Source organism: Perna viridis, chromosome 14 (genome assembly GCF_037379345.1).
Source record: "Perna viridis isolate PV_CMFRI_1.1 ecotype Kerala chromosome 14, ASM3737934v1, whole genome shotgun sequence".
NCBI lineage: Eukaryota > Metazoa > Mollusca > Bivalvia > Mytilida > Mytilidae > Perna > Perna viridis.
In genome coordinates, this window is record NC_142458.1 from 33,746,971 (window position 1) to 34,035,328 (window position 288,358).

Here is a 288,358-nt window from a genome sequence, read left to right on the forward strand (position 1 = left end):
ATGGCTGAAGCCTGAACTATGCATGTCTATGAACATCTGGATAAACAAGCATCCACATGCAGTTCTGATGGTGTTCTTTTTCAACCTGGGATGACACCCTTACCATGAAGTAAGTTCAAAATTACTTCTATGGAATGTTGTTTAATTTGAAGCAACATTATTTCGTGGTTGCGTGATCTCCTACATTTATAGTGAAAGTTTAATGAAACTTGACACATTTATTTAGTTCAAGAAGAAGATGTGCGAAAAACATTTTAAGAAATAATTTCTATGTTTTTCTTTTTCATAAGACTAAATGTTTGTGTGTTGCAGTATAGATGCACTTATCAATTGGTGGCATCCGTTTGTTTAGGCAGAATTTTATAGAGAAATTATCTCTTGACAGTACATGGACAACACCTTACTTCATCTCTTAGGCCCTCCCCACCCCCCGTGGGACCCCCGGGGTATATAAATAGGACCCAGTATCTCCGACTGTGTGGTACAACCTTTATCTTACAGGAGTGTCGTATGAACAAAACAAAATGAGGATCTGTGTGCATAAAACGCCCTGTGTTTGCACATGAAATATGCCAAATGCAGATTCCAATAGATGCCAGACACTTGAGATGTACTGATTTGTACACGTGGGCATGAAGAGGGGCACCCTTTTTTCTCCAAGTCAAATGTAAATGTAAGGAAATGGATGACTATACCAAATGTCAAATAAAGGGTAATCTGAGGACAGAAAACACATTATGAAATGACAGTAAATAGACAAAATGGAGAGTATTTTATTTTAAAGTTGTGATTTTATAGAAATCGAGTATAAATAGCCAATTGATGCAAAATGATTTTACTTCCATGGTACGATAACAAAAAATAAAAAAAAAAAAAAAAAAAAGATAACAAAAGATTAAAAAAAAAAAAAAAAAAAAAAATCCATGGGAGCACAATTATTTGTTGCAGGTTGTGCTACATCAGTTAACATACATGTATGTATAATTTTTATTGCTTAAATAATTCTTGTATTGGCTCACTCTTTTGGAGAAACCTGAGATCACAAGAGGGTTTAAGTGGGGTTCAGTGTTACTCAAATACAATCATTTTTCCCACATCTGTGATTTCTGGATGTGTTTTTGTTTTGTTTTCATAGAGTACACAGCATTTGGCACTGGTGTATGACTCTATTTCCTGAAGAAGAAGAAGAAAACCAGAGTTCAAAAGGCGGTGAACTGCAGACTTTGATGAGAACTTGAAACTTTCTTTTGAAATGGATATCTATGTCCATATTTAGCTAAAATGGATTTGGAAATTTTTCCTTTCAAATATTTAAAGGCCATATGAGGATGCCTAGGGTTGAAATTTTGGAAAATAGTATTTTTTGTTTGAGGTAATTTAGAAATCTAAATCATATCAAGTGTATTTTGTGTACAGAACTGATCTTCAGTTCAAGCTTATAAACCCGAAAGACAGAGTGATGTACATGTTTACATGTATTCCAGGGCTTTACAAACCAGTATGACATGTAAAGTACCGAAATATTGTCAAATGAAGTGAAGTAGGGCAGTGTTTTCAGTACATGAGCTGCCATGGTGCAATATCTGTACTTACCCATAATTACTTCCATTTTGTTAATTTGGTAATTTAATGGGTTGAGATGTAAGATGTTCCAATATGTTTGGCTGTTTTCTAATTTGTCATGTCTCACAATTAAACAAATTACTTTATTCTAAAACATTTCCTATTTACTGTTTGGAGAAAAATTTCATTTTTATAAAACTTGTGAAATTTCATGCCTCTTTAAGTTTTTGACCTAAAATTTCATTCAAACTGTAACGACTAAATTATCTTTTTCGTCTCAAGAATTTCGAGCGAGTTTTGCATCGTGTGTCAATATTTCGTGTTAGCGCCTAAATAATCTCCTCTTTTAGTACATTGAAAGCAAAATTTGAAGACTGCATGCCCACTTTGTTTTCGTTAATTACTCACCACCAGGAGATGGCAGTCAATGCGTTGCTCAAATTAAAGTTCATTTTCAAAATCATTTCAATCTGTGCGAGTCGGAAAAGTATCGCGAGAGGTAGAATACGCGAATGAGCAACGCGGATCAAGGAGAAGTAGTTTCAATCTACTTTTTTATTACTCGTGATCGGTAACTAAATAATGGCGTGAATTGTGTGTCCTATTTGAAATGCTTTAACTTTCAGGTTTTTTAACAGCTTTTTTAAATGTGTTTTAAAATGTGGGAGAAGACAAGCAAAAGTTGATTGCATTATTACCACACAGATGGCTGAAGCCTGAACTATGCATGTCTATGAACATCTGGATAAACAAGCATCCACATGCAGTTCTGATGGTGTTCTTTTTCAACCTGGGATGACACCCTTACCATGAAGTAAGTTCAAAATTACTTCTATGGAATGTTGTTTAATTTGAAGCAACATTATTTCGTGGTTGCGTGATCTCCTACATTTATAGTGAAAGTTTAATGAAACTTGACACATTTATTTAGTTCAAGAAGAAGATGTGCGAAAAACATTTTAAGAAATAATTTCTATGTTTTTCTTTTTCATAAGACTAAATGTTTGTGTGTTGCAGTATAGATGCACTTATCAATTGGTGGCATCCGTTTGTTTAGGCAGAATTTTATAGAGAAATTATCTCTTGACAGTACATGGACAACACCTTACTTCATCTCTTAGGCCCTCCCCACCCCCCGTGGGACCCCCGGGGTATATAAATAGGACCCAGTATCTCCGACTGTGTGGTACAACCTTTATCTTACAGGAGTGTCGTATGAACAAAACAAAATGAGGATCTGTGTGCATAAAACGCCCTGTGTTTGCACATGAAATATGCCAAATGCAGATTCCAATAGATGCCAGACACTTGAGATGTACTGATTTGTACACGTGGGCATGAAGAGGGGCACCCTTTTTTCTCCAAGTCAAATGTAAATGTAAGGAAATGGATGACTATACCAAATGTCAAATAAAGGGTAATCTGAGGACAGAAAACACATTATGAAATGACAGTAAATAGACAAAATGGAGAGTATTTTATTTTAAAGTTGTGATTTTATAGAAATCGAGTATAAATAGCCAATTGATGCAAAATGATTTTACTTCCATGGTACGATAACAAAAAAAAAAAAAAAAAAAAAAAAAAACATAACAAAACATTAAAAAAAAAAAAAAAAAAAAAAATCCATGGGAGCACAATTATTTGTTGCAGGTTGTGCTACATCAGTTAACATACATGTATGTATAATTTTTATTGCTTAAATAATTCTTGTATTGGCTCACTCTTTTGGAGAAACCTGAGATCACAAGAGGGTTTAAGTGGGGTTCAGTGTTACTCAAATACAATCATTTTTCCCACATCTGTGATTTCTGGATGTGTTTTTGTTTTGTTTTCATAGAGTACACAGCATTTGGCACTGGTGTATGACTCTATTTCCTGAAGAAGAAGAAGAAAACCAGAGTTCAAAAGGCGGTGAACTGCAGACTTTGATGAGAACTTGAAACTTTCTTTTGAAATGGATATCTATGTCCATATTTAGCTAAAATGGATTTGGAAATTTTTCCTTTCAAATATTTAAAGGCCATATGAGGATGCCTAGGGTTGAAATTTTGGAAAATAGTATTTTTTGTTTGAGGTAATTTAGAAATCTAAATCATATCAAGTGTATTTTGTGTACAGAACTGATCTTCAGTTCAAGCTTATAAACCCGAAAGACAGAGTGATGTACATGTTTACATGTATTCCAGGGCTTTACAAACCAGTATGACATGTAAAGTACCGAAATATTGTCAAATGAAGTGAAGTAGGGCAGTGTTTTCAGTACATGAGCTGCCATGGTGCAATATCTGTACTTACCCATAATTACTTCCATTTTGTTAATTTGGTAATTTAATGGGTTGAGATGTAAGATGTTCCAATATGTTTGGCTGTTTTCTAATTTGTCATGTCTCACAATTAAACAAATTACTTTATTCTAAAACATTTCCTATTTACTGTTTGGAGAAAAATTTCATTTTTATAAAACTTGTGAAATTTCATGCCTCTTTAAGTTTTTGACCTAAAATTTCATTCAAACTGTAACGACTAAATTATCTTTTTCGTCTCAAGAATTTCGAGCGAGTTTTGCATCGTGTGTCAATATTTCGTGTTAGCGCCTAAATAATCTCCTCTTTTAGTACATTGAAAGCAAAATTTGAAGACTGCATGCCCACTTTGTTTTCGTTAATTACTCACCACCAGGAGATGGCAGTCAATGCGTTGCTCAAATTAAAGTTCATTTTCAAAATCATTTCAATCTGTGCGAGTCGGAAAAGTATCGCGAGAGGTAGAATACGCGAATGAGCAACGCGGATCAAGGAGAAGTAGTTTCAATCTACTTTTTTATTACTCGTGATCGGTAACTAAATAATGGCGTGAATTGTGTGTCCTATTTGAAATGCTTTAACTTTCAGGTTTTTTAACAGCTTTTTTAAATGTGTTTTAAAATGTGGGAGAAGACAAGCAAAAGTTGATTGCATTATTACCACACAGATGGCTGAAGCCTGAACTATGCATGTCTATGAACATCTGGATAAACAAGCATCCACATGCAGTTCTGATGGTGTTCTTTTTCAACCTGGGATGACACCCTTACCATGAAGTAAGTTCAAAATTACTTCTATGGAATGTTGTTTAATTTGAAGCAACATTATTTCGTGGTTGCGTGATCTCCTACATTTATAGTGAAAGTTTAATGAAACTTGACACATTTATTTAGTTCAAGAAGAAGATGTGCGAAAAACATTTTAAGAAATAATTTCTATGTTTTTCTTTTTCATAAGACTAAATGTTTGTGTGTTGCAGTATAGATGCACTTATCAATTGGTGGCATCCGTTTGTTTAGGCAGAATTTTATAGAGAAATTATCTCTTGACAGTACATGGACAACACCTTACTTCATCTCTTAGGCCCTCCCCACCCCCGTGGGACCCCCGGGGTATATAAATAGGACCCAGTATCTCCGACTGTGTGGTACAACCTTTATCTTACAGGAGTGTCGTATGAACAAGACAAAATGAGGATCTGTGTGCATAAAACGCCCTGTGTTTGCACATGAAATATGCCAATTGCAGATTCCAATAGATGCCAGACACTTAAGATGTACTGATTTGTACACGTGGGCATGAAGAGGGGCACCCTTTTTTCTCCAAGTCAAATGTAAATGTAAGGAAATGGATGACTATACCAAATGTCAAATAAAGGGTAATCTGAGGACAGAAAACACATTATGAAATGACAGTAAATAGACAAAATGGAGAGTATTTTATTTTAAAGTTGTGATTTTATAGAAATCGAGTATAAATAGCCAATTGATGCAAAATGATTTTACTTCCATGGTACGATAACAAAAAATAAAAAAAAAAAAAAAAAAAAAGATAACAAAAGATTAAAAAAAAAAAAAAAAAAAAAATCCATGGGAGCACAATTATTTGTTGCAGGTTGTGCTACATCAGTTAACATACATGTATGTATAATTTTTATTGCTTAAATAATTCTTGTATTGGCTCACTCTTTTGGAGAAACCTGAGATCACAAGAGGGTTTAAGTGGGGTTCAGTGTTACTCAAATACAATCATTTTTCCCACATCTGTGATTTCTGGATGTGTTTTTGTTTTGTTTTCATAGAGTACACAGCATTTGGCACTGGTGTATGACTCTATTTCCTGAAGAAGAAGAAGAAAACCAGAGTTCAAAAGGCGGTGAACTGCAGACTTTGATGAGAACTTGAAACTTTCTTTTGAAATGGATATCTATGTCCATATTTAGCTAAAATGGATTTGGAAATTTTTCCTTTCAAATATTTAAAGGCCATATGAGGATGCCTAGGGTTGAAATTTTGGAAAATAGTATTTTTTGTTTGAGGTAATTTAGAAATCTAAATCATATCAAGTGTATTTTGTGTACAGAACTGATCTTCAGTTCAAGCTTATAAACCCGAAAGACAGAGTGATGTACATGTTTACATGTATGCCAGGGCTTTACAAACCAGTATGACATGTAAAGTACCGAAATATTGTCAAATGAAGTGAAGTAGGGCAGTGTTTTCAGTACATGAGCTGCCATGGTGCAATATCTGTACTTCCCCATAATTACTTCCATTTTGTTAATTTGGTAATTTAATGGGTTGAGATGTAAGATGTTCCAATATGTTTGGCTGTTTTCTAATTTGTCATGTCTCACAATTAAACAAATTACTTTATTCTAAAACATTTCCTATTTACTGTTTGGAGAAAAATTTCATTTTTATAAAACTTGTGAAATTTCATGCCTCTTTAAGTTTTTGACCTAAAATTTCATTCAAACTGTAACGACTAAATTATCTTTTTCGTCTCAAGAATTTCGAGCGAGTTTTGCATCGTGTGTCAATATTTCGTGTTAGCGCCTAAATAATCTCCTCTTTTAGTACATTGAAAGCAAAATTTGAAGACTGCATGCCCACTTTGTTTTCGTTAATTACTCACCACCAGGAGATGGCAGTCAATGCGTTGCTCAAATTAAAGTTCATTTTCAAAATCATTTCAATCTGTGCGAGTCGGAAAAGTATCGCGAGAGGTAGAATACGCGAATGAGCAACGCGGATCAAGGAGAAGTAGTTTCAATCTACTTTTTTATTACTCGTGATCGGTAACTAAATAATGGCGTGAATTGTGTGTCCTATTTGAAATGCTTTAACTTTCAGGTTTTTTAACAGCTTTTTTAAATGTGTTTTAAAATGTGGGAGAAGACAAGCAAAAGTTGATTGCATTATTACCACACAGATGGCTGAAGCCTGAACTATGCATGTCTATGAACATCTGGATAAACAAGCATCCACATGCAGTTCTGATGGTGTTCTTTTTCAACCTGGGATGACACCCTTACCATGAAGTAAGTTCAAAATTACTTCTATGGAATGTTGTTTAATTTGAAGCAACATTATTTTGTGGTTGCGTGATCTCCTACATTTATAGTGAAAGTTTAATGAAACTTGACACATTTATTTAGTTCAAGAAGAAGATGTGCGAAAAACATTTTAAGAAATAATTTCTATGTTTTTCTTTTTCATAAGACTAAATGTTTGTGTGTTGCAGTATAGATGCACTTATCAATTGGTGGCATCCGTTTGTTTAGGCAGAATTTTATAGAGAAATTATCTCTTGACAGTACATGGACAACACCTTACTTCATCTCTTAGGCCCTCCCCACCCCCCGTGGGACCCCCGGGGTATATAAATAGGACCCAGTATCTCCGACTGTGTGGTACAACCTTTATCTTACAGGAGTGTCGTATGAACAAGACAAAATGAGGATCTGTGTGCATAAAACGCCCTGTGTTTGCACATGAAATATGCCAAATGCAAATTCCAATAGACGCCAAACACTGAAGATGTACTGATTTGTACACGTGGGCATGAAGAGGGGCACCCTTTTTTCTCCAAGTCAAATGTAAATGTAAGGAAATGGATGACTATACCAAATGTCAGATAATGGGTTAATTTTGGTATTTATTGGGTTGAAATGGAAGATGTTCCAGTATGTTTGGCTGTTTTCTAATTTGTTATGTCTTCCAAGTAAGCAAATTGTTGCTTTATTCCAAAACAACATTTTGTATTTATTGTTAGGAGGAAAATTTCATTTTGATTAAACTTGTGAAATTTCTGAATTAGACAGGTGTATATGGCTCTTAAGTTTCTGACCTAAAATATCATTCCAGCTTTAATCACTATATTATCTTTTTTGCTTAAGAATTTCGAGCGAGTTTTGCATTGTGTGTCAATATATCGTGTCGGCACCTAATTGATCTCTTCTTCGAGTATGTTGAAAGCAAAATGTGAAAACTGCCCACTTCGTTTTCCTAATTATTTAAATTACTCGCCACCCAGATGATGACAGTCTGTGCGCTGCTCAAGCAAACCCCTGTTTCCAGGAAATATATCTTGTAAAGCGGAATGGTGATAAAGTTTTAAATTGTCAAAGTTCATTTTCAATATCATTTCAATCTGTGCGAGTCGGAAAAGTATCGCGAGAGGTAGAATACGCGAATGAGCAACGCGGATCAAGGAGAAGTAGTTTCAATCTACTTTTTTATTACTCGTGATCGGTAACTAAATAATGGCGTGAATTGTGTGTCCTATTTGAAATGCTTTAACTTTCAGGTTTTTTAACAGCTTTTTAAATGTATTTTAAAATGTGGGAGAAGACAAGCAAAAGTTGATTGCATTATTACCACATAGATGGCTGAAGCCTGAACTATGCATGTCTATGAACATCTGGATAAACAAGCATCCACATGCAGTTCTGATGGTGTTCTTTTTCAACTTGGGATGACACCCTTACCATGAAGTAAGTTCAAAATTACTTCTATGGAATGTTGTTTAATTTGAAGCAACATTATTTTGCGATCTCCTACATTTATAGTGAAAGTTTAATGAAACTTGACACATTTATTTAGTTCAAGAAGAAGATGTGCGAAAAACATTTTAAGAAATAATTCCGATGTTTTTCTTTTTCATAAGACTAAATGTTTGTGTGTTGCAGTATAGATGCACTTATTAATTGGTGGCATCTGTTTGTTTGGGCAGAATTTTATAGAGAAATTATCTCTTGACAGTACATGGACAACACCTTACTTCATCTCTTAGGCCCTCCCCACCCCCCGTGGGACCCCCGGGGTATATAAATAGGACCCAGTATCTCTGACTGTGTGGTACAACCTTTATCTTACAGGAGTGTCTTATGAACAAGACAAAAAGGATCTGTGTGCATAAAATGCCACGTGTGCGCACATGAAATATGCCAAATGCAGATTCCTTTTAACATCAGATACACTGGTTTGCATTTTTCATATAGTTTGTTCTGCTGTGGTCCTTATGCCATAAAAGTAATACCTAAATTTAAACTGAAGTGGTGCCTCATGTTAGGAAAAATGCCACTTCCTTGCACATTAAAGTACCTTCGCTAAGAGAGGCTTAACTGCTTGACCCGAGTCAAAACTCATCCGCCCTATTGTCCCCTGTTGCCCATCCCATATTTTTCATTTTATGTTAATTGCCTGGATATAGCTGAAATACTGTTGCTCGGGCATTTATTCAATGAACTATACACTGTTTAAGTGGTTAATTTGTTGACGATAGACTGCATGATGAACAAAATTTATCAACAGATTTACCTTATGTAAATCTTTGTTTTGTGTCTTGTTTTATCTGTGGTAGTCTTATCCTTGCCTAATTTATTGTTCAGATTTTTTGCTCAAATATTGGTTCCCCTGAATACACTTCCACATAAGAGAAATTTCATGAAATCATATGAAGGTGTTCATAAAGCAAAATGCTTCTAATTAAGAACTTTGTAGAAGCATGTGTTTGTGAAACTGAAGTTAGTAAAACTTAGTACAGATGTAATAAGATTGAATGAAAGAAATATGGTCAATCAATAATGATGTCTTGGTGGGTAAGGCTATTGCTGATTTCAAGGTTTGCTCATTTTTAATATTAATCACTCTGTCTTTCGGGTTTACTTGAAATTAGTGGTAGTCAGGCTTTACCATGCATCAATTGTGTTTGTCATCTCCTTTTGTTTTGATCTGAAAATATCTGTGCAGGGTTTTGCTACCTTCTGGTTTATAAGTACATGCTTCTAACAGTTCCCAATTAGAAAATAACTTTCATGATGTGAAATCATCATAAACATTTCATGAGATATGGAATATGTATTTCAAATATATATAAAATAGTGTAAGGAGAATCGTGAGGTGAAACCACACACTCCCACAGAACTCTTGACATTTGAAGAAAAAAAATCAAATGGTGTGCATATGTCTAGTTATAATCCATTTTCATACGTGTTCACATAGGAATCTTAAACTTTATCTATTTAAGTGATTCCTGTAGCTGATGTGAAATGTTGAAAATATGGTAATTATTTGTTAGATCTTAATATAGCTCTGAGAATTTATTAGAACTTCATGAAGAGGAATTTTGTAGATGTGCACAAAGGAGACACTCACATTTTATATGAATCTTTAATCATTGGAATGCCAATGCCTGTAAGAAAATATGTCATGCCCTATAAACAGTGCAGGAAAACATGTCGTGCCCTGTACACAGTGTAAGTAAACATGTCATACCCTGTAAACAGTGTGAGAAAACATGTCACACCCTGTACACAGTGTAAGAAAATATTTCATGCCCTGTACACAGTGTAAGAAAAGATGTCATGCCCTGTAAACAGTGTAAGAAAACATGTCATGCCCTGTACACAGTGTAAGAAAACATGTCATCTTGCTGCAAATGACCATATCTGAACATTGTGTTGAACTCCGATATTGTTAATGTGTTAAATACCATGTGAATATGAACATTTTTGATTTTGATGACAGTTGGATCAATATTTTTGTAAAGTCAGATTTTGAGAATCAGATGTGACTGCTAGATCCACACACAAAAAAACATGATAAAGTCCTGGACATGAACTTATAAATTACTAAAGATGTGCATAACTAATGTTTTGGTTACAATTGGATGAATTGATTTCTGTCCTATAATGGTGTCACACTGTCTTCTTTGGTGTCCATTAATTTTTGTTGACTTACAATAACTTGAGTGAAACTGACCTGACCTTTTTTTTTTTAACCACATTATTGTTAGGGACAAAGCAGAAGGTCTTATTTTATTTGGAGTTTTTTCAGACCCTTTTGAAAATAAGGGGCTAAAAAGGGGAAAATAGGTTTTATCATCTGAATTAATAGAAAAAACGTTAATATCAATGTGTTCCCGTCTAATCTCTGCTTTAAAAGTTTTGATTTGGTAGATTGTTTTTAATTATTTTGGAGTTGAAGGAGTACAAAATTAGCTATGTCCCCATTATGTAACTTCTTTTTCTATTTTTGGATCTTATTTTGATAAAGCCCCGTGCAGGTCTGGGTGTCAAAAGAATAGGCCTGCAGAAGTGCTAAGCTTGTCATAAAAGGCAACTAAATAGTGCTTAAAACCCTCACCGGAGACTAGGGCACTCTGTTCACAGAGCAACTGGGTTGTGTGCACAAAGTGGAGGAATTGGATAACCCTGGCATCTTACTTGCTAGGGTCGTCAGGCCATAATACAGAAAACCTGATCGCAAACCATAGTGGAGTAATTAACTTGTCCGGAATGACGCCACATTCTTTGTACATTAAAGAATCTTTTTGTGGTATTCTCCCAGAGTAGGAACCATAGGGTTCCGCCACATGAGGCTAAATTGCCAGACTGTACCCACTTCTCCCTATTTCCAGTTGCAATCAAAATTTGTTGAACCCATCGTCCTTGTGTCCCATTCCATTTTTCATTTCATCATTTCATTTTCATTTTATCATTCATTTCATCTCCATTGCCTGAATACGACTGAAAGATTGCTGCTGGGGCATTTAACCCCAACACTATGAATCAATCATTTCGATAAACTAGTACATGTATAACTGATTTTTTATGAGATTACCTTATGGCCTTTTCTTTTCAGTCAGATTTCAGATATCTCTTACAGTTTACTAGTTTAAAGGATTTATGCTCAAAACACTTGAACTTTTACTTATGAAAAAATTTTTTTTTTAATGAACAAGCATTCACATGCAGTTCTGATGGTGTTCTTTTTCAACCTGAGATGACACCCTTACCATGAAGTAAGTTCACAATTCTATGAAATGTTGTATAATTTGAAGCAGCATTTTTTTGTGGTTTCATGATCTCCTACATTTATAGTGAAAGTTTAATGAAACTTGACACATTTATTTAGTTCAAGAAGAAGATGTGCAAAAAACATTTTAAGAAATAATTTCTATGTTTTTCTTTTTCATAAGACTAAATGTTTGTGTGTTGCAGTAAAGATGCGCTTGTAAATTGGTGGCATTCGTTAAGGCAGAATTTTATAGAGAAATTATCTCTTGACAGTACATGGACAACACCTTACTTCATCTCTTAGGCCCCCCACCCCCTGTGGGACCCCTGGGGTATATAAACAGGACCCAGTATCTCTGACTGCATGGTACAACCTTAATCTTAAAGGTGTGTCTTATTAACAAGACAAAATGAGGATCTGTGTGCATAAAATGCCATGTGTGCGCACATGAAATATGCCAAATGCAGATTCCAATAGACACCAAACACTTAAGATGTACTGATTTGTACACTTGGGCATGGAGAGAGACATTCATTTTTCTCAAAGTCAAATGTAATTGTAATAAAATGGATGACTATACCAAATGTCAGATAATGGGTTAATTTTGGTATTTATTGGGTTGAAATGAAAGATGTTCCAGTATGTTTGGCTGTTTTCTAATTTGTTATGTCTTACAAGTAAGCAAATTGTTACTTTATTCCAAAACAACATTTTGTATTTACCGTAAGAAGGAAAATTTCATTTTGATGAAACTTGTGAAATTTCTAAATTAAACAGGTGTATATGCCTCCTAAGTTTTTGACCTAAAATATCATTCAAGCTTTAATCACTATATTATCTTTTTCGTCTTGAGAATTTCGAGCGAGTTTTGCATCGTGTGTCAATATATCGTGTCGGCACCTAATTGATCTCTTCTTTGAGTATGTTGAAAGCAAAATGTGAAAACTGCCCACTTTGTTTTCCTAATAATATAAATTACTCGCCACCCAGATGATGACAGTCTGTGCGCTGCTCAAGCAAACCCCAGTTTGCAGGAAATATGTCTTGTAAAGCGGAATGGTGATAAAGTCTGTTAAATTGTCAAAGTTCATTTTTAATATCATTTCAATCCGTGCGAGTCGGAAAAGTATCACGAGAGGTAGAATACGCGAATGAGCAACGCGGATCAAGGAGAAGGAGTTTCAATCTACTTTTTTATTACTCGTGATCGGTAACTAAATAATGGCGTGAATTGTGTGTCCTATTTGAAATGCTTTAACTTTCAGGTTTTTTAACAAATGGTTGAATGAGTTTTAAAATGTGGGAGAAGACAAGCAAAAATTGATTGCATTATTACCACACAGATGGCTGAAGCCTGAACTATGCTTGTCTATGAACATCTGGATAAACAAACATCCACATGCAGTTCTGATGATGTTCTTTTCAACCTGTGATGACACCCTTACTATGAAGTAAGTTCAAAATTACTTCTATGAAATGTTGTTTGATTCGAAGCAACATTATTTTGTGGTTGTGTGATCTCCTACATTTATGGTGGAAGTTTAATGAAACTTTACACATTTATTAAGGTCAAGAAGAAGATGTGAAAAAACATTTTAAGAAATAATTTCTATGTTTTTCTTTTTCATAAGAGCCCCGTGCAGGTCCGGGTGTTAAAAGAATAGGCCCGCAGCAGTGCTAAGCTTGTCGTAAAAGGCGACTAAATAGTGCTCAGAACCCTAGCCGGGGGCTAGGGCATCCGCCAACAGAGCAACTGGGATGTGTGCCCCAATTGGTGGAATGGGGTACCCCTGGCGTGTTACATGCTGGGGTTGTCAAGCTATAATACGGAAAACCTGACCGCAAACCATAGTGGTGCACTGTGTTGGGAAAGATGCCAAGTTCCTTGCATGTTAAAGAACCCTACTGTGGTATTCTCCCTGAGTAGGAACCATAAGGCTCCGCCGCAGGAAGCTAAATTTCCCAACCCTACCCACCTCTCCCTATTTCCAGTGGCAATCAAAACTTGTCGACCCCATTGTCCTTTGTGTCCCATCCCTTTTTCATTTCATGTTTATTTTATCATCAATTTCATGTTCATCGTCTGAATATAGCTGAAATATTGCTGCTCGGATGTTAAACCCCAACAAACAAACTTTTTCATAAGATGTGTACTGAATGTTTCTGTGTTGCAGTTAGGACCTATTTTATCTTTGATTTGAAAAAAATGCCATGTCCTGTGCACATGAAATATGCCAAATGCAGATTCCCATTAACATCAGATACACTAGTTTGTATTTTTCAAATAGTTTTTCCTGCTGTGGCCCTTATGCCATAAAAGTAATATCTAAGCATAAACTTAAGTGGTGCACCGTGGTAGCAAAAATGCCACTTCCTTGGACATTAAAGTACCTTCACTAAAGAGGCTTAATTGCTTGACCCTACTTACCTTTCCCTATTTCTGGTTTGAGTCAAAATGCATCCGCCCTATCGCCCATCCCATATTTTTCATTTTATGTTAATTGCCTGGATATAGCTGAAATACTGTTGCTCAGGCATTAATCAATGAATTATAGACTGTTTAAGTGGCTAACGATAGACTGCATGATGAACAAAATTTATCAACAGATTTACCTTATGTAAATCTTTGTTTTGTGCGTCGTTTTACCTGTGGTAGTCTTATCCTTGCATAATTTATTGTTTAGATTTTTTGCTCAAATATTGGTTCCCCTGATTACACTTCCACATAAGAGAAATTTCATATGAAGGTGTGCATAAAGCAAAACGCTTTCAAAGGGAAGTAATCCACCTGAAACACTGTCACCATTGGAGGTTGTGAGTAGATGCACAGGAATTCAGACATTCCAACTTAATAAATTTCTGAATTGTTTTGAGTTCAATTGGAGTAGTTGGTATCATTTTGTGAGTCTGCTCACAGTATTTTGTATGTATGCATGTGCATGTAATATATGTTATGAAATGTTTTGTGAAGATACATATCATGAAAGTCATCTTCTAATTAAGAACTTTGTAGAAGCATGTGTTTGTGAAACTAAAGTTAGTAAAACTTAGTACAGATGTAATAAGATTGAATGAAAGAAATATGGTCAATCAATGATGATGTTTTGGTGAGTAAGGCTATTGCTGATTTCAAGGTTTGCTCGTTTTTAATAATAATCACTCTGTCTTTCGGGTTTACTTGAAATTAGTGGTAGTCAGGCTTTACCATGCATCAATTGTGTTTGTCATCTCCTTTTGTTTTGATCTGAAAATATCTGTGCAGAGTTTTGCCACCTTTTGGTTTATAAGTGCATGCTTCTAACAGTTCCCAATTAGAAAATGACTTTCATGATGTGAAATCATCATAAACATTTCATGAGATATGGAATATGCATTTCAAATATAAATGAAATATTATGAGGAGAATTGTGAGGTGAAACCACACACTCCTACAGAACTCTTGACATTTGAAGAAAAAAAAATCAAATGGTGTGCATATGTCTAGTAAAAATCCATCTTCATGTCTTAAACGACTTACTCCAACTGAACTTTTGACATTTTAGAAAAATTAAAAAAGATAATTATTCTGTACTTACATCCATTCATAATCTGTCCTCATGAGAATTTACATGCTGCAATTATGTATATTCATGATCAACTACACATGTACTAGTATATTGAGATATTAAAATTGTGAGGAAATGAGACAAATATATTTGTCAAAGAATGAGCATAAAATCAGGGTATTCACACCGTTGAACTGAAATGTTTTGTTAATATACCAGTCATATGAAGATATGCATATTAAGGTTTAATACCAATTAAAGAAAATTTTGTGTACAAACTTAGTGTGCTTAGCTTGAGTGCAGCAGGATTTAGGTGTTTAAAGATGGTGCTCGCCGTTTCATGAAGGCAGTATATTAGTAATGGAGTAACCACAAGATTGCTCTGATTAGGATGTTGTTCTTGCCTGCAGGTTGTTGCTTCAGCAAAGTAGCACATAAAAAAGTTTGGTTCGACATGTCTGCCTGGTACAAAACATTGTTCAATTGAAATATGGTCAGGCAAAGGAGATTTTAACACAAACAATTTGTATTTTAATTACCATGTATAAGTGCTTTCTTTTCAGTTGGGTAGTTTTTACTGCAAAATCTCTGAAACATACATTTGAACCAATTTTGTTTATATGTTAATTACTGTTTTCAATTTGGGTTGCAGTTGGATCAATATTTTGTTAAGTCACAGACATGGCAGCTGTTAGATCCACAAAAATGTCCCAGGACAGACTAAACTCATTAATTTTTTTTAAGATGTGCAAAATAGATTGGTTACAATTGAAAGAATCTTCATGTTAATATTTTATTTGTTTTAATTGACAAATTGTTAAAATGTTAAGCATTGATTTCAAATATATTAAAATAGGGAGTTCTATGAGTATCTTAAAGTGAACATTTGGTTAAAAAATGTTTTTCCATTTACAATATTACTGAAACATGAATAACACAATCTGTCTTATAGTTTCAATACTAAATGCTTGGGTCTTTCTATATAAATTGAATGATTAATGAAGCTTTATAAATTTTACTTAAATAACAATTTGGCCAACACTCTTGTTAAGTCACAGATTGTGATCAAATGCTTGCAAAGGTAGACATTCCAACTTGTATGACTTAAACCAAGTAGTTGGTATCATTTTGTGAGTCTGCTCACAGTATTTTTTATGTATGCATGTGCATGTAACATATATCATGAAATGTTTTGTGAAGATGCATATCATGAAAGTCATCTTCTAATTAAGAACTTTGTAGAAGCATGTGTTTGTGAAACTGAAGTTAGTAAAACTTAGTACAGATGTAATAAGATTGAATGAAAGGAAAGTGGTCAATAAATGGTGATGTCTGGTTGAGTAAGGCTATTGCTGATTTCAGGGTTTTTACTGACCCTGGTACACATCTCGCCACTCCCATCCCCAAACGCTTTTACTTGAGATTAGTGTAGTCGGGCTTTTCCATGCATCAGTCATGTTTTCCATCTCCTTTTGTTTTGATCTGAAAACAACTGTATAGAGTTTTGCTACCTTCTGGTTCACAAGTGTATGCTTCTAACAGTTCTCAATTAGAAAATAACTTTAACGATGTGATATCATCCTAAACATTACATGAAATATGGAATTTGCATTTTCAAGTATATATGAAATATTGTGAGGAGACTCGTGAAGTTATGCCACTCACTCCCCTGAACTCTTAAATTTTTTTTTTAATTTCACTTTTTCACTATTTTTTCTGTCAAACACAGTATTGTAAATAAAACCAGATATACAATAATTCATATAGCATTTGGCTAAATTGTTGTCTTTTGAACTAAAAATATTCCTCCATTTCAATTAAAATAAAAAAACCAGAAAATTAATGTGTCCTGTGATCCATCATACTTGGTAAGTATTTCTTTTTAATGGTTAAGAGATGTGAATTTCTTTTTAAGTTGTCCAACCCCTTTCTGTTACATAAAACATTAAATTGAAGTTAAAATTACATAGGGTCTGTTTGTCTGTCTGTAAGATCTTGGGAAGACAATACCTAAAACCACTGATTAATTTCTTCCATAATTGGTATGTTTCATTAATAAGTGTGGCAAGGCATGCTATGCCATATATTTCATTTTGGTTCAATGTATTTCTCAATACATTGAAACATGTAAACTTCAGAACCAAACAAATTAATGAGTTGGAAAGACAGCTGGAAGTTCAACAAAATAACTGAACACTAATCTGATCCACAATCAAGTCCATAATAAATATTTCACTACCACAGCAGCCGGTACAGCAATGGTCCTGACTTGGTACTGGCACTTCCAATGAAATAGTAGGTTAAATCTAGGTTGTACAGTGAATTATTTCTGAATAAATGTACTTATATATTCTCATAAAACTTATACTAAATAACCTGATAAGAATTAATTGATTTTTTGGGGGAGTAGGTTCATGTTTGAGGTCTCCTGTAGGTAAAAAATTAAAATTTGATATTTCAGGCTTAGCCTCTTAATATTTTGTGCATTTTATTCCATTGAATAAGGGTAACTAGTAATAACGTGTGAACATGTAAAAACAACTTACAGTTATAAAGTTCAGCATTTAAGTAGATCAGCTGATAAATATGTTACAAAGTTTGTTATTTTTCCAGTTCTTTTGAAACACTAAAAGTGTTTCTGTTTTGTTGTATTTTTTTAATCTTGACTGCTGTTCAGTTGTTTCAATTTGGGCTTTCTTTTTTTTTTCAATAATATGGTAAATATTTTTGTGTGCAGAAATACTTTCTATTTTGAAATTTGTTTTCTTATTTTTTGGATATATTTTTATTTTTTGATCAGTTTTTTAATCTCAAGTCACCAAATTGTGGCATTCTAGAAATGGTTACACATCTGTCAAGCCTGCAAATTGGCTCAGGCTTGCAGTGTAGACACTATTTTGAATGTTCACACTATCAGCACATGATGATGTGGATTCTTTAACAGATTCAAGTCAAGACACATAAGGATTACGCAGCAGTTACTTTCCAGCTTTAACCTCAATTACAAGTAAGTATACAATATGAAAATACAAAATCACTTCTTCAAAATAAACTAAAAAGTCCAATGAAGTCATGAAGATACATTAATGAACAACATCTGCACAACTGTAACTAAAACAAAGGATTCAGAGGAATAGTATTATATAAAGGAGTTCAGCTGAAAATTAAGTTGAAGCTGAATTTAGCAAAATCTCTTGATGTACGTAAAGGGTCGAATAAAGTGAAGTCGGGCAGTGTTTGGGGTTCACTGCAGCAGCCATCGGCTGCCACGTCCCCCGATTCGACCCTATACTATTGAAGTAATTATAGGGTGGCATCAGGAGATGCGGCAGATTGTTCAGTTTCCATGAACAAGTTTTGTTCAGCTTCCATGAACAAATTTTCTACTACCTTTCTGTTTTTGTTTGTTTTTTTTTTTTTGTCAAAAGAAATTGGTTTAAATTCTGTCAATTCCAGTAAATTCTTTTTTTAAATGATTTATGAGATTTGGTTAATTTCCATCTTTGGGTAATTTACTAAAGTTACTTAACAGTTAAATTTTCAACAAATTTCTCATATTGTTTTTTTTAGTAAAAATCAGTTCAAGTGAATTATCTTCTATCATGTTTTGGAACTTCCAAGGAATTTTTATAGTTGAGTCACAATGTATTGTTTTGGGCAGTATGGCATTTATCCCCCTTTATAAAAACATTTTACAATATAAAAATTGGTAAAAAAAAAATACCTACTGAAAAGAATTCAGAAAATTTGACATAAGACTTTTTGAATGTTTTGCCGTCTTTGGGGATTCAAGGAGTATGTTTGTTCCTCCGTTAGCCCTTTCCTAAATACTTCCATTGTTCAAGGAATTTTCTATGTGCACAACACTTCATTCACTGTTGAAGTGATTGATTTAATGAAACTAACATCAGATGCATATGTGTTAGTTGCAATGAAATGTTGTGACAATACTTGAAAAAAGGAATACATAAAATATGTTACTAGTAAATGCAGCTTTCCTGATACAGGTTAGAAAATTATGATGAAGCTTTATATGGAGTTGATGTAGATGTTCATAAAATAAAAACAAAACCCTATATGTTTGATATTAATAAGGGGGAATTATCCAACTTCCATGTTTTGATACCACATTTTAGCCTTGAACTCCTTCAGATTGATTTAAATGAAACTTTACATGGATCATGCTACTTAGCTTCATATATATATATATTATTCCTTATGCAAGACTATACATAGCTGCTGGCAAAGGAAGACTATCCAGTTTACTGAAAGATATAAGGGGGAGTCAGGCTACAGCTAATTTTAGGCTTAACTGAAAAGAGATGTGTTCCAGGGTCAGGCCTCACACACTAGTGTGAGGTGAAACAAAATCTTTTTTATTTTATGTACCAAAAGGGTCCCCTCATTTAACCCTATAATTACCATTTTAGTAATGATAGGGTTGCATCAGGAGATGTGGCAGATTGTTCGGCTACCATGAACAAATTCATTTTCCTGTAAAAAGAAGACAAAAGCAGGTTTTTTATTCAACTACTTCTTTTTTCATCATTTAAAATTTTGTGTGAGTCCAGTAAATTTTTAATACAGATTTTGTCGCATATAAAATGGTTAAAGTTTTATGAATTTTTCTTTAGGGTTAATAGTCCAAGTACTTGCAATTTTAAGAACTTGGGCAGTATGGTATTTATCTCCCCCTTATAAAAATAGTTTAAAATATAAGAATTACTGAACAAAAGTTACCTACCGAAAAGAATTCAGAAAATTGACCTACAACTATTTTGAATGTTTTGCCATCTTTGGGGATTCAAGGAGTATGATATGTTTGTCCCTCTGTTAGCCCATTCCTAAATACTTCCATTGGTCAAGATATTTTCTATGTGGACAACACTTCATTCACTGTCGAAGTGAATTCTAAGTATTCTTTTTTTAAGTATTGTCACAATATTTCATTGCAACTAGAACATATACATCTGATGTTAGTTTCATCAATTCAGATTACAATATATCTGTTTAGGCAGTACAGCCAAACTTAAATCAAAACTACTTTGGCTTCCAACTTTTTAAACAGTTTAAGATTTGGTTACACTCCTAATTTGGGTAATTTTGCTATTTATGAAATAGTTACATTTTAGCAATTAGACTACATTATTGTCTTTTAAAAATAAGAATATTTCTCCTAAAAAAAAATCAAGGAGTTCTATTTACATTATTTAAAAACAGAACATAACTGTGTCGTGTGGTCCATTCATACTTTGTAAGTTTTTCTTTTTCGTGGTTAAGAGATGTATACTTCTTTTTAAATTGTCCAACCCCTTTCTGTTACATAAAACATTAGATTGAAGTTAAAATTGCATAGGGTCTGTTTGTCTGTCTGTAAGATCTTGTGAAGACAACACCTAAAACTACTGATTAATTTCTTCCATAATTGGTAGGTTTTGTTAAGAAGTGTGGCTGGGCATGCTATGCCATATATTTCATTTTGGTTCAACAATTAATCATAAGGTGTTTCTCAATACATTAAAACATGTAAACTTAAGCACCAATTAGCAATTTAGCAGTTAGAAAGACTTTGATTTTGGGTCAATTGATGAAAGTTCAAATTACTCCCTTGGCATTACTTCTGAATGCCTTTAAAATTATAAAGATATTTCAGGCTTAGCTTCTAAATATTTTGTGCATTTTATTCCTGTGAATAAGGGTAACCAGTAATAACTTGTGAGCATGTAAAAACAATTATTTACAGTTATAAAGTTCAGCATTTAAGTAGATCAGCTGAAAAATATGTTACAAAGTTTCTTATTTTTCCAGTTCTGTTGACACACTAAAAGTGTTTTTGTTTTTGTTGTATTTTTGGAATCTTTACTGCTATTTAGTTGTTTCAATTTGGGCTTTTTTTTTTTTCATTTTTTTTTTTTTTTTTGGTTCTGTTTTGAAATTTGTTTTCTTGTTTTTTGGATATATTTTTAATTTTTGATCAGTCTTTTAATCTCAAGTCACCAAATTGTGGCATTCTAGAAATGGTTATACATCTGTCAAGCCTGCAAATTGGCTCAGGCTTGCAGTGTAGACACTATTTTGAATGTTCACACTATCAGCACATGATGACGAGGATTCTTCAACAGATTCAAGTCAAGACATATAAGGATTACGGAGCAGTTACTTTCCAGCTTTAACCTCGATTACAAGTAAGTATACAATATAAAATTACAAAATCACTTCTTCAAAATAAACTAAAAAGTCCAATGAAGTCATGAAGATACATTTATGAACAACATCTGCACAACTGTAACTAAAACAAAGGATTCAGAGGAATAGTATTATATAAAGGAGTTCAGCTAAAACTTAAGTTCAAGCTGAACTTAGCCAAATCGTTTTATATACGTAAAGGGTCGAATAAAGTGAAGTCGGGCAGTGTTTGGGGTTCACTGCAGCAGCCATCGGCTGCCACGTCCCCCGATTCGACCCTTTACTATTGAAGTAATTATAGGGTGGCATCAGGAGATGCGGCAGTTTGTTCAGTTTCCATGAACAAGTTTTGTTCAGCTTCCATGAACAAATTTTCTACTACCTTTTTGATTTTTCTCAAAATAAATTAAAATCGCGTTTTTTAATCAACTACTACTTTGGCATCAATTGTTTTAAATTCTGTCAATTCCAGTAAATTCTTTTTTGAGTGATTTTGAGATTTGGTTAATTTCCATCTTTGGGTAATGAAGCAAAGTTATTCAACAGTTTTAAGTTTCAACAATTTTCTCACTATTTTTTTAAAAATTTTTTTGTTTTTGTTTTTTGTCAAAATCAAGCCTTGAACTCCTCCTTCGGATGGATTTTAATGAAACTTTACATGGATAGGGTAAAGCTTCATATGTATGTGTGCCTTATGCAAGACTATATGTAGCTGATGGCAAAGGAAGACTGTCCAATTTACTGAATGATATAAGGGGAGTCAGGCTACAGCTAATTTTAGGCTTAACTGAAAAGAGATGTGTTCCAGGGTCAGGCCTCACACACTAGTGTGAGGTGAAACAAAATCTTTTTATGTACCAAAAGTGTCCCCTGATTCCACCCTATAATTACTATTTAGTAATGATAGGGTTGCATCAGGAGATGTGGCAGATTGTTCGGCTACCATGAACAAATTCATTTTCCTGTAAAAAGAAGACAAAAGCAGGTTTTTTATTCAACTACTATTTTCATCATTTAAAATTTTGTGTGAGTCCAGTAAATTTTTAATACGGATTTTGTCGCATATAAAATGGTTAACGTTTTATGAATTTTTCTTTAGGGTTAATAGTCCAAGTACTTGCAATTTTAAGAACTTGGGCAGTATGGTATTTATCTCCCCTTTATAAAAATAGTTTAAGATATAAGAATTGCTGAACAAAAGTTACCTACCGAAAAGAATTCAGAAAATTGACCCAAAACTTTTTTGAATGTTTTGCCATCTTTGGGAAGTCAAGGAGTATAACATGTCTGTCCATCTGTTAGTCCATTCTTGAATACATCCATTGGTCAAGAAATTTTCTATGTGCACAATACTTCTTTCACTGTTGAAGTGATTGAATTGATGAAACTAACATCAAATGTATATGTGCTATTTGCAAAGAAATGTTTTAACAATACTTAAAAAAAGGAATACATAGAATATAATACCAGTAAATGCAGTTTTCCTGATACAGTTTAGAGGGTTATGATGAAACTTTATATGGAGTTGACGTAGATGTTCATAAAGCAAAAACAAAACCCTATTTGTTTAATATTAACAAAGGGGAATTATCCAACTTCCATGTTTTGACACCAAAATTAAGCCTTGAACTCCTCCTTCAGATGAATTTTAATGAAATTTTATATGGATATGGTCAAGCTTCATACGTATATGTGCCTTGAACAAGACTGTATGTAGCTTCTGGCAGAGGAAGACTGTCCAGTTTATGGGATGATATAAGGGGGAGTCAGTCTACAGCTAATAATAGAGATGTGTTCCAGGGTCAGGCCTAACACACTAGTGTGAGGTGAAACAAAATCAGTTTACATACCATAAGGGTCCCCTCATTCAACCCTATAATTACCATTTTAGTAATTATAGGGTTGCATTGGAAGATGTGGCAGATTATTCAGCTACCATGAACAAATTTTATTCTGTAAAATGAAGACAAAAGCAGGTTCTTTATTCAACTGCTACTTTTTTCATCATTTAAAATTTTGTGCAAGTCCAGTAAATTCTTTTTCCAGTAATTTTGTCGCATATAAAATGGTTAAAGTTTTATGAATTTTTCTTAAGTGTTTATAGTCCAAGTACTTGCAATTTTAAGAACCAAAAATTCTATTGCCAACAGATTGTGAGTCAGGTTACAATATATCTGTTTAGGCAGTACAGCCAAACTTAAATCAAAACTACTTTGGCTTCCAACTTTTTAAACAGTTTAAGATTTGGTTACACTCCTAATTTGGGTAATTTTGCTATTTATGAAATAGTTACATTTTAGCAATTAGACTACATTATTGTCTTTTAAAAATAAGAATATTTCTCCTAAAAAAAAATCAAGGAGTTCTATTTACATTATTTAAAAACAGAACATAACTGTGTCATGTGGTCCATTCATACTTTGTAAGTTTTTCTTTTTCGTGGTTAAGAGATGTATACTTCTTTTTAAATTGTCCAACCCCTTTCTGTTACATAAAACATTAGATTGAAGTTAAAATTGCATAAGGTCTGTTTGTCTGTCTGTAAGATCTTGTGAAGACAACACCTAAAACTACTGATTAATTTCTTCCATAATTGGTAGGTTTTCTTAAGAAGTGTGGCTGGGCATGCTATGCCATATATTTCATTTTGGTTCAACAATTAATCATAAGGTGTTTCTCAATACATTAAAACATGTAAACTTAAGCACCAATTAGCAATTTAGCAGTTAGAAAGACTTTGATCAATTGATGAAAGTTCAAATTACTCCCTTGGCATTACTTCTGAATGCCTTTAAAATTATAAAGATATTTCAGGCTTAGCTTCTAAATATTTTGTGCATTTTATTCCTGTGAATAAGGGTAACCAGTAATAACTTGTGAGCATGTAAAAACAATTATTTACAGTTATAAAGTTCAGCATTTAAGTAGATCAGCTGAAAAATATGTTACAAAGTTTCTTATTTTTCCAGTTCTGTTGACAAACTAAAAGTGTTTTTGTTTTTGTTGTATTTTTGGAATCTTTACTGCTATTTAGTTGTTTCAATTTGGGCTTTTTTTTTCATATTTTTTTTTGGTTCTGTTTTGAAATTTGTTTTCTTGTTTTTTGGATATATTTTCAATTTTTCATCAGTTTTTTAATCTGACGTCACCAAATTGTGGCATTCTAGAAATGGTTATACATCTGTCAAGCCTGCAAATTGGCTCAGGCTTGCAGTGTAGACACTATTTTGAATGTTCACACTATCAGCACATGATGACGAGGATTCTTCAGCAGATTCAAGTCAAGACACTACAGGATTACACAGCAGTTACTTTCCAGCTTTAACCTCGATTACAAGTAAGTATAAAATATAAAATTACAAAATCACTTCTTCAAAATAAACTAAAAAGTCCAATGAAATCATGAAGATATATTAATGAACAACATCTGCACAACTGTAACTAAAACAAAGAATTCAGAAGTACAGTATTATATAAAGAAGTTCAGCTGAAAATTAAGTTCAATATGTAGGAAAAGGGTCGAATGAAGTGAAGTCGGGCAGTGTTTGGGGTTCACTGCAGCAGCCATCGGCTGCCACATCCCCCAAGTCGACCCTATACTATTTAAGTAATTATAGGCTGGCATCAGGAAATACGGCAGATTGTTCAGCTTCCATGAACAAGTTTTGTTCAGTTTCTAATCAACTACTATTTTGGCATCAATTGCTTTAAATTCTGTCAATTCCAGTAAATTCTTTTTGGGTGAGTACATGAGATTTGGTTAATTTTCATCTTTGGGTAATGAAGCAAAGTTATTTAACAGTTAAATTTTTAAGAATTTTCTCAGTTTTTTTTTTTTTTTTTTTTTGTTGTTTTTTTGTCAAAATCAATTCAAGTGAATTATCTTCTTTCATTTTTTGGAACTTTAAAAGAATTTTTATAGTTGTCGCAATATATTGTCTTGGGCAATATGGCATTTACCCCCCCCCCTTCCCCCTTTATAAAAACAATTTAAAATATAAAAATTGCTAAAAAAAAATTACCTATTGAAAAGCATTCAGAAAATTTACCTAAGACTTTTTGAATGTTTTGCCATCTTTGGGGAGTCAACGAGTATGATATTTTGTCCATCTGTAAGCCCATTCCTAAAAACATCCTTTGGTCAAGAAATTTTCTATGTGCACAATACTTCTTTCACTGTTGAAGTGATTGAATTGATGAAACTAACATGAAATGTTGTGACAATACTTGAAAAAAGGAATCCATCAAATATGTTACTAGTAAATGCAGCTTTCCTGATACAGGTTAGAAAATTATGATGAAGCTTTATATGAAGTTGATGTAGATGTTCATAAGACAAAAACAAAACCCTATATGTTTAATATCAATAAAGGGGAATTATCCAACTTCCAAGTTTTGGCATCACATTTTAGCCATGTTCAACTCCTCCTTCAGATGGATTTTAATGAAACTTTACATGAATAGGGTTAAGCTTCATATGTATGTGTGCCTTATGCAAGACTATATGTAGCTGCTGGCAAAGGAAGGCTGTCCAATTTACAGGACAATATAAGGGGGAGTCAGGCTACAGCTAATTTTATCCTTAACTTAAGAGATGTGTTCCAGGGTCAGGCCTCACTCATTAATGTGAGGTGAAACAAAATCTTTTTACATACCAAAAGGGTCCCCTGATTCAACCCTATAATTACTATTTTAGTAATTATAGGGTAGAATTTGGAGATGTGGCAGATTGTTCAGCTACCATGAACAATTTTTTTCTGTAAAAAGAAGACAAAAGCAGGGTTTTTTTTCATCATTTTAAATTTTGTGTGAGTTCAGTAAATTCTTTTTCCAGTTATTTTGTTGCATATAAAATGGTTAAAGTTTTATGAATTTTTCTTAAGTGTTAACAGTCCAAGTACTTGCAATTTTAAGAACAAAAAATTGTGTTTTCAATAGTTCTGCATTTGACTCCTTTCATAGAATAATTAAAAATATCAAAATTGGTAAAACAAAAAAAGAAAAAAAAATATCTACTTAATAGAGTAATCAAAGGAACCAAGGTTATAGCGGTAATCAAAAGAATGTATTCCAGGGACAAAGACCAGACATGGAAAACAGACATACACAACAAAGAACATAAAGTAACTAAAATCATACATACAAAGTAACAAAAGTAAATGAGCAACTCGGACTCCACTAAAAACTGGGAGCATGGACCAGGCGCACCGGTAGGGTAAGCGTCCTCTGCTTTTCTAGAAACACCCACCGAGTTGCTCATAAAAAGTCAAGTCCGGGGTAGACAAACGAGGAAAAGAAAACTATGACCCGTTGAATAAATCAGTTTTCATGATGCTAATGGATACACCATAACGAGCCACAAGTTCATGATGACGACCATAAAACTTCTGTAGTGATGACTTCAATCTTGTAGCAACATAACCCTGTTCCAGAAGCCTATTTGTTAGAGTTCTAGCACGATACAAAAAGTCTGCATAGTTTCAGCAAGCTCTGGCATAACATATGAGTTGTGATATGAACACTCCATATGCAGGAGCCGAAGGGATGTTGCCACAGATGAAAGGAAAGATGACAATTCTGAATGAAAAGTCATCACGTTTGGTCAATAGTTTTCCTTTACCATCTATTTCTAAGTGTAGGTCAAGATATGAGGCTGACTTCACAGTGTCTGTAGTATACTTTATCTCAAGTTCTTTTTGGTAGATGCAATGTATCAAATCCCCGAAATTAGGATTGTTTAAAGATAATACGTCATCTATATAGCGGAAACTGAGATTAAAGGATCTAGCCAATCGATATTCTTTCTTTCTGATCAGATCAGCTATAAAGTCAGCCTCATAAGAGTGAAGGAATAGGTCAGCAAGTAAAGGAGCACAATTTGTTCCCATTGGAATGCCGACAGTTTGTTGAAAAACACGTCCACCACACTGGACAAATATGTTGTCGATTAAAAATTCCAGCATTTTGTAAACATCTTTTTCTGTATATTTGGAAGATGATTTGGAATTCTTACAAAGTATGAGGAATCTCTACCAAGAACTATATATTTGTATCTAGGTATACCATCTTTTTTGGAAAAACAACGATGTATAATGTTTTTAAGTTGGGATTTTAACTGAGTATGGGGAATAGAAGTATACAGTGTTGAAAAATCATAGGTTTTAATGCTATTATATTCAGATAATAGTCTTGAACTGATTGTCTCCAAAATATCTTTCGAATTTTTCAGGATCCACATTGAATTAATACCACTATGAGAGTAACAAGTGTTGTGGTAGGACTGCAGACCCTCTTTGACAGTTGTGAGTATAGAAGTTAAAAGTTTTGAAAGAGGTTTGGTGGTGCATTTTGCAGATCCAGCCATGAAACGTTGTTTGTATGGATTCTTGTGAAGTTTAGGAATCCAGTACATAGACGGTAAATCACAATCATCGTCCTTGGTAGAGAGACCAAAAGAGGATAGGACAGATTTATGGTTTTCCACAATCTCTTCTTTGGAGAGTGTGGTAGCAGTATAGGTCTTATCTCTGCTATTACTTTCTACATCTACCTCTGATAATAAACATTGGATATAAAACGTTTTGCAGACAAAAACAATGTTGTTTTGGGTTTGTCTGCTGGTACGACAACATATTTGTCATGTATAGTAGACAATGTTTTTGCTACATCGGGGTCTTTGAAAACTGATGTAGCCTTGGCACTCATTGACCTACTTAAAAGAATTTAGAAAATTGAACTACGACTTTTTGAATGTTTTGCCATCTTTATGAAGTCAAAGAGTATTATCTGTTTGTCCTTTAGGACATTCCTTAGTCCATCCATTAGTCAAGATATTTTCTATGAGCACAACACTTCTTTCACCATTGTAGTGATTGATTATTCAAACTTACAACAGATGTAAATGTGCTAGTTGCAATGAAATGTGACAATACTTGGAAAAAGGAATTCATAGAATATGTCACTTGTAAATGCAGTAAATACATGGATAAGGTTAAACTACATATGTATGTGTGCCTTATGAAAGACTATATGTAGCTGATGGCAAAGGATGACTGTTCAGTTTACAGGACGATATAAGGCTACAGCTAATTTCATGCTTAACATAAAATAGATGTGTTCCAGGGTCAGGCCTCACACACTTGTGTGAGAGGAAATAAAATCTTTTTACATACCAAAAGGGTCCCCTGATTTGACCCTTTAGTTTCTATTTTAGTAATTAAATTGTTGCATCTGAATATGTGTCAAAGATACCACGAACAAATTTTCTACTATCTTTTTGTTTTGTTTTGTTTTGTTTTTTGTTTTTTTTGGCAAAAGAAGACAAATGCCTGTTTTTAATGAACACTCAATAGTTTTAATTTGTATTCAAGCCTAATAAATTCTTTTTACTAGTAATTTTGTCATATAAAAGAGGCTTTCCATGTAAAAATCAGGCATATCCTATAATACAGGTGGCACAGATAAATTTTATCCCACTTAAATATTAGTTCCAATGTAATATATACATCATATGTAGTCAAATAGTATTAAGTTTGTTTAAAATCCAAGAATGGATGGCTCAGACCTTGACTAAAATTCACTAACAGTGCAACCAATTTTCACTCAAATTAAAGAGTTATCTCCCTTCTTTCAATGAATTTCATTGCTTTCTATTCTATATTCATTTTTCTTAAATCATTGACCTTAAGCAAAAACCAACTTTCAACTTTGAGAAAGGACATCTTTGTGAAATAAAATGGGTGAATCTTTTTTTGAAACAAAATTTGTTTTTTGCCACCCTGGATTTTGACTCCCTCTTAAAATTTAAAAAAATAGTTCTTTAGATTTTATAGCCTTGGAGTTTTGAGAACCTAGACGTATTTCGGGTGGGTTGTGAGTCCTGTACAGCAACTTTTTAATCAAGAACTACACTAACATTTTCAAGTTTTTGAAGGAAAAAACTTTTTGTTGACACAGTACACGAGTACTTAGATTTATATTTGGCTTGATTCAATGATGTGTAGATTACAGTTGGATTATTTACTGATCTGTAATGGTCACGGGTCTTGATCTCAGTATATGAATTTGTTTACAGATTCAATATAATTACTTTCAGGTTAAATATGTGGCAACCTGCAAACTGATTTAGAGTTCACACTACCAACACAGTATGATACTTTGATAGCTGCTCCTAACAGATAATATATGGAACACACAAAGAGTTGCACCTTATGCAGGTATGTTTTACCTTATTTATTAGATTTGATATTTTTAGACTTTGTCTGTTGTTCAAACAAACATGCAAAATTTTGTATTTCTGTTTTCACATGTACAGCACTACACAGGTGTTAACCATCCTTCTTTTGGAGGAAGACTCACTCTTCTTGGGTCACATGGGAGACTTTTTCAGAGAGAGGTTGACCCAAAAAGAGGGAGGCTCCCTCCCAACAAAAGAGGGTCAACAGTTTCATTTTCAACTAGATTTATATAATATCAGTATCAAGGATATGGCCATAATTTATGGGTAAAAACTAAGGTAATGTGCAAAATATGCACAAAACAAAAAAAGGACATGAAATTAAAAGAAGAAAATTAAACACTTACCTCAATAAAACCGGACCAAACACAGATATTTGGAAAGTTGAACCAGCAGGCGGGTCACCTAAACATTTCATAAAATTGCGCTAAAAAAAGTTCTGGAAAATATTCGGAAAATTTTACTTTATCCCTTTCCTTGTGGTCATTCGGAAATCTCTACGCTGGCCTTTGCAAGTGTTGTACGTTATAGACTGGTTGCCGGTCACAATATCCAGAATGTTACACATTTTCAATGTAAAACTCGTGAGATATGTAAAGTATGTAGTGTATAGCTAGTAACGTAGTCCCAGGATATGTACGTTTCAATCTATATCCTAATGTATAGAGGTTTCCTTGGCATGGCGTTACATCATGCCTTCATCTTCTAAGTTCTAGCACCTTTTACAATGACAATGACAATGTGCCCCCGGTCCCAAATGGCCAAACCCAACTTTCATTTTCAATAAAGTTATAAGATTGATTTTATCGTTTATTAAATAATTTGGATGTAAACATGTATTCCTGTTGTGTTGACACCCATTTATGATACTTTTACATTATATTAACATACTACATGTACATGTGATACTGTCTGAACTTCTTAATCTTACCCAGCAACCCTCCTCTTTTTTATTTGGACATTGATATGCCGGATTAATATCCAAGTGAAAAAAGAGGGTTGTTGGCTCAGATGAAATTTGGACTAACTGCATGTCATACATGTGATAAAGTGGTTCCTTCAAAACTGGAGGATTTTTATAGGTTTTTTTTTTGCCATGTAATTCTGTTCCTGTCCAGGTGTCAAAAGAATAGGCCTACAACAGTGCTAAGCTTGTCATAACCGGGGACTAAATAGTGATCAGAACACTGGCAGGGGCTAGGGTGCTTTGCCCTTGGCTAGATTTCTTAGCACTATGTAGTCGCCTTTCATGACAAGCTTAGCGCTGCTGCAGGCCTGTTCTTTTGACACCCGGACCTGTACGGGTTATAAAATATTTGGGGAAATGTAACAAATATACAATAATGTGGATATCCAATGTCTAAAATCATCACAAATTCCTAACATACATGTGAACCTACCGCAGGTATGTCATTTCTACAGGAATTAGAACCTTTCTACAGTTCTACTGTATGAACAGAAAATCGACCGCTTTCTGAACTGTCAAAAATTATCCAGAAAATCCAATCTCATTCCTTTGATTTTTTAATTTTTTTAATGAGCCAGAAATTTGACGAAAGGTGTTCATTGCTGTTTAAACAGGTTAAGGAATGTTTTATGACAGGTAAATAGTCACCACCAGGAGCAATCAGCTGATCAGAGTTATCAATGATGATTGACATTTAGAAAAATGGATCTCGATTGGATACATCACCATTTTATGGCCAGCCAATCATTTCCAATAGATTAATTTCTACTGCACTATTAATTTGTTAATTACTGCCAATTTAAAGAGTCTAAATTTTGTAGGGCCATGTGTTAACAAAATTTAAAATTACAATTTTTGTCTTAAATGTCTCTTTTAGAATTTTGATATAATAGAAATTTAGTGTCAGCATTATTGAATATTTGCTACATTTCCCCAAATATTTAACCTTGTGGTATGGATTTAAACTTCTATTTTCCGTGGTGAAGTTCAGTTTGATAAAGGGCTGTTTTCAATAGTCTTTGAATTTACTATGGACTCTTCAATAATCTTTGTATAAAAATACTGATGTCAATGGGATATTTACAGCAGGAATGTGCCACATAGCACATGTTCCCCTCTTATCCCACCACTGATTGATCATGCCACAGGTCTGAAGAACGTGAAAAGATATTGTCAACAAAGGAGGTGCATATAATTTAAAAAAAAAACTTATGGCATTAAAATCAAGAAATAGGTAGATATAATTTTTTAAAAATATTCAGCATAGTTTTTATAGAAAACAAACTTCATCTATGAAGTTTTCCATAAACTTCACACATAATTTAAGCTACGAGATTGTTTGTTTGTTGGGGTTTAACGTCCAAGCAGCAATATTTCAGCTATATTCAAACGATGAAAATGAAATGGATGATAAAATGAACATGAAACAATGATGAAATGAAAAAGGGACGGGACACTTGGACAGTGAGGTTGACAAATTTTGATTGCCACTGAAAATAGGGAGAGGTGGGTAGGAATGGGCAATTTGGCCTCCTGTGGCAGAGCCCTATGGTTCCTACTCCTGGAGAATACCACACTAGGGTTCTTTAACGTGCAAGGAAGGTGGCATCTTTCCCAACACAGTGCACCACTATGGTTTGCAGTCAGGTTTTCCGTATAATAGCCTGACAACCCCAGCATGTAACACGCCAGAGGTACCCCATTCCACCACCTGGGGCACACCTCCCAGTTGCTCTGTGGGCAGAGCGCCCTAGCCCCCAGCTAGGGTTCTGATCGCTATTTAGTCACCTTTTACGACAAGCTTAGCGCTGCTGCAGGCCTATTCTTTTAACACCCGGACTTGCACGGGTTGTTAAGCTACGAGAAAACACACCGATGAAAAACCTCCTTTTTTCAAACCAAATATCCAGCTGAAAAATGACAACTCTCCAGTTTTGAAGAAACCACTTTATGACAAATATGTCTTAAGGAGTAGTATTTCCTATAGCTATTACAAACAAATCTTAGGAAATATACTGTACTGTTGAAATTACCATAAATGCCAAAAAATATAAAAAAAAATTTCAGTGAGGTAACTGACATTTTGAATAAAAAATTGTAATTTTATTATTTGTTAACACAATATTTACACTGGTAAATTGTCAGTAATTATCAAATTAATTGTACAGTAGAATTAATCTATAGAAAATGATTAGCTGTCCATAAAATGGTGATGTTCCCAATTGGGATCCATTCTTAGCTCATCTGGCCAAAGGCCAGGTGAGCTATTGCCATCATGTTGTCATCATGGTGAACAACTTGACCAATTGGAACCAAACTTAGTATGAATGTTTCTTTGGGTATCCTGCATAGAATTGATGTGGGGATCTGTTGAAAAACATGGCCGCAATTACTAAAAATAGAACATAGGCAGTAGTTTTTTTGCATTTGTCTCCAAAACTGTAAGGTTTAGCCAAACTCTTTCAATTGCTGAAATGATCCTTATAATAGGGCCCTCAAGAGCTTTCAGGGATTAAAGTTGTCAGGCGACTCCTTGAAAGATGAAAAATTATGGTTTTTTTCTTAAAATTTTCAGGCAATATTTTGAAAACTATAATAGGTAGAAAGAATTCCTCTTAATCGCATACACAATTTGTCAGAAAAAAATTATGCAATTACATTTTGTAACAGGAATGTTGACCTTTGATTTGATTGATTTTGTTACCCTTTTTTGCAGCCAAATATCCACTGTTTCCCCTGGAGACTTTTCCCAAAATGTTGAAAAATATTTTTCCCAAAGGGATGAAAATTTCCAATTGTCAGGTATATTTTTTTGAAAACCCGGTAAAGATTCCATTGAAATGTTCCTCGAGACTTGATTGCTTGGCCTGGTACATTGTTCACTTCTGGGGAATGTTTTTTTTCAGCAAGTCATAACATAATGAATATTGGGAGTACATGCTTGTCAGTTCAGTATCGGTTATCAGTTCAAGATTCGTGTATGATGCATTTCTGTCCCCTGTATCATATTTTCCCAATGTGTTGAATATACTACAAAAATTTCCCAAAAGTAAATGGTTGGGGCTGCTTTTAAAACAAGGAACAAAACCACTGACTTTGGTATGGTATAATGGTCTTATTCTCCGATACATCTGCCTGTCCCTATACTAGAGGCTCAAGAGAGCCTGAATCGCTCATCTGGTAAACATTTGCTTATTTGAAAAACTTGAGGAATGAGACAGGCTGAGTTAACATGAACTGAATCATCAAATGCAGGAAATACTTTTATGACCTGAGCCAGAATTTTGATAAAGGTAACAGTTTTTAAATTGTTTTCAATAAACTGTTTTCGCACCCCTATGTTCCAGTTTTAGTATAGGCAGCCATATCTATTCACATATTAAAAATCCTAAGTCATTTTGAGCACAATACACTAAAGAACCAATATGTTTATTTTCATTAATTGATCTTATATGGTTTTAGAGTAGAAGATTTTCAAAGTTGTACATGTGGGAAAAAAAAACATTTTTAAGAATTGCTTCAGGAGCCACAACTCCTTCATCAGTAGATGAATCGCTTTGAAAATTTCTGCATTGGTCGGTCTCATGATTGTTCTAAAGACAACAGTTTTTGAGTTATTTGCAAAAACTGTCTTCTGACCCCTATGTTCTATTTTTAGTCATGGTGGCCATGTTCTTTTTTCATGGATTAAAAATCCCAACAATTTTTTGTGGGGGATACAATAAGAAATAAATAAGCCAACTTTCATTGAATTCTGGAAAATGTTTTTTGAGAAGAAGATTTTCAAATTTGTACATGCAAAAAATGCCTCCTAAAAATTGTTTCAGAGGTTGTAACTCCTATATCAATCAAGGATTGACCCATGCTGAAATTTTCAGAGAGAAGCCTTGATGGATGAATGAGTTATGGGTACTGATAAGGATTTTTTTCCTGAATTTTTATATTCCCAACTTTGAAAATCATCTCCTGAACTACTGGATGGATTGTAACCAAACTTGACATGATTGTACCGTACAATTTCTTAACAATCTTTGTGTTGGGACTTTTGATCTGGCAAAAACCATGGCCAATCATACTAAAAACAGACCATGGGGGGTCAAATTGAAAAAAAAAATTTAATTATTTGTAAACAAATGGGTTGAGCTTAATTCTGACAGGGTAGAATTGATCAGCATGGTGAGAACAACCTATGCAGAAATTTTTAAAAAGATCTGTTGACCAATGTTGAATTTTATAGCCCTTGAAGAGTCTAGAAATGACTAGGAGAGATTTTTGTCAAGGAAGTCTATTTATAGACTGAACTTGACTTACAGATCATTGGCAACCAAATTACATAGCCAGGGCAGATATTTCCACATATAACTACCAAATTAATACTCCGCGGGTTATTCTCCTTGCAAAGTTTGTATTATGATATCGCTCCGCCACCGATCACACTCCATGTCAAATATGTGATGTTTATTTTATGACATGGGCTTATAACGGTATTCAGGCTTTTTAATATGTGTAGAACTGCAATATTTCAATGATTATATAACATTAACAATTTAAATTTTGATGCAGAGAGCTGGACTATTTTCTCAAATTGACCCGAACATTGGCAGGGAGGAAAGCTCAATTGAGATTTGCCAATTTATTTCTCTCGATCTGACCTTGTTAATGAAGATGTCGGGAGCTTCTGATGAGAGATTGTCAGAGCTGCAATATACACTTTTTTGTAGTAAGTATAGATTACAGTGGCGGATCCAGGAGAGGATGCATGGGGTTGGCACCCTCCTTTTTATTGAAAAATTTTATGTGTGATTAATTTGATCCCAGGAATATAACTTCTGTACATGAAATGCATGTACTGTGTACAAATATGTTTATTACTACATGTTCATGTACATAAATAAAATAAAATGGTAAACACACATGTACATACAATGAAGTATTTAAAATAGTAAATAAACTGAATTGTTAAATTATTATGATTTCAAAGCAGAGACATAAACAATGTCGTTTATAATGCTTTCACCAATTGATTTTAAATTTTGTATGTAGTCTTACTATGAGAAGTTACAGATTAAGTTTGACTTTGGTTAGGGTTGATTGATTTTTATGCAACTTATGGCCCTAGGACTTAGAAAATTTCAGTGAATTTAAAGCTTTCCTCACTTTTTGTTTTTCGTGGGGGACATTGGACCGCTGTTCTTTTATTTTCCTTGATTTCTTTTCAGTGGTTATCACTTAGAAGTTTCACTAGATGAAGTAAGCGTTACTTGTATTGTCCTCTTATACGTATTTGTGAAACAATCATGCAGAAAAAAGTGAAAGAAATTCACATACATTATTGAAGGCAGACAGGTATAAAGCACTCAGCAATAGTGATTCATCATAGAGAAGTGGTACTCATGAAGTATGGGTTCACTAGTAATTGTTTTTGTTTTGGAGAGAGAAAAAAAGATGGATTTATGCTCAAAGTGCATTTGTGATAAAAACATCATATTCCCTATATTCACCACATACCATTGACTTTCCAACTTAATTGGAATCTTAAATTGCTCAAATCTATGAGCTGCAAAGTTGGTTTTAGTTTAATGATCTTTAAATTGCAAAGTAATTTTTACAACAAGAGTTTTTATCCTTGTTTGAACTGAAAAATTCCTAGAGAAAGGTAATCATTTATTGTATATATGTGCACAGTTTCGACGAATTTAACCCATAGCCTAATCTAGACAACAATGACAAGGACAGATTTTAGTTATAATTTATTACAAAGAAATTCTATTCAAAGTGAGCGCAAACAAGGACAAGTATTTTGTTCATTTCTCCCTTGAGATTAGGCCTTTGTTCAACTTCTTCCAGTCTGCAGGATTCATTTCTACTTCATGCATCTCCAAACCAAAATTTCAAGGTGTGGATCCATTCTTACTTTGAAAATTCATTGAATATTTATAGTCAGTGATTCTCAGTGGAATTTTTATTTTTTGAAGAAATGCTGATATAAGTGTTAGGAAATTTGAGGACGTGTACAGCCAGGTAATACAAAAGAAGGTCCAAAATATATATATTGATAAAGAGACTATAAATATACACTGCGTTAAAACAAATGATTATTCTTTAAAAAGGACTAAGTTTTGATCGGTTTATTTGGTTTACAATTTGGTTACATGAATATTTTTGATTACTTTGATGTCTTCCTTGACTCAGTGTCTCAGCACTTTGATTTTTTATAATATGAAAACCCGGTAAAAAAACTAAGGTGCTTTCAATTGGTTAAATGATTCTTGTGACAATAGTACAGTAACGTCAAGAGTCCAGCTTTAGAAAGCTAAAAAGACTATTTTTGACAAGGTGAGCAATTAAGGCTGTCTTGAACCTCTAGTTTAAAAATAGTAGGGTGACTGCTCATTTGCGTATATTTTAATAAAGTTTGGGGGTATATGTGAATCACCATGTCTGTCTGTCTGTCTGCCTGTCCATCCACTTGTCCATGTTTCTTGTAAACACAACTCCTCCTAAACCACTCAAGAGATTTTGATGAAATTTTATTGGAAGGTGGAGCATCAAATGTAGATGTGCATGAAGGAATAAAGGTATTAGATAAGGACTCCAAAGAGAGGTGGTAATCCATTCTAAGGGTTTTAAATGTTCAAACCTCGTAAGCAAAACTCTTCCTTAACCACTCATAGGGTTTTGATGAAATTTAATAGGAAGAATACATGTAAGTTTCTTATGTAGATGTGCAAGAAGGAATAGAGTCACTGTCCATTTTAAGGGTTTTATTTTAATAAATACAATAATTGAATAAATATCTTTGAATACATTAATTCTGATCACTTTTAAACTTGAATTAGTATAGAAATTATAAGTAAAATGATGTCATTTCAAAGAATATTGTTAGTTACATGTACATGTATCATTCAGTTCAGAATGGAGTAAATACACATTAACATGTATCTGTTGGTTAACACTACAGTTACTGATCTCTCTGATTATAGGTATTATACCCCCTTCAAGTGAAGATTGAGGGGTGTATATATTTCACCCTGTATGTCTTACTGTCAGTCCGTCCTCCAGTCCAACCGTCTATCCCATATATTTTTGAAAAATAACTCAAAGAAGCTTGAGCAAATTCAAAAGTGTATATATTTATAATGGGAAGCTCCTTTTAATTTTTGACAAATTCGAAGGTTTATTGGAAGATTAGACATTGTATGTAGATGTGAAAGAAGAAATATGATTAAAGGGAGGTAATTGAACAAAGAATTTAACTTTTAAAATTAATTCCATTCTCTTTTTGAGCTTCTTCATAGTACTTCTAGTTGTTGCATATAATAATGCCTCATTGTATCCTACATGTATTTCAGGAGGTTGTATAGTAACAAGATGCATGTAATATCAGTTAAGGATGGTTCCTTCCCTGAAAATATATCTCACATGTAAGTAAAACAAGGTTTTAGTTTATTCTATTAAAACATCTTCTTAAAACATTCTGGACAATGTCTTGACTAAAGAAAATAATAATGATAATACCATTAATCAGAAATGATACAGAATCAATAAATTTGGTCTGTGAGACTTAATTACATTTCATTATCCTGATACCCCCAGCAAGCGATGTTCTGGAAGATATATTCTGCAATCAGGCAATTTATAATATCCTTGTAATATTGGATACATTGGTAAAATCTAACTGATTTATTTTTAAATTTTTCTATGCAGGTATTTTGTTTTGAATAACTGATACACATATTGCCAAAAAATCTCAAAAAATATAATTTTTTTAAGGAATTCAAAAAGTGAAGATAATGATTTGTCTATAGATCCATATATGTACACTTCCTCACTGATACTTTAGACTAGGACATTTTCACACTTATTTTTGTCAGTTTACTTTTGGGGAAAACTTAAATTTATGATCATTTGTTAAGTTGTATGAAATCTACCACGAAAATATTATACCCCATCTCATTAGAGTGAGTCTATATTGCAATAACCTTTTCCATCAGTCCATTACACTTTTTTTGCAATAGATTTCTCAGCTTCTATAGGAGGGAATGCTTAAATATTTGGTGTATTGCTTTCTCATGATGACTTGAGATATTAAACATTGAAATATTAACGGTAAAATAACTGATCAAAAGAGGAATCAAATACTGCTGAGACTATTGAAAAACTTTATTTCATCAACCTTGCAACCTGTGAAAATTAAAATATGTTGACTTTTCAGAAACCGCGAAAATTACTGGTAGCTGCCACAAAATTAATATATTTACAGTATCTTATTTTATCATAAGGATCTGCAATGCTCCTGAACTTAAAAACATTTACTGCTTTCCCAAAACAAGTATTCTTTATCATATCAATTCAAAATTTATCTTTTACATAACAGTGTTTCCACTAATTTCAGATACAAAACCAAGATTTTTTTAAGTAGAAGGATGGAATTGATGAGACCTATGTAAAATCACAATAGTAGAAAAAAAGAAAGAGATACATGACAAATATATATGAAATTAATTGGTATCATGTTATCTGTGATTTCATACTTTCTTTTAAGCTACTACAGTGATGCTTACTTTCCTGCTGATGGCCAAGGTTATGGATCTGAAGGTCAAACTGATAGTAATGGAGTTCTTAATAACTTCTAGTATGTATCAAGTCAAACTGATTATATAAAGTATAGGGTGGTAGAGACAGGCGTGTTATAATCATGTGATAATCGTTTAAAAGTACATCTGTATCTGAGAAGGAGTTTCTTGTATTTGGAATGTATTTATGAGTTTCTTAATAACGTAATTTCTCCATTATCTAAAGATTGCTGTCATAAAATTCTAAAACATTATTACAAATACATGTACATGTACAAGCAAATTGAACCAATTGTGTTATGTCGATACCATATGATGATGACAAGGGGATGCAATCATCTAAAAAGAATGTTCTGCAGGATATATATCTGAAGTAGTAGTCTTTAGAAGAATCATGCAAATTCTGTAATATTTGATACACCCCAAAATGGGCTACACATTTTTATATTTGTTATTAAGTTGCTTTATAGGTCTATATGGTGAAATGTATATTTATTTATTCCAATATCTCTGCTCTCAGGAGATAATCCACATTGAAAATTCAACAGTTTGCTATTATTGTATTTAACTGTCATTTACAGAATTATCTCCCTTTATTTTAAATTCTACAGCTCCTGCCAGGTGTCTTATGATGAACAATACAATGGAAATCATGGTTGCCCGTGTTGCCCCAAGCGAAAGTTATTCTGTCAGTGAGAAGGGCCATTTTAGAATATACAGATATGAAATAGAGAGCAATTCAAGCCATGCAGTACCGAGGACCCATGAGTCGACTGTGCATTTTGCCAGAGAAGCTACTGAAAATTTCAAACATAGTCAGGAAGGAAGTGAAAGGTGTTAAAGGCTTATCAACAATGTGAACCTGGTTACAACATAATTAAGGGAACAGCTATTGACCATATGTGTTTTACTTGGAGTTGTAAAAATAATGCTGAATTTGTGGTTTGATGTTCCTCTCAGGACAAAACCATGGCTGCAGAAGTACGCTCATTTTTATTGTTTTACTCTGCAGCTGTGTTGTAAGGTACTATGTAAAGTATTATGAGCACTTCATGTACCTACAAAGAGCTATTTACATTCAATTAATGAACTTGTTTAGTTTAAGTGACTTAAAAAGATCAAAAACATTTCTTCAAAAGTTTAGTTGGTCAATGGAGGAGTTGTATGAAGATAGGTACCTGACTTCTAATGTGCACGGTATTATTCATCTTTCAAAGAAATGCAATTATTTAGCACCATCGTGGAGTCACTTCTACTTCTTTTTTGAGGATTTGAATGGTGACCTGAGGTCACTGTTCCTAACCAGATTATGTTTGTTATATCTATAAATCAACAGTTACTAGATTTCCAGCAGCATCTGAACAACAACTTACAGGCCCAAACTTTTTAAGAAAATTTAATGCATAAATGACATTTAAACAAGACAGAAGAAATTGAAAGTGATTTTTATGTAGTTGGCCCATGCTCACATGCAAATAAAGAGATTGTTAAAAGAGCAGTTGGCAACATGGCAAAAGCATATATTTTTGAACAGATTTGCAATGAAGAAGCATACCATATATTCAATGGACTACGCCCAAGTAACAAGTAAAAAATAGCTACACAATTACTTGTAGAGATAACAGTGAAGTATTCCTAAGGTCATCCTGAACAATGGAGATATCATGTACCTAGCTATGATCAACAACATGGCACCAATTTCCACAGATATATTAATGTGTAGCTATAATTTTTTGACATATGCATGAGTTCTCACATAAACTTTATGATGAATTGGATTGTTTGATTTTTGATATGATAAAAATTGATTTTAAAGTATTTTCAAGACTTTAAGTACAATTTCTTACAACAACTGCATTTCTCGCCTTTTTTTCAACTTTTTTAGCTCTAACAATATTGATTTATTCAAATAAAGGTTTTACAAAATCTTCTTTAGCATGAGACAATTTTATTACCTCACCAGATTTATTAAGTTAATGGAAAATGGCGCCAACTAAAAGTAATGAAATATGGTACAATTGTACTTAGTTTTAGAATTTCACAAGTTCATTGTACATACATACATGTTAACATGTAGTCATGTATTAATATATTGAAGGTGTTAGTCAGCTAGCACCATCGCATAATTAGGTTTACATTAATATATTATGAATTATGTGGTGAACTATGCTAGTCACATTTTATTATGGCAAGAAATTAAGAATAATTATTTTACATTTTTTAGGTACTTGGTTGGACAAAGTAGAAAACATAGAGGCTGTTCTAAGGTTCAATACATGGATTACTGTGCCAGTAGAAATAATACAAGCATTATGTACTTATGTGGACTTTGTTAAATCAGAATTATCGATTTGTTGCTCTTTCCCCAAACTGTGTAGAAAGAGAGTAAAGTGATTTTTAGTGACACATTTTCCAGTACTTTTTATGTACACAGTATCAATTTATAAATTACCTATTCTGTAATTGTTTGGAAGGTTTATAATTGTTGGGCATTCTTTTGAAATTGAAAATGAAAATGAAAATGAAAAATAATGGTTAGTTTAAATTTGAGTAAAAATATTTTAATCCATGCGCTTTCCTATAGAAAATCTTCCCACCAAAAAGTCATTAAGAGAGGTTTTTATGTTATACATAGGTATAACAGTGGTCAGCTTATGACTTGTTTTTGCCGTTCATATATTTTTTTCCTATTCATATATTTTTTTGACTATTTACATACATTTGTATAAGTTTTTTACAGTTTATCGGACATTATTTGGTTTTTAAATTGCTCATGCATGTCGCATCATTATAGGTGCACAGTATATTATATCAGACATTGTAATTGATATAGATTGTAATTTTATTAATTGCTAAAAAGTTCTTTTTGTAGAAATTAATGATGCTACAATTATACTATTAAAGAAAAAAACTGAAACATTCTTCCAAATATACTTGGTTGCTGCTAAAATGTTTTATATTTTAGTACAAATTAGCAGTGCTAGAGTTATACTAAAAAGAATTTGACAAACTCCTCCAATTATACAGTGGAACAGCTAAAATGTTTAACATAAGCTGGCATCTATTAGCACTGCTTGAAACATGCTAAACAAACTTGAAACAAAATTATTCTCACAATAACTGTTTGTGTAAATTAGTAGGGGAATGATGAAATCACTAATACCCCTGAATTCAGCTGAAATTAGCATTAAATTTAGCAATTTTCTAGCACTGCTAATTCATATACTAGATACAGCGTGATTATAGCATAGATTTCATTTCTACTAAACCATGCTGCCATTTTACAGAAGGATATTGGCAAGAAATTAATACATGTACTGCTAATCATTTTAGCAACATTAATCTGAGATATGATCAAGCTTAGAGTATCATCAATTTTTACACCAAGTAATTTTTCACAGCATGGAAATGTTAAAGCATTATCATTAACTAATAAGGATGGTATATAAACATTTGTCAATCTTTGTCTTATTAGTGTTAATAAACAGTTATTTTACACCAATTTTCAACTTTCTTAGATCATCTTGCATGCCTTGTTGTAATCTATGAATATTTTTTCCAGATTCGTGTAGGGTTGTATCATTAGCATACATATCAACACAAGTAGATCATCTATAAATAAAACAAATAAAAGCGTCCCAACTATGGAACCCTGAGGAATACCAAAGCTAATTGTTTTTTTGAAGAAAAGTATTTAAAATATTTACTTGCTGCTTTCTACCCCTTAAGTATGACTTAAAGAATTGCACTGTACTGTCACTTACACCATAGAGCATTATTTTTTTATACAAAGTGTATTATGATCAACAACATCAAAAGCCTTTTTAAAGTCTGAAAATACAGCCAGATTGATGTTAACATTATTCATCTCGCATTTATCCACAATATTCACAAGAGCAGTTTGACATGAGTGTTTAAGTCTAAATCCTGACTGGATGTAAAATGTTATCAAGTGATCAGATATATTTCCCTCAATTATTTTGGATAATGAAGTATTAGATCTTTCTGACCATTCTTATAAACAGGAGTTACTTTAGCAATCTTTAGTGAATATGGAAACATGCATGTATCAATCACAGAATTATAAATATAAAGTAAGACTTGGTGAAGTAATATGAGCAGGCTTAATACATGTATTATCATGTCCAGATGACATAGTCATATCTAACGTCAACAGAGCTTCATGAAATTAATTAATCTGTATTGGAAGTATCATCAACTGTTTATGATGAAAGTTTCTAACCTTTTTCTATACTTAGTCATGTTGTTTTTAGAAATCATGGTTTGGCACAATCATCTGGTCTCTTAAATTCTCAATGCAAGAAGTGAAGTAGTCATTGAAAATATTAGCTACTTGCTCTTTGTCTTCTACTTTTTCCCAAATTTCTAGTTTCAGTTCTATTGGTGTTGATTTGACTTCAGGATTTAAACTATGAATGCACTTTCATCAACTTCTGGAGTCTCAACTATCCTTAACAAGATTTTCTTTACACCATTTATCAAAAATGTGGTTCTATTTCACCAAAATCTATATTCTGACCACATACCAAGAGATTTATATTTGTCCCTTTGCTTTCTTGCATTTAAAATTTCATATTATACCAATCTGATTGTTTCTCCGTTTTACTCTCTTTGTAACAATTGGGGCATGTTTATTTAGAACAGAATTAAACATATGATAAGATAAATCAAGACATAAAGAATGATGATTTTCTGGCTCAATAAGGTAAAAAAATGTATTTTTGGGCTTGTTTTCAACTAAGTACTAAATATTGGTACAACCCAAATAAAAAGGGAAAACTATAAACTTGCCGTTACCATTGTCCATTTCAACCGTAAGGCTGCAGTCAAGGATCAGCGTTAATTCAACGAGAATATTGAGTCTAAATGTAACTTTGGTTCAACTTTCATTTCAATATCATTTTTCAAAGTTGAGAACTGACGTAATCAGTGTTGTGTGTCCGCTGAGTAATGCTTTTGTTCTTGTAAGGAGTAAAAATTTCATAAGCATTTAAGCCGTTTTAAGTTAGCTTAAAACTACACGTGACTCCCGGGTGCCCCTAGGCCTGGTTATAACTTCAGAATTTTAACTTACCCAGAGCTGTACATGTGACCCGAGTATCGCTGAACTCAACTTGCGCATATCTAGAACTGCCTGTACACGAGAGTCACTGGACATATGACTTTTCGGTATCATTGGTTTCTACGTACACAGAACTTGAATAGAATCCTTTTTCAGTGTGTTACATTCACGTCCTGGAACAATTAGGCTTCTGGAACAATGTTATGTTGCTACAATATTGAAGTCATCACTACAGAAGTCTTATGGTCGTCATCATGATCTCGTGGATCGTTACGGTGTATCCATCTGCGCCATGAACACTGATTTGTTCAATGTGTCATAGTTATCCTTTCCTCTTTCGTATACCCCGGATTTGACTTTTTATGAACAAGTCGGCGGGTGTTTCTAGAAAAGCAGAGGACGCTTACCCTACCGGTGCGCCTGGTCCATGCTCCCGGTTTTTAGTGGAGTCCCGAGTTGCTCATTTACATTTGTTTCTTTGTATATATTAATTTAGTTACTATATATATATATTTTGTCTGTGTCTGTGTGTGTGTGTGTGTGTGTGTGTGTGTGTGTGTGTGTGTGTGTGTTTTCCATGTCTGGTCTTTGTCCCTGGATTACATTCTTTTGATTTCCACTAGAATCTTGGTTCCCTTGATTACTCTGAAAAACTTTTGCCACAAGCATCACGAACGGTATATCCGTCTGACCTGTCTGCTTGGTCAACAATTTGGCCGCTTCGTTCTGAACAGAGTTTGTGGCTGAATACGTTTTAGTTCCCCCGATATCAGAACAATAAAATAGCACCGACTCAACCAAATATATATATATATATATATGAAATAAATAGAATGTGTCATATCACCAGCACTGATTAACTTGCCATACAACTCACCGAGTGTCCTGCTCAGGGATTTCGAAAGTCGTCTTACTGCTTTGTCCGGAACACATAAAGTTAAAGTTACTGCGATGGTTTACGGTACTCTTGTTCGGATTAACGCTTCCATTGTGTATACCAGTCCGATACAACGTTCAACATCCTCTGTGGACTTTCTTCGTTGGGTGCTATCAACGTTATATCGTTCGCGTAAAGAAGAATGCTAAGAAGACCACCGCCGATATTTACCCCACATTGTAGACTGTTAATACGCTCTGACAAGTCATTGCTGTAAATCGCAAACAATGGAGGAGACAGTAAGCAGCCTTGCTTTACCCCACAGTCAATATCGAACCACGGAGTATATCTATCATGTGCATTCGGTATTCTACTACAGTGACTGTATAACCGAAAGGACCTTTCCACGGAAATTTGTGCGTTATAACTTGTACCACAATACGTTTCTGAATACCAAATTAAATGCTTTCCTCATACCTATAAGACTGTTTCGATATTTTTCTATTGGCGATAACTGATGTGAGTCTGTATAAATATTCTTCGCATCTGCGTTTTGGTCTAAAGCCGGTTTGTTCCTCGTACAATATATTATGCTCCTCTAACTGTGAACATAGACGCGAATTTAGAACACTGCAATTTATTTTACTCCGTACAAATGTAAGCGTAATCCCATGATAGTTTGTAGGCAGACGGTTATCGTTTGTTCTCTTTTTTAATATGAGATTAACTATACCAGATGTCCACTGTTCAGGAACTTTGCCGAGTTCGAAACAGCCACTACAGATGACGTATAATAAGTCAATTGCATTTTATACGGCGGCTTTACGTAATTTCACCTCGTGTAATGTAGTCGTTTAAATTCAATAAATGTTTGTCATTATCTTGATCGTAGAATTATCGTGGTTTTCGGCATTATCACTTTGGCTTATTAAAATACATAAACCAAAATTTGCTTAAAAAACATTCCTTTTCACCATTCCCCTTCTTCTTGTTCAATGCCACGTTCAATGGGGAGTTTACTCATTTAACCCCCAGTTGTTTGGAAATATATTCCTCAGCATTTTTATGGGTTTTTTGTTTGTTTTTGGTTTGTTTTGGGGAGTTTTTTGGCTTTGTTTTTGTTGTTTTTTGTTTTTGTATTTTTTGTTTTGTTTTAGTGTTTGTTTGATTCTTTTTAATAACGAACTAAAACCTCGGGATAGAAAAGACAGATGGTATATGTTTTGTTCTTTACTACAATAATAAATGGTATTCATTGTTGGCATTCCTAAGATGACTTTCAAGCTTCTATATCTCAACCAACATTTAAGCGAAAGAACTGGAAGAAATAAATATTGTTTTGTCCGTCAATGATAAACTGCAATATCCACTTGCAAAGTATTTTGCTTTCAGGCTCAATTAGAATCATCGTGTGACGATGGATACTATCGATTAGCGACATTGATTGTTCGGTACGTGGTTAAACCCTGGTCCCCTACGGAAGATATTCGAGTTATCAATCTGAGCACAATTAACGTTCTTATTGGTGTGACGAAAGGTCGAAATACTTGGATTATAAGAAAAGACTCGTATTAGGGGTTACTGCACTTTGAAGGTCACAAAAAGTTTCTATTGGAGTTGTAGGATGATTCTTTCTTATAAGTTTGCCTTTGAAAGGCACAAAATGGCGTAGTTAATAACATAATATCTGTGACTAATTTGTCTTTATTTGGTTTGAAATTAAAGGCTGACTCATTGTAAAGGCTGACTCATTGTAAAGGCTGACTCATTGTAAAGAGTAAATACTACTAAATGACGGAAAAGTTTTTATCGTTTTAGCTTTTGATATCTCGAATACCATAATAGAAAGAAACTTTTAATCGATGAAATGATCCCTATAGTTAAATCTACAAAAAGTTTCATTTTCAACTGAACGTATTTCAGCAAACATTTCTCTAACAGAATATGGCCGTTTTATGACCTTTTTTTTACTTCTTTATCTAAATACACTAAGAGATCGATGGTGAAGGAAAACTATTGACCAAACTATAAGACAAACACGATGACTTTTCCGTATTGTCAACTTTCTTTTCATCTTTGACAACATCCTTCAGCACCTGCGTATGGAGTTTTCATATTACAACTCATACGTTATGCCAGAGCAAGCCATATCTACACAGACTTTTTGTACTGCGCTAGACTTCTAACAATTAAGCTTCTGGAACAGGGTTATGTTGCTACAATATTGAAGTCATCACTACAGAAGTTTTATGGTCGTCATCATGAACTCGTGTATCGTTACGGTATATCCATCTGCACCATGTAAATACATGTCATAGTTTTCCTGTCCTCTTTCGTCTACCCTGAATTTGACTTTTAATGAGCGGGTGTTTCTAGAAAAATAGAGGACGCTTACTCCCCTTCCGGTGCATCTGGTCCATGCTCCTAGGTTTAGTGGAGTCCGAGTTGCTCGTTTACTTTTGCTACTTTGTACGTTGTGCGTGTCTGTTTTCGATGTCTGGTCTTTGATCCGTGATTACATTCTTTTTAATTTTCAATGGAATCTTGGTTTCCTTAATTACTAGAGTAGTAGATAGTAGATATATATACACTTAACTAAGAGCGTGGCAGAGCAATTTGTTACCCGAGAAAATCATTGTCATTTTGATGCGTAGCCGAGGATGACAATGTATTTTCAAGGAGTAACAAACCCTCGATCACCCTTAATCTATGTATTATTTTTTATTATGCTGAATATTCCATTGTCAACTTTTTTTCAAAGTAAACCTAAGAATCAGTTTTGCATGTTTATCTTTTTATTAACAACCGGACGAATGTGTAGAAATTCGTTTATTTTATTTTATTTTTTTTTATATTGACCACTTGAGAAACTTTCGTCAAAGCAAAACGCTTCATTCTATCTATTGAAGCTTTGAATATAGTCAAACGACCTGCTTAACAAAACGTTTCAAAGACCCACATATCATTCGATGAGAACTCCACAGACAACATTAAAGAAGTTATTATTCGGTTGTGGTGAAACGGGGTATTTTTCGCCGATCGAACCCTGAACTGTTTTGCCGATAAAATATAAAATATAATCTTTTTAGTCCATTTTAAAAAGAAACTTACTAAATCCTTCCAAACGGAAGAGGCTTTTTGAAAAATAACCGACTTCTTTTAAATGTTTTGTGTAACCTGCATTTTTAATATTTCTGAATCTTCAATGCACCCTGATGTAGTGTTTTGTCTGGACAAAAGTTTGTCAAGTATATTAGAATGATGAATTTTCAGACGAATTTCTATACATTTAATGAGCGAACGAGCGTCGCTCCGCTTGCTTATTAGTAAGACCGATGACGAAGACATCAAAGCCAAAATAAACAAAGCCCGCCAAACCTTCGCAATGCATAAGCCATTATGGAAATCCAATGTGCTTAGTGAGAACACCAAGATTAGAATACTAATGTTAAATCAGTGTTGTTCTACAGATATGAAACCTGGAGACTAACAGTAAGACTACATAAAAATAAATCCAGGTATTTGGCAACAAATGTCTACGACAAATATGAAAACATTGGTACGTGGCCAATGTAAAAGTAACCGACGAACAGTTACTGAGCGTACTAGCCAAGAAAAAAACAACACTTCAGATAAAAGGACGAGCATATAGCAGTGGTCACACATGGAGAAAACCTCAAGATAACAGTATCACCATAGAGGCATTGGATTGGAATTCACAATGACATGGAAAACAAGGGCGACCTTTGTACATCTGGAGAAGAACAAACAAATTATTCCGACTCAAAGCACACTAGTCATCACTGTATCCCATACACACGAAGTACTTTGCAAAGAAAACAGCGAATGTCAGTTTTATAGTCATTAGTTTGAACGACTATGATCGTAATATTCGAACTGTTTGATGAAATCTCTTGGCATTTAACTGGTTTTAAAGCTGCTTTAGCTGTCATTTTCGTACATTTTTTTATATTGAAATATGGCTTGACTTCGAATTATTTCTGCTTAATTGTACTTTTCATACAGGCATATTTCAACATAAACAAAAATAATTAGAGCTATCGATCTTCTTTGATAAGAAAAAACGTTGTTTTTACAATATTCTGTAGGTATTATCAACATTTCTTGCTTCAATTGCATTACTACAAATTGATTTCATTGAATCAGCAAAATTCAGTGGAATCAAAACTGAACAAATTTGGCAGCCAAAGCAGCTTTAATTAATTGCAGTCAACAATGAAGACTTTTTTAATCATTTGTGTTATCCCATTATATATGTTTTGTATAGGTTTTACGATGAATGTACATGCAAATTTCTCAAAACTTGAGATAAAAACATCATTGGTTTACATTTTAGTCATATATAGTTTTATTTTTCTGCTATGTCTAAAAGATTAGTACACAAGTTTCATTAAGCAGTAAAAAATATCTTTGGTTTAAAACAGTTTATATTATATAAATCCTGTAAAACAACATATTTACAATAAAAAATACTAGAAACTGTTAGCACTATCAAATAAAAATATTTGGGGTACACTACGACAAAACCCAGTCTGAATAAGGACTGCCCGATTCGTATCTCTGATAATGAGTCAATGAGGATTCATGTGACGCTGGGTAATGAGACATAAAATCACTGTGATACGACACTGGCGTCGACAAAAACGGAACTGGATAAGGTAGTAGTTCATAACTTCCGGTTTGGTGATGGTGTGGCATATAAAAGGGCGGAGATAGTGATCCACGCGATGTAAACGCACTCTGGTATCCGTTTGAACTAGAACCTAGTGAGGATTGGATGTGGGGAAGAGAGAGTTTTTGATGAACGGGTAATCCGGAGAGCGATGTTTGGTCCATTAGAGGCAGATTCGATGGAGAAATTGACGGAAATATTGGAGGCGATATAGAGCTGGGGAATGGTTGAAACATAAAGCGCTGTTGTGGCAGAGAAGTCACGATCGGTGTTGACGCCAAAGTTGTAGATGGCGCGGTTTGTAGATTCGATGTAAATGATGTCCCTAGTCCCGAATCATGTTCGTAACAAGTACTTATATTACCGATTGGTGACAATGACGGTGATATCGTTAACGGGCTAACATGACCAAGATCGGGCAATTCCGGTGTTTTCCGAGATTCCTCCAAAACAAATGCATCTACAGATAAACAAGATACGCTAGGTCCTTCCTTTGTCACACGTTGTACTTCTGGGCTCGTTAAGCCATTATTTAAACTCTCGGTATTTTTTGACACACTTCCGTCGTGCATGGTCACACTACTTGTCAATAAACTTCCATTTCCACTATCAGTGCTAGTATCAGCTCCTTGGGCTTGAGATTTTATATTTGGTGCTGCTACATTTGTATTTAATGAATTTGCATGTGGACCATGATGAACCGTTCCAGTAGGCTGCACCGGAGTGTTGTATATGCTTTCTATGAACCCTTGGTTATAAGCCGTCGGTAGTGGTATCCCCTGCATGTAACAAGCTTGGTCTTCTAACACTTTTCCCGGAGATTGCGTGGTCAGTATCATGTGTTTAAACATTTCCATTTTCATCTCTAGATACACAGCAACTTTTTCCCAGAATTGTCCGGCATTTACACGGAAGTATCCCCATCGTAATGTATTCGTTCCACTTTCCGTGTCTACATTCGGTCGATAGTCTCCCCTTGCAAAGTTTACAATACTTCCGGGAACAATACACCATAGATATGTGGATCTGTTCAGATTGTGTTGTCCACTCGACCCACGACCAACTGCAATTTTTGTGAAACATTTAGTTTTTGACAAGCTGTGGCGTACAGCGTTGTTCCAGTGCTTTCTAACCGGGCTTCTGAAGTACGAAAATCTGTTTTTAATGTACTTGTATATTTCCGTTATGGGTAGGCAGAAGTTAGGAGATCGCAAAATTGCCAGGTATATCAACTCTGTGTAGGAATAGTTAGGTTTGGAGTCAACGACATCCGATTGGTCGAGACTTTCGTAAACATTGACAAAGTCATCCATGACGGCTCGGAGTTCCGCTTCTGATGACGTGATAACAGAGGGCGTTGAAAGTCGAGAAGCCATCCCTGAAATTATATTATTAAAGCAATTCGAGTTACAGAAATTGAAGAATTAAGCTAAAGGAGAAAAGTGCATCATTCGTAATCTACGTTTAGTTTTGTTTAGGTTTTTGTTTAGCATTTAAAAATTACAATCCGAAATGCAAACATCGGGCGGACAATTCATCACGTCTATAAAATTGAGCTTATGGTTGAACAAGTAGATACGTAAGAACACGGATTATCGATATAATAACTGGTGGATGTTCAGCTGACCGAAGGTTACACGCAAACGTCCGGTCAATAGGTTGTGGATTCCTCACAAACGAACGGAAAGTACAACCTAGTAGCAAATCCGGGGGGGGGGGGTCTGGGGCTACAAGTATGTACTTAATTACTAGACATCTTTACAAATGAAATATGAATTATAACTATTAAAAATAATAATAATTAATCATTTTCAAAATCATTCAAAATTTAAGTTACTGAATTAGAAGGAATGTTCGTAGCCAAAGATAGTTCTACGTATGTAGTAAAAAAATAAGAATAGAAAAATTATTATAGAAATCAGTTATCAATTATCAACAATATCATTTTAATTCAAAATATAAGCCTGAAGTTTTCCACAAAAATTGAGCACATAAGTTAATAAATTTGAATGATGAATGCTCAATGATGGTTTCAACGTCTGTGATTTTGCAAAGTACGGTACATAGGGAAATGTCGGGACTACTACCGTTCAGTTCATCCGGAAACTCTCCTGCTAGCTGTTGTTTGGCATTTAGGCACCGACCGTTTTATTAGTTAAAGGGGCTGTGATTTTTTTGAAAATAAATGTTCCAATTTTTTTTTTTTACTCATCCATTGTAAAACATAAAAAATAATGATTCTATAGGCCTATAACTGAACAAGGGCTGATTTTCAAGTAGAACATTGATTTCCGTTGCTGCTGAAATATTAATAAAAAAATTTTCGCTTCAAAGAATAATATCCGACATCAAATTCCCCACCCCACCCCCTGGATTAAAAATTGTCGATACCTTAGTGTCACCAGCTTTACATTCCTAACTATTACTCTTCTTGTTGGTAACATTTTTATGTTACATAACTTTGCTTTGATTTTCGTCATTTTAATAACTGACATTGAGATGGATATTGTGTAGTTTCTATTAACTAATAGAGTTTTAAATGATGTAATAATGATATATTCAAATTACATTTGTATTTTAAATGTTAATTTTTTTTTACATAAAAATTAGAAAGATAAAATTAAAAACATTATTTTTAAAAAGCCTCTTTCAAGGGAGATAATTGGCGGGGAAATGTTCTATCGAAATGTATAGGAAATTTTAGGGTTTTTTTTTAATATTGAAAGAAAAAAGTCCGGTGACCGCAATTTTCGTTTTGAAATATGAAATAGTGACAATTAAATGTTCTTTAGCTGAAGTTATAAGAAATTTTCTCCACCAGTTTTTTTTTTCTTTTTTTTTGTTTACGCAACATTGAAAATTTCCTACAGAATCCATATACAATGTAGTAAAATATTGGCTTTAATATTGCTCAAAATCAAGTTCGGTGACCTATTTTTTTTACATGCAAATTGAGGCAAATCGTTTCTATCACTATCATTGGTACAGTACAGAACTATACACACTGTTAATGTTGATATTATATAGTACCAGTATCAGTATCGCATTACATAACCCTGAGAGGGTGCTTGTAAAACATTGAGGGTATTAAAATATAGTGCATTTTCATTCTGACTCTTTACAAACTAATGTTTTGTGAAAAGATATGAACAATGACTTATAAAATAGAGCAACCAGAACACTATAAAATGACAAACTTTTTAAAAGAAAATCTGGAAAAAATGTTCCACTGAAAAGGTTGGTTTGATGAGTGCAAAACGAAAGTGAAAGTAGAGAAATAGCTATTTATAGTTTAAGACTACTTTTCTGTCCGATCTTCGTAGACTCGCCCTACTTTTTTTACGGGAAATTATTTTTCTGACGAAGTCGGTATAGCTTCGCTTTTTACCCTTTGACCTTAAGGACGCTCTTCTATGGAAACGCAAGTCACCTAATCGCAGTTCTTTTTTCCGAATTGTCAAATACTGATAACTTAGTGGCGTTCGAAAAATCTGTATCGAAAATTTGGAATTGCGTTGGAAAAAAAACTTTATCGGAACCTTAAAAATTGCGTGCCATGTGTTATTTTCTTGAAAGAAATGTAAAAAAATTCAAAGTAAAGAAGAAAAAAAATTACTGCGTCGGCTACCTTTTTTTTTAAAGATAATACTTGTTTCACATGTCCTTAGAAATGCTATTTACGTGAAAGTTTTACTGGATCAATTTACATTTTTTTGGAAAATCCGAAAAATATGCACTTCAATATAGAAGTCTATGGGAATATTAATACGATACTGAGACCGTATATCCGGCCGGACCCAGAGTTATGCGACGCTACGCTCCTTAATAACATTTAAAGTCGTTCCCTCATACAAATGTATTAGTTTGAATATGTATTATGGAATTTTAAATTGATATATAACTTACCTATAACTGATGGTATCTTGGCCTGCCTTTGGCTTGGGTCCATTTGCTCAGTGTCGTTCCTTTTGCGCTTCCCCATGTCCGGTTATCTGTCAGCTTGTGTGTTCAAAGAATCAAATTCCGAACAATTCGTTCGGCTTGTCACAATGTAATGAGAATAAATTCTTATCAGTCAAGTTTTTACTTTCTATGACACTTTTTTGTCCTCAAAATGGTTCTCATGATGACATTTTGAACTCATTTCAAAAAAGCACGGGAAATATACACGTGTCAATAGTTTGTCACGTGACCGAGTTAAGATGTGTTCAAATTTCTCAATGGGTCACCCGGCGTGTTGATTTGCCTGTGATTACCTTGATTAGAGTGTTTTGTTTGTTTGTGATTACCTTGATTGGTGTGTTTTGTTTGTTTGTGATTAATGAGATTAAACAAACAAATTAATGAAGGCGTTAAATCACAGGAAAGCATCAACGCGTGACACGAATTTATTTCAACCTTTGAGTGACATTTTGAGAAATGTTTTTGGGTTCAAGGATTTTTATTCTAGAATATCAAAAATATATGTTTTTTATTGTAAAATGATATTTTTGACGCTAAATATATATAAAAAAAACATTTAAAGAAAATTCTGAACCTAGATTTAACAATATGTTATTTTCGCCATATAAGGGTATGTTCAATCTTTCAGTTACTTGCTTGGTTCAATAAACAGTAAATACTATTTATAAAATCATCACATTGATTTAGGAATACACACTTATTTAAGATTATATACGATGTAAATATTTGTTTATTTTATTTAATTTTTTTTTTGGGGGGGGGGGTGTAAATAAAGCTTTTACTATTGATAGTTTTACGGTTAAGGGTCTCACACGAAACAAAAATACAACAAAAAACAAAATAGAGTGCAAAAATGTCTGTATTTTAGTTGTGATGCAAATATAACTTTACGAGTGGTAAACCAGTTTTTATTCCTAATGTCGTTTATTCAGAAAGACAACATACAAATACAGTTGGAGTTTCCTCAGCTATGAATAAAAGAATAAAACAGAATGTTCACGAGACAACCATCCAAGCACTCAAACTTTCATCTTCTCACGGGAGCATGTGCACAAATATGCAGCGTGACTTGCATTCGTGTGAGATAAGACAGGTTTATTCACTAATCATGGACCCTCTCGGGTAGGAAAAAATTAATACAATGATTACAATGATTTTAGACAAATGTGCAAATATATAATATAATCATGAATAATCCTCAAAGCAGGTGCCGGAGAATGTAGTCTCAAAAAGTAGTTGACCTCCTTTGTATATTTCGAGCGATCGTCGTTATAAACACGTTTATATACCAGTTGGGCTACATATTGGATAAGGGCCGGGATCAAGCCCTTGTGGCCATGCATGGTCTACTCTATACCCAGGACTACAGCCACACTAAACAACAAACTGTAATATCGGTCCATATAAGATTTACTGTACTAATTATTGAAAAAATAACATACATGTAATCAAATAATTTTTATTGCAAAAATCAAGTCCATTTTATAATGTGATATTAAAAGACTAAAAGAAATGTGATCGTCCGTCGGTCAAACATTTCTGAGGTAGTTTTTCATGCATATGCTGTGGCAATCTGGTCCCCTGCCAAGTGCGTTACTTCGTACGTTTTAACCGTGTGGGTGTGTCTATTCAGAGTGAAGGTGCAGTCTCGGTTCCTGTGTTGGAAATAACATAGAGTGTATACGGCCATTTCAAACTCCGGACTTGTTCCCAAAAATAAAGAACTCAACTTCTTGTAACCGTTGTACCATTTAAAATGAACACCAAGTATTTCTGGCTGAAATTACACAATATATATATATATGGAGAGTGAGAGAGAGAGAGGTCTGAAAAATTCCCAACGATGTTAGAATTATCCAATTTGCGATGCAAATTTTTGGTCGTTCCCTCCGTGGGACTCGAACTCGTACCACTGTGACATCTATGGCAACACCGCCTGCACAAAGTCCAGCGCCCTAGACCACTCGGCCAGCTACAGTGGCCGAGTTGTCTAGGGCGCTGGACTTTGTGCAGGCGGTGTTGCCATAGATGTCACAGTGGTACGAGTTCGAGTTATATTACATGTATATAATTCTAATTTGGTCGTCAGTATTTATATGCTAAATAATGTTGAATTTTTATAAGCATGCTAAGTGTATATGAACATCATACCATGACTCGTTAATTTAAACAACGGTTATCTTTACCGATAAAAAAACCCAGTAAAAACACGAAACAAATACAGAATCACGGGCCTATTTAGGGTTGTATGCCGGGCGTGTTCTCCCTCCTACTGAACACTATTTAACCATTAGGATAAAAAAAAACAATGTTGAGCAAAGGATTTCTTGATCTCTTACCGTTTGACTTGTTTTGGTATTCGCCTATGTTATTGATTCGTGTCAGATGGTAGGTAACAGTTCGCCGAAAAAAAAACATCCATAACACAATTTAAAAAAAACAAACAAACACGCATATTACAGAAAAAGGCTTACTTTGTTGGTGTAAAGGAAAAACGGTTTGCATATAAGAAAGCGATTTAATTTGGCTTAAAGAGTAATGATGGGAACCAACATTCTAGCAGGAAATCAAAAGAATTCAATCTAGGAAAAAAAACCTAGAGATGGGAAACAGACACAAACAACAAAGAACATGAAAACAAAGGACATGAAATGACCAAAATAACACATATAGAGAAACTAAAGTAAATGAGCAACTCGGGACTCCACTAAAAACCGGGAGCATAGACCAGGTGCACTGGTAGGGTAAGCGTCCTCTGCTTTTCTAGAAACACCCGACAAGTTGCTCGTAAAAAGTCAAGTCCAGGGTAACGTAAGAGGAAAGGAAAACTATGACACGTTAAACAAATCAGTTTTCATGGTACATATGGTAACACTGTAACGATCCACGAGTTTATGATGAAGAACACAAAATATCTGTAGTGACGACTTCAATCTTGTAGCAACATATTAACCCTGTTTCAGAAGCCCAACTGTAATAAGTCTAGTGCGATACAAAAAAATCTGCGTAGTTACGACAAGCTCTGGCACACAGGCCCTTGGGACCAGGATGTTTTTAATCACAAAATTGCATTAAATCATTTGGTTTCCATATTTCATACGAGTTAAGGTAGTAGACCTGGGGTACCCCCAAAATTTTCCCATTATTCAATTTTCTTTAAATTTGTGCATGATATTACACTAACTGTGGGGCATCATTTGTCAAATTTTAAAGAAAATTCACCGTGCAGATTTTTTAACAATGAAGACTAAAATATTGCAATTTTTTTAAATCTGAATCATTGGCCAAACTGAACCATATCTGGTATTTTAGGGTCATCTTGACAATATATTTAAATAAATAACTGAATATTAAGTCAAATACACTTTAAAAGGATTAATATATCAGATTTAACATCAAATTTTATTCTTTCCATTTTGTAGAAGAAGTACTAGGCTTTTAATTTACCAAAATAACATAAGAGGGGGTAATTTTCAGCCATTGGCTTATATAAAAACCTCTATTTTGCAAAAAAAAATCATCTTTTTTCGTACAAAACTGATATTATATGGACTATTCATATGCTAATCAATAAACAAATTTTCAGAAAAGTTCACCGTGTATTTTTTTTAAATGTTTTAATGATAGTAGGGTAAGGCATTGTAATATTTATTTTTGATAATTAATCATTATGGCTAAAATCATGTTAATATTCAATAAGATTACTAAGTATTAAATTATGATGACATATATTGATGAATGGGCATCGCCAGGCACAGGTTGAATCAACTACTGTTGATGTCACACAAATATCTATAGTTCTGCACGAAGGGACAAACTTATATGCTTAAGGTAGCTCAATGCTGGATAGAGCCATATTCTGGTAAAAGCAACAAAATGAAAACAAAAAGCTTAAAGTCTTATAAGGAATTATAGGAAAGATATATTTTTTTAACTCTAAACGGTTAAGAAGTTATAAAACTGGCAATGTTATTGGTTAGCCGTATTGTCTCATGACAGAGGTAATTACATATTTCAATTTTAATATTATATCTAAAGGAATCTTGATTTGCTGCAAAAGATATCATTTCAAACGTTTTGCCACCTTATAAACTATATTCCTCTATGTTCCCATTTGAAACATTTAATTAATATGATAAAGGTGAAACGCTCCCGAAGAAACATTAATAAAAACAAATTCGTTTGTCAGCTCTTATCTGATATGTTATACCTTCAAGTATGGTAAATTTTGTAATGATATATATTTGCCCTATACTAATTGTCATGGTCTGATATGTCTATTGGCCGAAATGTCCGGCATTTATTAAGAATTATTGGTTTTCGTGGTTCGAAATGTCTTTGGGTCGAATTGTCCGGCACTGGTTAACATTATGGTTCTTAAAATTTTCAAAACGTCGTAATAGATTTCTTTTACGGTATTCAGTTTCACTGCATTCTGTTCATTTAGTATAGTTTAATTATGTTTTTATTACGATTTGATTCATTTGATCGAATTGTTTCGTTTCAATTCTTTCTTTTATCGATTATTTTCGTTTCGTTTTGGTTCGTTTTCGTTTCGCAAAATTTATGACCCGAGAATTATGGGTAATATTGATGACGTAATTTTCGTAAACACCTGGGAGCCATACTGCAGACTATAAGACAAACCCTATCTTGGAAAAACTATAATTCGATTTGTATTTAATTATGGAAACTAGCAAATATTTTTCGAGACTGGTTTGCCGCTCAATCGCACATACGCAAGTATACGCAAATGAAGCTGCCATTATGCTGTTTTTCAGCTCCTGAAAATGCAGGTACAAACCGGATAATAATGCTTTTTCTAGCCATAAGTATGCAGAACCAAGTTGATAATACAACCATAAACGCTCTCGAAAACTTCCATACAGCAGATTTACTGGGTGTGGCATCTTTATTCTATAAGTTGAACCCTTTCTTGGAGTTATTTCTCTTTAACATCAGTATCACTTTGAAGCTTGCATATTAGCAGTCATTCAAACGCTCTAGTGACTAAAATTCTTCCAATTTGGATTACCACCCTTACCCCAGGTCTACCATCTTAATATATGTGTTCTAAGACGTGTCCGCTTGCTATTTAAAGCTGGTTATACTATGCCCAGTTTTTCGTCTATCTCCTTCTCTAATAAGGCGATAGACGAAAACATGTGCTCTGGCATAACGTATGAGTTGTGATATGAAAACTCTACGCAAGTGCGGAAGGGATGTTGCCCCAGATGAAAGGAAAGTTGACAATACGGAATAAAAAGTTATCGTGTTTGTCGTATAGTTTGGTCGACAGTTTTCCTTTACCATCGATCTCTAAGTGTATGTCAAGATGTGAGGAGTATCTATAGTATATCTTTCACCTCAAGTTCTTTGAGGTAGATGCGTTGTATAAAAATTCCCCAAAGTAGGATTGCTTAACGATTTAACGCAAACACGCATTGTGTGTACGCATATTCTCGTTGTTTGAGACATTAGCGATGTATTAACAATATAGCCATGCATTACCAACGAAGTCAAATTTTAGTCGGGTACGACTATCTCCGCACATTATAGGCAAGACTAAATACGCAAACCTATGTATTAAATCCCGTTGGTCGCCGTTACAGTCTTGATAGTAGAGCTAGACGGCGACGGCCACTTTCGTGATGTTAGCAATAGTAGTATTTATGTAAAATTCCCCGCTTTCAAACAACCACTTCTACCAATCCTTCGGTTAAAAAGAGTGTAGCTTGGGTTGTCGGAGACAGACGTGTCTCTAAGTACGTACCTCGGACCGATATACGTAACCAAGATAGTTGGTGTGGCCCTTCTTTTCCTCAAGGTAGAACTGGATCCAGTTGTGGAATCCATCGACAATAGATCCTTTCAATTCGCCAACAAACACGTGTTCGAAACCGCTACTGTCTTTTACATTTGATGAACCACTCCGAGGATACAACGTAAACCAGATGGATTTTAGTTTATGTTCAAAGTCTGTCATTGAACCAATTTGTCCTAAAACACACACAAAAGATTGTGTTAAAAATAACGATCCACATATGGTAGATGTAACATGACATGCAAAGGTGACATACGTTGTATTAGAATAGAGAAGAAGGTCAAAAGAGGGAAATTATAATTCTACAAAAATGTGAAAAAACAGCAAAAATCAGTCTATGGACCTTCAACGAACGATAAGGACTTTCTCGCCATGACCCGGATGCCCTCAACTGACTTCTAAATAAAGAAAAATACCTGTATACCGGTTCAGTTAAATGTGCTTCGCACTTTACCATAAACATAAAAAAATGAGTCAAATGTAACTATAGGAAACACAACAAACTAAACCTAAAACAACTTAAAATAAGGACTACTGTAGTTCGTAACACGCCAGCTCCATGCCTCAATTGAACTGATCTTACCATAACACAATAAGGACTACTGTAGTTCGTAACACGCCAGCTCCAAGTCTCAATTGAACTGATCTTACCATAACACAATAAGGACTACTGTAGTTCGTAACACGCCAGCTCCAAGTCTCAATTGAACTGATTTTACCATAACACAATAAGGACTACTGTAGTTCGTAACACGCCAGCTCCAAGTCTCAATTGAACTGATTTTACCATAACACAATAAGGACTACTGTAGTTCGTAACACGCCAGCTCCCAGTCCCAATTGAACTGATCTTACCATAACACTGCCTATCATAAACTATTGTAGAAAAACAAAACCCTTGCCATGTCAATGATTCGATTTAAAAAACGGTGCTAAATTTCGATATAAATGGCGCATGGTGTTTCTCCAATGACTTTACAAAATAGATGGATAAAACAACTTGCAAGTATGATAATTTCACGTTATTTGGAGATTTGAACTCCGATATTCTAAACATAGAAAAAAGTTCACCACTGAAAGACCTATGTGATATTTTTGATCTTACAAACATTATAACAGAACCTACATGTTTCTGTAAAGGGGGACAACCCCAAGTTTGGTATATCTTTTTCTTACAAATAGACCTAAAATTGTAGCAATACATGTAATTTTGGAACAGGCATTAGTGATGTCCACAATCTAATTGCCTTTCAATTCAAAGTAGAAATTCCACCATTTTTTAAGAGACTCAGAGATAGACAATTTAGATTATACAAACGTAAATGAAGTATATGATGTTTTTAACAACTTCATGGATGTATATAATAAGAATGTACCATTGAAAAGGAGAAATATTGTAAGAGCACCAGCTCCTTTTATGAACCGCAAATTGCGCCAAGCTGTATTTAAGAAAAGAATGCTTCATAATATATTTAAAAGCAAAAGAGACTCTAAATCATGGAACAATTATAGAGTACAAAGAAATTTGGTTAATAAGATCAAGCGTGAATCTGTAAAAAATATTTTATAGAACGATGTGTAGGTGGTACCAAAACAAAGACTTTTGGCCCACCATATTTTTACCAATAAAGGTAGCCATTTTGAATCTGATATTGTAATTAGAGAAAATGACCAACTGTTAACAAATCAGAAAGATATTACCTGTGTATTTAATGATTTTTTTTTATCAATGTAGCCAAAGACATAGGAAATGGGGCAATTCAAATAGATAACCACCCCAGCATTACTAAAATCAAAGAAAGCGGGACCTTGGGTAAATGGCACGAGTAGATCACAGTCTAAAACCGCATGATTAAGACACACAAATTTTTTCATGAGCGAGAGGAGGGCTGGGGTTTATCAAATAACACAATAACAATACAGTTGAAAAACATTTCCGTAACCTTTCTCCTGAATGACTCAATTTGTCCGTTTCAACACAAACTTTTTCAAAGCTGCTGTTTTGAATGTGTTAAAACGCCTAACTGATCTCTTGTTAAACATGACTTGAAAGAGCTACATGGGAAGAAAAAAACATCTGATAGTTTTATCCAGTTGGCACATTAGCCATTAAAAAATTAACTTAAACCATTCAGTGCTCATGCGCACAATTTGGCAACCCTCTTGACCGTAGAGACTGTCAAAAATCCTTGTGCCTCCTCGAAATATGAAAATGGTGTGTGCCTATAAATGGAAAAAAAAACTCTTTTTGGTTCTTAGTGAAATTCAATAGTATTTTGCACGTTATGTATTGCGTTATTTTATTCATATACCAAACGAATATTAAGATCCAGACATGAAAAAGATTTTTTTCATAAAAAGCGAAACTATATGTAGTGTTGTATAATCGGTTAAAACTATCAATCGATTATCATTAATTAAAGTTGGCATTAAAAATAGATTATTGTCACCAGATGTCAATGATTTAATTTATAAACATGATATTTGCATTTTTTTGTAGAAACAAAATTGACAGATTTAGATGTTTTAAACGTACCAGATGGTTACGAGTACATCACAAAAAATCGAAAGAAATTCAAAAGAGCATTGGGAGGTATAATTTTAATTTTCAAAGAATTCTTGCTTCTAAAATTTCACAAGACAGAAAGTGAATTTGTTCTTTGGTTTCAAATATCGAAGAACTTTCTTTCACTTAAATCGGACCTGATTTTTGGTTGTCTTTATATACTACCAGAATTGGAAATATTCAAATGCCGAGGCTTTCTTTGAACTCGAAAACGAGTTGATTACTTTGTCAAAATTCTGAAAAATCTTATATAACGCTAGTGGGTGATTTCAATGCAAAAACTGGGTCATTATCTGATTTTGTAATGCCTGATGAAACTGATGTTAATATTTTTAATCTGAATGATTATGAAGATATACTAGAATACTTGTATGACTTATGAAATTATCTGTATATAATGTTCCATTAGAAAGGGTGTCAAAATGCAAATGTCCTCCAAATAATTACGGAAATCGATTCTTGAAAATTTGTAAAAAAGAACAATTTATATATTACTTATTCTAGAGTCGGCTCGGACGGGGACATCGGTAATAAGACATGCAGAGATTCTAGAGTTGTTGATTATTTAATTCTACTTTATTTCCACTTTCAATCAAATTTGATATTGAGGAGTTCATACGTTTGTAATCAGATTGTCACTGTATGATATCTGTCAGCTCTTGACAGAATTTCCTCAAATAGTGTAGATAAAAATATTGATTTCTGGATATCGAAGATGGAATACCGATAAAAAGAATGAATACAAAATCCGTGTTCGGGAAGATCTGGAAGGATTATTATCAAATAATTTATTTAAACTTGAAGAGCTGTCTATGAATAGCCATACAACTAAAATAGAGTTGGACAACATTGTGTCGGATATTGGTAAAAACTTTATAAACGCAGCGACTGATACTTTTGGTAAAGTTGTTAAACGAAAACCATTTAATAAACATGAAAATTCTAAACCGTGGTATAATAGAAAATGTGCAATATCCAGAAAGAAATTTCATAAAGCATGGAAAAAATATAACATTTTGAAAAACTCTAGCAATAGACTCCGAATTAGACATGCAAGGCTCTCTCATACAAATAATTCTTTCATTCCAGCAACAATTAGGCAATGGAATAGTCTTGATCCAATATACGAAATTCTAATTCAATCGGTGTTTTCAAACATGCAATAAGAGGTACCGGTGGTACGACCGTGTAGTGCTAAGACATTACTCTTATGGCCCAAAGAAATTGAATATAATCTTAACTCAACTGAGATGTTCAACGTCATTTCTTAACTTTGACCTGTACAAAGCCAAACTTATTTCAAACCCTTCCTGTAGATGTGGTTCTGAAAATGAACAATATTTCCTTAAATGTAGTAAATATAATGATTATAGAACAGAATTTTTTTTTACAATCTGCACTGGCTACCTATTGAGATGACTACAGATATACACATGTTTACCTGTGGTAATTCTGAACTTTCATATGATCAAAATGTACGATACAGTATTTAAATCGGTATTTGAATATATTAGGAAATCCAAACGGTTTCTTATTGTGTAATCATAAGTCTCAAAAAACACACCTTCAACATTTGACTCTTTTATATATATTTCTCTGATGAATTTATAATAGAAAATTAGTGCACGTTCTTCTATCTTGATTTATGTACTTACACGCTAGAAAATGTTATTGGCAAAATAAAATCAGATGTCAAACACATATCCAACAACTACATTCCATCTTTCTTCAACATCACGCCCGATAGGAAAAAAGCAATACAGTCGTTGAAAAACCGTGACGATATAGTTATAAAACCAGCAGACAAAGGCAGTGCCATAGTAGTCATGGATAAAAATAACTACATCTCAGAAGCAATGCGTCAACTTTCGGATGAAAGATTTTATAAAAAGCTACCCAGCGACCCTACTAAATCTTTTAGTGAAAAAAGCACTTCAGAATTGTACAAAATGTGCAAGTATGGCATTACTGAAGAACAGTTAGAATACCTAAAACCAGAGGATCCGAGACCCGGACGTTTTTACCTTCTGCCTAAAATTCACAAAAAAAAGATATCCCTGGACGGCCCATAGTTTCTGCTAATAGTCAAACAACCGAAAAAAAAATTCTGAATTTGTTGATCACCATCTCCGATCCCGTGTTCAAAAGCTCCCGTCATATTTAAAAGACACCCTGGACTATCTGAGGAAAATGGAATTAATGAATCGTTTTCCTCCCGACACACTTCTGATCTCCCTTGATTTCACTTCACTCTATACTAATATTCCACACAATGACGGTATAGAGGCCTGCAGAGAAGCTTGGGAATCACGAGATATTTTGGAACCCTCCCCTACTGACTGCCTAGTAAATTAACTCACTTTAGTTTTAGTTTTTAGTTTCACTTTCAACGACGAACACTACCTCAAAATCAATGGTACAGCTATGGGAACGAAAAAGGCTCCTTCGTATGCTAATATCTTCATGGGTAAATTAGAAAATCAAATAATTTCAACATCTTTATCAAAACCCCTCTTGGTTTCGAATCATCGATGATGTTGACATGAAATGGACTGAGTCTAAACAAAATTTAGACAATTTTATCACACATGCCAACAATGTTCATCCATCAATCAAATTCACCCATGAAATTTCTGATACTAAAATCGCAATTTTTGGATACAACTACGTTTGTAAGAGACGGATATTTAGAGCAAACCAATTGATAGTCACCATTACTTATCTCCCAATAGTTGTCACCCAAAACATTGTACTAAAAGCATACAATACAGCCAGGCACTTCGAATTCGGTGCATTTGCTCATCTGACGATACCACCAACGAACGTCTAGATGAACTCCGTGGTCATTTGTTATCACGTGGCTATAAATCAACAGATATAGATCGGGAATTTGAACGTGCTAACAGCATCAGCCGTAAAGATCTCCTCGAGTACAAACCCAAGAAAAAGAACAAATGGTTCCGTTTGTGCTTACATACCATCCAGCCTTTGGGAAACTCTCACAGCTACTGCATTCAAATTGGGAAGACATTCAAAAACATCCTAAGCCCTCCAATCTCTTTCCTGGGGCCCCGGTCCTGGCATTCCGTAGATCTAGGAACCTAAGAGATGCCCTAGTAAGAGCAGAGATTTCATCTCAGCCAAAACAAAATACAACGGGCCTGTGTCGACCATGTAGAGATAAAAGATGTAAGACCTGTACCCAGATACTGCACACCAAAACGTTTAAAAGCTACTGCACTGGAAAGGAATTTGCCACTTTTTGCGACGTGACTTGCAAAACCGAAAATACCATATACCTTCTCCAGTGCCGATGTGGTATGCAGTACGTTGGCGAAACAGAACAACCTTTCCAACAGGCGTATGAATGAATGGTCATCGCAGTGACTACAAATGCAAACCAGACCTCCCTCTAAGTCGCCATCTTAGATCCGCCGGACACACCCAGGAGGATCTTCACAACATTGTTGTTACGATCATAGAACATAATAAAAACTGGTCAAAATGTAAAAGAGTATCTCGGGAAAGCTTTGGGTAAAAAAAATCAGAGGAAATAAACGAGAAAAAAATAATCCATTTTAAGGTCTTGGTCTAAGGCTGGTACAGCACTATATGCTATACATCAATACGCCTTACTACCATATTTTTGACTTTTTTTAATTGTTTTCCACAGTTAATTTTTATTTTTAATTTTGATAAAAAGACCCCCTTTGCTTGTTTGTGCCTTTGATAAAGGTACAATCAACCACAGCGTACGTGATTCAGCTTCTGGATCTGTTTTGATCTGGAACTTTATGAGTTTTATGCTGAAGAAGGATATCAGTTATCCGCCGAAATATTCAATGTAAATTTTACCATCTTACATATATACACTGTATTGAATGTAGTTGAATGTGTCCAATCCTTTTTGTTATTTGACAAATAAGATATATGTTTTAAACAGGCAAATAAAGGACATAAAGCAATATTAAACAATACTTTTGCTGACTTTCAACAAAAAGCTGTGATCATCTTAGCAATATGTCCAAAAAATCCCAAAGAATTATGAAAAATCTTAAATGATATAAATAAAATGAAAAAGGACGAAAAATCTAATATATCAACATTATATCAACAGGAAACATTATATAAGTACTTCAAAAATTTGAATCCAGCTGATAATTAGATAACGATGTTGACTTACAAAATGATATCATGAACGAAAACGTAATTGAGGAAGCTTAAATCCATCTAAATAACCCGATATCAGAATCAGTAATTAGAAAAGCAGTTTCATGTCGGAAAAATATGAAAGCTTTTGGCAATGATAAAATAATAAATGAATATATAAAGTCTACTCTAGAGGAAACGATGCCAACATATGTTAGAATATTTAATATTATTTTAGATACAGGAATAATAACAGAAAGTTGGTTGTCTGGTATTATGAAAGCTATTTATAAAAATGAAGGTTCCAAAGAGGACCCAAACAACATTGAATAACTTTCTCTGCGGTACTGTATAATAGACTGAATAATTTTTCTAAAGAAATTGACCTCATATCCAATGCACAAGCAGGTTTTCGCAAAGGGTTTTCTACCATTGATAACATTTTTGTCATATATTCATTAATAACTTTTTATTTTCCTTTTGTTTTGTACCTTTGTTGATTTCAAAAGTGCTTTTGACACTGTTTGGAGGGCTGGATTGTGGCAAAAATGAATGAAATTGAACATTAAAGGAAAAATATTTACTGTCATTGTTTATATGTATCAGAATATCAAAACATGTGTCAAATTAGGAAACGAATATTCTGATTTTTTTTTTATTTCATATGCTGGTGTTAAACAGGGTGAAAATTTACCACTTTTTTCTATTTTCAGTGTTTTTAATGACCTGGAGGCCTTTTTGCTGAAAATAACGTGAAACCACTTTATGATTTATCTGTTTTATGTCAAGAAAAGTGCAACTATTCTTAAAGCTGTTTATTATATTGTATGTAGACGATACTGCACTTTCGTCCGAAACGGTAGAGGGGTTACAAAAAATACTTGATGTTTTTGAAATATATTGTGAAAGTCGGCAGCTTCAAGGTAATACTAGTAAAACCAAAGCTGTTGTTTATAGTAAAAAAGAAATTTAAGCCTAGGCACATATTCAAAATCTGTAGTGAAGAGATTGGGATTGTAGATTCTTATACTTACCTTGGTATACTTTTCAATTTTTAATGGTAATTTTTGTAAAGGGAGGAAAAAGTTGGTTGATCAAGCACAAAAGTCTTTTTTTATAGGAAAATGAAAAATATTTCTGTTCCCATTGATTTACAGTTTTCTATTTGACTCTTTAGTTACTCCGATTTTGATATATGGTTCAGAAATATGGGGTTTTGAAAATACAGATAGTCTTCAGAAATTACACCTTCAGTTTTGTAAAAAACATATTAAAGGTTAGGAATAGCACCCCAAATTACTTGATCTATGGTGAACTAGGCAGATTTCCTGTGGAAATAATAATTGAAAGCAGACTTATTTTATATTGGAATAGTTTACTGACTGACAATGATAAATTATCATCTATCATGTATAAGGTAATGTCTGCATCCCAGAAATACGAATAACTTTAAGTGGATATCATTTGCTAAGTCCGTCCTAAACTATGTAGGACTTACTTTTATTTGGAATGATAAAAAACCTATGGATAGAAATGTACTGAAAATCCTTGTTGAACGACAGTTAAAAGATCAGTTCATTCAATCCTGGTTCTCAAATGCTAATAACTCTTCAAGAGGCGAATTTTATTTTGAATTCAAAAACGAATTTAAGTTAGAATCATACTTGTTAAAACTTAAAGTAGGTGAAATGCACCAAATCGCCAAACTGAGATGCTCCAATTTAAAATACCGTTTGAAACAGGTAGATGGTCTAAGACACCAAAAGATAAAAGAATATGTCATCTTTGAGGGCAGGGAATCGGAAATGAATTCCATTATTTCTTTTTTGTGTAAGCATGAAAGAAATTCGAGATAAATATTTACCAAAATATTATACTATAAATCCGCAGATGTATAAATTAAATGGGCTTTTTGAATTTTGTCATAAGTCAGTACATTAATTTGGCATCATTTATTAGAAATCTGGCTAAACTGCTGTGAAAACCAACCTTTCCTCCATTAGATACTTTATATCTTGATATTGTGTTGTGCATTATTTTGATGTTTTGTAATTATTGTATGTATTGTATGATTTGTATGATATAATAGAATCCTCTAGTACACCTATTGTGCCTGAGGTTATCAATAAAGTTGTCTTGTCTTGTCTTGTGCTAAAACTGATTACAGTTTAGCATATCAATTAATTTTCTCATTTTCACGTGTACCTATTTCTGAACATCACCGGTTACTAATAATTTGCACTTTTATATATAAATAATCATTTTTTACGACTCCACAATTCCACTTCAAATTCCATTTGGAGTGGGAAATGTTGTCAGTTGAGTTGAAAGAGTAATCAAGAGAACCAAGGTTATAGCGGTAATCAAAAGGATGTAATTCAGGGACAAAGACCAGACATGGAAAACAGACATACACAACAAAGAACACATAGTAACTAAAATCATACATACCAAGTAACAAAAGCAAATATGAATTCGGACTCCACTTAAAACTGGGAGAATAGACCAGGTGCACCGATAGGGTAAGCGTCCTCTGCTTTTCTACAAACACCCGGCGAATTGCTCATAAAAAGTCAAGTCCGGGTGGAATGATGAAAACTTTCCTTGCTTATGATCGATTTCTTTAACTTTGATGTTAAAAGAAGGAAAAAAGTGTCAAAACTATAACTGGTTACTGGAAATCTTAAACGATTTATAACATTGACTGAGGCTATTGTAATTGTTTCCAAAGTTTTTTTTGAGAGAAAATGATTTGTCTTCAGCAATGTGAAAATAAAATTGTTTATCTAGGGCTCCTCACCAGCTTAAGATGTATATGTGTATTAAAATAAATAAATGATAGCCCCCTCCGTACCCGAAAATCAAATGGTTGATTCTTAAGCTTAACATTTCATACACGCATATTAAGTAAAGAACCTTTTTGATGCAAGTACTGTTGTGTTTTCTGCATCACAGATGTTTTACAAATTTCATGAACGAATCTCCATTCCTCGGCTTCTTCCGTTGATGTCACATGCTCCGTCGTTTCAACGTGGTTATGGTAGTTGTCAAGGAGATCTAGAAATGTTCGATACGTCGGTTTGTGGAACAGGTAATCCTCATTTACATACGTAAATAATCTGAAATGCAAGACCAACGGATGTTAAAACTAACGATGTCTAGCAGGGACGGATCCAGGCGGTGGGGTGCAGGGGGCTGGCACACCTTCTTTTCATACGTCTCTGGATTTGAAACTTGTCCTTGTCCGATATCATTATCTTAAGAGTCCAAGTGTTTTTTATTGTAAATATCACAAATGTAAATATGATTTGTGTCGAACTGAATGGAAGTAAACATTGTATAACCATACTGTAGTGTAAGAAAAACGTTTGTGTGTGATTGACATACTCTGTAATTGCCCTATGACTATTCTTATTCTTTTAAATGCAACCAAGATTTTATAATTTTCGATACTTTATCGAACACTGTCAAAATGTATTTAGTGAAAAAATACTTTAAAGTTACCTGTGTGGGGCGTGGTCAGTTGTGCTGGAACTGGAACTATATTGCTGACTGGAGTAATGTAGATCACGTGATATGGCTGCATTGACATCAGAATTCCATAATGACGTAATAAGCGTTGTCAGTTGAGAGTCGATCGCAGCAGAAACAAGAACAATACAAGACACGAAAACTTAAAATAAAAAGGCAAAGTTTTTGGTTTAGTTTACAGAGTTACATGACCAGAATTATTTGTTTTATCACCAAAAATATCATTAAGTCATTTTGTTTCCATATTTGAACTATTATGTATGTTCACCTGTTATTAAATGTTTTAATGCTAAGCCCAAATTTTTTTTAGCTCTTTAACCAAGAAAGAAGATGATCCTTGATATCTTTCTAAAAAAAAGAATCATACCCCGGATACATACCCTATCGAATTCTTTACCCATGTTCTACGGAAGCGAATTAGGGAAATCAAAACATTTCTTTTTCAGATTCACAAAATTTCGACTTTTAAAATTTCGATATTTAAATAAAGTCGAAATTTTGCCTTTGAAAAAACTTGAAATTTCAACTTTTGTAATTTTAATATTTTGACTTTGAAAAAAAAAGTTTGGATGTCTCTAACACGCTCACTAATGAATCTAATGAAAATAATTTCGATTAGCAGGTAAACAGTAAAAATGCTAGCCAAAAATCCAGACTGGTATCTATACGGGGGTCATTTTGATAATATATTGATATATTTATAGATATTAACCAGGAGAATGTCTTGCAATTAGAAACCAAAGCTTTGAACCCTTTGAAGCCATTACATTCACTTGGAAAACATTACATCCAGAGACTCATTGAAAAGGATATATTGTCTTTGGAATTCCATTTTTAACAGCGGGGAATGTGTTGCGACTACCTCGTTTGAATTATGCTCATTTCTTGGTGACATTTTCCGTGGGTTAACAAAAGTTCCTTGCGTAAAAACACAATTTCTTCTGAAATCAATTCAAGGTTAAAATGGAAAGGGATACCGGTATGTGATTCGGTCAAAGAATTATTAAGGGAGTCCTGGCTATCATCTGCGCATTTGGCTAAGAACCATCAGAACTCCTACCCGGACAGTATAGTCAGTAATCAAAGACCGAAGTTCTTGGCAGAGCTTCCTCATACTTTGTAAGAAATTATTCCAAATCATCTTCCAAATATACAGAGGAAGATGTTTACAAAATGCTGGAATTCTTAATCGACAACATATTTGTCCAATGTGGTGGACGTGTCTTTCAACAAACGGTCGGCATTCCAATGGGAACAAATTGTGCTCCTTTACTAGCTGACCTATTCCTTCACTCTTATGAGGCTGACTTTATAGCTGATCTGATCAGAAAGAAAGAATATCGTTTGGTTATATCCTTCAATCTCAGTTTCCGCTATATAGATGACGTATTATCTTTAAACAATCCTAATTTCGGGGAGTTGATACATCGAATCTACCCAAAAGAACTTGAGATAAAGGATACTACAGACACTATGAAGTCAGCCTCATATCTTGACGTACACTTAAAAATCGATGCTAAAGGAAAAATATTGACCAAACTTTACGATAAACGTGATGACTTTTCATTCAGAATTGTCAACTTTCCTTTCATCTGTGGCAACATCCCTTCGGCTCCTGCGTATGGAGTGTTCATGTCACAACTCATACGTTATGCCAGAGCTTGCCGAAACTATGCAGACTTTTTGTATCGCGCTAGAACTCTAACAAATAGGCTTCTGGATCAGGGTTATGTTGCTACAAGATTGAAGTCATCACTACAGAAGTTTTATGGTCGTTATCATGAACTCGTGGATCGTTATGGTGTATCCATCAGCACCATGAGAACTGATTTATTCAACGGGTCATAGTTTTCCTTCCCTCGTTTGTCTACCCCGGACTTGACTTTTTATGAGCAACTCGGTGGGTGTTTCTAGAAAAGCAGAGGACGCTTACCCTACCGGTGCACCTGGTCCATGCTCCCAGTTTTTAGTGGAGTCCGAGTTGCTCATTTACTTTTGTTACTTTGTATGTATGATTTTAGTTACTTTATGTTCTTTGTTGTGTATGTCTGTTTTCCATGTCTGGTCTTTGTCCCTGGATTACACTCTTTTGATTACCGCTATAACCTTGGTTCCCTTGATTACTCTTCAAAGTCGCTAATCGTCAATTATTCACTGTCACTATACTTTAAACATCCGAAAATGGTACAAATGCGATATGCTCTAAAATCGGGGGACTTCCGATGAAATTTTGATTCCCTTGATATTATTGCGTACTCTGTCGTAACCGTTATGACCCGAATGGCTTTATATGGATATCTATATACCGAAAAAATAATCAATTGTAACGAACACCTGTATTTGAATCGGAAACTGGGTAATATTACATAAATTCAATGCTAACTGATCATTTCATCTTTTGATGTTAACTTCCCGTTCTAATACAAAAAAAAGAAAAGAAAAGAAACACGCATAGACATGTGTATGATACGTTTTAAAAAAGGTACGTTGTAGCGATATTTCAGTTGCTTTTGATATTTATCGGGAACCAGTTTATGAACCAAATTTAGCAGAGCAGCTGCCAATGAATATTCGTAAACATCGGGGCGTGCTAATGTATATAGTCTTGTAACTAGCCACAGTGCCTAAATCGAAAACCGGGTAATGTCCAAAGCTAACTGATCATTTCATGTTAACTTCTCGTTCTCATACAAGCAAGAAATACACATAGAACACACGTGTATGATATTTAAGAGGTACATTTTCATCTCGTATGAATCTAGAACTACGACGCTTTGGTGGTGAACACGGCGAAGATCTGCTGGGTTATGTGGAGTATGACTACACATTAATGCAAATCATATGCGAATATTTAATACAGAAATTACGAGTGCAAGAAGTCAGTTACACTATTAGCGACTTAAAAAGCGTTTAATTCAAATTTCAGTTTGGGGACGGTAACAACTATCCACCAAGGAGATCTAGAGCAGTCACATTCAATTTTACTGGGAGCTAGACGCGAACGCCGGAAATAGGACAAACTCGGGTGATCGGTTTCAACGTCTGTTTGCATTCAGATATTACATCGTAAAGGGAAGCGTGGTGCAATGTGAACAGTTTAACATACCTTACCACAAATAGATACATGTATTCTCGGTGACATCACGGCTTGTGTAAAGGTACATGTATATTGGACTAGAAATATATAGATAAGACGGCAGAACGTGACAGGGTTAAATATCACACGGAAGGATTCCAATGGGTCTAACCTGGGGGTCTTTACTTTATAATTACATTACCATTAAAAAAAACGGAAATTCTAGAGATATAGGTTACAGACCACCAATTCAACCAATGAGCATTTGGAACGTACGCAAAAATAGTCCTACGCAGAAATTACCCCTGTTCCTCATAGTGCTGTGAAAAAGTTCTCATCTTATTTAAAAAAATTAAACAGTTTCTGAAAGGAAAAACATTTCTGTACATTTTATAGGTGCATTTTGCTTCTTGTGATGTGAAGCCTAATCTCCATAATGATTTCTATATATACCCCTATCTTGTGAAAACACTGGGATTTCCCATGCTATTTATAGACCCTTCACTTCCGGTGACCAGTACTGCACTGCAAGTCTGCTAACCCCACATGCCATTCTGAGGATTGTGAGCTGACATATGTAGAATCATGCTGATATTAGTCCTCTGCAGGTTTAAGTTAAGGCAAAGTCCAGAGAAGCCATTGAATATTGTGAAATTAGCATAGAAGCCTATGGGAAGTGGAATTAGTGGTTTCTAGCCTATACGGAATACACAAATGATTTTAATTGGGATCACCATCTTCCACAATGTACATAATTGAGCTAGTTGATTACATGGGATTTTGAAGATTAATAATTAATGGTCGATTTGGACACGCAGGAGTTTGCCCCATTAGGCAATTGGTGCACGGAAGGAAGTTTTAATCGTAACTCAATGACAAATGCGGTATTTGAATTTTCCAATTATCAACTGTCCGTTTCTTTGTAGTAAACACTCAGTAAAGATACGTCTTTTTTGGGGTGTATCTAGTTTTGACACGTCGTTTTTCGCAAGTTGCTGAATCGATCCCGTTGCTACATGTACGGTCAAATAAGCATTCCTATGCGAGTTCAAAAGCGTATTAATTATCCTGAAAAGTGATGAATAAATAGCAGAAACTTACCATTTTCTAACAACATGTTCGGGTTTATTTTGTTTTTGTTCAACCGTGTTAGCTATATGTACCGTGTTAACGATATCGCGTTAACCCGGGTGACTAACTTCGCCGCGGCGTCTCAACCTCCCTGTCTATAATAACATGGCTTATTATTTCGCTTGATCTTCACCAATCTAGACAAGTCCCCGGATTTGATCGTATTCGCCATTTTTACTGCAATAGATCTTGATTAATTCAGGACTCACAGATTTGAACAAAAACGTTTGACCTCTGTCCAATGATTAGTTAAAAAGTTTTACTAGAATACATCAAAGCTTGACTTCTGGTCTCTGTGATTCAGCTCTTTTTCAAACTGGTTTTAATGACAAGAAGCAATGTCTTGAAATTGGACAAAATAATCAAATCAAATGATTGATAGTCTCCTCTCATTTAGGTAATTCCAAAATAAATAAAATCAAAATTGCGGTTTTCGTCTGTTTGTGTAGTTCTGTTTTGTGAAGAAATATAAAAATATCTTACAAATGCAACATCATGTATAATGTATAGTAAATAACAAAGACTGATTCATGTGGAGTAAATAACAAAGGCTGATTCAAGTGGAGTACATAACAAAGGCTGGTTCATGTACTGTAAATAACAAGGGCTGATTCATGTATAGTAAACAACAAGGTCGGATTCATGTAGAGGAAATGACAAGGGCTGATTCATGTATAGTAAATAACAAAGGCTGATTCCTGTTTAGTATTTATCTCTTGTGTTCCATATAAGAAAGCTGTTTAAAACTCTCATCAACGCTCGACTTAGAAATTAGAAACCATGATGTACTTACAGATGCCCAGTTTGGCTTTCGATCCGGTTATGGTACCACTGACGCCATCTTCGCTCTCAATTCTTTAATTTCAAAATCTTTGAGATCTGGTGAAAGGTTTTATTGTTGTTGTTTCATAGACTATAAAAAGATTTTTGACAACTTTACGAGTTATTAGACTACGTGTAACTGGTAAATTATTAAATGTATTAAAATCTATGTATTCAAAACTGAAATGTTGTGTAAAATTTGATGGTTATTCTCAGATTTCTTTAATAGTAATGTTAGTATAACCTCATTTTTATATTCAGTGTACGTAAATGACATGGAAATAAAACTTATTAGTCAAGGATGTCAACCTTATGAGTTAAAAATGTTGAACTTGTATTTACTTATGTATGCAGATGACACAGTATTGTTCAGTGAAAATATTGAAGATTTACAAAAAAAGTGATTGTTTAAATGACTGTTCTAATAAGTACAACTTATTTATCAATTGTTTAAAAAAATAAAAAAATTTTGTATTCAGAAACAGAGGTCAACTTAAAGCAAATGAGAGATGGTATGAATTTGTATATCTGGGTATTTCATTTAGATATAATGGTAATTTTACATATACCCAGAAATCATTAGCAAACCAAGGTCGTAAAGCATTATTTAGTTTGTATAGTAAATTGCAGGATGACTGTTTTAATTTTGAAACTATGCTGTCATTGTTTGACACGTATGTAGCAAGTATTTTGAATTACAGTTGTGAAGTTTGGGGAAATCACAAATGTGATGATATCGAACAAGTTCAAATGAAATTCTTAAAACGTATTTTAAAGGTGAAAGCCTCTACTATTAATATACATGGTTTAATGTGAGTTGGGACGATACCCTATGTTTATAGAAAGATATTGTCGAATGTGAAAATACTGGTTTAAGTTAATATGTACTGATAACTGTATTCTTAAATGATATTATGAAGAAATGTTTGAGAGATGTTTAAAAAACAAACGACAAATTTAACTGGGCCTGTCGAATAAGAGACATATTATGCATGTATGGATTCCAGGATGTATGGTTACATCAGGGTGTTAAAAATGTGGAATCCCGATTTGTTTTTAATTGAATTTAAAGATAGAGTAAAGGGTAGTTTTCATAGAGAGATGAACTCATTTTTTTTGAAGATTCGCCAAAATGTATGGTGTATAGATATGTATTTGACCCAAACATGTTACAATTTTATTTAGATCATGCTGTAAATTATATTTATAAACAATTTATTTGTAAATACCGCATATCTGCTCATTGTTTGAATGTAGAAACTGGTAAATTTTATAATATTGAGAGACATCTGAGACTTTGTAATATGTGTAATTGAAGATGAATATCATTTTATTTTAGTATGTGAAAAGTATAATGAACTCCGAAAGAAATTGATCAAACCATATTATTGGAGAAAACCTTCGAATTTTAAACTCGTACAACTGCTATCTGTTCATAATGTAAAGGAAGTTAACAATATAGGGAAGTATTTATTCCTGGCCGAGAAGGCACATAATTAAATTCATTTATAAATGCTTAATATGTTTTATATTTTATCATACTCTGTTGCACTGTTACTGTTATATGGGTATATTTACTTATATGATTATTTGACTGTTATATATATTTCACTGATGTAATTGGATATTTGTAATATTTATATTCTATGAGTTGTGTTGCTTACAAATAAAAGATTATAATTATTAACAAAGGCTAATTCATGTTAGCCTTAGTGAACCCCGTTCACCTAACCTAAAATAAAAGGATGATTCTATGGTTGAGCTAGCACGGTTCCCTTAGGGTTTGGAACTTGGCAATGTAACCACATGAAAATGAAACAATTAAAGAAGTAGACCTGTATTATATTAATTTATTATTTACACTATGTACATAACAGCAAACAAAAAATAAAGATTTCCACGTAGGATAACAATAAATAAATTGTTGTAAGTTAAAATCATGCACTTTCATTCAAAGGGAGATAACTCTTTATGTTTGAAATACACAACAAAATAATTGAACAAAACTGTGGAGAAAAATTAAGAAACAACAGCGGGACTAAACCAAAAAGAAATAAGAAGAAAGACAACAATGCTCAACATAATGGAGCTTGATACACCTGCATAGGTTGACCAAATATTAATACACTGTATATGTATGAGGCGCCTGATGGGGTGGTCTCATCACGATTCACGAGTTGATTTTTTTTGTCAATCACGATTCACAGAAAATAAATTTCCATGATCAAGTATCACTAAAATATAAAAATAGTATCCCCAATCAATCTCGATAATAGAGATTCAGAAGCTGGTTGTTTGTGTTGTAGATTGGGACATATATTTCGTTCTCGTGATTTTTTTCCATTACGGAAATAAAGAGTTCCATTGAGCTTAAAAAGTTGGAAGTGGCACGATAGTTAGAACCCGGGAGAATTCAACACGTAAACAAGTAATGAGCCAGTAATGTATTTGATTGTAGCTTAATTGAACCAATCACGAAGAACGAACATAATACTCCAATGAAAACGATTCACGAACAATGCTTTCATCACGAATCACGAAAATAAATCTGTAGAAAAACGGATCACGATAGCGAAAATGTGCCAATCACGAAGAACGAAAATAACCGATCACGCCCCTCATGTATTACTGATTAAAAAAGATCAGAAAAATAAACAAATTAATGAAGTAAACAAAACATCAAACTCTTACAATAGTTCCTGATGTTTTTTTTTTTTTCTATTGACAAAGGGACCATACAGGAAAAAATATTTTCACATGAATTTTCCCTGACTTTTATCTAAATCAAGCAAATAAATGTTATCACAGAATGCAGACCAAATCCATTTGAAACCCTCCACATATATTTCACCTGAAATTTTCCATGAAAATCATAAGAAGCAAATATCACATGAAAATCACATGAATTCAATGTGAAGTTCATGTGATATTCATGTGAAATTTTATTCATGTGACTTACAGTGTTAGAAACTTAATGTTTGGTCAACAAAGACCGATCATAATTTTATGTAGACTGCACTGTAGATTTTAAAGGAAATTGAGCCAATTTCATCATAGAACTGCATGATTTTACATAGACTCGGTCCGTAGGTCTGCTACTAATTTCTTTCACTGGACTTGCACAGGAACAATATTCCTAGTAAGAACCTAAGAATGTAAGTATGGTTCTGCCTAAAAACCAGGCAGGGGATGATTCATCATATCGCAAGATAATCAATGTAACTATTCAAATACTTTTGTTCGATCTTAACAATAATTCTTTCCATATTCATTCCCTTGGATCTACAAAACCTTGTGAAATATTTTTAGACTTGTAATAGTGTAAAATTCTGGTGGGAAATTTTCCTGTATTTTTCTGTAATAAAATATAGCCAAATTTTAGGAGCCAATATCTCCAGTGTGCAACTTTCATTTTCACTTTTGTTTTTAATACAGTTTATATGAGGCTTCTTGAAGGATTTCAAATAAAAAATGATTTGGGATTAAAAAATGCATGAATCACTAATCATACGTTTCTGCCTGGTTTTAAGACAGAGCTGTACTTAACAGTTCATGACCTTATCAGTTTACATACAAAACATAAATTATACTGGCCACACATTAACACAAGTAGATACATATCTATATACACAAACATATACTACACATAATACCAGTTTTCTATAAAATGAAAGACTAAAAATGACTGAAACATGAAATAAACCAAAACACTCATCATAAAACATTTCTTCTCTTATTGTTGAAGTTTTGTACATTTTACCAGACATTTTCTCATGGGGCATTTAATTTATTTTATATCTCATTGATAACATTGAGAAAAAAAACCATATATTTAACATAGCTGTTTTCTTGTATTTCGTAAATCCAGAACATGCAACAATTTATAAGAAGTTTAACAGGTGAAAAAGATAAAGTTAAGCACTAATTAAATGACATATTCCACTGTTAATTCAAAAATTATTGCTAACATCAATTTCTGATATTTTCATTTAAAGAGATAAGTGAAAGTTAAAAGGTTGTAGTTCGAGGAAAATCCTGCATAAGTTATATGAAACAGGGAGCGACACTAACAGTTGTCCAGTAGTCCTGTGTCTGTGGACTACCTGTTTTACCTCTGAAATAGTTCTGTTGACCACCAAGCAACTCATGTCCAGGTTGTATAAAGTGTTCTTCAGGAACCTTAATCCTCTTGTTTCAATGTTTAATCATGGACCCTAGCAATCTCCTTTACAGAGGTATATTCAGGTGAAAAAGATAAAGTTAAGCACTAATAAGATGACATATTCCACTGTTAATTCAAAAATTATGGCTAACATCAATTTCTGATATTTTCATTTAAAGAGATAAGTGAAAGTTAAAAGGTTGTAGTTCGAGGAAAATCCTGCATAAGTTATATGAAACAGGGAGCGACACTAACAGTTGTCCAGTAGTCCTGTGTCTGTGGACTACCTGTTTTACCTCTGAAATAGTTCTGTTGACCACCAAGCAACTCATGTCCAGGTTGTATAAAGTGTTCTTCAGGAACCTTAATCCTCTTGTTTCAATGTTTAATCATGGACCCTAGCAATCTCCTTTACAGAGGTATATTTACTACCTCTGCCATACTAAACCTGTCTACATTAATACAGTACAGATCATTAGACCTTAAGAAAGTGGTAAGCACTTCTATACACATAATATACAATATATACTAAGAGCACCTGAGGAGAACGCAGCTTTTACCAGTTTAACAAGCTTCCTATAAACATTGTCACAACTTAAACTTATTGATTTGTATCTTTTCATCTCTCATTAAAAAGAATTATATGACTTAAACACTGTGGAAAACTTGTTGTCACTGGAAAAAAAACATATCACAGAAGATTATATCAAGCAATGAAAACACTACAAATAAGAAAAAAAATGGGACAGGAAGGGAAATTATTTTATTTTTCAGAAAAATTTTATATAGAGTTAATCTAGACTTTAATAGTGCCTGAGATTAAATATCCATTAAACGTTTAGTATAGGCACAAACAGTAGGTAAAGTAGCAGGAAACAGACATACATCTTTTTTGGCCTAATCATAGAATGAATTATAAGGAAGTGACTTCTGTTTTGTTGGGGGAACTCTTTATTTCATGATGTTTGCTTTTAAAATTGAGCAATTGGTCATATTCTAAAACTATTTTCATTTGAGCTGCTTATCATAATTTTTGTTCTAAAATCCTACAATAGCAATCACATGGTTGCTGCATGATGTGTGGACAATCGTTCAACATGCTCAATCTATACCAAGAACACTGCTCAACATCAAATAAATATAATACACTTACTGGTACTCATACAAATACGAAAATAAATAAAATAAACTACACAGTTATTTATGTACTATTATATAAACCGATAACCTAAGGACAGAATGAAAGTGGTAGAGAGAGGAAGATCGTGGCGCTCCATGGGTTTTTTCAACCATGTTTTAACTAAAGGTTCACTTAAAATTCATGAAAAAATGAAAAAAGTGAAATCTAATTAAAAATCTCCTACTATATTTGACAATATATAACTAGAAAACCAATGATTTGTTTTTCTTCATTTCCAACATGATCCTCTAATTTATCCACTACATGGTTCTTAGGTGGACCTGTTAAATTAATGCAAGTCTCACAAAAAGTTTTTCAATACATTCAACAACTCAGTTACTTGACCACATAGAACAAAGTTTTAGATTTTCTCCCCATATAAAAGAAATCATACAAGTACATGTATTTAATGATAATTCTTTTGAAGCAAGACTATTGTTCAAAATTTAAAAATAACAATTCTGCTAAAAATATATGATAATAAAATCTTCAGAAATTAACAGGAAGACATATTGATTTTAGAGTCAAAATGATAAAAAAAAACAAAATTAAAATATTTGATTAATTGCATTAGTACTCAGACTCAGTCTGTGCAAGATCCCTAAGTGTAGTCAAGGATGTTTAAAAACAACCTCTGTCAAGTCCAGCTTATCTTAGAACTCAAAGAAATTCATTTTATATCATTACATTCTTTTATATTTACAATATCATTGAAATGTATATGAAAATTGTAAACATGAAATCCATTCAGAACAAAAGGTCAAAGTTCATTATATATGTGGTGATAGCTTTTAAATGTGAATAATATTATTCCTGAATTTATTGAAGGAGATCAGAAAGTCTCTGGTACATGATTATCAAGATCTGTCAACAAATCAAACAATTCTCTACAAAACATTAAACTGTTCATACATGTACATCAGAAATATCAAACTGTTCATACATGTACATCAGAAATATCAAACTGTTCATACATGTACATCAGAAATATCACTGTTCATACATGTACATCATAAACATCAAACTGTTCATACATGTACATCAGAAACATTAAACTGTTCATACATGTACATCAGAAATATCTAACTGTTCATACATGTACATCAGAAATATCACTGTTCATACATGTACATCATAAACATCAAACTGTTCATACATGTACATCAGAAACATTAAACTGTTCATACATGTACATCAGAAATATCTAACTGTTCATACATGTACATCAGAAACATTAAACTAGTCATACATGTACATCAGAAATTTCAAACAATTCTTGATTATAAATCTCAACAAGATCTTTGGTAGGAAAATTAATGTAAATTCAAAAAATACAACAAAGTATAATTCATTTGCCTCTATAGTAGAGGTGCATGTAAAATAAATATAATATTCAGAATCAACAAGAATGTGACAAAAAATATATAGGACAGTAACTATAGGACATGAATGAGTAACTTTACCCCTAAAAACTCCATTAAAACCCAAAATGGTCTTTTTTTTCTTTCTAGATTCATTACCCATATTCCAGAAACCTAAAAGTCCGTATTTTCTAAGACGAAAGGGGCCACAACACTTAAACAAATATTATTGAACAACTAAAACTGGCATACAGCACAAACCAACATGTGGAAGTATGAAATTGCTGTATGACGGTACCTTAAAATTACTCTTTTTGAGGAGAAATATATTTTTTTCATATGTATTGCAAATTACTAAAGATATAAGTTTGTTCCAACAAAAATAACTAACTAAATATTTCAATTTAGCCATTTCTGAACTTACATAAATTCATCCTGTTACCCTCTATCACTTAACAATGGTTTTTAATCGACAAATCTTGAACATGCTTTCTTCCATTTACATTGTGTACACCACATGTCCCTGTTTTCCATACCATAAACTTTTCGACATTTCCGAACCTCACTTCGAGGTTTTTTATGGAACGTTGAGGACTTCGGAGATTGTCCAAACATGTGAGATTTTGGTGATTGAGCTTGATGTTGCTGTAACCTGTCCTGAGGTGAGAGTTTGGTCATTCTGATTGGAGGAGATACCTGTGTTAAAAATAGAAAAAATTTGATTGGAGGAGATACCTGAGTTAAAAATAGAAAAAAATTCTGGATTGAAGAGATATCTAAGATCAAAGTAGATCAAAACCAGATTGAGTTATTCTAAGCTATACATGGTACATTGCTGACCAGTTGATTTTAATTTATTTACCAACAGATAATTAAATCGTAAAAGCTTTTTAGATAAAATTTCTTTGAAACTATTGAACGATGACAATTGGAAACTAGTACATCCATAATCTAAGTCACATGTACACATCAAAGTTCCTAAAATGCCTGTTTTGGTGGTTTATCTCACTGGGGAGAATATGAGACAAGTGAAACCTTGAAAACTACTGAAAAAACTCATTCTTGGAACTGCTTGGATCCTATTGATCTTGGTCGGACTTTTCACTTTCCATTTTGATATCATGATTTCGTGGGAACTGGATAAATTCATGTACAGGCATCTTGCAGAATCATTAAAATTTATTTTATATTCTACCATTTTGCTCCCTTTGAGAGAAAATATATTTAATGCAATGGAACACTGAAATTAAACATTTACATAGTTTTGAAAAAGCTATACATCAGTTCCAATCAAGGGAAAAAAACAATGCAGGGCTGTTCTGAAATGTAAAGTTTAATATAAAGTACTTACAGGAGAGACTGGAGATAGATTGGTACTGTTCTGCCATGACAATGACCTCTTCATCTGTGGCATAGATATTGGCGGAGTTGCCTTCTCTTGGTGAGGAAAGAAGCCAGCAGAGGGCACAGATGAAGCATGGGAATAACTGTGTTCCTGTGTCAAGATTACATACAAGATACATGTAAATAGATGTTGAAAACTAGTACAAAACACTTTTGCATGAAATTTGTATTAAAAAATAATTGTATTGGTATATACGCTCAACTCTTCAAGTCTATGCATAAGAAAATTAAATATGTACAGCTCCAAGTATACATTGTACCTACAAACCTAGCTGACATTTCAATTCATAACTATTATTTGATAGTATATCAATGCTATATATAATTATTTGGTATATTTGAAGGGTAAGATTTCAAGTTACCCAATGTGGCTCCCCTGAGCAAGATTACACTGAAGTCTTCCCAGAGAGTGTCTGATATTTTGTAATAATGCACTTAAAGATGTTGTTAGATCATTTCTCTCGCTCTAAAAATTAATTTCATGACGAAGACACGAAGTCAGAGAGCCCTGCTTGCTGCTGTTACTTTGAATTCGTAAGATGTCATTAAATGTTTCTTTGTGATGCCACAGATGTTTTATCTTGCCTATAAGGAAATTTCACTTGACAAAAACTTGGAACATTCTTGTCTCAAAAATGAGAAATAATATTTAAAATTGACCTCACTATATCTCTATTTTGTTTTACCTTCATATCCAAAGTTTCTGGTCGCCTATCTGGAACCTCCATCTTTCTTTGGTAGTCATGGTCGGGGATAAATCGTATCTGCTCCATATAATCATTCTCCGGTGGAGATGATGTAAACATATCAGAGAACGTCTTTGTGACATTGTCAACATTGACCTCAATCTCTGTGTAATAAAACTCCTCCTCATGGTCAGACATGTCTGTATCAGAATCTTTGGCCCTGCGAAGAAAGTAAGAACATTAAGTGATATCTACCATGTAATGTAAAGGGGGATGCTGTACTTAAAATTGTACTTAACCTTTATTTTATGGCATTTAACAACTCAGCAAAGTTTAAAATAAAATTTATTGACCTGTTTTCAAGTTATCATCTGAAAAATGAAGGCACAATTCTTCTAAGGCAAATTCTATACTGTGTATTTTAGCTTAACCTAAATGATTGGTTCTGACATGTTTATCTTTGGAATATTCTGCATTACAGGTATGGTTCTGACATGTTTCTGCATTACAAGTTAGTACTTTAGCTTACCCTAAATGATTGGTTCTGACATGTTTATCTTTGAAATATTCTGCATTACAGGTATGGTTCTGACATGTTTCTGCATTACAGGTAAGTACTTTAGCTTACCCTAAATGATTGATTCTGACATGTTTATCTGGGGAAGATTCTGCATTACAAGTATGTACTTTAGCTACCCTAAATGATTGGTTTGGACATGTTTATCTTGGGAAGAATCTGCATTACAGGTATGTACTAAAGCTTACCCTAAATGATTGGTTTGGACATGTTTATCTTGGGAAGAATCTGCATTACAGGTATGTACTAAAGCTTACCCTAAACGATTGGTTCTGACATGTTTATCTTGTGAATATTCTGCATTACAGGTAAGTACTTTAGCGTACCCTAAATGATTGGTTCTGACATGTTTATCTTGGGAAGATTCTGCATTACAGGTATGTACTAAAGTTTACCCTAAATGATTGGTTTGGACATGTTTATCTTGGGAAGAATCTGCATTACAGGTATGTACTAAAGCTTACCCTAAATGATTGGTTTGGACATGTTTATCCTGGGAAGAATCTGCATTACAGGTATGTACTAAAGCTTACCCTAAACGATTAGTTTGGACATGTTTATCTTGCGAAGAATCTGCATTACAGGTATGTACTAAAGCTTACCCTAAATGATTGGTTTGGACATGTTTATCCTGGGAAGAATCTGCATTACAGGTATGTACTAAAGATTACCCTAAACGATTGGTTCTGACATGTTTATCTTGTGAATATTCTGCATTACAGGTAAGTACTTTAGCGTACCCTAAATGATTGGTTCTGACATGTTTATCTTGGGAAGATTCTGCATTACAGGTATGTACTAAAGCTTACCCTAAATGATTGGTTTGGACATGTTTATCCTGGGAAGAATCTGCATTACAGGTATGTACTAAAGCTTACCCTAAACGATTGGTTCTGACATGTTTATCTTGTGAATATTCTGCATTACAGGTAAGTACTTTAGCGTACCCTAAATGATTGGTTCTGACATGTTTATCTTGGGAAGATTCTGCATTACAGGTATATACTAAAGTTTACCCTAAATGATTGGTTTGGACATGTTTTTCTTTGGAAGCTTCTGCATAACAGGTATGTACTTTAGCTTACCCTAAATGATTGGTTCGGACATGTTTTTCTATGGCAGATTCTGTATTATGTACCTTGCCACATCCTTTCCATGTACACTGGAACATTGTTTTGGTCATGGCCTGCAAAATATTTTCGGATCATTTACTACATATTCAAAAGTTACACATATCAATACATTGTATTGTATCCCTGCAAACAAAATTTTCAGGAATGTACTATGTTAGTTTATCCATCCTTCCATGCACATTGTATACAGGCAGCTCCTAATAAACATTTGTGATTAAATATTTCACACAGAATTGCTTCAGAATTAAAGTGGCTTCTTTTTGGCTCATGATTTGTAAACACCACAAGTCACAACCCCTAAAATCAATGCTGACTTCCCATTTGTGATATGGAGTCTTGAGGTACCAATTCAGAGAGATCCATTCATTTAAAAGTATTGAGTATTACCATTTTACAACCAAACCTTCTAAGGCCATATAAAAATGAATGCATGAGTATCTGGAATTATTTTGAAAGAAATAAAATTATTCCAAATTCGAGAAAAAAATAACACACCTGTGGTCAGAAAAAACAGAGTCAATATTTTCCCCATTACTTAGCAATTTATACTTCAAATAAAAATTATTTAACTTCATCTGATGATGAAAAAATATAATATTTTCACTCTTGCCTGAAAAAATTCTATCTCAACATAAATTCCGACACCATCCTTCACCCCCGTCCCCCCCCCCCCCCCAACCAAAAAAAAAAAAAAAACTCAGGAAGAAATTGGTCTGTGTCTAAGGTCTGAAACTCTCACACTAATTTTTCAAATAAACAATACTTCTTTTTTATGATCTTTTAATCATCATTCAAAAGTGATTAGTCTGATTTTATTAAAAAAAAAACAACCCCAAAACAGTTCAATTTGGACCATATGTCCATATACTGGTATATTATCTACCATTGGATGATTGCACAAAATACACATTGTATGTTTATCACCTCTAAATTTAGGATGGATTTAAAAATATACCACATGTTCATTTGTACATGTACAATGTATACTTCGTGTACAACTATTTGACAAGAGGTAAATATAGTAACATAATAATATGTACCAAGGTCACTTATACAATACATGTTTTACATTATGTAATGTTCAAAGTTCAACAACCATTGCTGATTTAAATTGTAAGGTAATGATTCCCCAGCAGTGGTTAGAAACTTTTAACAGTTCTATAATACTCAGGCAGTTAAATCCATAAATAATGACCAAGACAATTTTACTGATTTCAATACATGTATAATTAAATTTAAATATTGGGTGGACACATTGTCAGATTAAGAGGCTGTATTCTATTCCTATCTTTGCCCTTAATGTTGGATGAAACTTTTATTTTACAGAAATTTCTTATCATAAAAATGTACATTTTCCCTAAAATTTACTGCAAAAAAAAATTGAGCCTCACTCTGATTGGCAATCACTTATTCGATAATATGAAATAATGTATCCATCCCTAGTACATACGTCTGCCTAAGTTTAAAAGTATAATATAAGAAAATGTGATGCACTTGAGCATATACATCCTGATACCTGTTAACTAGAACATGGCAACTCAAGTAAAAAGTATAAGTTAGGGAATTTATAATACTGTTTTAGTATTAAAAAAGGTCTATATGTAAATAGCCCTGTATATCTGTATATCAAGCATACAATTTCTATTCTATTTATGGATTATAAATGTACGAACATCCTACATGCATGTACAATTGTGTATTACTATAAATAGTTATAAAATATCATGTTTAGCAGACTGCCTCGGGGTAAATGTACCATTACTGATAACTCTGCAAAGTAAACAAGTTGGAGAATACACGTCCTGTCCTAACATGCTGACTTGTTATTTTCTATCGTTTTTGTATGTATATCGTTGAAACACCAAATATTTGTTTTTTTTTAAAATGGGTCAGCTAATTCGATTACAAAGGCCATATATATAGAGCAAATTCTACACTTTGAATTGCAATTCACAACAAATACTTAATCATGTGATTGGCCCCTGATCACATGACTTTGTGTATTATGCAGTACGTTGACCTCGTCACAAATTGGGTCACCTTTGATCCTAACATATTGACATAGATTGACGTAAACACGAGTAGTACACATGGCAGATGAAACAAGGAACTATTTTTAAACATAGGATAAAATGCATTTTCGTATCATTTTTCCAACTTTCAAATTGAATCAGCATTATTGTGCACTAAAAATAGATTTACCGGTACCACACAATCAGCTGATAGAAACCAGGTCATGTATGTAAACAATAACAAACGTACTACAGTTACCAAACAAAGAAGCCCGTCCTTAATAGGCTTCTGAGTGGGAAGAGACATTTAAACAAATACGGGACGACGCAGAAAACAAAATTAATGCATAATTTTCATCATAAGAAGAAACAGTTCTATTTCTATTGATACTGACGTACGTCACAAATTCATTTCGTCAATACACTGTTGTGCAAGATGTTGATCTCTGAAGTTGGCTTTGTGCCAACTGGCACGTAAAAAATAATTTTATTTTGAAAGAACTGGTTAGCAATCTTGGAACATCTAGAATTCTTGACTTGTTTAACAATTATAAGACCAACATTTAACAAATATGAAATGTTAATTGTCGGTGTTCCCTGAATAAAGTAACTAAATGTATTTTAATACAACCTTCTCTGGTGGAACAATAAGCAGCTAGATTTCTATTTAATCCTTCTTTTTCTAAACCTTACCATGACTAATTGTCTTCTATAGAACGTCACCTACTAACCAATGGAATCTGCTAACCCCGACCGACATACCAAATACTTACCAAACTTCGTTTTCTCTTCGGTTCGGGACTACTCTCTAAATCTTCATCAATGCCCTCGTCTTTACTGAAATGACTAAAGAACCCCGTAGTAGGGCAGCTCTCACTCAAATGACTAGTTAAAGGAGGAGACGGGTCGCTCCGGGGCTCGGAATGGAAACCACTGCTATTGGCGCTAGTGGACAACATATGCGACTTCTCTGTAAAAGTAATTTTTTTTTTGGTGTAAAGCTAAAATTTTCCTTCATTTAAGAAGAGTATAGTAGTAATCTTAAAAGTCAAAGACACAAAACATACAAACAAATCATATTACGTATAGTACAGCATTGAACAATTATATACATTGTAAATATTTCACTTTTTTGCAAATCGGAAATTTAACTCATCTTCTTTAGATAAGGTATGTAAATTAAGAGACCAAGAAGTAAAACGCCATGCATGTAAAGAGTACAGCACTGTACAGCACGAAGAACAAACTACATACATGTTTAGTCAGCGATAATAAATGAAAATACATTGACCACCAAGAATAGTTACATGTACATTTATCTCACCTGTTAGGGAGGCAGGAAAGTGTGGAGAAACAGGACTACACGACAGACTGGTTAGAACCATAGCAGCAATGTTATCATCCATCTCCACGTCCCCCGGCGAGTCCGATTGGTCTCCGGACTGATCCTCCCTAATATCAGGACCCCGGTGCCTACTGCAATAACAGAAGAACCCATGTTCGTTTTTCAATTACCACGAGAATTAGGGAGTATATTTTTAAGTTAAATGTCCCTAAATAAAATGTATACATGCAAAATAGTAAAGTTGAACTTGTACGTATGTATACATGTGTATACGTGCATATACGGGATATATACTGGCATACGATGCCGCACATAAATTATGATATTTCGAGCGAAGCCAAAACCATTGCCCAATTATTAAAGACTTCACACACGTAACTTGCCCGGTACATGATTTATCACAAGGTAAAACATACCGGCTTATGTTAACGTTTCCGCCATTGGTTGTCTTTCGTCTATTCGCCAGACGTATTTTTCTACTCTTTTTAATCTTACAATAAGCAGCACCAAAGTGTCCACGTTCACAGAAATGACAAACCACGCTCCTTTCCATCAAAATCATAGTAGTTTTTTTCTATGATTTTATGTACATGTATTCTGGCAGGTGAGTGAAATGTATACCAATGCAATCAGTATTGCGTCATCGTTTAATATACGGATATACAAAAATATAATAGCTACCGTAAAGGGCTAAATTTGTCAATGAAATTTCATAAGTGAAGGAAATAGACGCGTTTCCGATACCCGCTTCTTTGAAACATATTTAAATCACTACTCGCTGACAAACAGAAGGAAATGAATGAACATTTTCTAACAGTTGGGAGTTTAATAGAACTCTTGTAGAATTAAGTAAATAGACACAAACAAAACAAAAATTATGAAAAAACTTACACTTGAGAGGGGACGTCAATAACGTGTGATACGGTCCGAGATCTTTTGTTCTCATTGATGGATGGATGAAGTGTTAAGTCAGCAAGTTTAGAATAATCAGTATCTTGGTCCACAAGTCTGGCAGATTTCCTACTTTCAATTAATCTTAGTTCATCTGTTTTACGTTCAATCTCCATTTCTTCTCCGTTTGACATTTTGACGTTAATTAGAACAACGTCACTAATTTTGTCATGGTTGACAACGATGCCTGGAACTTCACGGCCATTCAAAGTCAGAAAAAGTTTTTGACCATGTTTAAGATTTGAAGAAGACAAAGTTTGAAATCCTGGTCCTATAATTTCATTAACACGGACCTCTTTAATGTAACCGTCGTCGAACTGAATGTTGTATGTAGGTCCAAATACCAACCCTTCGTCTCCAGAATAATTTTGAATCGTACCTGGATAGTACCGGCCATCTTGCCATAGTGCACATATTTTAGTCCCGATAATTGAACGTTTTGCAAGCTTCCGATTACTGAACATGTTTCACAATATTGTTTACCTAATCATCAACATCAAAATCTTTCAATAATATACCCGAAAATTGTTTAATCATTTAATAATCCGTGTTTGAAAATCAGCTGTGTTTTGTAAACAATATGCCGGTCAATCCGCCGGTTTGTTTTGGTGCTGTTATTGGGCGTGATTTTCACTTGGTATCAACAAAACCATGTGATCGAAACAAAGTTTTGATTAGCCAAAAATTGCACACCTCCAGAAAATCATTGGTCAATACACAAATAATCCAAGGTCAAGGGCAACACAGATCTACGTTTGTTAACAAAATACAACTATTTGGATATCTATCTTTTCTATTCTAATTTGATCAGTGTCTCGAGATGAAAAACTAAAGGCCCTTAAATTTATTTGGCGATAATACAATCTTAATGTTTAAGTTTAATGTTTGTTTTCCATGAACGAAACCTGTCAATCAAAGGCTTAGTTTCATCACGATGTTGATTGCGATTACTATGACCTCCCTCTGGAACAGATGTTATATTTAGTTGGAATAGGCATCTTTATAGAATTTAGTTCCAAAAAGATACATCATTATGGTTTAAAAATAAATAAATTATCAAAATAAGTATTCAGAATAATCTATAAAAACTAATAAGATAAAAAGCATTTGACTAGAACCAACCGGCCGGTAGAATTGAACGGCCGAAATAATTCGGTCAAACACGTGATAACTGTCAAAAATTGTAAACAAAAGCAATAGATCCCATGATTCCGTACTGAAAATGTCAGCTCCCATGATATCAATTGTGCGGCAGTTTTACAAACACATTATTTTAGTTACTACTGTTCTTTTGTTAATCAGCCATGTCAAATGCATTACAGAGGACATAACAGGTACACATACAGTGGAAGATCTGTCAAGTGCTCAGACAATCTACATATGTACACTGTACAATTGTATTGATGGACAATCAGACTTGAACAAGAATATGGCCACAAGTAAAGTTAGTGTTGATAATTCCGCACACAGGCACTGGGCGGCCAAATCAGAAAATAGCTCTGCTCACTGAATCCCAAAAGGGATTAGATTGAGGCTATCTCCCAAAACTTAGAGTGTGACTGACATCAACTAGGGCAGTTAACATTCAAAACTTTTAAGAGTGCTCACATGGCCTGTCTGTTTACCAAGTATATTCTGTATATTTATATGTGTGTGTAAATATTGTACCTACGTTTTCTCTACTTGGCTGTGGTACCAAATCCATTCCTAGGGACTACGCTTTACACTAGTTCTATAACATAAAACCACACATTTTATGTTTATCTTTCATGTTTTCATCGGAAATTTTCATTTTTTGTTTATACTCGCAATGTGAGAACCTCTTCGCATTTTGACTATAAACAAAAAATGAAAGTATCTGATGAAAACATGAAAGATAAACATAAAATGTGTGGTTTTATGTTATAGAACTAACCCTACACCACTGTACTCTATAACGTGCAGCATTTGCATGGTGCTCCATAGATTGGAGAAATTTACAAGAGATACCAGATTAGCATGAACATATTTATTATAGAAATAATTATATAGAGACATTATTTTCTGACACTGATTTCAAAGGGAACATTTTTTAAGCATATGAAATAGCCTTACTTTTTGACTAGCAGTTATTGAATGTGATAGGTACATCATAGATGTATCAGAAAAATAAGTTGAAATTGTAATGAAAGATATCACAAATTGTACAATGCTTTAAATGAGGACTTTTTCCTTTTCAGATTTTCTCCTCTGCAGAAAATGTGGCCATGAAGTAGTGAGGGGTTCTCACTTAACATCTGTACCTTCTACAACAGCACATCGACAAAGAAATGACACTATATCAGGGGTGAAAGATGTTCTTATACAGCTGTTTCAAAATCCTCATGGTATTTATTAATGAGCATTGAAATTAGGCCATTGATATTGAAAAACAATCTGTATATTCAAATACTGGTAGTTAGGGTTTTGTTTTTAGATAGGTTTTAATGTATTTTTGACAGGGTATCTGCGGTGATTTTTCTTTGTTCAATTTGTATGAATTAGAGCCAGAATGCGGCTATTACTCAGTGACAGACATAATAATTTTCCTTGAATTTTCCTTAAAATTTCCAAAATTTTGTTAATGATTTATTCTTCAATATGACATGTCCAGCCAGGGTTTGACTGTTGGAGAGGTTCAGATTTTTTGCCTAGCCAACTATAAGTCATTTGAGGATTAACTGTACACAGCATCTCAGTTATAAATGTGTTGATTCTTTTACGTGCAACTTTAAAACAGAGATGGTGGAAATATGACAAGGTGGTAACAACTGTAGCCATGGTAACATAAAGCACAAGGATGCTGTTCAGCCTATATATTTATATTGAACTTTCATTTAAATGCTCCATTTGATCAGCACCTATATTTTTATGTTTTATTTTAAAGGTATTTACTTTGAGGTAATAACAAGTAACACAGCTGATGTTCATCCAGTCGGAGAGGTAAAAATGGAAGCCATGTTAAGTCTAACCACATAGTGCAATTCTGGGTGAAATTAGCAAATTTTGATGCTTCTATAATTGCAAGAAATCTAAAATCAATAACTTAAGAAAATTTAGCAAAAAGCAAAAAACACAAAAACAAAAACAATGAAAGTTGATAACTTTGGACAAAGTGCTTTCAGAGTAAATTCAGGAATTATTGCGCACATTTATTTTTGTTATTTTGTTGTTTTGAAAAATAGATCTTAATGCCATTCAAATTGTAGAAATATTGATAAAATTTGGTTTTCAAGCCCCTTTCATCTTGATTGTTTTTTTAGCATTCCAGTATGGAAACATGGTTTACAGATTATATGTGGCAGTTGGTGGCATGCCCAAGATGTGGTAACCATTTAGGATGGTATGTAACTGACACTAGACCCAAAAGGGAAATAACGAACTGACATATCTTACGGTATGATTGAACAAGAGATGTGGTAATCGTTTATTATGGTATGTAACTGGCACTAGACCCAAAAGGGGAATAACAAACTGCTGTAGATCCCTCTGTCAGGCCTCTTTTTGTCATCCCAATAATATACAATTTCACAAGTCTTTGTATGTAGTAAAGAAACAATGATATGACCAAATTTCAAATTCAAAAAACCCTCCAGGTCTATGTTGTGTTTGTGAGTTTTTCATGAGTCTAAATTATGATCAATGAATATTTTTTAAAGGGCTATATTACTTGTACTAGTAATTTCTCAAAATTTGTTTTAAAACAAAGAATTGTGCAAGGTAATTAAAATTTTCAGAGCAATTTTTACAATGTCATAGGAAGATACAAATTTGTATGATGTCATGAAAAAGTAACCAGAAATTGCACATTGTCATAAAAAAGTAACAAGAAATCCACAATGTTATGTAAATTAAAGTGATATTATACAATGTCATAAAAAGTAACAAAATGTGTATGTTTCATGTCAAATTGTTAATGGATGTGGAAAAATTGTCCAGGAGAACACCATATTCAAAATAAAAAAAAAATATAAGAAACAGTGCCTTTTAGTCTTCAACATAGGGTATAACTTGCTTTTGTCAGTCTATAAATGATTTATACTAAACCACAAGACATACTGGTAAGTCAGTATTAAAGGGTAGTCAAGGGAACCAAGATTCTACTGGAAATCAATAGAAAATAATCCTGGGACAAAGACCAGACATGGAAAACAGACACACAAAGAAATAAAACAACCAAAATAATGCATACAAAGTAAGAAAAAGTAAATGAGCATCTTGGACTCAACTAAAAACTGGGAGCATGGACTAGGTGCATCGGTAGGTTAAGCGTCCTCTGCTTTTTTAGAAACACCCACCAAGTTGCTCATAAATAGTCAACTCCAGGGTAGACAATAGAGGAAAGGAAAACTATGACACATTGAACAAATCGTTTTTCATGGTGCAGATGGATACACCATAAGGATCTTTGATGAAAGGAAAGTTGACAGTAAGGTATGAAAGTTGTCACATTTGTCATATATTTTGGCCAGTGGTATTCTCTTACCATCGATCTATAAGTGTATGTCAAGAATGAGGCTGACTTCGCTATGTCAGTAGTATCCTTTATCTCAAGTTCTTTGGATTCAAGGATTGTTTAACAATAATAGACCATCTATATAGCCGAAAATGAGATTAAAGGATCTAGCTGAATGATGTTCCTTCAGCTATAAAGTCAGCCTCATAAGTTTGAAGGAATAAGTCAGCAAGTAAAGGAGCACAATTTGTTCCCAGTGGTGGATCCAATTAAAAAATTGTTCAAGATACCCTCAGAATGCAGGATTTGAGGTTTAGTATTTCAAAATTGTCTTGTGGGGAGCATGCCCCAAACCCCCCCCCTAGCAAATTTGGATCACTTCGTGATCTTCATAGGTGATCCTGTCAAGAAATTTTTTTTGGCCCCCTTACTTAAAACTCTGGATGCGCCACTGGTTCCCATTGGAATTCCAACAGTTGTTTGAAAACTGCATCCAGCACACTGGACATATATGTTGTTGATAAAAAATTCCAACATTTGAAAACATCTTTTTCTGTATATTGGGAAGATGATTTGGAATTGTTTTTTTTTCACAAAATATGAGGAATCTCTACCAGGAACTACATATTTATATATAGGTGTACCATCTTCTTTGGAGTAACAACAACGTGTAATATTTTTGAGTCAGGATTTTAACTGAGTATTGGGAATAAAAGTGTAAAGAGTTGAAAAATCATAGACTTTAATGCTATTGTATTCTGATAATAATCTTGAATTAAAGATTTCCAGAAGAACTTTTGATTTTTTTTGGATCCACATTGAATTAATACCACTTTAGGAGTAAGAAGTAAAGTTAGGTTATTCTCAGGATCCTACTAATTTTCATGTTATTTTTTCAGGCTATACTCATACATTGGAGCAGATTCTCAGAAGAAACCCAAATCATTTGTTGGTTTAATTTTACAAAATTTATTAGAGGATATAGGTATTATGATTATAAACCTTACGTTGTTTTGGCTATCGTTTAATGTTCATTGTAACAGTGAAAAAAAACTTCTTTGAAATTAGAGTAGTAGTAATTTTTTGCCCATTTTCCTGTATGATTGTTTACCATACAATAGCAAAGTTCTTGAATAAAATTACTGCCATGTTGAAGTATTTTTAAAAAAGGTGTTTTACTTCAGAACTGACATTTTAATCTTTATTAAATAGATAGGTAAATTATCAAATGGTCACTTGTAATAAATGTCTGTAACATTTAAATTACATTCTGTAATTTTACTGGTGGACTATTTCCTTCTGAAAAGTAACAGGACTTTTTTCTTTTGACATGAAATGTATCAAACCATGATGAGAAAAAAATGAAATTTATTTAAAAATTCCAGTAAATTTTGAGAAAATCTATATAAGATAATCAAAATAAAATCACTCCTTCCGATTAACCACCCTATTAACATTTCCCCAATTCCTTCCAATTAACTACCATATTAACATTTCCCCCTATGACTTCACTCCTTCCAATCATCCACCCTATTAACATTTCCCCAAATGACTTCACTCCTTCCAATTAACTGCCATATTAACATTTCCCCCAATGACTTCACTCCTTCCAATTAACTGCCATATTAACATTTCCCCCAGTGTCTTCACTCCTTCCAATTATCCACCCTATTAACATTTCCCCAAATGACTTCACTCCTTCCAATTAACCACCCTATTAACATTTCCCCAAATGACTTCACTCCTTCCAATTAACTGCCATATTAACATTTCCCCCAATGACTTCACTCCTTCCAATTAACTGCCATATTAACATTTCCCCCAGTGTCTTCACTCCTTCCAATTATCCACCCTATTAACATTTCCCCAAATGACTTCACTCCTTCCAATTAACCACCCTATTAACATTTCCCCGAATGACTTGACTCTTTCCAATTAACCACTCTATTAACATTTCCCTCAGTTTGATTATTCTGATTCATGTCATTCAACCAAAAACATATCATATTGAGGAGGTAGACCTATGGTGAAGGACATAACTCTTTGCAATCATTGCAAAGTTTGTATTCAGCATTTTATATCAATCTCATGTAAGCATCAAAGTAACTTGGACTGATTTCATTCTATTTCAAGTGAAAGCTTGATAGGCGTTGGTGAAATTGAATATAATACAAACATATCACTGATTTCAAGAGTTATGTTCCTTACCCTAGGTCTACCTCCGTAAGTATTATATACAAAACTGAAGGTCATCAGCAGAAACATTTTTTATGTTTTAAACAGAGATCTTACTTGATTTTAATCTGCATTGTCTTCATGTTTCAGAATCTCAGACAATCATACATATACCAAAAGCCTATGGTAGCTGATGTTGACCAAAAACAGGATTCATAGGGCCCTTACAATGGAGGATATTGGAAAAGGATGCATAATAAAAAAAAAATAAGCATATCATTTGTATGGTGAACTTCTATCCCATCAAGGTGTTTGCCATTACAAGTTTTCAATTTAATTTATAATATTAACGTTTTGGATAATATGGTGATTCAGGTGTTTTGTCATTTTATTTGAAATCTTGCATTAATATAACAAGAATGGACATGGTGAACTTAACATGTCTTTTTTCAGTCTAAACTAAAAACCACTACAGTGGATTATTTTCAGAGCTTACTTGAAGGTGTTTTTACACTGGTAGAGGACATCTGGGTGATCTTTGAAGATATTTACTATGTTGTATTTAGGCTGCATTTGTTGTGTTTCACCAGTCCCATTCTTTTTTCAATATTTCTCATCAGGCTCATATGGTGCTTTGATTTGCAGTGCTTTATTTTTTTTACTATACTATATAATGGGAAGATTATTCAAAAACTTTCTTATGGTATGGGTTTTGCCCATCATTGAAGACCATATGGTGACCTGTAGAACTTTAAGTAGCTGTCTTTGTAAGAATCATGCAAAATCTGAAAAAAATGATACACCACAAAAAAGGGTACATATTTTTATTTTTGTAATTAAGTTGTTTTGTTGGTCTATATTACGAAATGTGTAATTATTCATTCAAATCTGCATGCTCTTAGGAGATAATCAACATTGAAAATCCAATAGATTCTATTGTATTTGAGTGTCATTTACAGAGTTATCTCCCTTTCTTTTGAATTCTATACAATTTTTATCTCCTATGAGCACAGGTTATATGAAAAACCAAATATTAATTTCTGTTTACTAAAGCATTTTAAAAAAGATATCAAAAATAAAATTACATAGGCTTTCCAACGATATATCACATTTTGCATGATTCTTAGCTGGAGTGCTACTTAATTGTTGCTTGGCATTTGACTATCACATTAGCAATCAAACCACATCTCCTATATTAAAAGGAATCACTCATATTTTTTTTAATATGTTTGCTTCATTCCTTTTGCTAGTACTTTGGGTAAGAGTGATTTACTATTAATCACTTCCTTGGGTTTAACTTATAATCAACATCTTGTCGATTTATTGTGATGTCTTTTATTGATTTTATGAAGGCAGGATCTAGGATCAACTTTTGTGGAAAGAATTGAGACCAAATTATTTTGTAAAGGAAGTAAGGAAAAGCAATAAATTTATTATCTTTTTAAATTGTTTTGTGCCAAAGAAAAAAAAAAGAGGGACCTTTATTTTCCAAAATAAAATGGCCTGGTATAAAAATTAATTGTATTCCCCCCATAAAAGTCAAAAGGTTGTTCCCTTATTTTCTGCTGCTGTGAATTATTTTTTAGACATTCAGTAAATTAGTGCTTCCTTATTACATACTTTGAAATCCATGTTTGTTATGATTTTTTTCTATGCCAATATTTGTCGTTGATGTAAGTTTGTAATTATATATTTTTTATTGAGTAAATAAAGAATTTTAACTAGGTCAATATAGTTTTGTTCTTTATATATGACCAAATCATTTTGCTGTATATTTCTCTGTTTGGTAGTGGTGTTGTTTAACTTGAGTTCCATGTAACATAAGATTTCATTTGATAACACTGAAAATTATAGGGTGTCAATTCCTTGATAGACTGTCTCAAATTTATTTTTTATGCATGGGGAGAGTAACTTTTTAAAGAATTGTTATTTTCATGTATATATTTAATATTTGCATTGGAATGGAGATAACCATATTGTATTCGAGATGTGTCTATATTTGATGGTCGTAAATATCAATTTACTGACTCCACTTAAGCATCACCAGTAAACTTAATTTGTCATGGTCAAAGTGACAATGGAAGCCTCCAAATCTTCAGTCATATCCTAATTCTAATTACATTTAAAGTTTATTGGTACACTAATACATTGTTAATCAAGTTATTGTGTGGAAACTATGTTTTTTTGTGGTCCTACATCTGTATAAAATCAATGTCTATCAAATAGTACCAGTCCAGGTTCATGTTCCCAATCTTAATGTTATTCAAGTCCAGATTACTTATTTACTTTCAGTTTCCGTTCCCTGTGTATTATTCATTCCAGCCTTTTTTTTCTTTTTTTTTTTTTTTTTGGGGGGGGGGGGGTGGTTTTTGTACTATCTTTTCTTGAATTTTGAGCTTGACAAGACTGGCTCTTAGTTGACAGACAGAGTGAGCTTGATGATACAATATCTTTGTTTTTACGTTGTAGAATTGAGTAATCCATCAGGATTATGATTCTTCCATTAATTGTTACTGACCATAGACCATTCCTTTTAATTCTCACTCATAAATGCAGGAAGAAAAAAAAAATGAAGATTTTTTGATATTTTTATCTGTCAATAAACATTTAAATCAATTTATATACATTACAATAAATGCATAAGTGGCCTTATCATTAAATCCCAGTAAATTAAGTGACAAGATAACTTGTATAAAAGTAACAAATAAATACAGGGCAGATCCAGGGTTTCCTGTCTATAGTCATAAATAGAATTATAGGCCAGGGGAAGCAGGGCAAGAAAATCCTTGGATCCACACCTGAAATTTATCAATGAACATTATTGTGTTATATTATGCTACTTATTATCTATATCTAGTGAGTTGTCTAACAGAAAAGTTAATAAAAAATCTCAATTGTCCAGCCAACTACCCCAAAAAATCATCAGGGAATAGTCATTTAATCCAAGGAAGACCAACTTCCTCACCAATGTGCTATAATGTTTTATGACTGCTAGACTGAACTAAATAATAATTTACAAATGCATCTGATGAAAACAAATCTAGTGATTCATTTTGTGACTTTGATTAAATGATTTGATTTTATGAGTCACGTCAACATCCTTTTAATATATTAAATTTTTCATAACCCCACATTACATGTTTTCCGTATGTGTCCATAAATACCATGTTAGGTGGAAAATGAGCTATAATATAAACTGGCCAATGGCATTAATCTATAAGATTACCGACTTAATACCAAAAAATTATGGGTCAAAGACAGAAATGGCAGAATTTCATTAAACAAGTAGATATCCAACAGGCCTGAAATTGGATCCCGAGAAATAGGACCTGTACCTGATGCTGGATACCAAATATCAAGAGGCTGCAATTAGTAGTTGCTGAGAAAAGTATTACAAAAATAATTTCCCTGCTTGCCCGACCAACATTCACCATACTAAAACCTCATATTTGGTCAATCAGGAATGTAGATGCATTCTATATAACTTAGTTCTCTGCAGATATCAGCATGACAAATGACAAAGTGTTCTAACAGAATAAATGCTATATTTACCTATAAATGTGCAAGTCTAAAATATGACTAGTTATTAAGAGTCAGTAAATTCATTTTCTGTGTCATTTGGTGAATTAAATAAGAGTTTAAAGAGTTGTAAGGTAAAACACGATCTGGAAAATATATATACTTATATATATAACTGCTGCATTAAAGCCTGGTATTGAGGATAAGCATGTAGAATTTAAATGAAATAGAACAAGTATGATTTTCTTAAAAAAAATTGGTAATTATATGTGTATAAATAACCAAATCTATTACATGAAGATACATATGTATACAGAATAATATCATTTAATATAAAGATGACAGTGAATGAGCAAATATACTCTCTGTAATAAATTTCCTCAATTCACATATGGAAGAATGTTTCCACCACCAGAACTTCACATTACTTTTCTCTTGTAATGTTAACTTTACTTGACATCACAGATGATTTGGAATATCAGCCAACCACAAAATTTGTTAAATGAGGCATAAAAAAAAACTGAATTTGAAGCATAAAAAAGACTACTTCAAAATTATGATTTTCCAAAGTAAAGCAAAGTAATTATTTATCAGATCTATTTCTGTATTTTGTCATTGTTCTCATTAAACTGACCTTATCAGCAAGATTATATTGTTAAACAAAATGAATCAACCAAGAAAAAAGTATAGTATACAAAAAAAAAAAATTCCATAAAAATGTACAAAGAAAAAACTCATGGCAAAAGCATTAATTGTTATAAAGGTGAGATTCTATACAGTCTCATAAAATAATCATATAGACACAAGTAATGCAAATTATGATAATGGTCCATGACTCTAAAGTAATAATATGAGAATCAATACAGAATTATGTTCCAGCAAACAAAATACATGTATCTGAATTACAGCACTGACAAGTTTTGGCAGCCATTTGCCCCCCCCTTTACTACACCAGTAATAATGCCACTTGCTCACCTTAAATAACAGAATAATGTTATAGCTACATGTTTTTTCTGTCTCTGTAGTACACTGTGATACCTTATGATTTTGTGATGATTTCGTTATTTTATTCCAGTGGTTCATATAGAGAGATGACAAAATTATTATCAAGTAAAACAAAGATGAAGCTTTTACATCATATTAAACACTTTTTGCTCTATAAAAATAACATGTTTCTATACACATGAAATAATGCTTCATGTTCCAGGTACATGCATGATATACCTATGGATTTTTTTACTATTTCAGATTTTGCAGTACTTTTACACTTAAATGCCAAAAACATGTGTAGCACTATTTCACAGACAGGTAACTGAGAAGCACTTCTTTACAATTAGATAATAAAAAGGAAAAAACACATGTCTGACCTCTACATTTTAAAAACTTTATTAAGGGCAATCAGTACAATAGTATAAAATCTTTTCTTTTGGTTTTAGGAGTTTTCACAAAAAAGTAAAAAGTAAAACAAAAAATAAATAATGAATACATTAACATATAAATTTGATGGATAAAAATTCTATCAAATTCTGTCAAAGTTACAGCATGGAAAACTTTTTGACAGCCGCTCGCCCATTGTATTCCATCAAACTAATAATAAATATTTAACCCTTGAATATATGATCAAACAACTAATAAGGATTAGTTACTCTGAGTAAATTGTATTATTAATTCTATTAGAAATATGCTAAACACAAGAAACAAAGAATACTGATGCAAATAAAACTACTGGTAATATCTCATTTCAGATACAGACAGACAGACATATTAACAAGTCATAATTACAAACTTAGAGTTGGAGCACACCTGAACTGAAATATAGAAAAAATTAAAGTCATTTCCACAGTGACAAATGTTTGGTGTTAGTTTTAAAAAGAAAGTTAGATTAAGAAAAAGAAAACATGTCTTCTGGTACACTGATATCAAATCCTCCTTCACAGGCAAATATTGTTCATGTGAAATTCATGAGAGCTGAGATTTACCAGTACATAAAATTAACATGATTTTCATGTGACATTCACTTAACATGAACTTCATGTGAAAAGTTCGCATGAATTTCATGTGAAACTTTGATTTACCTTTCATGTGAACTCTGTCACAAATTGTACACACAGTGTAAAATCTATACATAGAGAGGTAACATACAAGTATTCATCATTGTTTCTCTGTCTTACAAAGATATACAATGTAATTTTTAGTCATACTAAGGCAATATTAAACAAGCTGGTGTCATGACTCAGTTACTTACATTAGATAAAATATAAATTACAAAGGGTATCAAAAGTTAGCAAGCTGAGAATCAAAAACACAAACAAAAAAAGTCACAGCTAGAAGGTGTTTAGGGTTCTTAAGTGAGAAAGCTGAGAGTCAACAAGACTCAAGTGACAAAGTTGTAGCAGTCTTGGCTCTGTAGCTGAGAGGATAGAAGTTGCATCTATAGTTCATCTTAATCTAGCAAGCTGTAAGCATCTGTCATGTTATGCTAGCATATAATCTGTAGGTTAACATGAAGGCAAGGAGAATGGAATGTTGTGGTTGTGTTATATAGGCTGACTCAGAATAGTCATGGGTTCCTTCACTTCTGTCTAGAGAATATAAAACAATGAAAAATTCATTGGCCAAAAACACAAAACGATATAAGAATACTAGTAAAAGAATACTAATGACCGAAAAACTTACAATCTACTATACATGTACAGTCTTTTGCTTAATCAAATGAGCATTTCTAAGACAGAAACTAACAGAAACTGCAAGTCAAAACAACATTCTAGAATTTTTTAATTTTCTACAGTCTATGAGAAAATTTGGCTAGAAAAATCATTTTCCCACAATTGAAATCACCCCAGCAACATTAAAGAATGTAAATTTCTCTGGAATTTATTTCACATGCCACCATAATGCCTAATGGTGCATGAAATTTCTAGATCCCTATAAAAACTTTTAATTTATGACAATCAGGCTATATCAATTAACCTGCTGTACAAAAATTAAAGCTTATATTCTTTAAACAACATGGGATGTCTGTTTCAAAACTTAAACAATTAGTCACCAGGCAATGTTGGTGCTAAAAAATGAAGCTGTTGAGCTCAGTAGACTCCCACAATGCAAAAATAAAACCCAGAATGCTTTCAAAATTGAGATCGAATAAATTAAAATGAAGTAAAGCATAAAACACAACTATTATGACTTGGGTAAAAAGTCTCATCATATCTTATACCATATTACAGCAATCTGAATTGAACTGATACCACATTCAATACAGATCTGTAATAAATTGTATCATTGTGTCCCTCTTTATCATTACTGAACAACTATGCCATTTGTAGACACATTCTTTTAAGTTTGAAAATAACTGTCAAAAATGTCTTCTATTCAAACTAGAACGACTGTTCTTAAGATCACACAAGTGTTAAATAGTAATAAAGTTAGACTCAATGATATTATGTAGGGAAGATTCCAGACAGCTACATGTATTTAAGTACCATTCTGTGTAAGAATCAGGCAATGGTGGCACATTAATTTCCCCAATTTAGTAATTTTTTTCTAAAATATATTCAGTACACCTAGAAAACAAAGCAAAAAGCTAGATATTTTTTTACTGCTTATACAGGGAAAGAGTGCGAGAAAATTTTCCCACCATTTTTCCGTAGTGCATTTCAACAAAATTTGACAAATCAATATCTCAAAAAGGCAAATTTTACAAATACTTTGATGGTTATTTCTGGTGGTTATCAGGTATAATTAATTTTTTAATGCAATAAAATCTTATATACCACACCTTATATACATTTTGCTGAATTCTTAGACGGAGGAGTACTTAAATCACCAGGCTTAGTTATATTTGTAACAAAAGTGGTACCAGTTTAATTCAGTTAGCTGTAAATACAAATGAAAGACATGGCAAGTAATGCACATATAGAGTTCTGACTATCTGGTATGGGCAACGTTTATTGAGTTATATAGATGACTTAGGCTTCTTCTTATCTACGAACAGAAAACTATGTTTTACTGTTCTGATTGTCATACCAGTAAGTTATGTTAAATAATGGCAGAAATACTGGTACTGATTTTGCAATTTTATACTATTTTAAAGGAGTAGATAATTATGTAGGTGCTATCAGAATTTTACATCAAAGCACCCTTCTAACTTTTGTAAAATAAATATAATAATAACACCATTTCTAAACTAAGCCTGTCACTATACCAATTATAATTTGTGTATTTGTAAACTAAATCCCACACATTTCTGCCTATGATGATTGAGTCTTACAATCTGTACCATCTGTTCCCATACAGTTAGTAATTTTGATAATATACAGTAAGCCCCATTATTTTAAGATTATATTAAGCAAAGTTATATCTGTTTTATTAAATGTACATAATTTTATAGTAAAAGGGAACCAAGATTCTAGTGGAAATCAAAAGAATATAATCCAGGGACAAAGACCCGACTAATGCTGGATATTGATTGTTTTATTTGTTTGTAGTTTATCATTTATGCAATTAAATACAAAAAACTGTATCAATATATTAAAGCTAAAAGTTATATCTGAGTAGTTAAATTGTACTCAAGTATTCAGCCTTCCAAGAAAGTACTCATGTACTTGTTGCCATCCCATGATTTTACACTTGTGCCTTTTTGTGAAATTAACTGCTGTTTAAATATAGTTACCCTTATAGGAAAACACTTCAAACAGCAAGAGAACCAGTTATAGCAGAGCTGGAATTCCCCACAGAAAATACTTTCATAATACTGGACAAATGTGGCAATGACAAACAGGAAACCAATCATGGTAAACACTGTGACAAATATATGGACCTCATACAAATGACTGCCGTCCTAGAGGAATAAAAAGAAAGCATGAAATTTTTACATGGATAACAAGGTGGGAATACGTTTTTCATACAGCATGTACAGGATTCCTATTTTCTAAGACCTATAAAGTTTGAGATGTTAAGTTACAATAAGGTCAACAAAGTGGAAATTGGCAAAATCAGAAGTACAAAAGAATCATAACGGTAAAATCCAGATTTGAAATAGCGGAATTCTGCTCAAAAGCAGGAAAAAACATGTCTGAAGTTACCACTCTGTTATTGCTTGCCAAATACATGTACAAGTCACTGCAAATTGAACAGTCTACATGTATATAGAAACAAAATCAAGTAAAATTTCACAAAAAAATATCCAATACTTCAAACTTTACTAGTTACGTGAGCTTCCTTTCTTTTTTTGTTTGCATCTATACTCAATGAACAACAATAACTATGATGGTGATGCAAGGACTTTAAAAAGCCTGTGCCAATAACAACACCATTCTACTTACTGGGTATTTATCTTTAGACGTCCACTTCAGACTATATCCTACAATAAGCACTATTGATGATGCTATATATAGCATTAATGTAAATATAGTCAAATTGAAAAACTTCCGCACCTACAAAATAGGACATAGTACTAAATTTATTGTCAGTGATTACAATAGGTAAAAATGTGATTAATTTTCCCTGTATTAAATCATGGATATCATAAAATAGATCACTGTGAAACAGAAAAGGTAAACATATCTAAAAATATTCTACACTATTGTGACAACTGATTACTGTGACGACTTTTATAATTAATTTGTTATTAAGTTTCAAAATTATATTTCATTACTAGCAATGTAAGATTGAAACATTTTTTTCATGTCTGCTACATTAATTTAACATAGACCAGTGCCTGGTTCATAAAAAAATCTTAAATTGAGATTTTTCTAAAATCCTTCCTCAACTGAAATTTGGACCAATCACAGATTTGAGAAAAATCTCAGGTTTGAGATTTTTTATTAAACCCAAGCCTGATCCTTAATAATTGAAAAAAACTTCAGCAATCATCAAGTAATCCCCAAAATTATGTCACCCAAAATGACAAAAAAAAATTCTTGTAAAACAAATTTACAACATTTTTGACCAGGTAAGAACACACTTATACAGAATAAGCATACTTCATAAACTTATCTTGCTTTGTAAATCTTTACCTAGAACTAGTAATTCTTTTTTTGTTGAGGCTGTGTACCCTACCAGAGTAATTCATGAATAAACAGACCAGAACAATGTTATTGTACATAGCTATAACTAATGATGGTATAAACAAGAAATCTGTGAGTGATGTCTCACTAGTGATACCCTGCTTTCAATCACAATAGAAGGAAAATTAACAGGAAGTTGTCAATTTTTTCCAAAAATGAATCCCACCACATGGCACACTTACCGAAAGGTGTTAAAACTTACAGCCGCAGTGATGAGTAGCTGTTAAGACAGCTGTGATGGAAAAAAGTGTTACAGACATACAGACACAGAGAAACATGGACAAGGGTAAAACAGTATACCCCACTTTCCTTTGGAGCGGTGGTGGAATAAAGGTAACATAGTAAAGGATATCATTCCAATAACCACATGATCAATATAATATATTTTTATGGTTTGCCTGTAAGGAATGGAGTCAATATATTTTTAAGGTTTGCCTGTAAGGAATGGAGTTAGCTAATTTTGCATTCTAATTACATTTAACTTGATTAATAATGCACTGTTCTATTGTTATGTCGTTGATGTATCGACCAACAGGAATATGCGAGAGTTTTAATAAACATGATGTGTGTCTGCGTTTAAAGTTCAAACAATCACATCTAACTAACTAAATTCTTTATCTAAAGAAGGTATCACAGTCAACAATAAAATGTGTTAATCTACCCTGTGGCCTTAACAAATAGAAACAAAATAATAATAATAAAAAATAAAAATAAACACAATACACAAGTCTATAAGCACACATATGATTATTATTCTGAAGTATATATAAATAAGATATACAATACAATTTTTTAATAAGTACCTTTATTTGCTTGATGATTTAGTAGGTAGACATTACAAATTTATTTAATATTTTCAATAGTTTTGACTGTTTTAGTTCTAACGGAAGGGAGTTCCACAAGATTGTTCCAGTGTATTGAAATGGTTTTTTTTCATCATATATATAACAGAATTAAATACTTCAATGCGATCATGATGTATAGATATATGAATGATTCAGCTCCTGAATATTTGTCTGATTTTTTTCCATCAAGATTAATGTTATATCAATATTTACATTTAAAATTATTCTTGCTGCTCTCTCTTGTAATTTGTATAAGTTATCTAAATGAGTTTTGGAGACAGTACCCCATACATTACAACAGTAATCTATCATCGTTAGTATATATCTGTTCTAATAAAGTTTTAAATATTACATTGGTAAGTATAACTCGAGACGATTCATTAAGCATAGTCTGTCAACAATGATAGTACTAAGTTTATAGATTTGAACTTCCCATTTTAGAGACCTATCAATTTCGATACCTAACAACTTCTGTATTTCAACAGTACTTATAAAACTCTCCTCATCAACTTTAATTTTTATATCCATTTCATCCTTACTGCATTCTTCACTTGCAAAAGAAAGATTTTGAGCCAATCATGTTTTGACAGAGAATGTGAATATTGATCACAATATACCTTCCTTGAAGTGACAGTATATCAAGTACATACCGAGGTAGGCCGTTTACTAATAGAAGATCTCACAGCTGTACTGCCTGTCAGTATCATCTGTAAAACACCAATGATAAACCATTTCTGTATACAAAGCAATTCAAAACATGCAAGTTCCATATGGTGTCCAAGATTTTAAAATATAAATATTTATAAAAATCCATAAAATAATTTAGGAGTTATGCTGACAATTTAGGCATGGGTCCATGAACAGATAGACAGGCATCTTCACCTGTTTTGTTTTTCCTGCTTTCCCTGTGCCAGCTCCAGCAGGAAAAGCAATCAAGTTAAAGAGGATCAAAAATGGTAAAATTGTCACCTTAACTTTTCTGTTGAATCGTTTACACCAACTTACAAAAACACCAGCAAAGAATCCTGCTCCATAACAATTATCTTTCTTTAAAGCTATTGACCTCTGTTCCTCGGGCTGCATGACTAGGGGTAAATAAAACAATTCTAATATTCCTGGAAAAAGACATAACAGAAAATACATGTTAGAGTGAATATAAGCTTCTTACATGGTAATGGCTTTTAGATTTCTCTGATAAAGTTAGTTAACAGTAATTTCAGCTGGAGCTTTAGCTTATCTTATCAAAATTGAAGAATTTCAAATTCAAATTCAAATTCTTAAGTCAAGACCTTCATGCAAAATGTCATAAAGCAATACAACTTATAATGATGTATAATGGAATTCAAACCAACCATCATCTACCAAAAACTTACAAGACAAATGGCTGAGAACAGGTACTGGACATTTAATAGAGAGAAATTGATCAAAAAACAATTTACATTTCACTGTAATTTTTAAAACTGTCTCAGTGATCAACTGTGTGAACACAACAGGCTCAATAAGTTTTATAACAATCCTACAAATGGTTGAGGCGGAGTTGCCAATAACGTGAAAAAAATTATGAGACAAAGTTTTGTTGAAAAAACACTTCAGTTCAACCATGGTCATTTCTTCAATTTTATCATAACATAAATTCCTGACAATATGCACATCTCCATGTGGTTATATTGCACCCAACAAAGTATCACAACAATGCTACAAGCGGCTTAAAAAATAGTTTTGACAGATGAATAGACAGACAAACAGGGTGAAACCTATATACATGTACCCTCTAAACTTCATTTGCAGCGGGTTTACAATGGGTTTTGTAAAAATAATAATCCATTTAGTCAAAAAGTGACCCTTATGAATATAAATTTATGTATTATTTTTGATAGTTTCTTTATAGTCATTCAAAGACCAGTTAACTCTACTCCAAAACTGAGTCCATAGAAGTGGTCAGATTTATATCCTTGCTACATATGTAAGTCACAAGAAAAAGGCTTTTAAATTTGCCAGATTGGCTCTTGTTGTATTTAATTTTGCATTTTAATTTATCTAGATTTATAAATGTGGTCATAAATACATGTATATATTTTTTTTATTTATTTGATTTAATAATGAAACTTCCTGTTGTTTTTTAATCTAAGTAACTCACCTAAACAAACTGTAAGAAATCCACAGACTATGAGAACAATACCAATATTTTTGGGCCAGACCTGCAGTCTTGGGACCTGTACTTCATCATACTCTTGTGCAGATAGCTCATCAATTTCTTCATCATCTATTGTGATGTCATCATTTGTGGTCTCATGGTATACACTTGCCATGGTCTAACAACCTATCATGAATATAGAAAAGTCCTATAAATACCCAATACAAAAGTATTTAGTTGTTGCTTGTGCGGAGAGATTTTTTCAAGCATTGAGCCTTTATTTCTTACAGGTACATGTATAAAGTCAAGTCCTAATGTTTGTTTTTATAAGCTACAATAATCTAACAATGTAAGTCCATTCATCCCCATTACTTTTTTCCATTTTGATTGAAGACTTTATCACAACTCAAATTTGTTATTCGTCTAATTAAAAGAGCCATTGAGAGCACCAGAGAAATTTCACTTTTTGCAGAACAAGCTGTCATGCATTCAACACCACCACACCTCTCTTTGGATGTTTAAATGACTGGATGCAAAAAAATAAAATAGAATGCTTTGCTGATGGCAGCATGATATGATTGCAGCCTGTTGATCTCTACCAGTTTGGGCAAGTGGAGACACACTATTAGTTCCTGACACACTTAAACATAGTGTTTTTCAGTTCATTATGGTTTGGTTACAATATTGCACAATATTTGAGATTCAGTACAAGTAACAAGTTTCATGGACCACTTTTAATTCAATTTTGAATGGTGTAAAAAAAAAGTTATAACATTTAACATGTTAGCATACTTCTTTTAAAGTCCTTGTAAGGAGGAACAATTTGCAAAAAATATTGTAAAAACCTTTCGAAGATAAAAAAAAAAAAAAACAATCTTTCATAAAATAAAGTTTTCGGCCTCTTTGACCCCTTGTACATTTAAAACTCAAAACAGTGATTATTTCATATAGAAGAAGAAGATGAAGAAGAAGAACTGTTGTTATTCATATGAATGGGCCCATGAGGACATGATACATTACATGTTTTAAAATTATAATATCACATTACATTGAACTTACATTATAAACATAAAATAGAACTATAATGCCTGATTTACCACATAGTACAATATAGTATGTGGGATGTCAGGTACAACAAAGATGAGGCATGGGGATATATGTTCCAACAACAGCTAACTAACTGTTTTATCAGGTTATAAGTCAATATATTAAGATTTTCATTGTTTAATAGCAAAATTATCTTTTCATAAAGATTCAGCGAGTTGAAATTTGGACAGATAAGATTATTTTTTCAATGTTACATAGGTGCATAATTTTCCATCTGCACTTTTTCTCATTTGATTCTGCCAGCTTTCTGCATAATACTGGTATAAATATCGTTTATACAAAAAAGGAAATCTAAAAAAAGCTTGTATTTTTCAAGCCCTTAAGTCCTTTTGTATTTTTAGAGTATATGAGAATGATCTATACCAAGATGGAGACTTTGATTCATATAATGATTATGAATCTTTAAGTGCATCTTCAAAGAGTGAAAATGATGTATCTAAATTTTCGACTCTGTGTCAGTATTTTAACATTGATTTCAATATGTCAAAGCACAAAGGAAATCATCCTAATTCTGAGAGTGTAGCAATATTTGTAGCTCTTTTACTAAACCCAAGTAATGTTTTACAAAATTTAACAGCTTCTCAGCAGTTAATTTAGGAAAGGCCTGCTCGATGGTTGTGTATTAAATTTGTCTTGAATGGATTAAAATATCCTGTAACTTCAGAGCCATTCAACAAAATTGGTTTGATTGTATGATCAAATACATGTATACATTTTTTTATACTGGGATTTAGAGAAATAAAATCGTTGTGAAGTTTACAATATGCTTTCATAGCCTTTTTGACAAGTTTCCTTGAGCACAATAAAATGACTGAGACATACTGAATGAAATACACAGATATTTACATTGCTGGACACACTCAATAAATAATAGACTTATTAATTCTACATGTAAATCAATGCTTGATATTTCTGTCTGCTTAGCTGAATATCAAATGTTGGTCTTTGTAGTGTTGAATTTAAGGCACCAATCAATACAATATACTACTAGTTACTAAAGTTTTTTTTGTAGTCCAATTGCAGATGTTGAAAGAAGAACGATGTCATCTACATGAAGTAAGCAACAAACAGGATGTGCATGAATCTGAACAGGATCTAAAGTGTTGTTAAATCATTCATTAAAATTTTGAACAAACTTGGGCTTCACTTGTCTCCTTGCTTTACTCCAACATTGTTTAAGAAAAAAAATCAGTCATCCTATTATTGTCTACTCAGACACATGATTTACTCTTTTTATACATACTTTTGATAACATTATAAAAGTTGGATCCAATTTCTATATTCAGTAATTTAAGTTTAATGCCTTGATGAATAACAGCATCAAAGGCCTTTTGAAAATCAACAAACCAGGTGTACAATCTACCTTTTTTCGTACACTACACTCAAAGTGGAATGGTTCACTAACACTTAAGTCTGACATGAGTGAAACTTGTTGTTATACTGACATATTGAGTGTTTAATACCCAGATTCCACCTAGCCAACACTGACCATTTGTATATTGTAAGAGTCATAAAATCCAATGAGGCATAACGGGGAAATCATTGCAAGATATGATGTATATTCTGTTTCTCTGGTAATTCGGAGCACTCCAGTGAAGATGAAAATTTAGTCATGTCATTAAAAATTCGACATCATCTAATTTTTGTTTAATGTTGTACACATTTATAATCCCTTGACGAACCTCCAACATACAATTATATAGTTGTCTATTTTTAGAAATTTAAATGAACACATTGTTTATAATGTCTACAAAGTGTGTCTGACCATCAAATGTACTGCATTTAATTGTAACTCAATACAGGAGTCATGAGTATGTATCAATGAAAAATGTCTTTTTTTATGATTTTCACATTATATTTGTCAATCGTTAATACCATGTGCTCATCGTCTTAACCGCTGTTTTATTGTGCTGACGGCTTGGATTAAAGCTGGACAAATCAACTACTGACTCATGTTACTAGTATAGATTTCAGCGATTGGATCAAGAATTTTCACAAGTCCTCCAGAATCCCCTGTTGTGATTTTCAGGGGTCCCCAATGAATTTTGGAGGTCAGTGACCTGGAAGCTCAAGTACTAATGTCCATATTGTTGTAGAGATAAATAAGATTAACTTCACTGTGCTCAGTGCATTTCACACCCAGGTCAGTGATTCTCCGTACACAATTAACAACTGGAATTTATGATGTCCCATATGGGTGGGTGTAACACTCACATTTCATGGTGAAAAAATCCGACAGACACAGTGTTTCACCGAAAAACACGGATTTTAAACTTAAGTGTTAGAGAAACAAAAGTCGCTGAGTGTAGTGTATGACTTATCAATTAAGGTTTTGAGGATAATGTTATGATCTGATTTTTTTGCTTTCTTTGTGAATCCAATTTTCCCATCATTTATAATTCTAAGTTTTTCAAGAAATTTCTCCAGCAGATTATTTAGAATTTTATTAAAAAGTTTACCTAATACAGCTGTAATAGTGATACCAGTGGGATCTGAGGTGTCATTGACTTTATGTATTAGTGCAATGTATCCTGTACTCCAGCAATGCTAGATGTTGTCTGGCAAGCTATTTTCTGACTTGGTGCCATCCTAACCTCTAGCATCTGACATGTTGAAAGCCACCGCAAATGTAAATTAGCTTTACATGTGTTTTAAAATATTTTAAGTCTTTTATTTACATAAAAGAAGTTTAACCTAGTGGAAATTGAGCGATAAAAATCCTAAATATTTGTTAAATACCAAGAAAACTTTTGTAATGAAGACAGTTGTCAAAATGACCAGCAATTTTGAATTAGGTCACTAATTTTATGGAATACAATATATTTTTGACAAAACAAACTTAAAGTTGGTAAAGGCAATTTGTTGGTTAATTTGATATGTTCGTTTCGCAAATTTTAAAATCTGTAATTTTATCAACCAGAATTACAAACTCAAAAATCTAAAAACCAAAAATGAAGTTCATTTTAACTACATTCACAAAAAATTTCCAGGACTGCTGGACTTCCTCATCAGGTAGGTCATTTGTTTTTCTTCAGTTTAGTTCCCTTCTCCCGTGTTACGGTAAAGAAACTGTATAAAACGTTTTAAATAGTAAATAGTTTACTATAATTCTGCCGATTTCAAAGAACACCTGAACGAGCGTTGTGCAATATGGCGTTCGGATATAAAAGGTTGGGGTATGGAGGAACAGAATTCCAACCTCTTACATTGTAGGAGTATATATCCTGAAGATCAGGACTTTGGGTATATACCAGTTGTTAGACATACATTGAATTATTTGTGAAGGCATGGGAACAATGCCTGTTGCCCAAACTTAAACATATTATTAGTTAAATTATCAAGTTCTGCAGCTTAAGTGGATGCAATAGAGATCCCAGCTTCTGAGATTATCAATGATATCATATCAAATTCATTTTAATAGCAGACACACATCATAATTTGACGGGTTATACTTTCAATGGGTGGTACTGATGTGGTACTATCAATACTTCCCATTGACAGTAAAAGCTAACGAGTCATTCTTAAAAGCCAGATGCATGTGCATTTCATTAGTCATTTACAAAAATGTAGATATTTTCACTACAGATCATAGATTTCTTTCACTAACAGAGAAGCATGGAGACAAATTGAATGACACGAAGAACAATATTTTTAATGCTATGTGTTATGAGCGAACATTCTTGTTACAAATATTACTACTGAACCAGTCTGAAACTAAGTTTCAACAGTTTTTGTACGATGTTTTTTTTTTGCAAGTACCTGCTCCATAAGTGCCGGAAAGGAGAATTGTAAAGAGAAAAACCTAATCGGACATCAGGGGCCATCTCAGAGTATACTAAATTTTGATTTTCTTTTCTTTTTAAGGATGATTGGGCTGCTAATGATATGATGATCTATAAAATGGTCAAATGCTACTTTTATCATATAGTTTTGTCTAGTGAATAATGTGTTTGTGGACTTCATTCTTAAGTACACCTTAACAGAAAAAAAGAGCAGAAAACAACTTCCGGTACAAGTGGTAACCACGCGACCAAACCTATTTATATTCCGGTAGCTTAACTTCCGTTTTCATCTTCAGTTAGGCACCTGTTGTGTGCTTGGAATAGTTCGAAGTAGTGTCGTTAAAGATGTGACTACTAATAACTGTATATTTGGCAAAAAAAAACCAAAAAACAAAAACAAAAAACATGTAAATCGGAAAAAGCAAATTGCAAGAGTGTTACCCAATGGATACTTCATTGTAATCGATTCTACTGTTATAGATTCAGCAGTTTCTTTAACCATGGCGACATCAATTTTACAAGAATTTAAACACCCAAAACCAACTTTGACTAGTAAGTTACATTTTTTTCTTCCTTCTATAATGACAAAAATGGAATCCTGTGACTGTTTTCGGTGAAATCTGAAATGCTCGAGACTGGCAGAAGAAACATAAGACATGATAAGTTAGTTAGCTCCCTTCAATACCGTACTAGTAATTCTTTTAATAAAATCAGAAGCTTAAAGTTTAAATGAAAAGGCAGTGCATGTCCAATGTCTGTAAAAAGAATATAATATTGTTCTTATAAATGTACATGTATATTGTCAAAAGGTACAATGTATCTGTACAATTCTGATAAATAATGTATGAAGACATGGAGTGACCTTATATAATAATATCTGCACTAAAACAGTTTTAAATTTGAGTCTGAGTTTTCCTTGTGCTTAGTCCTGACATATGTTTATAAATCTTTGAGCAGTGGAAATGTGTTTACCATATAGTTACTACTAATGACTCACTGGTGCGCTCTGTAACAAGGTTCTGTACCATACCAGGGAGGTTTACTTTCAGTATTTTTCCTACTATAGCCCAATTCACCTATAATCTTTCAAAGTTTGTTAATGCGGTCAAACAATGACTTGGCTTTTTATAAATTTTACAATACATATATATGAATGTAAGTGGCCTTGTTAACCATACATTAGTGAGTAAAAAGTATCCATATTACAAAGGTAAAACCCAAGATATAATTAAAATGCTGATGAAGTGTGATGCATGTACTATTAACTATAAAGAAAGGGCAGCCAATTTTTTTGGCCTTACAGTCTTCTTTAAGGGGAAATGGCACCAGATGGAGAAGGATAAACCTGACAGTCTGTTCCATACTTCCAGGGCAGAAAGTCATTAAACCTTTTTTTTTAAAATATGAAAGCAAATGATTATTCATCAATAATTTGATGGAAAAGATGTGTTTAGTTGAAGATTTAAGAAAAAAGAATGAAACCATTAAATTTAAAAATATGAATGAATAATCATATGGACAGTGTCTTATGTAACATTAATACCAAATGGGCAAAAGTTCCAAGAAAACTGATAATTTTCTGTTCAATTAAGTGCCACTGTTTTTCACCAGAGCAAATCTCCCAAGAGGACAGTTACTTTTATGTTTAGTTTAATTCGTTCACTGACAGAACAATTATATATATAATTTTTCATTATATATTTTTGTTCTTATATTATATTCTTAGTCTTAAGATTATCAAGAAAGCTGTAGAAACAGGCATTTTTTTCTGATTTTTGAATAGTGAAGAATCATTCATGAGGAAGGGAAGTTTGAGTGTTAGTTAACAAAAAAAACAGTGAAAGAAAGTTTTGTTGAAATCTGTGGTCTGAATTACAGCAGCAAGTATATTCAGGGAACAACTGAATAATTTGGAGTCACTAACATATATTTGCATGTCTTATTTTTCTAAAAGGCCTGTACTAATTCTACAAACTTTTTCTGAATTTTCCCCATCTGACTTAATTTTCTAGACCCTGTGTGATTTACTACTTTTAGCGGACTGGTCCAACTTTAAACTACAGCATCCTCACCCAAAAGCCAAGTATAAACCAGTCCAAAAGGCTTTCATTACTGGAACAAAGGTCAACACACGTAATCTTGAAACTTATAGAACTAGAGGAAATGAAGTGGAGAGACTTGACATTCGTCGTGACAATTACCAACGTCGACAAATGCAGATGGAATGCCACGGCTTTAATGCCAAGAAAGAGAGACCATACAAAGGAATTGGTGATCCATTTTATCTTGATGAGGACAAGTTGATCCTTCATGCTTTGGGACAACTTGAAGAGGTATATATGTATATATGGATACTGTATGTATCATTTTGTAAATTAGCATTTATTTTCTAGGGTTCATATTAGGAGACACTTGGTTTGGATATTATAGGTAGTAGAACTTCACAAATGAAAATATAAGACCTGAAGGATTTATTTGATGACATTGCCATTCTCTAGTTACTCCAATTATTTTACCCCACCCCAACATATTGGGAGTTATATTGTGATCATGTTGTCCATTCCTACATGTAGTTCTAATCCACAGCTCCTCTGAAATTGCTGATACAACATTTACATATATTTTATCACATGACGTCATTGCACACCTTCCATTTTGATTTTTTCTTTTGAATGACTTAAGGGTTTTCCTGTATGGTTTCTTTGAAGGGGAATGAGGGTATCAACTTTTTCTAGTTTGATTTTATGATATGTTGTGAAACAAAACCCCCCCTATTTTTAAATTTAATTTGCAGTGAGAATGTTACAAACATGGGATTGAGTAGAATCTTAAAAAAAACAACATCAAAATATTGTATATACTGCAACCAGTGTGGGTTTCCAGCCTTTGAATTGTTCAAGGCTCTAAGAATCTCTGGAAGTAAATAGTACAAAGGAACAATTTACGATGTGACTGCTTTCACATAAACATTGTGCAATTCAACAGACTGACATTAAACAAATACTTTTTATCAAACAGAACAGAGAAAGCTGTTTAAAATCCAATATTTGGAAATGAATTTATCTTAAACTACAACCATTTTGATTGGCATCTATGTATTTAACAATTGTTTGTATTTTAGATATACTGAAAATTTACTTTACCGGTTTTAAGTTATTTTAATCTGGTAGATGTTTGAACTCGTTAAACATAGTAAATTTGATGATAAAAGTCATTTATTAGATTTGTAGAGTGCAAAATGTTTAGATAAGTTTTCTAAGTTAGTATACTTTTGAATTGTTTAATGAGTTTTTATTTAAAAAAGTATACAGTCAAACTTGTGTTAGTGACCACCTGTATTCAGCAATATAATCATTTATATAACTTGCCTTAAACCTATGATTGAAATATCCCTATGTGGTACATTCTATTTAATTCAAATGAACATAAATTAACATCCCAATAATGACCCCCTCCTTCCAAATTTTTATGTTTTCTTTTGTCTTTTATATGCAAATAATGAAGTTTAATGTTATACAACACAATAGGGTACATCTCATTAGATGCCATATTTTAACATGTTGAACTGTTCTGGAATGATTTGATATTTTCTGTAAAGTGTGATGGAGTTTAGGTGTGACTGTTTACTAAACATCTTTGAATTTGTGGAGGATGTACATGTATGTGATATGACATATTTTTTTCTACATGTACATCTTGTTAGCCTTTTGCATGTTTAGAGATATCTATTCCTTATTGACCATTGGAGAGATCTCCTACCCTGGCAGTTAAGTCAGTCTAAGTTTTTCTTAATAGCTCTGTGATCAGTAGATTTAAACTTCTTAAGACTGAGTGTCAGAGAACAGTTCTTTAAAATACAAATAAAGTTGCATGACTAGTAACCATTAAAGTCAGGAGTCATGTTATTCAATATCATGTGACAAATAGCTATCCACTGTGCTAATCATAGAGTCGACCTCCTTCCTTCTTGTCAGTTAGCTGTGACAGTTGTTAATTATATCTACATATTAAAGGGTTTGAAGTTAAACCTTGATAATTTAGGTATTCACATCATGTCTTGTGATGATAGAGAATTATGGCTCTGATTGAGTAACTGTGATTTTAACCTTTGTAATTAATGCTCCAAGATTTAAATGCAGACCTCATTTAATGAAACCTTATTATGCGGAAAGGAATAATTAGTCCCTACTTACACAAGTACTTGTAATAAGATTTAAGTTCTGAATAATCCATTTAAGACTAAACATATATATTGTTTGTTTCGCTGTCCCTTAATTAACAATCTAAAAATATGACTAATTTGATTGTATGATGTTCATAAGTATAAATAACACAAATTTTATTAGGTTTTCTGCTGAATGAGCAATTAAAGTGGAGTGGAATGTTGGCTTTTGATATATATGTAACTTAGTTTACATTTAGTTAACATTTGTAAAACTGATTATTCGTTACTTTAAGTTGTACCCTTTGAGCAATACTGTAAATATGAACTGTGTATTTTCAGAAAGTAGAGGAGGTTACAGGAATATCGAGTTCTGATGAAGATGACATCATTAAAATCACCAGTAAATCTAAAGAGCCTCTAGGATCCAGTGTAGGTTATCAAACAGGATTTTTCTCTGTTTTAAAACCAAATCCCCTTTTTTCCAGTTAACAGTTTTTGATGTTAGGCTTTTAAAATAAATGAAACCTGTCCACATCAGAAATAAACAAGAAAGCTGTCTTATTCAAAGTATCTTTATGTCAGTTTCTGAATCTGTGTAAACTAAATACCTGTTTAAGCTGAACTTTTAGAGAGGTTTGGTTTTTACAGGTTTCACTGTAGAATTTTATTTAGTTGCTGTTGACTCCCTGGTCCACTCTCAAGTCATTTGTTTTTTTTTAATTAGCAAGACTTAATTAGTTATATCAAAGTTCTGTATTATTTGGCATTTCATAACGAAGGTCTCTAAACAGCTATTTACTTTTATACTTATTTCTTTATTACACTTATAACATTATATATACTCCACAAAAAAAGTTAAAGGCTGCCTTTAAAAAATCTTTCTTTTTTTTTTAAATACAATCTAGATTTGTTTGAATCAATATCAAAAAGTGTTGAATTTGACATACATAAACTCAACAGAGCTCAAATTTAGTACTTTCTGCTATTAATCAAACAAACCTTTATTGTAAATGGTTTTTTTTAAAAAGTGGCCCTTAACTTATTTTAGGAGTGCCGGTATGTTTTTAACTAATAGCAGAGTGTCTGAATAGATTATAGATACATTACTGATTTTTTAAACTTTTTGAAGCAGAGGGAAAAACTTTTTCTATGATAATTTGCCTAAAAATGTAAACTTATAATTTTTTAAAAGTAATTAAGTAAATAATCAAGGGGGATAATTCAGTTTTCTGTTAATTTTTGTTTTGTTTTGGGAAGGTAGTTTAGTAAATAACTCTGTTTCGGTTTGATTTTAGGTGTCCACTCCCCAGTTTAGACTGAAACGACCAAGAAAAGATCTCCACACTATACAGAAGGAGGTTAACCATAATAGGTTTGTAGAATATTAATGGATTGCTTTAATTTTCGACAAAGTAACCACTTTCAGGGAAGTTTACTTTTCATGGACCACAAAGTGTTTATCATCATTTATGGACATGCTTTAATTTATTGTCCCAAGGTTGGCAATGCATAAATATTATGAACAATCCTTATAATATAATTTATTAAAGATTCCAGTCCAAATTAAGATTTTATCTTGAACTAAACAATATTTAGTTTGGATTATTTGAATCATGGACTGAAGACCAATCAATGCTAATGTCACAGAATCAAATTAGTTTATATAAAGTACTTAAGTCTCTAACAGATTGAACTATTATAACTTAGTAGAACTATATCAAGTAACATCACTAGAGGGAAAATTGTGACTTATGACCTACCAAAAGTTTTAATTCTAGTGCAATATTTTTCATTTGTAGGAATGTAATACGAAATGTACGACTGGGTCATGGATTGTTTGACATTATAAAACAGGAACAGAACTCTAAGGTTTGAAGTTTAAATTACCAGAAACTAATTATTTGTATAAATATTAGTTCTTGAATATTTCCTATGAAAATCAGTAATTTCTGTTAAGAACTTTAGGAAATTTTACGTTACTTTTCTCATTAAGGTGGTCTCTTGGTAGCACGCTTGCCTTGAGTGTGAGAGGTCATGGTTTCAATCTCTGAATTAGCGGTCTCTTGGTAGCATGCTTGCCTTGAGTGAGAGGTCATGGTTTCAATTTCTGAATTAGTCATACCAAAGACTTCAAAATTGGTACTCACTGCTTCTCCACCAAACATTCTGCATGTAGGAGATAGAAAGACTGGTTGGCTGAGTCAGAAAAGTGAGTCCAATTCAGGTGACAAGCCTGGCATCAATTTCACAAAAAGTTGTAAATGAAAAGTTGATCGTAAGTAATGACGTCATAACAGAAAATAGCATTGTTATGTCATAACTTACGATTAATTTTACACTTACGACTTTTCGTGAAACTGATGCCTGATCTACCTGCTGGCTGTTGCTTCTGTGTGTCTGCACAATAAAAGACTAGCTCAGCATATCTATCTAATACAGAGCAGAGTCGGATAGGTCAATTGCTGTCATCCTGAAATGTATGAAAAGTTTGCCATAGCTAGAACAATAATCTACAATCATCTTATTAACAGGGGGTGGGGTATCCACACCATTTATATATCACCCTGTGTACTGGTCTATTAAAATACTTATGTGTTCCAGCAAGCTGCCATTGAGGAACAACTCCGACTCAAATCTGAGAGAATGCGTACAGAATGGCAACCTCCAAAACAGGACAGTTCTAGTGACGAAGAGACAGACAATGATTTAGAAGAGGAAGTTGATTTAGCAAGGTAACAGTTTGGCTAAAATCACATTTCCCACAATTCGTGCAGTTTGAGAGTAATATATTCAGGATTCACTAGGATCATCTGTTAGTCTTTATACCTTGTAATCAAAACTCTTCTTTAACCCTTCAAAGGATATTGATGAAATTATGAAATTTATATGAGGATCAAGCATCACTCTGAAATTCACTACATTGAAAGCTGGTAAAGCCATAATAAACAAATTCGTAGATTCTCAACCTGCCCAGTTTTTTTTTATTTTCAAAATACATTTTGAAAAATAATCCCCGACTCAAATTTCCAGAAATATTCCATGTTTTGTTTGGACCTGATGTATATATTTTTCCTGTTTGAAAATAGAAATTTTTTGCTGCTATTTCTTTTTAAAATGGTTGTGAATAGGTGTAGCATAAAATATACTTTGATACTGAATAGGTGTGGCAGTAGATAAAATATACTTTTATACTGAATAGGTGTAGCAGTAGATAAAATATAGATAGAGATGTTTCAATACATTTGTGCTGTTAAAATTTATTACCAAGCACATAACAACAATGCTAGCTTTTCGGCATGAGTGACAGTTAATGATGGAAAAAATAAAAAATTAAGAAAAAATTCTTCCTTTCACCAAATTTTTCTGAAAAGTATGAGAATCTATGATTTTTTTTATTATGGTCTAAGGGGAGATAATTTATCCTGAGATGAACTCAGAGTATTTGTTATGACAGAATATTGGTAACTGATATATTTTTGTAGGGAAATTATCAAATAATTCTTGTTTGGTTAGTTTTCTCTTCTTGAATTTGTTTTTATCTTATGATGGAATAATTTTGCCTATTGTCTGTTAAGGGTTTAATAAATATATTGAGAAATGTTTTTATTTTAGAAACAGTCTTTATAAATACATACAGGAGGTGATGCATGCATGTCAAAAACCCACCAAAGTCAATTAGGCTTCTCATTCAGAAACATTAGCAGACCTAAAGTCAGTCTTAGTTTGTCATTTGGTTGTTGCACTTTTGAGATAAAAGTCAGAGAGATAGTGTATGAAATTTGCACTTTGCAAGAGCTATCATTCTCAATTTGGTTTAATTTGGTTGATTTTAGTGGGAGATGAGTGTATGGTTTTCTCAAAAATACAGATCTGTATACAAAAGTTACTAGCATTGTGTTAAAATATAGCATATGTAGACAAAAAAAGCATTGCTTGATTGGTGGGTTTTTCTATAAGATAAATCACCTCTACAATAGGCAGTGTCTGGATTTTATATGGACTGGTACTTAATCAAATGACTATCTATTTTCTGTAATTGACATTAGTATCTGTGTTTTTGTCCCAGATTTTTTGCACTTAACCATCGAAAAAGGAGAGAAGGGTTTGTAGCTTGTTCTTTTAAGGAACTAGTATTTTGTTTATTTGATAATAAGAGACAAGTTACACTACAAATTAAATAGAGAGAAAGGGTAATCAAGGGAATCAAGGTTAAAAGTGTATTTATTTTTCTTTCAATCACAATGATAGAGTGAATCTTAAGTTCCGTTTAAATGAAATCACTATTAAATTGCAATATTTACATATACAGTGAGACTGAAGAGTGTAAAAGGTAATGATACATATTGTGCAAGTGTGATTAATGTGTTATGCTCTCATTATAGTCAATGGAAAGAATTAACGTGGGGAACATTTCAAAACACATAATTGCTAGTTAAGGATGCTTTAGAATGTTAACCATTAATTGGAGTCGTTGAAAACACTTATCTGAACTGTTGTATTAAAAAATGATTTTTTTTTTTGCAAAATGATAAGATGACAATTTTTTAAACAATAAGAAAAGCTAACAATTCCAACAGATACATAAATAATTAACAAATGAGAAATTTACAAACTTTAAAAATTAAAGTGTAAACCTAATTTGAGGAAAAAGAAAACAAGAATGCTTGTAATTTGTTGAAGTCTTATATTGTCAGTATCAGTCATGTTGCATCTCTTAATTTTTCTGTTCATTTTTTAAGTGTGAATGATAACTAGATGTTTGCTTGTCTAATCACATGACCTGGCACATGGTCACTTTGATAGGAGGATATTTTAGACTGCCAGTTATCACATGATTACATACTAATAATATTGGCTGATTTTAAGTATATAAAAAAGAATGCTTAGAAATGATTGTTTTTTGCTTCAAGTGCTTTTAACAAAAAGTATGATAAATCATAATGACAGACATGCATGAAAGAATGTTATTTTTAATGACACTTTGTAAATAACATGGAGCTTTGAAATATTTGTAACTCTTTTTCTGTCTTCATGTGTGATTTAATGTTTTGTTGTTATGTGTGAAATCACGAATCAATAGAAATAATTTTTCAAGAATTTTTTATGAATTAATTATAGTCTGTTGTTAAAATGTATTTAGTTAATTCTTTTTTAAGACTTTTACAATTTGATAAATTTTCTTTGCACCACATGAATACTCACAGTTATACGAAACTTTTTTTTTATAGTTGCTTTAAATACCTACATTTAGGTACATGATTAACATATTTATAGTTACATGAATAATCTTTTTATAATTACATGAATATTATCTATACATGAATAATCTATTTATAGTTACATGAACCAGGAAGTAAGAGATTCAGAAGAAGATATTGATGATGATGCAGATTCTGATGCTTCACCAGAGCCTCGAGATAAGGCTGTTGTGTCATCAGTCAGGTAATTATAGAGGACAAAGTCCTCACAACCTTATCTGATTTGAAATAAATTTATTGCTTGGAAGCACTGAGAGCCTGATTTCAGTCTGACATGAAGTCATGTCTTTTGAAGCTTCCCATACAAAGTTTGGTATCTTCGTATCTTCTAAGCTTAAAGGTTTTACTGTAATGTCTTCAATAATTATTTAAATTCAGGTACTTTTTTTGTTTCCGAGATGCCATAAGAGTAGACCTTAAGTCAGAATACGAACACCAAGAATTATCAGTCTCACTAATTAGCAACAAGAAGTGTCAGTAAGTGTCAAGAAGTGACAAGAACTGTTAAGATGTTCAGAAAAAGTGACAAGAAGATTTTTGAATACATGTATATCTGTACATTCAACTTTGTCCTCTTACACCATTTTCGTAGTAGTCCTGTGTCTGTACAGATTAATTAATTTCAAACTAAGGAGTTCCTAATTATTTAAAAAAATTGAGGTATTTTTAATGAATCAAATATATATTTTAATATGCTTAATTTATTTTACCCCAGATTTGGTAATTTAAAAAAAAATGTGTTCTCAGTTTTAGGGAGGAAGTTGACTCGTCTCCGATTTACGGAAATAAGCATCTGTTGTCTATGCCAAGACCACACACTTCAGCAAGTGTTAAGAAGAAGAAACAGAAGATCCCTCGCCCATATACACCACATTTCATTAATATCATGGAGGAGGTGAAAGAAAATACAGGACCAAGGTAGGAAAATCCCTCTCCCTTTCACAATGTTTGAAATCTCTCATCCTTTCAAGAAAGGAAAAAGGAAAGTCTTTTTCCATACACACAGTAGGATGATCCTTACGCTCACACATACTTTTAAGAAAGAAAAATCTCTTTTCCTTACATACAGTATGATAATCTCTCTCCCTTACACAAGGTAGAAACTCTCTGATCATATCAAGGTTGAAAAATCCCTTCCTGTTACACACCGACCCTTATTCAATGTAGAAGAACCTCTCATCCTTTTAAGATAAGAGAACCCCTCTCTATTACAAGCGTTAAGATGGTCTCTTGTCCATCCTTAGTAGAAGCATCATTTGGCCTTACAAGGACCTATATCATAATTTTTGGTATTTAGGAAAATATTTCTTTTAGACCAAGTTTGGAAACTTTTGAACACCTTAATAATTTATATAAAAAATGGCACTTAGAACAAAACTGAAAATAACATAATGATTCTTGAAATCAATGGATGTCAGCTAGTACAAAGATAAAAGTCATATTCATGGTTGGTCTTTAAATGCAGACATGTTGTAAAGTTGTGGTTAATGGTAGCATGGTTGTTCTATTCCTACTTTGAATTTCAAATTTTAAAACTGCACTGGTAATGTCTGGTAATGTTTGTGATACAAGTTCAGCATATAAACTGTCTTTTCAAATTGTCAATCATTAAGGAAACATTTTACAGCAAGCATTATGTGTATTTTTCAGTGATGCCCTATTTCGCCAGTTATCTGCCCTTTATTGGATCCTAGAAGCCATGAGGAACTGTGATGACTCAGGAATTAAAATGACACCAATAATGTCGTGTTGGAAATTAAAGTAAGGATCATATTGGTTTAAACGTTCTGTTTTGAATAATTAAAGCTAAGTTTTGCCTATAAATGAAATTGTTTAGCATACATTGTAAGTAAATTTAAACAAGATCTCTCATAAATTTAAAGTTAAGTCTCAGCAAGTCTCTCTTACATCATTCTATCAATATTCGAATTACCTTTATATATATAGTTTAATTACTGTGTACAATTAGTCTGAAGTATTTAAGGTTTACTGTTAAATAGTAGTTAAATCAACATTATGATGAACATTTTTATAAAGGTTGTATAATTCTGAGATTCTAAGGACAATTTTTTTGTCCATTTTAGATTGTTATTGGCTTATAAAAGAATTTTTGTATGAAATCATTATCAAGGGCGATAACTCAATCTTTAAATTTCAGAAGGTTAAGGGAGGGTTTAGTTCTTCACATTAATGATGAAATCAGGTATAATAAGTGTAACTTTATTATGTTGGATTATGGTTATTTGGTTTTTTTTCTATTTATTTCTGTATTATTGCCATAAAAATGATGATTAGTGTAGTTGCAGTATAGGAAATATTTGGGCATGAATTTTATAAAGTTTCGCTGTTAGTACATTGGAGTTTGTTGGGGTTTTATGGTATTTAAATGTTTCTTGGTTACATTTGCATGAGAAAAATATCTTTTTATGTTTCTAATTTTATATGGTACACCTGTTGCTAACAGAGTATTATGGTATACCAGTGTCTGTTGTCCTCAGGTTGAACAATTTCTAAAAAAAAACCTAATTTGATATTGTTTTAGTACATTATGTACCATTTTAGTTGTCATAAAATAAAGATCCATTTTCATATATATATATATAAATTTTTATATTATCAACATCAACAAATGGTGGTTAAATTTACTTTACATTGAATCTTTTGGATATCCTTCTTCAGCATACAAAAAGTTCAAGATGCATTTGTACATTTCCAATGTATTATATAAGACAGTAGGGTTTCCTTTATTGCCAACTAGACTGGTAATGACTTTATATATAGCAAAGACTCGTGACAATTGTTTATATCCCTATATAAAGTGTTCATTCTTCTGTCCGTACTTCCATTAGGGCTACTAACACCATTGGCTGGAATTTTATGAAATTTAAAAGTATTGAAGATGGTCATCTTCTATTTCAGATTTTGATCGGAATATTTTCTGTATGCACTTTAATTTTAACTTCTATGATATAATTTTTTTAGAAATATTGGAGGTATCCCTACACAAGAGGATGTTACAATAAGAGACAAGGAAATAGAGAAAGATTGGAAAAAGTTTCGAGAGCAAGATAGCCATGTAAAGTTTTCTGAATATCTGTAGCTATTTATCTTAAATTATGTTATGTTACCCATGAGTTGCCAGCCAAAAGCCTGGAAATAAAAACACTGTAAACTCATAAAGCACTATATGAATGTACTTGTAACATTTTCAGTTGTGGTATATTAGATCTACACTATAGGGATTTTAAGCCATGTTCAAAATTTCAAATGATCTGTTATGGTATAAAAGGTGTTATTAGTTTACCGTATAAATGCAGTGAAACCTGTTTAAACCGGTTTGATAAAGACAAGTGTTTGGTTTAGACAGGTGTTTTGTTTAGACAGGTGTATGATTTGGACAGGTGTTTTGTTTAGACAGGTGTATGATTTAGACAGGTGTTTGGGTTAGACAGGGGTTTGGTTATCCAAGGTTCAAAATACATTTAAACTGATGTAAAGGGACTTTAGTCTGGTTTAGAATGTTTTTGTTTTTTTATTTTTCAGGGTCTGTTTCAGACATGTTTCACTTTACAAGTGAATTACAAAGAGTAATCAAGGGAACCAAGGTTATAGCGGTAATCAAAAGAATGTAATCCAGGGACAAGACCAGACATAGAAAACAGACATACAAAACAAAGAACATAAAGTAACTAAAATCATACATACTAAGTAACAAAAGCAAATTAGCAACTTGGACTCCACTAAAAACTGGGAGCATGGACCAGGTGCACCGGTAGGGTAAACGTCCTCTGCTTCTCTAGAAACACCCGCCGAGTTGCTCATAAAAAGTCAAGTCCAGGGTAAACAAATGAGGAAAGGAAAACTATGACCCATTGAATAAATCAGTTTTCATGGTGCAGATGGATACACCATAATGATCCACAAGTTCATGATGACGACCATAAAACTTCTTTAGTGATGACTTCAATCTTGTAGCAACATAACCCTGTTCCAGAAGCCTATTTGTCAGAGTTCTAGTGTGATAGAAAAAGTCTTCGTAGTTTCGGCAAGCTCTGGCATAATGTATGAGATAAGATATAAACACTCCATATGCAGGTGACAAAGGGATGTTGCCTCAGATGAAAGGAAAGTTGACAATTCTGACAATATGAGGCTGACTTCACAGTGTCTGTAGTATTCTTTATCTCAAGTTCTTTTGGGTAGATGCGATGCACCAAATCCCCGAAATTAGGATTGTTTAAAGATAATACGTCATCTATATAGCGGAAACTGAGATTGAAGGATCTAGCCAAACGATATTCTTTCTTTCTGATCAGATCAGCTGTAAAGTCAGCCTCATAAGAGTGAAGGAATAGGTCAGCAAGTAAAGGGGCACAATTTGTTTCCACTGGAATGCCGACAGTTTGTTGAAAAATACGTCCACCACACTGGACAAATATATTGTCGATTAAAAATTCCAGCATTTTGTAAACATCTTCCTCTGTATATTTGGAAGATGATTTGGAATTATTTCTTACAAAATATGAGGAATCTCTTCCAAGAACTATATATTTGTATCTAGGTGTACCATCTTTTTTTGGAAAAACAATGGTGTATAATGTTTTTAAGTCAGGATTTTAACTGAGTATGGGGAATAGAAGTATACAGCATTGAAAAATCATAGGTTTTAATGCTATTATATTCAGATAATAGTCTTGAACTGATTGTCTCCAAAAGATCTTTAGAATTTTTCAGGATCCACATTGAATTAATACCACTATGGGAGTAACAAGTGTTGTGGTAGGACTGCAGACCCTCTTTGACAGTTGTGAGTATAGAAGTGTTGGTATGGATTCTTGTGGAGTTTAGAAATCCAGTACAAAGGGTTTTTGTTAATAAGAGCTTGAAGCAAAGTTTTTAGCACCTCAAGCAATTTAAGTTTTATTTCCAATGCAGGGAACACATAGAGACCGATTCAACAGTCGGCTTTACCTACAAAGGCGTGGAACAGGAGCACCAAAGAAACAGACATCACCATGGAGAGCCTCATTGGCAGGTTCTATAATGGGCATGTCCAGTACTGTGAGGTCAAGTGTGGAGGATGAGGATGGTCATGGGGAGGAGGAGAAAGAAGAGGAAGAAAGTCCTAGTAAAAGTAGGTCACAATATCATTGTTTTAGTAAAAATAATATACGCTGTGAAGTGGCTCAGATTAAACATATATATAAGAATAATAGCCACGTTAAAAAGGTAAAGAGGAACTTCATACAAATAAAATTTAAAGAATACAGGAGCAAATTTTCGGCCTTATGACCTTCATCAGGAGCAAACTCCACCCTACACCAAAGAGACAAGGTGCCCCAAGTCATAGTGAAAGAGGTCACTACAACTTTAACGTGAAAATCAAATCCATTTTATACAGTCATTTACCTTAGACAGAAAAGTGCTCTAGGATTTAAAAAAAAAAGAATGAAACATGAAAAAAAAATCATTTACTCATTTAAAAAGGTACTGTATTTAACTTATTTTTTTTCAAAATAAACAAGAACATCTTCAAATGTTGAAATCAATTAAAAAAAAAATGTTATTGATGAAGATTATCTATGATGAATGCAGTGATTAAACTTGTAGATTATAAACAGAAAATTTTAAATAATTTCTTCAGTAGCAGTCATTTATATTTTTTGCGTAGACTTCTATATTATTCAACATGGCTGTGCTTATACCCTGTAATTCTATATTATACACCATGCTCCAAACTTTTTTTAACTGCTTGTATTGCTTAAATATTATAATGTGATAATTGTTACTTAGCTTAAGTATATAACCTGCAAGATATGATCATTTATGAACTATTACATAGCAACATATACCAGTTTAACATGATAAGAAGTAAGCCTGCAATATTTTCAAATTTATTGCACTATACATACAATTACTGCTCGTACCTTGTCAATGCAAGTTGAGAAATATGTCACTAAAAGTTTTTCATGTTTTGCATGTTTCCTTAAGGATGACAGTTAAAAATATGGAAATAAATATAAAGGCCAATTAAAATTTCTCCCCAGATTTTCATACCAGGTCTATTTTTTGTATTTTTCTGACAACTATGATTTCCAGTTGTTTTGTTTTCCCTCATCGTTATTGTAACGCTTTAAACAAACAATGGCCATCTTTATATATTGATTGTTAGTTTAAATGCATAAATAGATGATTTACAACAAGGGAGAGTAAGTATTTGTGAAAGGATTATTGACCTAATTATATTTCAGTAGGACAGATCACTACTAGAATGTTTTCAACTGGAGGGAGATTTGTGTTAGGAAACTATTCCTTGTACTTGTATCTGTAACAATTAAAAAGTTAAAAATTAAATTTCCTACTCAATCCCATTTGTTTTTAGGATAGGATTAAAATCTAGCAAATTAATTTAGCTGGCCTTATATTTTGGCCGTGTTTCAGTGATTTACATGTAACAATTATTGTATAAACTGTATTCACTTTTATTCCCCCAAATTTTTACTTTAATGCACATGCTTTCCAGTAATTAATAATTATACAATTATTTTTTTCTTTTCCTCTGTTAATTTTGAACTATTTATTACAGTCTGAAGTCATTTCTAGTGGCCAGATCATTTGTACTAAACCTTATCAAGATTTTAATCGAATCATATTTTCTTGAGAAAAAAAAATAACACACATTCTTTTCTGCTTTCTACATAAATATGACGCTGCCTTGATAAATTTAAAAAAAACAAAAAAAAACGAAATTATTGTTTTATGTTTCTTATTTTACTCTGCATGATTTCAGTTGCCTTAAAAAATGTGTTCTCCAAAGTGTTTGTTATGGGTGGACTTGGTGAGTGTTGCCATAGTGACATCCTTGGGTTATTTCCCTCTCTAGTTATTCTTCACTCAACTTACTGCTCTGTTTTTGAAGCATTTTTACTATAAGAGAAATAAGTACTTGTGACAATGTGAAAGTTTGACAAGTGCTTTGCATTTTTCTTCATGTAAAGAACTGTTTCTAGGGAGCAGGCTTTATAATTTATCTTGCAAATTCATAATCTAAGTAAAAGGAAAGTAAAAACAAAAATTTGTAATTCAGTTTTCAATTAATTTGTATAAACCAGTAACTGTTTTCAATAAACTGTCACTTATCAAATCAACTATGATAAGCCCAACATCTCTATTGGATTGGAGTGTCCTTTCTACAGTTATTATGGAAACCATTTAATACATTGTGTTTCAACTTTATAGTTTGCAGGATAAATGACACTGTCCTTGAACAAATTTCCTGTAGCACTCACTTTTGTGATATTAAATTCACCTTCTGACATGTGATAGATTTATATTGTGATATTGTACAAGTTATGTTATGTATTGTAGTATTGTACATGTATTAGTATTTATTTTATATATTTTAACAATTTGATGTGTTCTCCATTCATGTTATGATTAAATTGTCAGTCTCCTTGTAATGAGCGTGGATTTTTAGATTTGACCAAATTACTAGAAATGTGAATTAATACCCTTGTGTTCCCATTAAGTAACTGTGTGTAATTTTTTTCAATGTGCATTTTAATTATGGGCATACCTAAGAGTTATGCAAATGAAGGAAAAGATGATATGTTAAATATTTTCTAAACAGCTGAAAGTCACATGATGAAAATGCTAATAAGTGTTGTTGATGGGGTGGGAGAGTATTGGAGTCTTCCAAAACTGTTTAGTTGAGTTCTATTGAGAAATATTGCCCCTCATTTATGTTCATTATATGGCCACTATATAATCAGTCAATTTGTTTTTCCACCTTTCCATAATGCTGGTATCCAACAGCCTAAAGTGTAAGGACGTAGACCTAGGGTAAGGGACACAACTCTTACAAATCATTAGAATGTTTTACATCAATCTCGTGTAAGCAGCAAAGTAACTTGGACTGATTTCATTCTGTTTGAAACTTTGATAGGCTTTGGTGAAATTGAATATGATACAAACATATTACTGATTTCAAGAGTTATTTCCCTTACCCTAGGTCAACCTCTTTAACAATATTTCTGATAGTTTGGTCTTGTTGTGTGTCTGTGTGATGCAGAAGTTCTATTAACTAATGTTAATTTAGTTTATTACTGGAAGAAGAACAAATGCACTACAGTATAACCTAAATACAAAATAGTAAAAACCTTCACAGATCACGAGAAAGGTCCTCAACAGGTGTAAACAATTTTTTTTGTCCTTTAAAAAAGTCAACTTCAGGATATATCATATTAAACAGGCAGGCCCAAACATTCTGAAAAGGGAGATTCTGGCTATTATTTGCTAATTTTCGTCTGAGTTTTGCACAGAATTATGGAAATTTCCAAGTAAAGGTGGTTTCAAACCCTATAATCCTCAAACTGATCCGCTATTTCATTTAACATTTTTATGAAGAACCAATTTTTGTGAGTTCTGTGGTTTCGTCAAATTCATAGATGGATTTCACAAAAAAAATCTTTAGTGTAAAATTAGTCATAAGTTGTGATGTCACAATTCTTTGATCTATTATGATGTCATCATAACTTATGGTCGATTTACATTTAAATTTTTTTTATGAAAAGGACTGCTGATTCAAAAACAAAGGTACAATTTCAATAAAAACTTTTTTTTCTTATGGAAACGTTCTATTCAAGTATCAACAAAATTTAGACCATCCTTAAAATTTTTTCCCACAAATAAAAGTACTCTCATAGTATGTGACAAAAAATGTATTTTCTAGCCTGACTGTTAGTACTTCTGTAAACTACTTGTTACATTAATCTGTCCATCTTCTATGTAGTAATGGTTTATTTATAGTCGTTTTTCATATTTATGAAATGCAAGCCTTTTTAGACAGTTTTTCAAAGGGACGTAACCCACCAACACACAACAACCTGGTTGGCAGTCTCATTTGGGAAACGAAGAACAGTAAACATTTTTTCTTTGAAACTTAAACTATTTACACTTTGATAAGTAGCTAAATGGTTTGAAATTAATTATTCAAAAGTAACCGAGTACTTACCACAGCTACAATTAGTCATGTATTTGAATTTGAAGTCTACTGCTGTCCATTGCTCCAATCGGACAGTAAACCAGTCTGTCGGGTTGGAAGGTTACTTCCCTTTGCTCAGAATGTAAAAAAAATGAGGTCAAAGTCAGGAATATGAAAAAGGTCTATTCTCTTTGAACAATACTTTGTATGGTCATTATAGTTTTCACAATTTTACTTTAGTACAATTTATGTACTGTGTATAGAACATTTTTGAGTACATGACTACGTAGTTTTCACTTTTTTTCTTGGTAAGGGTATTCTTGAGTTATTTCTATGATGACAAATACATATATATATTTACTTATTATTTAGATACATATTTACATATTATTTTTATTACAATGATTTATCATATTTTCCAAGAGTCAAAATCAAGTAAGTCTTAGAATATTCACTATTTTAATTGTAATTGCAGCCAATGTCTTAGGATGTAACAATTAATTAAGACTTAATAACAGTGGCAACATTTTAGGTTAAAACAACAGTTTATCATGTTGAAGAGAAAAAATATTTATTCCTCTGTTCCAAAGGAGAGGGGGTATACTGTTTTATCCTTCTCCATGTTTAATGTGGCTGTGTTTCCGCAACACTTTTTTCAGTCACAATTTTCTCAGCAACTACTTATCTCATAGACTCTAAATTTTCCATTCTAATTAAAAGCCAATCTTGCAGCTCCCAGTTTTCTGTTATGAAGCGACATAGCAGAATAATGGGAGCTGCAAGATTGGCTTTTAATTAGATTGGAAATTTTAATACATTCTTCCTGTAGGCATGCCATATGGTTGGGTCCATTTTTGGAAAAAAATTCTGTTTACTTTGTTTATTTTCCTATGTTGAGATTGAAAGCGGGGATATCACTAGTGAGCCATCGCTCACAGAATTCTTGCATCATGAAACACAATTTTAAGCTTTGCTATATGATTTATGGGTTATTGCATGAATATATGCTTAATATTACATGCCAAAATCTGTATCATATTCCATATCAACCCCACCCTACATCAATGTCAGGCTGGTGGCCTTTAGGGTGATATAGGAATCTTGGGTTGATAAATGTCAGGCTGGTGGCCTTTAGGGTGATATAGGAGTCTCAGGTTGATAAACGTCAGGCTGGTGGCCTTCAGGGTGATATAGGAATATCGGGTTGATAAATGTCAGGCTAGTGGCCTTCAGGGTGATATGGAAGTATCGGGTTGATAAATGTCAGGATGGTGGCCTTTAGGGTGATATAGGAGTCTCTGGTTGATATGGCATGTGATACAGATTTTGACAAGATCATACAAGATTAATATTTTACCTATACTTCAAGTGTGTTTCAGAGTTGGGGTGTGATATAGGGTAAACAATAAAGGGTTTATACTTTATACAATCACTTCTATTGCATTCACAAAGAAGTATATATCAATCTTAATATATGATATGAGGGAATATTTTTCCTTGTAGCACATATATGCACTAGCAAATATCATGTAATATAAAATACTACTCAGAACAAATATATTGCCAACTGTTCATGCAACTACCCCTAAATAATGAATTACTGTTATTATATCTTGACTTTGGTTTTAATGATATGCTTTTACTATGTAACTTTTCTTAATGATATTGACAAAATTTTACAGCAAGAAGGGCCAAATTTGCAATCCAGAGGAAACATGAGAAAGTCATGGGTATGACCAAAAACCAAACATGTGGTTATGGAAATAGTTGGTGAAAGTCATTCTGTTAATAAAAACTTATGGTTCTTCAGGTTCTCAGGGGTGACTAGATATGCTTATCTAATTCTTCAGGTTCTCAGGTGTGACTAGATATGCTTATCTAATTCATTCCAAACATTGCCATTCCTTCCCGTTTATCTTGATTATTTTCAGTTTGTTGTATCTTGGAGGGCTGTTCTAGGGAAAATACTAATTTAAAAGGGACAGAATTTTTTTAAAACTGATGGCTGATATAAGTTTGGTTATTTTTTTTAAATCTTAACTTTCTAATTTCTAAAGGCTAAATATTGCATGATTTACAATACTAAGTTGAAAACTGATACATTTGTCTACTTGTTCAAAATGTAAATTGTCAATAATCAGTCAATAATGATTTTCAGAATCTGAAGGTATACACCACTTCAAGGAGGTCTTTGGATTTTCATGCACAATAGAATATATTTTGTCCTCAGAAATTCTATTGTATTACACATCCAATATTTTTAAAAATTATAATGCTTTTTAAGGATAATATGATGACTTCAAGATATTAATGAGATATATTTAGAAGAACCTTGACATATTTAAATCCTTTGTTCATAATAGTTGATGGCTACTATAATTCATATTTATGGGTTTCTTTTTTTTTGGTTTTGTTTTTGTTTTTTTTGATAGCTTGACCAAATTTAATTTTTTGTTTGATTCCAATTTCTGTTACATCAGTATTTTTCTAGAACAGCCCTGATTGGTATTTTGGTTATTTTATATCATGCTTCATTATAACAGGTCTAACAAAGGCAATATATACAGTTAAATATGTCTAAACCAAACCCTGAATAGGCCTAAATACCAAACAGTTCATACATATTTTGAAGCCCTGTAATTAAGCCTTGATTAATGTAAACATTCTACAGTACAGGTTTGGAATAAACAGTTAATCAATTTAAACATTCTACAGTACAGGTTTGGCATAGACAGTTGATTAATGTAAACATTCTACAGTACAGGTTTGGTATAGACAGTTGATTGAACTGTTGACTACTTTCCATTATTCATTGTGTCATTTATATGCAAATTTTTTCATCATTACTTTTTCATATGAATTCAATTTATTCTAAGAATCATTTTGTTTTTGTTATAGTCCATTTTCTGTTTGGGGAAATCATTACTAGTCTTGCACACATTTAATTGTAATGTTTTTTTCTTTTTTCCCCATAGGAGCCTCTCGAATGTCAGTGTCTGTGGACCATGAAGGGTCAAAGGCTGAGAGCGAGGGTGTTACAAAAACAGATGAGTCCATTGACAAACAGGAAAGTGGTGTAATAGAGAAATGGAAACAAGAACAGCTTAGGTTTGAATATCTTAATTCTGTAACACAAAGCAGGGGCAGATCCAGACACTTTGAAAAGGAGGGGTGCCAACCAGGATTCCTTGAAAAAGGGGGTGCTAGAATATTATTTGCCATTTCTTGTCAATTTTACACATGAAAATGACCAAATTTTCAATAAAAAAGAGGGGTGCAAAACCCCTGCACCCTCCCCCTTGGTCTGTCACTTCAGAGTTTTATATTGCATTATTTTGGGGGTAGTCGCAATGGCTATGTAGCATTAAACTTCTATGCTAAGTTTACAGTAACTTCAAATAGTAGAAAGTAGTGACTATTTTAACATAAATTAAAATCTGAAGTTTTAGGAACAAAGATGACATCAATAGTAAGACATTGCAAAGATAGTTAACAATACATGAATTAAAAAAAATATTTTGAAATTTATCATTTGAATGCAAGATTAATTAAAGTAGTCTTATTGTTACATAATTGTTAATAAAAAGTGATTGTGCGTAATAGTTGTATAAAAGATACTATAAACATATTAATTTTCATGGTTGCTAATTTTTGTGAATTATGTCATATGAACATCTTCACGTGTATCAATTTTCTCAGTTTTAAAAAAATGACAAGCATTAAAAAATGTGAAATACCCATTTCATGGGTGCTATTATTCACGCTTTTCTCTTCAACATGAAAATTAGTACACCACCAAAATGAATATGTTTACAGTACTAGGAAGAAGGTATATACTGGAATTATTTGGATTCTGGGAAATTAGTATTTGACTTGCTTTTTCTGTAGGGTGTAGCCATGTAGCCTTTTCTGTGGGGTGTAGCCATGTAGCCTTTTCTGTAGGGTGTAGCCATGTAGCCTTTTCTGTGGTGTGTAGCCATGTAGCCTTTTCTTTAGGGTGTAGCCATGTAGCCTTTTCTGTGGGGTGTAGCCAAGTGTGCATGGCTTTGGATTGTTTGTTTCCATGCTTGTGTTATGTTACTACCGTAATCTATCTCTTAGACTCTCATTTCCTAAGAACCAAAGAAGTTCAAGATTGAAATACATGTATTAGCAATACCTTGTCCCAGGAAGATTTAAATTAAGCCACATCATAGGTTTGTTGGTAATATGAGGCAGGTGTAACCTGTAATAGGACGTAGTTGAATATTTTGATATTTTAAAGACAATGAGATAATGCCTTTTACAGTTTTACATCAACTAGGATTATTTTTTTCATAATGTAAGAAAACTTCAAGATGTGAAGACAAGAGCTATAATCATTTATTGTTGTTAAAGAAGCAAAACTGAGAAAAAAAATCCTTGCTTTGTATGATCTTTGGTATTACTAGTTGACTTCCTGTCAGACTGAAATCAGGCTTTCAGTGCTTCTAAGGTCAAAGGTTAAATTTGCATTGATAACCATTATGAGGACTTCATCTTCTATTAATTACTAGACTGTTGTTGTGTAAAAATGACTAAATTTGTTGTCTTCATTTTCATACCTGAAACATTTTATAGCTTTAGCCTTATTGTCTCTTATTTTTTTCAGAATTGCTGAAGAAAAACAGAAGTTAGCAAAAACAGCTTCAGAGCTGAAAGTAAGCATTACATATGTTATATAAAGAGAGATATGATGAAAGAATATGTTCAATGGTATTACCTAAAAACCAGGGTGTAACTACATGTATCACTCCATTTTCATGGGAAAAATCTAACACAACAACATGAACCACTTTATCAGAGAACAACCCTGGCACAAATACATCTACAACTTTGTTCTCCCGGAAAACCTTGGCATAACTCATGTACCACATGTTACCATGGAAAAATCCTGGTGTAACTCATGTACCACATGTTACCATGGAAAAACCCTGGCGTAACTCATGTACCACATGTTACCATGGAAAAACCCTGGCATAACTACATTTACCACACTGATTTCACAGAAAAACCCTGGGGTGAATGTATCTGATAGAAAATAATGAAAATTCTAGTTTAAACTTGAGGATGGGTTAAAATCAATGGGATAAAATTCCACAAATTTGTGAAATTGTGATAAACCATAACAATTGATATCCTGAAGCAAAACAGATTTCACAGTATTTTAATATACTATTATCCTACTTAATTTTATAACTTTCTTAGAATCTTGATAGGTCTATCGTTTCATTGTTTATAAGAAGATGTTGCTGATAATTTGAACAGAGCCATGGGTATGAGACATAAAGTAACTGATCAAAGATTGATACTGGATCACAATGATGGTTGTATAGATATGTTAAAGAGCTATAGATGCTGACTGTTGTCATTATGTACAATACCCTGATTGTTTCTGTTTCAGAGAAGTGCCAATGTTGCCAAAATAGAACAACTAGTCAAACAATCAATGAACCAAACTGACCAAATGAAAGGGAGACAAGACAGAGCTGATGTTCATTTTATTAGGCCTAAAAGGTAAGATACAGACAGAGAGCTGAATATACATGTTGTAATTTTAATAAGACCTTATTAAAGGTATGATACAGACAGACAGGCATTACAAATCTGTTGTTATAATATGGTGAGAATGGAGCAGGGTTTTTGTGCCTCATTGCCTAGAGTTTATCAGTTCAATGATTTTATTATTATCCTTCATTTAACAGTTGAATTTAATTCTTAGTCAATTTCTAATGAATTTTCAATAAAAATATTACTTCAGTAGGGAGGTTACAATATATGTGGAATTAAAAGCTGACAATGGAGTGTCTGACCCACCAAATTAAGCACCAGTTTGTATTAAGCATGTATCTGTTACATATCATAACGATATTATCTTCTATTGAATAATTCCTCTATGACATACCCATGTAGTATCATTTATTGTTATGTTTATAGTTCTCCACAGCTAGTAGCCTTTAAAGCCAACAGATACAGCGTACGACATGGAGACATGGCAAATAAAATCAACACAGAATTCCGCAGACTTCAGGAAGAGAAAGCATTACTGTTACATGAGGAGTTGGAACATAGAGAAAAGTGAGCTCAGGTTTATCCATGAAAGGATTGAACCATTAAAAAATAGTGATTGGTTATCATAGTCAGCCAGTTATTTGTACAATATATAAAAATATTATATGTGTTCAATACATGTTTCCAGTACAATATGGAGAGTTTATTATTTTCAGTATTGTACACTTAAGTGTTTTATTTATATTAAAATTACCTTATCCATGCCTTCATCATTATGTCCATACAAAGACCATTGCAATTATCTTGACTCCCAATTGATTGATTGATTTTAAATTTGGGTTGTAGATGGGCCATATATTGTAAGCAATTATGGTAGATGCAGCATTTGTTGTATGCAATTTTGATTGCTCTCAGATATATTATGTTGAAATAGTGTTTACCGAGCTGACTAGTAACTTTTTTTTCTTGCACTAAATAAATGACATGGCTAAAACTACTGTTCACTAAACTTTAATGCACTGTTGCGATACTATTTAATATTTGTTCAACGAGAGGGAGTTTCTCATGCTTATCTCATCGAGCAGCTTTGCCGTGAGACAAGATTACCATGAGACAACGAGTTGAAAAAATATTTAGTAATCTGTTTATCGCTGTTCTGCTGAATTGTAAGGTATTAGTTTTCTTTCATTTTCAGTTTTCTTGACCTAAATATTTAAGTTTTATATGCTCTGCCAAAGTTCCTTTCGGGACTATTTTTCAGCGACGTGCTACGTAAGTATGTTGTGCAGCTGTGGTACACATTTTTTTTTTTAAATCGGTTAACTATGATGATCACGTTTAAAATTTGTTAAATAATTTTGGGATTTATTCATTCTAATTGGGTAAGTTACTGTATTTAATCATTTTCCCCTGTAGACTAGAAAATATTGTCACAAATTAGCCATTATTTCATATGCAGTAAACAAACAATTGGTTATTTAGGTCGTTAAATATTCCTACGCTGTTGCTTGTATGCCACACCAGGACATAGAAACTAGCAACTCACTTGACTGGCTTTAGTTTGAAAATTATCGTATAGCAAGATCAAAGGGATTTTAAACAAAATAGCGATAACATATTTTTTGGTTGACAAAAGTGATGTCATATTTGAAATATCTTTTCTTATTAGCTTCTACTGTTACCAGGGTTGTTTCTGCCATTAAAGTTTTTGTATATTTTTGTTCATCCGTTTATCTGTCACACTTCATTTAAAGTAGATTTTCCCCATATGTAATGGTACATAGCTAACTTTATATTTCAGGCAGAGGATGATGATTTGTCAGAACAAATTTATTGCCATTAACAACCAGAGAACAACAAGTTTCCACAAAGCTCTCCGTCAAATGAGAGAGAGAAGTGATAAACTGTTCACCAGGCCCACTGATGAGCAAATGAAAAAGAAACAACAGGAGGAACAGGGAAACTGGTGAGAGTAATCTCCCTTGAAAAATATGCTCCATATATTTTTTCATGTGTCCATCAACCACTCTTCAGTATGGTCATTTCTTTTTTCTTTTAGGAAAATAATTTTTCAATGATTTTTTGAGTGTTCTAAAGATCTTTAATTATTAGATCAACTTTATTTTTGGTTATGAAACTAATCATAATACAATTTAAATAAAAGTGGAGGAGTGTGATAATTCACTAAACAATGATTATTAAACATTTCCAAAAGGTTGACAGACTTGTTAAGAAACATCCCAGAAGACTTGAAGAAACAGTGGCATTACAGACAGATCATTGATAAATTCAACAACCGGTTTGGATCTGTAAGTTATGTGTTCCCATGGCAACCATTATGATATCATTGCTAGAATATATGGTCTATTGTCCTTGTTTATTGTGAGGTCTTGTAAGATATTCATAGATTATCTCCTTTACATATCAATGACAGATTTTATAACAGATAATTATTGATGGAAAACATCAAGTAAAAATGATAATATAATGATGTCAATATTAGGATTAATTCGTTCTTTCAGTTATATAACTAATACATTCTAAGATTACTGGCATTATTTCCAATTTAAAGAAATACACATTAAATCTTAAATTATAGATAAGGTTCCTGTAATAGAAATTCATTCTTGAAAAGAAAAATATTTTTGTCCAGCAGTTTTAGCATTAAGGGGAGATAATCAGTGATGGCCCCCGTGTAATAATTGGTTTGTTGGTGAAAGGTTCTTCAATCTGTAGTATGCCATTATAGGTCATTAGTTAGAGTTTTGTGGTCCATTTGTTGTTCCTGTTGTTTGTTTGATTTTCCAGGTTTTAGAATAGTCTATTCTTTATCCATTAAAATATTATATAGTGAAAGCTGTTTTTACTGAACCCCTTTTGGACTGAGGGATTTGTTTAGTGTACCTTGTTACAGTGCACCCTTGATATATTGCCACCTTTGGAACTGAATTTGGTGATATGCGAGGGTAGCAGTAGATCAAGGAAATATTTATAAAGAAACTATAGTAAATTTGGAAAAGGGACCTTGGATTTGTCTGGTTTACTTTGTTACAGTTCACCCTTGATATATTGCCACCTTTGAAAGAATTAGAAATAGTAGCCTGTTCGCCAGCCTGAGACAGGGCTGGTTAATTTTAGCAAAAATCTATACAGCCCTAGTGTATATATATTGAAAGATTTTGAGTGCCCTGCCTTTGGAACCATATTTTGGTGATATGCGAGGTTGGCAGTAGATTGAGGAAATATTTATAAAGAAACTATAGTATATGTATGTTGTGATAAGTGAGGGGCCACCATTAAAGAGGGATGGTATAAGAAGGGTGCACTGTACATATAAACATATGAAGGGACTTTAGAAATGGCTGGTTTAGACAGGTTTTTTGTTTATTCAGGGTTCTGTTTAGACAAGTTTCACTAAAATAACAAATAATATTCAGTACATGAGGATAGGTGAACTTTTCTATTCTTAAAAGGCACTACTTTAAGAAATACTTCTTTCAAGTGGAGTTTGAAAGTTTTGTCCAACTCCATCAATTTACAAAATCTTGCAGAGACATGCACATTGATAATACTGTAAAGTAGTTTATCTTATGCTCAAATTAAAATGTTTTTGATGTTTTCAGATCCATCTTTTTAAAAATAAATTTTTGATATTGACCCATATTTAATGTCCCATTTTCAAATATCTAATGATACTATGTTGGGTTTTGCATCAGAATTTCAAGAATTGGTTCCATTCCATTCTTGAAGGTTGTCCTGGTAATATTCAAAAATAATTCTTGGCATTTACTCGAAACATTTTCACACTGAATTTGTATTTTAGAAACCTGAATCAACTGGGAGTTTTAAACAACAGAGAGTAAGTGAATGAGTTCAAGCTTCTCAAAGGCTTGGATTTGACAAGAAATAAAATGAATTTGCAATGCCTGCATGCTTCTATACATGACATCGATCAAGGTCAAATTAGGTTCTTGACAAGGGAGGCAATTCTGTTTTCCCTTAAAGGATAAAGGGGATCTTATTATGAATTGTTTATATTTAATACATGTAAATAAATTTTGAACTTTGTAAATTTAATATTTTACCTTATTTTTGAAAGAATATTTTTTTACAAGAAAAACTTTACCTCTGGCTTTTTACAGGGACACTTGGAATTGTTAAAATATAAATTCTACAACTTTGAATACAAATAATAAAACTGAAATAGCCTTTGTCAAAAAATTTTGTCTACAATCCTTTTAGAAAAAGTTTTAGATGAACCTAGTTTGACCCCACTTGAACTGTTAAACCCTAATGTATCTTGATATTACACATGGTTTCTCATTGTGGGTATGGTTAACCTTTCTGTATGTTATACAAGTCTAAATATAGCATTAAAATTCCTTATCAAGATCTTGTCAAAATAAAATTTTAAAAATATTCAAGTCCAGATGACTTATAAATATACCAATAAACACCCAACCAAAAGATGTCTAGATGTCAAATGAAGACCCTAAAATAAGGATGAATCTCTGTGTTGTAGTTGCAGTTCCTCATACAAGCAAGTATTATGAGAGGTTTTTTTCCTTACTCCCTTGAAAATGCCTGAATTACAAGTTTAAAAACATTTCACTAAAGCTACTTGTATTATGCTCAACCGCAGAACAAGCACAGTTTCCTTCAAAATTTTCTATTTATTTTTATATTTTTACCTGAGTAGAGAAATTTTGTTCCTTGTCTTTACAAATCATAGTAGACATTGTGTAGCTTGATGGGTGATTTACGCATTGTAGAGATTTGAGATAGAGATTTTTCATCCCTTTCACTTTCCTAAATCATTAAGATATGAACTTGACTTAGGAGATACCAATACCCAACAGTACGTTAGTCTGAAGCTAGATTTTTGGTAGTTTTATTAAAGCAATAATCATTCATAGTCTCCCGAAGTTATTAGTCTGCTTAAAATGTGTCACAACTCACAGACATTGGTGATAAAACAGCGCAACATTGTCATGCTAGGCGACTTTTCCCATGCTATATTTAGATTTAATACTACCCAACCCCCCTTTTTTCCTGCATGAATGTTCAGATTATAAGTTTGTTTGTACAGCCAAGTCGCAGTTCACAGCGTAGAACTACTGTAGTTCAGGTAAAGGTTGACATGTTTCACATATGATTCACATTTTCACAATTTGATTTCTTTGTGTTTCCCACCATTTCACATTTTATATAAATGTTTTGCTTTGAGTTATTTCCCTTTGAAATAGTAAATGGCCTTCTTGTATCAATGATAAAAGCCATAAATTTAGACACTTTCCAAGAAATATGAAAAAACATGAATTAAAGTGAAAGTAATCTAGTTTTCGGAGTACTATTAATTTTCTTGACTTTTTCTGCCGGACCAAAAATTTTTCCATTACTAAACTAAATCATTAAATAGAATAGTTACCGAAATTGCTAACCCCAAATAAAAGTACATCATATCAAGATGACCATTTACTTTGATTCTTCCCACAGGCCTTGTATTACCTTATGATATGTTGCTTTGAATTTTTGTTAAGATTTTTTATTGTTTTTAGCATAGATTACGAAGTCACATATTTTGTTATTCCTTTCATTCTGGTGAAGTACATTTTTAATTTGATCTTTGGTTATAATCTAGCAGTTAATTTAAAACTTGGTTTGATAAACAAATATAAATGTAGTATGTGGAGAATATATGTACTTTAGAAGGGAATTACAATGGCATGGAAATGTTTCAAAATTAGATACTTTTTTTTGTATGTATAGTTTTTTCAATTCCCATTTTTTATCATTAACCACTTATACAGAATTAAAAATGCATTCTATGTATGTTCTATTAAAATTTCAGAAATGTTAGTTCTTTTTCTGAATGTAAAATTTTATTTTACTTAATTTTCTTAATTCTGCTTCATTTCACTTGAAATTCTAATAACAGGGCACAGTTTTCTTTTTTTATAGTCACGATACACTTAAATTTCTAGAAGTTACTCACTAATAAAAAAATTTAATATTAACTGAGTTCAACCAATTTTATTTTCTTACAATGTGTATATGCAAACAGAAGTATAAAGAACTACAAAATATTATTTACAAATTAATGAAGAAGATTGAAGTTCTTGTATTAATATCAGTTACCAGTATAATTTTACTATGTTAGCAGTTTGCATTTTTTACCAAGTTTTCATTTCTCTGAATCTGTGATGTTTTTTTATGGTTGGTTTGTCTGTTGGATCTCTTTGTATTTAGTTTTAAAAGACACTCAAAGTTGAGAAGTATAACTTTACAGAAGAAAAACAACAATGGCAATCATTTTCTTCTGGGTATTCATCTTTTGTTTATTTTACAGATTGAAGGCTTTGGACAGCAACACAGTAAAATAAAATTCCTAAAAGTTCTTGAAAGACTGCGAGAATGGGAAATCTGTAGTCCTGATATAAGTGCTGCTATTGAGTTTTGTCGTGAGAAAATTGTTAAGATGCCAGTAGAACAATTTGAGGAATGGTTCCAAAGCCATTTTCCTAAAGTAGTTAGACCCCAAACAGCGCCCCCTGTGAAGAAAGATGAGAAAAAGGAAGATAACTCAATCAAGAAACAGAATTCTTCCATGTCTCTGGCAGTGCCTAGACGTGGGGGAAGTGCTTACAAGAAATTAGTGCGACCAATGACAACAGGATGAAGACAAAGTCATCTGTATGCTTATTTTATGACAATGAAATTATTAGTGCTTTAAGCAGCCATTGACAATGACAACAATCTATTGTAACTGCTTGTAAACTGGCCAGGTGCTTGTAACATTTAATATGACTGATAATTACAGTCAAGTAACTTGCATTTATAACCAAAAAGCCTAACTGATATGTTTGACAATGTCTGATTTTGGCCTGGTACAGCAAAGTCATAACAGGATACATAAGTTATATATGCCTTAATATAGATGCCTCTGTAATTTTATACACCATTGGGAAAATTTGGTTAACCATTGTCTGGCCATGTGTCTGTACATGATGGAAAAAGATACCCCAATGTTTTTCTGTGATAAACTTTATATAAATTGTGGCTCCCTTTGGCCATTAAAATTGAGAATTTATGTAGTGTGAGCTAGCTGTGCTGAATATTGCTACCTCTGTCCATGATTATATGCTTCCTAGGATTCTCATATTTTAAAAAAAGTGTTATTTAGTGACTAGTTACACAATGTCATATTGTAAGTGTTTTTTGTCTAGAATTCCCTATATGGTAAACAGTTCCTGGACTAATCCACACAACTATCTAGAATTTTCTGTATTGTGAACAGCTCCTGGTCTAATCCACACAACTATTTGACAAATTGATTACTGATTACTGATTGATTGGTGACAGATCACTGACTAATTGAGGACAAATCACTGATAGATTAGTGACAACTCGGTGACTGATTGGGGACAGATTACTGATTGATCGGTGACTGATCACGGACTTATTGAGGGTCAATCACTAACTGATTGGTGTTGATTACTGACTGATTATGGACCGATCACTAACTGATTGGTGACAGATCTCTGATTGATTGGTGACACATTTGTCTTAAATTTGATATTTTGTAACATATTTGACTTCTTCAGCCTTCATTGTTTTTCAATTGTTCCTAGGTGCTTTCAATCTCAGGTTTTTATCATGATACTAAAAATGTAAAGTATGGAAACAGTAGCTGTAAATACAAGTATACAACAGGGATCTGTAACCTGAACTAAGTTTATTGGCCATCTTTTTTTATTTATTTATTTATTTATTTTTTTGGTTCTGTGATAACTCTCTTAAAATTCATTGAATTGTTTGTGAATTAGTTTTCATTTTTGCTGTTTGTAAGTAATACCTTAGTTTTGCATTATTTTATCTAATAGTCCTTTTTTATATTTACCAAATGCAAGCCATTTTAGCAAGTTTTTCAAAGGGACATAACCCACCACAACATGACAACCTGATTGGCAGTCTCATTGGGGAAAGGAAGACTGGTAAACATTTTTCTTTGAAACTAGAACTATTAACACTTCAGTAAGTAGATAAATGGTTTGAATTAATTATTCAATAGTATCCAAGTGCTTACCATAGCTACAATAAATCAAATATTTGAATTTGAAGTCTACTGCTGTCCATTGCTCCAATTGGACAGTAAACCAGTCTGTTGAGTTGGAGTTATTTCCCTTTGCTCAAAATTAAAAAAAAAAACAGTCAGTCAGGAATATGAAAAAGGTCTATTGATACACAATCAGGATGTCATGTACTGTTTATATTCTGACCATCACCTGATTCATTAGTTGACTTGTTCAACATGTATGTCACATGATCAATCACATGATCTTAGTTATAGTTTGTGTTCAGTCTGTAGTGTTCTTGTTTCCTTCTTTTTATTTCATTTTTTTCTCAGCCCTTAATACTACTGAATAACTATTGTTCCTTGGGTACCAACGTTTGTGGCTTTCTAATGTAAAATTAAAATTACTGATGAAATGTAACATTTCCATTGAAGACTTTAATGCTTTACTGAAGTCTTACTAATAAAAATTCATGGCCAAACAAAATCTTGTCAAACCACAGAAATGACCACACTTCACAATGGTACTGGTACTGTATAGTGGGTAATAATTCATGGTTTTGATTGTTGCCTTATTCATTAGGTGATCAGAAGTTGAAAAAACGAAATTGCTTATGAATTCCTATATATTATTTTACAATTTACAAAGTTGCAAGGTTGGAAAATTTGTGACTGCTTCACTTTAAAACCTTTCCTCATAGAACAAATTGTGAAATTTCACTCCAGCAAATATTACCCATGATATATCATCTCCAGTGTAGTGTACTGTTGTCATGTTCAGCTCTGTGTTCACTTTCCTATTTTTAGCTTGTTTTACTGCTGGAGAATTGCTTGTTATTTTTTCTGGTGTTTTTTTTTATGTTTTTTGAAACACATCATGGTTTTTTCCTGTAACTTTGGTTAGGGTTTTCCTGTAACTTTGGTTAGGGTTTTCCTGTAACTTTGGTTAGAGTTTTTTCCTGTAACTTTGGTTAGGATTTTCCTGTAACTTTGGTTAGGGTTTTTGCTACTTACTTGTAATAATATACTTAGTTAAGTATTTTATGCTGACTTAATTTTGAAAGTGCTGGTCCATTTTTCATACCTATATTAAATTACAGTGATTTTTTATATACCAAGTTACAGGATTGTGACACAATATTATACAGATTTTAGACACAACATTGTACAGTATTAAAATCGATTGGCATTGCATATATTGAGGATCTCAACTTTCTTGTTTAGGTTTACAGAATTAAAAAAATGTATCAATCCATCCGCAACTTTAATTAATTTTCATTGATTACATATAAATTTATTATTATGCTATTATCTTACAATCAATGGGATTTAGTAAGCAACATCTTTGATTTTAATATATTCTGAACCCTGCTATAGTATTATGATATACATAACAGTATGTTATTTTATGTTTTAAGCCAGAACGTATTTTTCTACACTATTTTGAACAGTTCAGCTACTGAACTCCAATCAAAAACATTTTTAAGAACTTTTTTTTTAGGTGAATCTCAGCTGAATCGTTAGTTGTTTTTGTCTTCAGTTTCTTGTTTAGCTTTTCTATTTTTATGTTGGTTTATTTACATATAGTATATGTTTATGTTACTTGTTATTCGTAGTTATGTGTTCATGCTTATTGCTTTATAGTTTTGTATACATGGAGTCGTATAGCTTCTGTTACTAATGCATTTCCATTGTAGAAGGGACAAGATATTAAAAGAGATATAGCTTTTTATGTCTTGTCTCCTGAAAAATGATGTTCTCTGACATTAGCATTGCTTGTAGTTTTCAAGAATGAGGTTCTTCACAAGAACAAATTTTCTTAATCACGAAAATCCAAATATTTTAGATGTTTCAATGTTCAGTATGATTCTCAATGTTTCACATATGGTAAATTTATTGTAAAACACACAAATGTTTTATTACACTATGATGCTTCTGAAGTGATGCTATGCAACATGTTAGTTAATTGTTTGTTGTTTTTTTTTGTTTGTTTTTTTTTATAAAGTAGAGTTACTGCCCCTGACATTAGTTTTTATTACGGGTTTTGGGTTGTTCAATTACTTAAATCGTCAGTGCTATTCATAGTTTGTTTTAAAATTTTTAATAATTCCGTAACTTGACATAATTTTAATGTGGGTATTTATGTAAGTTCAGGTACATGTTGATATAAAACTAAAGCAGAAATTATTTATGTATTTTTTCAAAATTTTGTGAAAGGATTGTAACCATAATACATATAACTCACATGGTTTGTGTTATTGATTAAAGGATTTTCTTGATTCAAAAAAATCAAACACAGTGGTAATTACTTAATGTTCATTACTTTTAAAATTAATTTAAGATAAATCTTGGTTTTATATTAACTTAGATTCTCTTAATCAAAGATAATACCAGTATAAATGGTTGTAAAAATCTTTCTGTGGCATTGGGTAAGTTTTTCCATTATCCTTTAAATGAAATAGTAGTCATTTATTTTTGTTTTTGTTTTTTTTTTGTTAATTATGTGAACTACTACTACATAGCTGATACTTTATATTACTTATCTAATCAGATTTATTCTGTATTTTCTCTGCTGTTTCCCCATTACAGTCAACATCTGATATATGTGAATATTTCTAGTGAATTATTTAACATTTAATCTATTGATTTTGGCCTTCAGAAGTGTAAGTTTGGCCTACTTGAAATATAAATTTGATTTTCTTGAAATGTAGATTTTGCCATCTGACAATGATGTTATAGAAATAAGAGTAGACCAATGTTCTGCTAGAAGTGTAACTCTGTATTACTCTATAGCTTACGATGCTGTTTTTATAGTATTTGTTATAATAAAAAAGACAATGTATTTGTTTACTTGACAATGTGGCAACTGTGATATTATTTGAAATAAATCTATTTTTTACTTTCTGATTTGTTTTTCTTGACATCTTGCTTTTTTATATCATGTATCTAAGGCAATCGGCATGTAGGTTTTTATGTTGTCAGTTTGTACCACAAAGTTTCATCATCTCATAGCTGAGGTATGATGTGTTGTCACCTAAGTAACTTTTAATTCAGTCAAACACAGATTACTTGACATCATTGAGTTTTTGAAATCCATAAAACATTGTAAGCTAAAACCTATAAATTATTCAAGAATGATTTGATTTGTATCTTTTGTATTATTTTCTGTGAGGCAGATAGAAAATGTGTTTGTTTAAGATTTCCCTTCCTACTTTATTTTTTTGGTGCAAACTTGAGAATATTTATGGACATTTTGGCAGAAACCCTAAACAGAAATATTTTCCCTTTTGACCTTTGGAGTAATCTCTGTCATACATTTCTCTGTGTTTTAGAAGTGACATGTTAAATCTACTGTAAAAAACCAAGTATCTTTATCCTACTAAATATTTCTACTGTGAACAACCAAGCATCTTTATCCTACTAAATATTTCTACTGTGAACAACCAAGCATCAACATCCTACTAAATATTTCTACTGTGAACAACCAAGTATCTTTATCCTACTAAATATTTCTACTGTGAACAACCAAGCATCAATATCCTACTAAATGTTTCTACTGTGAACAACCAAGCATCTTTATCCTACTAAATATTTCTACTTTGAACAACCAAGCATCAACATCCTACTAAATATTTCTACTGTGAACAACTAAGCATCTTTATCCTACTAAATATTTCTACTGTGAACAACCAAGCATCAACATCCTACTAAATCTTTCTACTGTGAACAACCAAGTATCTTTATCCTATTAAATATTTCTACTGTGAACAACCAAGCATCAACATCCTACTAAATGTTTCTACTGTGAACAACCAAGCATCTTTATCCTACTAAATATTTCTACTTTGAACAACCAAGCATCAACATCCTACTAAATATTTCTACTGTGAACAACCAAGCATCTTTATCCTACTAAATATTTCTATTGTAAACGACCAAGAATCTTTATCCTACTAAATATTTCTACTGTAAACGACCAAGCATCTTTATCCTACTAAATATTTCTACTGTGAACAACCAAGCATCAACATCCTACTAAATATTTCTACTGTGAACAACCAAGCATCTTTATCCTACTAAATATTTCTATTGTAAACGACCAAGCATCTTTATCCTACTAAATATTTCTACTGTAAACGACCAAGCATCTTTATCCTACTAAATATTTCTATTGTAAACGACCAAGCATCAACATCCTACTAAATATTTCTACTGTGAACAACCAAGCATCTTTATCCTACTAAATATTTCTACTGTGAACAACCAAGCATCAACATCCTACTAAATATTTCTACTGTGAACAACCAAGTATCTTTATCCTACTAAATATTTCTACTGTGAACAACCAAGCATCAACATCCTACTAAATGTTTCTACTGTGAACAACCAAGCATCAATATCCTACTAAATATTTCTACTGTGAACAACCAAGCATCAACATCCTACTAAATATTTCTACTGTGAACAACCAAGTATCTTTATCCTACTAAATGTTTCTACTGTGAACAACCAAGCATCAACATCCTACTAAATATTTCTACTGTGAACAACCAAGTATCTTTATCCTACTAAATATTTCTACTGTGAACAACCAAGCATCAACATCCTACTAAATATTTCTACTGTGAACAACCAAGCATCTTTATCCTACTAAATATTTCTATTGTAAACGACCAAGAATCTTTATCCTACTAAATATTTCTACTGTAAACGACCAAGCATCTTTATCCTACTAAATATTTCTACTGTAAACGACCAAGCATCTTTATCCTACTAAATATTTCTACTGTGAACAACCAAGCATCAACATCCTACTAAATATTTCTACTGTGAACAACCAAGTATCTTTATCCTACTAAATATTTCTACTGTGAACAACCAAGCATCAACATCCTACTAAATATTTCTACTGTGAACAACCAAGCATCTTTATCCTACTAAATATTTCTATTGTAAACGACCAAGAATCTTTATCCTACTAAATATTTCTACTGTGAACAACCAAGTATCTTTATCCTACTAAATATTTCTACTGTAAACGACCAAGCATCTTTATCCTACTAAATATTTCTACTGTAAACGACCAAGCATCTTTATCCTACTAAATATTTCTACTGTAAACAACCAAGCATCAATATCTTACTAAGTATTTCTTAGAGATTAACTTCCCTTATGTTAATATCATCTTTTTAATCAAATTTATTGATCAGTTTTATTTGATCAAAATATTTTTTTTTCTATTCCAAACACCATTTTAACAAATGATTCCACTGTAAATTTCCAGAGTGATTTTAAAGGTAACAACATGGAAGATTTATATAATGGCAAAACTAGTAGTATATATACAGCACAATAAAGAATTGTAACTGTAAAGTGGATTTTGTATAAGCAGAAATCTAAGAGTAATCAAGGGAATCAAGGTTATAGCGGAAATCAAAAGAATGTAATCCAGGGACAAAGACCAGACCTAGAAAACAGTCATACACAACAAAGAACATAAATAACTAAAATCATACATACAAAGTAACAAAAGCAAATGAGTAACTCGGACTTCACTAAAAACTGGGAGCATGGACCAGGTGCACCGGTAGGGTAAGCATTTTACTATTGCAATCATGATATTTTAGATGAAATGTGCTTTAGATTTTGAAGTATTTAGAAAAACTCCAAATTCAGTTGGAATTTCATTAATACAAGTTGTTTCTATTACAATTAAAACCCAACCAAGTTTTCATTGAAATAAAACCATCACAAAATTACCAATGTTACAGTATCTCCCCTGTAAAGTGTAGGCAAAATAAGAGTTTTAAGACTCATTTCTTATTAAAACATTTAATAGTACATGATCAAAATCAATAAAATGCTTCCATCATTGGGAAGTCAATACAAGTTTATCACAGTCTTATATAATGTTAACAGTTTATATATTCCTATCTTTGTGGATTCATTTCTAACTGCAGTACTCTGGTGGGTGGGATCTCTAACTCTGCATTCACCTAGAATTAAACAAAATGGAAACCATCAATGAAAGAATAAATGTCTGTGATATTTATGTGAAAAAGGCAGACATTTTCAAGTGTGCCCTGCCTCATCAATATCTGCTGATTTAGCACCAATTTAATTAAAAGTTACTGACTTATTTCAAGGAGTGCCTTAATTTTCTTATTTAAGCAGGAAGAAAATACAAAAATAAGTCACAGCGAATATGTCACCTTATTAGGGAATATATATTGCAGTGTTATTTGTGAAATGAAATAGCCATGCTAAATATAACGGACAATGAAATGTGATAATAAGTATTCACAAAAGTAAGTTGGTTTGTAGTGAAAATGAAATCTCCACAATCTAACATTAAGCAATAAAAATTTGTATGTATGATTTATTCTGGTAGAAATATAAATAATGCAATGGTATTTATATAAAAAAAAGATAATATGAACATGAAGCATTGTACAGAAGTTGGGAAGAATTTTTACATGTATCCAGAAATATAAGTAAACAGCATATTAATGTATGTATAGTGTATCAAGGTTGGTTAGTAATGTTTTTTCAATCACTGAATCACCTTATTTTATATTCCTACTTTTCTTTCATGACAGGAAGACATGATGTTTTTTCCATCTTGTGATGTTTATTATGAGGTAGATGTACTAGCTATAAGCATATTTTTTTCTTTATCTTTTTAAACATACCAACATATTAGCATGATCTACCCAGTCATTTTGTCAAAATTTTGAAATCATTAGTCACTTTTGCTAGATTTAATGAAAACCATATGAAATGTGATTAGTTTTGTATCTTTTTGGGTCAAATTAACTATTCAGTGACAAAAGTAACTATCTCTAACTAAATCACTGTCTACCTTTGAGTTGACATATTGATGAAGTAACATTCTAAGTTCAGCATTCTGTTGTCTCAGGGCCTCTGTCTCATTGATTAAACTGGATCTGGATGTCAATGTTTCACTACAAGTATTAAAATAAACATATTGAGAGAAGGCATCTTAGTAAGAAAAGAGGTCATTCTGTTTGTACATGAATAGTTCATTGATAACATAGATAATACAGCACAAAGGAACGAGAAAATATGTATAGAAACAAGCTAGAACAACCTGTATTTCTCTAACTCTTTTTCTAGAACCTTTCCTTCTGAAAGTCTTCCCGATACAGACCCTGTCAGAGTTCCAAAAGTCTTCCCCATACAGACCCTGAGTTCCAAACAATAAAAAATACCTAGAAACCCTTCTATCTGAGACTTCCCTTCTGAGGATCTATCAGTTTGGTGTTCCCCGAAAAAAATATATCCTTGTCAGTCCTAAACAACATGACATACCTATATTTCTCTAACCCTTCTATCAGAGCATCCCAGAGCCTTTCCTTCTGAGGGTCTATCAGTTTGGCGTATTTGGCCCAGTATTCTGAATCTCCTGAACTATCTCTTTCTTCTAGTGCCTGGATCTTAAAGTCAGATTGTTTTCCTTTATCTCTGAAAATAAACATCAAAATTCATGATTGAAAAATTAGCAAAAAGTTTATAATACTGAAGGTCATTTAGCAATATAGGGACCAATTGGTTGCCTCAAAAAATTATCTAGACAAATGCTGAGCTGAGGTCCATTGAATTTTTTGGGGCTACCAACTGGTCCATATTTTGCAATCTGACCTGAAATATCGTGAACTGTTGCTGTATTTTATTTCACAAATGTAATTTACTAAGCATTTATAAGGAGAAAAAAAACATACCTAACATTGTAAGTAAGAGTCTTTGTCATTCTCATTGTAAATAACAGTCTTTGTCATTCTGTAATAGGCGATACACCACAAAAAAACGCTCGACATTTTGCTGTATTGTGGGTCTATATGATGACATTTATAATTCATTCCAATATGACTGTTCTTATGAGTCTGTTGTTTCTATTATGTTGCTGTGTCATTAACAGATTTATCTCCCTTAATTTTGAATTCTATAGTACATACTTTATAATTCATATCACCTACGAACAGGGGTTATATGAAAAGCCACGTGTTAATTTCTGTTTACTATAACATTTTAAACAAAATATCTAAAAGAATATGTAGGCTTTCCAATCATGAATCACCTTTTACATGATTCAAAGCTGGAGTACTACATAAGTCCTAATTAGAAAACAAGATGGTCAATATTATATGGGCAGGCAGACGTATATAAGAAGTCAACAAACAAAAGTCTTTAAGTATAAAATTGCAAAAGAAATCATAACGAAAACAACCCCATGAGTAATAAATTATACACCTCTTTTTGAAGACATCTGACTGTTTTATACCTACTTACTTAGGGGGTTGTTTGTTTTCCTCAACAAATGCCCGAAGACCTTTAAGGACCTCGTTGGGATGTATCAGTTCTATACTTTCAGACTTGGTAGACTCATTGTCTCCTTCTTTACCAGTCAGTTTACGAATCTCTTCATCAATGTCATCCATCTATAAAATAATTTTTTTTTTATTTTATATTGACATAGACAGGATGAAAAAATCTGAATTACAAATTGTAATAATATTGGATTACTTTGTGAAATTCTCAAAAAATACTAATTTATGCCCAATTACCTCTCTTGTTTTAGCAAATAAACTGTACAACTCAATGGACCAAATAGTTGTTAATGTATACAAGTGGACAAAGAGACTGAATGTTTAACAAATTTCAAATGTACAAATAAAAGGACAGAAAATTATATACTAAGCAAGAATTTAATTTCTGGTAACAAAAACAATTCTTAAATCCAAATCATATCTCTAAAACCATTTGAACATATCAGATCTGTGATAGTTACCTCCCCTGTCATTTCTGTTTGTGTATCAAGCTCCTCCTCTTCTTTCTAAAAAGGTAATTTATAGTACAATACATTTCATATTCAAATTTAAACACTAAAATTAAGAAGAAAAGAGGAACCCTAAGGTAGAATCCAATTCATTGTATATAAAGTCAAATCTAAGCAAACAAAAAACTTTGGAACTTAACTTTGAAACCATTTTCCACTTGTAGGTCTAGATGGTGCCCTTTTGTTTGATTTCTTTTTATCCAATGTGACTGTTATTTCATGTTAATTGTGATAAAATTCCTTAGGGAATGTTTTGATCAACATTTGATGAAAATTTCAGCTATAAGACTTTTTCTTTCATGGAGTGCATTTAATTCATTTCTTAGGAAAATATAGAGGATTCAAATTAAATCAAGTCATATTAACCTTCTTTTTAAATATGTTATTGTTTGTATTTAAGTGAAAAAGGTGGTGTAAACACAACACATCTCTTTCCTGTTTTTATAAATGACCTACCTCTTCCACTGTCTGTTTTCCACCTTTTACATGCATGAAATAACTTGACAGTAAATGGACATCTTCTTCTGTTTCTATACCAAGGGCCTAGTAAAATACAATAACAAATTAATCTCCAAACAATTTGAAAATGATGGATGTGTTTTTCTTTTTCTTTAGCAAAAACTTTAATTTGATGAAGAATATATATGTCATCAATTATCATAATAACAGTAGCATTTTCATATCATAGATATAACATCTTATCAAAATAATAAACATAGACTGAATGAAATAAATTACGGCATAATCAAATTATATCTGAATGACAAACAAGTAAATCAGCTTGAACAAGTGTTGAGAGGAAGAAGACTTTAGACTCCATTAGTTCTAGACACACAAACTTACAGTGAAGATAGCATCCAGTTTCATCAGAGATCTCTCATCTTTCTCCAGGGGAGCTAATAGCTTATTTAATTTCTGTTCTACCAAGAAACCCTGAAATAAACAAATTCAAGAAATGTTTTCCATAGACTTCAAGGGAAATAATGATATGTGTGTTTAATAAATGATTAAAGTGCAATTTATAGACCAAACATCAAGTTTCTTACCAGCCTTAAATGGAAAAAAAAATGAATTGTATAACTTGTCAGATGAGTTTTCAACATTTATCATATTATGATTTTTCTCCCTATTGTGAACATCATAATCACATTTTGGTCCAAATGCACAATAAAAATTGCACACATTTACTTCTGAATGTTTAGTAAATTACAACATTTAACTTACCGATTCATCACAAAGTAATTCTAATATGGATTTAATGACAGTGGCATTGATTTTGGACAGCAGAGTACTCTTGACTGGTTTCCTGTCTCCTGGTATACTGTCAGCATCATCATCCTCCCTTTGCTCTTCACCTTGGCTTCCAGCTGTAGAGAAGAAAACAATTAACAAGGGAGATAATCATTAAGTGTAAGGAAAATCAATTCAATAAGGTTTAGTATAAATGGAATGTTGTGTAGATTTGTGGTAAAACTAGAAATTAGAAAGAAAGCATGAATAACCAAAAGAAATAATCACACGTTTTAAGAATGTGGCCATACATGAGGTTGATTTTCTGTAGTTAGATGTATTATTCAATTTTGTTGTTATTTTTTTTTCAAATGGCCATATGATACAGTCAAAGGCTCTTGATATCTTCTAAGTCAAAAAAAAAAAAATTAATTATCAAATTTAAAAAAAATTAATTCTTTAACTAGTCTTACGCATACTGTGGACTATAAGTTTATATTTTATGATCAAATGTTGATCTACACACCTGTTTGGGACATGATTTCCTGAACAACTTGGTGAGCTGATACTCCACTGCGTCTACCTTCGTCCACATTCAGGGGACCGACGTTATCCAGAAAGGAACTATAAAGCATAGAATTATATAGGAACAGAGGAAAGTGTAACACTATTGAGTAAGACACTTTTCAATATTAACTAACCAGATTTGAAAATTGATGAGGACTAGTAGAAACTGTGTAAAAATTGGTTTGAAAGAATATGGGAAGTACTGGAAATTTAGGGACTGGGCTATTAGCTGAACAAGTTTTTGGACAGTCTAGGTTTTATCAGATTTTGTATATTTGGAGAATGTTCATGTACAGTAACGCTTTACTTTACTTTTCCAAATATAATTAAAAGCGGGTGTCCTTATTACATAAACTTACACATCAGGTGTCTGGTACTTCAGCCCAAGTTGTTGTTCAAAGATGATTCTGTCAGCCTCCAGTACACTTTGGGCTAGTTCTTTACATTCCTCCTCATTCATACACCATACATCATGGAACTTCTTAGCATCAGCTGCCATGAAGTGTCTGAGAATAAAGAACAAACATGTTATAGCAATGATGCTATGTATAGTTAGTTTATTAAAAAAAGATAAATATCAGTTAAATTTAAACATGAAGTTGTGCCTTATCAAGCTAGATAAACCCAAACTCCTACAGCATACTTTCATGTCCCTTAAAGTTCATATTGGACTGCAACCAAAATTGCTTACCTATATATACCTAAGCAACCTATATAAAGCCACATCTAAATCAGAAACCAATCCATCGTACAGAGTTGAAATAACTACATAGATTCTTGGACAGACAAACAAGATGATTTCAATATATCACCCCCTCATTGAGTGGGGATATACTAGTAATAGCTGGGAAATCATCCTATGTTATTTACTTGTTTTCCATTTTCATATGTATATTTTGTTGTTTCAAGGGGGGCAAAAGTATAACAAAAACTTGGACATTTTTGTTTTCTTTTGGTGGTTAAAAAAATGGATGAAAAGTTTTTAGTGAATTTATTTCAGTGTTTTTTTATTAGACCTAAAATTAGGAAATATCCACCCTTACACAGTAAATCCTTTCTTACCTGGATTTTCTCTGAAGATCTCTGAACTGTTCTGTAATTCTCTTGTAATCATCACTGAGGCTTTGATTCTCATCTCTGAAACAAAGAAATAGAAAACTTAATGGTAGCTCAGATATATCATTTTTTCTGTATAATAATGAGTTTTCTTGGAATATGCATAATTCATTTATTTTATAGATAGCAATGATTTACTGAATGTTCCCAGTGTAAAAAAATTCAATACTGTGAAATAAATTCGGTAATTTCACTCTCAGACTTTCTCCCGCCAAAATGTAACAAAACATCACAACATAAATATCCAAGTGCAATTTTCAAAATTTGAAATTTAAGTTGAAAATAGCTATGGAGAAAATCTATACAATAAATAGGATGGTGATCTACTGGTGATCCTGAATCACCAAAATATCACCACTTGTGCCAAAAAACCTAAATATCACCATTTGTGTCAAAAATGTATTAAGATTTGTTCCAAATAACCCTGCTCTGAACCAATAAAGTAAAATTTATGGCTACAGGCCTGCAATACATCATTGGAGCTCATTGCATCCACCAAAAAAATAACTGATTGATCTGTTTTTCTTTCTTTAGGCAAATTCAGAAATTTTCTTTCCTCACAAAAAGTAAGTAGATCTAGAAACTTCATGCAGTAATTATTAGTACCTATATTGCTTTTCTTGTTTTGCCAGTTTGATCTTCAGTCCACTAAGGACATCAGACAACCGTGTGATTTTACGTTTCTGTTGTGACCGTGTGATGTTGTTTTCATCTTCACGTTTCCGTAACACCTGGTAATTATATTCTAGTTTCTCCTGGTTGAGCTGGTATGTGGCTTTCATCTGTTGTAACTGTTGTTCCAGGGTCTGAAACATTAAAATCAGAAAAAAATATAGTCTTTATAATTCTTAATCAATTTTCAAATCTATAAGCTGTTGATACCATAGGAATTGAAAAAAAATTGCAACAAATGTTTAAAAATCATTCATTCAGGACTACATTATGCATGTGAATAAATGTTTTTGTGTATATTAAAGAATAAGATTTTCAATATCATATAAAAAAAAAAACATACAATTTTCATGTGATTTGTTTAGCATGTTTTTCATTAATTAATTTGTTTGTTCTCTTATTACTTGGAACATTTCAATAGAATATATAAGACAAATATTGTATTTTTCAAAACATAGAAGAAATTATTTCTTACAAAATACTTATCACATATTAATATAATGTCAATATCTTAATGGACATCTGTAAAAAATATTCACAAGCAACCTGACAGACAGACAAACATAAAACTATAATTCCTTTCAGCTTTTAGGGGATTGAAAGTGAATTTACTGATATATATATGATAAAACCACAACAATACCTGTACATTTGTTTCCATGCTAATTTTAATATCATTGTATTCCTCTGAATCTTTAATTCTGATTTCATGGATTGCTGTCTCAAAGTCCTCAACACGTTTCTCTCTAGCCTTCATGCATTCTATCTCCTTGCCACGTCTTCCTTCCATCTTTTCTTCCCATTTCTTTTTATGAAGTTCTAGAAGTTCATTTCTTTCCGCTGTGAAAGCATTCTGTAGAAAAGAACAGAAAGCCACATAAAATACTCATTTTCTTGACAAAACGAAGATCCCAACATTCCTTATCTAGAATTCAATGACATAAAAAAAAATAACACAGCACACCAATTCTGCATGAGAAGAACATGACAATTTGCTGTCAAGCCGTATAACACTTCCTAAGCACCTATCAAGCCGTATAACACTTTCTATGCACCTATCAAGCTGTATAACACTTTCTATGCACCTATCAAGCTGTATAACACTTTCTATGCACCTATCAAGCCGTATAACACTTCCTAAGCACCTATCAAGCTGTATAACACTTTCTAAGCACCTATTAAGCTGTATAACACTTTCTAAGCACCTATCAAGCCGTATAACACTTCCTAAGCACCTATCAAGCCGTATAACACTTTCTATGCACCTATCAAGCTGTATAACACTTTCTATGCACCTATCAAGCTGTATAACACTTTCTATGCACCTATCAAGCCGTATAACACTTCCTAAGCACCTATCAAGCTGTATAACACTTTCTAAGCACCTATTAAGCTGTATAACACTTTCTAAGCACCTATCAAGCCGTATAACACTTCCTAAGCACCTATCAAGCCGTATAACACTTTCTATGCACCTATCAAGCTGTATAACACTTTCTATGCACCTATCAAGCCGTATAACACTTCCTAAGCACCTATCAAGCTGTATAACACTTCCTAAACACCTATCATGGTTGGTATATATTAAACTGTGCCACTATTTTGGAAAATCTTAAAAGAAACATTCAGGTAGAAACTTATTAAGAGGCTGTCCACATAAAAATCAAATTGTATTATATGGGTGGCACAAAATAAATTTTTCCACTGAATTTTTGTTCTAATGTAATGTTTAAATCATATAAAAGGTATGTATGTCAAAGACTTTTTTTAATCGACTATAGAAATCAGAAAATTATTACAAAGAAACCAAATTTTGCAGAAAATAAAGAATGATCTCCCTTTTGCAATTAATTTCATTGCTTTCTATTTCGTTAAATTCTGTATATCATTGCAGTAAATCAAAAACCAACAATCAACTTTGAGAAAGGATGCATTTTTGATGTATAATGGATGTTTTAAAAAAAAAACAAACAAACAAAATTTGTCATGTGCCACCCACTGAGTAGTTCTTACATGGACACCCCCCTTAAAAAATAACATTGTAGTTCAAATGTATTTCAGCTTCGGTTGTGGTCATAACTGTTCTACACCTATGTACTAATATTAAATGGTGCAGATTGAAGACAAATTAATATTGAGAAATTTTTTTTAGATTTCAAATGACTATTCTTATCTGTTTTAAAAAAACATTTCTCAGTGGGAGATAACTCTACCTCTATTTCTCTCAACTCCTCTTTGTACGCCTTGGTCAGTGAAAATATCTGCTCATCCATTCTGGCCGTCATCAGCTCAATGTCCTCAGCTTGTTTCTTCAGATCCTTTACATGTTGGTCATCCTTCTCCTTCAAAACCTGAGTTAATAAGATTGAAAACAATAATCAATCAAAACTTTTCTCAAAGCAATAACAAATTTGGTATTGTAGATTCTAATTTTTTGCATTTTATGATGTCAATCTTATTTTGCAGGTATATAGTTTTGTGACTAACACACTCTAAATCATGTATTCTACCATAAAAAATAACTTATATTTTCAAAGATTTAATTTGGCAATTTTATATTGCTTGAAAATTTAGCATAGTTAAATCACTCACAGAAATTGGTTGTTAAACAGTATATGATGAATTTTTTTCAATCTGTGAGTATCAGATAATCATGGGTTAACAAAATCTTGTTGTTTGATGGAGTTGAAATTTATTGGTACTACAATTCATAAACAATATTTCAAAATAAACCATGAAAATTATTTGAATTAGAAACTATGAAAGTTTTATCAACTTTCATTCTGTGGTTTCAAAGGAGTTGCAGATTAGAACTGGGGATGGATAAAGGGACAAATGGACAGACAGAATGATCACTATGTACCTTCTGTTTTGCAAGCTGTATAACAAAGCCTATCTTAAATTCTAAAAAATATTTCTTATTCTTTATTCTTATTCAAGTGAAATCATTCCAGTAATACTGAATAGAAATAAATCTCACACTAAGAGCAAATATTGTCAACAAAACCATTAGTAAACAAACCTTTTGATAATCATTAATAATTTTGTTTTTATCTGACACCAGCTGGTCACAAGAATCCTTCTGCTGTTTTAATTCCTATAAAAAAAAAAAGATAAAAACATATTTTATCATCTAAATTATATAAAAAATAGTTCACTAAAACTCAAATAACTTACTTTTTAATATAGTATAAAGCTATATTATATTGTTAATTGCTATCAAGAATTACCAGAATACTATCACTTATGATGAGAATCCTTAACCTTGCCCACAGAACTAGTTCAGCCTTTCTACTGTCAACTCTTGTCCGGTTTTAAAGTTTCAGACCATGTACCTGGATTTTGATGTCTTGAATTGTTTTGATGCTTTGGTATTTTTTTTGCTACTTTTCATTTAACTAAGTCAGGAAAATTTTTGTTTCGATTAGATGGCCCTTCATTTTAAAGAAATGGGCTAAAAATAGAAGTAAAGAAAAAGTTTTTTTCAATAGGTAGGTGTTTTGTGACTATCAATGAACTGAATACCAGGATTTCTTCCTACAATTAACACATGCTTACAGATCTGAGAGACTGTGGAATTTCTTTCTGTAAGGCTGACTCCCATTTCTTTGTGATCTGAAAAAGACAAAGTTATACAACTGCATAAAATAAATTTAAAAAAAAAAAACACATAAAAAATTTGTATACAACTGACAGTAAGGTAAGTACTGTTAGATATTTTTCGTTTCAATGAACATTTTATAGGTTACAATTTTTCAAAATCTTATATACCGGTTTGTAAAATATAATCATATAAGAATTTTTTTAAATCTTGCATACTAATAATAATGGCTGCTGTACTAGGTGTGCCAATGCATGTATATCATAGTCTTTTTTTTTAATATAAAAAAACAAATGGTCAAACACCTGACAAATGCTAAATTTAATTCTTGCCACAGACAAACTCACATTTTCAAACTTTTCTGCCATAGTCTTTCCTTCATGTTTAAGTTTACCATTCCTGAAACAAAAGGGAATAAAATACAAGAACAAAACCTACAACTAGATATCCTGTCTTTTTGTGTTATGCTTTTTTTCGTGTAAGTGACAATACTGTGTCATAACCATTTATTGGAAATTTGTTTGAACAAATAAATATTTCATATTTCATAATACATGTAGGGGTATATCAAAATATGGCAAATCATTACTGATGAGATAAGTTGATATTACTAGGAGCCTAAAGATGTAAACTGCATGGAGACTTGAATACTGATTGTATTTTTGGTAACAATGTACTACAACATTCATTACACCTGTTATATGTTACTTTTACCTGTCCTGCTTCTTGACTTCTTCTTCTGCTCTCCTAGCAGCTTCTCTTGCATCACATCCAACTCTAATGTTTGTGACTAGTTCTACACCATCCTCAATTAGTTTGGTTAATCTCAGTCGACTAGCCTCAATCTGTTTCCTACTTTTACTTAATTCTTCCTTTGCTTCTTTGGCATCATCCAAGTCTTCACCTCTTTCTGCACTGTAAACATAAAAAAAATATAGACTTAACAATAGATTTGCTGATTTTGTTAAAAAGTTAAATTCAGTAGATGTCAGAAAAATGGTTTCCAGAACCTGAGTTCATTAAAAGTTGGATCAAAGGCTGATCACACCATAAACAGTTTCTGAAGCTAATGATTATTCAGGAATGTTTCAGGTAGCAAAGCTGTCTCATATTTTAATATGACCACACAGAAACATTCCTTTTTTTCTAAGAATAATGATTGAATTAAACCATGCACTTGTAAGTGGAGCAAATTTGTGCCAAAACAGATGATGGATTTACAATGTGCCCTCCTTCAATGCAATTAATAGACAATTTTCACATTCACCATTACAACAAATCTGGTGGAAACTGGTTTACAGTTTAATACTATACAAAGAAAACATATCTAATTTAAAGGCTACATGAACAGAAATAGTAATGTGGAAATTTTGATGCTCCAAAATCATCTTTTTGGTCAATACGTCTGGTATAAGTTATCCAAGAGCTGATGTGTCTTGCATCCAAATTTTCTCTCTCAAACTTCACTAATGAGCAGGTGCTACATGCAGATACCCATTTTTCCCAATTTTGTCATCCACATACACACACTATGCTCTGCATCATATAAATAAGATACTGTTAAAATTTGAATAAAAATACTTTCTACGACTTTATTGACACCTACCATTGTTTTAATTGTCTTAAATGACTTGCTCATTTGTTTAGCCAAACAGCTTCTCCCTTAACGTAGCATCATTAAATTCCGGTGAGATTTAAATTCTCTGTCCCAATATTTACATTGTTAAACATCAGCCATGTTTACAGTGATCAAGTTGCTAGGAGATGTTGTTTACGTTTAAATGGTTTGTCCAAAAACAGAAGAACCCAGGATGCATTTCGGCGTTAGTTCGGATATATCAGATTTATTCTACGTGAACAAAGTACAATACTGAGAAGTTTATCAAGCAGACAAATGACACCACAGTTCAATGGGAACTAACAAATCATCCCGTAGAAACTAATATGGCGAATATTAGTATGGGATTTTCTTGTAAAGTTTTGTTATGCAGGATTTAAGCCGATAAGCGACTCGTTGATACTAACATGTCATACATATATGCGAAACTATCTTCAGAATAAATAAAAGAGAGACAACTCTAGTGGTGAGTTCCAACTGTTTAAAAAGTAGAGCTTTAATTCAAAAATGTGCTGTATGTGACGTCAAGTATACATACAGATGCCATAACAGAATATTCGGGATATGTCTTACGTTTTTTTTCGTCTGTTTGGTTTTTTTTTTAGGAGAATTTCATGTTAAAACTGCAACCTTGGTATGTTTACCATTCCCATATTAAAATTTAAATGCTTTATTTTCAATTTGTGTCACAATAATGTTAATGGAGCTGAGAATTAAACACTTAAAACAGCAAATCAAATCTAACTCTAAAGTTTTGAAATGTATGTTCAAAAGAAAATGAAGGGCCGTTAAGAAGCTGAAGAACAGAGAAAAAAATCAGCACTACATCAGGTTAAGGAGTTAAATAGAAATGTTATTTACTAATCCATGATCAGGTGCATGATGCCATGAACATGAGAACACACCGTTTAGCAGCTTCTATTCTGCGAGAAATTCGCGATCGCCTGGCTGCGATTCTTTCTTCCGGATTTTCAGAGTCTATTGACGGACCCTCATTATCTTCATCTCCATTTGTACTCATTTTCTGATGGAAAATCTGCAACTACTTCTTCAGTTGTTGTTGTTGCTATGAGAGGTAGACATTTGTCACGTGATCATTACTTCCGGCGTACTTAAAAAAAAAATAGAACAGAACACTAAAATTTCTTTTAATACATTTTCATGACGCATAAAATCTCATGACCATAAAATCGTTGAAATGTTTTATTCTGATTTTTTTTTCTTCAAAATATGATCCAAGTAAACATTCGTACTTCCTTTTCCTGTTGTTCTCAAACATGGCGGTTGGTGTCTAACATTGACATGTGAAAAAATCAGTCGCCATCCTTAATTTCCTTTCAATAAATTCCTTTTAAAGATAATTTTCATTGCAGTTCAATATTTTTTCCAGTATTTTAGAAGACGAATAGGTTCATTCGTGACTTGCGTCATATTGAAAACTTATCGCAATCCCCACAAGTGTCCATGAAATCGTGTTCACATCACATTTGTACTGATTATGTTGTTATTCTCTTTCGGATTAATTTGTGAATCCTTGTTAATTTAGATTGCTGAAAATTAAGGAACCAATATCGGCTCCTTTTCCTTTTTTAATACACTTACGTGAATGACATTTGAACTTTTGATTGAACTTTTTTGATTTGACGTAGCAGTTACCCACCATACTCGTCCATTGGATGAGATGTATGGCATAACAAATCCTGAGTAGGCTTTGGGATAGCCCATTTGCCCTCATAAAACAAGTTAATAGATGAAACTTCAAGATCATTCTCCCACATGATCGTTGAGCAGCCTGGTCATTTGTTTTGTTATTGCAGGGGTTGAAATAAATTCGTACACTACTGTCGACACAAATTTTAATTTCTCCACATGCTGTAGTGGAGATATTATGACGAGTCACAGTGTCTCCACTCTCCATAGTGGAGTCACCATATCAGAAATTGTCTGAAGTTTACTTCTCCTATCCTTAGTTCTATAACATAAAACCACACATTTTATGTTTATCTTTCATGTTTTCATTGGATATTTTCATTTTTTGATTTTAGTTAAAATGCGAGGTTTTATCATTGGACGCTATTTTGCGGGAGTAACGTTCCAGCGAATTGACCTGCAGGATGTTTTTGTCTAGATATAACGTAATAACAAATAAAAATATTTAAGAGTGATTGAAGTACAAAGTTAAAAGACCTGGCTGTAAAATAATTTTTTTACCAGATGCAGAAATCCATTAAAAACAGCCGAATTTGCTTTTAAATCAGCACATGTAAGATTCCATAAACACCAGAATCGATAAGTCCTGAGATGCATATTTCCGAATAGCGATCAGCAAATATTTAGGATCTTTAATGGCGCAACGAAATTAATTCACACATCATTTTGTCAAAGATAAAATATATTTGAAAATCATGTGGTGAGTATGAAAGTAGTATAAAAAAATTAAGGTTTTCATAATTTTTTGTGATCATTGTCTTTGGAATAAAAAAAACAACTTTTAACCTTTAAATGATAAAAATTCGTTCCACCATATGAATCCGAAAATGCAGTCAACCGTAACAAAACAAGATGTCAGCTTTTAGCCCAGATCACTTAGTGTTTTTATTCGGGAATATTATCTTCCAAACAAGGTGTGTTGGGATAAATTAGACTTCTTTTTCTTATGATTATATAGTTTTGTTGAAAAAATATTCTTAAAATGTCTGAATTTAAAGTTGATTTTTACACCTTCAAATTAAGGTCCAATGATAAAACCTCGCATTTTGACTATAAACAAAAAATGAAAATATCTGATGAAAACATGAAAGATAAACATAAAATGGATGGTTGTATGTTATAGAACTATTATATTATAGAATATGTCTTTACCAAAGTATGTTTAGATTTTTTTGGGGGTAATCATATTTTATCTCTGATAATAATGAGGTAATTAACATTTCAACTAGAGTGAACATGTAAATTCATGCATGAGCATATAGAACCAGGTAGAAAATTATGGCTGATTTAACTCCTTTTAATTTACTTCAGACAATCTTGTGCATCTAGAAAAGTTTGTAAGCAAAATATGTCTTTGATGTGAGACAGATACATGTACATGAATTGTATTTAAAACTATGTTTTGAAAAATGACCATGTTAAGATGACATGATAACCCAGTATTTTTTTGTGTTTTGAAAGTGTATGTACTATTTCAATTCCTTAGTCTTAGTTGTACTACATACTGTATGTTATTTACATGCCTTGACTTATTTTCAGTTTCTTACAATTTTTACAGGACAGCAAAGACAAGAAGAAGAATGTTATGCGAGACTTGAGAATCGTCAAGTTATGTCTCAACATCTGTGTAGGAGAGTCAGGTGACAGACTTACCAGAGCCGCCAAGGTGTTAGAACAACTGACTGGTCAACAGCCTGTACTCTCTAAAGGTAACCAAATCACTGCTGACAAATGGAGTGTGGTAATGGCATTTACCACACTCACAACAGAGAGGAGGGAAATCCTGGTAAAATAATGTCCTTTCATTTCTCTGTTAATACATGAATGTGGCTTAAGTTACTCAGGCACCTTTGGTTATTATGTTCAATGAGTCAGTGAAATGTCTATTCAAAAAAGATGTGAAAAGTGTTAAAAAAAAATCCTGTAAAACATACATAATCACTGCTAAGCTTTAGGTAATAGAGTGACACCTGGTTGGCTCATTGTCAGAATAATGTATTGGGCATTATGTGACATGCCTACCTCCTGACTGTTGCTTCTGCATCCAACTAATACAAGGTAGTGTCTGTTCATTTGATCAAGTGACCTCGTATGAAAATAAACCTACCATAATCAGTCAACCTGAATGTGTGATCGTTCAAGCGTATTAACTAAAATCAGTCTATTATTGTTTAGAACTAGGCATTTTCGGTACCATTCTGTGTAAGAATCGGGCAATGTGTGGCAAATCATTTTCCCCAATTTAATCATTTTTGCATAAAATATATTCAGTACATTTAGAAAACAACCAAAAAACTATTTAAGTTTATCCTGAAGCATCTGTGACGTAGATAATTTTTGATTGCTTATACAGGGAAAGAGTGCAGTGCTTTCACTATATTTTCTACTAAAATGTCCAAAAAAAATTTGAACAGGACATATTTATGCAGCAAAAAAAGCTTACTTCTCCCATTTGTCTTTGACCAGGAGAAGTTGTTGTAATGAATTCAGTATTGTTATTTTCCTAACAGAATTTAATAAAATTTCTCTAGTCATCAATGTCTAGAGTAGATCATAAATAATGATCCATCGGTACATCACAAATTATTTGGTTACAATCCAGAAATTGATACCAGGGTCATTTTTGGGTTTTTGATTTATCAAAATACCTTGTGTTGCTGGTTCATGACTGGAACTTTCCTACTGTTTCTGAACACTACATATTAGTCCAAATGTAATTCTTTATATACATCTTTAATAATCTGTTTATTTATTATTAATCAATAATTATTAATGTCAGTAATATTCTATTATTTCTGCAAATAAAATTAAGATTTAGTCTTCAGATGAACTGAAGATTTGAGGGACTCTTTTTTTGGATGTTTAGTAATAAATCAGCATTTAGGGAATGAAGTTCTTGCAGTAATGTGCCAAGAAGCATTAAATGTGCTTAACAGGTTCCATTTAATACAATTATCAGTCAAAATCTCTATCTTATCATCAATATTTAATGATTCATAAACAGGAAGTGAAGAGCTGTGATTTTAACCAAATACATTTGGCAGGAAAATTCAAATTGATAAAAAGTGTCTAGTTCTGAAAATCATAAAAATTTGATCAAGGAAATTATTTTCTTAAGCTGAAATTAGTTCCATTGGAGTATTATTACAGTGTAGGATAATACTCTGTTAAAATATCTTCAGAATGTGGTTGCAAATTAACTGTTGGACAGGTTTAGAAGATTTGGAAAAAGGTGAAACAGAAAAAAAATTGTTAATGTGTGTGAAGTTGGATACTGTTTAAATATCGATTAAAGTTTTTACTTCAGAAATCAGTAATTGATTGACATTCAATTTATACATATTAGGAAAACGGTTCTAAATAATATGGGAAATGCAAATGTATGATTATAGTTTTATTTTACATCATGTTATCTTTTAAATTTTGTTCTTTCTACAAGATTAAAAAATCCTTAGTGCTAACAGCAATTACAATCTGATTCCTTATTCAGAAAACAAAAACAAAGTATTGACTGCTAAAAATTTTTTTTTTCTCAACCACAAACTGATTTATCAGTTGTTTTGAACACTTCAGATTTGATTCAAGTGTAATGGATTAAAGCAAGTCAATACCTTCCGATGTGACTGTCATTTTTCATACATGTGATTTGTTGAAATGTAAATGAAATAACGCAAACAAGACATGTTTATAAAAATTGCATTTAGAATCAGATCCTCAGCCACAAATGGTGATATGTATTGGATCATGTCAGAGTGGAATTGTTACAACACTACATAAATGTACATGTAATAACAGAAATTGCATATATAAAGTGTTGATTTAGGCAGATTTGATGTACATTAAAATTTGTGTAGGACTATTTTTGCCTGTGTTCTAAAAGCTCAATGGTTGAATTGGTGATGTGTTCACTAAATTGAGCCACATGCACATGGCAGGGAAGAATTACCTTTGACTACTGTCAGTTTTGATTGGCTCAGTAGATACATTTGTAACATCTGATTGACACCTCCCACTGACATATTTGTTTAGGTGACAAATTAGTAATTAAATAGATTGATTGTACATCCCTAACGCCAATCAATGTCAAAGAGTAATCAAGGGATCCAAGGTTACAGCGGTAATCAAAAGAATGTAATCCAGGAACAAAGATCAGACATGGAAAACAGACAAACACAACAAAAAACATCAAGTGACTAAAATCATACATACAAAGAAACAAAAGCAAATGTGCAACTCCGACTCCAAGAAAAACTTGGAGCACGGACCAGGTACACCGGTATAGTAAATGTCCTCTGCTTTTCTATCTAGAAACACCCGCGGAGTTGCTCATAAAAAGTCATGTCCAGGGTAGACAAAAGAGGAAAGGAAAACAATGACACGTTGAACAAATCAGTTCAAAATTACCTTTGATTGGCTTCAGCTATGAATTTTTCATGCTAAGCAGTTTATCTGTGCCTTGTTTAACACCTTAAAAAATATGGTACCATATTTTGGTATGTATTATGCACACATTTTTACATAGAAATTATTTCCAGAACATGGGTGTGTGTATTATACATCAATACATAAGAATTGGCCTCCAAATTAAAGATTTTGGTATGTGAAAAGATATTGTGTAATGTAAACAAACAAACCGGAAGTGAAATGTTACTGAAAGAAATTTTATCTAATCATCAAATACATCTTAAGTATTAAATTTTTAGTGATATTTTATTCAAGTCATGTTCAAATGACTTATAACATGTTTCAAATAAAGGTTGTACAATATTTCCTTCTTGTAAAGCATGGTTAGAAATTAATATGAAACAACTAAAAACCAAAAAGTAACTTAATTCCTTTTTTGTAAAACCCTCCTTATCAATTGCCTTTACAGCTAAAAATGATTATTCTGATACTTAATTTGATCGTTTCTTACAATTTTCTTATTTAAAAGTATGTTTTTAAATGAAAAATGTGAAATTTGAGTTACAACCAAAGCCGGAAATGTCTGATTTTCCCGACTTTCGATTTTGTTTTATAAGCTATTTCATACATCCTCATAATGTTTTAGTCTGCATAGAAGTTACTTTCCTTAATAATTTCATCGGAAATCCGCATTAAGGTTAATAAATTGACCGACCAAGTGCGAAATATCGATTTTTTTTGGCTTACAAAATTTTACTGCAACCTAAGTCAAAAAAACTTTTTTTCACACGTTTAGACCTTCAAATTTGCACAATATACACACCAAAATATGGTATGTGAAAAATCAAATTGGTTAATTTGGTTGAAAAAATGACAAGTGCTAGCTAAATCACTGATATGATGTACTTACAGCTCGTTACACTGTTAGGTCCTTTGGAATCAGAAGAAACGAGAGCATTGCTGTTCACTGTACAGTACGTGGTGCCAAGGCTGAGGAAATCTTGGAGAAAGGTTTGAAAGTATGTTAGATAAATCAATTCAGGTAGATATTGATTTTTATTCCATCGGTCCAGCTAATTTTTGTGTGAAAAGTAAATTTCCTTGAGCTCTTTGGCACAGGTAACAGTTCAATATCTGTTGTCTGACTAACTTTGTGCTAAAGAAAGTTCGCATAGATCTGCAACTCAAAACTTTTCGAATTGATAATCTTTGATACTAGATCTTGTGAAACAAAACATGATGAAGTTATGGCTATTTAAAAAATTGTGTTGAACTTATCCTTTTCTGAACATATATCTTCATAAAATGGGAAACTAAAATGTCTATTTACCAAAATAGATCTTGGTGCAGGGTCAAGACTTTTGAGGTTATCCTGTCATTAATGTCAATTTAAATGTTTTCTGAAGAATTTGATTTGTTGATGAAATGCATAATTAAAATTTTTCAGTAATTTTTTTTTGCTTTGTACAATCTCCATTTCTTGTGTTTCTATTTGTTAATAGAAACATTTATTTCAGGGCTTTTTCTGCCTTCTTTCAAATAGGCCCCTATCCCGAGATATGGAATTCTTTTTCAATTGGTAATTAACTTACAAATAAATTGTAAATAAGCTGCCATAAAAAGTTGTAAATTGAAGAATAGACCTATTTCTTTCCCTGATTACAGTGGATTCCGCTTATTTGCATAGCCTATTTGCCAGTAAAAATTATGCAAATAACTATGCTATTCTTATAACCGAAATTACGATTTTACTGGAAGTGTGAGTTCAGGTAAGACGACGATACTGTGGACCAACCAGGGATATCACTGTTCAACATTTCTGATCTGGTATTTAATTGTTATAGACCTTCTCATTGTATTGTTCTTTTATTGTATTGTTTCTCATCTATAAATAGTCAAGTAATTTTCTGTCCTTTCTATGAAAGAAAATCCCATTTTTCATATTTCAGCCAGGATTCAGTGTAGTATTCATCAATGTTTGCAGTTTGTGGGCTTTTGAAATGGTCTGTGTGTTTTTATTTCTCAGTTCAGTCACCATTGTACACTGATTGTGTATTATTGACCTCTATAGATTCCTATGAAGTGTACATAGTATGGGGCACCTTAAGGTAGATGAATTTCATTGGAAAATATAATAACAAAGAAATATATAACATTTATTCACGAAATCCTATAAAATAATTTCTTAAATAAAAAATATAACATAAAAACAAGGTTGTAAGTTATTTCATATGAAAAACAATGAATGAGCACTAAGATAATCCTGTTATTAATTGTCCATTATTTTACGCACTAACATTTAAAATCACAAATCATAACAAAAGAAAATGTAAAAAACACAGTTTATGAAAGCACCTCACATTAAATATGCACTACAATACATGTTTATTGTCACTTAAATAATGTCACTAAGGAATCCAATTCACAAACTCTGTGATCTTGCACTGGCGTCTAGACTCGGCAAATATCTTCAGTATCTCCGTCTCAAGCTTGTAGAAAGTTGTTAAGTCTGAACAGCTATGTTCGTCCATGGCACGACACAACACGGCAAGGTGGTTGTTTGCCTGACAGTGTGACTGGTAAAGTGACGTTTACGGAATCGTTGTCGCTATCAGAATCATCAGCAGGGTCGGCATTTCTTCCTGGTTCATCTTGGAGTATTGCTGCCGCTATATCTGCGTCTGTGAGTTCCTCAAAGCACTCGGTGTCGTTGTCGTGGTCTACATAGTTGTTGAATTCTTCATCCGTCATTGGTGGTCTTTCAACATCAGCTACGGCATTGATGAGGACTTGGTCTGTTGCACCTGAGTCTGTCTTGAAACCTGCCTTGGCGAAGCAGTTGATCACTGTTGTTGTTTTGACCATTTTCCATGCCATGGTGACCATATGAACTGGGTCAAGTAGGGTAATGCTTTTGGCGATCTCTGATGCTTATGCAGTCGTTGAGTCTATCTGGGTAACCACTTTTTGAACCAACTGACTACGATAGTGGCCTTTTAGGTCCGGATGATCCCTTGGTCACAGGGCTGGATGATGGCTGTAGTATTTGGTGGCAAGAACTCTAGAAATCTATCCGGTCTGCTGCATCCTGGTGAGTGGGCACTACAGTTGTCAACCAGGAGAAGTATCTTTCTGTTTTGACGACGCATATCTTTGTTAAGTTCTCTTAACCAATCTTTAAATATTTCTGCTGTCATCCAGGCATTCTTGTTGTTTTTGTACATGACTGGTAGACTCTTTTTGCCCCTAAAGCACCTTGGATCTTTACTTTTATCGATAATGAATAGTTCGCGTTTGTCTGTGCCAGTTATATTACATGCTACCATTGCAGTGACTCTCTCTTTTAACTTTTTACTGCCAGACACACTGTCATCTTTGTGGGTTAGGGTCCCATCAGGTAATGCTCCCCAAGCTGAACCCCAAGCCGCATTATAAGTGTTCACATCAGGTGATGTTCGGCATGTTGTCAGAAGTCATTGTTCACCTAGGTGCTTGTTTATTTTAATGTACATGTAATTGAAATCATTTAAATTGTCTTTTATGTCCATTATGTTTTTAATCCATTATTAACACCTCCTGATTGATGATAATCTAGTTTTTACAACAATAAATATGATTGACATATTTATGACCTGAAGGCTAAAAATAGAATTTGGGAAAACCTGTCTTTACCTGAAAGAGCGTCAATACACAAACTGGTAATGTAAATATGAAAACACTTATTTCATTCAAACTTTATTTAACAAAATAATTATGACTGGCCAAGACATGTTGACAAAATAATAGCAGTATTAGCAAAAAAGAATAATATTTTATTATTTACTTGATTAACTCGTACTTATTTGTAAATAAAACACTGCCATTTCCGGTTCAAACAATCCGATAACAAGGTAACATTTTACTTTCATACCTATCATCGGCAAAATCTCTATGCAATAAACCGAAATGCACCTGCAAGACCTATGCAAATAAGCGATTTTTTCCCTAATAGAATAGGAAATGGTTTTGTGCTGGAGAAAATTATGCTAATAACCGAAATATGCAATAAAGCGATATGCGATTAAGTGGAATGGACTATATAGAATTGCTCTCGAGAAACTGTTACAGTAACGATTTTCCAGCTCATCAACAAAATATGACTTTCATTCTATTGACAAACTTTTATATTGCTTGCTTCTGTTGGGAAATTAATGATAAATTTTTTTGGGAAAAGACACTTTTTGTCATTGGGAATAGGACTGATAATCGGCGGTAAATCGAAGGTAGAAAAATCCCTCTATTTACTTTCAGTATTTGATAAGGTAAAGCCTAAAAAGGGAATTTTGTGTTAATAAGAAATTGAAATCTATATATTTAACTTGCCATGAATGAAACATTATCCAGGAGTTAGCCTGTGTATTTTGATAAATGTTTATTTATATTCTTGCAACAGGTCAGAGAATATGAATTGAGAAAGAATAACTTTTCTGACACTGGAAACTTTGGTTTTGGTATCCAGGAACACATTGATTTGGGAATCAAATATGACCCAGGCATTGGTATCTATGGTATGGACTTCTACGTTGTGCTAGGCAGAGCTGGTAAGTTGGTTACCAGTTTATTCATTTCATGAGACTATACTGGTTTATGCATAGGATATAAGGACAAAGCAGTTAGGAATCTGTGTAACTTAGCCACCATGTTAATTCAAGCCAATTAATGTAAAGCTCCACCAACTTGACACTTGTACCTTCAGAAATTAATAAAAATAAAGGGAAAATGTTTGTACAAAAGGAACAGGCAGGTCCAGCAATTAAGAAGAATACCAGAAAGAAAAAACAATCCTGTACACTTAATTCATTGTGTTCATGATGGAACTGCTTAAGCACATTGGCACGGGTGTCAGAACTCTTTCTGCTGCCTGACTAACTTTGTGCAACACGAAATTCATATTTGCAACTCTAAACTACTGTTGGTAGTAGTTTGGATACTGAATTTATGATACAAAAAAATACATCTTTGCAATTTTTCAGGAGTAGGAGTAAGTGTAGAACTTGACCTTTATGTTAATAACTCAGTGTCCATTTTTGGTGTATCTTATCTGATGTAATTAGACCATCAGACCCAGCATAGAAAGGCATGAAATTTTATTTTATGGAAGGAAAAATCAAATTGGTGTGATAACTTAAGTATTCATTTCACTTGAATTTGCTAGCATACAAGTTTTTTTTTAAATTTAACTAGCAAAATCATTAAAATATAGGGTTCAGGCTAGTATACTGTGTAGTCATATATTTTCGTGGGGATAAAATTCGTGTTTTTGTCTTTGAAACTGATTTCTTGGGGACAAATTTTCAGGGATTCTTGAAACTATTTTTTTTTAAGGAAATGCACTTCTGATTCAAGCTCACTGATTTAGTATTAACTGCACAGTACCCACTCCTGCTTGGCAAGGTAGATAGGAGAATCTTTTGCTGTTACCTCATTTTTGATAGATATTTATGAATTAAAATAATACGATGTTGGTTCCCTTCAACAAGTCAGCCTAGATATTAATGTTTCCTGTTATGTGCTGATCAAGGATTTCACTAAACAATGAGATTGACACAAACACCATCACAGTTAATGAAATTTTTGGGACAGCCTAATACCATATGGGACATAGTTAAAGTTGCATTGGGCAAAATGTTTTTGACTTTTTAATGCATCCATCCATTTGTCATTACTTGGTTGTTCATTGATACTTCCATTGTTTTTGTCAGATTACCGTTAAACATTGGTGAAAAGTTTTAATTGGATGGACTTGATAGGGGACCACTCTGCGTCTAGTACAAGGTCACATTTGGGAAATTAGCAAATGCTCAATTAAGAAAAAACAGTGGATAGTTTCTTATTTTATCAGTGTCTTTTTGAAATACAGTAACATTTGAAATAATTATTTGTGAAATTAAAACTTATATGTATATTAATATGTAAGAGTATAAAGGAGAAAATATTGCAATTTCTCATTGTGAAGTGTTAGCAGTAACAACAGTGTTCTAGGATTTTTTGCTCTACTGAACTTTCCAAGGGAAAGTTGCTTACAAAAAATCACTTTCCCACATTTCAGTTTTACTTTCCCCTACATTTGAAATTTAAAGGTAAATATTATAAGTGCTAATCCTTTCTAAGAATCAGATTTGCTTATAACAGTGAAGGTAACTATTTTGTAAATAGATTTGAGAAAAAAAGCTGAATCATGATTTTGAACAAACGATGGACTAAAATGGGCAGCTGGCATGTCTGTTTCTTTTAAAAGTTAGCACTTTTAAAAGTTAAGTAAATAAACAATCAATTTAAAATTCATTTATTTATCCTCTGGTTCCAATTCACGATTTTTTCTAGGCTCTGATAGGATTGGATTTATTTTATGTCCCTTCACATGTTTAGTCCCCTTTGAAGACAGCCAATGGCTCAAATCTCTTTCAGGCTGGTATTGCTCCACTGTTGGGCCACATAGATTAATTGTCATTAAAAATTTTAAAGTGTCCTGATCCAGTCTATTTCTGCTAGGGGTCTTTATTGTTTTCTGTAAAGCCGAAGGCCTGTAGACTCATTTTGAAATTTGAAATTTGCCACCATTCAAACATTAAATGTAAATTTTAAATCAAATCTGGTTTCAACTATGATAAAAACTTGTACAGAAATTTATCACAAATTCAAACTCATTTATATTCATTTCAACTGAAATTCTTTTGTTATTTGATTTTAAAATGATAATTTTAGGCTTTTTTCTTTGTATTTTAACATTTTTGAATCAAGAAATCGTTCCCATCAATCCTTGTTTGAAAAAAACTAATTCTGGATTTTCCGATTTTACCGTCACGATGCCATTTTAGTAATCAAGTCTCGAAAGCGTTTTACTGCAATGACCGTTATGACTAAAAGAAGCGCCGTTAAGACAACGATTCAAAATAACAAACTTGTCAACTTCACGATCTAATTTAAGATGCTTTACTTTAATAAAATCCCCGGGGATGATTTTAGAGATAAACGGAGAGTAACGGGAAAGCTTAATATCATTTTCAACAATCCCGAACTTTAAAAATTACTTCCCCACGGGTCAGTAGGTATGAAATTACGACTTTCCCGACCTCAAAAATTACTTTCCACGGGTGACGGGAAATGGGAATCCTAGAACACTGAACAAATGTATGACTTCAATCTTAAAACAATGAAATTGAAACTTCTTGGAAGTACATAAATGTTAGTTAATATGATTCAGAAATAGTGTTTCCACACATTGGCACGGGTGCCAGAACTCTTTCTGTTGCCTGACTAACTTTGTGTTATACTAATTTCATATTTGCAACTCTAAACTATTACCATTAGTAGTTTGGATACTAAATTTATGGTACATGACCTTTAGCATTTTTGCATTTGCCAGACATATATAAATAGATAACTATTTTTGGTTTGATTTCCAGATTCTACAACCAGCAACCGAATCTGTTTTGTCATGATTTCTACTTGTAATCATGCAAACCAATATAGATTATTTTTCAGATGACATTGTAGACATCGAATTTTAAAAATCATCCAAGATTAAATCAATTGATTCATTTGAATAAAGGTCACATTTATTTATTTTTTGATAAAGTAAATGTTAAGCATTTTATTGATGACATAGACAATAAATCTAGTAAAAAAATTATTATGTTAATTCCATATGGAATATGTTGGCAAATACTGTGTTGTCTCCCCTAGATGCTTGACTCTAAGATGGTCAGATGTACATGTATTTAGTTTTATAAAATTAGGGCTTTCTATGGCTGCCTTTTGCATTTATGCTAGATTTTGGGGTAATTCTTTATTTCTACCTGTATTCAGCCATAACTTTTCTTGAAAGACTGATTATAATTTCCTTATGTAGTACATCCATTATAAAATTAACCTGCATATTAAGACCACCTGTCGTATGTGACAATGATTTTTCTCTCCCGTGGAAGGTAATTTAAGACCAGTTTGACTATACATACATGTAATTTTATCCATTGAAGGAAGTAAACTGGACCAGCAGATGCATCTTTAAAAAATTGCCATGGTTTAAAACAAAACACTTTTATATATTGTTTGCACATTGGCACGAGTGCCAGAACTCTTTCTGTTGCCTGACTAACTTTGTGTTATACTAATTTCATATTTGCAACTCTAAACTACAGATTGGTAGTAGTTTGGATACTAAATTTATGATACATGACCAGAGTTGTGTCCCCTTATGATTGTTCCTAACAGTTTCGGAAATGTTTTGATTTCCAGATTTTTTTTTCAGTGGTGTTCCATCTTTATATGACTTTGTAACTTTTGTACCAATAGTCATTTCTGCTATGAAAGCAACGAACAAAAACTATGTTCAAATGTACTTGTGAAGAAAATAATTGTGCCTTTGCCTAGAAAAAGCATTTTGTCCTCAGCATTGCTTCAACAGGAGACATGAAAATGCTGGGCGTTTGTCCGTCCGTTCACGTTTACGCCCTTTTTTTGTAATGCTTTTTCCAAATAAGTTAGTTTTTGGTATGTGGTCTTATTATGAAGAGTTACAGATTAAGTTTGACTTCGGTTACTGTTGAATGATTTTTATGGAAGTTACGACCCTTGGACTTAGAAAATTTCAATGTATTTACAGTTTCCCTCACTTTTTTTTTTTTTTTTGAGGGGGACATTGGAACGCTGTTCTTTTATTGATATTCATTCACAATATTGATAGAGTCTGTCCTTAAAACCAGATTTTTGGAACAAAAAATGAAACGTAGGATTTTTTATTGCAAATTGCTATTTTTGGGGTACAGATTTTCTTAAGAAAGGGGTAGGAATGTCTGACCTTTTGATTACATTTGCCAGGTCATGAATCCGGAAACGGTAAAAAATGCTGGGCATTTTTCTGGTTTGATTACCAGATTATACTACCAACAGCAGAACCCTTGGAAAGCATATGTTTATTGCGATTCTACTTGTAATCATGCTAACCAACAAAGATTACATAGCTTTACACCCTTATACTGGCAAATGCATTTTTAAAAAATTGCCATGGTTTAAAACAAAACACTTTTATAAATTGTTTGCACATTGGCACGGGTGCCGGAACTCTTTCTGTTGCCTGACTAACTTTGTGTAATACTAATTTCATATGTGCAACTCTAAACTACATATTTGTAGTAGTTTGGATACTAAATTTATGATACATGACTTTGTCAGACATATATAAATAGTTAATTTTTTGTGTGATTACCAAATTCTACAACCAACAACAAAATCTATTTTATTGTGATTCTACTAGTAATCATGCAAACCAATATAGAGTACATTGTTTTACTCCTTGAAGGAAATTTACTGTTCTGACGAATGCATGTTTAACAGTTGTCATTGTTTAAAAGCTCTTTTCTAAATTGTATGCACATTGGCACGGGTGCCAGAACTTTTTCTGTTGCCTGACTAACTTTGTGCAATACTAATTTCATATTTGCAACTCTTAACTATTATTGGGAGTAGTTCAGATACTAAATTTACGATACATGAATGCATAAATAATTACATGAACGCATAAATAATTGCTGTTTAAATTACCATATTCTACAATCAACAGTCCAGCCTATTGGAAACTTGAAATGTTGATCATGTTTCTACTTGTAATCATGCAAACCATTACATGCATGATTCACCCTGTCTTCAAATGTATTTAAAGTTGATAGGAAGGTTAGGCTACATCTGCAAAGGGAGATGATTTGATTTGATTTTTTATTATTATTTTACAGGCTTTAATGTAGCCTACAGACGACGAAGGAGGACAAAGATTGGACTTGGACACAAAGTTAATAAAGAAGAGTCCATGAAATGGTTCCAACAGAAGGTAAATAGATTTGACAAGATAATTGTCTGATTTTATAGACTATCAACTTCAAATTTCTGTGGTCATTGTGGAGGGATTTAGTTTCTCACAAGTGGAATATTTGAAATCTGTATCTCGAATAAAATTAACAAATTGGTTGTATTGCTAATAAAGTTGCTACGAGTCACTTTAAGAGAGTTAAGACCACAAATATCAATCATTATTTTCAACTTCTTGGAAAATTTGATATAAAAATCAACATGAAATATATAGAGTACTTCTTTACATATTTAAGTAAAATTGAGTCCATTAACAGTATGAACTTAAGTTAACTGAATAAGAATTTCAGTGCATAAGATAAACATGTTTTTCTGTAGCTTTTCATATGCCCATCTTTTTCTACAGACATTTGATGAAATACCTGTTGATTCATCCATCATTCACATAATGCTTATTAACTCAGAAACACCACATAAATTAGGGATTATTTACCTTGTATTGTTGTAGGGACTATTGAGAACTATGTATTTTCTATTCATAACCAAGTTCTAACACTTGTTTTTTTTTGGTTTTTTTCAGTATGACGGTATCATCTTACCAGGCAAATAAAAAGGACCTTAAAACAAATAAAAAAAAAAATAAAAGAAATTGTCTGTGATATTAAGATATGGAAATAGTAGATAATTGTCTTAGAAGGTTGAATGGATGCATGCAGAACATAAAAAGCAATGTTAAATGAAGTGTCAAAAATACTTTAATAGGATCTAAATGATGATCAGGTTTGCGTTTTCTTCTCTGACCACCTCTGTAAACAAACAAGCCTCCTAATTCTATACAGTCATGGCAGCTCAGTGCATGCAATATCATGCTTTTTTTGCCTTGGTCAATATCTCTTTTTAAGTGTTCAATAAAACATGTTATTGCATGCATCAAGCTGACAATTGTTTTATTACATTTCTCTGTAGAAATTTAAAGAATTTTTCTCTGGGTTAATTTCTCTTTACCATGATTTATTATATGCAGTTATTAAATGCGTTTGATGCAATAGACCAGAATATTTGTCCTGAGGTACTGAGAACACTTGATCATTCTCAGTACCGTTGGCCTCATGCAATAGTACACTTGATCATTCTCAGTACCAAAGGACAAATGTTCTGGTCTATTGCATTCAACCCATTTAATAACTGTTTTATTACCTAATTTGTCTGAGATATAATAAAGAATGGAAATGGGGAATATGTCAAAGAGACAACCATTCGACTAGGAATATTAAATTGACCGCTCCATGTTTACGAATTGTCAGACGAGAGTCACGTCTACGTTTTTTACACACAAGTTTTTTGTGTGTAAATTCCAATTCAATGAAGCACTTAAAAAAAGTTCAACCAATCAAAAGACTTAGATAAAGGTCATTATGGGGTCCGTGCAATAGACTCCTCAAGGAGACTATTGCACCGTGCAATAGATTGCCCTGTCCTGAATAAATTTTGAAAATAGAGAAAAGTATGTGTATATTTAATAAAAAAAGATAAAACCTTATAATTAGGTAATAAAAAATATTGATTATCTTTATTTCCACCAGTATTGAGGAGTTTATATTTTAACAATTATACAAACATTACTTAATACACAATTTACTAAACACATCAAAATGTAAATACAGGCAAAGAAAAATACATATAAATACAAAATAAGGGTATCAGTGCCCAAAATTAAATCTGACATTCAAAGTATCCTTAAACATTATATACTTGTCATAGATATGATCTGCTAAGCAGTACATCAGAGTTTTACAAATTTCTGCATCCATTGTTTCTACAAATTCAGTAAGTTATCAATATATCCTCATCTTCTTGCATTAAGAAGCGGACTGTTTCTTGGATTTGTAGCATGTCAAATATTGAATGGAACATTTTGTTTCTTGCTTCTATCATATCATATTACAGTTCAGTAGTAAGTGTATAAGTGTTCTACCATATCAATATCAAAACAATTGCACAAGTTCCATTGGCCATCTTTGATATAAAATATATATATATATATTAGTATACAATTAATATGGGCTAGTCGATGTAACTAGTTTTTATTGAGATCTACCTGTAGTCAAATTCTCGTTTTCATCCATTAAGCCATGTTGGAGTTCTTGATGTTTATTGGTATTTTTAATGTTATTTCGTTCAAAAATCTCTGACATTATTTGATCAATTGGAACTAGGTATGAATGATCCTTTGTGCATCCTGCATAGAACTGATGCGGGGTTCTGATCCTTTCAAAAAAATATGGCCGCTGTTACTATAAATTGAACGGGTCAGACAGTAGTTTTTCGCATATATCTGTATCTCCATAACCCCAAATTCTTTCAATAGCTGCAATGATCCTTATTAGGATTATAAAAGTTGTCAGACAACTCCTTGTAAGAGCTATTGCCCTTGAAAGGAGGGAAAATTACTTTTTTTTTTAGTTTTCTGTCAATATCTTGAAAACTATGATAGATAAAAAGAAACTTTCATTTGTTGAAATGATCCTTATAAGTCCTACCATAGTCTTGAGTCAAAATTGTTGGACAACTTGTTAAATATATTGCCTTAGAAAGGCAAAATTCAACCAGGTGAGCGATTCAGGCTCCTGGGCGCCTCTTGTTTTAAAGTGGACAAATTTAGGCAAATACCTAATAGATATATCTGACTCATCCATAGTCACTCTGATAATTTTGCTGCAGAAAACACTTTTATTGTGGATGTAAATAGCCGTGCAATAGTCTTGTAATCAGAACATCAAGCGTGCATTATAATATAGGTGTGTCAGAAGTACATTGTTTAAATGGAAAGTATAAAATATGAAGTGTAATAAACTTAATTATTGTAAGACTGCAAGAAAAAAGTTGTGGAAGTAATAATGGTATCATGTTGTCACAACAATATGAGTACGAGTATATTTTTGGCACAAGGTACCATGCTACGGAATTCAGGATGGAATTGACCTCGGATTTTGTGACTTAAATAGTATTAGGGACCAGAAGCTGGCATTTTACTGTTGTCCAGACTGCAACTTAAATAAAAAGTGAATGGATTTCTTTGAAATGATAACAGTTGCCATAAAGCTTTTTCCAGACAAATAATAGCCGGAGTAAAAGTGTGTGGATCTCTTAGAATTTGTACCTTCAATTGAACTGCGGTTGAATCAAGCTGTGCCCTGTTGAGCATTTTATTCCCTATTTCGCTATTCAAACGCATCTTTGTATTACCTAAGTATTAAATTGTGATGTACAAGTGTAATTTAACTAAACCCATTTTGTTCAAATCATCGAAAAATTATCTTGTATGCTATTGATAACACCTTTGTACATCCAATCTAAAGGTTCATCATTACCTCTCGACAAATATGGCCCCAGTTTCACCACTAATTTCCCTTTGACTACAGATAAACCTGTGTAACATTTTTAAAGCATAGCATCCCCTAAATGTGAAAAGTCAACAAAAAAAAATCTTAGAAGACTGAAGTACGAGTCTAATCGACACATGAAAAGGAACTAAAATGTATGCACCGAACAAAAAAACATTGCCTAAAATGTGTTCCAGAAGAGCAAAGTGAAGAAAGAGGAGTAGCACGCACTATACCAATCTAGTAAAGCACTCCACAATCGGGTTATGGTGAAAGTTTTCAATCTTTGAAATTTTTACACATTGTTCCTATAGGGACATGGCAGACGACCCTTAAGTTTTGGGTTTTGTTTTTTTTTTTTTTGCCCCACCCTTTTTAAAAATAAGGGACTTTAAACAGGGAAAATGATGTTATCATTAGAATTGATAGGAAATATTGGTATCACCCTGTTGGCGTCTGGCGTCCTTTAATTCAGGGAGTGTATATTAATTAGAATATAAAGTCCCTGTTTAACTTTAACGAAAACTGGAGTAAAACTTATCCAATCTTTCTGTTCATTATTGATTATTTGATACACATGTCTGTTTGCCAAAACAGACAAGTGCTGCACTACCTCAGGGTCTGAAAAATAGTGAAACCGTGACGCGGGAATGAAGAAATTTGGTAAAAACCAAGCTTTAATTTAAAAAAAAAAGAAATAAATTACCGATACAAAAAAAATGGAACAGCATTAAAAGTTCATTTTCAAGCTGTTGAATAAGTGTATGGTATAAACTTAATTTTATAGAACTATAGCCATAAAATAAAATAACATTCCCCCAATATTTTCCATTAAAAAGTCCCCGAATTTTGATATCACCACGGGCAGTATAGACCGACAACGTCTAAAAGGACTTTTTATAAACCGCCATGGTTTCAATGGAACAAAACCTTTGTTTGCCAAAATATAACAGCAGCGTTGTACTTCAAAAGGAGGTTGAATGATTGACCTCACTATTTCAGAAGATATAGGTATATATATATATATATATGTATAAAAGTTATTGACTGTTATTGGCCCCCCACTTGCGAAGTGAGGATCGATATATAGAGATAGGAATATCCTATTTCCTCCCTTTCCTAATTCACGTACGTAGAAGGGGCCCATCCCTTATCTGTCCCTACAACGCTGAATCGAAACCAGTGAAACCTTCGCAGAATCGACATCTTTACATATCCCGTTGTGCATATCCTGTTTTAGTTTAATCGATTTTGGGGTTTCACGTAGCAGATAAGAATTGGAGATGGAGATTATGAAGCCATGGTATGTTGTCTCATATATTTTCTTTGCAATCCCTTATTCTAGAATATTTTTTTAACGAAAACTTACGAAATCCGAAATTGCCCATGTACCGTTTGGTAAAATCTAACGTTTGCATTTGATATTAAAGTGATAACAGCCTTTAATATAGATGTTGAATTTATATTGATGTGTGTATTTCAGTGATCCATATCTTGTATATCAGAGAACTAACTGTGCAAACTTTCGTACTTTTTGCTTTAGTAAGTTATGGATGAAGTCTGCATCGTCAGGGTGGAGAAACAGAACGACAAGTGAAGTTGTAATTACCATCTTCTTTAAGATTTGTTCGCAGAGGAACTTTATTAACAATAAGATAAAAGAACGACATACCTTAGGTTTATGGTGCCTTAAAGAGGTAGACCATATGTAAGAGACACAACTCTTACAAATCATTGGAACGTTTATATTCAGCATTTGACATTAATCTCATATAAGATCAAAGTAACTTTGACTGATTCCATTCTGTTTCAAAGGAAAGCTTGAAAGGCTTTGGTGAAATTGAATATGATACAAGCATATCATTGATTTCAATAGTTATGTTCCTTAAGATCGCATGAATGAATAGAAATGGGTAACGTCAAAAGTGTCATTTATCGTTGTTCAGAGAAATATAGTTAAAACATATTTTAATGTTCATAAACAAGGATGGATGAGGTACAAGTTTCACAACTTAGATACACCTTATCCATTAATATACAATACAAATCATAAATGAACAATTACAATGATATATTAATATAAATAAATAATATGAATATGCAAGCAAGAGTTAACACATATGAGAATGGTTTTCGACATAAAAATGAGTAAAAATGACTAATTTACATTCTTTATCCCTTCAGCACCTGCGTATATATGGAGTTTCTATATCACAACTCATACGTTATCCAGAGCTAGTGGTACCCACGCTGACTTATTGTATCGCGCTAGACTTCTTACAGTTCAGCTTCTGGTACAGGGCTACGTTGATACAGATTTGATGTCATCGCTACAGAAGTCATCATGAACTCATTGATCCTTACAGTGTATCCATTTTCACCATAAAACTGATTTGTTAAATACCTCAACGTGTCATAGTTGTCCTTTCCTTTTTCGTCTACACTGGACTTGACTCTTTATGAACAACTTGACGGGTGTTTCTATAAAAGTAGAGTTCCTTTATCTTATTACTTATACATTTTTAATCAGAGGTAAACATCTACGGATGAATCCAACTATGTTATCAAAGCGATTATACGAACGAAATTCAAAGGAAAATTTAATCCTCTAAACCCTTTTTATTATTTTACTTGCATGTAAAATTTGAAGCACACTCCTGGTAGAGGTATATATATTTGCAATTTCAGAGCAATCTCACCTATTGATATAAAATAGTACATTATCGCGGATTGATAATGATCAGTGCTCATAAAGTGAAAAAGAGGTAATAAGCTAGCGGATTAATATGTAAATTAGTAAATTGTTTATAGGTTGTTAGGTCTGGGGTGGAGATCGGATCTGAAATTGAAAAGTGCATGATACAGCCAGGAAGTAGTTATCAGGTCTGCGGAGGAGATCGGATCTGAAACTGAATAGTACACGATACATCAGTGGGCAAAGTATACATTTCTTTTATATTTGCACTTGGTTCACTGTATTGTAAACGCCTTTCCTAAAATGATTGGTTGAGTATGGTTTTACGTCCTGCGACAGATATTTCATGGATTTTAGGATGACATATCTTGACAAGCAAGTTCTAAACCCTGCTTAAAACTAGTCCTACATCCTGGGCTAATTTTTTTTTATATAATTACAAAAAAAAAAATGCTAGCTCACAGAAGCAATAGTCTGCAGGCGAGCATGTCACCTTGGTCGGATACAGTATTCCAAGTAGCCAACCAGTCGCTATTTCGCCTCCTGTATGCAGCGCAGTGACAATCTTAGGTGTGACTCCTTTGGCCGATGATCGAATTAACGACCTCCCGCCCTCGAGATGAGCATGCTATCGCAAGCGAGACCAACGAGGCGGCCTTTCCCAGAATAGGGCGCACTCCACTTAATAAAATGATTTAGTACATCGCTTACGTCATACTTCCAATGAATAGTAAAGTACATTTAAGTCAACTATAAAACAACTGTGGATGTAAAACTCCACGTTTAGTAGCACCAAGAATGAAATACAAACATCAATATTATACCTTATTCACATTCTAACAGAGTGATTGATATCAGAAGCAAGCGTGTAAACATATTATAAACATTCTGATCGGCACCAGTAGAAAGATCATAGAAATGTGTGTTTATCGATAATCGCCAAATCTTCTACAGAAGCCATTACTGCTGTAATACGATACCCATCGGAGTATAACCATGATTACCGAGGAGTTCTGTATTGAAGGTTATACACACTGGTTTCCCCGATACCTGTTACTGGTGCCAAAATTACACCGAGTTAATTTGTGCTAATCAAATCAAGGTTTTGGAATTATAAGTGATAATTTGCGGTTATTTTAACTCGCCAGAGAGTTTATGGTTTCGGACTCTGGTTTTCGTTTTGGAATTTTTCGTTCGACCTACTGTTTTGTGACCTTGTTATTTGATATATTTGTTTTCATAAAAGTTTTCGTAAGGGAAATTTTAATTTGAATCTTTTATTATGGAATAGAAGGAAACTTATTTTAAGTAAAGATCAGTAATTTTTACTATGGCAGATGTCGAAGATAAACAGGACTCTCGCTTTGACGATGTTGATTTGGAAAAAATCTTGGCGAGGGTGGAGAGGAGAGGCCCCTTGACGTTTACACGAAAGCGTTGTTTATACAGAGGTAAGCAATTTTTTTTTACCGTATTAGGTGTGTGATTGTTTTTGGGGTGTATCGCCACATTCCCATAATTGGCATCCGCCAAACCTGTATATCTAAAATAATTAAATGATGCCACTTAAGTTATTGACTTTCATTTGTAAAATAGTTGGCGGTGACAAAATCACATATAAGGAATAAATATTGCTTTTTTTAAAAGTTGGTTAACCCGATGTTAAATAGTGACGTCCGTCTATTCATGGAAATATAATAATATCTATTTATGATAATACTTCCATGGTCTACTGAATACAAAAGATCTTAAATGATAAGAAACATCGATCACCAGAAGAATGTAAATATGATTGTAAAAAAGCTAAACAAGTAAATAGAAGAAACCATGTATCTATCCATTAGGCCTGTTATACAATCGTGGGCGATGACGAAATGTATTTATGGAAATTAATGAGAACTACTTGGTATTACATATCAAAGTTCTAATGACCCTCCATGAACAGTGTAAACAAACTGAACAAAACTTTTCTATATAGTAGATATTATGATCTCAGAGCTGCACTTCTGAATTGAATGGAATCAGGAAAGGACTTAAGCATGGTATGTGCGAATTCAGCAATCACATACAAAATCTTGGCATCCGTTAATCAGTGACCTTTATCCTAAACAAAGTGGCCAGATGCTGATAGTACTAAACCTCGGCTTTAAACAGACATTAATTACACCTGTACCCAAAATTGCATACATGCATTTGTATTTGTACATATAAATGTCTACGACTATAAATGTCAGTGATGTGCAGGTTATATTATAAATATCTTATAATCAAACGATTATTCAACCATAAAGTTTAAAAAATTTTATGTTTTACGGAAACGTAGAAACTCATTTTTTTAATGTGTCTATACATATTGAAAGTTTGTATTGGCTGTGTTTTTACGTGTACTATTGAGATCCTGATTAAGGAGGTAAATTTAGGGTAAAGGACACAACTCTTATAAATCATTTGGAACGTTTGCATTCAGCAATTTACATCAAAGTAACTTGGACTGAATTCATTATGTCCCTTACCCTAGGTCTCCATGTACCTCCATAAAGTAGCATTTTTATCCCTAAATTGTTTCTTTCGATTTCAGTCCAGCTCTGCAAGTCACCATCATATTGTATGGCAAATTTGTAGTCGTTAAATTGGAAAATGTCTTAAATTCATAGGAGAAAACATTTCTAGATTTCTGTTTGAAAACCCCTCCTTTTTCATCTCAACACACTTTCTTGTGCCGTTTTCAATGTTAGTATACATCTGAATGATTGTACTGAAGTTGTCAAGGAAACATCTCTATTAGACCTATAGTTCTTAGACTTACTGCAGACGGCTGAGATCACGATGCTCTCATGTGATGACAAGGAAGTATGGCTTTTGTAAGGGGAAATAAGGACGACGGAATTATATCATGAAACTGTATCGTGTCGTTATATTCATGTTAGTAAACTATATGTACATAATATAGGTTTCTGGCATACATATACGAGAAAACATTTATAGCTGTTGTTTTTATTTAATTTGTAATGGGTAGGGTAGATAATATTGATATCATTTATCAGTGGCGGATCCAAGGGTCGGAGGGGGGGGGTGGGCAGGGGGTTGGCTCCCCTCATTTTTTATTGAAAAAGTTGTCATTTTCTTGTGTAAAATTGACAAAAAAAAATGGCGAATATTGTCTTAGCAACCTTCCCCCCTCATTTTTCTGAGGAACCCCGGCTGGCACCCCTACCTTCTGTAAGGTTTCATCTCAGGACCATTTCTAAGCGTCATCTTATATGACTACCATCATAGACCTGTAACTATATTTAATTAAAGATTTATGCTATCATTAATCAAACAAAACCAAGCTACTGAGAACATGTATCTTTTGTATTACTAGAAAATAAGAACACATGAACACAATGTTTTTTATGATTGACTGATTATGGTTTAACGTCATCTGGCAGATATTTCTGCATTTTAGGACGAGAGCGATTGATCTTTCGAACAGACACGTTTTGTATAAGACCGACACACCCACGTGGACACATTGAATCGAACTTCTATTGTCTGGTTGTGCTAGCTCACAGAGACAACAGCTCACAGGTAGGCATGCCACCCACTCGGACACATTATTCTGACTCCAATTTGCCAGTCTATTCCCTTAGATACTAGAACCTCGTGTTTGGCGGAGAAGCAGGAACTACAAATTTTAAAGTCTTTGGTGTGACTTGCACCGGGACCGAACCCACAATCTCTGGTACTCGAGGCAAGCACGCTACACTGAGACCACCAAGGCCGTTTTAGCCCTGAGTACAACTCGCACTAAAACAATATGGTCGGTATTAAAGAGTTTACAAAGTTAAAAAAGAACAAACTAACGTAATTAATAAGAACTTGAAAGAACAAAGAATGCAAGGCAACCACGGTACAAGTTACAAAGTCAGATAATATTTTTATCACATTTTTAATAGTTAAAGGTAAAATTTTTGCATTTTAAATTATGTATCTCGTTGATGCCTAAATTCGCGTTTTGTAATGCACCACTTTGAATATGCCCATGTTTTGTAATGCACCCTATGAATATGTCCATGTTTAGTGTCAATTTTCCATGCTACTAATGACATCGACCCGAAAAATATAAACAAATAAATACAGATGTTTCTACCATTCTGCAGAAGGTTTATAACTATAATTGGCGTATTTGACATACGGTTGTATTTCTTAATTTACTGCTTATCAAGTTCAGTTTCTCCATTTCGTGTTGGAATAAGCCGAAGCCGTTTTTATGACTTTTCTCTGGATTGGTTCTATCCCAACCTTATTAAATCTTACAAACCATTAGTTAAAGGCTGATTTGACAGTATTCGCGCCTAATTAATGTTCTGTACAGATATAAACCAACTAAATCCACAATATTAAAATCAAAGATCTTTTTTATACCTCTTGCACACACAAACTGTGGCGGTGTATAATAATCACATTGTCCGTCGGTCTGTTCATCTTTTCAAGTTTATTCTAAGCGCAACTCCTCCAAAATTGCTCTTTTAAATGATTTTGATAGATTTATAGAGGACCATTATTCATGATGTGTAGATGAAGGAATATAATTACTTTCCGAGAACCCCAAAGGAAAATAATTTAACTTCTTAAGGGTTCTTACAGTTTACGGAAAACCCAATTTAAAGCGAGTGTATTCTTTTTGTGAGCTTGCTCGATGATAGTAATTCTATAATTATCTACTCTGCAGAGCTTTTAAAGGTAATGAGCCCACCAGACCATGTTTGTTGTCCAGATACTGTAACAGTATCACTGCATCTAATATGTATCTGATCTAATACAAGTCAATATATCTCAATACATCTCAAATACACAGATTTTTTTGGCACTACAAATCTAATCTAGATAAATATTTTGAACTGCATGATACACAAGCTTAACGCTCATATCTTGCAGTCTGTATATTCATCAATGGAGGGAGGGTTCAGGGGTTGGACCCTTGCTCATAGTCATGTGAAAATTAGGTTTAATTTGCATATAATGATGTGAAAATAATAACCTGGACCCCTTTTAAACATTTCTGAGTAGGAATCCTTGTAAAAAAATACCCGCCCCGGCTTTGCTACTAGCAGAACACCCAGTAATTTTTGTCTTGTCGGCGCAAAGGTGTACATTCTAAATAATTGACGGTTTCATCACATCTATTGAACCCTGCTTATGTAGCGTCTTCACTTAAATTCAAAGGAAAATAGAATTGTGGTCGTGTAAGACAGATGGTCCTCGCAATTGTATTAACAGGTAAATTTCATATTAAATTCACCATACAACTATAAATGATACAGGTGGTCGCTAGAGGTGGGGACATGTTGAAACGCTCCGAATTTGACTGATGCAAGCTTAGTTTTCCTACTGTCTAAGATTGTTTTACGATTTAGACAAACACGCATCTTTCTGGCAGTAAACCAATTATTATAAAACAAATATTGATTGGAACCTGCTTATTTCATGTCCTTTCTCCGTACCATTTAGTATATGTCAAATTGAAAATATAATCCTCTGTTTAAATTATCAGGGGATTGAGCTCTTCTCATTAGTTTTGTACAATCCTATAACTAGAAGCTGTAACTCAATACACAGATGTATGCGGAGATTTCGAGTAAACATTTTCTTTTATCAACCTACGTTTTCGAGTATTTCTTCATGTTATTTTTATATATAATGCACAAGTGGAACGATTTAAATAAAATGTAATTCATATATATTAGAAATAACAATGAAGTAACTATATACCATACCCTTCAGAACCAATACAAAGTGTGGGGGTAGTGGGGTGGGTGTGGCATGGTTTTTTGGGTCTAAATTCACTCTACAGAAAGTAATATAACTATTGTCTCTCAAACTTGATGCCATTTATAATGTTCATACGACTGTTCTTTGTCATAGGTCGCCAGTCTCAAATACAGTTGTTACCATGCAATCATTCTAATTACAACAATTGTAATACCTCAGCCACGTTGTACGTAATAACTGAGTCTTCCATATTTGACAAATGACTTGATTTCATGCACAAAGCACTAGTTTGCTTGATGGATTATTATACAGTTCATTTCCTTCTATGAAACGTTTATATTCCCTTCAGAGGATGGTCGCTCTGCATAAAAGTTATATCTTACAAAGACAACAATTCCCCTGATATCAGCACCAATTATACTGCGAGAAAACGTTACGTTTGTCATTATTTAGATTCAACTCTCATGTCATTGTACATTTGCGGAAGCATCTAGGGAAATCCACACATGGTTCGTGTATTTATAAATATATGTCTTTAGTAAGAATATCCAATTAATGTTTATCAAATCAGACATTTTCCCACTCTTATAACTTACACATTGTCCTATTACTTGTGATGATTGCTGTTTCAATTTTTGTATTTGTTTGCCCTATACCGGAAACAATTGAGGTAGATCATACCTAATAATTCTAGTTGATAAATTCTCCTAGTATTTCTGGAAGATAAATGAATACACTTTTAGAATTTTACTGTAAAAACATAGGTCGCCGATCTTGATTTTGAGATAATTGAATCTTAATCAAGGTAATTTTTATACGGATTTTGTTGGGAATTTCACTATTTTGCAAACTATCTAAAGACTTGTGGATAGAATTTCTTAATGGACACTTAACTGACATTCATTCGTATCTCAAAAAGAAAATTAGGGATCACCAAACCTTTTTCCTTGTAATATTAAAAAAAAACTAGTTGATTTGTGTTATTATGAATTATGAACAAAGATTTATCATAGGCAGACATCATATGCCATTTGACTTTTACACATACATCGTCTATTGAACTGACAATTTACGTCTCTTAATGATGCAATAAATGTCGCTCTATATAACTCTAGAGGGTCTTATTCTGGTTTATCTGACAAGTCCATGTACAAAATGTTCAGTAACAATACAACAATATCACAAGACTCTAATCCGTAGATACTGAGGCACTATTCCTTGTATTACACATTGTAGAACTTCTCGTTGCGGGATTTGGCTCCCTATTTTGGTATATTTGGGTTTTGAGCAGTTATACGTTTTGTATACTATTTATTTTTTGATCTCTGTCTTCCTATGTATTTGTATTTCTAATATCATACTTCTGATGATAGATCGCACACCGCAGATTATTTCCAATTATATGGTTTGTAATTTTTTTTTTACACAATTTTGAGAAGTCAGCAATGTTATACTCTTAAAAAGAGTTTTTATTAAAAGTTTTGAAATTGAAGTCATTTAATAAGCAGTAAAATCTTACATGAAGGAGACAAGATAAGCAAACCAGTGGCTCAAATTATTTAATAAGTATGGAGAAAACTAGAAAATTAGCAACTCCGACTACATTGCTTGTTACAATTTGTCAAATTATTGTAATGCCAATGTCATGTAGCAGTTAAATTGATTATGTGTATATACATGGCTGACAGGAACAAGTCCTAGTGTTTAGTCTTTACAAAATACGAAAACCATTGACCAAGTGCGTCGGTAAGGTTAGGCACGCTCTGATTTGTTCAAAGGTTATATCATGTCTCATGAACTTAAAAAAAAGGACACAACCTTTTCATATTAAAATTATATATTGACAGACGTAAAACGTGCCAGTTTTAAAGTATCATAATCATGCGATGATATATTTTATGAGAAACGTGAAGCATCTGACATAAAAGTTTATAAACCCAATTCTTTAGTCCCGGAGCTACAATGTATTTCGTCCGATTGAGTCTTGGTCAAACGTGTTCCCATATTGGATGTGACGTCATATTTTCAAGACACAGAAACCAGTCCTTGTTTCCACCAACTTTCAGAATATTTTGGACCATAGTCAATCAGACGGACCCACTGCTTTAAAAATCATTTTTGGATTTCTATACCATTTAATTTCATTGGAGAGCATATTATATATGTATGAACTATTTTACACTGAATAAGCTGATAAATCTGTTTAAAAAGGTCTTTAAGAATTAAACTCTAATTTAACAACATCCAGTTGGAGGTCAGTGATAACAGTATAGGGAGGCGGTGAACTGTTTTTATCTATGTTCGTCATTCCGTAACACATTTTTTCCGTAATAGATTTCTTTTTGATGGAAATGCTTATAGATATTAGGTTTATTGCTATTGCTTAATATCTTGTTCCGTGTATTCCCTTTTTGGGTTCTTCGATCACTCACCTACTCCTCGTTTACCGAAAAAGAGTGGGGTATCACTAATGAGCTGTCTCTCACAGATTTATTGTTTTCTTTGGGGATTGGGACTTGGGGTTTGTTATAAAATGTGATATGACTTGGGGACTTACAAATACAAAATACACTGCATACTTTGATATGGTGGAGTGACCTCTCATCAGCAGGATCAGAACTAAATATACAGAAAGATCTTAACATTTATTACATACAAGAAGTACTCAAAACCAAAATTATCGAAATAGAAATTCGATTTATTCAACGGGTCATAGTTTTCCTTCCCTCGTTTGTCTACCCCGGACTTGACTTTTTATGATCAACTCGGCGGGTGTTTCTAGAAAAGCAGAGGACGCTTACCCTACCGGTGCACCTGGTCCATGCTCCCAGTTTTTGGTGGAGTCCGAGTTGCTCATTTACTTTTGTTACTTTGTATGTATGATTATAGTTACTTTATGTTCTTTGTTGTGTATGTCTGTTTTGCATGTCTGGTCTTTGTCCCTGGATTGCTTTCTTTTGATTACCGCTATAACCTTGGTTCCCGTGATTACTCTTTCAAATCCCTACCATGTGCGATACAAGGAATGAAGCTTAAATGTTTTTAGTATTTTGTTTGTAATTCTGAAAATTTGGTTAAATATGATAAATAAAATCAGGTATAATTCGTGGTTAGACAAGTTTGACTACTGGGTTGGTGAATACCCTCGGAGACCTATGGTCTACCAGAAGTGATATCGACCCAGTGGCTGTTCAATACTAAACAGCAATCATATAGATGTATATTGCAAAGATCGACATGCTGTACACGTGTTCACGGAGTAACCTCTCATCAGCAGCATTATAATCTTTTATATAGGAAGATCTAAATCCATAGAATTCAAACACGAATACACGATAAATATAATCTGATAAAACAAAAATGTAGACATGAGATTTCTCAGTACACAATCAATTGTAATTAAGAGATTTATTTATTCTGTTCGTTTGCAAACGCCGATTTTGTGATTTAAACATAGAAATATTTTTTTAGATATTTCATAAATATGCATAAAGATGTCAGTATTGTACTGATTTGTGTTTTATTGACACAGCACAGCTTTTAGTGAATAAAATCTATTGCACTTCTATATACAATTATCTAACGGTTAGTAACACAGTTCTATCAAACAGACAATTTCCTCTTACTTGTTATTAGTTTTTGTTGAGGAAGAAAACATTTCAAGTAATCATCTGCCAACCTGTTGGTTTATTTTCACCTTCCTACATACCAAACGGTTGCCATGACAACGTCTATTTGACTCAACTTTCTTTCAGTAATGAATGATGTAAGCTGTATCACAACCATGACATTTGTGCCAAGTAACAATGGCCTTGTTGATAAGTAATTAACCGATCGTTTACAATCAGAGAGATTTTTCATGTTTTGTCGTAAAATCAACGACCACCACTTTGCTACATGATTAACCATGTTTTCTATCCCTCCTTTTTGGGAGTAGAATTTGAGAAAAATCACAATTTCACACAAAAGAACTCCCAATTTAAAGGAGTTTATGCAAGATCCGCTCCCTATGAATACGCGCCTGGGACCTCTGAAGTTACAACACAGCTAATCGATCAGCACGAGTTGCAACGGGTCATAGTTTTCCTTCCCTCGTTTGTCTACCCCGGACTTGACTTTTTATGATCAACTCGGCGGGTGTTTCTAGAAAAGCAGAGGACGCTTACCCTACCGGTGCACCTGGTCCATGCTCCCAGTTTTTGGTGGAGTCCGAGTTGCTCATTTACTTTTGTTACTTTGTATGTATGATTTTAGTTACTTTGTGTTCTTTGTTGTGTATGTCTGTTTTGCATGTCTGGTCTTTGTCCCTGGATTACATTCTTTTGATTACCGCTATAACCTTGGTTCCCTTGATCATTCTTTCTAATTTATCCTTTTTTATCATACTTTTTAAGCCTTTTACAGTTTTGAAGGCAATATTCCCTACATTGTGACAACAAACTCTGTTGTCACTACACACTTTTTTAAGATGGCACACGTGCATCATATATTGATAGAACCTAATTCTGTCATTGTTTTTTGTTGCAGCAGTCTGTTTTCCTGAATGTATAAGAAAAATGACGTCACTATGCGAAAAATTGCAATCTGATTATGAAAAGATCTTTGATTGCGTTGAGGTCTTGGTCTATTGTAGTGAGACTTGTTTATAAATTGTTTGAAATTTCCGAAACTTGACTGTATTAAAAAATATACACAAAGCCAAAACTATCGAAATAGTAAACAAAATCCATCACTGAGAGGTTCTATATGTGCAATACATGAAATGAAGCATCAGACAAGTCTGTGTACTCCCTGAGGACCTCTGATCCACCAGCAGTGGCATCGACCCAGTGGTAATTTTATACAAAATACTAATGAATACTGCAATTTCGATGTGCTGTACACGTGTTTCAATAAGTAACCTTATATTAGCAGCTTTAGAAACAAATATTTAGGAAGATCTAAATAAAAAATCAAAGTTGTCAAAGTCGCTAATCGTCAAATATTCTTTGTCACTGATTTTGGCTTACTTTCTACATCCGAAATTGCATGAATGCGATATACTCTAAAGTCGGGTGACTTCTGCAAAAATCTTGCTTCCCTTGATATGATTGCGTACTATTTCGTAACTGTGATGACCCGAATGTTTTTCAATTACCCGGAACCAGATTTAACAACTGGCAATGGCTATAGATATCGTGGTCCTGATAATATAAATGAATTCATTCAATGTTAACTAATCACTTTATCTTTTTGTTCTCGTACAAGCAAAAAAAAAAAAAAAAAAAAAAAAGAATAAAAAAAAAGAAAATGATGTTTTTTTTTAAAAGAGGTACTTTATAGAGATCTTTGGGTCCTTATGATATTGACCAGGGAACCAGATTAAGAACCAGATTAAAAGATTAAACAATGAATATTCATAGATATCGGGGGCCTGCTAATGAATATGTATATGACTTACATAAAATATGAAATCTTACAAATAAAAATAAATATGACTAACACAAAAATATGACATATTTTCTCAAACTGAATACCTTTTTATAATTTAGAATTTAAGGAAATATATTTTGGCATATTTCAACAACATACCATTGGAATACATCTGTGAAGTAATTGTGTCCCACTTTTGGCCGATCTGTTTTAATATTCATATGGAACTAGGTTTTTTACAGGGGCTGCTACAGAAAAAATAAACCACTTTCCCATTTTCTCAATGTAAGCTTTCGTTAAATACTAAATGTATTATCGTTGAATAATAAGAATTTCAAGGATTACTCACATTTGATCTATTCTAATGAGCGTATATCAAATTTGATCTAATTTGTTTTAAATGGTCTTAGTTTAACTAAATAAACCAACTGTGTCCAAAATCACCTCGATAGAGACAACTGACACAACGTCTGAATAGATCCAACTGTGTCCAAAATCACCTTGATAGAGACAACTGACACAACGTCTGCTAAATACTTGGAATATCGATCCAACTGTGTCCAAAATCACCTCGATAGAGACAACTGACACAACGTCTGCTAAACATAAACATAGATGACACAGAATGCTTGAATTACAAGTCCGATAATTTTGACTTTCAAACATTAAACCTCACCTTTCTTAATGGCAATATAACACCATCTCAAGCCTGTGGAGTAACCATTTCACGTTTGATCCGTTACTCTTGTGCATTTGATTTGTGCACCGACTTAGGATCCTTAGTAGAGCGAGAATGCTGTCAAATAAACTTCATTATGTTCAGTCTGTGTCGATATCATCACCACAGAATTGTACGGTCGCCATCGCTATTGTATTGACCGACTCACTATTTAACAGATAATACAATATCTAATGTCTTTCTTGATGTGCTACTCATCTAACTTAACGCCTTACGGTTTTTATTTACTTGCAATTGTAATGGATTCCGCTTGTAGAGCAGGCCATGCTTACCCTCAGGGAGCACATATCTTATCTCACTCCCCTTTCTTGATAATTCATATAGCAAAGGCTTTATATATTTTTGTGTGATATTACTTATCTTTATTTATGATATGTAAAATTTTATATCTTTGTTATGTTGTCTACATTGTGTACTTAGAAACCACCACAATTGCCCTGACAAAGGTAACACAGCTTATATTGCCCAAAAACCTGACAAATGAGCACACAAAAATGAAGAATCCCTGTTGACAAAATTGAACATTCCTGCTCTACCGGTTACCTCAAATCAGCGGTCACCTCCCTTACGCGGCAAACGATCACCTATTTTTGGCCGAAATCGTCCTTCTGATTTTTTATACCGGTATTCTGTAAACATCCGGTTTATCACTTGACCCCATAATAGTACCGTGTCACGTGATTTAATTATATTTAGAACATGTAAATATAGATAATAAAGTTGCCGAAGGGATTAAATCGGTATTGCAATGAAAATTAAAGATTCGATAGTAAAGGTATGAAATTTACTCACTGGTAAAAACGTCAGTCTTCAGTTTAATTATGAGTTGCGGCGAAATGCCTCAGAAACGGAAAATGGAACGAATTGAGGCAATTAAAAAAATAAAGAGTGGAAAGGATGCCCGTGCCGTTGTAAAGGAACTTAATGTCGGAAAAACACAAATTACTAAAATTGCCAAAAGAAAAGCAGAAATTATAGAGGACATTGACAATAACGTAGACGGTGAAAACAACATAAACGGGAAATGACGAAATACTTTTTTATTGTCATATTTTTTTATCTGAATGATATTTTGAATGAAAATATTTTTAAATACATGAATCTACCTAGGAAAATTCAAGATAAATACATGTAATATAATAACAATCAGAGGTAGAACAATCTTAAGGAATATGGGATTATATGCTGACATCAAAGTCTTTCTACATCACAATTTGTAACCTCATTCCAAAGGTCACCTCTCTATAAAGGTTACTTTGAGTATTCCCCAGAGGTGACTGCTTAATACTGGTTTGACTGTATATCTGGTTAGAACATTAAAGATAACGACAACATTTGCACATGATAGAATAGTTTCAGGGCTCAATAATTAAAATAAACAACATCAAAGAAAATTCACAGCTGGCTAGATGTTCACTGGTTAATACGTTACAGTTTAGGCATGCACATATGATATTATGATTTCGGTTTTATTTTCACAGCACCTGAATTTGTCAAGAAACTACCAAAAGAGGAAACAGTTGAAGAAGGTTCGACAGTAACATTTGAATGTAAAGCCGTTGGGTTTCCAAAACCAACTGTTAACTGGACAAAAGACATAGAAATAATTCCCGACAACCCTCGTATTACATTCCAGTATGGCGAACTAGGTGAGGCGACTATTGAAATACAGAAAGTCAAAAAGTGTGACGAGGGTTCATACCGATGTAAAGCGGAAAATACCGAAGGCACGGCGACATCTTCCGTATATATTTCCGTGAAAGGTACCCGGTTTTCATAGATGTGTTGTCTTCGCTGTTATATTAGCAAGTACATGAGTTTTAGTAGTAATGGTCTAACACGGCTTTTTATGCTTTTAACGTCACTAACATTGATTTTTGAAGCGTGTGAATGCATATTAATATACTATTCTATGGTTCACAGGAAATCGTATGTAATGACGTCACAATGTAATTTTCTCTATCGTATCGTCATAAATCAAGACGTATTCCACGCTTAATGTTTTCTTATGACATCGAACTCTTGTTTCTACAATTCTCTTGTAGTTTCACACCCGTAAATCGGAAACAAAGTATGATTTTAGGTGTGCAATATTCACCTAGTATTTGGTGTATGTTTGTTATGTTGAGATTTTTGGCGTAACCGTAAAATGATAAATAGTTATGACCCTTTTATCTTGTTTTTACGATTCTAAGTCTATAACTAGAATTATATTGCTCTTTGCAAAATTCTAATATACATAGAACTGATATTACTCCGCGTGTTATAAGCATACGTACAAATCATTTAATCATTTTTGTTTGTTAAGATTTGAAGTGAAGTGGTGTAATTAATTGTAACGCAATCCTAAAACAACAAATTGTTTTTAGGTCGTTGTATTGATAACTGGCAACTTACCAACAAATTTGTTTAGGTTTCTATGTTGACATATGTTTATCAGTAAAGTTATTAAAATGTAGTAAAAGAAAGCTGTAGCATGTAGGTATGGAGGTGGCAACGCATATAAAATGTTTCGAAAAGGTTTAACAAGGTAGTCATATGAAAATTTAAAATAACATACATTTATAGTTGATCTGATCCGAAAGAAAGAATCTCAGTTTCCGCTATATAGATGACGTATTATCTTTAAACAATCCTAATTTTGGGGATTTGATACATTGCTTCTACCCCCAAAGAATTTGAGATAAAGGATACTGCAGACACTGTGACGTCAGCACCATATCTTGACCTACACTTAGAAATCGACGGTAAAAGAAAACTATTGACGTAACTTTACGACAAACGTGATAACTTTTCTTTCAGAATTGTCAACTTTCCTTTCGTCTGTGGCAACATCCCTTCAGCACTTGCGTATGGAGTGTTCATATCACAACTCATACGTTATGTCAGAGCTTGCCGACGAGACTACGCAGACTTTTTGTATCGCGCTAGAATTCTAACTAATAGGCTTCTTTAGCAGGGTTATGTTGCTACAAGATTGAGGTAATCAATATAGAAGGTTTATGGTCCTCATCATGAACTCGTGGATCGTTACGGTGTATCCATCTGCTCAGAAAACTGATTTGTTCAGCGTGTCATAGTTTTCCTTTCCTCTTTCGACTAGCCCGGACTTGACTTTTTATGAGCAACTCGGTGGGTGTTTCTAGAAAAGTAGAGTCCGATTTGCTCATTTGCTTTTGTTACTTTGTATGTATGATTTTAGTTACTTCATGTTCTTTGTTGTGTATTTCTGTTTTCCATATCTGGTCTTTGTCCTTGGATTACATTCTTTTGATTACCGTTATAACATTGGTTCCCTTGATTACTCTTCATACAGTTTATAAGATAAATAATAACAAAAATAGTCCGTTACTAACAAAATCTTGTCGGTTTCCTGTACACATCTTTCAAGGAACTACCTCTTGTCACCAGAATAAGAATCAAATGCATTTCTAATATGACGACTTCATATCGCCAAACAGTATATGTCGGTACGACCCCGCCTTTAGCATCTGTGCACTATCTCTTTTCTTTCGCTGTCGCTTCGAGACAAAACACTCATTTAAAAACTTTACCGCGATTATTTAACGGCTGAAATGTTACCTAATTGAAATCAACGATGACATAAATATACAAATTTAACTTCCATAACGGGGAGGTTAAACGGAACAGCCGTTATTTTTCGTTATTTTGGCTACGTCTAGGGAAATTTTTGTCACAAAAATTACCGTATTTGTCATATTAGAAAAGAAATAATGCCTTCCGGGGGTAGATTTGTACTCATTTTAACATGGGTTTGGCATTTACATTCTCATTTAAATAATCGAACATAAATGCCGTACCCATGTTAAAATGAGTGCAAATCTACCCCTCCACGAATTATTTCTTAAACAAAAATCTAAAGCCAAAATAAAATTGTTAACAAGAAGTTTTCAAAACCGAAAATATTAAAATATGAAGCCACATCCCGCACCGAGACATTCTACCACAAAATGCAAGAATGAAGACTCATTGTGTTACAGGTTTTGACTTTTGATACCGCTTATTTCGGTAAATGAACTGAAGCGTTAAGAAATTGACAATGTAAATACGTCTAAATCAGAGTACATGGCCTTAATGTGAATACGGAAATAAAAGAAAATCTACATACATATGGTAGCGAACCAAAATAAATAGGTTATATATAAAAACTGAAGATAAGAAAATCAAAACGTTACACAAAACACCAAAGCACTAGCATTATATCACCCACCAAAAAAACAGGGACTTCAGGTGTTCTGTAGGGTAGGCATGCTTGCTTAAGGGCAACATAGTATAAGCAGGTAAATTTAAGCAACAAAAATGCTCCCCGACACGCGAATCCCATCAAAGCAATTTACACTTTGGCGGTAACATTCAATTCTGGAAAGTTTTCATGATTTTAATCAAGTAAACAATGCGGAAATGGTGGAAAATTATCCGAAATCTGAAACATTTTGTTAAATAATTTATGCAATGTCTTGCAAAACTGGTTTGTTGTATTCTTTGTGGTTTCGTTTTTTTTTTTATTCTATTTGTATTTCTCATTTCGACACTGGCAGCATCAGTTATTTTGTATAACGTTGTCAAATAAATAAATAGATTGAAACATGTCTGCACTAAGGCGCATAAATAGTCCCAGGTTGTTAAAATAACGTTGCACCATCTTTATTTATCATACAATTAATAAATTTACAATCAGAATATATTTTGGTATAGCTTTTTTGCACTAAATCTTAGCTTGATTGTCGGTATAAACTTTCATGATTTTTGGCGTGGTCATCTGCTATACAAATATATTCCAAATGTTTTCTTTGGCAAGCATATCAGACGATATATTCTTCATTGTGTAAATATGTTAGACTCTCAATCATTATTATTGATCACCTTTAGCTTAAATATATATAAACATGCAAAAATATTAGTTTAAATAAATATTTGAAGTTCATAATTTGACAAGCAGCACGACGGATGTTTTATAAAAGCAGGAAATACTCCCCTTTCAGAGAACCCGATTTCACACTAGCTATTATATGCATTGTGCAATTTTTCCTTCGTCTTTAAAACTTTTGATGTTCCTGGAACTCATTTGTCCACGGTTTCCCTTTCATTTGTTCTAACAGTTTGATGTTCCATAAGTACATGGCTACATGGTTTCACCTTCGTTTGTTCCTACAATTTGGTGTACCCGAAACTATTTTGTACATGTTTCCCCCGTTTGTTCCTATGGTTTTGTGTATCCGGAACTATTTTGTCCATGGTTTCCCCTCGTTTGTTTCTACAGTTTGGTGTACCAGAAACTATTTTGTACATGTTTTCCCCGTTTGTTCCTACAGTTTAGTGTATCCGAACTATTTTGTCCATGGTGTCTCTTCGTTTGTTTCTTCTGTTTTGTGTACCCGGAACTATTTTGTCCATGGTTAAACGTATCCCTCGTCCCTGCAACCATTTTGTCCTTTGTTTCCCATCCTTTATTTCTACAGTTTTGCTCCTTGTTCTTTCTGGCATTACCGTAAAAATGTAACCTATTTCTGTAACTATTTCTTACTTGATATAAAGTGGAAGTGTCTAATTGCCTAAGTATGACATAAAGTGGAAGTGTCTAATTGCCTAAGTATGACAACACAAACTTCTGACTGAAAGATTGTATAAACGTGAAATAAGAGGTTACGCAGTGTTCTGGGTGGTTGTTTTGACTAACAATGAATGTTAAGCAACTATCCTTGATTTTATAAATCTGGTTTGTTTGTACTTAAAATAAAAAAAAAAAACTTGTAAAATGATTTTAAAGTGTCTCACAAATTAAATGCAAAATAATCCATTTTAATATGTTGTTCATAACAAAGTACTCCATCTTTTGGCGATTGTTTAAAGAAATGAACTGAATATTTTACTTTGCCAGATGTATCAATTTAGAATGTATTTTACGCTTCATAAATACTGCTTGGCTAACAATACTCTTTAGTGATCGTTTAAGACGGTGGTTTTAAATCCAGTGTTTATTTTGGCTGTATTTCCAGACTTTTGGTTTATGCGATTTGCACTCGAAATCGATGAAAAATATTCTTCTTTGTGTATTTCTTGGTATTAGAAGAAACACAACAGCAGCTTTTCTATAAAATATATGTTTTGTTCTAACTCTTAATTTTAAATATTTTTTTTATTTATTATTCCTTTAAACTCCCTGAAACCTCATCTTGTATTTAAGGTCTATGTTGGATTATGACAGGAATTAGATTTCGTTTTACTTTCTATCTGTCTAAATGTTTACCTTTGATTTTACCTCGTTACACGAAGTGTCGAAGTATTATATGATACCATCCAACGAGTTACGAGTCAATTCGTCGATTTGAGATAACTTGAGAACGAATCAAGATGTTTTTTTTTAATTTGCACAATACTGGAGTACTATAAATATAGATCAAATATTTTTACCTTCGAGTTTTGCCACCGATTTTCATCATTATGTGGTATGATATCACGTAAGGTTCTATTAGTGTCCTTTGTTCATGTATATTGTATGATTTAGCCAACAATCAGACTTGACTTACCTGCATTTCTTCGTGATGTTGTATTTGGTTCCAATTTCGATATTTTTGTTTACAATACATTTTTCGATATAGATCTTTCAATTTATTTCGTTCTAATGCTGCTGAATAAGATGCAACTACTTGGAACACGTGTACCGTACATAGAAATATGATTGCTTATATGTTGTAAAGTTTGGTATGGTATTTTTGTTATGAACATTGACCTACGTAAAAAGAGATATTCTTTTTTTTTTCAAATTAACAACAGGTATCATAGACCTTTATCTTACAATCTTATTGCAAAGATAATTTAGATGTTTTGCTGAATAAAAAAACCGACAGTTCTCGATAACCCTTTCCCTTGCTTCATAATTGATACTACGCATCAAAGTACTGTTTAACTTATACACATTAAAATAATGTGAGTATATACCGAATAACTCGTTGTCTTTCAAAATGAAGTTTAGCAACAATTTATTTATTTTTCATTTATCAGAATTGTAATACATAGACCGTTTTTTTACGATCGCATTCAACTCTAATAACAAAACATGTGAGTGGAAAAGGTTTTTTTTTCACTAATTCACTAAATACATAAGATCGAGATTCAAAACAAATTGTATACAAGAAGCATTCAAAACCGAAATTATCCAAATAGAAAGCCACGTCTAACACTGAAAAGCTCTTATAGAGTATGTCTAAAGGAGATACATTATTGTGGCACCATGTTTAATACAAGGAATGGTGCCTCAGTATGTTAGCGGTTTCGAGTTGTGCTACGCTAAATGTCGGTCAATGACTTATAATATTTAGTTCGTGGTCAGATATGTCTGAGATTCCTCATACTTTGTAAGAAATAATTCCAAATCATTTTCCAAATATACAGAGGAAGATGTTTACAAAATGCTGGAATTTTTAATCGACAACATATTTGTTCAGTGTGATGGACGTGTTTTTCAACAAACGGTCGGCATTCCAATGGGAACAAATTGTGCTCCTTTACTTGCTGACCTATTCCTTCACTCTTATGAGGCTGACTTTATAGCTGATCTGATCAGATAGAAAGAATATCGTTGGGCTAGATCCTTCAATCTCAGTTTCCGCTATATAGATGACGTATCATCTTTAAACAATCCTAATTTCGGGGATTTGGTGCATCGCATCTACCCAAAAGAACTTGAGATAAAGAATACTACAGACGCTGTGAAGTTAGCCTCATATCTTGACCTACACTTAGAAATCGATGGTAAAGGAAAACTATTGACCAAACTTTACGACAAACGTGATGACTTTTCATTCAGAATTGTCAACTTTCCTTTCATCTGTGGCAACATACCTTCGGCTCCTGCGTATGGAGTGTTCATATCACAACTCATAAGTTATGCCAGAGCTTGCCGAAACTACGCAGACATTTTGTATCGCGCTAGAACTCTAACAAATAGGCTTCTTTAGCAGGGTTATGTTGCTACAAAATTGAAGTCATCACAACAGAAGTTTTATGGTCGTTATCATGAGCTCATGGATCGTTATGGTGTATCCATCAGCACCATGAGAACTGATTTATTCAACGGCTCATACTTTTCCTTCCCTCGTTTGTCTACCCCGGACTTGACTTTTTATTAGCAACTCGGCGGGTGTTTCTAGAAAAGCAGAGGACGCTTACCCTACCGGTGCACCTGGTCCATGCTCCCAGTTTTAGTGGAGTCCGAGTTGCTCATTTACTTTTGTTACTTTGTATTTATGATTTTAGTTACTTTATGTTCTTTGTTGTGTATGTCTGTTTTCCATGTCTGGTCTTTGTCCCTGGATTACATTCTTTTGATTACCGCTATAACCTTGGTTCCCGTGATTACTCTGACTACTTGGTTGGTGATTTTTAGTGTATCTTGCTATTATTATGTTTGCTTACTGTAATGTATTTGTAATGTGACTTAAGCACAAGGAATGTACTGCAATGCGTATGATGTTTATATTTTAAATATGTTAGACAATTCGCCCTTAAAATTGATCTTGGTGCATAACAATCTAATTCAAATCATCAATGTACTTCATTTGCATTAGGTATCTTAAATCAAACATTCTTTGTAGATAAAACATGATTAAAACGAAGCAACATCCCCTAAAAACAAACAACAAAAACAAAACAAAAATAAACACCATTTCACTAAAAAATATTCATGCAAACGTTCTTTAAGTAAAGGGATTCTTTCACACTGATTTACATTATGTATACATCGGAAATAATTATGCATGTTATAAAATGTAAGGGCATTTACAATCACAACCATAACAAAACAATGAAGTACATATGCATTGTGATGTACCAATTAATGCGGAATATTTTTCACAAATTATTTGACTTTATTTCAGCAAAACCAAAGTCTCCTAAAAGATCACAGGAACGCGTGACTTTTACTTCGCGTTACCCTACCATCACGGAGAAGATTGATGAAGAGGAGAAAGAAGCCGAAGAGATCAGAAAACAACCAGTGTCACCTTTGACCTATTTATACGATGGCGTCACAATTAAAACACAATCATGGCCAGAGTTTCTTGGAAATTGGGCATTCCTTGCAGCTACAGGTATAGTGAAAAGAACCTAAAACATTCGATAATTGCTCGATTTTACTTTTATTTCTCCAACACAAATGCAAAGAAGAGAAGTACAATCATAAACCTGTTTCATCTCTTTCTTTTATTTTGGAAGAACGTTGGCGTTTCTAATTTTGGTGAATGCTAAGTGGTTCGAAAAACACTTAAGCCTAGGGTATATATATCTTGCCGAATTTATTTTGGAGTTTTTCGGCTGAGCTCTAAAATACCCAAAAATTAGCATTCCGCGAAAACTACTCGCTATACGGTATATACAAAACATAACCAGAAGAGAAGTACACTCATTAGCTTGATTCATCTTTCTTGTATTGCAATTTAAAATATTTTAAAAGAAAATAGTCAGTTAGTATTGTTTTAAATAGAGGGGAAAAAAGACACTTTCAAACTATGGTAACAGTATTTTAAATGGCTTGACATGGACGAGAAGAAAAGGTTTTAAGCAATTAGGTGACCTCGAGCATATGTTGTCTGTAAGGCAAGTAGTTTATGACCCAATCACTACCGGTGTTCTATATCAAGTTTGTTATCAAAACCTTACAGAAAATAACCCATTGTCTCAGATAATCCGTCATAATTTGTACTACTATTATTCGCATTTTTAAAGTTACAGTTTACGTTTAAAACTGCACGAATCGAAATGGCTAAAATTTAAGTACAAGTAGTTCTTTTTTGTTACAAATTCTGACTACTAACGCTTAATGTTTCACGAATACTGACCCTTAAGATACCATCTTTTTAATGAAAATAACTCAGCTCTCCTTCTTGTGTGTAGTATTCATCTTCTTAGTACCGCTGATTATCATATTATTATTTTGAATTATGCACTTTATCCGAGGTGTATTTTAAGCCGATAAATACTGTGAAAGTCTTTTCACAACTATATTCTAGCAATTTGACCCGTCTCCTCAAAGGATTAAGACCAGCTATTATGTTTTTGTCAAGTAAAATTGTGCGTTTCATTAATCATATAAAAATAATGTCCTTCCAATAATTAACCATCGATTAAGGGCAAAATGGTGATATAATCCTTATACTTTTTAGTTAAGAATTTGAATATTGCTTCCTTCTTGTTTTTTTTAGCATTTGTTGGCATAGCAGATAATATATATAGCGGTAAATCTTTTAAAATTATTTAGAATATACAGGAGCCTCTATAATTATGGATAAAAATCAATTTAACAGGAATGCCAAAGAAGCAAACAAATCTAAAATGATTTTGCTCCCACTTAAAGTTACACCTATTTTCTCATTTCCTGACAGTTTAATCTATTTTTAACCAGAAACAAAGCTGACTTATATAAGATCTGACATTTTGTGCATGTGCCTGCATTATGTTGTAATTACATCATGAGAACAGATAAGATACAGACCTGCAGTACTATTATACAACTAGAAATAGAACTTTCATACTGGATTAGGTGCAGAAACATGTTTTAATTCATTTTGATACATTGTTCAAGACAGTCGTGGAAGAAAGTCCGCCAGGAGATGCCGATTAAAACAAATCGGAATGTTACCGCGGTTAATGTAATATTTAAACGACAAAGACAAGAGGATTAGGATTAATGATAAACGACCAATATGTACTCTTCATTCGGATTCAACAAACCACTTAAAACACCATTAAACAAAAAAAAAATAAAAGTAATATAAAAAAAACAACTCTAAACAACGAAAACCAAAAATACGAACCTCCGAATAGAAAAGTAAACAAACTTAAACATTTCATGTCTTAAATCGAACGGGACACATTTACTCTAAACTTATACCAAGTTATTATCAAGAGAAAATCTTTTCTTTATGTAAATAATAGTAACTAGAATTTCTTGTTGTTAACTGATTTGATTTTTTTGATATACTAGTTAAAATGACTTATAAGTGCAAAGGGCTGGATGTTATAAATCTGAATATTTTGCTCTTAACTGACTTGATCTATTTGATATATTAGTTAAAGTGACTTATAGGTCCAAAGGGCCGGGTTTTTTAAATTTGAATATTTCTTAATTGATGTACAAATGTCACATATCACTATAATCAACAATTTACTGAGTGCTGGTTATACCAGTTATATTATGGATGCAGTTAGTAATAAAAATCAATACTTTCTATTTGAAAATTTTACCACTTGCAGGAATTATTTCTAATATGTGATTTGCTATTAAAACAATGAGTATAAAACATCGCGTGATATTCATGTTAAGTTGATGCGATATTACTAAATTAATTTTGATAGTAAGTCTAACAAATTTCGTAAATCTATACCTGAAACTCCCATTTTCGGTAAATTTACCAATACTGCACTGTATTTTCTATCGCAAGGCACTGTCGTGATACTGAATACTACACAGGCAAAATTATTTCACATGATTTTTTTACGAATTTCGCAGGATTTTCACCTGAAATGAGCAAATAAACTTTGTGATAGAGTTCACGTGAAATTCAGGTGTATCGAACCTTCTCGTGAAATTAACGTAAATTGTTCACATGAAAGTCGTGTTTCACGTGAAAATTACGTTAATTTCTTGTGAAGTTCACATGAATTTCACGTGAAGCTCGATTAACATGAACTTCACATAAAAATATTTGCCTGTGCACATATTCAAATTCCAAACGATAATTTTACGTCAAATCGCTGTAAGGAATAATATCAGTCACGTGATATTTTCTATCTTCCCTTCAAAACTGATGTTATTCTGTATCTAACTGTCACATGATATAGTGTTTTATATAATGTGAATGTAACATGTTGTGATCATTTTAAAACAGCTCATAAATGATCATTTTTTTAAACATCAAACTCGTTTTGAAGTGCAAAGTTCACTCAAAATTGTTTTTTTAAGGAACTTGTTGGAAATTTAAACTATTCAGTTATTAAACATTGACTGTAATTAAACTTTTCGTGTGAGATTATTTTGATGTAAAATGATTGGCTGTACGATGAGCTTGTTGATAAGTGATACCTGCGCGATGATTTAGTTGTTGGGTGATCACCTGCGCGATGATTTAGTTGTTGGGTGATCACCTGCGCGGATACGTGCATTTTACTTTTATTCATACTCTTCTTTCACTCTTTTCTAGAGCACGCTGTAGAAAACTAGTCAACTCTACCACTATATATATATATATTTATGTAAGGTCAGAGGTCAGAATGTTTGGCTTTTTTGGCTTGTTTTCTGCTGGCTGTTTTACTGTTGTGTCACGTGATACCTGTATTGGCGTTCAACTGTCACAGCTACTTTCGTCTGATTTCTATTTATTGACGATCTGAATTTAAATTCTGAAAAGAAATTATTTGCTTTATCGCTTGCAGTGTGGTCAGTTTTCTGTTCACGACGAAGCATTATATGAATGCAACGAATTAATAATTCTCATTGTATGTTTTTACTGAAATTATTCTTCCTTTTGGGCTGTGGTTTTGCCTTGTTAGAATGACAATGTTGGCCTTGTCTCACTTTATTGTTCTGTAAAACCACCTGAATGCTGCTTTTTTTATTTTTAACTTTGGCTTCTCTATTTATAACACAGGCGAATTTTGTTCCCGTAGAATTCATGTCAATCGAGCTTAATGTTAATTCATGTGAACGATTTATGATTCGAATGACCTTCAGGTGACCTTCATTACAAAAGATAAATTTGTAGAGTTTACTTCATTGATAGATCAACTTTTATATAAGTAAGTGAAATTTTTAATTCGAACACGCAACTACATAGATTTGCGTCGTGTAAAATCCCTCACCGTACAGGCTTCACGCGTCTTGTACATTTTTTTGGTTTTAGCACTAAGGAATTCTTGATAAACTAAATAAATCATACTCAAAAGTTTGTCTTTCTTAGTGTAGATTATTCATTAATTTACCACTATTCACAGTTCGTCTTTTCGTTTGTGTTGATAATGAGAAGTTTTATATTTTCTAGATTTTGTTTTTATCTAACACTGTTTAGTACAACAAAAAAAACTTTTAGTAGAAATAATGTGGTTTTCGTCGATGATTTCATCTATTACTTATTTAAGTACCTGTCCACATAAAATTTAGACACTAACTATGCTAGAAGTGATTCATGGTGTAGAAAAAAAACCAAACAAATTGTTTTTTGGTCAGCAATTGTTATGATTTAACGTAGTGATAGTTCTTTCTGTATTCAGATCTGTATTTTTATAGAAACCATACGTTCATCTCCCGTTAAATGAAGGGTAATTAAAAAAATACCGAAATACTTAAATCTAGGCAATATTTAAAAGTGATAGTCAAAAGCAGAGTCCTTAGAACAAATGACAATATAAAATCTTTATCTGGTCATTTTTATATTTTGTGGCATTATATTAATTTTGTGTCAGTATTGAACATTTATGCTGATAGTGGATATACCAAAACAAGTGAACATCACGCCAGCAAAAAAAATCAATGGACATATGTGTTTAACTAGTGAAGGGCGAGTCCTTGAAAATTTAAATTTCTTTTCTTTATTCAAATTGAATTTAAACGCTATACATTTTGCTTTGAGTGTACAACTGTCCATATAATATACTTCATCAATATGTAAAATGGAATCATTCTGGTTTTTAATGCTGATTAGTATATATACAGTACTCTTTCCAGTTACGTGTTCAATTATACCGCAATCTTTATCGTTTTTATAACCAAAACTTCCTTCTCCCACTTTCTAACTGAAGATACCGAGGAATATATTTTTATTTCACTGTGAGAATGTCAGGTTATGAGGTACGTACATGTATGGTGTTAATTAAGACATTAAGTTTAAGCATATTACTCATATGATTGTTTAGACACAAAAGTTACTTACATATACTTAGTTGAAATATAAATCATCCAAAATCAAGAACGACAACTCTTGCAAACAAATGTTCCAACTTCATACACAATCTATGTAGTATTTATCTCGAAAGTTTCAACATCTGAATGGGAAATTAATACTGGTTGAATAGTCTATAGCTATTTCTGAATTGTGACTTTGTTGGGTTTTACATGCATGAATCACCTCCTGTCTGGTTTTACAAAAAGACTGCTACTTCATTAACCAGGATTGAGAAAAATCCTTATATGTAATATATATACATTTATAAATCCGTCCGCTCCAAATTCATTGCAGAGGTGCTCTTCTTGTTCTATGACACTGTAACCTCTAACGCAGGTTTTACGGTTTCAACACCGGAGTCACGGTTTTTCTAACGCCTGCTTTTTTTTGTGTTTTTTTTTTTTGTTAACTTACGATCATTTCCTGAGGAAATATGTGAGTTGCCTAAGAAAATTACTGTAAAATAAATGAATTTTTCACTAAATATAACGGCCTCGTGCAGGTCCGGGTGTCAAAAGAATAGGCCTGCAGCAGCGCTAAGCCTGTCGTAAAAGGCGACTAAATAGTGCTCAGAAACCTAGCCGGGGGCTAGGCGCTCTGCCCACAGAGCAACTGGGATGTTTGCCCCAGGTGGTGGAATGGGGTACCCCTGGCGTGTTACATGCTGGGGTTGTCAGGCTATAATACGGAAAACCTGACCGCAAACCTTAGTGGTGCACCGTGTTGGGAAAGATGCCACGTTCCTCGCACGTTAAAGAACCCTGCTATGGTATTCGATAGGAGTAGGAACCTTTGCGCTCCGCCACAGGAGGCTAAATTGCCCGACCTTGCCCATCCCCCCTTTTTCCAGTGGCAGTCAAAGTTTGTCGACCCTGTTGTCCTTGTGTCCCATCCTTTTTTTCATTTCATGTTCATTTTATCATCCATTTCATGTTCATTGTCTGAATATAGCTGAAATATTGCTGCTCGGACGTTAAACCCCAACAAACAAACAAACACTAAATATAACGTAAAACCTGCGTAAGGTGTTAGACACAGTGTATATAGTGATACGAAACTATTGACAGAACTTGTTTCTGTGTGGATTATTTAATTTCTGAGAACCAAACGAGGATTTGTTTTCTTTCTCCGGGTAATTGTTTAGTGTAGCGACTATAACTGTGATTTGTCAGTAAATCGGCCTAATCAGTAACCAAAATGAAATACATGTATATAAAAGATACATTAAACGTACGTTAACCTATAACTGCTGAAAAGATCATGGTGTGTGTAAAGTTACAAACTTTCTTAGATCATTTCTGACATGTCCTCTATTTTTCAGATGTTGAATCTCTACACGATAGCTTGGATTACATTGACGATGAGGATGTCTTTTTACCTGATTCCTCGGTAACCAGTTCAGAGAAAGAATCCGACTGTGGGGCTTTTTTTAACGATGAAGCACCTATTCCAAACTTAGTTTTTGAAAATAAGAAATTAGTAAACGCAAAAATTGGTAGCTCTACAAAGCATTGTACGGAACAATACAAAAATGTTGTAAAAGACGAAAATGCTAATCACCGTGTCTCGTTAAATATTGCTTCGTCTAATTCTGAGACTTCTTCTGGAAGTGCATCGAAGGGAAATAACTGTGTTAAAAATTATAACTTAAATAAAGATAACTCGAAGGACGTGACGGCATCTGAAGCACTTGGTGCTTCTGCAGAATCTTTACGAACGGTTAATACTTTGCACTTTGAATCATCTGAAACTGGTCAGATCAGAAATGAATTGACGGCCGACATTCAAGTTCCAAATGGTGTTCGCAAAGTAAATTCCAATATTTCAGAAAATGAAACAAGAGAAGCAAACAAAAACAAAATCGATGAGAAATGTGCCCAAAGACAACATGAAATAGAAAGCCTTAAAAAGTTTTCGCAGAAAAGCTCTAGTGACACAAACAATGTTAGCCAAACTTCCTCACAGAAGAGGCCGCTAACATCAATAGTAACAACACCGTGTCGTCGACGGCCGCTCACAGCGAGTGCTACCATAACAGCATGTCATGACAAGACGTCAGTTTGTTCTACAGAGATTCCCCGGTTGCAGACATTTGTACTTCTTATTTCTGGTGTCACGTTTTTAGCGTTGAATGCTGATGTTACAGCATTGAACCTGGTGTTTTATATTTTGTTGGCTCAGTTTATTCATTTGGTAGTAAGATATATGTGTGGGTTTTCGTAGTAAAGGGATACAGCAATGCTTACCTCATGCATTTCTTTAATGGTGGACTTTTGGGTGAAAAAAATGAATAGTATTTGTTAATTTAATTTTATTCGTCGTGTATTGAGTAAATAAAACTATGATAAAACTGTACTGTAGATGTTAACTTGGGTTAAGTATGATGCATGTTTGGCATATTGTGTATTGTAACATAGTGGAAAAAGGTGGTGTGCATCAACGTGGTTTTTCTTAACTACAGTGTCACATATCATATAGAAACCAGTGTTTTGGTGCACATAATTTTTATCTTTTTTGTTTGCAAATAAATAATACAATATTAAGGAAGTGTCTTTTGATTAAGGGACATTGATACATGTACTAAGATGATAATCAAAATTAAATACAGGTTTTGGAATTGAGTCTAATTAAAGACACTATGCAGCTGTTACTAATATATAATGTATGCACGTTTGTTATTGGTTATTAGTTGTTGACTTGTTACTGGTTAACAGTGGTTAACTTCTTACTAGTTATAAGAGGTTAACTTGTTACTAATTATAAATGGTTAACATGTTACTGATCATAAGTGGTTTATTTGTTATAGCTGGTTAAAAGAGGTTAACTAGTTAATGATTAAGAGTCGTTAACTAGTACCTGATTTATAGTGGTTAATGTAGAGATATGCATTTTCATATAGTTAACTGTGTGTTCTTATTATTAAAACCAATACTAGATATATCTAGCCATTCAAATCGTTGAAATAAATATTAAATTCGTAAAAAAAACTATTGTTTTATTATTTTGTAATAATATGACAAGCTGTGGGTAACAATACTCCAATCTGTGCAAATTAGTTTCTGAAACCACCTTGTTTTTTTTCAGGTTGGTCAAGTCTGGATTATCTTCCTTTACATTTGTATACAAAATTTAAAAAAAAAACCTATTCGGATGGAATAAACTTTTCATATTAACTATTTCCTGTATGATAACGTTCGCTAAACTTTCCCTTATCTGCGTTTATATTGAGATATCATCGTACTCGTACATGTATGGATCTTTATGAAATTTAACTATATGTTTCATTCCAGGCTGTTGTTATCATTTTATTCTGTCCCTTGCCGTTTTAGTCTATATACAATAAAGTGTATGGATTTCTATGAAATTAGACCAAAAACCATCTTGCCCAGTATTTTGATTTTAGACTTCGGACTAAAAACCATCTAGCCCTGTGTTTTGATTTTAGCTTTTGGACCAAAAAACAACGTTGTGCGTTTTATTGATTTACAGATGAAATTTGTACAATGCAATTCATATGTTTATTACTTTCCTTATGCGTTCTTCATTTTGTCACCGTATTTGTCACCTGAAATTTGATTTTTCGATTTGTAAAAAAAACAATAACAAAAACAAACGAACTGATAGGCAAACTCTACGTTCAAAAGAAGAATAGTCCATATAACAGTTGGCAATGTCAGGACAAATCCGTAAAGTTGGAAACAACCGACATGGTTCTGAATGCACAATGCAGTTGTCAGCGTGCTAAACCTTCAGCTTCAAATACGATTGAAGATCAGTCGCTTGTGTTGCTCATGCGCATAAGAAATGCGACAATTATATTATAGCACATTTATTCAAACAACGTAACAGTAATTGCACATTTAAAATAACATTAAATAAAACTTAACAAAAAAGATGCAGATGAGCTATCAATTATGATGTTTTGAGGGGCCACATTGTAACAACATTAAATAACGCTGAATTGAGAACGGTTAGATTTTTTGAAAGGAGAGAAAGTTTTAAATTAAATAGTAAAATTTCTTATTGATGTGTGAATCCTACAAGTTCCAAAACGCAAAGAGATATCGTCGCTCTCTAAAGTAGCAGTAGTATTATTTGGCATAATCGCCATGTTTGTAATACATAATATACATTCATAAAACATCAATGCTGCATATGTTTCTGGACTTTGTTTATAAATGCTCCTATTTTTTGTCATTACTTTCAAATTGTAACATTGCTCCCTTGCCAAAAAAAAAGAGGTTTGACCTCATTATGCAACAGTTGTTTCTGGCTGTTGTTCGGTGTGGATTCGTCTATGGGCATTTAAGGTACTGATTAAAGTAAAGCCTTTACCACATATATCACATCGATGAGGCCGCTCTCCTGTAAAAATATAGAGTTGTGTTAAAATACATTAGGTAAAATGAAATCATTACGATTTAAAATTCATTTAAAAGTGGTTTCAAATATTCACCGCAATAATTCTGTTTACATTACTGCTAGATAGTATATACTTTTTCGTATTTTGTGTGTTTTTTTTTTACAAACATTCGGTAGTTTATCATATATTTACTTAACGTTGCACGGTAAAATGTTCAATTTAGTCGCAGAAATAACACGGTAATGGAAAACTGACGCATCATCTGTTTTTATTAGATTGGTGGATACCTTTCCTTCACTCGTGATCTTTTTATATTCGTAGCTGCTATATTGTTATCTTTGCTACTTAACAAGCAGGGTCACCACTCCCATTATAATTCGCAAAGCATGTGTTGTGAATGTCTTAAAAACCTATGCCTCCCTTCAATTTTATTCAACTATAACCTGAAATACTTAACCCACTTCCTACAAGAATATACGTTTTGGAGGAGTAAAATAGAACTGCAATATTGTTGATAACCTACGTATAAACAAAGACAAATGTATGCCTTTAAACAGCAGCTTTTCATCCTTTACTTACCAGTATGTGTGTAGCAGTGAATCTTCATGTCAATCTTTTGATGGAATCCTTTGCCACAGTAGGGACACGTGAACGGTTTAAAGTTGGTATGAGTGCGCATGTGCGTGTGCAAGTTGGAAGCTCTGTTGAATGCTTTGTTGCAAGAGGGGCAGACGTATGGTTTGACTGTAGTGTGCGTCAATCTATGACGTGTTAGATTTCCAGGCTGTCTGAATGCTCTGCCACAGACTTCACATTTAAATGGTTTGTCCCCTGTGTGAATACGCTGAAATAGAAATAAATGGAGGTCGTGAAATATTCCAAATATAAGATGATTTATAACGTGAAGAGAAAGTAAGGAAAGAGGAGTGGGACCGTGAAGTATCAACTGCTTCAAAGGTTGTCAAATTTTAATATCTATTCTGTTATATTTGCTTATTAGTTTAGATTATCAAGATTACTTGATAATTTTTTTTTAATTTCTCAGTATTTTTGTTTTAGAATGAATTACTTATAGATTTCGTAAGTTGAATGATGATGTTTTTCATAATAATTTCCTAGTGATTTCATAACCACTGAATGGTAAATAAACGTAGCGTGAAACTTAATTAGACGACCAAAAAAGAGAGACTCATCTATATATTCGCGTACTTTAAGTCATTTAGATAAAAAACGAACTACTAATAATTTGAATAATCAAATCGTAAAAAATACATTCAACCTGTTTATTTCATTAAGGCGCACTCTATTAACTTAGCATTAAAAAAAAATCAAATATTTGCACGTATTTAAGAAGTACAACTAAATTTCACGTTACTAAGTGAAGTAAGGTACTGAGCCCTGCAGCATATGGCTGTGTTAAATGAATAATGAGAAAATAATTGGTGTTAACTCGCGTTTTATTGGTCTTTTTATTGCTGATAGTGAAAAGCAGGTGTATCAGAAAATTGTTTAAATTGATCATCAATTTATTGATACAATATGGCGACAATATTGACACAAAATTACATTATTGACAATTGTCGTGTGTCCGGAACTTGTCGAGTGTTTTGTATCGCCCATATTTGTTTGGCAATTACTTTTGTAAACATTTACAAGACGTGAAAATCTTTTAAAATAACAAAAAATTGTCAAAATGTTTCATTTTAGATGAGCTGAAGTTATATGAAAGTGGAAGGAAAGTACTTTTAAGTTCAATTAATAGATTAAATTTAATTCTGTTTAACCCACCGTGATTTCGTTCTTAACATCTGCTCTTTACACGACCGGGATAATACGACTATGCAGTTTCTCCATCATTTGAAAAAAGACAAATCGGACAAAAACACTTCTATCTTGCTGGGTTGTTGTTTTCATTCAAAAATTCTTATTTAGGTGTTTTTTTTTTGTTTTGTTTTTTTTGTTTTTTTTTATGGTTATTATTTTATTACAGGCAAGCGTTATTACAAGCCTTTCAGGAAAGCAAAATAAGTCGCTAAATTTATATTGAATAAAGAGAACACTTTGATTACATATAAAACAAGATCTATGGACAAGATCTATATCGTATGGACTACAAAATATAAAAGTATTGGTTGCATGACATCATTTGAAGCGTACATGTATTTTACCAATTTGTATTTAAAGTATATATAAATTGTATTTAAATTGAAATGTTTTCAAGGATTACAATGCATAGGCTTGTCAGAACGTATTATCAGAAATAAAATTGTAATGACTAGAAATTAAACCTATTTTTCCGTAGAATCACAAACTGTCAATTTTGACAGATAAAAATACAAATACGGGTGTTTTCACGAACTATTTATGGATTAAAACTTATAATCTGTTTAGAAGGAGTTATTTAAAGATTAATGATTTGTTAAATCACAGCTTGCATTTATAAACATTTAAAACATGATATGGTGTCACGGACAATTATATATTCATGTAGTTCTACGAGTAGAAATATTTGCTCGCAACGAGCTGATACTTTTTGCGAGACAGTCCTTCAACAGTGTTGTTCGTTCTACGATGTATATACATGTATGGTTGAGTTATAGTGTGCTGCTTCAATGTTCGCTATGACATAGTATTTATAAGATCCCTTTTGTTTTGCCTTTTTTTAAAGGATGACTGTTGTTTTTTTTTCATACACAAATAATAACTGTCCAACAGATAGCCAGATAACATAAAGTTCTAAAAGGCACAGTATATGAAAGACATTAGCAAAACATATAACGATTTAGATTGTTACAATATATACATGATTAAAAAAAGAAAAAAATTCTGGAAAATTATTTTCCTTAATTAGATATACCACGTACAATAGTAGCACACAAAGGAATCATACAAACAGAATATGCATTACAAAGCAAATAAAAGATCCTATTTAGTTGCCGTTTTTTTTATATTGCGAAATGAAAATATCCCCCCCCCAAAAAAAAACCAAAAAAAAAACAAAAACAAAACAAAAACAAAAACAAAAAACAAAAAACAAAACAAAACAAAAAAAGAAAAGAAAAGAAAAGAAAAACAAAAAAAATACAACAAACAAACAAACAAACAATATAAAATACAGCGATTTACGATTTTTTGTATTCAAACGACCTTGCAACGAGTGTTACCTTAATGGTAACCAGTATATTTCTAGAGAAGCTTACCTTATGGGTGACCAGTGTATTACTTCTAGAGAAGGCTTTCCCACAAACATCACACTTGTACTTCTTCACCGGTGGAGGTTTTTCTGAGTTGATTCTTCGCCCTCTTATCCCTGCCATGTGAAGTAACGCTGGGTGTATTAACCCTGTTGGAGCGGGTTGTGTACCACCAAAATATTGCATCATCTGTGAGTTTGGTGATAGTTGAGATATTTGTGAAGCTGATGATGGTAAGAACGGAGACGGCCCGAGAAGATGTCCCATAGTCAACATAGGTCCACTCGGAAATATTGGCTGTGAAGGTATCAGTGATTGTTTGACCGGACTTTCCATTTGTTCCGTGTCCGATGTTGGTTCTCTCTGAAAATCTTTAGTAAGTTTTTCAAGATACGAACGTGCGTGATCTTGTGGATGTCTATGAGTTATTTCCCCTGGTTCTGCTGATAAATCATCTTCATCTCGGGAACTTTCGCCGTCACTCGATCTCTTCAGAAGCCTTGTTAAGTTTTGAAAATAGTTTGTAAAGGGGATCGACGTATTAACTTCGTTGAAAATTTTCGCTGAAGCACTTTCCTTTATCTCTTGCTTGTCGGTAGTTGGGCTTGCCATAGGCCTTCCTGGAGTGAAACCGGGCATGTAACCAAAGGGCCCTGCTCCGCCATTCCAGATCGGCGGAAAAAGACCCGGCATGTAGCTATATGGGACAGAACTTCCAAAGGCAACAGGTGGGAATGAGCCTGAGGGTGGGCTTGTACTTGCTAGCCTTTCAATTTTACTGAATGCCGAACTTTCTGACGGAGTGATAATTTGTGGTCGGAAGGGTATGTTTGGTTTCGAGCTGTCTGACTCGTACGACAGAGCTGGTGAATCGTGACGATGGGGGGAAATGTGAGCCTCCGGGCTGGTACCATACTCCTCCATCCCAGAATCTACATCAGAAGAAATAGAGTAAATTTGAAGTTAAATATCGCACTGATATTTTTAAAAAATAACTCGCACACATTTGTATTGTTGTAGTAAAAGAACGATATATTTCTATTAATAAAATGAAACTGTAAAATATCTGAAGATACTTCCAGATTCAAATAATACAGGAAAATTTTAATAACGGGATAAAATATGTTAAAAACAAACTTGCAAATCCAACCCATTGAAAAATACAAAATCCCAAATTTCCAGTCCCAGTTAATGTTTTCGTGTTTTAAGAATAACTTTATAAAATGTACAAACTTAAAAAAGGAAGCCTTATTTGATATTAAAGCAATTATATTTTTCCATCCGATTGTTAAATTAAAAATTTTGATTTAACAAACTCTGTTATAAATACTAGTAAAATTATCTTGAAAGAATTCAAAACTGTGGATTTTTGAACTTAACTCCGAATGGTAAGTTAACAAAGAAAATACTGAAATGGGGTGAAAATGGAAAGAAAGTGAAAGTCATTACATCAGGTCTTCTATATGTAGAAATAATGGCCTCCTCCATTTTGACATTTTTGTGGTTTAATTTTTGTAATTCTTAGTTTTCTATGTAGAAATAGTTTTCGTTTATATCTAAAATGCAAAATTATTAATAATAAATCATAATTTTAATTATGAAAAAAAAAAACAGAAATAATATTCAAGTTGTAATAAAAAATACCACACAAAGAACCAGACAGATACAAACATAAATCAAAACAAAATAAAAACAAAAACAAAACAAAGGCATAAAATAAACAAAACAAATCTGAATTGACAGAAGTCTGCTATTTGTGTGTTCTTTTTAATTAAACAATTTTACCTAATACAACACAAAAAGTAAAGACAAACCCATTATAACAAAGAAACTTAAAATTAAAAGTAATAACATGTCTTTGTCTGTCTGTCTGTGTATGTGTAATAAAATGTACCTGATGTATCGTCGCTATAGTCCCTTGTAACTTTATCCTCCATGGTACTTCTCCAATCTCCTTCAAAAATCTGTGTCCGAAAAAAAAAGCTTTAAGTTAAAGGGTGTTTAAGTAAAGATAAATATTACAATTGGTATAAATTGGATTATCATATTGTATTTCAATATCAGCGAATCACTTTCAGGTACATAGGTGAAAGGTCGTAGAACGGTGCGATCTGATTGGCTGACGGATCATTCTCTCTTCTCAGCCCGACGTAGCCATCCGTATTTAATTGTTATGGGTGGATTTTTACCTAATCTTCTAAATATTCTTTATGTAATATATTTCAGTGGTTAATGAGATTGCGTGAAATAATTTAGTATTATTAACTTGACATTTATTCGATGTTTCAGCAGATGTTAAGTACAAATATAGTTTTTTTTTTATCAAATATTTCTTAGCAGAACTGTAAATTTCTCGATATATTGTATATGGTACTGAATGATTTAAAATTAGTTTTTTAAATAGAAAACTTTACATATTTACAAGTATTTTATTTGTCAATTTGACCTCCCCCACAAAAAACACAAAAAAAAACAAAGAAAAAAAAACAACAACAAAAAAACAACAAAAAAAAAACCAACAAAAAACAAAAAACAAAAAAACAAAAAACAAACAAATAAAAACTTAATAACTCAACTTATACTTTGCAAAGTTTTCCAAAAATTTCAATATACAAAGAAAAAGATTTTAAAACAGTGATAAAAAATTGTAGTTAGCTGGTTTCATTATAAATCAGACTTAGTCCCACAGTCGAAATATAAATATAGTAAGAATAATCAAGGGAACCAAGATTCTAGCGGAAATCAAAAGAATGTAATCCAGGGACAGAGACCAGACACGGAAAACAGACAAACACACCCAAGAACACAAAACAACCAAAATAATACAGACAAAGTAACAAAAGTAAATGAGTAACACGGATTCCAGTAAAAACCGGGAGCATTGAATTAGATGTTTTTACACTATATACTACATATATGACAGGCGATCCTCCAACATTCAAATATCAACGGGTTTTCGCTATTTATTACAAATGTCATATGATTTGGTTGTCCCAAAATTATTGGAATTAGGATAAATCTTAACATTTTTTAGTAAAAATATTACGAGGCAACCTAAAAGTTTAAAATATCAAAAAAATTCAAACAGTGTAAAAAAAGAGATATTTTTGTAAAGTATTTTTAATCCATATCATTTCTTATTTAACAACATATATTCTTTTTCCGTGTATCGTTTTTATCACGCAGTTAGATCAAGCCTTTGTTCGGTTTCCCGTGAAGATTTTAACAAGTTAGTCGAATCAGTGAAACTAAGTCGTTGTTCCGGAATATCGGAGCTGTTGTCTGATGGTGTGATTTTCGCACCTATGTGCGAACATACTGTCAGACACGCGACTATAGATAATAGCCTAACACAATCATGTGATTTGTATACAAACAACTTAATCAGGAATAAAACCACACATATTGGTAATTAAGATCTTATTATTTGTTAATAATTAGTTATGATTGATTTTCGATCCTTAAAAGGTCGCCGCACATTTGGGAGAGGGCTATACGGATCCATTTGTGTAACAGTTTGAATAAGAGCTAATTGTTGTTTCTTTTTCCAACCAGATTTGTTTTCCGAAAACATTCATTTTAATAAATAACATTGATATATATATATATCTTTTTCATTTAAAAGGGCTCATTTATTCCGACTGAACAGTTAAATACTGCAGCCAAGAATTGGTTTGCTGCAAATCACTTCTAAAATGTGCATACGACTTTGGATTTTTATGGAGAAATTAAAAAAAAACGCGGTTTTTTTTGGGGGGAGGGGGTGGGTAAAATATTAAATATACAATATGAACATGTTTTCACACTTCCTAGAATAACAATTTTAATGTTTATTTTTACACTGATATGTTGATGAAAAACATTTTACAAAGCATATGTAGTACAAGTACCTTTTCAACGAACATCTCTTTCTCGTTGGCCTTCCAGATCATGGTCACAGAATCGTTTTCCAGCAGCGCCGAGCCAAAAATACCACGTTTACTTTTGGATTCAAATGAAGATGAAATAATGTACCGCACTGATTTTGGTTTTCAAAGACAAAAATACCCAATACACGTCGGGTTCAAGTTGAAGATTGAAAACCAACTTTAAAGTAACAGTATTTATGTCCAACGGAGGATGAATCATAAGTCATTTTAACCGTAAGGTGTACCATAAGTTCAGATTATCCTTCTTAAAACTAAACATCAAAAAGTCATACCGACTAAAACAAACCAATCTGAATAATTATAACCATACATAAATAGTAAAATTAGAATGTGAATTCTATGACCTTTTAATTAGAAATTTTAATTTGACTGCACATTGCTTGGATAAGTATGAGAAATATAGAAATATAGCATACTCATGGAAATATTGTCCAGTAAAACCAGCTTTGCTCCGTCTCCCAATGCATATAATACCTTGATTCAAACACGGATCCCTGTTCAATTAGAGACATCTTTTTTCACCATATATACATTATATGTGGTACCAAAGTATCAAAATAATTAATTGCCTGCGTATTCAACACTTCTTCGTAGTCTGTCAAGAAATTCATCCGGCCGAAAGTGAAGTGGACCCGCTGAGCAAATTAGAAATTGATGAAATTTTATTACCTACCGCATTACCAAAGTTAGTTTGCATCGCAGGCGCAGACCGAACATTTTGTCAAGGAAATATGTCACGAGGAACCGGATTAATGTTTCTGGAAAAGAGAACAGACGGTTACATATGTACCTTATCGATGCACTTAAGGTGTCTCCTCCTTTCTAAGGAGTCAAATTTTCTTAGTTACTTTTAATTTTCAGCGTTTTGGTTTCTGTGTTATATATTCGTTTTTTTCTTTGGTTTTACTTGTTGACTACTTTCAGTAAAAGTCTTTTGTTACAGATGAATACTCTCTGTTTCCTTCGATGACGGTTTCCTTTGATATTTGTATTTCAAACATATGTAGTCAGCTCCCCTAGATGAAAGTATAGACATATGTAGTCAGCCCCCAAGACGAAAGTATAGACAAATGTAGTCAGCTCCCCCAGATTAAAGTATAGACATATGTAGTCAGCTCCCCAGATTAAAGTATAGACAAATGTAGTCAGCTCCCCCAGATGAAAATATAGACATATGTAGTCAGCTCCCCAGATTAAAGTCTAGACAAATGTAGTCAGCTCCCCCCAGATGAAAGTATAGACATATGTAGTCAGCTCCCCTAGATTAAAGTCTAGACAAATGTAGTCAGCACCCCCAGATGGAAGTATAGACATGTTGTCAGCTCCCCCAGATGAAAGTATAAACATATGTATTCAGCTCCCCCAGATTAAAGTATTGACATATGTAGCCAGCTCCTCGGATGAAAGTACAGACATATGTAGTCAGCTCTCCAGATGAAAGCATAAACATATGTAGTCGGCTCCCCGGATGAAAGTATAGACATAACCGTATGTAGTCAGCTCCCCGGATAGTCATTACAAGTAGTTTACGGGATATATGTACTTCGTAGTCGGGTTTACTTTATAGACAATAAAATGGTGCATTTAAGCTTATTTTCTCAACTCAATTTTCAGCAAACAAAATTTTGAAATTTTCACAAATTTATAATTATTACCTTTCCAGAGATTTTTGTGTACAAGTAAGATTTATATTTTCATTATATACATATATTCTTTCATAAAAAAAGAAATCGTAGTCTTTTCATCTTGATACTTTAATTTGATGAAACCAGCTTCCTTTTCAATTTAAGTCTACTCGTGGTTCACGAATCTTAGAGACTGACAAATAAGACTCAGTAAGTACATGTGATTTTAGCGTGTTTTTAACATTTACAGAATGTCAAGGCATTGTCATAGACGGAACATTCATATACTGTTCAAATTTCTTCTATTATCTATATTTAATTTATGAATGTAAGAATGGTAAGTGCACTCTTCTAGACGTTACATTGTTTTCATTGAAGACCAAAATAATGTTACCACAATATGTGGGATTCGGTTATTGATGCTTGCACTACACAATGAAATTTTGACACCCAAGTCTAAAATTAAAACTCTTAATTTTGTGAACCATGTCGGACACATGCACAAATCTTACTAAGACGGATATTTATGGACTATCAAATCTGTCACTCTATCTAAGACGATGACTTTTCTTCATGCAATAATTATCTATTAAAAACACGGAAGAGGCATTCGATTTAATTTCTATTCAGAAAAAGATTTTTTTCGTAAACATTTTGAAAATTTCCGGAAAAGTTTGAAAATTAATGCCAACATGCAGAAACAAAAACCATCAGATAAAATTGGTAGTTGATTGAGACATTTTGGCGCGTTCGTTTAGACGTGTTACCATTTTATCTATATTCTCATGAAAACCGCCTGAATCCTGATTTCTCAGAGGTTTTAAACAAATAGGAATACAAATTTAACTTTGCCCTTATTACCACAATAATCCTCTAAAAATTTGGCACTTCAAAGGTTCAAATTCGCCACAGAATTTTATACGGATCTGCAAGTTACATTTCGAAAAATGACCGCGTAACGAGATTAGGATTATGACAAAAGATTAAGCCGAATTAGCGACCCAATACACTAAAGAGCAGTGGTTTAATCTAATACAGAGGTCAGATCTGGATAATCCACGGGTCTTTGTGTATTCGTGGGAAAATGTTAACTGGTTGGGAAGCGTCAAATTAGCTTTAAACAGAAGTTCACTTCAAGTAATAGGCTTATCCGAGATTTTATTTGCAAACAAAAAAGATCATGTGGTTCCAGAAACGATCCAAGAATAGAAATATATATTATGACAATGTATTGTTAAGTAATTGGTGTAAAAGATTTTATGACAATTTTAAATTAACAGTTTCGTGAAGCATTCTCACCTCGGTGTCTTTTGTGTCTGTTAGTCAGTTAAAAAAAAACTAACGTAAACGTATTGAATGCGCATCAACGATATCCGAAAAACGACCATGATACGGCGCGCAGACAATAAGAGCTCTTTTGATCAAACTTCTATTTCTTGGAGAGTCATAAAGACAAAATTAGAAACCGAACTTGAAATGAAAGAAAAATTAAATAAAATTTACATAACGATATTAATGACGTATTTATTTTTATCAAATATTACCATTGATCTTATAGAAATATGAGTTTACTGATAGACAACGTCGAAAAATTCTATAAAAGTCACCTCCCTCGGCACCAGGACAGATTATATCTAAACGAAAACCCGATTTTAAACAGGGAACTACAATAAACGAGGACGTAACAAGGGACTTGGTGTTGTAATGTATTTGGTATGACGCCGCAACGTCAAGGATATGTTTTTTCCCTGTTATTCTCTAACGGTATAATGATCCGTATTATCCCCTAAAACCTCTGAACTACACCGGGCTATTCAAGGATAATTAATTTATTAATGTACTTATATCTACTGGAATTTATTAAATAGCTAATTCTTTTCAATAATTAATAAATCTTGTAAAACATTATTATGTTCTGTTTGAACACCGTTTGTTTTGGATAAGCAGTGTAATCCGAAAACTAACGGTATTAATTTGGTATGTTCTTAATTTAGGGGTAATCTCTGAAAGAAAGTGATAAGATAAATATGATTATGGAACGAATTAGCTTTGATTGACCAGACTGATTGTTATTCAAGATCATTAGGTGGAGATCGGAAAATAGTTCCTTATACCATATATCACATGTTTTTGATATCGCTTTTTCCACAACACCTGTTGGGGCCCCTCTAATGAAAATTGAAAATAAGGAACAGAATTATTGCTGCAGGTGACATGCGAAAAACTACAACTGAATTTTCTCACACTATGAATAGGTCCTCGATTTAGTTCTTCTAAATTACTTTGGATGGTTTTACTTATAAAAAGCGCTGTCTTAAGTCGAAATGATTTGCTTAAAGGTAGAAAATCTATTTAGATCCAATTTTCACTTTGTAATGTATATGTCTTTGATTGTTACTCTACATGCATATAATAATACGAATGAGTCCTCCAGTATACAGCCAAGGACAATCTTTATATAACATTACAAGGTTCCCTAAGATCAAATAATTATATTTAAGAATTGACCATGAAAAAAAAAATTATCTATTGAAAAATAAAATAAATTTTCGATGTGTATATTGTTTATTGCGCGAAGTGCAATAAACAAAATATGCACATGGAAAATTTAATGTTATTTTTCAATAGACAAAGTTTTTTCATAGCCAATTCTTATAAATTAATTTTAAAACATACTTTTATCTTTAAACATGAGAAAAGTAGCTCTGAATTTAACTGAATAGGGGCGTGTCAATATTTTTTCTATCCACTGAAATATAACAAAATTCAGATTACAGTCATTATCTCAAATCAATTTATATATACATGTAACATGTAAATAATATGACGTTATGGTAAGGTTAAGGATCTCGAACGGACGGCGCTAGATACCATGTTCCATATTTGATGATGGCCTTACTTGGAAGTTGCTATGACGATGGATTTTTATTTATCGGGATGCGTTCATGTCAGGTTGTCGATCCAAGTGTTGTCTTAATTTTTTATAGATCTGGATACTTTCATCCTATGGTAATGGTCTTGGGTAACATTGGTGGAGTGATTGAAGAGTGAGGATGTAAAATCAAATGATTGCGAATAAAACAATGATCCGAGATTCAGTACACGGTGTGAACATCTACAGTTACTACAACTTCCTACAAGTCAACACGTGTAGTTATACACTATCATTTTATACATGTATGAGGTATAAAGACGCCCCCTTTTGGCAGCCTCGTTTTTACGTTATCGTAGTTTTAACTATGTCTTACTTGTACCTTGTCCTGACAAAAGGAAAAAAAAAGTAAAGAGTTTTAATATAACTGGTCTGAAATCTTGTGATCAAAATGGTGGCTCACAGGTTTAAACATTTATTGATATTGCAAAATATCTTCTGAAATAATGGTAACTGACTGTTGAAGAAGGAGGACACGGACGTTTCGTACGCTATTGCGGATGTGTTAAAAAACACACCTATCTAAACTATAAATGACTATTGTAAACAATCAAAACTGTGATGATGTGAAAGCTGTATACTGTTGGAATCAGGACAAATAATAAGTTCTAATAATTGCATATGTTCTTTTTGAGATAATTATCGAATTTGCGTTAATTTTAGGCGAAAAATATTCAATGCAAAAATGAAAGTGTTGGTAAATGGTCAGATTTCTAACGTGTTCAGTAATCAAAAGTAAGAACTTATTTACACAATATTCTTTTCCGATTAATATTTCCTAAAACTGTACATGCTTTAAGCAATTCTACGTCGGCATTTGATGAAATTTTCAGTACAAACAAAAAAGTTACGTCTTTTTGAAAACGTCTAGCGAAATGTCAGATGTCAACATTTTCCGGGTTCGTTGAGAAAATTTCATGCTCCAACGCAATTCTATAATCAACTGACAATATCTTCTATGAAATAATGATACTTTGTAATTGTACATAAACTGAGGAATACACATATTTCATTTTTTATGGTTTAAACCGTGTAAAACGGATAAATTTCGAACAAAACAAATGTCTAGCGATTTGTCGAACTTTCACCTTTTGAACGTTGGGAACGTTTTCCTTCGATCGGGAAATGGGGAATTAAAACGGAATTTCCGCTTTAGATAACAAGAACCAGACACTTATACTCGTCTCCACAATTACAAGTATAGAACATACAACTGAAAGAGACAAAAAAAAAATCGAAATCAAAGAGATAAACAAACTAAAAGTATCTGCATTTTGTGTTATTAACAAACGAAAGAATAATAAAAAAAATAGAATAAATTCTAATAGTTTATAGGGATTCGATCGGAGTGGAATGACTGTAACGCAAAATAGAGTTGACAGAACTTTAAAAAGGTATAGAAAAGCAGAATGCTAATAGATAAAATGAATGCAGAAGAGGAAGTCATAAACATTTTTTTATTTTGGAAAACGCAAATGAGCAAATGAAATGAAAATCAATGAGCGGCTATCTAATGGGTGTTGATGAAAGCCCGATTTTCTGATGAATTAGAAAGCTCTTTCATTCGAAATACTAAGTTGTGAAAGGTCCAAATTCTGCTATTGGTTTAATGTAACATAAAATTATAAATATACATTCAAATACACATTTTAACTTATCACAGGAGAAAGTTGTTCCCTCTCTAGACAGACATAGTGTGCATATATGTGGTGGTTGCATTCCACGCTGCAGTGCACATGCATGTGCAAATTTAATTTACCGGTGGTACTGATAATCAAATTAATTAATCTTTTCGATTTTTAAGAAATGTTCAAAAGGTTTTAATTGCTACCAATGAAAAAAAAATATTTTGCTTTACTGTACACGTGTTTCAATAAGGAAGCAAGCAAGAAATGAAAAGTGTCGACAAACGTCGAATTCTGATGTTACCGAATGTGCCGCAATAGCATGCGTAACGACACGGTATTTTTTGGGAATCTCATAAAATTACTTACAGAATTGACCATTTCTTCATAAGTATCATTATTTTACCGGACATTTCTTGGTAATACAGACACACTTCTATTCATTTTACAAACAAAAATCCTTCAGTTGTTGCTAGAAAGGATTAGATGAACCCAGACCAGTCCAGCTTGACGTTAGCAAGCTATAGTCACTTAAGGAAAAAAAAAACATTTCTCTATTTAGCTTTGACCTTTGAATAACGGTATATTGTTTCAGTATTGTTTGACGAGTCGTTACAATTTAAATGGAGTAAAGGTGTTTAAAACCGACATCGATGTGCTGTGAGCCATTCCATATTTAATTGTAAATCTTCAATACAAATATTTCTCCATCGTCCATAGCCGGCTTCTGCCTTATCCAAACTTTTCACCGGAAACTGGACATTTATCTGCCACGTAAAACAATTACAGGTACTCAGTATATTTTCCGTAATTGAATTAGGTGTTTATCTAAGGCCCTTTATTCAATCAAAGACTATTATCCTGTATAATGTATTATTAACTAAACTCTTATTGCTGTATTTGGCCATGTTGTTGTAAAATCATCCGTTTATCGATCTGACCTATTGAACTTTCCTCCCTAAACACCGTTCGGTAATCTGCTCTATTGTTACAAGTATCAGTAAAACAAATGTCTTTAAATCACAATGAATAAAAGCCAGATTTTCGGAATCAGTTGGGAGCTGTTAGCTAGGAAAAAATCGAAGAGCTATGAAAACACATAGTGTTAGCCTTGGGAAATGTGTTTATTAGCATTTGTATCTCAGATTTGTGGTTTTTCATGTTACGACTCTAACAAACCACGGAGAGACTCCTTTGTGGCCAAATCTGAATACCTAATTAGACCATATTGTCTACCAAATACCACAAAATGATGTTTGTAATTTATATACATAGAAGTATATAATTTTTAAGATAGAAAAAGGTAGATTAAAGCAAATATCGGTATTTTTGATGACTCGATCAATTTTCAGACCTAGTTTCGGGGCGATGACCAAGGGGCCTGAATCGGATCAGTCTCAGTCTTTCAAGTACATAAAAGTAAAACGCTGAAATATAATTAAAATGCCTAGGTACACCGGTAGGGTAAGCGTCCTCTGCTTTTCTTGAAACACCCGCCGAGTTGCTCATAAAAAGTCAAGTCCAGAGTAGACGAAAGAGGAAAGGAAAACTATGACAGATTAAACAAATAAGTTTTCATGGAGCAGATGGATACACCGTAACGACCCACGAGTTCATGATGACGACCATAAGACTTCTGTAGTGATGACTTCAATCTTGTAGCAACACACCCCTGTTCTAAAAGCCTAAATGTAAGAAGTCTAGTGTCTACAAAAAGTCTGCATAGTTACGGCAAGCTCTGGCATAACGTATGATTTGTGATATGCAATGAATGCAACCACCTATATTAGGGGAAAGACGACTTTTACACGTCTCAAGACAGGAGTTATAAATCTGAATAACATATTGCGTTCTAATCGGCAATATCATCTTACATAAACTACTAATATACAGATCACGTTAAGTCGTCACCGTTCAAAATCAGGTTTAGCAACTTGGTTTGTTATTCTGGTGCTGAGTGAGAATCAATATGGCATATGTCAAGTGAGCCATTGCTCCAAGGTAGGGTTTCGAGACTGACAATTACATATGTCAAGTGAGCCATTGCTCCAAGGTAGGGTTTCGAGACTGACAATTACATATGCCATGCGAGCCATTGCTCCAAGGTAGGGTTTCGAGACTGACAATTACATATGCCATGCGAGCCATTGCTCCAAGGTAGGGTTTCGAGACTGACAATTACATATGCCAAGTGAGCCATTGCTTCAAGGTAGGGTTTCGAGACTGACAATCACATATGCCATGCGAGCCAATGCCTCGAGGTAGCGTTTCGAGATTGACAATTACATATGCCATCTTGAGCCATGCTCCTCAAAGTATAAATTTCGTAGATTGCCAATTGCATATGTCATATTGAGGCATCCTCCCCAAGGTAGGGTTTTGAGATTGACAATTACATATGTCATACTGATGGGTGGTCGGGAGACCGCAAATTGCATTGATTCGTCATATTGAACCATCCTACCCAACAAACGGTTGCGCGAATACAAATAAAAAGCATGGAGACCATGACTACAACAAGAAACAAGACTGCCGGAAACTGAAAAAAAACCAAATAAACAAAACAAAAATAGCAAAACAAAAATAAACCAAAACACAAATTTAGTAAAGAGTACACACAAAAAGTTCGAGATAAATAAGCTATTCGAACTCCACTTGGACTTTGGAGGTCAGTTACATCGTTAGGGTAAAAGCCCTCTCCTTATATGTATAATGTAAAATCTTATTAAAAAAAATCAAAAAAAAAACCGTGACAGTGTGAACAGATCTGTTTGCATGGTGGAGATGACCACTTAATAAAAAATTGCAGGCTGATGATGTCGAACGTAAAGGTTTGAAAATATGACTCTATTCTTATGACAATAAAACTTTGTTTCAATTATTTACTTATTGGTCTAGTATTTGTGAGAAGCTACACAGGTACGGCTGAAGTAATGTTGCCACAGATACATGGAAAATTGGCTATTTTGAATGAGAAGGAACATTTTTGTTGTTGTATAGTTTGTGCCATCCTACTCGCTTTAAGGGCTGGGAAACGCCAAATTGCATAAGTCATACAAAGACATCCTCCACAATGAAGAATTCGGAGGTAGCAAATTGCGTTTTTCACATTTAGCCATCATCTCCAAAAAAACACAAAAAAACCCCAATTATCTTATGACACTGTAATATTCTCTGAGGAGAAGAAAAAGATGACATTATTTTTTGTTTTGTTTTGTATTTTTTTAATTACACAATTAATGTTTCATTACAAAATCCCTGTCGACACATCAAGATAATTCTGGAAATTATGCTGAAACGCCTCGGAACTTGCTCTTGCAATATAATTTGCCGCGTCTTTACAGTACTTTTCAAAATATCAGAAAACTTTATCTACTGAGAGAGAGTAATCAAGGGAACCAAGGTTATAACGGTAATCAAAAGAATGTAATCCAGTGACAAAGACCAGACATGGAAAACAGACATACACAACAAAGAACATAAAGTAACTAAAATCATACACACAGAGTAACAAAAGCAAATGAGCAACTCAGACTCCACTAAAAACTGGGAGCATAGACCAGGTGCACCGGTAGGGTAGGCGTCCTCTGCTTTTCTAGAAACACCCGTCGAGTTGCTCATAAAATGTCAAGTCCGGGTTAGACAAACGAGGAAAGGTAAACTATGACCCGTTGAATAAATCAGTTTTCATGGTGCAAATGGATACACCATAACGATCCACGAGTTCATGATGCTCTGAAGCATGTGAGCAAGACTCGAATGAAACTCAGAGTTTGCCACCCTCTAAAACCCTCACCCAAGCTGACCAGGTGCACCGGTAGGGTAAGCGTCTTCTGCTTTTCTAGAAACACCCACCGAGTTGCTCATAAAAAGTCAAGGCCGGGGTAGACAAACGACGAAAAGTCTTCAATGACATTTCAACAAACCTTGTCGTTTCTGTCAGAACACCAGAGCATAAATCTCTCCAACCAGAACATCAGGGTCCGGGCCTAAATCTCTCCAGCCAGAACATTAGAACCCAGGCCCAAATCTCTCCAACCAGAACATCAGGGCCCGAGTCTAAATGTCTCCAGCCACGTTATTTATACATTGCATACATAAAGTCAAATATTGACGAGAAACAAACGTTATTGTTATTGACAAATAAATGGGATTCTAGATTGTGTGTTTTTCCTCTCACAGAAGTGCGTGACAAGAAAAGGAGCTTCAACAGATGTATTTAGCGTCGGAAAATTGAATATACTGCTTGTATTGTGTTATATTCAATAGTCCCGAACACGTCTTCGTTAGGGACCCTGTAAACGAGTAATCAAGAGAACCAAGGTTATAGCAGTAGTCAAAAGAATGTAATTCAGGGACAAAGACCAGACATGAAAAACAGACATACATAACAAAGAACATAAAGTGACCAAAATCATACATACAAAGTAACAAAAGCAAATGACTGAGCTAATTCGACTACTTTAATAAAACATCATTTAGGGCGGCCTAGGCATAGCAAGTATCTTGAAATGGGTAAACATTTTATGTCAGTTGCTGAAAGCAGACGCAAAGATATTGTTTCGTTGTGGAGTACTTCATTTGAAAACAAAATCTCAAGAAACAGAGATATATTGAAAGGTATACTGAAGACTACTTATTTGCAATTTTGTAGGAAGCAAAATATCCCTTTGCGCGGTCATACCGAGGAAAAAGATTATTTCGTGCATGGCCCTTATCAAATTTAGAGTCTGATCAAATTTTGACAGCTCATTTACAAAGCAACCCCCCGAACACGATATATTAATCGCCTCAAAATCAAAATGAATCGGTCAACATTTGTGGCCAACAGCTAAAACAACGTACCGTTCCAGACTGTAGTTCCACCAACTGCTTCAGCATCACTCAAGAGTCGTCGTCGGATTTGTCGAGGCCAGTTCAACAAAAAAAGAGGCTCTAGCCACAATTATCACGGACAAATATAGCAGGAATTCTCTCTGGCGTCTGTACATGTATTCAAGCAGAAATACCAGAAGCGCATTATGTGCATTGTATGCACATTGCTTGAATTTAGCAGTAGTAAAAACATGCCAGTTTCCTTTCTGTAGCAATGCAATTGATATAGTGAAGGATGTTTCATTTGACGTAAGATATACTTCAAATAGGATAGGGAGGTTTGAAATTATACAAGATAAGGCTGATCTAGAGCAGAAAGAGACTCTTAACGGTCGACGAAAAATAAAAGGAATGAGTGAGACATGATGGTCAAGCAGAGTAGATCCACTGAATACATTCAAATCTGATCATGCTTTAATTGTTGAAACCCTTTATGCTCTCTGGTACAGAAGGTGATAGAAATGCAAAGCAACCGAAACTGGCCATTCAATCTTTTGGGTTCTTATTTTCTCTTGTTGTAACAGAACATATCATACAGTACAGCTTGCCTTTAATTGTTGTAATAGATGCTGCATCTGAAGCAATACGATACCGTGTGGCAAGTGTTGTATGGAGATATACTTAAAATCGCAGAAAACGCAAGACGTACGACCGAGCACACCAAAGGAAGGCAACAACATAGGAACACACAGATACACCTGAAGAGTATTGACATCGATCATTTCTAGTATTTTATCCGTTTCACCAATGAAACGGATTGTTGTTCCCCAGGAAAAGTTTCTCGCACAGTTCTTAATATTTTCAATGCTTGCATTCGCTCACACAGGAAACAGAACATAGAGTTTTTCACGTTTCATTACAGATCTTCTGCTACATAAAGGTCAGAAATGATCAGGTGGTGATGCAAGTGGCAAAATATATATATAAATATCAAAAACGTCCATGATAAGCCGAGTACACTAATCGACACCCTAAAGCATGCGGAACTTGAGCTGAATCCTAATATTTACACAGCTGTAAAGGTTCTATTAACCATGCCAGGAATATATGCAACCACTGAGAAATCTTCCAGTGACCTGAAACAAACAAAGAAAAACATACAAACAAGTAAACAAACAAAACAAATGGTTGAGGACAGACTCAGTGATTTGTAATTGGTGCATATCCATCCGGTAATTGAATTTGACTTTGACCAGGCTATTAAAATGTTTACATCGGATGGAAATGGCAAAATACAAAGTTTATTCCCTTGATAAGCATTTATCAAGTCAAATCTGGCTGTGGTCTTATACCTCACAGAGTTTGTTTTGTACATTTAAAATTATATCCAGTTGTAATTATGAGATAAAAGTTGTTACCAGAATGATAAACTCTTGCTGTACTACTTGCCACCGGTTTGCATATTTTTTTAACCCAGGCTACGCAACTGACAGATGGCGATGATGATGGTCATCATTTTATCATTGTTTTCTATGCGTTAGACACACACAACAAAGAACATAAAAAAAATCAAAATAATACATGTTTATGTTACTTGAGTATATTAGGCGACTCTTACACTGTACCTGTGTATAATGATGTTTTGGGCCAGCATGACGATTTCCTCATCATCGGATGACCTGGAGCGGACATTTTCATCCTGTTGGAGTTGTTGTCTCTTTGACATTTACATCATACCTATTCTCGTTATAAAGTAACAAAAGTAAATGAGCATCTCGGGCATGGACCAAGTACACCTGTAGGGTAGAAACACCTGCCGAGTTGCTCATAAAACGTCAAGTCCAGGATACACGAGAGAGGAAAGGAAAAATATGACACGTTGAACAAATCAGTTTTCATGGTGCAGATGGATACACCGTAACGATCCGAATAAAATATTTATTTATATCAAATGACATAAATGTACATTTAATTCTTCAGGATTCAACAGGCGCCGACCTAAGGAGTTATATGTGTCTGCGTTATTTAGCCCTAGGTGGAGTGGTATATGTTATTCCGATCCGCAGTATTGAGGTATTCCCATCACGAGACAATGAGCTCTACAATGAAATCATCACAATACAATCCTTAGTTTCAAGTGTCACAAGCCTACGAAGATTAACATTGGAAAGGAAGTTGCTGGCTATGAAAGAGTTGGGTAGTTAAGATTAATACTGGGTTTAACAGTGGGACCATCAAGGCATGCATATACAAGAGAAGACAATACAGACAAACAGTGGCAGGTCCAACATTGTAAACTGACCTGCAGGTACATGTATAGAAGGAAACAAGGAATACACAGCTGAGACAGTAGTTATGATTGAAAAAATATTCATCTGCAGTCTGAGAGACCCTGTCCTATTGTATGATACATATTACTTCTTTCTATTTTTAGAAACAAGCAGGCGTATTCTTTTACCAAGTATATACAATTTAGATCATGTGATTTGATAAGAGTAAAGATACGACTCATTAATCATTAACATTAAGGTATATACGTATGTGATATACATCAATGCATTGAAGAATAAATCTGCGATTTGATAAGTTTTCTCAAATTGAGTAATGCTTCAAACAGTAATAACTTATGTTGGATTCAAATTTAGTTCGGACTATTAGCCCTAATATGTTACAAACTCTTTATAACAGACCAATAGATAAATCAAATTAAATTCTATGCTTAAGTAGAAGGTGAGATATACCATTGCAGGAAACACGTACCTGTGAAACAAACACAATCAGTGATTTTAAGAGTGCACAGCCAACAGTGCCATCAAGAGAATCATATGAAGTGCGGGATATGGTTATTATATGAATCGAGCGACATATGATAAACATTTGTTTTAGTTTACATATGTTAATCTATGATACTCACATAACAGTCATATGTTTAACACAAAAATGATTATAATATGGCAGCAAGCCAATATTTACAGATGAGAATCATATGAAAGTCATATATGTATCATAATTATGTAGATTATTAGATGACGGTCATACGGTTTTCATATGATTCTCATTTGTAAGTATTGGCTTACATATGATTAGGATATGCGGCACTGTATTCAGTGTAGCTAAATAACCCCACTCCAAACCTTAGAATAAAATAATTTGAACATTTAATGTAGGCAGTAAGCATTGGAAGATATAAGAATCGAAAAAAAAGAATATTATTTGAATAAAAATCAATATCACGAGTCACCCGCCGTTACTCATGATAAATTCGTTACGTAGAACGGTTTATGACGTCACACAAAGCATTTGACGCATCTTTCTCTTCTTTAATTAACATAAAATGCGTTTTACCTGCGATGACGTGTTATATAAAGCATAGAAATGTAGAAATTGATGGAAATTACACTTGTAAAGCTCACAATATCAAGTAACAGCTGTAGGTACATTGATTTTTAGTCATCTTCTCTCAGGCTTAGTGTTTTTCTTTACTTTTTTTTTCTGTCTGTAAAATAACTGGAAATTGAAATACTTTCACGTCAAAGGTAAGAAAGTATATACTTTCAATGATAAAATATATTTAAATCTATCATTTACTGGTATATTTACTGGGTAAGTAAAACATTTAATTTTTAGTATATGTTTTATACTGTAACTACTTCATCAACTAACTTAACTAGATGTCGGAAAATGCACATATGACGGCGACCATAAATGATATATAACTGAGAGTACTAATATAATACAAAAGAAAAATACAAAAGAGGACATTTTGCCAGGACTAAACTTTATTATACATCTTCATTGATGGGAATATATTATAATATTAAAAAGCCAAACCACTTCCCAGTACAAGACCTGGAATTTGAAGGAAGTTGAAAATAAAATGATATGAATTACAAATGACTAAATAAAACCAAACTACAGACTTCATGAAATGATTGTTTTTTGAAAAGTAAATGCACAACCTTTTTATTTAAAACATAACAACAAGATTATAATATATTTCTTTGTCTATGTTTGTGCATTTTTTCTTTCTTTGTCTTTGATATTGCCAGCGTTTGTTCGTACACGGATTTCGCCTTATGTAGCTTCTATATTGCTACTTCCTATCCTTGCATCGTTGGAAGGAAACAGTACAAATAACTTGATGCAAGGTTTATTTCTTGTTTGATTATATATCGTAAAGAATATTGGCTATGTGAAACAAACTGTGAATTCTTGTTTTTTAACAACCGCCTTGGTGGTCTCAAGGTAGCGTATTTGCCCGGATTATGGGATGCGATTTGTTTGGTTTTTGGCCTAATCATACCAAAGACCTTAAAACTGGTAGTCGATAGAGTGTCGACTAATTGACTTTGAATCAGAATAATGTGACTGAGTGGGGTTACACAGGCAAATGTGTCACATATGAGAATCGTATGGTTTGCATCATATGATTATCATAAATTGAGCATTATACGAGAATCATATGTTTCGGTTTACATTTGATAATCGCATGATTATCATACGATATCATATGTTTTTCACAAACATATGATAGTCATATGTTTTCAAGCCAAAATTAACATATGAGAATCATATGGTAATCATATGACTCTCATATTTTAAATATCATATAATTGTCATATGATTACCATGTGGTTATCATATGAATCGAGCAACATACGATTATCATATGTGGCACATTTTCCTGTGTAGCATGCATACCTTATAAGTTTTATCGCTAAGATTATGTAACGACTTAATGGAATGGCAATCAGAAACTGCTTACCCTTCCCGGTTCACCCTGGTTTTTATTTTACATCGTGCAATTCGTTTTTTCAGCGTGTAGTGTTTGGTTCTTCTGTTGTATTTTCTTTTCTTGGCGAATTCGGTGTTATATTTTAAATGGAGGTCTCTTTGTTGGTAACTTGGTATAACTTCTTCATTATAAAGTAATGCTTTTTCCTTTTGTCATTTTTGTCATCATAAAACATTTCTCGATATGTTAATCGTGTCTCTTATTCAGGATAGAACTTTAAACCAAACTTTATGGACTTCGAAAATTTGAAACAGATCTAAGTACAACATGCAGAAGAATGTAATTAACAACATTCTTATAATTTCTTTATGACAGGTGTTACATGTGAAATAAATCAATGCATGACTCAAATATGTCTTAAAAAATAACATTATTATTTCATTGGTACCTAGGTGATACCTAAACTATAAGATGTACTCAAGTAAGTCTATCATGCTGAATTTTAACAATATTTGAATGCTTGTAAGGAAAGAGGAGTTACAAATGCATTAATTAGGTATTCAACTTAACCTGATAAAATCAAAATATTTTGCAAAGCCTTACAATAAATCAAACAAGACTGGATATCTGTTTTGTTTTTATTTGCACAAACTTTCCAGATTACTCAAAAGAGAATGTATTGAATAAAATTTATTTTGTAACTTTAAATTTAGTATTTTCTCCAAACCGACACTTCTCTAACTGTCATGTAATTAATTAATTTGTTTGAAGCTAAACTTTATTTTTTCACAAAGAATGTTTATCATTTATTTTTTGAGGCTGTGATGATATACTTGAATTAATGATTTTCTAATGGCTGTACATTGTAGTCATCAATCATTGCTATACAAAATGCCGTAATACACCTTTAATGTGCGTTTTACCGTTATCAAGTTTGACAGTATTCCATCCATGTGTTTCTGCAACGATATAATGGACATTTTCTTCATTAAATACCCATATGACGCAATTATGGTAAAACGTATCGACGCCGAGGATGGTATTTTTAGTGAAATGAATGGTGCAGACTAATATTACAGAAATACAAAATACAAAACACGTTTTACGTGAAGTTAGAAGCCTTCAATTCATTTCAGTTAAGTTAACATTATTGGTTTATTTAATGCTAAAATTTAACACTCATTTGTGAATTTACCAAAAGACGTGTAAAATCAAACAATATAGTGTTTATATACCATGGCATTTTTGTGATATTTGGATTTAAGAGCTAATTATTACAGTTTATTTTTCAAATTTTAATTCATTATTTTCAGTTTTTTTGTAGAGTGTGAGTTGATTTATTTTCAATGAACGATCAACACAAACAGTTCGACTCTTCAAAATGATGTACATTTAAAAAAAAATATTTATTTTTTTTACGTAGAATGCATAATGATTAAAAGCTTATAATTTTATCTCAGATATAACATCTTTCTGATTGGATTTAAAAAAAAAAAACTGTCCATCATCTCATAGACCAAGTTTTGTAATGCGATTATGACGACATCAACCTTTTTCTGCTGATATATTCCGTAAGTTTTGATTTCCTCATAGAAAAATATCTCTGTCATTCCTTATATAACCTTTAAGAATGACCAAACAGTTAAATTGGTAACTTATTTATGATTTTGTTTATGTAATAGTTGCTTTTTCTTTGTTGAATGATATTATGTGTATTTACTTAATAGTCTTCATATAAAGTTTTATATACTTGTTAATATTAAGAATACAAAATCGCGCACTCTTAAACACGAAGAGACCAAAGAAATGATAACCGTAATTGAATTGTAGGAATGAACACCGTATGAAACGTACCAGATGTAAAACTGAAATTTCATTTGATTAACTGATCTTTTCACAAATGCAATATTACTCTACTAACAAAGTTAAAAATGAAATAAAAGAATGTCTCTAAACGTTGAACAGGTTATACGAAATAATACGGTTAAGGTCAGTTTACACTTTTTATAAACCTGTTACAAAATTAGAAAATTCCTTAAATTACATAACGCTTTAATATAGGTACTGTTGGTAATTATTTTTAAATAAAATCTCTTATAAAAATATGTAAAATAAAATTAACATATTGCTTTCTTAAGTACTGGGAAAATACTGTTGTTCGTGGGGTACCAATTTTCGTGGTTTTCGTAGGTAAGCCCAACCACGAAGTTTGGTTCCTTACGAAAAGGATTGATGTATATACTAAACAACGCGATACCACGAATTCAAGAATCCACGAACATGTGTTTCTCCACTTATCAAGGAAAATTGTTATTCTTTAATTTAAGTACGTTCACAGTAGTATGGAGACATTATACAACTATTTTATCGGAAAGGTTGCTTTTCTTTAAGTGACCTTTTAGCAAGCTAATCATAATAAAATCATATGTCAAGATATCTTTGATTCATAACTTTTATGAGTTATCTATATACAATAGTTTTCTATAGAGCTTCTATAAACTTAATATGAAAAGTATACCTATAACATTTACGAAGTTTTTAAGGATAATCTGAGTTAAGCATTTGCCTTTTTTTCGTTTTGGGTCTTTGCCTTGCTGCAAAAAGACCACACATATCAAATACATTAATGATAAAACAGCTGTTATATTATCCATTGTAACAGTAACTAGTTCACTGTCAGTCTGTAGGATACCTTATACAATACTAAATATTTCAATCTGCAGTTAATAAGAAAAATCTTTGTATATGTTATTTTATGTTATTATCGTTACGGTGTATCCATCTGCACAATGAAATCTGATTTGTTGAATGTGTCATAATTTTCCTTTCCTCTTTCGTCTACCCCGGACTTGATCTTTTTATGAGCAACTCGGCAGGTGTTTCTAGAAAAGCTGAGGACGCTTAGCCTACCAGTGCACCTGGTTCATGCTTTCAGTTTTAGTGGAGTCAGAGATGCTCATTTAATTTTGTTACTTTGTATGTATTATTTTATTTATTATATGTTCTTTGTTGTGTGTGTCTGTTTTCCATGTCTTTATCCCTAGATTACATTCTTTTGATTTCCGCTTGAATCTTGGTTCCCTTGATTACTCTTGGTTATTTGAGGGTCTTTGTTGTTCCGTGTCTAGTCTTTATCTGTATATTTATATATAAATATATTTTTGCTATTTCTTCATTTACACCATTGATTTTTTAAGTTGTCAATGGTATAAGTCAAAATAAACTTCGTGCACCGATATATAATATCTCATATTATGATATAATTACTATCATCAGTTTATTTTTCCTAAATATTTTACGCATTTTATAACCAGGGCATACCTTCCTCAATTTAATACTAAGTATAGTGTCAAATAAAGAGTAACCCATGCACAAGACCTCAAGACCTGCTCACGCCTGTGGTTAAATAAGGAAGAGGGCTTAAACTTAACAGAACTATGAAGATAACATTGCCACAAGCTTGCGATCACATCTACAGAATCAATTTTGTTGTCAAACGTATATCTTCCTTTGACATGCATGTTTTGTTATATGAATCTATACGAAATAGCGATACATTTTAACCATCATTGCAACATGTTGTTTATCCATATCTATATTGATCACGTTACTACATACATGTTATATGTATTTATCTTTGTCAATATTCTGTATATACTACTATAAAAGTTCTTTTATTTGTGGTATAGGCAAACAAATGTTAGTTCGTAGATTTGTTCTGGAAGTTTCCTTTTCGATGGGAACCACATTGTGTGATTTACTAAATTCATGAAAAACACCAAAATTGATAACCCACAAACAATAACACTTTGACATTATATAGTTATATGAAGCACAACAATGACGGTTTTACTGTGTTAAAATGCGAAAAAATAACATTACATGTTCACATACCTAAATATGTCAATATAAAATGTAATACCATTTTGAATTTGAAAAATAAAATTGTGCTAACTCTTAGAAGCAACAGCAGAAGTTAGGCAGTGGCTTCCAATTTTAAAGTCTTCTGAGAGACTCGGCCAGGGATCAAACCAATAACCTCCCGCACTCATGGCGAGTTCGTTATCCTAAAATCGCTGAGGTTGTATAAGAAGTAACCGAAACGAGATAGAAACGTTATCATTCACTGGTCGAAAACATTGTAAAAATATTTATGTGGTCTTAAGTCGCAATTCAGTAGAAAGTAGCAGTAACTGTGACTACCTTACTCTTTCATGTTGCACTAATTACACAAGTTAGGCATGCGACTTTTAAGACTCGTTTTCGATTCATTTTTGGTCCGGGATTTCCGGTGTTTTGAGCATTGGAAACCAAAGACCGACTTGTATTTAATTTTAATGACTTCTGGATTCATCAATATAATATATAGTTTTTATTATTACATGTACCAACTTTGTATTGGTTATTAATGGTGTTATATTTGTATCGTTGTGTTTATGTATTAGTGTTTTTTCTTTGATAAGATTACAGTCTACACTCTATTGATAACCACATCCTTCAGAGGGGTCCAATTTACGGAGTCACGTGACGAGACTCACAAGCGCTATTAATGACCAAAAACTGAACAACGACTACACATATTAGAACATACTAATAACAGCCATTCTTTGAATCTTTAGAATAGGTAATTTCGGTGTAATCGAAAACATTTTGATGCTTACTTAGATAAATTAGTGTACAATGGAAATAGAATGACAATTAAAATTACCGATAGTAAAAATCTTTTTTTATCTTCATCGAATTTATTGAACAAACAGCTTTTACCGGTATGTAAACTATCATAATTTAATATGAAATTAATAAGAAACATTCACTGCATTACCTGCAATATGTGGCCAGAACACGATTAAATACTGATGACAGTCGTGTGATATGTAGTTATTGAAATTTCAATTCTGTTTTATTCTTCTATATTTTATGCATCAAACATGTAACTAAAATGAGTAAATATAACGCTTATTATTTTTTGAAACCACAATAATGTTCACTTTACTGAATGCGCAAAGATTAGCAACCGCGAAAAGTAATATGTTTGCAACATTAACAAATACGTAGAAAAAGATTGAAATTTCGAAGCAAATGATTCAAAGACTGGTTGATCCAGTAGGGTAAACACCTCCACAGACATTTAATGTGAAAATTAGTCATATTAGACATATATATGAACGCCTACATGGTGTCTTGTTTATCGTCCATAACTGGCGGTTCGTCATATATAAAAGGTTAAATGAGGTGGTATAAGTCAGTATGTAGCATCTGGCCGAACATTGACGACTGATGAATGAATCGGCATTCAAGACGTATAAAAGTGTATTGTATTCTAAATGGTGAAAAATAATTCAATTAACTTAAAATTACGTGACATTAATGTTGTTTTGCATGTAGTTATTTGTATAAGAAAATATGTAATTATTTTTCTACACTATGGTACAAAAATTACACATGAAGAGTGAATATTTATGATAACATAAACCACAAAGTTTAATAGCAACGATTGGATAATGACCATGAATATTTTAATTGTACGATCGCAAATTTACAAAACTATACTGCATATTGATACTGATTTTTAAAACACCTTAAATTAGATTATTTAATTGGTATTAATTAATATTTTGATATTATTCCTCCATAAAAGTTCACTAAACAGTTGACGTAGGCATTTCTATGATAAGCATTATGGCGTAATGTTACTTATGCCACGGTTGTAGTTTTACGGTCATTCAAAATAAAAGAAACAAATAAAGATTGATTAAACAAATCTTTTTATGCATATTTTCAGAAGACAATTTACACCAATAAAGAACAATGAGTCTTGAAGAAGGAGGAAAAAGAACGTGTATAAAGGCTGTGTTGATTATTGTCAATATCCCTATTATTGTAAGTTAACATTTCACTCAGTAGAAAACTGTATCTAATTTGAAGTTTTTGGTGCGTCCATCAATCTTTGATTGACAGAAGAAAACCAAATTCATTGTCGACACGTCACGGAACTAGGTAAATGGTTGTTTGCGACCATTAAATCGGAATTGACGATTTTAAATCTCCATCTACAGTTATTATCGTTCTAATGCAAACGTGAAAATTGCATTTGAAAATGTATGTCACTGTGTTTAAAAATTGATAGGAACAATCTTGGAATTGATAGGCTAAAATTTACTAAGTGTTATGTATAAAACCTCGGAGTTTAAAGGAATGACTAAAACAATCACCTATTGAATGAACAATGTGAATACCATAAAATAATAAAAGACAGACCGTATATTTAGTCATGACTGCTTACATAGGCAAATATTGTTCCCGAGAAATTCACGTGAACTTCACATGAAAATTATTTAGACGAGAAATTCACTATTTATAAAATTCAAATAAAGGCTCGATTCATCCAGAATTCACGTGAACTCTGTGAAAAGTTCAATTCGCTCGATTAAGGTAAAAATCACAAAGAATTTTTGGTGAAATTCATGTGTAATAATTTTGCCTGCCCAGTATAGGGTAATTTGAAAGAGTAATTAAGGGATCCAAAATTCTAGAGGAAATCAAAAGAATATAATCCATGGACAAAGACAAAACATTGAAAACAGACAAACACAACAAAGTACATAAAGTAACCAAAATAATACATACAAAGTAACAAAAGCAAATGAGCAACTCGGACACTAAAAACTGGAAGCATGGACCAGGTGCACCGGTAAATTGGAGTTATTATGCTCCGTATGGTCGTAACGATGTAACAGATGAAAAATGGAAAGGCAATCAACTCAATACAAACAATAGACTGACCCATTAAACACCGAAGATTCAAACAAAAGCATTTCTGAAAGAAAAAATGCGAACATTCTTTTAAATGGTCGTCATATAGCAAACAAAAAATAAATTGCCACCAAATAGGATCTTAGTTTAAGTCTTTCAAAACTGGACTACCAACTATCAAATCGATCTTTGCTTCAACCATATACAAAGGCTTTGTAATTACAAAACGGTCGAAACATTTTCTTGCTAGTTCCAGTTACTTGAGTCAACAAGGAAGGAAAATCTATCTATAAAGACCTTGTCATATAATCGTATTAAATTTATTATCATATCTTATATCTGACCAGTAAACTTATTCCTTTTCAGCTATTTGGAATTGTAGCAGCAGGGTTAGGAATATGGATAGTTTTAGATGACCCAAGTTTTATGCACCTGACTCATCTGGATGAGATAGAGTTATTTGATGACTCCTATGTAAAGATAGGATGCTATGTGATTATAGCTGGTGGTTTCTGTGTTGTATTGTTTGGGATTTTGGGCATTGTAGCAGGGATAACAGAGAGCATGATACTTCTAGCAGCAGTACGTTAAATTAAGTAGTATTCCAACTAAGAATCATGCAAAATGTGATTCATGTTTGGAAAGTCTACATATTTTTATTTTTTATATTTTGTTTAAAACATTATATATAACAGAAATTAACATATAGTTTTTCATATAATCCATGCTCTTAGGAGATAAAAATTATATAGAATGTACTGTAGAATTAAAAATTAAGGGAGATAACTCTGTAAATGACACTAAAATATACTAGAAACTGTTAAATTTTCAATGTGGATAATATCTTAAAAACAGACAGATTGGAATGAATAATTATACATTTCATCGTATAGACCTATAAAGCAACTTAATTTACATGGTCCTTACAAAGACTACTACTTAAATTCTAACATGACGTCCTTTAAATTTCAAAAGATGTATAATCCCTGGGTGATTCAGATCATCCCACTGTTTACGCTTCGGTTTTTTGCCGATATTTGACAAATTGAAATAGAAATAATTTATTTGAAGAATTTTATTTTAATCAATTAAATTAGACCTAGCCTTTATATTCGTATTTTATTTCTCTTACGCTCGGTATAAAATAACTGGAAATAAAAAACAGTAAAATTGTTTATGCGTACAACGCCATACCAAGAATGAATTAAATAAATAAAATACTAGTAAAATAAATAATTTTTATTCTTATATTCGGAATAACCATTAAGTTTTTACTTTAATGTTGAAGCTTTAATATATAACCTTTAAGGTTTTAATAAAAAATAAGAATAAAAACAAAAAACCGTGTGCCATAAATAATGATAATAATCGGTACGATGGGCGCTAAACGATTACAAATCTGGAAAAGCGAAAATGTACAAAGTGAAAAAAACATCAAAACAAAACTTGAACTAATTCATTTGATATTGTTGTATTACTTCCTTTTTTCTTTTGTTCACAGTATACTATGATTGTTGCACTACTTTTGGCTATAGAGGTTGCTGGAACTGTACTGGGTATCGTCTTTAAACACACAGTAAGGCAAATATTTAATATTTTAAAGCTTTTTAATAATTTATGAAATACACGATCTTTTCTCACCTTAAAGGATGTTTTAAAATGTTGAGTTTCTCTTTTCAATCATTTTCTTTTCATTGCAAGGTTGCAACTTTAACTTCCACAATTTATTCGATCATTTTACCATATAATACAGCCATAGCAACAGGGTTATCAGAACAGAAATGCCTTTTGCAATGAATCTTGAAAATGAATAAATAAAATTTTAGAGATTTTTGCCATTTTATTCCATCGCCTTTTTAGGTTGAAAACACAATGGAAAAGGCCATTGGTAGAAGTATATTAGAGGAATATGACGGACTGACGGAGAGTAAAAATCTATTTACAACACATTTCAATGCTATTCAACAAAAGGTAAAACAGATCATGATAAAGATATTCAATGATTAGCTCATATCTTAATGAATCGCTCAGTCTGATCAAAGACGAAGTTCTAATTTTGATAGTAATAATTTTTTTTTTGCCAAACACATTTTTGTTACTATTATATTCCCTGTGAAAAACAGATGTCACTTTTATACCGTAAGTAATATACTCAACAAAAAAAGTAAAGAGCTAATTTTTTCCCAAATGAATACAATCTAGTTTTATTTAAATTTCATAGCAATAAATCAGATTTGAGTTCTGTTAGTGTGTCTTAAATTTGATACTTTGTTCTATGGATTGAAATTAATCTAGATTGTATTCATTTTGAAAAAAAAAAGATTTTTTTAATAGTCGCTTTTGACTTTTTGTTTTTGAGTGTATAACAGCAAAACACAATTGACAATGAAGTTGCCACTACTCAGTTGTCTTTAAAACAAATATGCAAAAAGTACGAGTTTTCTTCATTCTAAGATGAAAATTTCCACACGAATAAAATATGATATATATAAAGTATAATAAGGGGTAAAAAAGAAAATCATCAATGTATCTAGTTAACTTTTATGTAAATCCGGCATGTAGTCTGATCCATAAGTCCTTTTATATTATATAAATCAATCATTGTGTACCATGTGTTCCCTTTGAGAAAGGATTTTACCATGTCATGTGTCAAATAAATCACGAGGTGTTTATCTGGAGATGAATGAATACATATATGTATGGTATCAATTTTGTTATAAAAAAGAAACTTTATAAGGTTATCCACAATGCTTTTTAAACCGGTGTCCTTTAACTGGAATGACACAACTAGCTATGTGGAGCGTACTTGCTTAGAGATTATGGTATTATTGTACAAAAAACATAAACTTAAAAGTGTCATTGCTATCTTACTTCATTCTATGAATGCAAAAAAAAATAAAATAAAATAAAATGCTAACATTTGAGTATATTTTGCAATGGAGGAGATCTTAATATCTTTTTATTTACGTTCAATTGCTAACATTTTGAGGCTTCATTTAATTTCTTATTAATAATTATAACATGATCACTTTTTTGTTTAGTTGGAGTGTTGCGGATTTAACGACTCGTCAGATTTCTCTAAAGCGACGAAATGGAACACGACGTCAACAGACGGCAAGACACACTCCATACCAGCTTCGTGTTGTAAAAACATATCGTTAGCCGATGCTTGTACGACTGCTCCGACGACAGCAAATTCATACACTTCAGTAAGGATTTAGATACTGTGAAAGTGCTATTGTTCGTGGGGTTCCCATTGTCATGATTTTCGTGGGTGAGCCAGACCACGAAATTTGGTTTCCAAATTCTGTATACTGCGAACGTCAAAACCACAAATTCAAGAATCAACGAACTTGTGTATCTTTCCTAATCCACAAAAATTGTTATCCGCGAATTAAAGTGATTTTACAGTAATCGGAATAATTTGGATGCAAAACAATTTCGAATCAAAGTCTAGAAAAAGAGAAAATGACATAATACCCCCCTCAACAAAAATACCCTAGCAATAATACCCCCCTCAACAAAAATACCCTAGCAATAATACCCCCCTCAACAAAAATACCCTAGCAATAATACCCCCCTCAACAAAAATACCCTATTAATAATACCCCCCTCAACAAAAATACCCTATTAATAATACCCCCCTCAACAAAAATACCCTATTAATAATACCCCCGACAAAAATACCTTAGAGTCATTCTGTTGAGATACCCTAGAGTCATTCTGTTGAGTATATAAACACTGCTAAAACTGAAAATTATCAGCGAATCATTGTTAAAATGATACAAACATTAAAACTTTATATTGTACTTTATTATTTTATTTAAAAATTCGGGTTCATTTACTTCAACAGGGTTGTAAAGCCAAGCTAGGCGTGCTATTTGAGAGGTATTTCTCTGTGATAATTGGTGTTGCTGCAACTTTAGTGTTCTGTGAGGTAAGTGTAGTTTTTAAGATACAAAATGTTTAATAGGTATTGGATTTGTACATGGACTACAAAATGCGTGATCACAAGGATGACATTAAAGATTTCAACACTAAAAGCAGCCTAAAGGCAGCGGTTTTACGTGATATACGATTATATCGAGTATTGAAAACTAAAAAAAAATGTCAAATACAGTAAAAAAAAAAATAAATAAAATAGAGGTATAATAAACAAAACAGACAAATTCTAAACAAATATTTAAAGCATCAGAAGATACACATCTGTCTTCTTGGATATCATGTGATACATTCCTTTCCTAATGATATACTTTAAATACTAATCATACATTAACCTTCTAGATGTTTATGAATTATACTGTGTAGTGCAAATTAATATACATTGTATACATATTTTATAGAATTTTGTGAATTGTGAATTTTGTTTGACATCTGTTTCCTAGACAGGTCATTGTTGAGTGGGCCTAACACACACTAACAAGAAAAACCAAAACAAAACAAAACAAAAACAAGAACAAAACAAAACAAAAGAAGACTTGTAACTTTAAGCGATGATGATATAAGAAAAAAGTAATACTAGTACAATATAGTGCAAATCTATAATTTGTAGTCAAAAGAGTAATCAAGGGAACCAAGGTTATAGCGGTAATCAAAAGAATGTAATCCAGGGACAAAGACCAGACATGGAAAACAGACACACACAACAAAGAACATCAAGTAACTAAAATCATACATACAAAGTAACAAAAGCAAATGTGCAACTCGGACTCCACTAAAAACTGGGAGCATGGACCAGGTGCACCGGTAGGGTAAGCGTCCTCTGCTTTTCTAGAAACACCCGCCGAGTTGCTCATAGAAAGTCAAGGCCGGGGTAGACAAACGACGAAAAGGAAAACTATGATCCGTTGAATAAATCAGTTTTCATGGTGCCAAAGAAACTAATACAGTGAACATTAATCTATCAAGCAAATATTGTTCTATAACACATAATGCTTAAAACGTTCGTCCACTCTGATAAAGCAGTCATGTGGTACTATTTATTGTTCCTGATTTCTGAGGGTTCATCTTTTTTTTAACTTCCTCACTTTGTGTAATCTGTTTCAGTTGGTGATGATGACTTTGTCGTTTATAATGATGTGTACAAAAGCAGAGAACTCCTATGACTTTAAAGAATGATATTAATCATGTTACTTCCTGATAAACTGTAAATAAACGATACGAAAAAGTGAAAATTATATTGGACTAATTATGTTAGTTCTATATTAATGTTAAGATGTGTTTCGTTGATGTAAAAATTAGCAGATTTGTTAAAGTGTAATTAATATTCAATAATTCATAAATATCGCATTTAAGTCGTCCCCAGACTTCAATAATAATGTAAATGTAATAATTGTAAACTGATCCATGACATGGTAACATATGTAGCATATTTATGTACTAGCATCATAGGAAGCTAAACTGCTATTCATGGTATGATGGATGTATTAATAGAATCGAACTAGATTAGATTGTTAAATTAATACGGGAAGACAAGATTATCTGTTCTTTTAAATAGAAATTGGACTTGTTTAGGCATATTAAATAATGTTTGCATCTAAGTATTTTGCGGTATAATACTCTTGATCAAAAATTGAGGAAGAAACTATTTTTATAGTATTAGTAATTATGGCAATCCCCCCCCCCCCAAAAAAAAAGCGAGAGAGACAACTTTGAATTGCTAAAATTTATAAGTTGATGCATCATAATAACCAGCTATACAAACTTGAAAGACCTGAAGGTGGTAAGTGGTAAAAAAAATTATAGCGCGTGCAGGCCTCTGCAAAACAAAAACAAAACCCCAACTTTTGCACATAATGTATCAAGAGCGGTATCATTTTAATTTAAATTGTAATAACATGTTAATGTATGTGAAATAAACTTTTAACCGTCTTTTTTTCTGCTTGTCTTATAACTGTTTGTTTAATATCTGTGTCGTATTTATTGTGTATGTATATTTTGTTTATTTTTGTCTTTATATAGTTTATATAGTTATTTCATTTCAAATTACAGTTTTAGTACCAAGTATTTCATGTGTACATTTCATCGCTTGTCTAAGCTCTTGTCGTATTGCTCACTAATTTAATGCCAGTTACTTTTGCCATTTTTTTTTGTTTGTTTTTATGTTGCAAATTAAAATGTTTTTATTTAAATATGTTTATACGTGGAATATGTTCACGCCAAGGCCCCCAATGCTCATCTTTAATTACAATTATAATTTGTAGATATTTGGTATCGGTTTTAAACTAGCTTTTTTTCTTTAATGTCGATCGACTTTTTAAGTATCTAGGAAATACTAGAATTGGTTCTCTTTAATACTAAACATTACATGAATGTAACACAATATTGCAAACATACATGAGGTCAGATATCTTAACTTTAGGTCTTATTTTTTCAGTAGAAAATGTAAGCTTGAATAATGGTTAATTTTAACACCTTTTTACCTTTAAACTTATATGACTCTCTAAAGCAATAATTGTATCACAATGTTATAATTGTATATTTTTATTAAATACAATGTCATATTTTGTGCCATTGGTACATGATAGGGTCACAATTTATAGTGTACATGTAGATGCATGACGCTTTCAAATAGAAAGCAGATCATCTCATCATATTTAAAATGAATGTTCTTTGCTATAGGAACTTATGTCAACTCAAAAACTTCTTGTTATCACTTTTAGTTATTAAAATATTTTACTATATGCGAGTATGAATACTCTTTTTACTACTTTCCATTCTCGTATTTTTGGAAAATAATAAAAAATGGGGCACCAAATAGTTCATTTCATCTGTTTATAATGCTGTTTTGGGGTCAGCTTCAGCCGACCTTTGGTATTAGTATTTCTTTGTGGTTCATTGAAGATCAATGGGTGCTGACACTTCATCCCGGTGGGGTTTTTGTCTCTTTGACATATACACCATACCTATTCTTGTTATTTATTAAATGATACCCTGCTGCATTGTATTGTATTTAATATCAACGGATACATGCTTAATTGCTATTTTCTGTGAGAATCAGACAGCAGGTGAATTATGGTGGAAAAACACAGAAGTCTTTTCATGAAATCTTATTCAAAATATTATCTGAATGCAGAAATGGCATGCATTTCTTTTTGAAGTGTCAGTTACTCAAGGTTTAAATTATATAAAATGCATTGCAGAGATTGCATTGGGAGATAATTAATCCCTCGTCATTCTACTTTAATACTCTGACACTTCTAAGACCAACAAAATGTCAGTTCATCTTCATCAGACCATGAACTGTGTGCACAGACTGCCAAAATTGTGTGGTTTTTTTTTCAGAGCATGATTCATATTTTTTATTTGCTGATTCTTACAGATCACATAGGAACAAAATACGTAAAATATTCAAAGAAAGATAACTCCAATTCATCAAACAAATTAGGGAGTAAAAACTGTTTAAATGTAACTAAATTTAACTGTAACTTTCTTATAATTTATTGAATCAAACTTAAATTCGAATTCAAACAGAATTTTATGATACTCAATAAGTACACAACTTTTGAAAAAGACACCTTCTAAAGTTATCATCTGAAACCGCTGGGACAGACAGACAGACAAACATGGAACTTTTCTGAGGGCATCACATAATACCTCACCACTTCTAAGGTGGGGTATAAAAACTTGTAATCTGGTGATGCATCATTTAAAGATAATACAAGCAATATGTAGCTATAAGAACACCTAATACCAATGAATGACGTCTGCTCTTAAAAAAATACTGTGTCAGTTTGTATTCAGAAATGCTTAAATATATTATGAAATAAAATGTTCCAAGTAAATGAGATTTCATTTTTCATTGTCAACAAGAATACTTTTTTTTCCAATTTCATTCTCTAACAACTGGAAGTGATTTTTACCTAAACTTGGCCCATCCAAAAATGTTTTGTTATTCATATGACAGAAAATGGCCACAGGAGATGTGGGGTCTTGTCCATCAATATCTAAAAATACTTTCCACATCATTCTATCTAAGTTCTACCCTTAAACTCCTGAGTGAACCCTTTTGGTTGCATTTTTCCTGTATACCAATGCTTTCATTGTGAAATGAATTGAAAGTCCAGTCTCATAATTGTTGGATTTCTTGAATCTCATTAAAATGCTAAAGATCAAGTGCCACAACCATGTTATACAGGTATTAAATCATCACTATTTCTTTGAAGCTGGTCAATATTTATGACGTTACCTAAAATATGACAAATGACATTGCTTTGTTTTGTGTATTAGAGGAAATGTGTAAAGAGTGGTATTTTGTAATAAAATGATAAATTGACAATAACATATTATGAAATAAGATGGTTTGGTTGTATTCAGCAAGACCAAAGTATTATTGTATAAATAAATAAATATAAAATCGTATCCATCTATGTACTAAAAGATAAAACAGCACCTCTGCACTTGCGCAGTCGACTTTTTCCATGTCAACAAATTTCATCACTCTCAGAATATTTTTTCATTCTACATATATAGGACGTCACCGACATTCCATAACATTTTGTTAATAAAGAAAAATTACAATTTGTTAAGACCAAAATCCTAAATCACCCCATAGGAAAATAGTTTATTTTAAGATGAACAAATGTTTGTTTTCCCAATGTTATAGATGTAGACGAAGCAAATCATTGTTAGACACTTTTGACAAAGTATGTGGGTTTTACCTTGTATAGATTAAAATAATTAACAAACATAGATTGATATGCATTGTTCTAGATATTGAAAAACCTAAATATGTAATTATCCTTCGATAGACCTTTTTTAATATTCTCGAATTTAACTTTCATTTTTAAACTTTGAGCAAAGGAAAGTTACTGTCCTATGGGAGCGATGGACAAAAGAAGACTTCAAATTCAAATACATGACTAATTGTAGCTGTGGTAAGTACTCGGTTACTTTTGAATAATTAATTTCAAACCATTTAGCTACTTATCGAAGTGTAAATAGTTTAAGTTTCAAAGAAAAAATGTTTACTGTTCTTCCTTTCCCCAATTAGACTGCCAACCAGGTTGTTGTGTGTTGGTGGGTTATGTCCCTTTGAAAAACTTGCTTGATTGGCTTGCATTCCATAATTATGAAAAACAACAATTGTTCAGAAGTTATTGAGGATACAAAAAGAAAAAAAACAGGATAAACATACTTAATGACAACTATATCCAACAACTTCATCTACATGGTTGACAAACTGGGATATGACTAATTGAGTTAAATGTGAATATCAACATGGTACAAATTTAATTCCTGAATAACATATTTATATAAATATTAACTTCTAACAACAAACACATAAATATGTGCAAACAATACTTTCACGAGTTTTATAAAGGAAAATTTATAAAATATTTAATTTATGTCCCTAGGATATCATAATTATGATTAAAACTCAGATCCATCCTTCACAACATATCAAATAGATATTATACATGTTCACATGATCTCATTTATTTTCACAGTGCATAATTTATCTTCAAAAATTTATTTCTATACCACTTCACAGGATCTGTATTACAGTTTAACAAATTATTATATTAACTTTTATATTTGCCTTTGTCATTTTTGGATTTAAACAATTGTCTATATTTATTAGGCCTTTCTCTCAGTGCTGGCTGCTTCTTCTCAACTGGACTCTCTCTATTTATATAACCTATAAAAAATATATAAATATACTAAGACTTGTTGACCAAAAATATCTATCATTTCAATAAAAGAACCTGCAACTTCTCATAGTAAGACTACATACAAAAGATAAAATCAATTGGTAAAAGCATTACGAAAAAAAGTGTGGGAAACTGTAAATTCACTAAAATTTTCTAAGTCCAAGGGCTGTAACTTCCGAAAAAATAATTCAACCGTAACCAAAGTCGAACTTAATCTGTAACTCTTCATAATAAGGCCACATACCAAAAAAAATTATTTGGTAAAAGCATAACAAAAAAAAGTGTGGAAATGTGGATGGATGGACACCCGGACGCCTGACATTTCCATGTCCTCTTGCGACGTGTTGCAAGGGACAAAAATGAATTTGACCATGATGCATTATATCAGCCAATATAATTGAACTTTGGGAATATCCACACTATTTATAAGGAGTTTACTATTCGGAATCCCTTCTTTGTATTAAATTGCTTTGAAAATCCATTGAATTTGTAAAAATAACCAATCTTATCTATTATAGTATCGTATTTTAAGAAATAATGGTTATTTTTAATACAAACAATTTATTTTTTGTATTTTGATAACAGGTAGTTGTTCTGCACATTTTACAAACCTCTCTCTTCACACTCTATTGTATCAGGGAAGCCAATTTCCCAGAAATTTGGAGGGGTACTAGGTGGGGGTGCTCTAGCTCTGTGTTTGGAACATTCCTGCATCTTTTTCCATATCTCCTCCTCATTGGCTCCTGGTTCCAAGTAGTACTGAAAGGTAAAGAACAAATTCTATTGTCAAAAACATAATTAAGTGACATGTATTTAATCTTTCCATGAACATGGCATAACAATATTCCCTTCAATAGTCATGAATAGAGATTATTTTTGAAAATTGTAGTGTCCAGTAAACAGCACTATTATTTACAGGAAAATAACATAGAAATGACGTCTATTATGTGCACCAAATATGTTTGATAAACATGTGCACCAAATATGTTTGATAAAAAAGCTACAACAAAGCATAAGATTCACCTACTACCATTTCCTAAGATAACAATGAAAGTTATAAGGAAGTATCCTTCCATGATGACATCTGCTGTGCCAAAAAAAAAAATTATCAAAAGTATTCTTGATTTATTGAATGCAGGAAATAGGACTCCAGGATAAGCAGAATTAGATATATTTCTAAAGTCTGGTCTGTGTGATTGTATTTAGTTTCTTTTACATTTATTTATTCATATCTTCTGCACTGTTTTGACTACTGATAAAACCAATTTTGATCAATAACAATTCAATACTGCCCATTTGTGTTGTAATATACCAGAAATAATGAACCCTAATGTAAAGAGACTTTTAACATGCTATAAAACCTGACTTAAGCAACCAATTCTATCAGTACTAAGTCATTGCAGTAGTTTTCACCCTGTTATTATACAAACTTTCCTTTTGTCTAGATTTTATCAGTTCAGTAATTTGTTACCCTTAATGTCTTACATCCGCACATTCTTGACACCAGAAGGCAGGAAGTTTCTGTCTATTGTCTTTACCTCGGACCACATCCAAGTAGGCATAACCTGGTCCTTCATCAGCTTTCTTTGGCAGTCTAAGATAAATGTTAAAATAGACATGTGTTGATTTTCATGTAAATGTAATATATAAAGTGAAGAAAAGAAAAATAAATGGGTCAAAGACAGATATGGCAGAATTACGTTAAAACAGGAAGTAGACATCAGACAGGCTTGAAATGGGGTCCCACAATATAAGACCCATACCTGATGCTAGATACCAAATATCAAGAGGCTGCAATTTGCAGTTGCTAAGAAAATTGCTACGAAAATAATTTCCTCGCCCACCCGACCAACACTCACCATACTATACCCCAATTTTTACAATATGAAATTTGGCCAAAAATTTTGTAGAATCATGTCAAGTGTGCCAAACAAAAGCAAAGGAGTTGAAGTCTGTAAATACACCAAAAAAATGCATGTACTTAAATGAGATTAGATAAGAGTGATTAAATTATTTTAGTTTAACATTCTATGGCAGATATTTAAATGAGATTAGATAAGAGTGATTAAATTATTTTAGTTTAACATTCTATGGCAGATATTTCAAGCATGTCATGAGAACAACTGACCAATTGACCATTCCCTGCGTTATGCTAGTCTGATGTGCTGAGAAGGATCTTTATATGTGCTAACTCACAGACTTAAGTGAAAAATGATGACTTTATATAATGTCACCAAAAATTGGATACATCTACAATATATGGTTTAATTGAATTTAAAATAGAATTTCAAATTCTACATATTATGTAGGTTAACACACTAGTGACTTACACATCAAAGCTGTCATCCATGGGCTGTTTACTTTCCAGTTTTTGAACTTCAGCCAGTTCTTCTGTATCTATTTAAGAAATGCATTGTAAAATATACTAACTAATACATGTAATAAGTTTTTGGGCATTGGTAATATAAAAAAAAAATAATGATTAAATGTCTTTCCATTCAAAATAAAACTAACTGTTAAAGTAGTAATTTTTGTGGTGTGCTTATTTTCGCTATTTTCGCTGTGGACATCAAAGTGTGAAATACAGTATCTGAGAAACTGATTTTAACACTATATAATGCTTATCATTTTTGAAATCTGCGAAAATTACCCTTGAGTATGTCCTCTTGACAGAATCAGTAAATATTAATACAGTATCTGTGTGTTTTATAGATAGTGATTTTTTACAGAATGTTCAGAGTGCAAGAAATTTATATATTTCAAAAGTGAAATGACTTTTTCTTTTTTTTACTCTCATTCTTGTCCAGCCACAACATCAAAATCATTTGCTTTAGTGGAGTGCATGTTATCTGACATCACGGATGGTATGGTATACTCCATTCTAAATGTTCTAAACAATCTAATTATGGTAAGAACAGTGAGTAAAAATATCTGTTTGAATTAACAACAATATGAAATATTTACAATAGGAGACTAATCAATGGTAGTCTTGATTAAATAAAACATGTGCCAAGATTGCGAGCAGATTTCACTTGTGAACTGAACAAAGCTTGTACACTTGTTTAGTCTAATGGGGGAACCATTGTTAACATTCAAATTAATCTTTGTCTTTCTCGTCATTAGTGATAATATTTGAATTGTCATTCTCTTCACAACAGATTATCCTGTCAAAATAATAAGTGTTTTTTTTTATCAGATTTCCTTGAAATACCACCAGAGACTAAGAAATACAAACCACCATGAAAGAGACATAATAGATCAAAGAAAAAAAATCAATAAAAAATGATCAGAACTAGTCCTGAGAAATATAAAGGTACAGTAGTATAAGTATATAAAGTTTTATATACCTCTACCAATTCTAAGTTGTCTCCCTTTCCTCTTCATTCGACCACTACCAAACTTAACACTTGTTGAGCTGCAGGGAACAGACTGAGAATCTTCATCAATACATGTAGAAGTTTTTGGTATATCACTATGGTTATTGAGGTCTTCCAGTCGAAAATCAAGAGACTCTAAGCTAGGAGAGGTTTGTTGTTTCTGATTAGGAGAACTTGGATATTTACTTCTCTCATTTTGTGTCAAGCTGGGAAAATTTGGTGATCTATTTTTCTCATTTTGCAATACAAATTCTGACTCCTCCTCAAGACAATGTCCAAGACTCTGAGAATCAGCACAAAGCTGGGAGAGTTGTATAGCAGGATCCAAACTTCCATTCACTATATGTTGTGAGTTACCCTCCTTAGATGTTAGAACTGTTTCATCAAATTCATTGTTAGGTGAATGTTTTTGTCCCTTATAAGGTGGCATAGTCTGATCAAGGTCTGGAGGGGATTTCATTGTCCTGTTTCTACCTGTTTTAAGTTTTGGTATAGATGGTACTTTAAATGGATGAGTATTTTCCTTTGTCTCCACATCTTCATCACCTGCTATAGGACCTTTATTTCTAGCATCCTCCAATGATTTTTCAATAGCTTGCTGAAGGTCTGAGTCCTGTTTAGAACTGTTTATGAAGGCTTGGCTCAGTGTGGTTTGTTTTAGTTTCTGATTATCATCAACCAAAACTTTTAGTACAGAGTCAGTAACTTTAGGATCTTCAAAACTACCCTTCTTTTTCAGTCTACTTGATTTTAATGAAAGGTTCAAATCAGGTGACTTTTCCTGTGACCTTGACTTTCGACTTCTAACATTCCTCAATGAATTAGACTTGTTTAGAGATTTATCTGAGGTCGGAGATTCATCAGAATCTTCAAACAGAACATCGACTTCAGGATACCTTTGTTTATTATCTATCATCCCTGAGGATCGTAAAATCAGCGGAGAATCATTGTCAGATGGTATATCTATAGGTTTCTGGGAACACCCCGAACGATTCCCAGATGATACTGGGGTGGGCACAATAGATTTGCCTGTTCTTACCTCTCCTTTCTCATTTAATACTTCAGTGCGTTCAGCATCCTTAGACTTATTCGGACTATTACTGCCTACTTTCATTCTTCTGTTGGTCATTTTTCTATTTCTAAGTGGAACTACTTTAAATGACTGTTGACCTTCAGACATGACAGTTATATCTGGGTCATCACATAACTTTGAACTCAATTCAGTAGGATCACTGGTATTTTTCATTAATGAACTTTTAATGTCCTTGACGTTCTGGGTTTCATTTTCATTCAAATCTACTTTTACACAATCTGGACTTGCAAGCATACTTTGAAGCCATGACCTTTGACTTGAACTCTTGATAACTTGACCCTGAACTTTGAGAGAGGTTCCATCATTTAGAATGCTTTCATCATTTTCAGATGAACTAGATTCAATGGCTGTGTTCCATCGATGATTTCTATTTTTAGCATGTGGAATGATGGCAGTTTCCTCAGCATCATTGTAAGGAATACATGTTTTCTCATCCTCCTCAATGATTTCATCATCAAAAGCACATGTCTCAGGGACAATTATATTTGGTATATTTTTAGAATGTCTTTTACTATTTTTAGAAACTGTTGGACATGAAATTCCATCTTCACAAATTTCAATTGTAGTGTCTAATTTAGTTCTTTTTTGTTCAGGAGAATGATCCTGAAATAAGATGGTTAAGTTTGCTTATGCTGTAAGCATAACATTGTAAATGAATTAACTTTGATACTTTGTTATTACAGGGGTGTAGCACTTGGTATGACAGGTACGGCTAGTGCTGGACAGATAATTTTCGTTGGTACCGCATGCTGTACCTAAAATTCTTGTCAAAAATTGAAGATATTGGGTATTTTGTTACTGCCCCATAATCCATTCTGGCTGTACCAATGCAGATTTGGATGCTACACCTTAGATTGACCATTATATCTGTTAACTAACTTATTACCATGGAAACTTATTACAAGTTTTCAGAATGTCCACTACATTTATATAACTTTACTGTCTGATAGGTCTTTAGTAATGAAGCCATTGGAGGAACTTGTTTGCAGCTAATTATTGTCACATTTTCTTACAGTGTTCTAGGATTCCACTTACCTAAGGCAAGCATAATTTTGGTGTAGGAAAATTGTTAACCATGCTCCACTCTCCTTTGGCAAGTAGAAAACTTTTCGTTTTAATTGCCCTAAGACAGTGATAAGGGTTCTGTACACATACTAAGACACTAATGATGAGTGGATAATGTAATTTTGTTTCCTGATATGGCAATAAAAATAGGTCAAAAGGGACCTACAAGATGCAGGAAGAGGGGGGCCTGAGAACCAAAAAAATTAATGTAAGCCTTAATGTAATTAAACACTACATCCTGCTGCATGTTATCCTTGAATTACTTGAAAAATAGGGCATTAATGGAATATGTAAAAATAGGGCATAAATGGAACATGTAATAATAGGGCATAAATGGAACATGTAAAAACACGGCATTAATGGAACATGTAAAAATAGGGCATAAATGGAACATGTAAAAATAGGGTATTATTGGAACATGTAAAAACAGGGCATAAATGGAACATGTAAAAATAGGGTATTAATGGAACACGTAAAAATAGGGCATAAATGGAACACGTAAAAATAGGGTATTAATGGAACATGTAAAAATAGGGAATAAATGGAACATGTAAAAAAAACCTTAATGGAACAGGTAAAAATAGGGTATTAATGGAACATGTAAAAACAGGGCATTAATGGAACATAAATAAGGGCATAAATGGAACAGGTACAAATAGGGTATTAATGGAACATGTAAAAACAGGGCATTAATGGAACATGTAAAAATAGGGCTTTAATAGAACATGTAAAAATAGGGCATAAATGGAACATGTAAAAATAGGGCATTACTGGAACAGGTAAAAATAGGGCATTAATGTAACATGTAAAAACAGGGCATAAATGGAACATGTAAAAAAGGGCAGAAGTGGAACATGTAAATAAAAGGCATTAATTGAAAATTAGTGATAACCCACCACATAATGATGAGAAAAGAGGGTAAAATGTTCACAATGACCTAACTCAAAAACAATATAACAGATTCTGCTGAAAATTGAACAGAACCTGTATTTTATGGTACTTAACAATTATGAAAAGTAAAGAAAAAGTCATTGATCCATTCTCAAGTTATCAATTGGACTCACCATTTTGTGTGGTGTGATATTACTATATATGATGTATGTTCACTTAAGAAGTTGGTATAATTACAATAGAATAATTTGAATGGAAATATCTTAACCACCTTCTAATATTACCTCAGAATACCTGCTCCTTTTTTTGTTTCTTGGCAACCTCAACTTTAACCCCTTATCTGACCTATCCAGGCTTTGACCTTGGTCACTGGACACCGACTTCCTGTTTGGGTCATAGGTGCCAAACCCATCTATAGACTGGAATTTTGAATTTGATTTTTCTGTTCTACTGTAGCTCACTTTAGCTCTGCTGTTACAGTCTGATGTCTGTTCCGTCTGTTTACAAGTGGAGTCTGGCCTAAATGCAGTACTCCGTTGATTTCTGCGTCTATAGTAACAAAAATAAGCAGCAGATTTACTGATTAAGTCTTTGTAAAATAAGGCAGAACTATACAAACGTTCTTTTTATATTATGGCAATTTAACTTAAACTGATACCACTTTGTTCAATGTGACCTCTGTACAAAAAGGTTAGTCTTCACATTTAAAGATTTACTGCATGTCATGACTAAGGGAATATAATTAGTGTATATTTTCAGGTCTCACTATCCACTTCTAACGTTTCCATTACTTTACATGTTAAACAAGTAATTTTTTTAAGTTTCATTGTGAATTCCCAGGACAAATGACATCTTAAAGTTGCATACCATTGCGAAGCCTAGAAAATAAGGCTTTCAAAATCATTATCCTAATGGTACGATGATTGAAGAAATTCTTCACAAAATTTACTTGAATAAATAACACTGAAAATTCACATTTTTACCTTTTCTGCTAACCGACAGCATGGAGGCAAATTACTCATACATGTAAACAATATTCATACACTCTTGAAGTAAATTACAAATATGATTTTAAAGTACACATTCTCAGCTTTATTTTGACTACTTTTGATCAGATTACACACAATTAATGCACTTACAATGCACTGATCTAGGTTCAGTGTGTTTTTGGTACTACATAGGTGGGTGGCCATTTGACCCGGATGTGGTTAGTGAGACTTTAAAAACATTTTGTGAGTTTTTATGTTTTTCTTTATTTACATTTTATGAAAGCTTGTGGTGTTGTGAGTCTAATAAGACCAAAACTATCAAAATCAGACATGGGACTACAAAGAAATGGTCATTTTTACATCATGCCCCTCAGTGATATTTTTTTCCCTAAATTACTCAAAAAGGACAATTTTAGCTAACTTAGTCACACCAATTTGATATTATGATAACTCAAGAAGTTATAGTAGAAAATATCATTTATCATTAGGAAAAAAGAACAGATTTCAACAATTAATATCATGCCTATTTCATCAATGATTCTTAGTCTGTGCTGTATGACCATTTGAGTACTTTGAACATCCCAAGCAGCACCATTAGGTATTTCCGGGATGATGTCAAGTTATGAGTCAGTTTTACTGACAAAAATCTAGTTGCTATGTTGTTTTTTTCCAATACCTTGCACAATGCACCTCTTTAACTATAGCCAGATTACCAATATCATCATATTGATATTATGTGAAAATGGATATAATGACCAGGAAAGGCAATTTTCATCAAATTATGAATTTCTCTGAAATATGCCATAATTTAGCTTATGATCTCACTAACCACTTCTAACGTATCCATTACTTTACATGTTAAACAAGTAATTTTCAATGTTTCAATGTGAATTCCCAGAACAAATGACATCTTAAAGCTGCATACAATTGCGAAGCTTAGAAAATAAGGCTTTCAAAATCATTATGCTATTGGTATGATGATTACAGAAATTCTTCACAAAATTTACTTGAATAAATAACACTGAAAATCCACATTTTTACCTTTTCTGCTGACTGACAGCATGGAGGCAAATTACTCATACATGTAAACAATATTCATACACTCTTGAAGTAAATTACAAATATGATTTTAAAGTACACATTCTCAGCTTTATTTTGACTACTTTTGATCAGAATACACACAAATAATGCACTTACAATTCATATATCTAGATTCAGTGTGTTTTTGGTGCTACATAGGGGGTGGCCATTTGACCCAGAAATGGTTAGTGAGACCTCAATAGAGTAGACTTATTTGACAATAAAACAAGAGGCTCTTGAAGAGCCTGAATCGCTCACCTGGCAAACCATGCCCTATTAACTAAGTAATTAAAGGCATCATGCTTAGTTACTATGTTTGACAAAAAATTACTGATGAATGCTGTAAGTTCAATTGAGTACCTAAGGCATTGTAAAATGTTGGAAATGCTTTCAAAGTGTTTTTAAAACCTCTGGAAAATATTTGGGCAGAAGTACCCCATGCCCTGTTATCCCACTATTCATTTGCAGAAAAAGAACATAAAATGAAGTTAAATCATAGCTATACAACATCAACTCAACAGATCTTTTTTATATATAGACCACTGAAATTAAAGCAAGTGTAGAAATTAGCAGGAAAATGGCAGCCATTTTGAAAATAGTCACTAAGAACAAATTCTTATCATCACCATTCCACTTAGAATACCATGTTTCCTGATGAAACAAAAAATCATTGGAGTCTGAGCAACTGGTACAAATGGCTGCAAATTGGCAGCCATTTTGAAAATGGTCAGCCAACAAAAAATGTCAATACTGCCAGTCAACTAAGAATATCATGTTTCTCATAGGAGTAGCTTTCATCTTTCACTCTTCTATAGTTGAGGAAAAAATAGCAAAAAAAGCATTTTGACCCCTATGTTCTATTTTTAGTAATGATGGCCATGTTTTCAACCATTAAAAATTTTTAAACAATCAGTTTGTGAAGGATACCCTAAGGAACGATTATCAAACTTCCATTAAATTTGGTTGCATTGTTTCAGAGAAAAAGATTGTACATGTGAAAAACAACCAAAAAATCTGTTTCAGAGGCTATAACTACTCCTACATTTGGTGACAATTATTTTTGAAAATTTAGACACTGGTCCCTCTTCTCATGGTGTACAATATTACCCTGTCAGAATTTTGTTAAATTCAACTGTTTTTGAGTTATTTGCAAAACACTGCATTTTGACCCCTATGTTCTGTTTTTAGTAATAGCGGCCATGCTTTTCAACATTTCAAAAATTTTACATGATCAGTTTGTACAAGATACCCTTAGGCTTAAAAACAACCATTCCAAGTTTCATTCCAATTGGTAAAGCAGATTCAGAAAAGATGTTTGAAAAAAGCTACCGACAACTGACGACAATGGGCACAAAGTGATGACAATACTTCACACGGCCAGATGAGTTATAAAAAAAAAGTATTTGAAAATTATTGTTTTACTTAATTTGAGATTAATTAACAAGTGACCAGACGAAAATCTATGTAGTGTAAAATAAATTTAAATAGATTAAACACAAGATTTAGTCTTTAAATTGTTTCAAAAACCAAAGTGTTTAAATTTTACTTACATATTCTCTTTTACTTGATCCCTCTCCAAGTATTTTATTCTGTCCTCTGAAAACAACAATGAAATAATATTGAACTGCACAGTTAAGGTTGAGACAGAAAATATCACAGCAAGCCTAACAGGATGTGATGTTATGTTGGTTGAGACTATCAAAAACTGATGTTATTCATAAATATGGCATGTAAATGATTGAATATTGATAAACAATCTGAATCTAAGATATACACTATGTATAAACTCTTAATACTATTATTGTCCAACTGAAACTCAAATGTAGAGACAGACAGGGAAACACAACTGAATACTCTGTAAGCTTTTACCTATAAAGTACAAAATCAATCAAGCAGGCTACAGGTCTAAACGTATTTCTGAGGTTCATTAACTTACCAAGAGGGCTATGCAAATATGGTTGCTTAACTCTCATATGTGACAACTCTGATATTTTGCAAATTATTGGTTTTCATAAATCTTAATTTACGTGTATATATATTAATATATTAATAATGAAATAAACAAATATTCCTTAATATTGCAGTTTTGCCATTGAAATCTTAATTAATTAATTAATTAATATTTCATTGAGAGCTAAGCTAATTATAGATAAACGGCTTTTCTGAAAAGTGCACATCACAGTGATAGATCTGGAAATTCCAAATAGGGAGGGGACAGACTGCCCTAAAAGGGGGTCTGTTCCAGTTTTTTTTTTCTATTTAATTAACTCATTGAGCAAAACAGGGGTCCAGGTATCAAACTTTGATGCGCTTATATCTTATATTGGTAGTTTTTTTAAATATCCCTTGACAGCTACTTATGTTAACAGTTCAGACAAGGAGCTGAAAACAAGACAGTCTTCTTTACTTTACCTAGGTATGCTATATGATCATTTTTCTGATCAATGGAAGTCTCATATACATCTTTAAGTGTTTTTATTGTTTGCTTGAAACTACTACAGGCTGAACATTTTTCTGGTCGCTGGTCTCTGAAACACACATAAATACAATAGTTTGTTTCATCATAAAAAGTGATACAGTTTTAAAATAGATGTAGTTATGAGTGGTTGTATTTTTTAAACCAGACAGTTGAAATCAAGAATTTTTATTGTTGCCAACACACTTTTTCATGTTTACCTCACAAAAAAAAAAATTAATAAACGTAAAAAGCAGGCAATAACTCTAACACGGGTCAACAATTTTTGTGTTTTTAGAAATGGACCCTAACCCTACTGATGTACCTGGTCCATGCTCCCAATTTTCAGTGGAGTACGAGTTGCCAATTTACTTTTGTTACTTTGTATGTATTATTTTGGTTAATTTATGTTCTTTTTTGTGTATGTCTGCTTTCTAAATCTGGTCCTTGTCCTTGGATTTCATTCTTGTGATTTCCGATAGAATCTTGGTTCCCTTGATTTCTATTTTATGAACATTAGCCCACACATACATCTCATCATACTAAACACTTTTAACCCTTCAGAATTAGGCTTAACATAACAGTTTTGGAGATATATTTGAAAATATGTTAGTAACAGTGGCAATGTTTTTTCACTGATAAAACAAGTCCCCTACCGGCTGTTTATATCACTGACCCAAATGCTACCTTGGATCATCAAGTATAACTGACAAACTGAGGAAATGACCTTGATTTTGAACAGAAGAAGGGACATGGACAAAGACAAAAAAGATGTTCAAATCCAATTTAACAGATGAGGTTTCAAATTCCATACCAATCTAAATGAATAATTACCCAATTTTTTGTTATATTAACATATCGTCACATTGAGATAATGTTAACAGGTTTTCTTTAGAAAACCACATAGAACTGGAATTTTAGTACATCAGGAAAAACTGAAAGCTGATAACTTTGGAAAAAAAAAAACAAAGTGGAACAAAATGTTAACTTGATCTGTAACTCATCAAGGTAGGCTCACTCAAGTGCGGAAAACTTAAATTTCAGTAAATTTTTCGAAGTTCAAGGGCCATAACTTGGGGAAAAATCAAGAAAGCCAAACTTAATCTGTTACTCATCAGGTTAGACTCACATACAAAAAATCAGCTCAATATCTGCAGGCGTTTAGAAAAAAAGTGAGGAAAATTTCAATTTTTTTTCTGGACTCACAGATGGACAGAAGGAATGCAAATCTAGAATCCTCTTTGGCAGAAGCCGGTATGGGAATGAAAAACAAAGAAAAATGAGAGATTAAGTCTATGATTTGATTTCATCCTACTCATTAATGTTGATTAAAAACAATAATCAACACAGATGAAATTTATTGCCACCATGAAGCACTCATTACTGATTACAAATGCTAAAAATGAAGTATGACTGACTCTTGCCTATTGATAAACTGTCTAAGACTGTCTATTTCTCCCTTCCACTGACTCTTACTTAAGCTATCTAAGACTGTCTCTTTCTCTTTCCCACTGACTCTGACCTACTGATAAGCTGTCTAAGACTGTTTATTTCTCCCTTCCACTGACTCTTACCTAAGCTATCTAAGACTGTCTCTTACTCCTCCCCACTGACTCTGACCTATTGATAAGCTGTCTAAGACTGTCCATTTCTCCCTCCGACTGACTCTGACCTATTGATAAAATGTCTAAGACTGTCTATTTCTCCCTTCCAATGACTTACCTATTGATAAACTGTCTAAGAATGTCTATTTCTCCCTTCCAATGACTCTGACCTACTGACAAGCTCTCTAAGACTGTCTATTTCTCCCTTCCACTGACTCTTACCTATTGATAAGCTGTCTAAGAATGTCTGTTTCTCCCTTCCACTGACTCTTACCTAATAATAAGATATCTAAGACTGTCTATTTCTCCCTTCCAATTACTCTGACCTATTGATAAGCTGTCTAAGACTGTCCATTTCTCCCTCCGACTGACTCTGACCTATTGATAAAATGTCTAAGACTGTCTATTTCTCCCTTCCAAAGACTCTTACCTAATAATAAGATATCTAAGACTGTCTATTTCTCCCTTCCAATTACTCTGACTTATTGATAAGCTGTCTAAGACTGTCCATTTCTCCCTCCGACTGACTCTGACCTATTGACAAAATGTCTAAGACTGTCTATTTCTCTCTTCCAATGACTCTTACCTATTGATAAACGGTCTAAGAATGTCTATTTCTCCCTTCCACTGACTCTTACCTAAGCTATCTAAGACTCTCTTTCTCTTTTCCAATGACTCTTACCTAAGCTATCTAAGACTGTCTATTTCTCATTTCCAGTGACTCTGACCAATTGATAAGCTGTCTAAGACTGTCCATTTCTCCCTCCGACTGACTCTGACCTATTGATAAAATGTCTAAGACTGTCTATTTCTCCCTTCCAATGACTCTTACCTATTGATAAACTGTCTAAGAATGTCTATTTCTCCCTTCCAATGACTCTTACCTATTAATAAGCTGTCTAAGACTGTCTATTTCTCCCTTCCACTGAATCTTACCTATTGATAAGCTGTCTAAGACTGTCTATTTCTCACTTCCACTGACTCTTGCCTATTGATAAGCTATCTAAGACTGTCTATTTCTCCCTTCCAATGACTCTTACCTATTGATAAACTGCCTAAGACTGTCTATTTCTCCCTTCCACTGACTCTTACCTAAGCTGTCTTAGACTGTCTATTTCCTTCCACTGACTCTGACCTATTGATAAGCTGTCTTAGACTGTCTATTTCTCACCTTCCACTGACTCTTACCTAAGTTGTCTTAGACTGTCTATTTCTCCCTTCCACTGACTCTTACCTGAGTTGTCTAAGACTGTCTATTTCTCCCTTCAGTTTGTTGTTCTCCTGGAAAACACTGTCTGATTCTTTCTTTATATTTCTATACTCATCTTGGTATCTAATTTAAGTCAAACAAATCAAAGTCCACAAATTTGTGACAAAGATTATTTTTGAATCATGAAAAAATATTGTAAAAAAAAACTAGAATCATCAATAATGGGAAAATCCAGATACATGTACCTAGTACATCTAAATCTAAGTACATAGCCTGAATGTGAAAACAGGGAACTAGATGATCTACATATAGAACAATCTGAGTTTACAATAAATAATTGTAATAACTTCATTATTTACAGGTTTAAGATCCTGCTTGTTTATATTTGAACAAGTTGTAGGTTTTCCATTTTGATTTTACTATAAAGATAAACAGAGCTTGCCTTTTTTGTTCAGGTTTTCAATGTTGGAACACATGCAGCTGTCTTATTTTTACCAAACAACAAGCCAAATATGAATGAACCTACAATCAACACCAAGTGGTTTACTAAGAAACAGAACATCTATTTAATCCATAAAATTCAATACTTTACAGGTTCTAAGTTGGTCATTCCTTTTCATTTTTCAGCCAGTGTTAATTTTGATGTTTTAAGCAGTATGTCTGAATACGCCCTAAAATTAAATTCCATGAAATATTTGTTATGAGTTTAAGTACACAGTACATCCCTTGGCACCCATTGCTAGGTGTTGTGGTGACACTGTCTTAGTCTCAGTTATAGTTACTGAGTTTGCATAATGATGTTATCTCCTTCTTTTCAAATGGTGGTTCACAACATTGACTTTGTTAAGCATGGCCTTACTAGTGTCATTGTTTAGATAGGCCTTACTCGTGTCTCTGTTTAGATAAGCCTTACTTGTGTCTCTGATTAGATAAGCCTTACTTGTCTCTCTGATTAGATAAGCCTTACTGGTGTGTCTGTTTAGATCAGTCTACTCGTGTCACAGTTTAGAAAAGCCTTACTGGTGTCTTCATTTAGAGAGCCATACTCATGTCGCTGTTTAGAAAAGCCTTACTCGTGTCTCTGATTAGATAAGCCTTACTCGCGTGTCTGTTTAGATAAGCCATACTCATCTCCCTGTTTAGATCACCCTTACTTGTGTCACAGTTTAGAAAAGCCTTACTGGTGTCTCCGTTTAGAAAACCACACTCATGTCACGGTTTAGATCAGCCTTACTCGTGTCACTGTTTAGAAAAGCCTTACTGGTGTCTTCATTTAGAAAGCCTTACTCATGTCTCTGTTTAGAAAAGCCTTACTTGTGTCTCTGATTAAATAAGACTTACTCGTGTGTCTGTTTAGAAAAGCCATACTCGTGTTTCTGATTAAATAAGCCTTACTCCTGTCTCTGATTAGAAAGCCTTACTTGTGTCTGTGTTAAGATAAGCCTTACTAGTGTCACTGTTTAAATAAGCCTTACTCGTGTCCCTGTTTAAATAAGCCTTACTTGTGTCCCTGTTTAGAAAAGCCTGACTGGTGTTTCTGTTTAGAAAAGCCTAACTCATGTCTCTTGTTAGAAAAGCCTTACTCGTGTCTCTGTTTAGATATGCCATACTGGTGTCCCTGTTTAGATAAGCCTTAATCGTGTCCCTGTTTAGATATGCCTTACTTGTGTCACTGTTTAGATAAGCCTTACTTGTGTCCCTGCTTAGATAAGCCTTACTTGTGTCCCTGTTTAGATAAGCCTTACTCGTGTCCCTGTTTAGATAAGCCTTACTCGTGTCACTGTTTAGATAAGCACATACTCGTGTCCCTGTTTAGATAAGCCTTACTCACGTTACTGTTTAGATAAGCCATACTCGTGTCCCTGTTTAGATAAGCCTTACTCGTGTCCCTGTTTAGAAAAGCCTGACTGGTGTTTTTGTTTAGAAAAGCCTGACTGGTGTTTCTGTTTAGAAAAGCCTAACTAATGTCTCTTTTTAGAAAAGCCTTACTCGTGTCTCTGTTTAGAAAAGCCTTACTCATGTCTCTGTTTAGATAACCCTTACTCGTGTCCCTGTTAAGATAAGCCTTACTAGTGTCTCAATTCAGATAAGCCTTACTTGTGTCTCTGATTAGATAAGCCTAACTCATGTCTCTTTTTAAAAAAGCCTGACTCATGTCTCCTTTTAGAAAAGCCTTACTCGTGTCTCTGTTTAGAATAGCCGTACTCATGTCTCTGTTTAGATAAGCCTTCCTCCAGTCTCTGATTAGATAAGTCTTACTCGTGTCTCTATTCAGATAAGCCTTACTTGTGTTTCTGCTTTGACAAGATTTCAAACTTAGTTTTCCATTGCTCTACTTGTTCTTGACATTCTGTAAAATATAAAAAAATAAAGAATGATATAGGATGTTTTTGTGTATGACTGTTAAAAGAATTAGCTCATTCACTCACTTGCCATTAAACTGCAAAATGACATACTGTCAAGGTGTACAGCTAGTAAATGTTCATGGGGTCTAATTTTGGAGCATTTAAGTATTTAGTCTGAAAATGCCCCAAAATAAATTCCATGAAATATTAATTGTGAGCACTTAGTGCTCCACTAAGCAAATGCCGATTTTTTTTTTATCTATAGTAGTTAAATCTTAGTTATAAAAAGGACAATCAATTGGTAGTCATGAAAAACCAAAATATGTCAAGAAAGTTCACTTATTTTATTCCTGCTCAGATAAAGTTTTGTGTATTCTTTCATATCTTCTTCATATCTAGATTATTACCAGCAACCCTTTCCGAAATAATTTCCTAATTCAGAACTTGTACTGTTACCTTTTCAAAATAAAAAGGTAACAGATTTGGTTTTTTTTCAGTGTAAAATTGAAAATGTCTAAAAAGAACAAAAAAATCCATGAATTTGATGTACATGTTTATCCTTACAGAGCTAATGATAATATCAAACCTTTGACTGTCTTAGTATGGAGATTTAAAGCCTCTTGTAAAATTGTCTTGAAAGTTCGTTCTTCATTCATACTGTCATAACCTATATTTTATTATTATGAGTAATTTCATTGTCTTTTCATGTTTCTTCATCTGTAAAAGAAAAACAGGATGTACTAGTGCATTGTACCAAAAAAAAAAACAAACAAAAAAACAAAAAAAAACAATGTATGTAGACACGTATTGCTCATACTAATAAATCATTAAAATCCTAATTTAAATTTTTATTTATAATGAATGATTATCAGATTATAAGTTATTATAGCAGTGTTTTATCGAATATTCCCAGTGTAATAAATTTCGATAATTTACATTGTGAAATAAATTCAGTAATTTCACTCTCAGGGTTTCTCCCGCCAATACATCAAAACTTTGATATCAATCCGCCAATCACAGAATTTAAAATTCATGTTAAAAATATCAATAAAATATGAACAAAATCTATATAACAAATAGGATAATCAATTGTTATCGTGAATAACCCAAATATGATCACTCATGCCAAAACAGCTTGAAGATTTAATTTGTGTGCGGAACAAGTTCCACACACTCGTTTTTATCTAGGCATTCTTCAGCACTTGTGATAATATTTTGATTATTCACTCTTTCAAATAATTATCATATTATTATTTGTCAAACATGTTGATCTGCATCATTTCACCAATTGACCAGTAATGGCCTAAATACTTGTACAGGTAGACAACAACTGATGCAAGAAACAAGGAAAATGACATTACCAATCTGAGGAAAATCCAGGGTATGTCATTAATGGTTGACTGAAAAGTTAAATTATACTTGCCTAGAGGACAATCAATATTCATTTATTTTTTAAAATATAATCAGTAAAGGACAACATAGATTTCTATTTGGACATGTACAATTTTCATCAACTTGCCCTTCAAGACATTGTTCATAAAATGTTATTGTCATACCCTGCAATGATTAGACCACAGTTTTAAATTTAACGATGATCCTCTAATCAATGCTAAAATGTTTACTATTGCCACATTTTATTTGTCAGATAAAGCATAATTATGATATTGTATAAAATTTTATTGTTATTTCAGACATTTTAACAGAGTTATCTCCCCTTTCTAATGGTAAAATCCATAGGAAATTTAAAATGCTTATTTTGATGTTTCTGCAGGTTAGATTTAGTTAGACGTTTCTGTGCTTATCCTTGTCTTAATGCTATACATGTAGATAAGAACTTTAAGACCTTCTGTTGCAATTTATTTAGAATACAGACAACATTTTGCTAGACTGACTGGACTAAGTAAGTGATTAAAATATCAAAAATCCACATACATGCAATTCACTTTTATTTCTAATAAGAAACAGTTACAGCTATGTAACTTGTTTTTCATTTGTTGTTAAATTTTCAATACAAAAAATAAATACATCAGTGTACAAGTATATTGTATGTAAAAATAGATATAGCAGTTTGCAAGAGTTATCTTTCTTGATTTGTTTTGATTTGATTGATCTTAATGGGAGATGAAAAATACAGATCTGAATACAGAAAGGACTATATAACAATATGGCAAATACAAACAGAAAAAGCATTGTTTGTTTGGTAGGTTCTGTTACATAATCCATCACCGAATGTCTGAGTCTGATATGGATTCTTACTGGTAAGAGCGCGGACAATAGAAGGTTCCTGGTTTGATTAATTCCAACATCTACAACTGGATGACTTTTCACAATAGTATGCTTTAATATATATTTAAATCAGGGACACAGATGACAGTTTAAAGGGTATCTGGTATAAGAACTTTCTCCAACTTCTGTATTATCATGAAGTCACAATGACCTGAACATGTGAAAATCAGACCAAATATCTAAAAGGTAGACCACTGATCCTGTAACCCTCCTATTTTTTTTATTAAGATATTGTTATGTCTGTTCGGTGTCAGAACAATAGGCCATACAAAAAGGTGTCATCCCAGTTGTCCCACATTTTATAATTACAGGTAAAAATGTGTGGGACAGGTGGGAATTGTGTACATGTTAATTAGTTGTTTTCACACCCTTATTACAATAGGTAATTATGTATAGTCTTTTTCTGAATATTATCTAATTGTATTATGTAGTATCTATGGATAAATTGTTCCTGAAGTATATTTATTGCTATAAAATATGTAACTTATTATAAAATAAAATAGATCTTTTCCAATCCTTTGTACTGATGCCTGGTAACAGAGGGAGATATTCCATGTGGATAGTTTGAATGCATTTTGAACTGTGCTTTTTGATGATGCTTTTTCCATATTAATATTTTTCTCCTTGAGTAATAATTGAAACAACAATAATTTTTTCTAATATTTATTAATTGCTTTATGATATATTTCAATATTTATGAAAATGACAAGATTCACAAAAATTAACAGTGAATGATAATAATGCACTATAACAGTATAAAACAAACAGTAAAATGTTCATACACTTCTACCCAAGGTGAATAAGCTGAGATGCTGCATCAGCATAATTGATAACTGTGATTTCCCCGTTGCGTAGTCTTTGTTTGAGTAGTTGCAGTCTGTTGTCAATATTTCTGTATTTGCGGCGCTTTCTTGTTGGTAGTCCCCCTGCTCTAATTTGGATGATATTTACTTCATTGGCTGACTGGACCTGCTTGAGATGAGTAATGAATGTGTAGATGTTCGGATGTGCCTGCTGTATTTGTTTCTTAATCTTGGAATGCCATCCCTCTAAGTGGTTGGTTGTTCTGGATTCATCATGGTCAAAGTGGTTCCAGATTTGCTGATCAGACTCTACCCACTGCATTGTTACATAGTCTGTAAATGGTATTGTGTTGATGTTAATATCGGCATTTTTCAAGTCAGTCAAAGCATTAAACCACACATCTTCTACACTCTGCAGAGGAACTAAGGGTAGCACTGCTGCTCTGCGTACCAGTGTCTTGATGACTTCATTTTCTTTGTACTGTGTTTGTAGTCCTGATTGCTGTGTCTTCCTCCAAATACACTGTGTGAAATGAAAAAAACACAACCTCGAATTGCAATGTTAGGAAAGACAGTCTTTGCTGCATTGATTGTCGCAGTCTTAAAGTCCAGAACAAAAGTTGAAGGCTGAAGTTGAAGTTGCTGGTTTGTACAAAAAGTAGGAGATTAGGGGTTGCTCCATAAGGTACCTCATATCAAATACTTCTGACAATTTTCAGGTTGAAATTAGGAAAGTCACACCTACAGTACAGCTCGCAGCATAGTCTGATGAATACTTGACATACCTCCAATATCTGGTATGCCAGGTATGAATCCTTTGAAACTGATTGTTATTTGTAATATACAACTAACAAATTGATAAATAAATTCTGGTGTCTCAAGTAAAATTTACCTATCCACCAGGACAGGTGATAACAGAAAAAGTAATTTACCTGTAAGGTAAAAACTGACTTTTAATTAGTGCTTGAAAACACATAATTGTGTATAAAAATTAATATAATTTGTTATTGGTATGAAATGAGCAATTAGAGTGATAAATATTTAATTGAAATACATGTGTATATGTATTTTTTATTTCTACTTTAAAAAGACATTTTCAATGATTTATTTATTCCAAAGTTAAAAGAATACAATAAAATGCAAACTTTCTGGTGTTCTATCCTTACATGCCAATAGAGGAAAAATGGTATTAATTTTTAAAATAAAATCAAGACTAAAATTTAATTTCAGTTGAGTTACATTTTGTATATTGACCCCAAAAAAATTAATATCATTTTTTCTAACATGTAGGTGTGTCAGTGAAAACCAAATGTAGTGGAAAAGTCACAGGAATTATAAAATTACAGTTTATACCAAATTTACATGTACAATGTATTTGGGGCTTTTATGGAAAATATCAACTGTAAAAGATAAAAATTTGTATTTTATAATTCATTTTATATTGTTTTAAATTCTGAAATTATATAATTTTATATTATATTTGCATATATGTCTGAAAAGTTGAAAAGTCCATTTTTATCCAAAAAAATTAATGAAAGGAATGAAATTTGATAAGAAAAGAGTTTTTTAATTGACAAGAAGTCAATAGGTTTCTTAATTCATTTATTACATGTACTGAAAAAGGGGGAGGCTACATCTACATAAGATGACAGTATCCAGGACTCATCCTGCATAGGAAATCTGATTGCTTTGCAACAATAAATGGTCATTACACACCTCAAAAAAAAAATAATTGAGAAAATATGGCTAAAATTGACATGTGCATTAAACCTTCCTAATAGGATGTAGAATGTTTTTGAGGATAATTTATGATTTTATGCATTTTAACACATCAATATTTTTACTGTGACTTTTTTCTTAGCAAATATTGGGCGGTCAGTCTAAACACTGCAAAGACCGGTCTTGGGGCACTAAGACCGATAAGATGACATTTTTTCGAAGTAAAAGTACTATCATTAGAAAGGTAATTAAAAAATGCATAGATTGTACTGAATTTAATATAATAATAGTCATTGAATCATTCAATATTTAGTCTTTTGTGCAATTTCACCGGCACGTGCCGACATATCACACGGGTGACAGACCGTGACCACGGCTCTATGATGTCCATTGATCATTAATTAGGGTCAATGATGCATACAGTATTGACCGTTCAAGCTTGGGTGTGGTGATTTTGTTTATTAGTTATAATCATAGATAAAACATTGGAAAAACTTTGAAGTTAAGTTCAATTTTTGTACATTGTTTTGTTATTCTTTGAAGTTAAAAAAAATTATTTATGGAAAATGTTTTTTAACAGACATAAAGCCTTTGAAAATTTACTCAATTTTGAGCAATAAAAGTAAATGTATATAAATTGCCAAAGTTTGGAAACGATATCTTAATTCATTTACAAAGTTTGATTTACACGCATCCCAGTCTCGCTAGTTCTACTTTGAAAACGGCCATGTGGAGACCTTGGTTTTCATTAAGTTGCAAAAGCAGCTTGTCGAGACTACAAGAGGTAATTATTCACAGCAATAGTATCTTCTGGTCATTTTCATTTTAAGTTTCCACCTTGTTTGAAATTAAACAGATTTATTTTTTTTTATTTTTACAGTAAGAAATAATAATCATTGGAAGGGTTTGTTTCTCTCGTATCATACATTCCTATCACATATAAAGCACGTCTACAAGACACTATCAACTGTATTGACTTGAGAATAGGCAGTGACGATGAAAAGGGTCTGACAAACGCAATAGACAGTGTCTTTCTAGGAGCAACCCGATCACTATGCACAAAACATTTAACTACAATGTTGCTGATCATCTAAAGAACAACCTTGGTACAAAAGATACAGAACGGACCGACATAATAACAAAATATTCCGTCCATATGGTATAGCCAAAGCAGACAACACCTTTGAATTCAACCAAAAGACAAAAGAAATTGTAGCTGACCATCCAAAATTCACAAACTACTTCGAGTCGAGACTGAAAGACAGACTAAAGGACTATGTAAGCAAGCCACGTGCAAACTTGACTCAAGACCGCCTTTGGACCAACGATTGTGAATCCATCAATCACGTTTTCACACGGGCATTGGACTGGAAGCCACAACCGATTCCATCACTTGTAAAGTCATTACATGACATTGTTAGAGTCCATTTTGGAGACCTGAAAAGAACCCTGTTTGGTACAGGAAATTATGAACTATTTGGTTATTTTAAAAGATATGCCATAACACATCAAATCGGGTTCTCAAAAACTGCCGAAGACAAAGAAACTCTGTACCAAAAATTTTTATTAGACAAAAAGAATTATGCTAATGCTGTTCAATCTTAATGTGGAAAACTGAAAGTGCCAACATACCAGAGACTTGCTAAAAAACCCAATCAACGTAAAAGACCTCGTACAAATAGAACACAGAAAAGATTTTGAAGTTGTGCCATAAATGTTGTTAATGTAATGAATACTGTTTCAGTATTAAAAACTATACGACTTAATACTGTTTCTTTATACATTTCTTGTATAGGGTTTTCTCAAAATCGGCATTACGATTATTCATAAAAAACAGCAAAAATTGCAAAACCCAAAACAAATAGTGCATAAACAAATAATCCAAAAAGAACATTATTTCAGCTCAATTAAAAAAAAGAAGATTGATTAATCTATTTAATTACGTATTTGATTACCATAATATTTCCAACTTATATACTTACTTATCACTTATATATTGCAATCTAAACTGTCAACCCACGACAATGTTTATTCAGTAGGCATCTAATCAGTCATGGTCTGTTACACGGGATCGTCGGCATGTGCCGGAAATTTCAGCATAAAAGACTACAAATCTAATGATTCAATGTCTGTTTTTATACTAAATTTGGTACATTTGATGTATTTTTAAATAATCTTTCTTATGGTAGTACTTTTACTTAAAAAAAAAAGCCATGTTATGGGTCTTAGTACTACTTTTATGGTCTTAGTGTACTAAGACCGGTCTTTGCAGTGTTTAGATGTACCCAATATTGGGACTTTTTTTCCTGTGACTTTTTTTTTCAGTTAACATATATATAAAATGTTCATGGAAATAGTAAGAGTACATAGAAAATTAATACATGTAATCAGTTGTGTGATTGACTTGAAATACTATATGTTATATTGCCAACAATGTCACTCAGGACTATTTTATATTTTTTCAGGAAAAAAAGATACATATTATAGCCTTTCATATTTTTATAACTTAACAAAAAGTAACAGATGATATGTTAATTGTTTATCGTAATTTCATATATCAGATTTTTAACCAATAAACAAAACCATATTTATTTTCTATAACACATAACATTTCAAAGTGAAAGTGTAGCAGAGTGTTTATTTGTTAATGTTAAATAAACATGTATTGTTTTATGAAATAAATATGTATTGACATAAAATAAAATTAAAATATTAACATTCCTTTGTAGCGTAAATTTTGGTTAAAAGGATTCATTCCTTTATTCTTGTACATGTACTTGTAAATTTGCATATGTACTAGGGTCACAGTTTTGGTAATGTTTGATTGGTTCCTGAGTGAGTTCATACTTTCCGTGGTTGATTTTGTATTCATGAGTTTAGGTAATTTTGTCTCTGGGTTTCGAGCTGGACAGATGCTCTTAACATTAGTTCAGCTGTGCATCGATTCAGTTCCATGCAGTCTTATTCATTTATTCCCAGTTAACACAAACCATCGACAGAAGACGTAAGTTGCACTATTCTTTTCTATTCCAATTTTACAATTAACGATAAAATTAAAGTACACTTTCATGACTAAACCTCTACGCTTGATCGCACTACGGCATGTTCGATTCCTAACAGCTGTGTGACCTATTTTTATGAGTGTGATAGGGACAATCCAAGCCACGATAAAGGTTAATTATTATTTTATAATTACCAGTAAACAAGATTTTATATTCCGTAATCACGTAGTTTTGGCGCATAAATATTTTTTACAAGTATTGTATCAAGTTACGTACGATATTTTCAGATACTGGTTATGATGGCTCGTAATTGTGAATTCTACATTATCTGTATTTTATCAGCAATACACACAAAGCTTAGTGCAGAATATGTACTTACAATTGTATTTGTTTTAGGGTATTGAAAGATTACCATAAAACTGGTGTCATGTCAACCGGATGTATTTCAATCCACAATTGGTAGGTACTTTTATATTGTTTGTAGATTATCGCATATAGAATTTCATAATGGAGATATCTCCGTTATTTATACATGTATATGGTCATGAGTACATAGCACATGAAAAAAGATAAGTACATTACAGACTATTTTCAAATAGATATATATATCTGTGATAATGTTATTTTTATATTCCAACTGCATATTTACACCGTGTTGATAGTGTAACTTTTAAGTTAAAAGGAAGCGTGGTTTTATAGATTTAATTGATATACATGTAGCTGTAAGCACTAATGAAATATTTCATATTATAAATAACATATATGCGTAGATTGTGATATTATTTCATATTGAGTTCGCATGTTTGTAATTTGTAGTCAGATCATAATTCACTAAATTGTATTATTTGTTGTTACAGATTTATTAACACCTGGTAATAAAAATGGAACTCTAGCTTGAGAGTATACTAGTCGTCCTTAGTCCCATTTTCTACACAAGTTTGATATTACATGTAATTGAAATCAAATTGTAATTACATGTAGCAACTTAAAGTTTTGTAGAGGTGTTTTATCATAAATTGTATATGAACCTTTAAAAAATGTAAATAAAACATTTAAATATGAGAATGTTTATGTTAAATATGAAGATTTTTGTAATAAATCAATTTTAATTTTTTGTTGTTGTTACTTTGAATTGTGTCAGTAGTTAAATAAATCTGAACTACATCTTAAATTTATATACATTGACATGTATGTTCTGGGGTTTCATTAATTATTTTGCAATTCAGGTACCGTTTCTTTTGTAGAAGGTACTTTTCATCATTTTCTTTTATTAAACTATTTGAAATTTTAAAATTTTAGAGGTACCTTTCAGTAGCTTAGAAGGCTAAAAGTTAAAATGTACCTGCTACTGCCTCTTAATATAAGGCCTGTTAGTTTAGTTAATTGAAATACTGGTAAATACATTAATCCATCTACAAATTTCCTAAGGCTAAAAACTAAATATTTTTGTAATTTTAATTATACAAACTTAAAAATTTCAAACCCTATATTATATTTAAAAAGATTGATTTTTAATTCATTCTACTTATATACTAATCCTAAAATACTGAGGTGAGCCACCTGTGTGTGATAATTAACTCTATCAGTAGGTACATGTACCTGTTTAGTTAATTAGTCATTTCCTGTTGTATATTGGATACAGGTGATGCTGGGGGATGGGGATCTTATTAATTAAGGGTCAATAAGCAATAAATACCTGGCATTGGATGCCAGGTATGAGGTATTCCAGGTATTTATCAGACTATGCTGTGAGCTGTACTATATCTTAAGACTAGATCAATTCTGGATTAACTTTTCTGGCTTTGTTGATACCATAGTCATTGTTAAAACTTCATTTTTTTAAAAAAGTTCTGATCATTTTGCTTTTTGCATGGCACATAGTTCTAACCCCACCTGATAAGTTCAATATCCAAATAAAAAAAAGGGTTGCATTGGACTACTTTTAAGTACCAGTCCATATAAAATCGCTCACTTCCTTTGCTGGAGAATGCTTTTTTGGTGTACAAATGCTATAATTTTACGCAACAGTAGTCCTTTATGTATTCAGAACTGTCTTTGTGAGGTAACCTTACTTTTATATCCAACTAAATTCTAAAATAAAAATTTTTTAAAAAAACCAAATCAAGAACAATAACCCTTGTAAAGTGCCAATTTCATACACAGCCTACATTTCTGCTTATCATGAAAGTGTAACATGTTAAATGAAAAACTGTGATGGTTTTATGTATTTTTTTTTATATATACATGTATATAAAGACTGCTATTTAAAAGGTGAACAATGAAAGGTCCTTGACTTTTTTGCATTTACATGAAAGGTCCTCTTTAAGATTAAACCAAAATATGGTAGACCAGGACCTAGGTCATTTTAAAGGTCCTGTATCAGAAATTATGTTCTTCAACTTCTTGGACCTACATGTCGAAACAATCATAATTTGAACCCCTGTTAAATTTAATAACGAACTTATAAAAGCAAGGTCCTTCATACTCAATAATTTCCGTCATAGTCTGTATTACTAAAGACTTTATCTAGACATAGATGAAAAGGAGAAGTTTTAGTAAATTCTGTTTGAGATAACCAGTGACAATTTTTCTATGTACCAAAAAATGTAATCTATTACAAAAAACTTCTCCAGTCAACAAACAAGGGAGAGGTGAGCACAAACAAGGAGAGGGAAGTTTTTGTTCATTTCTACCTCTAGATTAGGCCATGGTTACCGGTTTTCATATAGTATACTTCCATGATTCAAAACTTCGTTTTTTTTTCAGATGTTTGGATTTGCCGCCGTAAAATAATGATATGTCGTACAAGATAAACACAATGATTTTGAAATCTCAAAATAAAATCATTCCAAATAATTGATGTTGTTTACTTTGAAAATAAAAATCAGAATTTTCTCCTAAATTGTAGATAAAATAGTACATGGGTTTTATAATTTCAAATTCCACGAACGACAGTCGAAAATTCGGGTATGGTCTAAAATGTGTAACTCGTATTCGTACCCGTACCAACATTTCCCGTACCCAAAGTCAAGTCATGTGAACTTTATTTTTATAAGTCGATATATCAAACAAGAAACATAAGCTCTGTAGAGCTTTTAAAATCGACATAAATAAACACAAGACATAAACGTAAACTTAAAACAACATGACATACAAATTATAAATAACATGCAAGTAATCAAACACACAAATAAAGCACTATACTAGTATAAAAAACAAAACAATGCAAACTAGATTTGAAGGCAGATGCAACTAAGCAGATAAAGGCATTAAAGATAACATGCCAGCAAAATATAGAATAATAAATGAAAGATTTTAAGGAGATGATGTTGCATCTGTCAGTTGAGTAAGCCAAACTGTGGGCAAAAGGATCAAGAACGCCCATCACTTATTTATCAAGTTTTATATTGATCAAGTCCCATGTACCCTCTTGATTCATTTAGAAGTTGGTTCCATATTTTAGCTGCCCCATAACTGACTGAGTGCAGGCCACACCTGGGTGTGTTTACTCTTGGTATGTTCACCAACTTTGTATACCTAAATGAGTAAGAACTTTCTTTAACAGTTATCATATCATGTAAGCATACAGGAGTAAGCTTGTTTATTATCTTAAATTCATGTATAGCTAAAATTCTTAATCGTCTAACTCTTAAGGATGGCATCTTAGACTTTATTAACAACTCTTCATATGTACTTTTATCATCATTGTAAATAAAGCGAAAATCTCTCTCTTGAATCTTTTCTAACTTTTTTGTATAGTTCTCATTACAAAAGTGCCATACTAATGGACAATAGTTGAAATTTGCTTGTACATGTATAAAAGAATAATACATTATAAGTTTACCAAATTTACTGAGATGATTACCAATTCTTTTTAACACATTTAATTGTTGTGACGCCTTTTTACAAACATGAGAGATATGCATGGCTATTGAAGTTCAATTTAAAATCAAGTGTTACTTCAAGTAGACTTACCTCATCCTCACAGAGGATATCATTTCCATCTAAATTGAAATAAAGTTCTCCTTTGAGTTCTTACTGCCAATTGCAATAGCCTGAAACTTGCTAGGATTTGCTTTCATATGATTGTCTGAGAACCCATGATTAAAATACTACTCTCCTGTAATTCCAGAGTGTTTACAATATCTTGTACATCACTGCTGCTATATGATAATGTATTGTCATCAGTATGCATATTTATATTTTTTTTTAATAAAGTGAAATATATCGTTAATAAAGAGTAATCAAGGCAAGGTTATAGCGGTAATCAAAAGAATGTAATCCTGGGACAAAGACCAGACACGGAAAACAGACATACACAACAAAGAACATAAAGTAACTAAAATCATACATACAAAGTAACAAAAGCAAATGAGCAACTCGGACTCCACTAAAACTGGGAACACGGTTAAAAAACGACAGGTCCCAAAATTGACTCCTGTGGAGCCCCTTTATAAATGTCCAAAAAAGGACTGTATATCGAACCAATTTTATGTGATACGGTCAACTTATGACTTGATTATATTTATTTCAGAGAACATTAATAATGTTGAGTTCACAATCTTTTTCTTTTCCGACTCTTTCTTTTCTGAGTATATGGGTAATCTATCATTTATCCAGCTCAGTTCTCATTGATTGGCGATCTCTGTCACATTGTCTTTTCTATGTCTTTTTATTGGTTCTTGATTTTTTATTATAAACTTTCCCGGGTATTGGATTATTAGTTGATGTGTATAAAAGACGCTCTTTTGTTATCTCAGTTATTTGAAAAAAAAAAAAAAAAATACACGTTTCATTCATTTGACAAATTCCTCTCTCAGAAAAAGAAAACATAATCAGAAATGGAACTAAATGAAACAATTACAAAACAATCAATCAAAGATGACCAAACACTATTACAGATACACCAAATATTGAAGACAAATGTTACAGTATAACATAAAGTCAACGAAGCCACACAATATTATTTAATTATCGAAATATTAATGCAGCTTTGATTATCAAGTTAAAACCTTTTCGTATGCAATATAAAATTTTGCATCACAAGAAAGTTTTCGACATTTTCATTATCAGAAAGATTAGTATCTCCATACAGTAATCTATCAATAATAATAGGATTATAAGACCTACTTTTGACGTCTGTGTTCAACAAACCGAGTACAGACTAAAAAGAAGTGTTCAGAATTTTCAACTTGACCACAAAAGCAAAAAGAATTTTTTCAACTAGATTTTTCATAAACAAGTGTGCATTTAGTCCACTGCTCTGAATCCTAATCCTAGTATGATAGATCTGGCCCATCCTTTTTCATATTAAAATATTTTGGAACAGAATGGGTCTTTCTCAAATGATTCTTAAAACAAGAAAAAGAGGAATAGGGTTGGTAAGTCTCGTTCTAGTTTCAGTTTTCCTTCCGGAATTTTAAATGTAGAGCTATTGAAATCCGAAGACCGGTCTGCATTTCATTGTTCATTTCCGGAAAATTAAAACGCTGTATCGCTATGCAAAATCTTCTATTCTATGGTTTATTAACATTTTTATCCAGTAGAACTAGATATTTGTCATTTTTATCAGTATTCTTTTCACAAAAAGATATTTTGCTTTTAACATTGAACTAAATGCTGTGTTAATGACGAATCTCAATCTCAATGCATTTGAATGGGAGATGAGGACCCATTCTCATGAAATCACGGAGTCACGTGACAAGACTTACATACCCTATTGTGAATATCAACCGCGGTAGATTATTCCACAATCTAGTGGAAGAAAACTATTATGACAATATCTAGTTCTTGACGGCACGGTTGTCAAATAGCTGGCATTATGCGTATGATATGCATGAATATTACCAAATGAAGCAGGAACTAAATTAGAGAGGTATGCATTATTGTTGACCATCTGATGAAACAAAATAATCTTGTGATTTGTCCGTCTGTCTCTTAACGCCTCCCACTCTAAAAGAACATCCAGCTTTGGTCAACTCTGAGGCACCAGTAACAACACGTGTCGCCTCGTAGTTAATTTGCTTCAATCGATGCTTCATATACTCAGTGCAGTTATCTCATATGACGTCAGCTTATTCGAGCATAGGACTAATAAATGAAAAAATACATTATCTCAGGGGATTTTCTGTCTTCCATATACTTTAAACGACGTAAACGGCTTCCTCATAATCTCAATAACCAATGCACCAATTTTAACACATTGCTTCCTGTTTTAAGGATAACTATTTAATAAAGATAGGACATTTTCAGACAAACCATAACTTCACTTTAGGTGGTCCCAAAAGTATAGAATTTTGGCCCATCTACACATCCTTCTATAAAACACTTTTTTACAGATTCACGCTTGATCTTATTTTCCAAATTTCATTATACTCTATAATTTTCCTATGATTTAGAGTCTCTTTTGCTTTGAAATATATTATCAAGCTTTAAATATATTATGAAGCATTCTTTTCTTAAATACAGTTTGCTGCAATATGCGTTTCGTAAAAGGAGATGGTGTTCTTACAATATTTCTCCTCATGAGAAAGTTTCAATGGTACATACTTATTATATACCCAAATAAAGTTTTGCAAAAATATTCATTCTTAAGGTATGTCACGGTGGATATCCGTTACGGGTACTTTTCGGTCAATTTACGTTCCGTCATTTCTTTTTGCACAGGAAACGAGTGTTTTCAGCGTTACACGAGGGAAGTGACACCAGCCTGCCAAAAAAAAACAACCCCAAAATATTAAAAGATTTATTCAAATATCAAGTTTTCAGGTATTCCACGGAACTTTTGAATATTTTGAGCATAAATTGTATTTAAATTGTAAGTGTGTATTTTCCAGGTTTTTTCACGGCAAGCTTTTTAATATTCATATCGTACCTCAAAATCTGGCACTGAATATATTCTACATTCGATTTTTTTGGTTTAATCAAATATGGTGAAACAAAAACACACTCCATAGCTAAATATACCACTCTTCCACATTTCAACACTAAAGTTCAAGAAAAATAAGCAACTATTGTGAGAAATAAGATGATTTCTGTCTATTTGAAGAGGAAACGGATTTGAATGCTTCAGGAATGGGAATCTTTACGATTCCTCATTTCAGCGGGGAAGTACATATTAGTATGTGTATATGTCCTAGCTTATTCGTTTGTAAATTGTATATAGAATGGAATAGAATAGAATGAACTTTATTTGCCAATCTGAATGAAGGCGCCCCGAAGGACAGCAAAATCAAACACAATGATTACAATGGTTATAGAAAAAAAAAACAATAAATGTCATAGCTTATTCTTTTGTAAATATTTTTTTTACATAATTTTAGTAAGTCTGGAGTATCATGACCGCAGACAAAAATTGCAAAAATACACTGCTGACATTTTGTTAATTATTTCAAAAACAACCCGCATTTATATTTTTTCATGAAGATTTTAAAATCATTCCTGTACGGAGGCGTATTAGGGTCATGCATAAAAATAGCATCTCGCCATGGCGAGTTACTATCTCGCCGCTGCGAGTTATTATTAATCTGATCGTTTGATGAATAGTTCAATGTATACATAGCGCGGATTTAGATGGGGCATGAAAGGCGTGCGCCCCTAAAAAATCGATTTTTTATTTACCAAAAATGACTAACCTATCAAAAACAGCCTTTAAATCCTGAAATCCCAGTAGCTTCCGCCCCGCCTCGCCCCTTACCAGGGCGCTGCCATGGACCTTTGGGGAATTTATGCGGTCCTCAGTCGACCCAATGAAGACTTTTTTTAGAGCTTTTAATTCTGAAGACCCTAAGATGTTTCGGATTTTTTCTATCTATGATAGTTTTTGAGGTATAGGCCAAAATATGTGATTTACCTTACGTTCTATTTTTAGTAACAGCGGCCATGTTTTTATAAAGGATGCCTTAAGGTACATCTGTGTCAACTTTGGTATTAATCCCTTCAGTAGTTTCAGGGGTGAAGATCTTTAAAAAAAATTACGCCGCCGACGACGACGGACGCATAGTGATGACAATACCAGGTGAGCTAATAAAAAGTCATACATTGTTTAATTTATTGCAACTTCGTTTTTTTTTCTCAACATCATAATCACATTCTTAACGGTCTCTGACCATGCTAACTATGCAATGCAAGTTGTTCATACCAATATATTTTAACTAAGCATGATCCTATGGCAAGCAAAAATGGACAAAAAGGCTAATTTACTGTCATAGAAATTAATTTCTAATATTAGAGTTTTACAAAACTGTATAGTCCTAAGGTATCTTCCTACCAAATATCATTGACTTAGCACAAGTACTTGATGGTAAACGGATTGGAGAAAAAAACTTAATGTTGAAAAGTCATGCAAACTGTTAAAGTCAACAGACCGTGACTGCAGGGGTATAGACATAAAACCTGTACAAAACTGAAACAATATTATCCTAAAGTATCTCCCTACCAAGTATCATTGACCTAGCACAAGTACTTGATGCTAAACGGATTGGAGAAAAAAACTTAACAATTGTGAACGCCGCCGACGACGTCGGAATCAGCATACCTTTGTCTCGCTTTCGTCGCAGTCGAGACAAAAATGATTAAAATAATTTTTAATATTAACAAATGATTTTGTAATATCAAACAAATATAAATTTCTCATGTTATTTTCTTCTTTTTTATTAATATTAAAAATGAAAATTTTGATATTAGAAAATGATTCTTTATATTAAAAAATAATTTTTAATATTAAAAATGATTTTCTTATATTAAAAAAGGTTTTCTAATATAAAATGAGATTTTCTAAGACCAAAATATTAACATTTTTAATTTATGATGCATTATTTTAAGGAAATATCCTTTTTGTCTTGATTGGCTTGCCGTACAATCCAAATTGCCTTTCTATAATTTCTGTACCAAAAGAAGTGATATTTTTGCATTAATTAAGTGTGATTTGAGCCGTTATTGCTCTTTTAAAATGCAATTAATCTAAAAAATCCGTTGCTAGAAAAATCGGATAGATTCCTGTTCCATGATATCTGAATATTTCATCGATCGAAAAGAGTCCGTTCCCCTGCCAAATTTATTTTTGAAAAGTGATCATGTGTTTGAATTCCGTACCATACGTATCTAACGTCAGAGTCTGATGAGATTTTAATTTATTGTCAATAAAAAATTTGATATTATTACGATGTTTTAATGTCAAATATGCATTAAATTTGTACAGATAACAAAAATACCGGACTTTGAATTTGGGTACAGGAATTTCGGGTTATACATTTTAAACCTTTTGAAAACAGAAAATCGAATAAAATCAATTTTTTCGACAAATATTTTAAAAATATTTAATTCTAACCTTACCATCATGTCATTTTGTAAATGTGTGCCAACTTTAAGCTGGAAATATCAGGTAATAATGAAGAAATTGGCAAAATAGTATTTGGATACCGGGTAAAATGTTGGTACG

General features: G+C 32.8%; 13 protein-coding genes across 31 annotated transcripts; 6 read left to right on the forward strand and 7 right to left on the reverse strand.

Annotated features, from left to right (window-relative positions):
• Positions 1–30,150: 30,150 nt before the first annotated feature.
• LOC148599068 (uncharacterized) lies at positions 30,151–42,679 on the forward strand. The gene is made up of 5 exons (XM_088561035.1): positions 30,151–30,239; positions 35,172–35,328; positions 39,154–39,243; positions 39,796–40,903; positions 41,409–42,679. Exons 2-4 carry the CDS (start codon positions 35,268–35,270, stop codon positions 40,023–40,025), a joined length of 381 nt encoding a protein of 126 aa, XP_088417161.1. The 5' UTR covers positions 30,151–30,239; positions 35,172–35,267; the 3' UTR covers positions 40,026–40,903; positions 41,409–42,679.
• A 6,788-nt stretch (positions 42,680–49,467) lies between these two features.
• On the reverse strand, positions 49,468–53,917 carry LOC148599069 (uncharacterized). Its single transcript, XM_088561069.1, has 2 exons — positions 53,744–53,917; positions 49,468–51,215 (listed from the first exon to the last, which is right to left on the reverse strand). The coding sequence occupies exons 1-2, from the start codon at positions 53,817–53,819 to the stop codon at positions 49,681–49,683; spliced, it is 1,611 nt and encodes a 536-aa protein (XP_088417195.1). The 5' UTR covers positions 53,820–53,917; the 3' UTR covers positions 49,468–49,680.
• Positions 53,918–55,245: 1,328 nt separating this feature from the next.
• Positions 55,246–73,068, reverse strand: LOC148599070 (uridylate-specific endoribonuclease-like). The gene is made up of 5 exons (XM_088561554.1): positions 72,982–73,068; positions 69,844–70,012; positions 69,256–69,458; positions 59,574–59,800; positions 55,246–55,577 (listed from the first exon to the last, which is right to left on the reverse strand). The coding sequence occupies exons 1-5, from the start codon at positions 73,010–73,012 to the stop codon at positions 55,353–55,355; spliced, it is 855 nt and encodes a 284-aa protein (XP_088417680.1). The 5' UTR covers positions 73,013–73,068; the 3' UTR covers positions 55,246–55,352.
• A 3,661-nt stretch (positions 73,069–76,729) lies between these two features.
• LOC148599071 (zinc finger protein 704-like) lies at positions 76,730–90,356 on the reverse strand. The gene is made up of 7 exons (XM_088560716.1): positions 89,651–90,356; positions 88,739–88,890; positions 88,188–88,384; positions 85,355–85,455; positions 83,693–83,912; positions 82,954–83,097; positions 76,730–82,298 (listed from the first exon to the last, which is right to left on the reverse strand). Exons 1-7 carry the CDS (start codon positions 90,172–90,174, stop codon positions 82,068–82,070), a joined length of 1,569 nt encoding a protein of 522 aa, XP_088416842.1. The 5' UTR covers positions 90,175–90,356; the 3' UTR covers positions 76,730–82,067.
• Positions 90,357–90,868: 512 nt separating this feature from the next.
• Positions 90,869–98,089, forward strand: LOC148599072 (uncharacterized). 2 transcript variants are annotated; one of them, XR_015918401.1, is made up of 6 exons: positions 90,869–91,044; positions 91,930–92,076; positions 92,616–92,671; positions 92,992–93,125; positions 95,084–95,169; positions 96,510–98,089. XR_015918401.1 is itself a non-coding variant. In XM_088560721.1 (6 exons), exons 1-6 carry the CDS (start codon positions 90,933–90,935, stop codon positions 96,551–96,553), a joined length of 525 nt encoding a protein of 174 aa, XP_088416847.1. In that variant the 5' UTR covers positions 90,876–90,932; the 3' UTR covers positions 96,554–98,089. The 2 variants fall into 2 exon arrangements, 1 of the variants encoding a protein (XP_088416847.1); XM_088560721.1 differs by having other exon boundaries at positions 90,876–91,044; positions 92,992–93,071.
• An 842-nt stretch (positions 98,090–98,931) lies between these two features.
• LOC148599073 (uncharacterized) lies at positions 98,932–113,821 on the reverse strand. Of its 4 annotated transcripts, none has more exons than XM_088560720.1 (7): positions 113,789–113,821; positions 108,926–109,108; positions 107,794–107,903; positions 107,439–107,495; positions 105,200–105,310; positions 104,548–104,715; positions 98,932–101,681 (listed from the first exon to the last, which is right to left on the reverse strand). In XM_088560720.1, the coding sequence occupies exons 2-7, from the start codon at positions 109,095–109,097 to the stop codon at positions 101,643–101,645; spliced, it is 657 nt and encodes a 218-aa protein (XP_088416846.1). In that variant the 5' UTR covers positions 109,098–109,108; positions 113,789–113,821; the 3' UTR covers positions 98,932–101,642. The 4 variants fall into 4 exon arrangements, with proteins under 4 accessions (XP_088416846.1, XP_088416844.1, XP_088416845.1 ...); XM_088560718.1 differs by having other exon boundaries at positions 98,932–102,460; XM_088560719.1 differs by lacking the exon at positions 98,932–101,681 and adding an exon at positions 102,590–103,751.
• A 106-nt stretch (positions 113,822–113,927) lies between these two features.
• Positions 113,928–148,724, forward strand: LOC148599074 (uncharacterized). 7 transcript variants are annotated; one of them, XM_088560715.1, is made up of 22 exons: positions 113,928–114,363; positions 115,849–116,144; positions 118,316–118,405; positions 119,272–119,348; positions 119,776–119,845; positions 120,578–120,708; positions 122,286–122,306; positions 123,314–123,418; positions 123,982–124,152; positions 124,885–124,995; positions 126,217–126,310; positions 128,170–128,368; positions 130,025–130,072; positions 135,193–135,325; positions 136,848–136,896; positions 137,640–137,752; positions 138,173–138,313; positions 139,548–139,712; positions 139,962–140,055; positions 141,570–141,605; positions 142,836–142,874; positions 144,096–148,724. In XM_088560715.1, exons 1-22 carry the CDS (start codon positions 114,312–114,314, stop codon positions 144,423–144,425), a joined length of 2,565 nt encoding a protein of 854 aa, XP_088416841.1. In that variant the 5' UTR covers positions 113,928–114,311; the 3' UTR covers positions 144,426–148,724. The 7 variants fall into 7 exon arrangements, with proteins under 7 accessions (XP_088416841.1, XP_088416838.1, XP_088416836.1 ...); XM_088560712.1 differs by lacking the exons at positions 130,025–130,072; positions 141,570–141,605 and adding an exon at positions 125,393–125,437 and having other exon boundaries at positions 113,929–114,363; XM_088560710.1 differs by lacking the exon at positions 141,570–141,605 and having other exon boundaries at positions 113,929–114,363.
• Positions 148,725–151,636: 2,912 nt separating this feature from the next.
• On the reverse strand, positions 151,637–164,587 carry LOC148599075 (dynein regulatory complex protein 1-like). The gene is made up of 19 exons (XM_088561652.1): positions 164,387–164,587; positions 162,578–162,778; positions 162,211–162,262; positions 161,821–161,877; positions 161,285–161,359; positions 160,476–160,613; positions 158,906–159,115; positions 158,197–158,396; positions 157,537–157,611; positions 156,834–156,980; positions 156,434–156,531; positions 155,902–156,044; positions 155,521–155,610; positions 155,134–155,220; positions 154,630–154,674; positions 154,131–154,279; positions 153,153–153,305; positions 152,683–152,785; positions 151,637–151,816 (listed from the first exon to the last, which is right to left on the reverse strand). The coding sequence occupies exons 1-19, from the start codon at positions 164,500–164,502 to the stop codon at positions 151,751–151,753; spliced, it is 2,205 nt and encodes a 734-aa protein (XP_088417778.1). The 5' UTR covers positions 164,503–164,587; the 3' UTR covers positions 151,637–151,750.
• A 139-nt stretch (positions 164,588–164,726) lies between these two features.
• Positions 164,727–180,087, forward strand: LOC148599076 (large ribosomal subunit protein uL5-like). The gene is made up of 6 exons (XM_088561656.1): positions 164,727–164,764; positions 166,750–166,900; positions 170,508–170,614; positions 174,028–174,175; positions 179,366–179,460; positions 180,019–180,087. The coding sequence occupies exons 1-6, from the start codon at positions 164,759–164,761 to the stop codon at positions 180,046–180,048; spliced, it is 537 nt and encodes a 178-aa protein (XP_088417782.1). The 5' UTR covers positions 164,727–164,758; the 3' UTR covers positions 180,049–180,087.
• A 6,210-nt stretch (positions 180,088–186,297) lies between these two features.
• On the forward strand, positions 186,298–214,363 carry LOC148599077 (uncharacterized). Of its 2 annotated transcripts, none has more exons than XM_088561653.1 (4): positions 186,298–186,967; positions 198,903–199,184; positions 206,319–206,531; positions 212,698–214,363. In XM_088561653.1, exons 1-4 carry the CDS (start codon positions 186,847–186,849, stop codon positions 213,597–213,599), a joined length of 1,518 nt encoding a protein of 505 aa, XP_088417779.1. In that variant the 5' UTR covers positions 186,298–186,846; the 3' UTR covers positions 213,600–214,363. The 2 variants fall into 2 exon arrangements, with proteins under 2 accessions (XP_088417779.1, XP_088417780.1); XM_088561654.1 differs by having other exon boundaries at positions 186,526–186,967; positions 198,903–199,070.
• A 730-nt stretch (positions 214,364–215,093) lies between these two features.
• LOC148599078 (uncharacterized) lies at positions 215,094–220,870 on the reverse strand. The gene is made up of 4 exons (XM_088561037.1): positions 220,828–220,870; positions 218,940–219,865; positions 216,319–216,583; positions 215,094–215,741 (listed from the first exon to the last, which is right to left on the reverse strand). The coding sequence occupies exons 1-4, from the start codon at positions 220,868–220,870 to the stop codon at positions 215,629–215,631; spliced, it is 1,347 nt and encodes a 448-aa protein (XP_088417163.1). The 3' UTR covers positions 215,094–215,628.
• Positions 220,871–237,232: 16,362 nt separating this feature from the next.
• On the forward strand, positions 237,233–252,030 carry LOC148599079 (tetraspanin-3-like). 7 transcript variants are annotated; one of them, XM_088560202.1, is made up of 9 exons: positions 237,319–237,395; positions 243,058–243,218; positions 244,377–244,474; positions 245,714–245,929; positions 246,849–246,923; positions 247,208–247,318; positions 248,389–248,556; positions 249,201–249,284; positions 250,394–252,030. In XM_088560202.1, exons 3-9 carry the CDS (start codon positions 244,403–244,405, stop codon positions 250,463–250,465), a joined length of 798 nt encoding a protein of 265 aa, XP_088416328.1. In that variant the 5' UTR covers positions 237,319–237,395; positions 243,058–243,218; positions 244,377–244,402; the 3' UTR covers positions 250,466–252,030. The 7 variants fall into 7 exon arrangements, with proteins under 7 accessions (XP_088416327.1, XP_088416330.1, XP_088416324.1 ...); XM_088560199.1 differs by lacking the exon at positions 237,319–237,395 and adding an exon at positions 240,055–240,165; XM_088560201.1 differs by lacking the exons at positions 237,319–237,395; positions 243,058–243,218 and adding an exon at positions 237,233–237,289.
• A 2,529-nt stretch (positions 252,031–254,559) lies between these two features.
• On the reverse strand, positions 254,560–281,719 carry LOC148599080 (uncharacterized). 2 transcript variants are annotated; one of them, XM_088560196.1, is made up of 12 exons: positions 281,613–281,719; positions 271,696–271,826; positions 271,051–271,114; positions 268,789–268,887; positions 265,908–266,023; positions 265,046–265,091; positions 261,711–261,975; positions 258,348–260,073; positions 257,331–257,397; positions 256,486–256,594; positions 255,612–255,759; positions 254,560–254,987 (listed from the first exon to the last, which is right to left on the reverse strand). In XM_088560196.1, exons 2-12 carry the CDS (start codon positions 271,763–271,765, stop codon positions 254,872–254,874), a joined length of 2,826 nt encoding a protein of 941 aa, XP_088416322.1. In that variant the 5' UTR covers positions 271,766–271,826; positions 281,613–281,719; the 3' UTR covers positions 254,560–254,871. The 2 variants fall into 2 exon arrangements, with proteins under 2 accessions (XP_088416322.1, XP_088416323.1); XM_088560197.1 differs by lacking the exon at positions 254,560–254,987 and having other exon boundaries at positions 255,621–255,759; positions 256,472–256,594.
• Between the last annotated feature and the right edge of the window lie 6,639 nt (positions 281,720–288,358).

Excerpts from the sequence above, each read along its gene's own strand:
- LOC148599068 (XM_088561035.1), top strand. The coding sequence starts at position 35,268 with ATGAAGATGTCGGGAGCTTCTGATGAGAGATTGTCAGAGCTGCAATAT. Across the intron at positions 35,329-39,153 it reads GCAATATACACTTTTTTGTA|CTACTACAGTGATGCTTACT; the intron begins GTAAGTATAGAT and ends CTTTCTTTTAAG. Across the intron at positions 39,244-39,795 it reads GGAGTTCTTAATAACTTCTA|CTCCTGCCAGGTGTCTTATG; the intron begins GTATGTATCAAG and ends TAAATTCTACAG.
- LOC148599069 (XM_088561069.1), bottom strand. The coding sequence starts at position 53,819 with ATGGGGAAGCGCAAAAGGAACGACACTGAGCAAATGGACCCAAGCCAA. Across the intron at positions 51,216-53,743 it reads CAAGATACCATCAGTTATAG|GGATGGCTTCTCGACTTTCA; the intron begins GTAAGTTATATA and ends ATATAATTTCAG.
- LOC148599070 (XM_088561554.1), bottom strand. The coding sequence starts at position 73,012 with ATGTCACCGAGAATACATGTATCTATTTGTG. Across the intron at positions 70,013-72,981 it reads AATACATGTATCTATTTGTG|TTTTCGTGTCTTGTATTGTT; the intron begins GTAAGGTATGTT and ends TTTTATTTTAAG. Across the intron at positions 69,459-69,843 it reads ACTGACCACGCCCCACACAG|ATTATTTACGTATGTAAATG; the intron begins GTAACTTTAAAG and ends CTTGCATTTCAG.
- LOC148599071 (XM_088560716.1), bottom strand. The coding sequence starts at position 90,174 with ATGTTCAGTAATCGGAAGCTTGCAAAACGTTCAATTATCGGGACTAAA. Across the intron at positions 88,385-88,738 it reads CTTTCCTGCCTCCCTAACAG|AGAAGTCGCATATGTTGTCC; the intron begins GTGAGATAAATG and ends TTACTTTTACAG. Across the intron at positions 83,913-85,354 it reads GTCCGAACCAATCATTTAGG|GGCCAAAGATTCTGATACAG; the intron begins GTAAGCTAAAGT and ends CTTTCTTCGCAG.
- LOC148599072 (XM_088560721.1), top strand. The coding sequence starts at position 90,933 with ATGTCAGCTCCCATGATATCAATTGTGCGGCAGTTTTACAAACACATT. Across the intron at positions 91,045-91,929 it reads CATTACAGAGGACATAACAG|ATTTTCTCCTCTGCAGAAAA; the intron begins GTACACATACAG and ends TTTCCTTTTCAG. Across the intron at positions 95,170-96,509 it reads AAATTTATTAGAGGATATAG|AATCTCAGACAATCATACAT; the intron begins GTATTATGATTA and ends TTCATGTTTCAG.
- LOC148599073 (XM_088560717.1), bottom strand. The coding sequence starts at position 109,097 with ATGGCAAGTGTATACCATGAGACCACAAATGATGACATCACAATAGAT. Across the intron at positions 105,311-107,438 it reads TTAGTAAACGGCCTACCTCG|GTGCGGAAGTTTTTCAATTT; the intron begins GTATGTACTTGA and ends CCTATTTTGTAG. Across the intron at positions 103,860-104,547 it reads TGAAGTGTTTTCCTATAAGG|ATAAGAAGAAGCCTAAGTCA; the intron begins GTAACTATATTT and ends TTCTGTTCGTAG.
- LOC148599074 (XM_088560715.1), top strand. The coding sequence starts at position 114,312 with ATGGCGACATCAATTTTACAAGAATTTAAACACCCAAAACCAACTTTG. Across the intron at positions 119,349-119,775 it reads AAGGAGGTTAACCATAATAG|GAATGTAATACGAAATGTAC; the intron begins GTTTGTAGAATA and ends TTTCATTTGTAG. Across the intron at positions 142,875-144,095 it reads GTAGAACTACTGTAGTTCAG|ATTGAAGGCTTTGGACAGCA; the intron begins GTAAAGGTTGAC and ends TTTATTTTACAG.
- LOC148599075 (XM_088561652.1), bottom strand. The coding sequence starts at position 164,502 with ATGAGTACAAATGGAGATGAAGATAATGAGGGTCCGTCAATAGACTCT. Across the intron at positions 154,675-155,133 it reads GAAAACAGACAGTGGAAGAG|AAAGAAGAGGAGGAGCTTGA; the intron begins GTAGGTCATTTA and ends TTACCTTTTTAG. Across the intron at positions 153,306-154,130 it reads GAAAACAAACAACCCCCTAA|AGATAAAGGAAAACAATCTG; the intron begins GTAAGTAGGTAT and ends GTTTATTTTCAG.
- LOC148599076 (XM_088561656.1), top strand. Across the intron at positions 170,615-174,027 it reads TCTTGGAGAAAGGTTTGAAA|GTCAGAGAATATGAATTGAG; the intron begins GTATGTTAGATA and ends TTCTTGCAACAG. Across the intron at positions 179,461-180,018 it reads TGAAATGGTTCCAACAGAAG|TATGACGGTATCATCTTACC; the intron begins GTAAATAGATTT and ends GGTTTTTTTCAG.
- LOC148599077 (XM_088561653.1), top strand. The coding sequence starts at position 186,847 with ATGGCAGATGTCGAAGATAAACAGGACTCTCGCTTTGACGATGTTGAT. Across the intron at positions 199,185-206,318 it reads CGTATATATTTCCGTGAAAG|CAAAACCAAAGTCTCCTAAA; the intron begins GTACCCGGTTTT and ends ACTTTATTTCAG. Across the intron at positions 206,532-212,697 it reads GGCATTCCTTGCAGCTACAG|ATGTTGAATCTCTACACGAT; the intron begins GTATAGTGAAAA and ends TCTATTTTTCAG.
- LOC148599078 (XM_088561037.1), bottom strand. The coding sequence starts at position 220,870 with ATGGAGGATAAAGTTACAAGGGACTATAGCGACGATACATCAG. Across the intron at positions 219,866-220,827 it reads CTATAGCGACGATACATCAG|ATTCTGGGATGGAGGAGTAT; the intron begins GTACATTTTATT and ends CTTCTGATGTAG. Across the intron at positions 216,584-218,939 it reads ATACACTGGTCACCCATAAG|CGTATTCACACAGGGGACAA; the intron begins GTAAGCTTCTCT and ends TTTCTATTTCAG.
- LOC148599079 (XM_088560201.1), top strand. The coding sequence starts at position 244,403 with ATGAGTCTTGAAGAAGGAGGAAAAAGAACGTGTATAAAGGCTGTGTTG. Across the intron at positions 245,930-246,848 it reads GCATGATACTTCTAGCAGCA|TATACTATGATTGTTGCACT; the intron begins GTACGTTAAATT and ends TTTTGTTCACAG. Across the intron at positions 249,285-250,393 it reads CAACTTTAGTGTTCTGTGAG|TTGGTGATGATGACTTTGTC; the intron begins GTAAGTGTAGTT and ends AATCTGTTTCAG.
- LOC148599080 (XM_088560196.1), bottom strand. The coding sequence starts at position 271,765 with ATGAATGAAGAACGAACTTTCAAGACAATTTTACAAGAGGCTTTAAAT. Across the intron at positions 266,024-268,788 it reads GACAGTCTTAGACAACTCAG|AGACCAGCGACCAGAAAAAT; the intron begins GTAAGAGTCAGT and ends TGTGTGTTTCAG. Across the intron at positions 257,398-258,347 it reads ACAACTTAGAATTGGTAGAG|ATACAGAAGAACTGGCTGAA; the intron begins GTATATAAAACT and ends TTTCTTAAATAG.